This window comes from Bos taurus, chromosome 17 (genome assembly GCF_002263795.3).
Source record: "Bos taurus isolate L1 Dominette 01449 registration number 42190680 breed Hereford chromosome 17, ARS-UCD2.0, whole genome shotgun sequence".
Taxonomy (NCBI): domain Eukaryota; kingdom Metazoa; phylum Chordata; class Mammalia; order Artiodactyla; family Bovidae; genus Bos; species Bos taurus.
In genome coordinates, this window is record NC_037344.1 from 51,935,327 (window position 1) to 52,221,599 (window position 286,273).

A 286,273-nucleotide genomic window follows, 5' to 3' on the forward strand; every position below is an offset into this window, starting at 1 on the left:
GGGCTCGATAAAGGACAGAAATGGTATGGACCTAACAGAAGCAGAAGATATTCAGAAGAGGTGGCAAGAATACACAGAAGAATTATACAAAAAAGATGTTCATGACCCAGATAACCACGATGGTGTGATAACTCACCTAGAGCCAGACATCTTGGAATGTGAAGTCAAGTGGGCCTTAGGAAGCATCACTACAAACAAAGCTAGTGGAAGTGATGAAATTCCAGTTGAGCTATTTCAAATCCTAAAAGATGATGCTGTGAAAGTGCTGCACTCTACATGTCAGCAAATTTGGAAAACTCAGCAGGGGCCACAGGACTGGAAAAGGTCAGTTTTCATTCCAATCCCAAAGAAGGGCAATGCCAAAGAATGCTCAAACTACCACACAACTGGCACTCATCTCGCACACTAGCAAAGTAATGCTCAAAATTCTCCAAGCCAGGCTTCAACAGTACGAGAACTTGCATATGTTCAAGCTGGATTTAGAAAAGGCAGAGGAACCAGAGATCAAATTGCCAACATTCATTGGATCATAGAAAAGCAAGAGAGTTCCAGAAAAACATCTGCTTCTGCTTTATTGTCAACCCCAAAGCCTTTGACTGTGTGGATCACAACAAACTGTGGAAAATTTTTCAAGACATGAGCATACCAGACCACCTGACCTGCCTCCTGAGAAATCTGTATGCAGGTTAAGAAGCAACAGTTAGAACTGGACGTGGAACAATAGACTGGTTCCAAATTGGGAAAGGAGTACGTCAAGGCTGTATTATTGTCACCCCACTTATTTAACTTCTATGCAGAGTACATCATGAGAAACGCTGGGCTGGATGAAGTGCAAGCTGGAGTCAAGATTGCCGGGAGAAATATCAGTAACCTCCGATGCGCAGATGACACCACCCTTATGGCACAAAGTGAAGAAGAACTAAAGAGCCTCTTGATGAAAGGGAAAGAGGAGAGTGAAAAAGCTGGCTTAAAACTCAACATTCAAAAAACTAAGATCATGGCATCTGGTCCCATCACTTCATGGCAAATAGATGGGGAAACAATGGAAACAGTGAGTATTTTTTCGGGCTCCAAAATCAGGAAGCAAGAAAAGATGCTTGCTCCTTGGAAGAAAAGATATGACCAACTTAGACAGAATATTAAAAAGCAGAGACATTATTTTGCCAACAAAGGTCCATCTAGTTGAAGCTATGGTTTTCCCAGTAGTCATGTATGGATGTGAGAGTTGGACCATAAAGAAAGCTGAGTGCCAAAGAATTGATGCTTTTTAACTGTGGTATTGAAGAATACTTTTGAGAGTCCCTTGGACTGCAAGGAGATCAAACCAGTCCATCCTAAAGGAGATCAGTCCTGAACATTGATTGGAAGGACTGATGCTGAAGCTGAAACTCCAATACTTTGGCCACCTGATGCAAAGAACTGACTCATTGGAAAAGACCCTGATGCTGGGAAAGATTGAAGGCCAGAGGAGAAGGGGACAACAGAGAATGAGATGGTTGGATGGCATCACTGACTCAATGGACATAAGTTTGAGTAAGCTCCAGGAGTTGGTGATGGACAGGGAAGCCCGGCGTGCCGCAGTCCATGGGGTCGCAAAGAGTCAGACACGACTGAGCGACTGAACTGAACTGAGATACTACAAATAACAGTGACACCATGTCGGTGACTCCCATATTTTAAAGAATCTCTCTGGTTGACATGTGAAGAATATAGTAGAGGGTCATGAGCAGAAGCTGGGAAATCTATCAGGAGGCAACTGCAAGAGTCCCAACAAAAGACAACACTGAAGCCTTCTGGTTACCCTATTCAGTATTTCAAAAGTCCTGTCTTTACCACCTGCCAACATTTCCTAACCCCCTTCCCAGCTTCGTCTTTCTCCTTAACTCCTATCATGGTCTAACATAGTGTATATTTTCTCATTGATCTCACTTAATGTGACTCTTCCTGACTAGGATGTAAGGTCCGTGAGATACAGACCTTGACTATGGTGATCACTGCTATGGGGATACAGTAGGTGCTCAATAAAAACTTGCTGGAGGGACTTCCCTGATGGTCCAGTGGTGGAGACTCCACACTCCCAAAGCAGAGGGCATGGATTCAGTCCCTGCTCAGGGAACTAAGGTGCTTTGGCGCAGCCAAAAAAAAAAAAAAGATAGAATAAAAATATATATGTTTGGAATCCCTTGAGTTCTCCCTTGATCTTTGACATTCATCCTGCCTCACACCTCATCTTGGATGTCTAGAAGGCATCTCAAGCTTAATATGTACAAAATAGAGTCTGGGGTTTTTTTCCTCCAGATCCTTCCACTCCCCCCATCTCAGTAATGACCCTAATATCCCCCGGTTGTTCAAACTCAAATCCTAGGAGTCATTCTTGATGCTCTTTTCCTAAAGCTCCATATCCAAATCATCAGAAGGCCTGTTGGCTCCGTCCCTAACGTATTCTTGATGCTGTCTGCTTCCCACTGCCTCCCCTGATTGAACTCTGGAGCCTAAACAACTATCACCCACCATTCAGACACTTCCATAGCCTGCTATTAGGTCTACTGGCCCCTTACGCTCTCGCCTCTGCAATATGTTGTACACACAATGATGAGAAGAAAAATGCAAACCAGATCATTTTATGCATATGCTTCAAACCTACTTTCCTTTCCAAACTTCACTCACTATGCTCCAGCTGCACTGCTCATCCTTCTGTTTGTAGACTAAACAGAGTTTGCTCCTGCCTCAGGACTTTTGCACATGCTGTTTTCTCTGCCCAGGATCCTCCTCCTCCAGATCCTCACTTGTTTGATGCCTTCACCTCATCCACCTCTCAATTCTGCCTCAGAGGGGGTTTTTCCTGACCACCTCACTCCCACTCTATTACATTTTCCTAATAACTTATCATTAGTGAATAAGCCTGCTTATGGGCTTTTTTAATTGGTTGTCTAAAAGTCAGATGTCACCTCTCCAGCTAGGTGTCCCTAGCCGCCACCACGTGAACACACACGTATTCACACAGGCCATTTCTATTACATTGCTGTTGGTGTTTCGTCTCTAAGTCGTGTCTGACTCTCTAACCTCATGGGCTGTAGCCCACCAGCCTCCTCTGTCCGAGGAATTCTCCAGGCAAGAATACTGGAGTGAGTTGCCATGACCTCCTCCAGGAGGTCTTCCTGATCCAGGGATCAAACCCACATCTCCTGCATTGGCAGGCAGAGTCTACCCCTGAGTCACCAAGGAAGCCCTCTCTAGCACATTGCTAGGGTTTCGCTTCCTCAAGTCAGCCATCATTACCCGAGAGTTTCCTGTTTTTGTGTTGATGACTGGTGTCTTTCCACCAGTATAAGCCAGAACACAAGGATGTCATCTGTCCTGCTCACAACACGCACCACTGCTCACAACTCCACCAACAAACCCCATGACAGTGTCTGGAACCTAAGAGTTGCCAACCACCTCTTTATGGAATCAATGAAGCAAATGGCCTTACTCTTTTTTCATTATTTTTTTTGGCTGAGCTGCTTGGCTTGTGAGATCTTAGTTCCCTGACTGGGGACTGAACTCGCACCCTTGGCAGTCAAAGTGCCAAGTCCTAACCACTGGACCACCAGGGAATTCCCAGATGGCCTTACTTGTAAAAAGTGCCAAGATTCTTTTTTCCATCCATATTTACCTGAGATATAACATCCCTCAGGAAAGCAAGCACATGCGAATTTATAATCCCATACTCCAGCGTTTCGGGCATAATTTCCATAGCTTCCTTCATGTCAGTCGCCTCAGAGATGGTCTCTAGACAGGAACAGATTTGGGGAATGAGATGAGGAGGGAGGTGGGCACAGCCAATATTTCCAAATGTGTGGGAACCAGCTCCTCTGCCAAAAATACAAAGGAATGATCCAGGCACAGATCAGAATACGTGCTCATTGAGAAACAAACAAACGCTGAGGGTCGCTCTGTGGTTCAGAGGGTCATGCGAGCGGCACCTGAGGGCCACATGGATGAACTATCTGGTTGGCGTGTGTACAGCCTGACAAGGAGAGAAACATTTTGGGTTTCCTAGCAGCATTTGATGAACTCTTTGCTTGGTCTGTCTCTCCACTCCCAGTGACCCTCCCCAGTTCATCACCAAAGTACCTTTCAAGTCACAGCATTCGGGGGCGGGGGGCGGGGGTGGGGGGCGGGGGTGTTGTTTTTGGTTTTTTGGCCCCACTGCACAGTTTGTGGGATCTTAGTTCCCCGACCAGGGATTGAACCTGGGCCCCAGCAGTGAGAGCATCAAGTCCTAACCACTGGATCGCCAGGGAATTCCCAAGTCATGGGTTTTTTAAAGACATATTGGAAAGTCTCTTTTGACCAGGTTTTCTTTTATTTATTTACTTATTTTTGGTTGTGCTGGGTCTTTGTTGCTACACAGGCTTTCCTCTAGTTGCAACGAGCAGGGGGCTCCTCTCTACCCTTGGTGCTTCTCATTGTGGGGGCTTGTCTTATACAGAGTATGGGCTCTAGGGCATGCAGGTTTCAGTAGCTGAGGCACGTGGGCTCAGTACTTGGGGCTCCTGGGCTCTAGAGCACAGGCTCGGGAGTTGTGGCACACAGGCTTAATTGCTCCACCGCATGTGGGATCGTCCCAGGCCAGGGATCGAACTCATGCCTCCTGCACTGGCAGAAAGATTCCTTACCACTGAGTCACCATGGAATTGGCCAGGTTCTCTTTGATGTGTATTCGCTCCCACCCTCTCCCTTGACTCCACCCCACCCACCACCAAAAAATTAATCACCACCAACCAGCTCTGTAAACACTTCAAAGGGCCCTGGGACACTTCTCTGAGTCTTACTGGGACACACCACAAGCTTCAGTCTGCATGCCTTTCCCTGCCTCTGTACAGATTGCACACTATTCTTTGCCTCATAGGTTTCTATCAAATGCTTCTTTACTGAAATAAATTTATTTTAAAGGGAAATTATGTAAAAGCCAAGTGTGAAAAAGAAAGCTTGACATCAATGAAAGACACCTGTATATGTGTGTGTGTATATATATATATATATATATATATATATATATATATATGATGAGAGTAAATAGTAATAATTGGGGTAAATTCCATACCCTCTGGCCAAGGCTGATTATTGTTCCTGGCTTGTGATTATTATTAAATAGGGAAGCACTGAGCTGAGATTGGCCCCTCCTCAAACAAGAACTGTTTAATGCTAAGCCTCTGCCGGTCATCTTCCCTCCTTCTTGTTGTATTCCCTCTCATTTGGGAAGAACAAAGTAAAGAAACTCAGAACTTAGCGATGAGGTTGTGATCCAAAGGGCCATCAGTGCTCAAGAAAAGAAAAAAGCAACATCGTGTGTGTTGTGTACTTTACTACAGCGTACTGTATAGTGGACAGTCGAACTGTATCTTTATTTCAAGCCCAGGATGTCCCGAAGCAAGCATGAAAAAAAGCGTGGGTGATATAGCTGATACAGTACTACCCAAACATCACTGAATCCTCTTTTCAAGAGGATAGATAGGAGTGAAACCAGCAGGAAACAAGAACCTGTCCCATCAACGTCAGGTGTGAGTAAAATTGCAGCTTCTCCTCCGTCTCCTGTTGCTGACGATCCTTCAGCTCTACCATTTCCCACTCCCTCTCCCTCCTCCATCAGTAACTCTTCTTGCCTCTTCACTCGATGCCAGCTCCTGTATGCCAGCTGTAGTACTATACTTTTCAAGGTCCTATACTATAAGATTGAATTTTTTTAATTTTTTGTTTGTCTTTTTATGTCTTATTTGTGTGAAAAGTATTATAAACCTATTTCAGCACAGTACTACATAGGTGATTGTGTCAGTTGGGTACTTAGGCTAACTTTGTTGGACTTACGAACAAATTGGTCTTACGAACATGCTCTTGGAATAGAACTTGTTTGTACATAGGGGACTTACTGTACAACCTTATGTGTGTTTCTGTTCAGACACCTTATTGAACATAATTGCTGATTCACTAACATTGGACTCACGGCCAACAGCACCATCGCTCATGTGTGAACAAAGCTTACATCACGCACGAGTTTTCTCTGTCAGGCACATCCCAGCCTTCCTGCACTGAGTACTAGCCAGTGCTTCAGCACCCCACCTTGGAGACATTTTAAACAGTGAAATCACGCCAAAGCCCCACAAAAACTCAAAAACCCTGGCACTAAATAGATCATGATAAAGACACTCATTTATAGTGTTTGATGCAATAAGGCAGAGCATGGCCCTGCCTAACCTCAGCTGGGTCCATGCATGCTAGTGACTCAAATTTTCCCCACTCCACACACGTCCTTCAAAGACCATGAAAGCACTGGAAGTACTGATCTGGGGTTACAAAAATTTTGAGCGAGTTGGTAAATTTACAAATATAGAATCCATGAATAATGAGGATTGACCGTACCGATAAAAAGCTATCTTCTCAAGAACATGTAAAAATTAAGAGTCTCAGACACACGCACATGCCCTTGCATGCACACCCACACTCACACACACTCCCGCTGGAAACATACCTTTTGTATTTCTGAGAAAAAACAAAACATTCTGGTCCAGAAACTCCTCAGGAACAGGAGGACGAAGCACCTGGAGATATGTCTTTTCCACCATTTGCTTAACAGTTTTCTGAAACATAGGGACCAAAAAAGTCCCCCTGAGATATATCCGTGCACCCAAATCACCTAATATTTGTGTACACCTGAGCTCTCTCTCCAGGCACTGGCTGAACTTACTTCCCAGTGGACCAACGACATGAGCTAAGATTCATCCAGGGGGACTTCCCTGATGGTCCAGTGGCTAAGACTCCATGCTCCCAGTGCAGGGGGCCCAAGTTCAATCCCTGGTCAGGAAACTCAAGCCCACATGCTGCAACTAAGACCTGGAGCAGCCAAAAAAAAAAAAAAAAACAACTTTAAAAAATAAAATAAAATTCACCCAGATGCTGAACTCTAAGCCTGACTCTTCCACCAAATGGCCACTGCAGCTACACTTGAATAAACTGAATTGAGCAATATCCTAATCAAGCTTCTCTGGACCACAAATTGCAACAAACCCGTCTTGAATTCAGGTTTTTTGCAGGGAGGCATATTCATGGGGCAACTGAGCGTAATTTCAATGAGCACATCTCAGGCTAAATGCTTCCATCCTAACTTTATAACTCCCTGGGGTTTGTGCAGTGAAGGGTTGACCCAGCAGACCTGGGCTGTCCAAACCCTACACATTCCAAAGGTGCTCAAGACTAGCCCTGGGACTTCCCTGGTGGTCCAGTGCTTAAGACTTCACCTTCCCATGTGGTTGGTGTTGGTTTGATCCCTGATTGGAGAGCTAAGATCCTACATACCTTGTAGCCAGATAACCAAAACATAAAACAAGCAATACTGTAACAAATTCAATAGACTTTAAAAATGGTTGACATAAAAAAAAAACACACACAATCTTTAAAAAAAGGAAAAGGCTAGCCCTAAACCAGTTCCCAGGTGGTGACCTTTAAGCTTTTGGAACATCCTGGTTGATCTGAGCATCTCTGTAGACCTGGGCCCTTGGGACATGCTGGAGAGTTTACACTAAAAATGTGATATATGGTAAACTGATTTTGTTTGCCTGGGGAACTGGGTCATACTGCCTCAGTTTGACCTCTGCAAAGTAGAATGGGCTGCTGAATAACTGTGCGGACTTCATGCAGACATGACTGATCCCCACTAAAAACCCTGGACACCAAGGCTTGGGTGAACTCCTCTGATTGGCACAACCGCCTATGTGTTGTCTCACATGGTTGCTGCAGGAATGAATACTGGGAACTTCCCTGGCGGTCCAGTGTCTACGACTCCATACTCCCAACTCAGGAGGGCCAAGGTTCAATCCCTGATCAGGGAACTAGATCTCACATGCCATAACTAAAGATCCCATGTGCCACAGCTAAGACCTGGCACAGCCAAATAAATAAAGTACAATATTTTTTAAAAAAGAAGAAGAATGAATGCTGCCCTGGAAGCCCCATTTGGAAAGGACAACTCGTTCTTTTTTTCACCTGGACTCTGCCCTGTATGCCTTGTTCTCTGTTCACTCTAATCTGCATCCTTTCACTGAAATAAACTATAACCATGAGTACAAACTGAACTGAACTGAACTGATGAGTACAAAAGATTTTCTGGGTCCTGTGAGTCATTGTGGCAGATCATTTAATCTGAGGGGGACCCTGGGGACCCCCAACACAGGATTCCATCATCTCTATTCCAACACAGTATGTTCCTTAACATTTTTTCTGTTTTTTCTTTTCTGGCCACACTGTGTGGCATGTGGAATCTTAGTTCCCCAATCAAGGATCAAACCTGAGATCCCTGTATTGGAAGCACAGAGTCTTAACACCTGGACCATCAGGGAAGTCCAACAGGACACATTTCTTGTATGAACTGTGTCAGTTACCCAGACTCATCCGAGGACCTGAAATTCCCATTACCCTACCCAAGAGGAGAAAGAGCCACACGTACTTTGACGGGGAGGTTCTCTATACTCTCAAGGTCCATCTCTTCCTCCTCAAGGCTGATGCGAGGACGATGTATAGAATACATTCTCAGCTGCAGATTCTTAGCTGCAAAACATGATGCAATGCACAAGATGAAAAGCTTGGAAAATGAGGTTTCTGGTCACCTAGACCAGACCTGCGGAGAAGGCAATGGCACCCCACTCCAGTACTCTTGCCTGGAAAATTCCATGGATGGAGGAGCTTGGTAGGCTGCAGTCCATGGGGTCACTAAGAGTCGGGCACAACTGAGCGACTTCACTTTCAATTTTCACTTTCCACTTTCATGCATTGGAGAAGGAAATGGCAACCCACTCCAGTATTCTTGCCTGGAGAATCCCAGGGACAGAGGAGCCTAGTGGGCTGCCGTCTATGGGGTAGCACAGAGTCGGACATGACTGAAGCGACTTAGCAGCAGCAGCAGCAGACCAGACCTGCATCTTGAACGTTAGTATATTTCACTCAGCGGGTGTGCTATCAAAAAGCTGGGTGTTGGGCCCTACTGGTAGTTCAATAGTAAAGAATCTGCTTGCCAACACAGGAGACACAGGTTAGATTCCTGATCCAGGAAGACCCCACAAGCCACGGAGCCATAAAGCCTGTGCCCCGTAACTACTGAACCTGTGCCACAGAGCCTAGGAGCCACAGTTACTAAGCCTAAGAGCCACAGCCATTGAAGCTGGTGCGCCCTAGTGCCTGTTTTCACAAGAGAAGCCACTGCAGGGAGAAGCCTGGTCACCACCACTAGAGAGTAACCCCCACTACTAAATAAAAAAGTAAAATTATATTTTAAAAAATAGCTGGATGTACATTTTTTACAAATGAATCCTACTGCAGCCTTGACTCACATTATACTTGGGAGAATTGTGTTGTGGTTTTGACTGGTCCTCAGTTGGAATTTTAATTTGTGTGTGGGAGTGTATAAGCTTGTTTCAGCTACAGTGTCCAGTGAGTGACTTCTCTGAGATTTTTACTTAGAGGGGGCGCTTTATCCTTAGGATGAGATTATAGTTAACATGTTAGCATCTACTCCTTTTTCACTATAAAACTTGAAACTGCTGGGGGGTGGAAAGAAAACTAACTGGAATGAATGTATGTCTCCGAAGTCTACTGTTATTGATGGGATCTGAACATCTCACAGCCTACCAGTCACAACCCTGAGTTTCTGATGAAGCCCACAGAGAAGGGAGAGCTTTCTCAAACTGTTTGGCTCTTCCTCCAAAAGGCACTGGACAAAGTCCAGGCTTTGGAACGAATCAACATGTGTGGTCCGAACCCTCTCTGCAGTGGGTTTTCTCATCCATAAAATGGGCCAATAATATCTATTGGGGTGAGATTTGGGATAGGTTGGCTGAGTGTCGAGCATGCTGGCTTGCAGAGAAAACAGTCTACAGCTGGGAGAATTAGTATTATCAGAGCAAGAACAACAGCCCACAGACAAAAATACACCATCGAGGGACTTCCCTGGTGATCCAGTCAGTGGATAAGACTCCATGCTTCCACTCCGGGGGATGAGGGTTCAATCCCTGGTCGGGGAACTAAGATTCTACATGCCATGCAATGCAGCAAAAAAAAAAAAAAGATTAAAAAAAAATACACTGCCAAGTGCACTCAACGCCACAGAGCTATATGCTTAGAAGTGGATAAAATGCTGTTTGATGTTGCATCTGCTTTACCACGATAAAAAGAAAAGAAGAAAATACGCTTGGAAGGAATATTAATTTGCTTTGTTGGAGACTGTCCTAACCCTTCTCTCCAAGCAGCCTCCTCCCTCCCAATTCTTTCCTGATCACGGATTTATTGGTAACAAAGCAGGAGGCCATCAGTAAACACGACTGTGTCGCTCACGACCACTGTCTGTCTTATCAAAACCCAACCTACACAAATCTTAGTAAGAATGGAGGGCCTGTATTTCTAAACTTGTATTCCTCTCCTCTAACACCCCAAATTTTCACTAGAGAGGGGGTTATGTTTTGGTTAAAAATAAATTGTTCTGAAAAAATTAAGATGACAATAGGAAACACTGCACATCACCCCAATCCTTTTTCTCCCCTGATTTTATTTTTAATTTTTAAGGGTTTTTTTTTGTTTGTTTTTTTCCTTTTGACTGTGGTGAGTCTTTGTTGCTACCGCTTCCTCTAGCTGCAGTGAGCAGGGGCTACTCTTCAGTGTGCAGGCTTCTCACTGGAGAAGCTCCTCTTGTTGAGGAGCACAGACTCTAGACTGTGGGCTTAGTAGTCGTGGCACGCGGGCTTAGTTGCTCCACAGCATGTGGAATCTTCCTGGGCCAGAGATCAAATCCGCGTTCCCTACATTGCAAGGTGGATTCTTAAACACTGGACCACCGGGGAAGCCCAAGATGTTTTCTTTTTAATATTTATTTGCATGTATTTGTTTGGCTGCACTTGGCCTCAGCTGTGGCATGCGGGATCCTCAATCTTCATAAAGTGCCATGCAGGCACTTTAGTACAGCATGTGGGATCTAGTTCCTTGATCAGGGATCAAACCCAGGCCCACTGCATCGGAAGCTCAGTCTTAGCCACTGGACAACCAGGGAATTCCTTCCCCTCTGACTTTCAAACACTCAGTATCTTGGTAAAGTGCCGCGTCTAACTTCCGCTATTGTAAGGGATGGTGAGTTACAGGAGAAATGGGGAGGAAATGGGTTGTTGGGCTCTGCTTGCAACGTGATGGTCTGGGGCAGGATTTCAATCTAGGCTCTACCAGTACTTGGGCCTGGATCCTCCTGTGTCAAGGAAGCACAGTCCTGCCCACACCTTGACCTTGGACTTTTAGCCCCCAGAACTGGGAAAGAAGGCTGTGCTGTTGTTCTAAGCGATCCAGTCTGTGGTCCTTAGTTACGGCAGCCCCAGGTAACTAATAATGAACCTATTAACACCCAGCACTTTCTCCTTGTATAAAACTTCTTACTAAGTCTCAGCTTCACATAAGTAAAAAGCAGAGACTGATTTTAGTCTGGGCAAGCAGACCCCTCCCTCCGGGTGAATGCCCCCCAGTTCCCCTCACTCCCAATTCCATACCTGATGCTCTATCTATCGACTCCACTTTTTGAAACTCTGTCTCTTCTTCCTCTTCTTCCTCTTCAGACAGGCCAGGAATGTCATCATCTTTACAGCCACATAAAGCGAAAGAAGAAAAATAAAACGTAATTGTTTCACCGTGCCAGCCCCGGGAAATCACCACTCTCCTTGGTGCTGAGAGTTGGACTGTGGCCTCGGAAGAGTCTGTTGAAGGCCACAGACTCTCTTGAAGCCCATACCCTATTATGGTCTGTTGAAGGAGGTCACCGAGAGGAGGGACCTCTGCTCAACCCGAGTGCTGCCCTCAGGCAATCAGGAACTGTTAGCCCCTGCCCTGTCCTGGGGATGCCCACCCTGGGAGCCACTTCAAGGATGCACCTGGATAGATGAGCTGTGGTGGGAACCTCAAGGTGCTGTGGGTGCCTAAACCCCGGGAAGGCCTCTCTACAAACTCTTCCGTGCTGGTGAGCAGGCAGTAAACTCATCCAGCCACGCCCAAGACCACCACCTACTGATGAGAGTGGCTGCATCTTTCTCTGATCTCTCCTTGCCCTCTGTGTATGGGGGCGGTTTGCAAACCAACACACAGTCCCATAGAAATATCCCAGTTACTGGAGACAACGTTAAGGGACACAAAAGGAAGACCTGTGCAAATTCTGCAGGAGAGGAAGGTTACATGGGATGATCACATCGTTACAATCAGCCCAGAAGAAATGTAAGTAACCAACACGCACCCAAAAAGAGGCTCAACCCCACTAATTACCACACAAATGTACATTAGAATGAGGACCTGCATCCAATCCCCTTTCATCTAGGGGACTGGTCAAAATTTTCATAATACTCAGTGTTGGCGAGGATGTTGGCAAACAGGCACCCCATCACCGTAGCTGGGTGTGGACTGGCAGGGCCCTTCTGGAGAGCAATGTGGCAGGATCTGCTCAAACCACAAATTCACACATCCACCACACCTCCAGTTCTACTTTTATAAGTCTCTCCCATAAAATAAAGTGTACAAAAGGACATATTGTGTCATTGTGTGTAAAATAAAATACTGTGGCAGGATAAATGTCCATTCGTTAGGGGATAGGTAAATAAAATAGGGTACAACTCTAAAGTTACATAGATCTATAGTTAGGACAAAATTCTCCAAGGTATCTTTGAGGGTGGACAAGTCACAAAATACTATACATAGTATGACCTTATTTATGATTTTAAGAGCTCTCTCTATACAATATATGTTATCATTGCTCCAGGTGATCTTCCCAACCCAGGGATCAGACCCAGGTCTCCTGAATTGCAGGCTGATTCTTTACCAGCTGAGCCACTAGGGAAGCCCAAGAAAACTGGAGTGCGTAGCCTATCCCTTCTCCAGCAGATCTTTACAACCCAGGAATTGAACCAGGGTCTCCTGCATGGCAGGTGGATTCTCTACCAGCTGAGCTACCAAGGGAGCCTTATCATTATATACATACCATTATATAGAAAGATAAAGATGATAATGATGTTGAATATAGATAGATAAATTGATTCCAGAAAAGATCTGGCAGGATGTACAGCAAGCCACCAATAATGGTTACCTATAGGAGTGGGATGCACTTTCCAGGTGGCTCAGTGGTAAAGAATCCACCTGCCAAACAGGACATGTGGGCCTGATCCCTGGGTTGGGAGATCCCCCTGGAGAAGAAAATGGCAACCCACTCCAGTATCCTTTGTTTTGTTTTTGTTTTTGTTTTCACTCTAGTATTCTTACCTAGGAAATCCCATGGACAGAGGATCCTGGCAGGCTACAGTCCATGGGGTCGCAAAGAGTCAGACATGACTAAGCAACTAAACAGCAACAACAGAGGAATGGGAGCAGGGTCTAGGGGCGACTGAGGGCTCAGCTTTCACTTTCTATGTTTCAAAGTTCTACGTTATGTGAATTTTTAAGAGAATATCTTCCAGTAATACTTGCTGGAAATATTCATTTTTAATAGTGTGCAACTTTTAGATTACTGCATAACTTTGCAACTTCTAAAAATTACTGTGTAAAAAAGCAAGCAAGTTATTAAGTGATCTGGACAGTATGATTCCATTTTGTTATTTCAAGAAACAACACATGTTTAGCTATTAGAACAGCATCTTGAACTAGACGCTGCTGGTCTAGACACCCCTCTTTCCTCATGACCAGCATCTATTAGTCTCCATCCAAACAATTTTTAACTAAGAGCAGAGAGTTTTGACTCCATAAAGCAGTGGTCCCTAACCTTTTTAGCACCAGGGACTGGTTTCATAGAAGACAATTTTTCCCACAGATGTGGTGAGGGGGCTGATTATGGGATGATTCAAGCAAGTTACATTTATTATGCAGTCACTGATCTGACAGGGGGCAGAGCTCAGGCAGTCATGTGAGTGATGGGGAACGGCTGTAAATACAGATGAAGACTCACTCACTACGCCTCTGCTCACCTCCTGCTGTGCAGCCTGGTCCCTAACAGGCTCAGGCGTTGAGGACCACTGCCATAAAGGATCCAATAAAACTGTCCAAGGGTCTTTGTGAGCCTGCAGGCTTAATGAGCAGAAGGGGAGTGACAGTGTGAGACCTGAGCTGAGGAGAGGTCCTCTCTCCCCACCTCTGCCCAGGACCCAGCATCCAATACCATCCTAGTATCTCCAGGAGCAGTAACTTTGAGTTTCCAGGAACAGCATCCTCAGCAGGGAATATATTTGCATTCTCAACATGTGATGACAAGAAGAAGATCCAGAAAAGGAGGGGAAGAATGCTGGGGAAGTGGGCAGGGGTTGTAAACACAGACCAGAAACAGACATAGCTCTTGGGGGATTTCTGAGCACCCTTTGCAGGAAGTAAGCAGGCGAACCCTCTGAAGAGAGTAAAATCTGCTTCTGCATAGAAGAGGGACATCCTGCCAGGAGGCAATGGGCTAAACATGTGTGAGTATATACAGCACAACAGACAGTCATCAAACTATGAACAGAAGCCCTCAGAGGTCACAAGAAGTCCACGTTGCATAAGTCACATCCATTTCTTAGGGTCTTAGGATATATATATATATATATATATATATATATATATATATATATATATACACACACACACGTATTTTTAAGGATATATATAGAATACTTAAAATTTATGCTTATATATATATTTTTAACTACATAAAATCAAAGTTACTGAACTTTGTGGTACATGTGAAATAGTCAATCCTGTTCATTTATCTTTGTATCCATAATTTGACTTGGTGATAATGAAAAAGTCTAAATTTGAGGTCCTATTATAATGAAACATCCAGATCCAAAGGTCTGCCAGGGAAGAAGGGGGCGGATAATAAGTTGGATTCCAAATGTTATGAGACTCTCTCTCTGGGCATCATTTACAATTCATTATTACTGTTTATTTGTGGGCTTGGGTTTTTCTAGTGAGGATGTGTGTTATTTTGTGTGAAGAGGGTATACTTAAAATATATGAATGTGACTACTACTCTTCAAGAAAATAAAAAGTGCTGTGTGACTCTGCCTTCCCACCCAGTGGAAGGCCCTGCAGGGGATCCAGAAAGTCTCCTGAAGATGTGACACTAGCACATTGATGTTAATGAGACGTGTGTGTGCTGCTAAGTCGCTTCAGTTGTGTCCAACTCTTTGTGACTCCATGGACGGTAGCCCACCAGGCTCCTGTGTCCATGGGATTCTCCAGGCAAGAATACCAGGGTGGGCTGCCATTTCCTTCTCCAGAGGATCTTCCCAACCCAGGGATCAAACCTGCATCTCTTGAGGCTCCTGCTTTGCAGACAGATTCTTTACCACTGAGCCACCAGGGAACCCCTTGGTTAATGAGACACATCATACAAACCCAGTCCATGACAACTGCACTGATGCCGATACTCCTGCTGGGAGAGAACCTGCGTGTTTCTCAGTCTCCTTCCCCAACAAGCACCTCTCTAAGTGTCCCCTGCCCTCTGTCTTGTCTCCCCCTGTCCCCACCCCTAAGCCCTCTCCATGTCCCAGGGCTGGAACAGCCTCCTCCATGGAGTTCTGGGCATCAGTCACTGTTACTATCTTTATTTGAAATGCTCAATTGTTCAACATAAACGTTTACATCTGCTGTAATGTTTTAACACCTTGTTTTGATGTTACAAGTGCCGGGGGGGAGTCTAGGAAGATAGGAAGGGGTGCTCTTCTCCACCAAGGTGGACCTTGTCATCATCTGGCAGAGTGAGCCTGACGTGTCCCTCTCAGCCCCTGGGCCACTTCTCCATCCATCTACTGCATGCCATTGGACAGTGATTCATATTTTTATGAATATTATGTGACCTGTGGGGATGAGTTCGTTGACCTTCTATGTGCCATGGCTAGCCCATCTGTAAAATGGGATAATACACCCACTGGCCATGAGCTTGAGTAGACTCCAGGGAGTTGGTGACGGACAGGGAGGCCTGGCGTTCTGCAGTCCATGGGGTCGCAAAGAGTCGGACACGACTGAGGGACTGAACTGGGTACTTCCCAGGTGGCCCTAGTGGTAAAAAACGCTCCTGCCAATCAATGCAGGAGACACAAGAGACGCGGGTGCATTCCCTGGGTCGGGAAGATCTCCTGGAGAAGGGCACTGGCAACCCACTCCGGTATTCCTGCCTGGAGAATCCCATGGACAGAGCAGTCTGGCGGGCTACAGTTCATGGGGTCGCAGAGAGTCTGGGCACAACTGAAGCGACTTAGCACGCACGCCTATGTGTTAGGAACTGTACCTGGTACTGATGCAGTGATAAGTGTTTGCTGTGATTACTTATCTAAGCGGGCTTGTCCGGTTCACCTAAGTGCCTGGACTGTGCCTGGACAGGGTGGGCGGCAATGAGCATTTGCGGACTGCCCGGGAGGCCAAAAGTGGCGGGTGGCCGGGGATCTGCCTTCCTGGCCGGAGTGATGGGAACGAACAGGGCCGAAGAGGGCACGGCGGGAAGGCGGCCGAGGGGCTCACCGATCTCCACCTCCACCTCCTCGGGCACCACCTTGCGGTAGAAGAAAAGAGTCGAGGCGCCCTCCTCGTCGCTGGTCTGGTTCAGGAAGTGTAGGATGAGCTCCTCGGCCTTGCCGTCGTTGCGGTTTAGCAGCTCCTCGAAGAGCTGAGGGTCTGTGATGCCGAAGGCGTTGTACACACGGTCGCGCATCCACAGCACTCGCAGGTCATCCATGGCGCGGCAGGACTGACCACAGCTCCGCGCTCAGTGAGCTGAGTGCCGGGCGGGCGTCCGTGGCAACGGCGCCCCTAGCAACGGGCGCCCCGGCAACGGCCGCCGCTGGCGCGGGGGAACACAGCCCGGGGCCCCAGTCCCTACGTGCGCCAGTACCGGAGCCCAGAGCTCACAGAGGCGCGAACCGAGACTCGGAAAGGTGGCGCTGAGCCCCTGGGGGAGGGCCGGGGCGCCCCAGCCTGCGCGTGGAGGGTGGTCGGGGCTCTTCTCCCAGATGGGCGCCCCCTTCCTTCTGGGAGGACCGAGGTGAGCAGGGCGGCGGCATGCAAGGAGATTGAAAGACTTCGGCGAGGGCCAGTCTCAGCCGCGGAGGGTCTGCAGGCCTGGAAGTGAGCCAGGAGCCTTGTAGGTGCTGGATGTGCAAGGCCTCCTGCTTTTCCACCGCCAGCCTGTCCTGGAACATCCCGCCCGCACTGCCAAGAAAACGGGCAAAACAGGTGACAGAGATGGCCTAGGCATCTCGGAGGTGGTAGAGGCAAAATTGGACGCAAGGCAAAAGGACTTCAGTCTGAGCCCTCGGTCGCTAGGGATCAAAGGGCGTCAGAAGAGCAAATATATAGCGAAGATTTCCAAGAAGGGGCAAGTTCCTTCTGGTTGTACCAGGGTCAGGGAGCCGGGAGCCCCAAGAAGGGAAACTGGCTACAGGATCAAAGGCTTTGTAGCCAAGCCAAAGCATAATAAAACAAAACACCCGCTGTCTCAAAAATAGATACATTTATTTTTCATTAGTAAAGGGAAGCTGAATACTGACAGGAAGATGGAAATGTGTCCTTTCATGCATTTGTGGATCTTATAACTTGTTCAGTCCTTTCCCCTCACAGAATTGAGCCCCTAGATTCAGAATCGGGCTGAATCCAGCCTTCTTACTGGATTTTCCCATCAAGGAACAAGTGGAATGTTCTAAGTATTAAAATTCTAAACCAAAGTTCAGCCTGGGTGTTGAAAAATTTTCACTCCAAACTGTCTTATTTTCATCATCTTGAACTAAGATTTCCTGCTGAAGATACACCAGATGGCATGCAAGCAAACCTGGCTTTAAATTTAATAAGGTTGTTTGTAAATGCAGGCTGAGGAACAGCTGATGTTGTTATTTCTTGTCCAAAATGAATTAGGCCCTAAAGTGTCTGAATTTTTAATTCGTAGACATAAAAGTTACTTAATGCTATACACAATCTATGCCTTATTAAACTACTGCAGAATGAAAACTGAGATCAGAGTGTTGTTATAAAATACTCATTCCATAAATGAGGACTGAGGAGTTTTCAGTGAAAGGTGAGTCCCCTCAAAGTCTTACTCATGATGAATGGCCAGTCCAAGGCTCAGCATGACCTCCAACAAACCCTCTTTGCACTTCTTGATTCAGCACAATCACACCACTGCAAGGACCCTCTTCATCCTTGCAGGGCAAAATCAACCTCTATTTTACTGAAGAAATCCCTTGGATTTTTATTTCACAATGAACAGCTGAATGGAAAGTGGAGAATGTGGCAGTAGTGACATTTCGAGTTAGCGAAATAAACAGATACTTGGCATCATCCAGACAATTGACTGTTTTTCCTCTGGAAGTTTGCTATCACAGGAACGAAGTTACATCTTAACAACCGTATACATAATACTTCTACCAAATCACTTGCAAACAAAAGAGCAACAGCTCTAGTAACATGATAGAACCAGTAACTATATAAAGAAAGAAAATGTACCCTGAAGCCTACAAGATGTCATCAAACTCTTAATTCTTGAGAGTTCTTTCACAAAAATTAGAACTAACAATTTGTGTTTAATAATACCATTACATTCTACAGAACTACTACATAGGTTTCAACCGAAAAGTGACTCTTCACTCTGTTCTATGCCCTGATAAAGGTAAAGGGGTCCCCCTGACAACTGCCAGTGGGGGGTGGAAAAGAATTCTGGCAGATCCTGTAGGTTTCCTGTTTACTAGTCAGTTAACAGTGCCCTGAAATTGTTGGTTTCCTAAAAACGAATTAGTTATCTTATTACAATAAACCCCTGGAGTAAAATAATAAAAATAAGAACCTGTGAGGGACAAGTCTGAGCCTGCAAGGCATTAACCACATTTTGTATTCATCCACCAGAAGTATCCAACCTTATATCTTTCTGGGGAAACTTAACATTGAGAGAAGAATCATTTTTAAGTTTTATCAGCATCATTTTGTTTGATATTTTAAGATAAGGGACAACATCTCATGGAGGAGTAGCATGGCATCTTGACTACAATTAAAAAGGTTTAATGTTAGAGTCACAGTTACGTCATGATGTTCGGTTCATGCCCCTCAGCAAACAGGCCTTGAAATCACCTGAAGAGATAACACTTAAATTCAGGGCCACCATGATCTTAGCTTGTAATGAAAGTCCCAAACTCTCTCCTAGCAGTGAGGGTGAAGGAGATAAGCAGGTCTCTTCATGTGAATTACTCAAAATGTTAAGAAAGGGAAAACACCGCAGGTTTCTTTTTGAAAATAAATATCTAAAACCCGTTACAGTAAAATATGAAAAATGAACATAACATAAAAATACAGGACAGATCAAAATGTTCAACTGGACTGACTCAAATGTCAAGTGAAAAGATGAATTTAAACTGAAGATTATACACAATGGCTTAGTAAGAATTGGTTTTCAACTGATCTTAGTAGTTTTAAAAAGTTTAACTCTAAGTGCCTTTATCAGACATTTATTTAGAATTAGTCTGAAAGTGGAACATCATAATTATACTGTTCTCAAGGACAGGTGCAACCTCTTCATGGTAAAATATCTTAATTTATATTTTATTATAAAAATATACAAAATACTACTTTTTACCTTTCCTTCTTCACTCAGTATAAACCCTTTTTGGTTCAGGAACATCAGCCAACTAAATTCAAATCATATCCATATTATGTCTTCTAAAGTCACACTGGATTTTAAGGCTCAGTACACAGTTTATCTTCTCAAATATACAATTATCATAATTGGTTTTATGTAAGAATAACAGGATAAAAGTCTTTAAAAAAATATACAAGTGGGATAACCATTGTGTTGCATGTTATTTTATCCCATTTTCTCCAATTATTAAAACAAGACAAAACTGTACAAATAATTCTACTTGTAATTCTAGATCGCATACAATGAAAAAGTTTGCATACTTTTAATTAAGCAAAATATAATAAATGTGAATCTTCTGATTATCCATCATTAAATTTTTTAAAACTACTTAGCTTCAGCTGTTGGAAAATATTATCTGACAACTTCAGGTGACAGAATAACTCTGGATTTTTTTTTTTTAATAAAATGAAAAGGAATCAAATATCTAAGACTATGTTCAATTCACCATTCAAAATTGGCTTCTCTCTCCCACGCCTGTATTTTTAAAAACAACCATAACTTTTGCATGAACTTACATTTGCTCATCATAAAAATGGAAAGAAATTTATATATCTGAAATTGAGAAAGTTTACAAAATACTTAACATATGAGGAAGAGGTATATCTTACAGATTTGGCTGTCTCATAAGGCAATTAATGAAGTTGGAATTTTTCCTATCAATTTAACATAAGGAATTCTACAACATGATAATTCTCCATAAATCTGAAAGCTTGTTGGATACTTCAATATGATCACGCCAGGTCATCACTGAACTTCGAAGAAAGTAATCTGAATGAAAAAGGAACAAATTTGGTGCCTGCACCAACGTAGAATTTGTTCTGAAATTCTACCCTAAAAAAAAAAAAAAGTATTAACGAAAGATTCTGAATAACATTTCCTACATTTCTTAAAACAACATTTACTAAGTTAAAAAAAAGTTCCTGTATTTCCAAACGTGCTTCATTCCATACATGCTCTTGGCACAAATACTTTCACTGAGATAAAACACACACACACACTGACCCTTTGTTGGCTTTCCCATGAAAGAAATGCTGACACCTCATGTTACCTGCCACTCTATGGACATTCACACGAGAATTAGGAACCTCTCTCTCCTCGTAACTGGACACACAATCTGATATATATTGTAAAACATTAAGAAATATGGCTTACAATGAGATAAAGTAACCTGTCAGACCCAAAGGGAGTTGAAAATATTAAATACACATAATTATTCACCAAATATAAACTTGCTTTTTACATGTCAGGGACAATACCTCAGAAACAAAATAGAATTTTAACTCAGGGGATCAGAATACAGATCTCAGTACTGGCAAGGAAAGAACTAGCCTAAATAATGTAGGTACACATACATATTACCGGAAATGTTCTACGTGTATATATATTGGGGGGGGGGGTTACTGTCTTAAATATCAGTTCTGAAGCTCAATTCCAAGCTCACCAGTGGAGGCGGATGGCGTGAAGAAATGCAGAAAGCCCTTCCATGATCAAAAGGATGAAAATCGTCAATACTGCAAAGAAAGCGATCACTGGGAGCAGCACCAAGACCCCGTAGGCTGTGTCTACCCGGAGGCCGACGTGCATCAGCATGGCCCACAGGACCTCAGACAACTCTGCGTGGGAAGCATTTTGCAGAGTTAACCTCTGTTGACCTTCAGTGAGTCACTTCCATTAGCCAGCTAGACTGAGTTTCCTTCTGAGAAATTTTGAATTGTTATCTCTAAAATAAATATACACCCATAAAAGATATAATCTGCTCTTCACATAAAAGTTACGTGAGCAACCTGATCATCTCAAATGTGGAGGATGACTTGACATTCCAGAGAAATCAGAGGTCTGCCTGCCTGCCAAGGAGAGATCTTGATCCAGATGGGGGTCTGGTTGGCTCGGTCCCAGTACAGCCCTGGATCAGGCAGTGGGAAGCTGGGCATCAGTCCTGACTCGGCCACTAACTGGTCAGGCAGGTGATCCAGCGCCAGCACCGAACCTCACTGGGCCTTAGTCTCCTCCTCTGCAATAGAAGATGGTGGACCACAGCGCCCCCTCCAACCAGAAAAGTCTCAACTTGCGGCTATGCTTATAAAAATATCAGTGTGCCAACCAGCAAAAGAACACCTCTATCACCTGGTGATTTTCAAAAGTACAGATAGTCTTTGCACAACAGAGCAGGGGCAGAACAGTGACCAGCGAAAGCATCCTTAATGGTCAATGGAGAAAATGACAGTTGTTCCAGGACCTTTCAAAATGACTGTCAAAACATTAAAACACTCTCTTATTCTTGGTTATAAATGCACAAGGAAATGAAAAAAAGAGCAAATCTATCTTTTAAACATTAGAAATACTGAGTATTAAATTGTTTGGTGGGTTTGGTAAGAACTTATCAAGGGTGATTTGAACAGCCTTCTTCTCATGTGACCTGGGAGAGCCAGGCACCTGGACACAGAGCAAGCCTTCTCCCTAATACCTAGCAAGCTGTCCTACTCTTTTCCAAGTTGGAATCAGCTTCTACAGTGTCCTTTGCGCCTTCCAAGTCCTGAACTACCTCCTGGAGCTTCGGCAGCATCACTTCTGGGACACCAGCATCTTCCGTACATTACTAAGTTCCTCTGGCTGCAAATTTCACCTCTCGAACAGCAGCAGTGTCACACCCCCACGTCAGTTCTTTCTCCTAAACTCCTGTTACATTCCGTTTGCGTTTCACTTCCAACATATCACCGTTTGTTTCTTTGGTGCATTTTTTCATCTTTGTTGGCCAATTCCCTCAGTTCACGGATCCACTTTTAAATGCCAGGTAAGTTTACCACTGGCCTACAAGGAGGCAAGCCCACCATGCACTTTGCTGTCTGGGCACGAACTGAGAAGCAGGTTCAGGGACCAACGGGGAAAATGACAGTTGCTCTGGGACCTTTCCAAATTATCAGAACATGAAAACACTCTCTTATTCTTGTTTATAAATGCATGAGGAAATGAAAAAGCACAGGGACCAACCACAACAGGCTCTGAAGAAGTGATGTCGCTGGTCTCTGGTCATGATGTGCTGTGTATTATTTACATAGTGACTTGTAGGCTAAAAGGCCAGCAGTGAAGCCTGCGCTTTGTACCCATATACTCAGATTTTATTGTAGAAACTGAAATTTCAACCGTGTTTTGGGGCAGCTGGAGAGACTTAAGTAAATGGAGGTAACTGAAATCCATGCATCACCAGAGCATGCAAAAGGAGGACTATCTGTAATCAAAACTATTCATCAGCATTGTCTCAGGACTTGCTTGACATAACTAGACCATCACACTTGGTGAGGCAGGGCTGAATTAAAATAACAGTAAAAACAAAAATAATAATGGTCAGAACAGAGGGAGTAAAATGCTTATGCCAGAGGTTCCTAAGCCTTCTCGGTCCTGAAAACAACTTGTGTCCCAGTGATTTTTTTCACAGCACCCTGAAGTCAAAAGAAATACCCAGGAGACCAGGGCAGTAAGTAGTCAAGTCCAAACAACCTAACAGTCCCCATTCTATCATAGACAGGGCCCTTTCCATCAAAATTTTTAGTGTCCCACAGTGCCCGCATGAGTTAACTGAGGTGCTGAAGGGTGTCTTGGCCCAGAGTTTGGGAACTGCAGGTCAAACCAGAAACTTACGTGCGTGAGCCAAACTGAGTGCCCAGAGCCTCAGGTACGAAGCAGTGTTAGAGATGCATCCCAGACAGTACTCGATGGAATGAATTATTTGGGTCATTAATATTTCTCCAAAATCAAACTACGAGAGATGACACAACCTGGTTAGATTCTGTACACGACATGCACGACGGTGACAGGCCTGGCTTCTGGAACGCTGCTGAGGACGTGCTAGAGCGTGAGGGGCACGGAGCCACGAGATCCCAGTTCTGCTCACAGCTCTGCCGCTACCCAGCTTTCGATCTACGGAGCTCCCACTCCCGTCCCCAGGATTGACCCCACAGGTGAGCTGGAGGCACTGGACCAGAACTCCGGACTCTGAGGCCACAACCACCATGGCCCTCAGACAGCCCAATGAGGTTCTTGAGCTACTCTTAGTAATTATAAAACGTATCATGAAAAACCAGACATCCACCAACTACAAGAGTAGAAGACTGTGAATGTACGTGTGTTTAATGGATAAGAGCATCTTAATACGAGTCTGAGAACGAGAAACTAGAAAAAGAGTCCCTAACAGTGAAAAGACTGTAGAACACTGGGGAAGACGCCTCTCACATTCTTCCAGGTCTGCTTTTTGTTTTTTTATGACCTTAGAAAGTTAATTATTAACTGTCTCAAATTAAAGCACTAAATTACTTAATAATTACAAAAGGCTGACTGTAAGAAATCTTGTTTAGTCCTCATTGAACAACCAAAAAAGTTTCCAAGAAAATAAAGTAGACGAGAGCAGCAGACATGCTGGTTCTGTCCGCCAGGACTGGGCTTCCCTTCCTTGGGAGGAAACGCTTCTTCTCCCATCTCACCCTGGATCCATAGCCAGTCGTTATTAGCTAAAATGTGCCCCCTCCTAAAGTCGTACGTTGAAGCCCTAATCCCCAGTATGAGTATGTTTGGAGATGGGGCCTTTAAGGAGGTAATTAGGGTTAAATGAGGTCATAAGGTTGGGGCCTGATCCAGTAGGACTGATGTCTTTATAAGAAGAGACAACAGGAGATGCATGCACAGCAGTAAGGCCATGTGGGGACACAGCCACAGAGAGAAGCCCCAGGAGAAACTGACCCTGTCAATACCTTGACCTTGGACATCTGGCCTCCAAAACCGTGAGAAAGAAATTTCTTCAGTTCAAGCCCCCGAGTGTGGTTGTGGCAGCCCATGCAGACAACTACAGCAGTCACTGGTTTGGGGATGGCGAGTGACGCCAGCCAGGCCGATCACAGCACTTCCTTAGGATTCTTCCTCATGCTAAGAGTGGTTTTCTCTGATTGAAAGACTGAAGAAAACGAGCCCAGTGCACGTTGTGGCTACAGTTCCCACATCGTGGGGCCAACTGGCTTCAGAATGTGAAGCAAACTTAAGAAGAAAACCCAAGCCAAACTTGCTGGGATTGGAATCCAGAGCTTCACCAGCCTGAGGCCCACTCTCCCCACATCCTGACCTGCGCCAGCAGAATCCCCCTGAAGCCAGTGTGAACAGGGTCTCTTTCTTACAACTATGGAGAAGTTCTCATGGAGATGAGAATCTTCTGAAAGTAATGTTCACAGCACCTTAAGTCATTTAATATCGCAACTTGTGATGTTAACACTATAAATCCCATTGTAAGACTGAGAACCACAAAATGTTAACCCCAAATCCTTATGATGACAATTCTATGAAGAGAATAGTATTTGGAAAGCTTTGAGGAACGGTTGTTTTGCTTTGAGTTTTGATGTTTAACATGATTACTATCAATGAATAGAAACAGAGTCACAGATAGAGGAAATAAATGTATGGTTACCAAGGGACAGTGAGGGAAGGGATAAACTGGGATATTGGGATTGACATATACACACTACTATATACAAAACAGACAACTAATAAGGACCTCCTGTATACCACAGGGAACTCTACTCAGTACTCTGTGATGACCTATACGGGAAAAGAATCTAAATGGATACATATAAAGGAAGCTGAGCACCAAAGAATTAATGCTTTTGAACTGTGGTGTTTGAGAAGACTCTTGAGAGTCCTTGGACTGCAAGGAGATCAAACCAGTCAATCCTAAAGGAAATCAGTCCTGAATATTCATTGGAAAGACTGATGCTGAAGCTGAAGCTCCAATATTTTGGCCACCTGATGCAAAGAGCTGACTCAATGGAAAAGACCCTGATGCTAGGAAAGCTTGAAGGCAGGAGGAGAAGGGGACAGCAGAGGACGAGAGGTTGGATGGCATCACTGACTCGATGGACACGAGTTTGAGCAACTCTGGGAGTTGGTGATGGACAGGGAAGCCTGGCATCCTGCAGTCCATGTGGTCGCAAAGAGTCAGACAAAACTGAGCAACTGAACCGAACTGGTATGTGTATGTATAACTGATTCACTTTGCCATACACCTGAAATTAACGATGGTAAGTCAATTAGACTAGTAAAAATTAAAAAAAAAAAAAAGTGATTGTTATCACTCTCGTTGTGACGATCATCTCTGTGCAAGCCTGGCTCCTCACATCAACAACAGTAACTGAAAAGGTTACCTCTTCACACGTCACTTCTCTACATCCATCTTCCATTTGGTTGTTCCCCTCTTCTATGTCTTGGCCTCCCAGCAAAGAAACTTCTTCCTCGCTATCTTTCCTTACAAGTGTGTAGCCACTCTAAAAACAACCCAAAGAAAACAGAGTCAGTGCCTTTAAAATTGCAAGGTTGTGACAACATCAAAGTTAGAACCCCTTCGACTCTGTTAAAGATTCAGCTCTTCAGGAATAAAAAGCCCTTTAAAAGAAAACGAGCATATTATACCCACTAGGATGGCTGTTGTAAAAAAAAAACAAGAGCATAAGTAAGCATTGATTATGGTGTGGAGGAACTCCTGTGCATTGCTGACGGGAACATAAAATGGTGTAGCCACTGTGGAACAGTTCAGTGGCTCCCCAAAGCATTAAATAAAGAACGATCATTTCTAGCATATACCCAAAAGAACCGAAAGCTAAAGACTCCAACAGATATTTATATGCCCACATTCAGAGCAGCACTGTTCACAACAGCTAAAAGGTGAAAGCAACTCAAGTGCCCGTTCATGGATGAACCGAGAAGCAAAATGTAGTCACATGGTGGAATATTATTCAGCCTTAAAAAGGAAGGGTCCTCCGTGGTGGTCTGGTGGTTAAGACTCCATCTTCCAATGCAAGGGGTACAGGTTCAATCCCTGGTCAGGGAACAAAGATCCCACATACTATGGAGTCAAAAAGTGGGGGGGGGAAAGGAAGGAAATTCTTTCTCTTCCTTTTTTATTTTTTGGCACCACATAGCTTGTGGGATCTTAGTTCCTCATCCAGGAATTGTACCCAGGCAAGTCTCAGCAGTGAGCACAGAGTCCCAACTACTGGACCGCCAGGGAATTCCCAGGAAGGAAATTCAGACACAGGTTACAACATGGATCAATCTTGAGGACATTATGCTAAAATAAAAGGAGAATATTACCTGAATCCACTTGTATGAGATACCTAAAGCAGTCAAATTCATACACACATAAAGTAGAAGGGTAGTTGCCAAGGGCTGGGGAGAGGAAATGGGGAATTAGTGTTCATGGATATGAAGTCTCAGTTTAGGAAGATGGAAGAGTTCTGGAGATGGGTGGGAGGCGGATGCACAGTGTGAAATACTTAATGCCAGTGTGTACTTGGGGTGCACACTGAACTGTGCGCCTGAAACGGTTACGATGGAAAATTTACACCACGTGTATTTTACCACAATATTTCCCCCACCCCAGCCCCAGAATTTTTTAAAAAAAGAAATATAGACAAACAAGAAAACAGTCTGAAAAGAAACTCAACAAATGGTTAACACTGTTTATAACTGTATAGGAAAACTTCAAGGCACTATTTTCTGTATTTTCCAAATTTCCTTTAATTATGGTACTTAAAAAAGCACCTTAAAAAATGAAGAGGCAAGAATAAGGAAGAAAAACACTTTAGTTATGACCAGCATCACTGAAAGATTTCAGTGCAAGCTCCTGCTATGTTTGGGGTTCATTAAAGGGGGACCAGTTTCCCACGCCCAGATGTGCAGGTTCCTGGCACCACACGTTTGCAGAACAGCCAACACCAGAGTGCTCAGTGAGGGAAGCTTTAGCTTTTAAATCAAAGCCTGGATCCCATGGAAGGTGTTTTGTTTTTTTCCAAATCTATTTATTTCTTTGGCTGCACTGCACAGCAAGCAGGACCTTAGTTCCCTGACTGGGGATTGAACCAATGCCCGCCGCAGAGGAAGCGTGGAGTCTTAGCCACTGGAATTCCTGGAAGGTGTTTTCCTTACAAAACTTTTCACAGCTAAAAACAGACTTTGCTCACCATCGACGAACGTGCATCCGAGCTCACACTTACCCTGCCAACCCCAAAACAACTGCGCCCCCTGTGCAGCCACAGCAGAAAGAGTGGTTTTCCCAAGAAAAGCACGGGGACTGACAACACGGTGATGAGCAGCAGCAGCCTCTGGACATGCTCCTGTTGGTGCAGACGGGGAGGAAGCCGGTTAACACGCAAAGACCTACCAAGTGTCACTGGGACGCTAAAACCAGTGACAACCAAGTAGAATGTCTATCAGCAAGAACGTAAAGTAAATGCAAGCTACATTATATTTGTCAGAGGGTCTCTACCTTTTGTTTCTTAAACTCATAGCTGATATGGGTGGCATCACACAAATGTGCATCTATATAGAAAAGTCATTTCTGGAGAGAACCATGTGCCATAGTCCAACTGCCAGTGCTCTGAAAGCCTGGCTGAATCAGAAACTGATTTTAAAGAAACTGGAGGGGCTTCCCCTGGTGGCTCAGTGGTATTATTTAAATATAAATAAATCAATCAAAGTATTCAAAAAGAAAAAAACTGGAAAAAGAAAAGAAAAGAAAAAACTGGAAAGACAGATGGATGAGCAGTACTCGGGAACCCTCCCTAACACATTCTTTCCCCACCACTTTTGACAGCTAAGGAGTGGCAGCAAGTTTGGATTACAGTCTGACCAGAGCCCCGGAGACAGCACTCCTGGCAGAATGACACGCCCCTGTGATAACAGAGAGAAACAGAAAGCCGCTCAGTGCCTGGGAGGCCATGGGAATCACCTTTAATCATTCTACTGATCGAAACAAAAAGGTTCTCATAAGGACTTCCCTTGAGTTCCTAAGAATGGGGGAAGAAAAAAAAAAATATTGTTTACCTGCCCTGGGTAAAGACCACCTGTGTCACTAGCCAGGAACAAAAACATGCTAATAAATTCAATCAGAATGCTAGGAGCAGTTCTGGAGGTTTCAGCTGAATAAACCAGCCACTTATAGATGATCATAAATATAAGGTATCCAAAGATGCAGAGCATGAAGAGCAGTTCTGGTATGGAAACCAGACAAATATTGAACTTCTTCCTGAAATGTCTAGGGCAAAAAACAGAATTGATTAACCCATGAACAAATGTTTTAACATTTATTTATTTGGTTGCACCAGGTCTTAGCGGCAGCAGGCAGCTGTACTAAGATAAAAAGTAAAGAGTAAATTAATCTTAAATTCTCCATGACAAAGCCCATCTCAGAATCACATCATCTGTGTTATGACCCAGATATAATCACAAAAAGATGTGAGGACAGGAGAGAAGACTAGTCTTTCCCTTTCAGATTCAATTAGAAGAAAAAAGACATCATCTCTTACTTCTAATATACCAGCTGTAAGAAACAAACCAAAAGTTTTTGATTTATAAAACCAAAAAGAATATGACAAAAATCACCTCTGGAAATAAATGTGAATGAACATGCTGCATGTCTCCCTCACTTGAACATAAACTCCATGAGGGTGAAAACTTTTTTCTGATCTCACTGTTCAACCCCTAACAGTGCCAGGCACAGTCTATATGCTCAACAAATATTTGCTGAATCAAAGAAGCTGCCAAAAAACTGATCATCAAAACAGGATCATATGAATACAACATACCCCCATACTGGCTGCCTTTAAGATCTAGGCAATCTATCAACAAGCAAAGTTTAAGAAATATTAGTACCAAAAACGTGGCTTATAAATATTGGTTTAAAAAAAAATCTGTACTTACAAGTGGTTAAATATTCCCAGAATGACTCCAAAAGTCATGTGAGTAATCCCTAAAATCACAGACATCTTCATTTTGAAAGAGTTTAGAAAAGTGAGACGATTGGTGGCTAAGTTCCAAATCTAAAGACAAAACGAAACAGCAAAAAAGAAAACTTAACTTCCTTCAACTGCCTTAGGATGTAAGTGCTATTCCCTAAGGCAACCGTGGTCAAGCTTTTTCAAGTTTCCTATCATATTAAGACTTGAGGCAACAATATTCAATTATGTACATTATGTTTAGAGACAAGAATAAACAATTAGGAGAGAGCGTCCCTTGGAGAGCTCAGATAAGGGGATGATAGACTCCTATCAGTGGGTTTTTTCATTACTGTATCACCTCCCTCCAAACCGATTCTGACGTGGCTTTATTCACTTGGCTGCGCCCAGTTCTAGCTGCAGCATGCAGGCTCTGTACTCGCGGCTGTGAACTCAGCTGTGGCAGGCGAGATGTAGTTCCCGGGTCAGGGACTGAACCCAGGTCCCCTGCATCAGGATGGCAGAGTCTGAGGCACTGGACCACCAAGGAAGTCCCTTGAGGTGGTTTCTAAGCTCTTCTCTTAAGGCTGAGATTCCTCGAGAAGAACCCTGAGTCTAGAGAGACGCTGCCTGGGCCTCAGAAGCAGCCGCCTGCCGAGCCCCATGGCGGGGCGGGCAGGTGGAACAGCCCCAGCCCCAGAGCCACTGCCTCTCTTTCCTTCTCCCCACACTTTTCCCCTTTCAAACAACCACCTCAATAAGCACCATGATAAGCTTAAGCTCCCTTTCCCATTCTAGAATCCCACACTATTTCTTTCTAAAACAAAAGATAAAAAAATAATTAACGTGCACAAAGAAGAAATGGAAGCAGCAGCACGTTTCGTGGCACTTTTTACTAGAATCAAGGGGGTCAGGGAGTAGGACAGACTGTAACCCAGCTCTCCGTGGACTTGTACTCAGGCACTGATCCTGCTTCTCAAATGGACTGTCAGCTTCATCTGCACACCAGCCTGACTCGGAATACCCGGTGAGCCTCTGTCATCCAGACAGAAACCCCCGAGAACCAGCCCCTCAGGTAAAACCACCTGAACCGTGCTCAACCGTCTGTGAAACCTCTGTGACAGTTCAAACGAGGTGATCCTGGGAATTCCTGGTGGTCCAGTGATCAGGGCTCTGAGGTCCTACTGCTAAGGGCAAGTGCTGCATCCCTGGTCAGGGAACTAAGGCCCTGACCTTAGTTCCTAAGGGAATAAGCCACACAGAGTGGTCAAAACTAAAAACATTTTTCATTGAAAAATTAGGTGGTACTAGCGAGAAACTTGTGGAGAAGGCAATGGCACCCCACTCCAGTACTCTTGCCTGGAAAATCCCATAGACGGAGAAGCCTGGTAGGCTATAGTCCACGGGGTTGCTAGAAGTTGGACACGACTGAGCAACTTCACTTTCACTTTTCACTTTCATGCATTGGAGAAGGAAATGGCAACCCACTCCAGTGTTCCTGCCTGGAGAATCCCAGGGATGGCAGAGCCTGGTGGGCTGCCGTCTATGGGGTCGCACAGAGTCGGACACGACTGAAGAGACTTAGTAGCAGCAGCAGCAGCAAGAAACTTGAGATATTAAGGGGAGGAGTATACTCACAGGATCAATGCCGAAAGGGTAAGGGCCGCGGAACACTCCGGGAACACTGGGATCCAACTGCAACACGCTGTGGTGCCTGACGATGCTGTCACTGTAACACAAAAGAGGGGTGAGGGCCTCCTGTGATGGCAAGGGAGCCTCAGAGTGACGCCCTCCACCTTAGACACCATCTGGCCGCTGGGCAGACACTCACTTCCAAAGCACCATCTTCCTCTGCTCCTCTGGGCTGTGACTGGAGCTGTACATGGCAGACACGTTCCACCTGGAGCCGAAGAGGTTGACTGACTTGGAAAAGCAGTCGTTGTAGATGAGGCCCGTGTACACTGAGAACAGCCCCATCAGCAGGAGGATATAGCGACCATTGAAGAACATCCGCATGATCTGTGGGGAGCGAAGTGCGGTGAGTGAGACAGGACCACGGGGAACAGGAGCTGAAGTTCCGCTCCTCTCCAGACTGCTCACAGTCAAGCTCATGGGGACTTCCCTGGCAGTCCAGTGGCTAAGACTTTGCACTCCTAGTGCAGGGGACCCGAGTTTGATCCCTGGTCAGGGAACTCGATCCCACATGCTGCAACTAAGATCCAACACAGCCAAATAAATAAACACTTTAAAAATATATATGTATAAATAAAAATCAAGTTCATGGCACAGAACTTCCCATCACACAAGAATGAAGACCCACCCCACCTAGGTCTCAGTCAGGTGGGTTACGGTTATTGCCAAAAATGAAACATTTTTAAATTTTTACCTCTTGTGACTGATTTAGTCTGGGATGATTTTCGTTTAACACCAACAGGAGGGCAAATAAGAACATCACAAAACCATGTCCAAAGTCTCCAAACATCACGGCAAATAAAAAGGGGAAAGTGATGATGGTGAAGAGAGCTGCAGGAAAAGCAAGAGATTTCTGATTGGCAGCAGAGGCAGAAATTTCTAGTTAATGCAAACACGACCGAATATAATGATCTTGACTTTCTCCCAAATTCTCAAGAGAGAATTGACAGGTTAAAAAGAACACTTCAGGGACTTCCCTGGTGGTCCAGTGATTAAGACTGCATGCTTCCAATGCAGGGGCACGGGTTTAATCCCGGGCTGGGGAAGTATGATTCCACATGCCACCAGGCATGTTCAAAATAAAATAAACAGCTTATACTAAATAACAAAACAGCTACTAGTGAGCCTATTTTTCCAAATGTCTGTTACATTCTCATAGGGGGAAAAAAGCAGCAGTGATGCACAGAATGTATAAAATATAAAGACTAGCAAATGCAGGCTTCCGACCTGGGTTCACCTCTTGGTAGCTCCCGACCCCGTAGGCATCCACAATGTTCTGAAAGCCCTCGGTGAATTTGTTGGTGCGGATCAGGGTTGGGGGAGTTTCTTTTGTTGGGATTGTGTTCATGAATGAGGGGATCGTACCACCGCTCTCTCTCTTTCACATGAAAAAAAGAAAAAAAGAAAAAGTTACCACCCAAGAGCTCTTTCAACAAATCTTGGTGGCCTGCTATGACAAGGCCCTGTGCAGGGCCACGTGGGGAAGTACTGATCACCACCCGCCAGGAGGTCCAAGTACGCCAGGAGTGACAGGAGGAACTGGGGGAGCCTCCCGGGATGGGCAGGGAGGGTGCGCCTGGGGGCTGTGGTCTTACAGAAGGAAGAATCTAGCAAGCCTGAGTGGTGGAAGTGGGCAGTGATGAGTGTAACAGAAATAAAACAAAATGTTGCCATATTGACATTCTGATTTATTCTTCCCTATATTTCATTTTTATTAGGTAATATTGCAGCTGTCTCTAAATTTCTCTTGAACATTTTTAGGAGATAAACCACTAAATTCCAGTTTTATATTGGCGACCCTGGGGCTACTTATATACACACATATGCACTAGAGTACCAGTCATGTCTCTCAAAACTGATGCTACCTCAATAAATAAGAATCATCTAGATCTTTAAATAAATACAACAGATGCCCCATACTCCAAAATAACTATTTTTATGCCATCATTATTTTGATGTTTTTGTACCATCACAGAATTATGTGAAGAAACAAGGTGATTAACCAAAAGCTCATAAAAAAACACGTTTGTCTATTGAAGTACGTAAACCTATTATTTTCAGTAAAGAACTAAGTTTTGATACAGAAAAACTCTTGTATAGCAGAAACTAACTCAACATTGTAAAACACCTATACCCCAGTTAAAAAAAACTCACACAGGAACACGGGAGACTGAGCCCATAGTCCTAAAGTGAGAATAACCTATGATTCAAAGTTCAGGGAAGAAGGCAACAGCACCCCACTCCAGTACTCTTGCCTGGAGAATCCCAGGGAAGGGGGAGCCTGGTGGGCTGCCGAGTATGGGGTCACACAGAGTCGGACACGACTGAAGCGACTTAGCAGCAGCAGCAGCGGCACATGGTCTAATGGAGAAGGAAATGAGTCGGACACGATTGAAGAGACTTAGCAGCAGCAGCAAAGTTCAGAGACCACAGGAACTGAGATTAATAGGTTCAACCAAGTTGAATACATGGAAGTGTATTTAACCAAAAACTTCCGCAGGACCAAAGCAAACAGACAGAAAGAGACACCGTAAGACAAGTGACAGAATGGGGGAGAACATTTGTTCTCGTATCACAGACAACGAGCTAAGGAAATTAGTAAGAAAAGGACCAACCCCCAAGTGGGAAATGCGCAAAGCATGTGAACAGAGAGCTCACCAGAAAGTGAAAATTCAAAGGCTCTTAAACATACAAAAAGATATTTAGGACTTCCCTGGTGGTCCAGTGGTTAAGAATCTACCTGCCAATGTAGGGGACCTGGGTTTGACCCCTGGTCTGGGAAGATACCACATGCCTCGGGGCAATTAAGCCCATGCTCTGCAACTAGAGAAGCACGCCACAATTAGAGAGTAGCCCCCACTCGCCACAGCTAGGGAAAGGCCGAGAGCAGCAACAAAGATCCAGCACAGCCAAAAATAAAATAAATACATTTTTCTTTTTTTTAATGAAAGAAAGATATTCACCCTCACTCAAAATAGGGGAAATGCAACAATTGGTTGCATTCATCTGGCAAGTATCTGGCAAAACTGATCCAGCAATTCCATCCTGGGAATCTACCCAGTATCTGGCAAATCTGTGCGTGTTTGAATTGTCAAAGGTCAAGTGTTAGTCTCTGCGCTGGTGGTATTCGCATCCATAAACCATGTAACATCCATTCCAGCAGGATATTAAATAGCTATAAAAACAGGGAAGTTTTCTTAAAAGAAAGTATAAATAGCACATAATCTATTGTGAAGGAAGGGAATTCTCCCCTTTTATATATTCCTATTTGTTTATCTATGATTAAGAAACCCAAAGACATAATTAAACTAAAACAAGGGTTGTCTTTGAGCAGGGGAACTGAACAAAACTGAGGCTTTGGGTAAGAGGAAGTCCCTTCACTGGTTCTTTAATAATAGTTTTTTGACTTATAAAACATGTCACTGAACTACTTACTCAAACAAGCAAATTAAAAATGCCACCGCAACTGCTGTATTTAGAAGATAGATAACCAACAAGGACCTACTGTACAGCACAGGGTACTCTGCTCAATGTTATGTGGCAGCCTGGATGGGAGGGGGCTTTGGGGGAGAGTGGATACCTGTACAGGTATGGCTGAGTCCTTTTGCTGTCCACCTGAAACTATCACAACATTGTTAATCGGTTATATGCCAATATAAAATGAAAGGTTGGTTTTAAAAAGCCTGTGCAAATCACTCTGCCGTATACAGGAAAACACTGTAAAGCAACTAAACTTCAATTAAGGAGAAAAGAATGCATGTGCACACAGCTTCCAGTGATTGACTCTGCAATTTTGGTTCAAAAGCATCGACATGGTGTCCTCTCCTATCTATCTCATCGCCCTGAGCTTGATGAGATACACTCCAACCTTGGGCAGAAAAGGGCCAGCAGGGAGAGGAGAGGAGGGGAGAGGAGGGGAGAAAGGGGAAGGGAAGGGAGGGGAGAGAGGGGAGGGGAGGGGAGAGAGGGGAGGGGAGGGCCGCCTCACCGAGCCCTCCTCCAGCGCCCTTCGCAGCTCGTGCAAATCAGCCTCAGGACACCAGACCTCGGCGATGAGGCACTTGTTGGTCACGTCGAAGCTGCACATGTTCAGCATGTGGTAAATGGCTTTCATCTTCTTCACCTGGATCACGCGGCTGTAGACCGACTCGGCGGCTTTACACAGCACTTGCCTTAAATAGTCCTCGGTCTTGTGAAGCACCTGCGTGAAGACAAACACGGGATCTCAGCGGAGCATCTGCCGGGCACCTGACCTCCTCCAGGGGTACTCTCTCCTCGATGATGGGGGGATTCCAGGCACCAGCCTCTCTGGGGACAGTTAAGGAAGTTCAGTCCTTCTCCTCCAGGCCTGGAGCTGCCTCTCCCGAACAGGAGCCCAGGGCACAGAACAGTGAGGTGTTGTGGTCCCCAGGGCAGCATGATGGCCTGGATGGGCCCAGAGACCTAGGTCCCTAGTTCTTACCCACTCCAGCCTCACCCCACTTCCTGTCAACCCCAGGAGCCACCAATTCCCATCCCATTCTGCCAAGAAACCCTCTTTCACTCAAATAGGTCAGAGTGAACTCCTAAGCAGAAAGATGACTTAAAACAGTGCTGGTAAAATTACAGCCAGCACTTTACATGGGGCTCACTCATCCTATCTGATGAAGAATTACACTTCAGCAGATCAAAGATAATCAGACTCTTTTTTTTTTTAAAGCCTCATCATTCTAATAGGCTGCTAAAATGAAACGCCCACGAAGAGGAAGGAGGTGACATTCCAGTCTCCCTAAAACGTCTTAATTTGTCCACAACCAAAATTTTCCATATTAAAAAAGAAACTAAATGGATTTGTAAATGTTTCACAAGCCCTCAGATAAGGAGGTAAGTTTCTGGTTCACTCACGGTGTAAAGATCTTGAATCCGGGTATTCAGTCCCTCCTGGATCTCTCTGCGCTCCTCGGCTGTGTTGGGGTAGGGGTAAACGTGGCAGTGGTAACTAGAAGACAGGATTCGAGACAGTGCCGCAGCCGTCAGAACTACAAGAAGCTATGTAGAAAACTAGGGCTAAATTTAATACACCGTCCGGGCATATTTCCTCCAAACCAGAATAAAAGCAGCCCTCTGGGAGAAAAAGGTGCAGACATAGGCACCTGGCCATGCTAAGGCCTTACAGATGGACACTGGACAAATGTCCACTGAATTCCACAGATTTAGCCAACTCTCTCTTGGCTCCAAATTCCATTTTTGCTCTCAATGATTCCTAAAAGCTCATTCCCAATTTCAATGTTCTAAATTCACCATGACCCTTAAGCTGGGAGTGTATAACATAAATCAAAGAACATACAATAATTACCTTAAAAAAAAAGGAGAGAGAAATAAGAGACACAGATGTAGAGACGGCTTGTGGACACAACAGGGAAGGAGAGGATGGGACAAATTGAGAGAGTAGTGTTGACATATACACACTGCTGCTGCTGCTGCTAAGTCGCTTCAGTCGTGTCCGACTCTGTGCAACCCCTGAGACGGCAGCCTACCAGGCTCCCCTGTCCCTGGAATTCTCCAGGCAAGAATACTGGAGTGGGTTGCCATTTCCTTCTCCAATGCATGAAAGTGAAAACTGAAAGTGAAGTCGCTCAGTCATGTCTGACTCTGAGTGACCCCATAGACTGCAGCCTACCAGGCTCTTCCGTCCATGGGATTTTCCAGGCAAGAGTACTGGAGTGGGGCGCCATTGCCTTCTCCGATATACACACTACCATGTGTGAAATAGCCAGCTAGTGAGAAGTTGCCGTACAGCACAGGGAGCTCAGCTTGGGGCTCTGCGATGACTGAGAGGGGCAGGATGAGGCAGTGGGAGGAAGGTTCCAGAGGGAGGAGATATATGCATACATATGACTGATTTGCAGGGTTTATAGCTGAAATTAATACAATATTGTAAAGCAACTAATTATAATCCTTTTTTTTTTTTAACAAAAAACTTGAAATAAAAAAAGAAAATCAAGGGAGAAAGAAGTTCTGGATTCCTGGCACTTGCCCTTGACACGTGCTGAGGTGGCTCAGACGGTAAAAGTGTCTGCTTGCAAAGCAGGAGCCCTGGGTTCAATCCCTGGGTCGGGAAGATTCCTTGGAGAAGGAAATGGCAACCCACTCTAATACTCTTGCCTGGATGGAGGAGACTACAGTCCATGGGGTTGCAAAGAGTCTGACATGACTGAGCGACTTCATTTTCACTTTCTTTCACTTTCACAGTAAACATCCCCTGGGGCCATGTGATACCAGGTCAGAGAGGAGGCAGGGCCGCACCTCCCAAGCTGCAAGATCTCTCACGCTGCTTCAGTATTTGAATGCCATGCTTTCTATTTCTCTCTACACTCTGACCATCAAAATTAAATTCTTACTCTAGCTTTATCTTAAGCAATGATATTTGTGAAGTCAGGGGTTTATGTGTTGGCTATAGTTTTTGTCATCTACATAAAAATAAATATACATCTATTAAAGTAAGAACAAGTTACATTGCCCATGTAACATCTAAAATTACTTTTCATAACACCAGTGACTGTGTATCAAACTCTGGTGAACACTGATCCAAAGGAAATAACCAAGTCCCACCCTTACCCCAGCAAGAAGCAAAGCCAGCTAAAATTTCCCAGAGTATAAGAAAACAAAAGGCCATTCTTTTGAGTTTTGGTGTGGCCTTGTTTATTTCCCCACTAGTGACAAAACTAAGTCCCAGACTGATTCTTGCTGGGACACTGCTCTGCGTTTCTTGAAGGTTCATGTGGCCTGATAGTCTTTTACTTGTACCACCTCATTTGGCAGGCGGGCCGCTCTGAGCCCACCCTCTCCACCACTTGCCAGGCCCCCTTCCCCAGGGCAAAGAAGCTAACTGTGGAGGGCTGGACAAAGGATGAGCCATCTGCTCCAGGAGGACAGATATGCTGATGCGTGGCTCAAAGCAACAGAAAGGCAGCAAATAGTAAACCGGGATTCCTTCCCCAATTGATCTTGAGCCTTAATTCCCAAGAAAGAAATCAAATCTGGGAATGTTAAAAACACGGTGTTTACTTTCGAATTATCTTAAGTATTACACTGGCAAGGCAGATGACAAATTAAATGTCTGAAAACATTGCATTACAGCAAAGAAATCACGTAACAAAGCCCAGCAGCCTCTGCAACCACTATGTTACTCTTCAGAGACCTATCTAAGGAAAACTAGAGGTTACTGAGAATGAAGAAATAAAGGAAATAAAATATTTCTTTTTCTTACCAATCACATATCTTCTTAACCTTGTGGCCAATCTGCTCTCCCCAAAAGGATATCAAAAAGACATACCATTTTATGACTTCTCCCTACAAAGGATAAAGATGACTGTTACTTCTGCAGGTAGAACTCTGAAAACCCTGGCAGCTCGTACTCTGTCAGAGTTAGTTCGTTAATGTGTTCATTCATTCAACAAACACTGTCCAGCCTCATCATCTGCAGATTCCACAACTGCAAATTCACTCCAGATATAACCCCCAAAACCAAAACTTGCAGCAGTTTTTAAATCATTTGCAGACATGCAGAGTGACAAAAATTTTGAGTTCCTCAACGTGCATATTCCAGTTGAGGTCAAACAAGGTGACCATTAGTTCATACTGTAAACGCGTGTCCTTTTCGTGGTCTGTCTAGCTCCAAGTTTTTCACATTTCTGTGCCTTTTTTTGGTAATTTCGATATTGGAAACGGCCCTCAGGGGTGTTGCTAAAGTGCTGCTGAGTGTTCCTGAGCACAGAAAGGCTGTGAGTTGCCCTTAAGTGAGTCCCATATGAGTTGCTCAGACATGCATGCTAGCGTGGGTTGGCAGTGAATGCTAATGAATCAACAGTATATATTAAGTACGGTGTCTTTAAACAGAACACATATAAAACAAGGTTATGGACTGATCAGTTGACAAAAACACTGACCAGAGGCTCAAAGGAACCCAACCCTATGCTTCTCCTAGGAGCAATGGCTCGGTTCTTGTGGAGACTGTACAACATAACTATACAAATAATGAGAACTGACTGTATTTACAAGTATTCTACAACTAACAACAAATAGGTTTTTGGCCTATTTGCCAGGCACTGTTCCCGGTGCTAGGAATACAGCAGTGAACAAAACAGACAAAAGTTCCTGACCTAGGAGGGGAGGGAAGCTTGTATTCAGGTTGGCAGTGAGAGACACAAAGAAAGAACGTAATATGCCACGTGGAGATGAGGGTGATAAAGAAAATAAAGCTAGGCTTCCCTGGTGGCTCAGTGGTAAAGAATCTGCCTGCCAATGCAGGAGACACGGATTCGATCCCTGGTCCAGCCACATGCCATGCAGCGACTAAGGCCATGCACCCAGCTACTGAGCCTGTACTCTAGAGCCCAGAAACCAAAAGTACTGACCCTGTGAACCTAGAACCCATGCTCTGCAACGAGAAGCCACCACACTGAGAAGCCCAAGGACCACAGCCAGAAAGTAGCCCTCACTCGCCATAACTAGAAAAGTCCATGCAGCAGCAAAGACCCAGTGCAGCCAAAAATGAAAATAATTATAAAAAAGAAAATAAAGCTGGGGGGGCGGTGACAGGGAGAAGCGGGTTGGGGACTACGATTTTAAATCAGGCAATCAGGGAAGGCCTCCTGGAGAAGGTGACATCTGGGTCTAGAGGAGTGAAGGGGCAAGGAGCAAGCCACATGGATCCTGGGAAAAAGCCTCTCGAGCCAAGACAAAGCTCAGACAGAGGCAAGATGAGGGGAAGTGAGAAGGCCAGCCTGCTTGAAGAGAAATGGCCAGACCGAGGGCCAGAGGGGTGACCGGCTGGGACATTGTGAGGCTTTGAGCTTTTGGCTGAGTGAGACAGGAAGCCAAGGGAGGGTTTTAGGTTGGGGGTGTGGTCGGGGGAGTTTGACTAGTTTCACAGGAATCATTCTGGATGCTGGAAGGATGAGAGCTGAGTTGTCGCTGACTGAGACAGGCAAGCTGGAAGGTCAGGTCTGGGAGGCAGGGGAAGACTGAGAGGGAGTTCAGTTTTAAGCATCCTGTGGAAATGTCTTCAGGGAACTTCAAAGTTATGGAGGAGCCAGTTCAACAGAAGTCTGGTATTTGGGGCAGAGGTCCAAGCCAGTATATCCAGTTGGGAGATGGTATTTAAAAGGTGGCTTTAAAAGCCGTGAAATAACGTGGGACAGGAAACAGGCCAGGGACCTTCAGGCAAAGCGGAGGCGGTGGGATCCTGAAGCTAAGGACACAAGGTGGCCGGGGACCGGGGAGGCGGCGACGGCTGATGTGGCTGGGAGGCTGGGTACACTGAATAAATACCTAAATTACGCAATTCGTGAACTATATTGTCGATAAGGGGAGCCAGATTTTTTACTATCAGAAGAGAGTGAAAAAGAAAAAGAGATGTCTAGAACTGTAGGATATACTCTGCAAAAATGGCAGGTTTGGGGTTGTTGCTTTTCTTTTTTTTTCCTCTTTTGGCTGTACCACAGGGCATAAGGGGTCTTGGTTCCTGACCAGAGATCGAACCTACACGCCCTGCACTGGCAGTACGGAGTCTTAACCACTGGACCAGCAGGAAAGTCCCTGAACAAATGGTCTATAATAAATGTGCACAGGTAGCTGCAGAAGTGGTTACAGCTGTGTGTGTGTGTATGTGGGGGGGTGTGTGTGGGTGTGTGTGTATGTGGGGGGTGTGTGTGTGTGTGTGGTGTGTGTGTATGTGTGTGTGTGTGTGTATGTAGGGGGTGTGTGTGTGTGTGGTGTGTGTGTATGTGTGTGTGTGTGTGGTGTGTGTGTGTGTGTGTGTGTGGTGTGTGTGTGTGTGTGTGTGTGTGTGTGGTGTGTGTGTGTGTGTGTGGTGTGTGTGCGTGCGTGCGTGTGTGTGTGTGTGTGTGTGGTGTGTGTGCATACCTGACTGCTGAAAGGGCCCAGAAACAACAGCACTCCAGTACCCGAGAACTCAAACAGCCAGATCCCGGTTTCTAAATTCCATCCTCTACTAAAAGGTACCAGGGGTCCTTGAAGGAACGGCTGACTCCAGGCGGAGACCAGGGCCATCCTATGGTGACAGGAAGTAAGCGACTGCCTGCTGAATGCTGAGAACGTGCCAAAGGCCAGAGAAACGTGCACAAAGGGACTCCCAGTGGCCCAATCACAGACAATCTGGGCATCGAAACAAAAAAGGACCGTAACAGAATCAAATAAAGAGGAAGGTCTGAGTTCGTGGATGAATGAGAGACGGTGAGGGCAGGGAAAGCACTGCCTTCTGCAGGATGGTAACCAGTAAGCCCAGAAGGGAAAATGATGGCAACTGCGACAGAGGTGACGAGTTCTAGAGAGTCGCCACAGAGGCTGAGGCTGGTGGGTAGAAGTTTGGTGAGGGTTGAGGCCCCAATGACCAATAACCTTGGGGTATCTCCTCAGCAACCACTTAACAGTTACATAGGGCAGAAGGGTGACATGTAAGTGGAGAAACCTGGCGGACACCAGCATGACCAGGACACCAACACCACATGCCCCCTGGTGGGAGGTGCTGAAAGGACCAGAACATCCATGTTCCCATCAGCAACGTGTGCTCAGAGCCTGGTCGGGAGGAAGCACTGAATGGACCCAAAGGAGGGTCGTCCCACAGAACACGATGTCTGTCCCGAATGCAAGTCACAGTCTCCCCCAGGGCAGCGGCCCAGCAAGGAAACAAGGCAAACTGTGAGGAGCCTGAAGGGCATGTTTGTACTGCACCAAAGTGCTGCAGGCATGTTGATTTTTCTCATTTGGAGGGTTGTATCGTGGTTATTGGGCTTCCCCGGGTGGTGCTAGTGGTAAAGAACCTGCCTGCCAATGCAGGAGACATGAGACATGGTTCCATCCCTGGTTCGGAAAGATCCCCTGGAGGAGGGCATGAAAACCTATAGCAGGATTCTTGCCTGGAGAATCCCATGGACAGAGGAGCCTGATGGGTTACAATACAAAATAGCATTCCTGTGATGGGCAATGAACATTTGTCCATGGCTTCCTCTCAGAAGGTCTGCAAGGAGATGAATGAAAATGGGGATGTGACTTCCCAGGGGGTACAGTGGGTAAGAATCAGCCTGCAATGCAGGGGACACGGGCTCGATCCCTGGTCCGGGAAGATCCCACAGGCCGAGGAGCAGCTAAGCACATGTGCCACAACTACTGAAGCCCACGCGCCTAGAGCGTGTGCTCTGCAGCAGGAGGAGCCACCACGATGAGATGCCTGCACGCCGCAGCTGAAGAGCAGCCCCCACTCACACAACTAGAGAAAGCCTGGGCGCAGCAGCAAAGACTCAGCGCAGCCAAAAACAGACATTAAAAAAAAAAAGAAAACAGGACTAGATGTGCAGAAAGTGGGTAACAGTACAGGCAGCAAAATGTAACAGTTGGGAAGGAACAGGAGAAGGCTTTGTTCTCTTCTGGCAACTTTTCTGTAAACTGAAATTATTTCAAGATAAATTATTAAAGAAACTACACTGGAGGAGAAAAGGCATTTATAGTGAATTTTACTTTGAACATTCCTTAATGATTTTAAAAATAGTACTGTGTCAGGGAATACAACCACCTAAGACATAATATGGAACAGGGATATATATAATATAAAAAACACAGATCTGAAACCACATGCCTGAGTCTAGCTCTGACAGAGAGACTGGTCAGCATCTAAAAATGATACTGACAAAGGAGAAAATGACTAGAAATCCACTCTGGGGTTTGTAAGGACTTTCAGAGGTCAGACATTGGACCCAAAAGATACTAAACGTGACACTAAAAACAAATCCTAGAATCTGAGTGAAAGTTACCAAACCAAACCCCACATTCTCCCAAGAACAAGGACTAACAGAACGCACACAGAAAGGCAAACGGTGGCCCCCCCTGAGCAGCGGGGTTACAGGTGACTCACTTCCATCTCTGTGTTTTCTGTTCTTCTCAGTTTTCTAGAACAAGCTCACATTTCCTTCATAATCGTGGGGAAGGCAGGAATTGTGGCTTTAAGATACACATTTCTGTCAATTACACCTCAACAAAAAATTAGAAGGAAAAAAAGTTTTTAAGAAAGTTAAAACTTTTAAAATTTTTCCTGGTGGTCCAGTGGTTAAGAATCTGCCTGCCAATATAGGGGAAGTGGGTTCGATCCCTGGTTCAGAAGATCCCAAGTGCCACAGGGCAACTAAGCCACAAGCACTGAAGCTCAAGACCTAGAGACCAAGCTCTGCAACAAGGGAAGCCACCGCAATGGGAAGCTCATGCACCGCAACGAGAGAATACACCCCACGCGCCACAGCTACAGAAAGCCCCTGCAAAACAGCAAAGACGCAGCACAGCGCAGCCAAATGTCATCACAAATGCGGAAATCCATTTTTAAAAAGAAAATAAAATATATATATATATATACACACACATATCTCTAACCATGTCTCTGTACTTCTTCACAGACATTTAATGCCCTTTAACCTACTGGTATAAACTCAGCACCAAAGAGCTTAGAAATTGTATTTTTAAAAGTTTTTATGTTTTGCATGAGAATGATACGTTCTCAATAAAGAAAAAACTCAAAGAATATGTAAATGCTACTTCAGAACAGTTTTAATCTTCAGCTTTACATGGAAAGGTCTCAGAGGTCACAGGTGATGGATAATTAACATATTGCTACTAGCAATTTCAGGAGGCACAAAAAATATTATAGTGTATGGTTAATGAACAGCTTGACCGATTAGATTTTCCAACATGTGTGATTTACTCAGGCTAAACCTTATAAAAATCATTTCACAGCCAAACTCCTTTATGTGTCAAAACTATTCCCGCGAATCTGCCTGCAATATAGGAGACTTGAGTTCAATCCCTGCGTCAGGAAGGGAACAGAGCAAACCACTACAGTATTCTTGCCTGGAGAATCCCATGGACAGAGGAGCCTGGTGGATTACAGTCCATGGGGTAGCAAAGAGTCAGACACAACTGAACAACATTACAGCCAAAATTCCTAAGGCAAATCCAGGAAAGAACCCATGAATACTTCTCTCAAAATTAAGAAGCCCAAGTTCCTTTTCTACCTTTAGTAGATCAATTCATCTTCATTTAGAGCAAAATAGTTATTTTTATGGTTGAAGTCTTAAAAAAAATTTTTAAATCACAGCTATTTTAAAAGGTAATTATGGCTCTTTCCTCTCTGGCTCCTCTGCTTCCCTTCCTGAATAATTCATTCCTGAAGCCTTAGATGTGCGTTTGGGGATGGACCTGGAGAGGGGAGGGGAAAGGCAATAAGGGCCCAGGGCAAAATCAGAGCCCAAGCAAAGTGAGGAAACATGCCGCAGGGGAGCCACCCAGGTAGGGTGAGCAGGGCACCCTCACCAGGGGCCACTCAGTCTAAGGGCTGGGGAACTTGAAGCTCCGTATGGAGAGAAGGGCAGGGCAGCAGAGATAGGAGATCAGTGGGCAGACTGGTCACATACAAGGGGACTGATCAAATAAGTATATTAATAATGATGGGAGTTGAGTTTCTCCCCAATGAAGAAAGGAGTTACAAATCTAGAAATGAACCCTACAAATGAACTCTTACAAATCAGGATGAACGCTATGGTGCTGGAGTAGAATTGGATGTAAAGCCACAGTTTTCACACAGGTACAGAAATAAAGTTGTGAGTGGGTGAGCCACACATGTGTGCACCCTCTGTCCACTGACAGAGCTGGGAAGAGCATCACCTCATTCACAATGGGCACACCCAGAAACCACAGCATGGCTTCTAATTACCATTCTCCAACAAAGAGAACTAAGCTCCTTAGAGAAATGGCTAATTCCAGAGCTGCATGAGGGAAATTACAAAATGAATCTGCATATATTGTTATCAGGAAAGCAAAGAAGTATTCAAAAGATGATGGGAACATGCAAAAAGAATATAAAAGCCAGCTGAATAGGCTCCAGCTGGCCAAATCTAAAGAATTTGAATATGAAAATAAAAAAGTAACAGAGTATAACTCATTGAATAAAACAGGAAATAAATTAAAAGATTGAAATGTGATGAGGAACTTAGTACTTACAGAGTTTCAAAGCACTTCCTCAAAAAACATGTATTAAATACAAAGGAAAAGGAGTTACAAATTCATAGTGGAGAGGACTAGGAGTCACTACCCTTGATCAAGAGATCAAAGTGAACATCACCAGTATTGATCAAGAGATTGAAGTGAACATCACCAGTAATGGGACAAAGGAATCGTGTGCCCCTGATGGGAAGCAGTGAGAAGGCAACATCACCTCCAGGACATTCTTGACAAAGACACATAACCTGAATCTCATCATGAGAAAACATCGGACAAACCCAAACAGGGGGGCATTCTACCCAAAACGCTGGTCTATAATAATTTTTAAATGCCAAGACGATGAAGGTCAAGGTAAGACTGAGAAATTACCCCAGAATAAAGGAGACCAAAAAAACATGACAAGTAGGAATTCTCTGGTGGTCCAGTGGTTAGGACTCTGCACTTGCACTGCTGAGGGCCCAGGGTTCGATCTGTGGTCAGGGATCTATTCAGTAAGATTCTGCAAGCCTTGCAGGGCAACCAAGAAAAAAGTCATGACAAATAAATCCAAAGTCTGCTGAGGGCCCAGGGTTCGATCTGTGGTCAGGGATCTATTCAGTAAGATTCTGCAAGCCTTGCAGGGCAACCAAGAAAAAAGTCATGACAAATAAATTCAAAGTGTGATTCTTAACTAGATCCTTTGCTGTAAAAGACAGTACTGGGACAACTGCTGAAACCTAACCTGGATCTGAAGCTCAGAAAGCAGGATGTATCCACGTTAATGCCCCTATTGTACTTCAGTAGAACAGGAGAAAGTCCTTATTCTCAGGAACTCCCCCAAAACGTATCCAAGGATAGGAAGGGATCCAGTCAACAATGCACTCAAATGCTTCACTCTGGACTGTGCCTCCAGCTCTGGGGCAAGTCCGTCACTGATGAAAGGAGATGGTGACATTTACTCACTGTTTCAGGGTCTTCCAGGGGCTCATCCAGCTCTGCATAGGTCACGATGGTGTACCCTTTACAGACCCTCCACAACATTTTTTCAAATGCTTCAACTTTTCCTTGGTTAATTAGGCCAGATACAAATCTATGAGACAATAAAGGCTGTGGTCAAGTAAAAGCAATGAATATTATCAAACTGCAGTAAAAGAATGATGAAGACATTTATTTCTGGCAAAATGGGGAAGATACCCTGAAAGCTCTCCAACTGAACAATATCTGAAATGCTGGATGAAATATGTTTGAAACATCCTCTTCAATGTAAAGCTGAGCTCATAATTTAGAGAAATTCTTGGAATCCAAAAATAAAACAGGACCTCGTAGTTATGTCCTGACGTATTATACGGAGCCAGTATCTATACGTAACCAGTATCTCAAGGCCTTGAGTTTCAGGGCCAGCATGGCAGAGGAGACCTGGCTCTATATCAGGTGAGGAGTTGGAACTAAAGCCCCACAATCCCCTCAAAGTTGGGACTCTCACCCCCCTCAACAAAGGACTGCACCTTAAGTGAATGGGTGGACTAGAAAAAAAATCCATCTTGCAAAGGAGCCTATATGCAAACTTGTTTATTTCCATTCAGTTTTGAGGAGAAGGGGGAGAATATTCCTTGATGATTTACAACCACAGGTTAGAATGCACTCAGGTTTGTGGATGAAACTCATATTATGTGCAGGGTGAATAACAAAATAGGGAAAAAAAAAAAAACTCAAGCAGAAAAATTAATGTAAAATGATTCCAAATAGGTGGAATGCTCCCAAGTACATGACATATGTAAAAATCAGTTCTTTCTGAAGGAATACAGCCTCACACTAAACATCACCGAATTCCTACAGATAAGGAGCAAAGGAACCGAAGTTCATAGTAAAAAGAGATTACAAATCATGAGGAAACAAGTTACCATTAGCTCAAGTAAACAGAATAAATAGTAGAGAGAGAGAGACCCTTAAAATATGATTAATAAATTACCCAATTCAGTTTAGCCCCTATGTCCCCACCAAACAAAACAGGACTTGATGCTTCAATGACCAACTATTTGAAGCTTATGGAGTAATGATGAATGGCATAAATGCTCCTTCTTTCCAGTTCATGATACCAAAAGAAGAAATTCCTATCACATTTACTTAAAAAGTCAATACAGCTGAGTGATTCAACTCAACCAATACTAGAGTACAGTGTTTTCTCATACAAATATTCACTTTCTTTCATTCCACACAGGCTTGCAGATGGTGGCTGCTCATCTACTCTCATCTCCCACTGACAAGAAGGACAGTGTGAAGCTCGCCAGGCCAGTTGTCACCTACCCCAGTTTTGCTCCCAGCCTCTGCATACAGCTGTAGTCCAACAAAGACTCGTTCTCCAAGGGAGGGAACTCTTCGTAAGTGGGTTCGAACTACAAAGAGACATGAAACCAAGCGTGTCTCGCCAAAAGTGATACTTTAATTCCCAAGTCCTGTTTCCAAACAAGTCTGCACAGCATCAGAACTACTCAGATCTGGGTGCCAAGTTAACTCAGACATGTGAGTCGGCTCTGATAAACAAAGAGGATAACCTCCCCATTCCTTATTTGTAAACTACTTGATGACATTTACATATAATAAAAAGTCTGGTTATGTCCTCGCCTTAACCTAACACAGAGTAACTGTATCAGAGGTCACACCTGCCACAGGAAGTGAAACAAAGTTCAGAAGGAATACACTCTGCCCTCTCTGATGCTCAGCTGGGTACAGTACTGCTGCATAGGCTGTTCTTTATTCCTATATAGATTTTCTCTTTTTTTTAACTTCCATTACTTTTAGGAATTTGAGAAGAAGGAAAGAATAAAACTGAAATTTTGGAGTTTGATTTCCACTGTTCAATTTTTTTTCATGATCATAAAAAGTCTTTTTTTCAATTGCAAACTAAAGCATTTTACAAATAGGAAGTAGTTATTGTTAAAGCTGGGGCTTCCCAAGTTGGCTCAGTAGTAAAGAATCCACCTGCCAAGAAGGAGACTCTGGTTCGATCGTTGGATCGGGAAGATCCCCTGCAGAAGGAAACGGTAATTCACTCCAGTATTTTTGCCTGGAAAAATCCCATGGGCAGAGAAGCCTGGAGGGCTGCAGTTCATGGGGTCACAAAGAGTTGGACAGGACTTAGCAAACTAAACAACAGCAAATGGTTAAAACCAACATGGAATCCAGCTGAAAAATAAAGTGAAGATCAAAATGTATCTCTTTCATTTTTTAAAGATGTATCTCTTTTAAAAAGCAGTATCTCTATAGGAGTTGATAACAAAACCTGAAAACCTTATGGGAATGAGATTTTTATAAAAGAAACGCACTCCTGGGACTTCCTCAGTGGTCCAGTGGTTAAGACTCCACTCTCCCAATGCAGGGGGCCTGGGTTCAATCCCTAGTCAGGGAACTAAAATCCTGCATGCCATGCGGCCAAAAGAAAGAGAAAGAAAGGCACTTCCTCCAAGTACCTCCACATTGCGCTTGACGAAAGTCTTGGTCACTCGCAGCATGTGGGTGTACTCAATTAGCTCCAGCAGGTTCTTCCTCAGCTTCTCCTTATTCTTAGTGACCTCTCTCAGCTCAACCTCCAGCTTCTGCAACTGCTCCTGAAATGAAACGACAGTCCTGGCTCTAATACTCTTTTCACAGCACCCCAGAAGCAGAAGTTTTTAAAAGCCAGAATGTATATGAGAGTTTGATAGGGATATGAAAACATGCACAGGTTTTCAAAGTTCATCATTTTCTGTTTCATATTAATTCAGGTACCCATGATGGCAAGCACTTGGGTGCCATGATGACTCTGCATGCTAATCTCAGGTCTTAGAACTTCTGGTTTCCCTTCACCTGCTTACACATTACCATACACCAAAGAGTCTTCCTCTTTTAAGACTACATTTCCTTTTATTTGTAACACAGAAAAACACTCTTTCCCAAACATACCCATTTCTAGTCTCTAGCCTGAGTTTCTATGCAGTTGCACTTATTCAATTAGACATAAAAAGACTTGGGAACAAATCTTTAACAATTAGTTGTGTACCAAGCATCCTTACCAATACTTTAAGTATTAAAACAGTAGAAGCAGAAATCTGTAAAACAACCCACTGACTCAATGAAAACTTGTATTCAAACAAATGCCCTGACACACTACATTTATTACTTGTGCTCTGCTTTATAGAACTGATAAATAGCTACAATCACCATATTTGTAATTATATCACAACCAACACATCAAACAGGCCAAACCAGCTGACTGCTCTCATTGGACTGTATAGTTGTCTCCAGAGTCCGTTCATATACCAACTGCTAAATGACTTCCTCCCAGTAAAACAAACAGAGCAGCCGGCAATGGAATGGTCCTAGTTATTCAGTACTAATTGTTTTAGAAGGGCTGTAAAAGCTCTAGTCTATTTCCGAGTGTGATGAACGCTCAGATGAGGAGACCAAAATCTCAACAGATAATTCATGGGGGTGGAGGGGGATGCTAATGAATGAATGACCCCATGCTCTCACAGTGTATCCCAGACACTGAACTCCAAGAGAAGGAATCCTGCTGGCTGACCATGGGGAACCACTTTCACATTAGCTTCTGATAATTCGAGGGGAAAGGGTGAGAGTGAAGCAGGGGAGAATGTGAAGGGCACAGGCCTGAAGCCTCCATCACCTCCAGTAGCAGAAGCATGCTAAGGCCTGCAGAAGCCCAGAGGTTACACGACCAGATCTCACAATCTAATTCCTGTCAATCTCTGTTCAATACCACCTGTCTTACACTAAGGAAAAAAAACCTGAATTCTAGTTAAAATGTATCACAGATAATCTGTTACTGAGACTTAATCAAACATGGTCCTTTGACTTTCATTCCAAAGTCTTTAGAAGAAAGGCAGAAAAGCACTAGACAATATACAGTAAGTGAATAAGCCCAACTGAGGTTAGGGACCTAAAACCCTCCTCCAGAACCAAGTTACCTGCATTTCCAGCACTTGTTTCAGAGGTGGTGCCGGAGGACTGGTGTCCCCCTCAGGGAGGGGAATATCCGCTCTATTGATTTCCTGCACCAAGTATGCTGTGGAAAAGTTAAACAAATTAGACTGAAAAACTTACTCCAGGACATTTCAGTGAGAACATTTCATGTCCCCACTTTTCCCAGGTCATCTAAAAACTGTCTAAAGGCACAAAAGTCTTGACTGTCCAAACTGACAGATGACTACTGTCACCTTGCTTCTGAAGATCTGTACAGTAATTCTGCCTAGAGAGATCAGCATAGTGACAGTAACCTATATACATATTTTCTGAAATTCCCCGAACTTCATTACTAAAACTCTAGTTAAAGAACTTTGGAGTCACACTTGCCTCTGCCACCTGTAGACAAAGCAGAAAGTTAAGAACACACTTGGAAGTGCCAGGAATAAGCCACCAGAGATGTCAGTGTGAACTCCCTACAGATGCCATTAGGAAGAAATATACACCCATCAGGAAAAACACAACAACCTTTCTCAGCAAAGAGAGAAACCTCAGGGCAAAGAGCCTGGCTCTCCTGAGTCACCAGTTAGCTGTGATGCTTTGACTTAGGACGATTTACACTAGATTCATGAAACTCATACTCAAACAGCCAAAAATAACTTAAATTCTTTAGTTTACATGTTCAATTCCTTGACACATCCTTTTCCGTAGGATAAAAGTCATAATACCTGGTAAAAAATCATTACCAGATACAATGTTTTGGAGAAGTCTTACTAGTTATTTTGCTAGGAAGGAAGAAGGAAGGAAAGGAGGGAGAGAGGAAGGAAAACAGGCAGAATGTCTTACCAATAAGGAAGCAATGGGCTTAAGAGCTTTTTGGAAATGGATGTAAATTTTTTTAACCTATTTTACCTAAATTTGGGCTTCCCCAGCAGCTCAGCTGGTAAAGAATCTGCCTGCAATGCAGGAGACCCCGGTTCAATTCTTGGGTGAAGAAGATCTCCTGGAGAAGGGATAGGCTACCCACTCCAGTATTCTTGGGCTTCCCTGGTGGCTCAGACGGTAAAGCATCCGTCTGCAATGTGGGAGACCTGGGTTTGATCCCTGGGTTGGGAAGATCCCCTGGAGGAGGGCATGGCAACCCACTCCAGTATTCTTGTCTGGAAAATCTCGATGGACAGAGAAGCCTGGCAGGCTACAGTCCATGGGGTCGAAAAGAGCAGGACACAACTAAGCACAGAAGAGCACGGCACATACCTAAATTTACTTGATGGTTCATTTTCTTTTAAGTCTGGATTCTTTATGAAACAGCTTAACCTACAGGAGAAGGCAATGGTACCCCACTCCAGTACTCTTGCCTGGAAAATCCCATGGATGGAGGAGCCTGGTGGGCTGCAGTCCATGGGGTCACAAAGAGTTGGACACGACCAAGCGACTTCACTTTCACTTTTCACTTTCATGCATTGGAGAAGGAAATGGCAACCCACTCCAGTGTTCTTGCCTGGAGAATCCCAGGGACGGTGGAGCCTGGTGGGCTGCTGTCTATGGGGTCACACAGAGTCAGACAGGATTGCAGTGACTTAACAACAACAAAGCTACAGGAAGCCCTGGGCATGTCTAATGTCCTGTCAATCCTGCCCTGTCTTTGAAAACTCATTCCAAATATACAACCTGTCCAATGACTCATACACGTGGCAAAGAAAGAAGTATGATATTGCCCTGTCTTTCACGATCCACACAAATGACTGGGATCGCAAACAATATGCAGAGGACTAGGCTGCTGATGATCCAAAGGTTTCTTTTGATCTTAAAAATCCCAGTTAAAAAATATGAAATCCACAATAATTAACTATTAGAAATCATTCTAAAAGTCTTTATCTAAAAGTCTTTATCTCCTCCTCAACTCTCTCATCCTCAGGTTTTTCTGACAGTGACTTTGGAACTGTTCTCCTCTCTGTATTTCAATCAAAACTTCAAGGTTTGAACTGATAAAGACTATTTTATTTTAAAAGATGCTTGCTCCTTGGAAGAAAAGCTATGACAAACCCAGACAGCATATTAAAAAGCAGAGACATTACTTTGCCAACAAAGGTCCCTATAGTCAAAGCTATGGTTTTTCCAGTAGTCATGTATGGATGTGAGAGTTGGACCATAAAGAAGGCTGAGTGCCAAACAACTGATGCTTTTGAACTATGGTGTTGGAGAAGAGTCTTGAGAGTCCCTTGAATTGCAAGGAGATCCAACCAGTCAATCCTAAAAGAAATCAGTCTTGAATATTCACTGTAAGGACTGATGCTGAAGATGAAGCTCCAATACTTTGGTCACCTGATGTGAAGAGCAGATTCATTAGAAAAGACCCTGATTGAAGGCAGGAGAAGGGGACAAAAGAGGATGAGATGGTTGAATAGTATCACCAGCTCAATGGACATGAGTTTGAGCAAGCTCCAGGAGATGGTGAAGGACAAGGAAGGCTGGAGTGCTGCAGTCCATGGAGTCTCAAAGTCCGACTTGACTGAGCGACTGGACAACAATAACATTTTATTTTAGGCCAAGATGTTAAAAGTTTTACAGATAAAGGAAGTAGCCTTGAGCTGCTGAGTTTTAACAGTTAACAGTCAGAGAACACTGATGTATGCAAAGGAAATAATGCCTGAGAAAAAGGAAATTACTAACCAATCTATCTACCACTTCCTACCTCCCTTGTGCTCTGATTCAATTTTAAGTAATATATTAACATGTAACAAGTAATATATTAACATGTATAACAATTTTAAGTAATATATTAACATGTATATTTTAAGTAATATATTAACAAACATGTAGTTTGTTCTAAGTTATAACAAACTACAAGGGATTGGGTAAATAACTCATAGTATATTAATACCATAAAATACTATGCTGCCATTAAAAATGATGAATCAATCTGTTTACTGACATGAAAAGATGTTAAAGTATCATTCAATGAGAAACAAAGCTAATAACAAAATAATCTGATTATTATATATGTAAATCCTTAATTTTATAGATGAATAGTAAAAAGTGTGGAACGATAATATAAACCTACATAACAGTGATTACATGAATGGTGAGGATACAGATGACTTCTTTTTTCTTTTCTACGTCTCTAGATTTTCTAATTTTTCTAAAGTGAATAAGGTTTGCTTATATATTTAATTATATAAAATAATTATTTAAGTTGTTTAAAAAAACTTACCCAATATTCGCTCCAGTTCTTCACATCGCTTCACCTCACCAACAAATTTTCTTTGGAAAGAACTTACATTCTGGTTGAGCTGAGAAGAGGGATGAAAATTTTGCTCTGAATTTTCTAAAATTTAAAAACAACTTCGATTTTATAAATAAAGTACGACTGCCAGGGTTTAAGGGAAAAGCATATCCTTGTATACTACTGAGTGGAGTATAAACTGACCCATCTTTTCTGGAAAGCAATTTGGCAACTGTTATCCAAAAAAGTCTGGGGACTTCCCTGGTGAACCAGTGGTTAAGAATCTATCTTCAAATGCAAGGGACACAGGTTCGATCCCTGGCGGGGGAACTGGAAGCCCGCTCACCACAACTAGAGAGTTCAGGCACCACAGTAAAGACCCCGCTCAGCCAAAAAAAAAGATTTAAAAAAAAAAAAAAAAAAAAAAAACAGGCTGAAAAATATCCTCTAGTCCAGAACGATCCCATGAAGAAATTCAGCTTCAAAGAAAAAACTATGGATACGGACAAAAATGTGTGAAGAAGAGGATCAACTTCAAGGATAGAGAAAAAACTACTGACCATGGAAAACTGGCTAAGGAAATCACCGTCTACATCCACACCGCGGAATACTAGCATTAAAAAGAGGGGTAAAAAACAACCAATACATCAATATCAGGGAGGAGACACCCAGAAACCTGATGTAAATGAAAGAAGACGCAAAGGGCCACAGACTGTGCGACTCCATTTCTATGAAATGTCCAGGCAGGGAAACCTAGAGGCAAAAAGCAGATGAGTGACTGCCTGGGTCTCACAGTGAGGAGGGGATGACCTGGAAATGAGCATAAGGGACCTTACTAGGATGATACCATGTTCTGAAACTGGCTTGTGGCAACGGACACAGTACTTGGAAAATTTTCTAAAAACCAACAAATTGTACACTTGCAGCAGGTGAACTTTATGATACACATCAATAAAGTTGTATAAAAATTATGGGTCGGTAATGTAATTGATTACTATACATTTATTAAAAATGATGTTTTAAATGATTAGGTATTTGATTATATTAAGAAATTATTATTAAAAATTTTAGGTATGATAATGGTATCTTTTTAGTGTCCTTACCTTTTAGAGGTACTTATTGAAATATTTATGAATGAAATAATATATCTGGGATTTGCTTCAAATTGATCTTGTCTGATGGGAGCTTTCTTTTTTTTTCTTTTTTGCACCATATGGCCTTCTGGGGTCCTGGTAGTAAAAGCACCAAGTCCTAACCACTGGACCACTAGGGAATTCCCGCCATGGGTTTATATTACGGGTATATAGCAATTCACTGTTTCCATATACTCTTCCCTCTACTTAATATCTTATCATACAAAGCTTAAAACAATAAAAAAGATTATAAAAGAATATTTAATAAAATGAGGAAATTAATCACAACTTGGGTGTGGGAAGAAGATTAAACATATTATCAGTGTGGGGCTTCCCAGGTGATACAGTGGTAAAGAATCCACCTGCCAACACAGGAGACGCAGGTCTGATACCTGGGTCGGGAAGATTCCTTGCAGGAGAAAATGGCAACCCACTCCAGTATTCTTCCTTGGGGAATCCCAAGGACAGAGGAGCCTGGCAGGCTACAGTCCATGGGGTGACAAAGAGTCAGACACGAACGAGCACGCACGCATGCACACATTATTAGTGTGGCTCCAATGATACAAAAATACCTATGCATGTACATTTTAAAATATTATTAGAAAAATAATGTTTGGCCAATGTTAACCAAAACGGTAAAGTGTTTATTTCTAGCTAATGGGATCATGGAAATTATTATCTTAGGTTTTCCAAATTTCCCGCAATGGACATAGATTACATCACAACTTTTTGAATTACAGTAATAATTTACATTGAAAGGCACATGGGGCAAGAATTTTACGTTTACTCCACTCAGTGTGATATGGGGTGGAAAGCAAAAGTTGCTCAGTCGTGTACGACTCTTTGCCACCCCATGGACTATACAGTCAGTGGAATTCTGCTGGCCAGAATACTGGAGTGGGTAGCCTTTCCCTTATCCAGGGGATCTTTCAAACCCAGAGATCGAACCCAGGTCTCCCACATTGCAGGCAGATTCTTCGCCAGCTGAGCCACAAGGGAAGCCCACAGGGCGTGGGGCACTCTCAAAAAGGAGAATTACAAACAGCGTGGCATGAAGCTGCTTGAACATCTACCCTAAAGCCTCAGTTCTTGTTCAGTTTTCCAAACTTCTATAAAGAACTAACCAGAAGAAAGGCAAAAATTCTAATCTCACTTCTGTTTGTCACATTTGCACTCATTTCTGGAAGTCACACTAACCCAAACTAGTCACCACTTTCAGGTTGCCAGTGATTCAGATACCCTCAGCCTGGTCAGAACTAAGAATGAGCAGAGGAAGCCGCCCATCAAAAGCTGTCTATACATGACACGGCTTCTCAGTTTTGATGTCTTTTTCTTCAATATCAAACACTAGTGAACTCAAATCGGACACCAGGGTTCCACAAACAGTAGGATCTTCGTGAAAAGGCAAATTTCTGTGGCAACAACACACACGTGACTGGATATGACATCCGCCATCACCGGCTTACACAGCATGGTAACTGGTTTTTTTCTATTGTGCGGTTTCTTGTGTGAAGTTTAGCTTCTCTTTTCTTTTTAGGTGGTAACAGCACCTTAATTCCAGGCTAATGCTATGAAGTACATTTTAACACAGATTCACTTTAAGACTAATAATTAATCTAGAAAAATCAGCACAGGCCGCCTTGTGCTGTTTTCACCAGTACCCACACCTGCGATCCTAACAGACAGAAGGTAAACACTGTCCCCAGACTTCAGACCCTGAGAAAAGTGGGATGGCCTTGCCCTTCGCTGAGTCCTACTGGTGAGTTGAATCACCTTTCTTTTCCAGGTCTTCTCTTTGGCTATCGTTGCAGAAACTCCGGTCCTGCCTCTCCTCCCTTAGAAGGATCACTAAAACAAAAGGGGGAAGAGCTCCTACCTGCACAAGCCAGAAAAGACTGGTGTCAGTGATCCCACCCGGTGAGCACAAAGTCAGTAAGAAACTCCAGAAGAGAACAGAAAGAGTCAGGTATGATGGAGCTCTCTGCTCTAGCTGCTTGACAGTCATCCCGAAGTCAGACACACATAGACCCCTAAGCTCTGAACACCGAGCATCACACAATGTGAGCATTTCCACTTTATTTCACTTCTGAAAAAGATGAACAGCACTTTCTTTTTCTTTCCCTGATTTTCAGTTTAGAAGAATCTCAAGCGTCCTCTACTACCTAATGTAATGGCATTCAACAAAATTTGAATCTTCACAGCAATTAGAGCATTTGTTCAAACCTCTAAGACTTCAGCTTGACTGAAGTCTCTCGACCTGAGGACTAACAGGATGGAAGAAATCTATTATAAAGAAGGGAGCCTCTTTCTCAAACAACTCTTTCCTGAATCTCTCCGGGGCTCCTTATTCACAGTTCAGCACAGCTCCTGCCAGCAAAGTGGGCATCATGTGCTGAAGCCCAAGTGGCTCCAAGAACCAGAACAAGCTGGGCCCTCTCCGCAGCCTTATCTCTCATTCAGGAGTTTCTCTCTGACCTTGCAATTGCCTTGGGGGACCAACCCAAGGATCGCTGATATCAAATATTGGGTAGAAGAGTTCCCTCTTGAAACTAAAGCACCCTCAGAAAGATGAAGGGAAACCAAGGCGATGAAAGGTGGGTCCCAAGAAATAGTGTTCACTCAAGTGACTTCGAGCTCAATCAGCCAGGTCCTGCTTCATAATCTCCTTTTCATACTTTTTTTTCCAGCATGGCACTTATTACAGCTCATAATCAGAGTGTGTTTGTTAACTCCTCCCAGATTGTGAGCAACAAAAACACAGGGACTTTGTCCATCCTGCTCACCCCCGAGTCTCCAGCACCAAACTCAGCAAACACTTGATACAAGCTTGTTCATTCATTCCACAAATGCCTATTAATGCCCACAAAGCAAGGTGTACTTAGGAGTCAGGAATGAACAAGACTCTTACCCCCAGGGGTTGACAGTCCATGGTGGAGCCAACCAAAAAACAAATAAACAGATATATAAAACAAGTGCTTATTACTACTTGTTGGGGGGACAGCTCCCTTTCAACAAATTCTGACTACTCCTATTCCGTACGAGGTAGTGCTAGGTATCAATACATCACCAAGTATCAGTGAACGACAAAAAATCCCGCCGCCCGGGAGCTTACCCCAAATTCATTCCTAATTCAGACTTCTGGCTCTTCCTGTTCCCTCCACCTGGGTCCGTGTCCCCCAGAACTTCCCAAGCCTGGCTCACTCCTCACTCAGGTCTCAGCCCAAGGACACCTCCTCAGAGAGGCTTCCCTGACCGCCCCTACGGGGGGCACCATCTCACCATCCCCTTTTATTGTCAGTACAGCAAAGGTATTCCTGTTTACGTATCATTACTTAATATTCCTCCCCTCCTCCGTAAGTTCCAAAAGGGCTTCAAGAGGCCTTAACAGATTTGCTCTCCCGCTTAATTAGCCCAGTGCCTGGCTCCGAAGCATCAGATGGCACGACCCAAGCTGATGAAGACAAGCGTTCCTAACTAACCCAGCCAGGGCGGCCGCGGACCAGACATCCGGCGACCCTGGGCTCGGGCCCCGCTCTGCGGAAGCTCTGGCCGGAAAGTGGACTTCAGCTTCCCCTTCTGGGAAATGGGCGCCCCTGCCCAGGTGCCCGCGGGGAAGGAGGCCCAAACGAAAGGTGCAATGAGGGAGCTTGGCGGGGAGCGACAGCCCGCATCTCACGGACGACACTCACGTCTCGGAACTCGACCAGGCCCTTCTCGCCCAGGACGCTGAGGCACTCGTAGGCCGTGCCGGACTGCAGGAAGAGTTGCGCCAGGCACATGGTCTCGCTCCGGAACAGGGACCCCATGGCGGACCGGCCCGCGCCCCCCGGCGGGACCCGACGGGCGCCGGCGGCTCCGGGCTGCGCGGTCCCGCACGGTCAGCCGGGCTGACCCGGGGATCGAGCTTCTCCTGCGGCCTGGCCGCGGCTCCAAACCATGGGGCTCCGGGCTATAGCAGCTGTCCCCAGTCCAGCCACCGAGGCCGCCGCTCCAGCCTCCGCCAACACCGCCCTCGGGGCCCCGCCCCCTCGGCTACAGCCGGTTCCGGTTCCGCCCCCACGCGTGCGCGCGCGCGCGCCCCCGCCGGCCGACCAATGGCGTCAGGAGTTGCGGCCGATGGCGGCTGTGGGGACAACTGGCACTAACTCCGCGTCAGTGCGGGGAGTTCAGGAACTCAGCCCCGGCCTGACCAACAGCTGCCCCTCTCTCTGCCGTTCACAACTTTATAGGAGGAGTTTTATTGATTTTACGTGCTAGAAAGTTCACCAGACTAGAGTATTACAATTTTGTGATTTTTAGTAAAGTTACAGAGTTCAGTGTCTGGATCAATTTGAGAACGTTTCCATCAACCCCATAAAGATTTCTCCTGCTCAGCTGCAGTCAGTCCCCTTCTTATCCCCTAGGTCCCGATAACCACTAAACAACCTTTTCTCCATAGATCTGTCAAGACATTTCTTATCAACGGAATTACACCCCGTGTGGTGGTTTTCTCTGGGGTCCTGGCCCCTGTGCAGACAAAGCAGGGTCTGGTGCCAGGCTACTCTTGATAGAATCCTGCACACAGCAGCTACAGAGATCTCTAACAAGACGAAAATCGGATGTGAGCTTACTTAAATTCTTCTGACTTCTCCCACTTCATTCTGAATAAAGTTCAAACTGCTTACCAGGGCCAGCAGACACACCACCTGGTCTAACCTCTCCCTTCCCCAAGCCCTGGTCTCCACCCCACCCACCTGCCTTCTTTCGTTTTCCAGGTTGGTGCACTTCAACTTTCTGACTCTTCCCTTCTCTCTGCCTAGAACACCCTTCTCCAGGGCCTTCTCAAGACTAGCTCCTACAAGTCTCAGCTCAAATGTCTCTGCTTCTAAGAAGCTGGTCCTGACCACTAGCAGAAGTGTCCCTACCACCCCACCCTAGGCAGTCCTGTTTTATTTTCTCCATAGCACCTAGCACTGTCTGACATTATCTTGTCTATGTTTATTGCCAGTTTTCCCCCAGTAGAATGTAAAACTTCCTGGACAAAAAAAAAAAAATCACCTGCCATTTTGGTAAGCAAAGGATGTCACAGCCATCAAGCCAGTAGCCACTGCAGCCACCCCCAAGGGTTCATCCCCTGAGGGGATTCAGAAAGGAGAAAAACAAGGTACCGGTCCTAAATAGTTAAGATGCATATCTAAGGAATAATTTCCATGAGCCCAGACTCTTCCACCTTCCCACACATGGAAAAGTGTTGCAGAGAAGAACCAATTCTGACTCCCATGTTTCAACTGTTTCTTTGACTTGCTTTTCATTGCTGTTATTATAATCATACAAAATGGCCTGCCTCAGAGGATGCTGCACCTCTGCCTGTTAAACTAAAGTGCCTTTGTTCAGCTCAAAGAGAGACTCTGACCCTGAGCACCTGTGAATGGCTGTGAGAAAAAGAAGAGATTAACACATCCCTCCCTTTCTGAGGCCGGTTGTACTGCAAGCCTGATGGCCCTTTCTGCTGTACTTCCTCATTGCTTTTTCTTCTCTATTCTGTCTTTTGACTTTAGTTCCTCGTGGCTTCTCTCTCTGGTCTATAGAAGAACCTGGCATCCAGACCTGGACAAGATGGTTATTTTGAGACATTAGTCTGCCATCTTCTCCATCAGCCAGCTTTCCAAAACGTCATATTCCTTGCCTCAACACCTTGTCTCCAATTCACTGGCCTGTCATGAGGCAAGCAGAGTGAGCTTGGATTTGTCAACAAAAGCACTAAAAATCATTAACTTGTGAAGGCTGTTCTTTGTGATTACAGTAATCTTTTGATGTTCAACTACATGTTTTTTTTCCTTCGACAAAACTCTTGTATATCCTGGCTCCTCCCTTACCTTTTTCAGTTTCACAGCAATCTGAGAGGCTGCCTTCCTGAGCTATAGCCCTCAGTAAGATCCCCGAACAAAACATAACTCTCAACTTTCAGAGTTATGTTGAAGTTTTTTTGTTTTGTTTCAGTCAACAATTCTACCACACGAGGGACATTGTCTTGGTATCTCCAGGGTTCAGGGCAGTAGTCGATCAATAAATACTTCCCAAATGCATATATGAACATATAAACTCTATATAGTAAGGTCTTCCCTGTAGCTCAAATTGTAAAGAATCTGCCTACAATGCAGGAGACCTGGGTTTGCTCTGACCCTAATCCCCTTCTACTGTCAAAGTGAGTTTTTCCCTTCTCAAGTCCAAAATCACCCTAACAAAGCCCACCAAATCAGGCTAAATTCCCTGTCATTTGGAAATTTTACATTAACTTCGCAGAGCTAATTATGCTAACTGCCAGGGAAAGACTCTGAATCACTGCAAAGAACCAATCAGTTGGGTATTTCCTTTGCTTTAATAAAAGACAATTTTCAATTCCTAGGGGGTGTAATCACCTCAACCCACAGAGATCCACATCCAAGAAAGAGTGCAGCAGAGTGGGGAGAAATTCAGTGTTTCCGTGATGTTGTGGACTTTTAAAAAAGTATTCACAACCCAAAAATGGAGAGTTGTGTTTTATTTGGTGGGAATTTTTAGGACTTCAAGCCCAGGAGACAGGGTCTCGAGTGACGCTGAGAGATCGGTTCTGAGGAGCAGGGGGAGGAGTCAGGTTATAAAGAAATTTGCAACAAGGGGAAGGTAGTTTGAACATCAAAAGATTATTATTAATTAAGAAAAAACAAATATCTGAAGTTAAGGAATTTAGTGATTTTTTATGTATGGCAAGATGCAAGAGTCTGGGCTCACTGAAACCATTCCTTTCATACGCATCTCACCTATCTGGGGCCAGTATCCTGTTTTCACATCCTGACCTTCCCTTCCTTGGTCTCACCACAGGGAGCGGCTACAGTCTTGGCTGTTAGATAGTAGGTATTCTCTTTCTTCCTGAATTCCCTTAGGGCTCAACAGCTCACACGGAAGGGCTGCAATCGCTATAACTGTGACATCTTTATTTACTGATATGGCAGCAAACACTCTATTTCACATCATATTCTGAGATTCCTCAGGGCTCCACCATAGGGAGTGGCTACAATCTTGATGGCTTCTAGGTGGCAGGTATTCTTTCCTTCCTGAGTTCCCTTGGGGCTCACCAGCTCACCAGTCATGGTAGCTGCAATCAGTGATCACTGTGACATCCTTTGTTTACTGATATGGCACAAAATATTCCATTTCTCATTGTATTACAAAACAGTAGTTTGTAGTGCATGGGTTTGATCCCTGGTTGAGGAAATAGAACCCCACAAGCCACATGGTGTGGACAAAAAAAAAAAAGATGCAACACCACGTTGTACATAGCACCAGGATGTCAAGAGATGCTTAGAACTCAGAGAGAGAAGAGAATTGCTTTAGAAAATTCCATTTACCCACAGTACACAAAGTCTATCGGAAACAATGACTAAATTTATCTAGCCCACCAAGAAACCTCACTGGAGGTGGCAATGTGGCCACGTGGCTGTGGTTGGAGACGGCCACTCTGCCCCTCTCCCCATGCTGCATCGTGCTATCTGTCCCTTTGTAAGAGGCCCCAGGAGGAATTTCTCTCAAGACTCAACTAGGAAAAACTGTACTTCATTGAAAGCCAGATTAATTTTTAATCAATGGTCCCCATGATTCCTATAGCTAATCATATTTTGGATTTTTTGCAAACTGGAGACTATATTAGGGACCTACCTTTACTAAATGCAAGGTCGTTGGCATGTTTTTTCATGGGCTTGTGTTCACTCCTGGTTTTGTTTTACTTACCTCCTATGTTAGGTCCTTTCCCCTAACCCCTACATCTTGCCTCATCCATTTTTTTTGGATTTTTGTATTATACACACTTTTTAAGACTTCAGAAATGGACTATTTCCTGCCATATCAAAGATCTCCTGGAGAAGGATATCACAGCCATGAGCAGTTGCAGCCCTCCACTGTGAGATGGTGAGCCCTAAGGGAATTCAGGAAGGAGCGGAACACCTGCCATCTAGCAGTCCTCAGACTACGGCCACTCCCCACAGTAAGGCCTGAGGAAAGCAACCTCAGGATGCAAAGACACAGAATGTGCATGCATGCTCAGTCATGTCTAACTCTTGGCAGCCCAGTGGATTGCACACTGTAGCCCACCAGGCACCTCTATCCATGAAACTTTCCAGGCAAGAATACTGGAGTGGTTTGTCACTTCCTACTCCAGGAGATCTTCCCAACCCAGGGATCAAACCCTGTCTCCTGTGTCTCCTGCATCAGCAAGTAGATTCTTTACCAATGGGTCACCTGGGAAGTCTAAAAACACAGGAGAGTGGCTCTATTTCGCTGAAGTACATTTGAAAGGAATGGTTTCAGTGGGCCCAGACTCCTGCAACCTCCCATACATAGAAAAGTGCAAAACCCCTTAACTTGGGATATCTGGTTTTAATTAACAATAATCTTTTGATGTTCAAACTACTTGCCCTCTGTTGCAAAACTTCTATATAACGTGACTCCTCTCCTCACCTCCTCAGAGCAATTCTCTCAGGATCATTTGAGATGGTATCTCCTGGGCTTGAAGTTCTAAAAATTCCCACCAAATAAAACATAACTCTCAACTTTGAGGTTGTGAATATTTTTTAAGGCAACAGACTTTAATGCCTTTCTAATCCTTTCTTTGGAATAGTGGAAACTTATCATTTCAACAGAAATATATAAAAAATTCAAAAACTCACTCTCTGTGGTAGGAATAACATTTGGACCAAAACTCCTATGACTTTCATAAGCTGTGATGACCTAAAGTTCCTAATTACACTTATTGACACAGGTGATCCTCTGATGCATTTTGCTCACTCTGGTGCATCGGTGAGAACACCCACTCTGAATTGCTTTGAACGTTTGGATAGGTACACATGTGAATTTAATTTGTGGAGCACTTAATAAAATGTTCTATAAAAATAAAACATTTCATTTATTAAGATTTTACAGAGAGGCACACAGGAGGACAACAAATCTCTGACGTAGAAGCTGATGATTTGTAAGAAGTCAGACGGTAGTTGAATTCTAAGCTTTGTGTATTCTGATCCAGGGGTTACTGAGGAATACAGCTAAAATGATGAAGGATACCAGTAGTAAGCTCTTGGCAACACACTGAGAGTAAGGCTCTCCTGCAAGACAATGAATCAAACAAAGCAATTTTTTTTTGTCATTATCATTATTTTTTAAAACTTTTTATTTTGTACTGGGGTACAGCCTATTAATAATGTTGTGATAGTTTCAGGTGAACAGCAAAGGGACTCAGCCATACACATATACATGTATATATACATATATAGATGTAGCCATTCTCCCCTAAACTCCCCTCCCATCCAGGCTGCCACATGACATTGAGCAGAGTTCTCTGTGCTGTACAGTATAGGACCTTGTCGGTTATCCATTTTAAATACAGCAGTGTGAGCAACATTTTTTTTGGTCCTGGGGGCATTCTTGGCTGAGCCATACAGCCTGTGGGATCTTAGTTCCCTGATCAGGGATCCAGAGATCAAACCTATGCCCTCTACAGTGAATGCAGAGAGTCTTAACCACTGGACCACCAGGGAATATCCAGGAATGTTGTTATTTCTTAACTTTTTGGGTAACTAGGTAGAAATAAGCCAAAACATAAATAGTGATCATTTCTTAATGGCAACATCTGTACATGTTTTCTTTTTAAAATTTTGCTATATGTTTTAACTTTCCTGTGACATTTATACTTTTTTCAAAAGTTTTTTAATTAACGTAACCTAATGATAACCATTTCAGAAAAGGGCTTTACCTACCTCGATAATATTGGGTCAGTGGATATAGAAGTTGTGGCCAACAAACCTCATTTCTGTTACAGTCGTACTCTGTAAAATTGATCTGGAATCTACAAAACATTTTAGAAGGTTACAATAGCTATAACAAAACATGCTTTTGATGAGCTGCATCAAAACCTGATTAAAGGGCTTCCCTGGTGGCTCCAGTGGTAAAGAATCCATCTGTCAATGCAGGAGACACGGGTTCAATTCCTGACCAGGTAAAATCCCATGTGCCTTGGAGCAACTAAGCCCGCATGCCACAACTACTGAGCCTGTGCTCTAGAGCCCCAGAGCTGCAGCTACTGAGCCCACATGCCTAGAGCCTGTGCTCTGTAACAAGAGAAGTCACTGCAATGAGAAGCCCGCAAACCAAAACTGAAGAGTAGACCCTGCTCTCTGCAACTAGAAAAAGTCCTCGGGAGCAGCAGTGAAGACCCAGCACAACCAAAAATAAACAAAATTATTTTTAAAAACTCACTTAAAACTTGATTAAAGAAGTAAAGCTTTTGTTTGTCTTTTACTTACTCAGCAGCACTACGTGGCATGTGGGATCTTACTCCCCCCACCAGGGATCAAACTCATGCCCCCTGCAGTGGAAGCACGGAGTCTCAACCACTGGATCACCAGGGAGGTCCCTAAACGTCTTAGTTTTAAACATTATGTTTTTCTGCTTCCTGATCATGTCACTGAGATCAGCAAACAGATTACCTTGTAAGGGGATGGGGTAACTGTGCGGGTATCTTAATAAACTGGACCGATGCGCCAATGGGGAAGAGGTCAGCCTTGTCCTCACAAGTCAGTCCACACTGGAACTGCCAGGTCACGGAGGAGAACCTGGGAGGGAAAGGTCACGCAAGCGACAAAGCCACCGCTCACTTCTGGTCTGCTGAGAACACCGGGTAACCGACACAACATGAGCAGGGCTTCTCCTATACACGGTTCACGTTTTCCTGGTGCTGCCGTTCCCCCTTTGAAGTACGTAAATGTTCGACTGCACACACAAGCTGAGACAGCTGTGTAATGAACCCTTGTGGACCTACCACAGGCTGCAACCACTACCAGCATTTTGCCAGTTCTGCTTCTTCTCTTCTCCCCCGTCATCTCATTTCATGCTGGTGCTTTTAAAGTTCATTTGTTTTATCACTTGTTTATCTCAAACAATAGTGTAATAGTAATAACAGCAGCAGCAGCTAACGATTTTTGATGGCTTTCTATGTTATTGCTGCCTTTTTGCCTATCCCTGCAGCCCTTTGCTTTTCTTCTAGTAACTGCACCCCAGTTTTCCCCACAGGGAACTAACCCTCTCCCACTCTCAGTCGAGCAGACGAGGGGACTCACCTGAACCTAGGAATGCGCTCATCACCTACACCCGGTCAATCAGATCTGTCTACTCTCCTGGCCATAGTGATTGGCTCAGAATGGAGCACATGACTGAAACTGAACCAATGAAAGTCTTCCTAGACCATTTTTGAGAAAGATGGGGAAACGAGGCACCCTCTTTCCACCGGACTTGCTAATCTGATATAAGCCTGAAGTTGCTGGTGTTCTTCTTTGCCACCTCTTGAGGAAACTTCCCTGCAAATGCACACTTAGCCTCGATGCCATCATACCTAGTCTCGACACCAAGTATCTCCTGCTGAGTCATCCCTTCCACGGCACCAGCATCCGAGAAGAGGATGCGGATGTTCAGCTGCGCGGGAACATCCAGGCAGATGCCACTCACGTTGCTGTCAGGTGGGTCTGCGCCTGCACCAAGGGCATCCACACCTGGATAGGTGTTAAGTTGTGCGTTTTGGAAAGAAGAATTTAGTTTCTGTTCTCCTACAGTACTGTAATGTAACCCCCCAAATTGGAAATATTATTAGGCAGGAATCAGAGGATTGAGTCTTTAATCTCTAACAGGCTCTAGTTATATGCCTCCCATGGCTTCCCTGGTGGCTCAAACGGTAACACGTCTGCCTGCAGTGCGGGAGACCTGGGTTCGATCCCTAGGTTGAAAAGATCCCCTGGAGAAGGAAATGGCAACCCACTCCAACACCCTTGCCTGGAAAATCCCATGGATGGAGGACCCTGGTAGGCTACAGTCCATGGGGTCACAAAGAGTCGGACACGACTGAGCAACTTCACTTTCACTTTTCGTGTTCAAAATGTCTCCTTGGGCTTCCCCGGTGGCTTAGTGGTAAAGAACCTGCCTGCCAATGCAGAAGACGCATGTTCAATCCCGGATCCAGGAAGATCCCACATACTATGGAGCAACTGAGCCCATGAGCCACAACTACTGAGCCTGTGCTGTAGAGCCCATGAGCCGCATCTACTAAGCCCACGTGCCGCAGCCCGAGCACGCTGGAGCCTGAGCTCCACAACAAGAGAAGCCACCGCAATGAGAACACCCAGCACAGTCAAATGAATAATTAAAAAAAGAAATACAGACTTAAAGAAAAGTGTCCCCTTGTATGTTAACTCAGTCACTGGAACTTTAAATCTTTGACTCACCTAATAAAACCATAAATCATGATTCAGTTCCCAAGCTCCTCATTGACATCCACCCAGAGTTTGAACAGAAATATTGACCAGTAGTAAAAGGCCTTGAGACTTATTCTGCACAGTCACTGTTCTAGTAAAAGCTTGTGTAAGACATTTAGAATCCATACTAACAACTTTAGTTACTACAGATTAAATAGTTCAAAAGCAATTTCCTGGTGTGCTGCCATAGCAGTAATACAAATGGAAGAGGATAAAACTGGAAAAGAGATGAATTGTCATTCATCTCGAAAACTGGCCTCTGTGGGGGTGGGAGGAGAAGAAACAGCAAGGTCAGTCACAGGATGTGGATGGCAAGCCTTAGGGTCACTCTGGGGGGATTTCTTTGTTTCTTCAGGGATCAGGAAGGCTGTCACCAACAGTTTCGTTCTCCTTGATACATGGGCTCAGCACTGTTCCTCTTCTGCTCATTAACAAGGACCAGGGCTGACCTGCAGCTTAGATACGAAATACAAGCTAACAGCTTCCACCATGAAGGCAGCACAATGCCTTCACCTCTGACTTCCCAACTCTGCCTTTCTGTCTTGAAATTTCCTGTGGTTTTTACTTCTCCAGTGCTTTATTGACCCCTTCCCTGCATCCCACAGGCACCTCCATGGCCCACCTCACTGGCCAACAGGTTAACAAGGAGTTGACAAGCCCTGACCCCTGGGTTCTACTTCCAGATGAGGACCTAACTCTGGGCTTAGGGTCTTGAGCAGAAGTGGGACAGGCAAACCACGTTGCTGGCCAGACCCCACTGCCTGCGTCAGAGAGTGGTCAGCAGTACCTCAGCCAGGCATACATATTACGTGATCCCTGGCCACCCCCAGGGAAGGGGACAGAGGGGGTTGTAATGATTCAGACCCTAATCACGACAGGTGGGGAAAGTTCAGGGGCATGTGTCTGGTTGGTCCTTTGTATGAATCCCAACCTGATGAGCTGAAGTGACCTCGGAAGGTGTAGAAAGGGTAAAGACAGGACTCGGTGTTTGGGGGCAGGGGGAGGGTTTGCACTCCCAGCAGCATCCATAGGGATGGGAGGGGACTTAAGAAAGCAGATGCTGCAGTGTCAGATAGCTCGTTCAGGCCCCACGAGGCAATCCCAGGAAGGACAGGAAGAAAAGAAGCTCTCTCTGTATTCAAAGTGCCTTTATACACTCAAGCATGCATGCTCAGTCGCTTCAGTCATGTCTGACTCTTTGCGACCCCATGGACTGAGGAGGCTGGCGGGCTACAGTCCATGGGGTCGCAAAGAGTCGAACAGGACTGAAGCAACTGAGCATGCACACATGGACTGTACCCCGCCGGGCTCCTCTGTCCATAGGATTCTCCAGGCAAGAGTACTGGAGCAGGTTGCTGTGCCCTCCTGCAGGGGATCTTCTCCACCAAGGGATCGAACCACAGTCTCTTATGTCTCCTGCATTAGCAGGTGGATTCTTTACCACTAGTGCCACCTGGGAAGCCCTTTATGCATTCCAGACTCCCTGAGAAATCAGAGCAATGCTACCAGACTTGCTGGCTGGGAGAAGAGAAAGAGCTAGGAACCCTGGGTTTAGCTCCAGCTCTGCCACAACAAAGTGTGACCTCAGACCACCCCTGTGAGCCACAGCTCAGTGACCAGATGGACACTCTGTAACTGGAGTGGAAATCAGGCTCATTGGAGCTAAGTCTGTTCCATGTACTCCCTGCGGTGTATCTCTTCTTCACATGCCAAACCCCTGCATATCTCTTCACACACCAAACCCCTGTGACCTCAACACTCGGAGCAAATGCCTCTGACCAAAGATGCTGGAACATCAAATCTTTTTATCTGGCCTTGGTGACCCCACTATTATTAGCTCTGTTACACCTTAATTTCTTTCTTTCTTTTTTAATAGCTTTATTGATATGCCATATAGTTCACCTACTTAAATTTAAATGTATAATTCAATTCAATTATATTCACAGAGTTATGCAACCAGCAGTAGATTCAACTTTACAGCATTTTCATCACCCTCCGAAAAGAACTCCTATACTCACTAGCAATCACCCTTCATTTCCTTCCAACAGCCTGAGCCTTGGGCAACCACTAACCTGCTTTCAGTGTTTATAAGTTTGCCTTTCCTGGACACAGCATTATAAATGCAATCCTAGAGTATGTGCTCCTTTGTGTCTAGCTTCTCTCACTTAGCACAATGTTTTCTATCACCTTTTAAGTTAACAAAATTGCTTTTGTAAATTATAAAACCAGTTCTCAACTGTCCATATTGCTGGCAATCAAAAATAGGAATGCAGACTGACACGCACTCAAAAATCCTTAAATTTCATTAAGACTTCCTTTTCCAAAGACCGTTAGCTTGTAAAACAACTGGGCAATTTGAACTTCCTGTAGATTTCCTCTTTAAAAAAAAAAAAAGCCATTGTGAATAAGAGATAAAAGACATGAAAAGCCTTCTACCTGGAGAGCTAACCTCTAAACAAATGTCTGTTGGATCACGGCAAAGAAAGACGGCTGCTGAGTCAGCCTTTAATGCCACATCTGACGCTACATAGTCAGAGCAACGGAGGTACATCTTTCACACACGTGCAGCTTTGACTTACGTATTATTTCAAGCCAGCCATCACTGAGATCGTTGTAATCGGAGTTGCCTCTCATTGCAACATGAGTCACTTGTACTAATGAATCAAGCAGTTCAACAGCATTCTCCCTGCAAGAGAGGAAGACATTTCTCAGCTCCTGGCCAGCAGGTCTTGTCCTGAAGTCCTTTCTGAGGGTGTCCAGGTTGTGCTTGCTGGATGCCTAAACAAAAAAAAAAACTGCCAGGGGATCTAGGCTGGGAGTTTCACCCCTCAAGGATGGTCTTCCCGAGATGAACTTACACAGCAAGGGGAGGATGTATGGAAGCAGTCTCTCACTTCAGACTTAGAACATTAGTAACTTACAATAGAATCATGTGCAGGCTCCTTTGAGTGTCAAAGAACTTGGCAGGTGGGTAGATCACATGTCAAGTCACCAGGATAAGTTCATGGGCCAGAGTGACCCCATAGTAAAAGGAACCTAAATAATTAGCTAGAAGTTTGAGCTATGAAATGAGGTGAAAAGGACTTCTCTGGTGGTCCAGTGGATAAGAATCTACCCGCTAATGCAGGGCACAGGGTTCAACCCCTGCTCTGGGAAGATACTATACGCTGAGGAGCAACTAAGCCCGTGCGCCACAACCACTGAGCCCACATCCTGCACTGAAGCCTGTGTGCCTAGTGCCCATGCTCTGCAATGAAGAATCCCCCCTGCTCGCCACAGCTAGAGAAAGCCCAAACACAGCAACAAAGACCCAGTGCAGCCAGAAACAAATTTTTAAAAATTTGGTTTAAGATTAAGAACTAGAACTTAGCATCTCTCTTGTTCCAGTGACCTCACTGGAGGTACAAATCTTATGAACCACAAGGGAGAGACTTTGACTGTTGACTCAGGCCTCGCACCCTTCCATCAGGAGCCACTGTGGGTAACCTGTTCCCACACTTTTTCTTCCCTTCTCAATGTTACCTCCACCTTTTTTCTGCTCTCCAGAGAAGTACACCACTTGGGATATATTTCAGATGAGATGGGTATAAGAACGAAAGTGAAAGTGTTAGTTGCTCAGTCGTGTTGCTCAAATTTTGCGACCCCATAGACTATAATCCGCCAGGCTCCTCTGTCCATGGAGTTCTCCAGGCAAGAATACTGGAGTGGGTTGCCAGTGTATTTATTTCCTTCTCCAATACATGCAATCAAAACCACAAGAAGATACCACTTCACATCTACTCAGTTCAGTTCAGTTGCTCAGTCGTGTCCGACTCTTTGCAGCCCCATGAATTGCAGCATGCCAGGCCTCCCTGTCCATCACCAACTCCCAGAGTTCACCCAAACTCATGTGCATAGAGTCAGTAATGCCATCCAGCCATCTCATCCTCTGTCGTTCCCCTCTCCTCCTGCCCCCAATCCCTCCCAGCATCAGGGTCTTTTCCAATGAGTCAACTCTTCGCATCAGGTAGCCAAAGTATTGGAGTTTCAGCCTCAGCATCAATCCTTCCAATGAACACCCAGGGCTGGTCTCCTTTAGGATGGACTGGTTGGATCTCCTTGCAGTCCAGGGGACTTTCAAGAGTCTTCTCCAACACCACAGTTCAAAAGCAATTCTTCAGAGCTCAGCTTTCTTCACAGTCCAACTCTCACATCCATACATGACCACTGGAAAAACCATAGCCTTGACTAGACAGACCTTTGTTGGCAAAGTAATATCTCTGCTTTTTAATATGCTATCTAGGTTGGTCATAACTTTCCTTCCAAGGAGTAAGCATCTTCCCAAAAAAATAAAGTCTGACACTGTTTCCACTGTTTCCCCATCTATTTCCCATGAAGTGATGGACCAGATACCATGATCTGAGTTTTCTGAATGTTGAACTTTAAGCCAACTTTTTCACTCTCCTCTTTCACTTTCATCAAGAGGCTTTTTAGTTCCTCTTCACTTTCTGCCATAAGGGTGGTGTCATTTGCATATCTGCAGATATTGATATTTCACATCTACTAGGTTGGCTATTATTCAGAAAACTGGAAAATAACAAGTGTTGGCAAGGGGGAATTCCCTGGCAGTTCAGTGGTTAAGTCTATAAGCTTCCACTGCAGGGAGTGAGGGTTCAATCCTTGGTCAGGGAACTAAGAGCCCTTCTGCTGAATGGCATGGCCAAAAAAACAAACAAGTGTTGGCAAGGATGTGGAGAAACTGGACCCCTTTTATGCTGTTGGTGGGAATGCAAAATGGTACAGCCTCTGTGGAAAACAACATGGCAGCTCCTTAAGAACCGAACACGATGATCCAGCCATCCCATTCCTGCGCACACACCCAGAAGAGCTGAGAACAGGCGCTCAGACAAAAAGTGACCCAAGGCTGTTCAAAACACAATTCACAACGCACTATTCCACAAATGTGGAAATGCCTCAAATATCCATCAACTAAGGAATCAATAAATAAATGTCACATATATACATATATATCTCTCTCCATACAATGGAATATGATTCATTCGTGAAAAAGAATGAAGCACTGACACAGGCTACAAACATGGATATCTCAAAAACAGAATGCTAAGTGAGAAAAGTTAGATATAAAAATTCACAAAGTATAGGAGACCATTTATATGAAATATTCAGAATAGGTAAATCCATAGAGACAGAGAGTGAATTGGCTGTTGCCAGAGCTGAGAGGAGGGAGGAATAGAGAGTGACTTCTAAAAGGTACAGGTTTCAGGGATGTTCTTGGTGATTCAGCAGCTAAGGCTCTGAGCTCTCAGCACAGGGGCCTCAGTTCGATCCTTGGTCAGGGAACTACATCCCATATGCTGCAACTAAGACCTGCCGCAGCCAAATAAATATATTTTTTTTTAATTAAAAAATAAAAAGTATAGGTTTCATGTTGCAGAGACCAAAATGTGCTGGTACTAAACAGAGGTGGTAGTTGTACAACATTATGAATGCACTAAATGCCAGTCAACTGTTAAAATGATTATGTTGTGTGAATTTTGCATCAATAAAAAAAAAAAAAGAATGCATATGAATATCCATACATTTTCCAAATCCCACCCAGATAATTAAATGGGAAATTCTTTATACATCATGTAACAAAGCTTAAAAATTCTTTAAATGTTAATCACCGATGACACTTAGCTCCAACCCTTTCTCTGATTTTCTAGGAATGTGGGGTTTCCAATGATGTGAACAAACTTCCCAGAGAAATTTGCATAAATACCGATGAAACTTCCGAGAATGTCTATTTGCACTTATGCTGATGTTTGAATCAACTCTAAATTGTACTGGAAGTTTGTACTGTTTTTTAATTTATTATTATTTGGCCACGCTGGGTCTTTGTTGCTGCATGCGGGCTTTCTCTTGTTGCAGAGCACAGGCTCACTAGCTGTGGCCTGAGGGTTTAGCTGCTTCGAAGCATATGGGATCTTCCTGGACCAGGGATCAAACCCGTTTCCCCTGTATTGGCAGATGGATTACTAACCACTCGAGCACCAGGGAAGTCCATGACGTTTGTACTATTTACTATCACTTTCACATAAGTTTCATTCAGACTGAAGTTTTTCATGCTGTCTTTAATACTCATGGTGCGGGGGGCGGGGAGGGGGGTGAATTAAATTTAAGCAAACCACTCAAAACGTAGATAAATCCATCAGTGAGACACTCACCTAAGCTTAGTACAGTTTTCATTAATTCCAACTTCTAAAAGGCACCCAGATAGTACGTTTTCTCCAAATAAAATGGGTTTGCGAGTTGCTGTCGAACACAAGCTCCCTCCGGCTATAAAATAAAAAGATTATTCTCTTGCTATTTTTGCAAAACAAAAGTAAGTAGAAGATTTACCTCAAAGTTTTTCTTAAAAAAAAAAAACAGAGAACAACAAGCAGAAATAGTTTCCAGTTCTCTAGAAATGAGGTCATTGTTACTCTAATCCTCTGAAAGCTGAACAAAGGTTTCTTTCTGTATCAAAATACCTGGACAGGGATCAGGGGTTTATTCTGAACCTGAAATTTAATGCCTTCTGGCACATGTGGGTAATTACCACTGATGCAAAGATTTTCCATAGTTTGGAATGAAACTATTTTCCTGTCTCTGATTAGCACCATCTTGGGTTAATCAATGACAACAATGACGATGGAGTCTCCAGCCACTTTCATATTTAAATCTCTTATTGAAAATCAGCACTTCAAGCGAAAACAGTTAACATTTTTTATAGAAAGAAAGAAAAAAGAAAAGGAAGCTGCAGAAGCATGGAAAACAACCACCCCTAGGCTAAATAAACACACCAGGCTTTAAAGTAATTGGTTACTCGATCAGATTCAAAATATGGCAATATTTCCAATTATAGTTCACCAGCTGCTGCTGCTGCTAAGTTGCTTCAGTCGTGTCCGACTCTGTGCGACCCCATAGACCGCAGCCCACCAGGCTCCGCCGTCCCTGGGATTCTCCAGGCAAGAACACTGGAGTGGGTTGCCATTTCCTTCTCCAATGCATGAAAGTGAAAAGTGAAAGTGAGGTCGCTCAGTCCTGTCCGACTCTTAGCGACCCCATGGACTGCAGCCCACCAGGCTTCTCTGTCCATGGGATTTTCCAGGCAAGAGTACTGGAGTGGGGTGCCATTGCCTTCTCCACTAGTTCACCAGACAGCTAGTCATATCATCAAATCAGATTACCAGGATACCAAAGGTGTAAAGTTGTGACATTATTTGTCCCGTTGGTGCTTAGAGCTCGAACAGGCTTGCCAAGTTGGTAACCTAGACAAACACAACACAGGAGAATGAGCATCTTTCCCTCGTAGTTTATTTCAATGCAACAGGCGCTAGCTCGTCAAATAACAGAAAGAAGGAATCCACAATGAAAGGAAACATGCGCTCAAAGTTCTTTTTCAGAATACCCTCAAGAGAAGGACATCAACATAACTCCTTTCATTTGTTTCGTTTTTTATTGAGGTATGAAGCGAAGTCGTTCAGTTGTGTCCTACTCTTTGCAACCCCATGGACTGCAGCCTACCGGGCTCCTCCGTCCATGGGATTTTCCAGGCAAGAATACTGGAGTGGGTTGCCATTGCCTTCTCGAACCTGGGTCTCCCGCATTGTAGGCAGGTGCTTTACAGCTGAGCCACAAGGGAAGCCCTTTTATTGAGGTATAGTTGATTACAGTGCTGTGTTAGTTTCAGGTGTACAGCAAAGTGACTCAGTTATAGACATGTTCTTTTTCAGATTCCAAAACACAGATGTTAGTGTGGTTTTTTGAAGACGCTTTTAAAGTGAAATCTGAGAAATGAAAACTAGGAAGGAATCAGTCTTAGAACTCTCACCTTGGAGAACAATAAGCTGCTGGGCAGGCCAGTTCATGAACACTCACTGAGAGATTAGTACGGCTTATCACAGGGGCTCATAAAGGAAACTTAAAACCAGAGTAACTTTCCCATGTAGCCTTTTTCCAGTAAACTAATTCAACCCCAAGGTCTGATTTAGCTCCTATTCCCATCCATTTCCTAGTAATCCAGCTTACGATTTCCACCTTTTTAATGTGAAAAAGTTCACAAGCACAGAAAAGTTAAAAGTAACACCATGAACCTCACTCAATACAGCCACCACCTAAAGTCAACCACTGTTAATATTTAGCTGTATTCTTCTTAAGTAAGTGTTAGTCATTCAGTCATGTCTGACTCTTTTCGATCCCATGGACTGTAGCCTGCCAGGCTCCTATGTCAGGAAATTCTCCAGGCAAGAATACTGGAGTGGGTTGCCATCTCCTTCTCCAGGGCTCCCGTAGGGAAAATTAGAATGGACGCCTCAAGTCCAAGGGAACCCCTGGGCCTGTTCATTACCAGAGTGTTCCTCTCCTTTGTAAAGTGCCTCTGACTGCTAGATCATGAGCCATTCAGGGCCCACTGCTCTTCTGATCTTAACATATCTAATGTGCACCCCAAAGATCTTTCCTTAGGGATAGATAAAATATTTCCCATTTTTAGAAGCTTTATAACACCAAAACACAAATTTCAATAAAACAGCACAAACAATATATTAATTTATATTAATATGAAATATAATAGATACTTGTCTTATCTATTATAAAAGTATATATATTTGGGGTGAGAGGGGCAGGACTATTTGAAAATAAGTTGTAGGCATCATACAACTCACATCATGAAAGCTCCATCAGACATCTCTCAAAACTAAGGATATTTCCCTACATCATCATGATGTCAATATTTCTAAGAAAATTAATAATAACCCCTTATAATCATATCATATCCAGTTCATATGCATATTTCCTATGTCCCTTCCAAAAATGCATATTACAGTAGCATTGTTCTCAGTTGGTAAAGAATCTGCCTGCAATGTAGGAGACCCTGGTTTGATTCCTGGGTTGGGAAAATCCGCTAGAGAAGGGATAGGCTACCCACTCTAGTATTCTTGGTCTTCCCTTGTGACTCAGCTGGTAAGGTATCTGTCTGCAATGTGGAAGACCTGGGCTCAATCCCTCAGTTGGGAAGATCCCCTGGAGAAGGGAAAGTCTACCCAATCCAGTATTCTGGCCTGGAGAATTCCATGGACTATATAGTCCATGAGGTCGCAAAGAGTCAGACACGACTGAGTGACTTTCACTTTCACTTTGTTTATATAAACTGGGATACCATCGAGGTTCCTGCGTGGTGTTTGCGTTTCCAGCATTACGCCCCCCCTTCCCAATAAGCGGCCTCCCCTCAGGCCATGGGTCTAATCCTGCCAGAGTACACTTCATGCTCATGTCTGCCTCCTTGGCTTCCCCCAGGTTATTCCTATCCCCAGCACCCTTTCCAATTATCTGCTTCTCAAGACACAGTCTCCTCCACGCAGCCCACAGTGGAAACACAGGGCAGGGTTCTGACTTGCTCGGTGCTTTTCCTCCAGCCTAGGAGCAAAACCTGGCATGCAGACTTTCCTGGTGGTCCAGTGGTTAAGAATCCACCTTCCAATGCAGGGGCCTTGGGTTTGAACCCTGGTCGGGATCCCACATGGCTCAGGGAAACTAGATCCCACATATCAACCCAATACACCCAGATAAATAAATACATACTTTTTAAAAAACAAAACAAAACCTAGCACGTGCTGGACATTCAACACTGTTCCTTAGTGATGCAGTCTGGGCAAATGGTCAACATTCTGCTCCTCTGAATCCTGGAGCAACTGACCCTAGTAACCGACCTCGTTTGTTAATTATCTTGGGTCGTTCACTGTTGTTTCCTGTGACTTAGCACCGTCAGCTCCAAAGAAGAGAGTCCCTGAGGACAGGGCCCATGTCAGATAGTCCTCAAAAAACCCCATCCAGCCTCAGAAAGTACTAGAGAGACACTGTCTCTCTATATACAAGCTGCGTCTCTGCCTGATTGGTTCTGGCTCTTGATGTATTCTTTGTTGACAAGAGCATCAACATTTCTCATATATTCTGACAGGTTTTCTTAGAAATCTTGTCAAATTAAGTCAGTGACATAAAAATTCTTAAATTTCAGGAGCCTGGTCTCTTTTTTTTCCCCCTCAGTTACCTTGGAGTTTATATAAACTAAGAGAAAAAGGTCATAATGTTTTCATGCAGTACATATGTCATTCTTTAAATAACAATTGTCACTTATAACAGAAATAATTAAGGAATGCTGCACTTGTGATCCATACAAAACATCAACACTTTGGGTTGTACATAATTTAAAGAAATGTCCCAAACACTTCTCGAAATACTGTAGTAGCCAATAAATACACAGAGGAATGCCTTAGGCGGCCATAGGCATGCAGTTTAGAAAATAAAGAAAAAAAAAATCACACTAGAACTACTTCATTTCTTCAAAATCACTGAGTAGGAAAAGCAACATTGAACTTCCATACTGATTTTACATAACTTCTGTACTGTACCTTGACCTAACCAGAGTCTGCTCTTAGAAGCCAACAATAAACCCTAACATTAAAAGCCTATTTAAAAGAAAAATATATATATATATACAGAATTGTGTATAATTAAATCAGTATACATAAATATTGAAGATCATGCAAAGCAAAAAGTTACTAAAAGTTTAAAAAAGTTGTTCCTTCGTGATTAATTACTGCGTGCTGAAGAATAGTAATGGAATTCTCTAAAAGTTAAAATAAAAGTTGTTCCTTCGTGATTAATTACTGCGTGCTGAAGATAGTAATGGAGTTCCCTGGTGATCAAGTTTAGCACTCCACACTGTCACTGCTGAAGCCCAGGTTCAATCCCTCATCAGGGAGTGAGGATCTCAGAGGCCGCGGAGCACAGCCTCCCACCTCCCCCACCAAAAAAAAAAAAGAGGGAGGGAGGGAGGGAGGAATTAGGAGTTTGAGATTAGGAGATACAAATGATTGTATACATAAAACAGATAAACAGTGGGGACCTACTGTGTATCACAGGGATCTGTATTCAGTGTCTCCTGATAGACCATAGAGGGAAGGAATACGAGGGGGAGTATATCCACGTGTGTATAACTGGGTCACTGTGCTATATATCTGAAACTAACACAACACTGTAAATCAACTATACATCAATCAAATACATTATTTCATTTAAAAAAAGACCAGTAGCTAAAGAGAAAGACTGTTTTAGCTTTACAACTCAGACTATATATAACACTTTATGAAAAAAAAGTAAGCTGTTAGCAGGAAAAGAATACAGTGTCACAAGAGAAAAAAAGAAAGGTCAGAGTCACAAACTAAAATTGGAAACAATTATTTACAATCATCATTATAGCACAGGAGTGTTGAACTAAAATGTGTTTGTAAGATCAGTGATTGATATGCACTCTCACCTGGGTTTCCAGACCATTCCTGTTTATTACCACTGTTATAGCTTAAAAATTTCACTGTAAATCTCTGTGTCATGATTCCTAGAAATAAAATAAAAACATAATGTCACCAATTTACTAAGAAATTATCCACCATAGTGTTTTCTTTGCCTTATAATTGCATTTCAACATGCAAAAAAAAAAAAAAAACTCCACTGTTTTCTGATTAAATCATAAACACAAATAAGAAAAACAGGTCTGAATTAGTTTATCTGGTATAATTATGAGAATCGTGAAGAAAGAAAAAAACGCTTTAAATTAAAAGCATTCTCGCTGCCCTTCACAAAGTTACCTTTCTGCTGGGCATTAATTTCTGCCCTGATAATTCTGACGTTTATTTCACTGATTGTATTATTATTCCACCTGAAAATATAATGTTCTTCCACGTTCACATTCCTGGGGGCTGGTCCAGTACTTAAAAGTGTTTCTGGAAATAAGAGAGTACTTTCATAAATTAAAGACCTAAAAATAAAAATATTAAAGACCTTCCTTTAAGGGTTCAAGCCTATTATTCGCAGTTCCCTCTGCCTGGGTGGCCATCCCCCACCCCCATCCCTGCCCTGCAGACCCAATTCCTTTACACAGCAGGGTCATCACCTCCTCAAGAAGCCATCCTCAGATCTCCACCCAAGTCAGCATTAGCTACCTTCTCTTTCCACACCATCCCAATAAACTGAGTGAGCTCCATTCCTTCCCTTTTTTAAAAATATTTACTTTTTATTTATTCATTTATTTGGCTGCTTTGGGTCTTAGGTGTGGCATGGGAACTCTTAGTGGCACCATGTGGGACATAGCCCCCTGACCAAGGATCAAATCTGGGCCCCCTGCATTGGGAGCATGGAGTCTTAACCACTGGACCACCAGGAAAGTCCCTGTCCCTTTCCTCTATTTCAGCCTCCCTGGTACCCAGCTCACAGCCTAGTGCAGAGCACGGGCTTGGAAGAGTATCTGTGAAATGCAAGATTACAGAAAGATTACATCTGGTAAAGATTACGTCTGTTAAAGCAAAGATTACAGAATGTCAGCTCTTTAAGAGCAGGGGCCTGGTGTCTAGTTCACTACTATATTGTACTAATAGCTGATGGAAGGAAAGAGTAAGTTCCAAGAATTATAACAAATTGAAAAGAAACACACGTAGTATCCTTCATGGAAAAACAAAAGTCCTGGTAATATTGGCCAAATTCTATGTACTTCAGTTGGCTGCATTACAATCACAGAGTTTAATGACTGGAAAAAGAAAAGCAAGCAAGAAGTGAAAATGCTGGGTCCTAAAGAACCTTTAACTCTCTGAAAAACACTTAAGAAAAAGCCCACATACCCAGAGAACAAGGAAGGACCCTGGAACCCACATAATCTAGGACTGAGAAGGATTGGGTTCAAGGTCACAGATGTTACTCCACAGTAAGTCAAGATAGAACAAGGAAAAAGCAAAATACTAGTGGGATATTTCTCTAACAACTACAAATCTCCTAAAATTCTTAATGAAAATATGTTCTACTCTGGGACTACGGTAAGTCTCTTGCATACGAACGAGTTCCATTCCAAGAGCATGTTCATAAGTCCAACACGGTTAGCCTAGGTACCCAACTGATGCAATTGGCTCTATAGTACTGTACTGTGATAGGTTAATAATAGTTTTCACACAAATAATACATTAAAAACAAACACAAACAATGAAGAAAACATTTCTAATCCTTCAGTACTGGACCTTGAAAAGTACAGTACCAGAACTGGCATACAGGGGCTGGCATCGAGTGTAGAGGCGAGGAGGGAGAGGAGCTGGGAGATGGTAGAGCTATAGTATCGTCAGCAATAGGAGACAAAGGACAAGATGAAATTTCACTCAGGCCTGATGGTGGCGGAACACGTGTTTGCATCTTGCAAAGTTCGAAACTTGAAGGTTTGTATATAGGGACTTACTGTATATATTCCTTGTGAGGAATTATATACATTCCCATAGAAATGGTATAAAAGTATAACATTAAAATACCTGTATTGGTGATGAATCTGTCTAAGTCAGTTGCTTCCTCGTAGATTACTTTCGGTGTAACTATGCCTGAAAAAACACACATAAATGAACTTCCACAGGAGTACATGAACCTCACATGTTCACATTTACCTACGAAAATGAAAGTTTGCCAAACAAATACAGTGCCTATGCCTGCCCTGTGCGCCAACTACTCAGCTCCCCTCCACTCCCCAAACACCATCAAACAACCTGCTATTCTTGGCATCTAATTGGCATCTAAGGTCCATGCTCAAATGGACATAACTTACCTCCCATAGCACCATTCTTTATCTTTGCACTGGTAATTCCATCTCGTTCTAGGTACTCCTCCAGGCTAGTAACGCACTGAACATCAAAATTTTGCAGGAAAGCCACAGGAGCGTTGTAGAGGCACTGCCCAGCCAGGGACACCTGAGGGCAAGGGGGGAATGCCGACAGATTTATGACCTCCTTTCTGATCATAGAAAAAAGAGATCAGTGTCTTGGAAAAGCATCCTTTCTGCAGCCTGCTTCTACTGCTGGGTTAGCTCCAATAAAGGCTAGGGCATTCACTAGTTAACTGACTTGAGCAGAGTATCTACTTGACTTGCTAATCAAACTCCGGAAGCCACTGGCTGCAGGGTCACAGTAAGTACAGCTTCTAAAGAAAATTCCCTGCTTTGCATCATTTACTTTGCAGAAACATGATTACATTCAGCTTCAGTTTCTTTTCTGTTGTTGTCTTTTGTTTTTTCACTTTTTGGCCATTCCAGGCAGCATACAGGATCTTAGTTCCCCCGGCCAGGGAGGGAACCCGTGTCCCCTGCAGTGGAATCACAGAGTCTTAACCACTGGACTGCCAGGGAGGGTCCCTCAACTTCATTTTCTCTCCCTCATTACAAATGCATTTTTGTTAAAGCCATAAGAACGGATTCATATGGATAGTAAAGAGAAACAGTTTAGCCTCCCATGTCATCTTCCCATAAATACTTTTTCCTCATAATTTTGAACTTAATAAAGGTAAGATTTCACATAAAACTCAAGTCTTAAAATATTTTTCAAAATTCTATTAAATATTTAATTAACACAACACCATAAGTCAAATATACTTCAATAAAAAATAAATAAAATTTTAAAAGTATTTATGGCTTACTAGAAATTGCCTGTTAAACTAATACAAGTGAGAAACAATAGTTACTTCCATGGAAACTTCTAGACGGTCTTTTGGTTTTATTTAGTAAGTTCACTCTGAGATTTAGCAAAGACAGATTGATTTAAGAGTGACTATCAAAAGAAAAAAACAATGCAGAGACCTTAAATGGCTGAGTGCCTGAAAAGTCCATAGGAGAAAAATACGTAATTCAGGAAGAGATTTTTTTTTTTAGAATAACATGACTTAAATTAGTAAGAGGAAGGGGAAAGTGAGAAAAAGCTTCTGGCATATTAAAACTGAAAGGATTACCTGTGGAATAGTAAAATATGCCTTATCTACTGTCATAACGGGGTCTCCTTGTTTGTAACCAAAATCTGAAAAGTCTTTTAGATCAGTATGCAAATATATGCCAAAGGAAACTTGATGTCCAGAGGAACTACAAATCGATGAGAGAAACCACCATTAACATGATAAAAGCAATTGTTTTACATTTTTTCTCTGCTTTTTTAATTATCAAAATAATATTTGTACTAAATGCCACTGACCTGTGCGTTTTAAAGTAGTTAATGGTTAATTTATGTTCCATGAGTTTTACTTCAATGCTAACAATAAAGTTGCTTTAAAATGTCAACAAGACAGAAATGTAAAGGACAAAAAGTTAAAGTCGAGCCCATCACTCTTTCCCCCAACCCAGAGAATCGCTATTAACCATTTGTGGTATCAATTTCTTTTCAATGAGGGCTCCAAAATCACTGTGGATGGTGACTGTAGCCATGAAATTAAAAGATGCTTGCTCCTTGGAAGGAAAGGTATGACAAACCTAGAGACATGACTTTGCCAACAAAGGTCCCTATAGTCAAAGCTATGGTTTTTTTCAGTAGTCATGTACGGATGTGAGAGCTGGTCCATAAAGAAGGCTAAGCACAGACGAACTGATGCTTTAGAACTGTGGTTCTAGAAAAGACTCTTGAGAGTCCCTTGGACTGCAAGGAGATCAATCCAGTCAATCCTAAAGGAAACCAGCCCTATATATCCATTGGAAGGACTACTGCTGAAGCTAAAGCTCCAGTACTTTGGCCACCTGAGGTAAAGAGCCGACTCACTGGAAAAGACCCTGATGCTGGGAAAGATTGAGGGCAGAAGGAGAAAGGAGCGACAGATGATGAGATGGCTGGATGGCATCATCAACTCAATGGACATGAGTTTGAGCAAACTCTGAGAGATAGTAAAGGACAAGGAAGCTTGGCATGTTACAGTTCATGGGGTCGCAAAGAGTTGGACATGACTTAGCGACTGAACAACAACCAGCTCTTTCAAATACTTAACACAAAATAAACTTACTATGTGAAACCTAGAACTGAATCTAGAATGGAGGGATTGAATGGAGCCTTTGGAGAGGTCCCCAGGACATGGCCACATTCCAGGGCCATCTGGGTGCGCACCCCTCTCCCGGACAGCCCTTCAGACACTTACATGGAACCATGGTAGAAGTACCCGAGAAAGGGTGAGTTGGCAAGCTGCACACACAGGAATGGAAACCAGTCGGGGACTCCATGTGACATCTGTATGGAGCAGAGCTGATCAAAGGGAGGATTAACATCTCCTCCAAAAACACCAGGGAAACAGGACTCCCTGAACAGTGCTGTTAAATCTGATGAGCATTCCTGGAAAGAAGATGTAGAGGAGCTCAGAGAAGATTAAATCCCCCCTCTGCCCGCTGTCAGGATCTCCTGGCCAGTGTGATGCACTTGCTGCTGGAGACCAGCAGGGCGTGGTAGAGAAGACAGGAAATAAACAGCTGGCCTCCAGGCTGAGAGCGTTTGCGCTCACACCAAGTCATCTCCCTACGAGGCTCCAAGTCAGGAACTTTGGACCTTCACAGAATTTACATCTTAACTGGGGACCTAAGACATGCCTACAAATAAGATGCGAAAAAGAAAAGGTAATATGAAATAGACCACAGGTGGAGAATTTTCAACTGGCATCACCACTCACGCCAGTATTCTTGCCTGGGAAATCCCATGGACAGAGGAGCCTGGCGGGCTACAGTCCATGGGGTCGCAAAGAGTCGGACACAACTTAGCCACTCAACAGCAACAGCGTTCAAATTCCTAGTCCAGAGAAATCTAAGGGCAATTCCAGAAGAATCCTTGAATCATTCTTGTTACATCACGACCCGATTGGTATCATCAAGAAGTCACTTTATTCGGATGGACCTAGAGCCTGTTATGCAGAGTGAAGTCAGTTAGAAAGAGAAAAATAAATATCATATATTAACACACATATGTAGAATCTAGAAAAAAGACCCAGATGAACCTATTTGCAAAGAAGAACTAGAGACACAGAGGTAGAGAACACAGGTACACCAATGGGGAAAAGGAGAGGCGGGATGAACTGGGAGATCGGCGCTGACATACACACTATTGAGACTATGGGTAAAATGGAAAACTAATGAGAACCTAGGTACAGCACAGGGAACTCTACTCAGTACTCTGTGGTGACCTAAATGGGAAGGAAATCCAAGAAGGAGGGGATATATGTATCTACATAGAGCCAATTCACTTTGTTGTACAGTAGAAACTAACACAACATTGTAAAACAACTATACTCCAATTAAAATTAATTTAAAAAATTAAAATTAAAAATATGTATTTGATCTGGGAGTAGACAATGGATTCTTAGAAATGACACCAAAACCATAAGCAACAACAATGACCAAAAACTGGAATAAAGGGAGGGAGAATTAGATGAAAGAGGTCAAAAGGTACAAATTTCCTCTTGTAAGTACACACTAAGGGTGTAATCTACAAGAGCAATATAATTAACACTGCTGTACACTATATACGCAAGCTGCTAAGACAGCAAAGTCTAAGGGTTCTCATCACAAGTAAAGTTTTCTATTTCTTTTTGTCCTTTTTTAAAAAAACTTTTTATTTTATATTGGAGTATAGCCGATTAACAATGCTGTGATAGTTTTAGGTGGACAGCCAAGGGGCTCAGCCATACGTAAATATGTATCTGTTCTCCCCCAAATCCCCCTCCCATCCAGGCTGTCACATCACATTGAGCAGAGTTCCCTGTGCTGTGCAGTAGGTCCTTGTTGGTTATCCTTTTTAGATAGAGCAGTGTGTATAGGCCACATTCCTCTAAATGGTAAATGAACTGGAAAACCATAGAGTTCAAGTAGTTCAAGGTCAAGAGAGAAAAAAATATGTTTTGTTTTCAAAAAACTAAATCCTCTCCAAATTGATTTAAAAATATTTTTAAGTTCTAGAAATCTATATTAAACCATGTGTTCTGTAAACTAACATGAATGAAAGTTCCTCACCTACAACATAGGCATATATACACATATCTAAATGGGTCTGTACTGGATTCTAGAATGCATGTGAATGTGTACAGTCACTCAGTCATGCCTGACTCTTTGCGACCCCATGGACTGTAGGCTGCCAGGCTCCTCTGTCCATAGGATTTTCCCGGCAAGAATACTGGAGTCGGTTGCCACTTCCTCCTCCATCTATTTGTTTAATTTTGTGTCTATACGAGATGATGAATGTTCACCAAACTTATTGCGATACCACTTCATAATGTATGGAAGTCAAATAACCATACTTTAAACCTTAAACTCGTACAGTGACTGTGTCAATTATATCACAATAAAACTGCCAACAAAGGTCCATCTAGTCAAAGCTATGGTTTTTCCAATAGTCATGTATAGATGTGAGAGTTGGACTATAAAGAAAGCTGAGCACCGAAGAATTGATGCTTTTGAACTGTGGTGTTGGAGAACATTTGAGAGTCCCTTGGACTGCAAGGAGATCCAACAAGTCCATCCTAAAGGAAATCAGTCCTGAATAGTCATTGGAAGGACTGATGATGAAGCTGAAACTCTAATACTTTGGCCACCTGATGCGAAGAACTGACTTATTTGAAAAGACCCTGATGCTGGGAAAGACTGAAGGCAGGAGAAGGGAACAACAGAGGATGAGATCGTTGGATGGCATCACCGACTCAATGGACATGAGTTTGAATAAACTCCAGAAGTTGGCAATGGACAGGGAAGCCTGGCATGCTGCAGTCCATGGGGTCGCAAAGAGTCAGACACAAGTGAGCAACTGAACTGAATTAAAAACTGGAAGAAAAAAATTGATAAACTGGACTTTATCAAATTAAAACTTTTGGGCTTCAAAGAACACCAATAGGAAAACGGACTTCCTAGACAAGTAGGAGAAGTTTTTGGCATATCATATATCTGATAAGTGACTAGAATCCAGAGTGCATAGTGAACTTTAAAAACAAAAAGACAATTTAATTTAACAACAAAATTAAACAACAAAAAGACAACCTAATTAAAAACTGGCCAAAGGGTCTCAACAGACATTTCTTCAAAGAAGACATATAAACATTCAATAAGCCTTTGAAAAGATGTTCAACATCATTTGCCACTAGAGAAATATGGATCAAAATCACAATGAAATGCCACTTCACACCCTCAAGGAAGGCTGTAATCAAGATTATTATAGCCATTGTTGGTGACATCATGGAAAATTACAACCCTTATACAGTGCTGATGGGAATGTGAAATGATGTAGCTACTTTGAAAAAACAGTTCCTCAAGGGAATTCCCTGGCAGTCCAGGGGTTAGGACTCATTTCCATTGCCAAGGACACAGGTTCAATCCCCAATCAGGGAACTAAGATCCTACAAGCTATGTGGCTCAGCCAAAGAGAAGAGAAACAGTTCCCTAAAAGGTTAAACATGCAGTTCCCATGTGGCAAAGCAATTCCACTCCTAGGTAACATAACCAAAAGAAATGGAAACACACGTCCAAACAAAAACTTGTATACAGGTTTATATTCTTGTATCATAGAAGCATTCTTCATAGTAGCCAAAAAGTGAACACAATCTAAATGTCCACACTTGATAAATGGTTAAGCGCTCTGTGATATATCCACACAACAGAAGATGATTCGGCCATAAAAAGGAATGGAACATTAACCCACGCCACAGCGCAGGTGACCCTTGAAAGCATGATGCTAGGCAAAAGACGCCAGACACAGGGCTTCCTTGGTGGTCCAGGGGCTAAGACGCCAGGCTCCCAGTGCAGAGGGCCCCGGGCCAATCCCTGGTCAGGGAACTAGACCCCACATGAGGCAACCAAGACCTGGCACAGGGGAATAAATATTAAAAAAAAAACAAAAAGAAGAAGAAGCCAGACACAAATCCTACAGACTGACGGATTCCATTTACATGCAATGTCCAAAAGAGGCAAATCCACAGACACAGAGAGTAGATTAATAGTGACCTGGGAAAACAAACTAGTGAAAATAACAGAAAAGAAGCAGACTCACAGATACAGAGAACAAACCAGTGGTCACCAGTGGGGAGGGGGATGGGGCAGGGGGCAACACAGGTGTAGGGGATGAAGAGGTACCAACTACTACGTATAAAATAAATAAGCTACAAGGGTGTATTATTGTACAGCACAAGGAATACAGCCAATATTTTATAATAATAACTATAAACGGAGTACAACGTTTAAAAAGTGTTAACTATGTTATACACCTGAAATTTACATAATTTGCAAATCAACTACACCCAGATAAATAAATATACTTAATTTCTAGTGAAAACAAACAAACATAAAACAGTCTGGGGATGATGGGCATGAGTGAGAGTGACTGCAAATGGACACATGGCTTCTTTTCGGGGGTGTTGGAAACATCCTCAAATTAGATTACTGCGATAGTTGAATTCACTAAAAAAAAAAACACTTAAAAAATCACTTATTTTTCTCTCCTTTTTATATTTTCTTAAAGGCTTCCAAGTAAGACATTAAAATCATCCTCTCAGTATCATCACAATCAGGACTTTATCCAAACAGACATTTTTTTTGGCCATAATTGCTGCTTAGTCACTCAGTCATGTCCAACTCTGCAGCTCCATGAACTGTAGCCCACCAAGCTCCTCTGTCCATGGAACTTTCCAGGCAAGAATACTGGAGTGGGTTGCCATTTCTTATGCCAGGGGATCTTCCCGATCCAGGGACTGAACCAGTGTCCTTGTATCTCCTGCACTGGCAGGTGGATTCTCTACCACTACCGTCACCTGGAAAGTCCTTTGTCCACAAACTAGGCTGAAAAGGCTAGATAAGAAAATACTCAACTGGAAAACAGGACGTACAATCTCAGCTTTTGAAAGACCACGCACTACAAAGCTGTTGATGGGGAACTGCTGGTGCCCTCCGCATGCTATCAGGTACCACAGTTTTTGCACCCAATAATCAGAAAGACCATACCTGGTCACAGCAGCAGCGAATGTCACAGGCCCCCGCTGTCAAATTGCAAGGGCAAGGACCAAGGGGCTGATACACCTGGTTAGGAACGACAGTCACATTTTCTGAAAAGTACAAACAACAGAGAAGTTCAGCTGTGAAACACTGATGAGACTCACTCAGAGAAAGCTGAGTTGTATTACAAATCACCGTTACCAGTATTCCACATGAAGGTATCCCTGAGATGGGCTATATCTACTGAGGCCTGTATCTACTCCTCCAACAAAAACCCAAATAGAAGAGAATGTCCTAGTTATACAAACTGAAGAAGTCACAGTTGATCTTGAAGATGATCAAGTCACTAAGATTTGCAAGTTAAGCCAAATGCAATGCACTTATTTTTCAATACACTGCACAACTCCTTTCATAACACAGACTGATTGTAAGCATTTACTCCTCCAAATTCATTACCTCTTTCAACAGATAAACCTGAAGCCATGACCTAAATGTCCATTGACAGATGATGTGGTACGTATAGACAATGAAATATTACTCAAGACATAAAAAGAACAAAATGGGGTCATTTGCAGTAACGCGGGTAGACCAAGAGTCTGTCATACAGAGTGAAGTAAGTCATAAAGAGAGAAACAAATATTGTATATGAACGCATGTATGTAGAATCTAGAAAAATGATACAGATGAACCTATTTTCAGGGCAGAAACAGAGACGAAGACGAAGGGAACAAATGTGTGGACATGGAGGGTGGGGAAACCGGGAGACTGGGAGTGGGTATGCGCACTGCCACGTGTAAAACTGATAGCTAGTGGGAACCTGCTACAAAGCACAGGGAGCTCAGCTCGGCGCTCTGTGGCGACTAGATGAGTGGGAAGGGAGACCCAAGAGAAGGGGGTTGTATCTCTACACATAGCTAATGCACTTTGTTGTACAACCTTGTAAAGGAACTATACCACAACTAAAAAAAAAAAATCTGAAGCCACGGTGACACTGCAGTTTATCTGGAAGCCATCTGACCACAAGATCTCATTTAACTGAGCTACACACTCAACCTCAAGTCCCATCACACTGTGAATGCAAATTTTCACATCCTGATTCTGGTTCAAGTGTGGGGGAAATTAGTAATTTTCACACTGATTGGAAAAGGAATATGTTATATTACATTTTAGCCTCCTAATTCAGAATCCAGAGACTAATAGTTGGAAAGCTATGTACGTGACTATTTGTGTAAACTCTATTTATCAGTCAACTTCAATGAGAGGATAACTGAAGCTTCTAGAGAACAACTATTATATATTCTACGCTATAATATAGTAGAACCCTAGTATGTCAGTGGTATCAAGAACAAGAAAGTCCGAATAAGAGACCATGTCACAAGGGTAAGGGTTTGATCCTCAGTATAATCAAATCCGAGACGTAAGCAAGGCACTTTAGAATAGGGTTTTACTATGTGATATATAGATAGATATTTGTGAATCTATCTATATGCCTTCCACATTGTTGGCTAGCTTCCTTGTTACCAAGCATACCGCTTACCTCCTGGCTGTCCTTCCATCCTTTTTCTTGTTCTGATCTCTGTCTGACTGGGTGCAAAATTTTTCATACCTTCATGGGGTCAGAGTGGACATCTCATAATTACCAATATATACAGACTCTAATTTTCCTAAGTTTGGCTATTTGTACAAGGACATTCTGAAATATTACCTAACTATACTTAAACATATTTTTTAAAAGAAAAAAAAGTTGCTGCTCTGAGTGGTATAGCAACTATTAAGCCCTCCTGTCAGGTTTCTTTTTTGGCCATGCTATGTGGCTGATGGGATCTTAATTCCCCAACCAGGGATCGAACCCATGCCCCTTGAGTTCAAAGTGAGGAGCCCTAAATCACTGGACCACCAGGGAATTCCCTGGAAACTTTTAAAATAAGAAAATTAAACAAAAGAAAAATAAGTTTAGGAAAGCAAGACAGACTCACAAGCGAAGCACACAAACTGCATGGCACACACTTACATTCAAACGTCTGCAGTAAACATTTTGATAGTCGGAGACTTCACTTGCCTGATGCATTTTGGCCCAGAGAGGAGTTGGCATAAATTTCCACATGAATGAGCAGATGTGCTAAACAGGATGTATTATGAAAGGCTGAAACAAGAAGAGCTTGGACAATACATGGGGCCTCCAGGAAGGGATCTGTCCCATTAGAGGAACATGACTGCATATCCCTTTTCAACCTCACGGTCACTTCCAACGAATTCTGAAAGGAAAATATCACTGTACTTTATATGGTGACTCAAAACGGCATCTATAAGAACACATAAGATTAAGTAAAATCAATCTGCCTCCATTCATTTTACAAAAGGCAAACTGGACCCAAGGATGACATCATTCTGCTCAATTTTACCCTGTAAACCTACTGCAGTACACAAGCCCTGATTCCTAATCCTCAGCTGAACATACAAGCAAGCAACTTGTGCCTGCTTGTTGTTTGGTCACCAAGTCGTGTCCAACTTGTGACTCCATGGACTGTAGCCTGGCAGGATTCTCTGTCCATGGGATTCTCCAGGCAAGAATACTGGAGTGGGTTGCCATTTCCTTCTCTAGGGGATCTTCCCGACCCCGGGACTGAGCCCAGGTCTCCTGCATTGGCAGGTGGATTCTTTACCACTGAGCCACCTGGAAAGCCCTTTTTCTGTTTAGAGAAAGCTGAATACAGGTCTGATAAAGGTATTTGTCTGGCACTTTTATTATCCTACCGGCAGATTAAATACACATAAATAAAAGTCCATGGAAACAGGCTCGGTTCCTGGGGTGCAAGCAAATTCTGTTTCGTCTTCTATGTTCGGAGTTGATGTTTTGCAGATACTAGATACTCAGTGAAATATCTATTAAGTGGAAAACATTTCATCTTTCCAGGTTTGAGTGTCCTTACACATAAGCCCAGAGTTGGGTGAGACCAGCAATTCATGAAGCTCTTTTGAGTCACAGATTCATTTGATAATCTGACAGAAGCTGGCAAGCCTCTCATCAGAAAAAAATGCACACATACAAAACTTTATACACAATTTTAGAGAGTTCACAGCTTTTTTTTTTTTGGCTGTGCCATGCAGCTTGTGAGATCTTAGTTCCCCAACCTGGGAATGAACCTGGGCCCTTGGCAGTGACAGCATGTTGTTCTAACCATGGGACCACCAGGGAATTCCCTCACAAGCTTCTTGAAACTCGTCCAAGAACCTCTGGGCTGGATGAGTACCTACAGGATCAGATAGCCCACAGTTTCATGGTGGTTCCAAGCACTAAGTTCTATCTTGTCTGATTAAAAGAACATCGCAGGGGAAGTTCCCTGGCGGTTCAGTGGTTAGGACTCGGCGCTTTCACTGCCTTGGTCCAAGTTCAATCAATCCCTGATCAGGGAACTAAGACCCGATAAGCTGCTGGGCACAGTCAAAAAGAGAGAGAGAGAGAGAAAACAACACTGCAGGAGCACCAGATGCAGGACTCCGCAGATGCTACTGAGAAGGTTCCCACCTCTGGCCTTACCACAGTGGGGGTGACAGTCAAACTCCAGTCTCCTGTCTCATTGTTCAGCTCGCCACAGGTGGGAACTGGCAATAAACCTACAGAAGAGATTGGAACACAAGAGAGTATTGCCCAGCTACCAAGGTACTGCACTCTTGAGTCGGGTTTCCTAGGATGGAACACCTTTCCAAGCCTAGGATTGGACTCTTTACAAGCTGTGTGACTTTCGACCAGTGACAACCTCTCTGAACTTCAGTGTCTTCATTTGTTAAACAGAATTAAAAGACATTACTGTTCTTATTAGGAAAATGAGGTGATGTATTTAAGTACATGGGATAGCTCAGTGAATGCTAACTTGTAATTTCAAGCTTTCTTTTACTCACCCTGTCTGTTAGTTCTCTGGTCCACAGCAGCAGCCCCCATCCCGACTTTGCAGGGGACAGCGCCAAGGGACTCAGAGGATGCCACCTGGCCAGGCTTCTTGGGCGGCCTGAAGCTGGCCCAACCTCTTCCCTCCCCAAAGGAAAGGTCAGACTCTTTACCCATCTCGTCCCGCAGCTGTGTCAGGGACACGGTCACATCCTCGGTGCCTCCGACCAGGGACGCGCTGACCACAGAGCCGGACATGCGGATGACAGAAGGAATGAAAACTAGGCGGGAAGAAAGGGACAGAGAGGAGTTAATAGTTGCAGAACCCCTGCCTACACTGGGTGGTGGCTTTCTTTGGCGGTGTCTTCCGCAGCTCTGGCGGCAGTCCCAGATTTGGCCTCAAGACTCGTCCTCTCCCTCATCCCCGTCCTGCAGGCCCCTGCCCCGCCTTACATACCCAGATCTCCCCTCAGCGGCCTCAAGACGCCCTGCAGAAGGAGGAGTCCCAAAAGCAAAGGGACCGGCGGCGACAAACGCATGCCTGGGGGCTCGCCGGGCCTGCACAACAGGGCTGCACCCGCCTTACAAGACTGGAAGCACGGGGACTCGGAAGCTATGCCCGGGCGGCCTTGCCGCCACCATCTTGTCAAGCCAACGCCTGGAGCTATGGCAACCACCAATCGGCCGCCGGCCTGACGAAAGACGAGCCGTGATTGGACCAACAGCAGAGAGAGCCCGCCCTCAAACCCATCCGCAGCAGCCTAGCCCTGCCACAGGCCTTAGGTCCTTCTAGTTGCATCACTCCATGTAATGTAATGCTAAGTCACTTCAGTCGTTTCCGACTCTGTGCGACCCCATAGATGGCAGCCCACCAGGCTCCCCCATCCCTGGGATTCTCCAGGCAAGAACACTGGAGTGGGCTGCCATTTCCTTCTCCAATGCATGAAAGTGAAAAGTGAAAGTGAAGTCGCTCAGTCATGTCTGACTCTTCGCGACCCCGTGGACTGCAGCCTACCAGGCTCCTCCGTCCATGGGATTTTCCAGGCAAGAGTACTGGAGTGGGGTGCCATTGCCTTCTCCTTTACTCCATGTAAAGGCTCACGAAAAAGTAGGAGTCCGCGTCTAGTTTAAAACCCCGAGTTTCTCCAACATGGAGTTAATTCAATCATTCTGGAGTTAATGCAAATGCGATGCCGCAGGCACTGGGTTCTAAACAAGCAACTTAATAAACTTGATTTTTATGAGAATTTGGGGGGAGGGACAAAAAGGGGGTGATGTTGCAGTGCTGTAAGTGTTTTGTTGGATTGTTTTTATTATTCTCCTTTTTTCAGAGGTTTTGTTTGTTTCTAGACAGTGAAGGATAGGGAAGCCTGGCGTGCTGCAGTCCGCGGGGTTGCAGAGTGGGACCGGAGTTCGCGACTGAACCACCACCGCATAGAGCTCTCAGATCTCTGAAAGGAGGTCTTCTCAAACTACACACACGAAGTTTTAGCACCATTAGAACAGATGCAAAATTACCAAAATGCTGCCTGGGAAAAAAAAAATCATTTTTCTTATCTCAGTAGCCTCAAAGGATCGCAAGGGTTATCATAGCTCAGTGACTTACAGGTGCAGGGCCTGAGGTTGGACTGCGTGGTTTGAATTTCACCTTCCTTCTATGTCAAGTGATCTCGGGAAAATCACTTAACCTCTCTAAACTTAGGCTTCCTCAGCTTTATTTCCCCCACCTCATCTTTAAAGGAGGTAACAGTCTCTCCCAAACAGGGTTGTGTGAGAAGGAGGCAACACACCTAATGAGCTTAGCCTAATGCCTGATGTACAGTAAGTAAGTACTCAGTAACTGTTCACTCATTTTGTTAGCTATCAGATGAGCAGTAAACCAATTCACGGGCAGAATCCATGTACGGTGTGTAAAAAATCTTCTATTAAAAACTTCATACCAATCTCTTAATTGTATCTGTAACAATATTTTTGTGTATAGTTTCAGCAAGATTGAAATTAAAGTTCTTCAGGGTTGAATAAAAAATTGACATGTGAACAAATCCAGTTAAAAAGTACACAGTTGAAGATGCATGAGCATGAAATAAACAACCAGTAAGAAGAAATAACTCAGGGAAATATGAAAATTTAAATTATTTTATTATAAAAATTTATACAAAATAAACCATAAACACAACAGTTAAAATTTAAACAGAATTAAGCCAGTTCATAACACATTTCAAATGAAAAAGTAATAACAAAAACCTTATAAGCTTGTTTGAATTTAGTCATCTTTAGATATATGATGCTTTATTTCCTAGACTTAAAAATAGTGATCTCCATTATACTTAGGCTGTAAAATATTAAATATTATTTTTAAAAGACATTCTTAAACTCAGAGATTAACAAATACTTGGAAAGTGACTACCAAAATCTTTGTATATTTGTTAACAAAATTGTAAATCCAGAATATAAAACCTACCTGAAATAATCTAACCAAATACCAAATTATTTAAATATTTGAGACAGTTTTTGAGATGGTATCAAAAGAAAATTAAAATCTTATTTATATATAATGTTGTATACACATATAGGTTTCTGTCAGTATACTTTCTAAAAACAAATCAAACTGGCCACCATTCTTGAAAACCCTTCCTATGCTATGCTGGAATTTAAAAGGACTTTTAGTAACTTCCAGGTTACACAGAAAAATAAGTTGTTTATTGTTGAAATTACAAATAATTTTTCTTTTGAATTGATACAAGTTTTCAGTATTAAGCCCAAAGTTTCCAGAGAACCATTCTCCAGTATTAATGCTTTCCCCCTCCTCTAAAAAAGGAATGAATTCTATGTGGGGCAACACTTAGCTGGAAAGAATCCATTCTCCCAGAGAAACTCCCCTCGTGAACCCAGACTTTGGCTTTCACAAATAAGCTCTTCACACAACTGTTTTTGAAGAAAAAGTTCCTTCCTGACTACTGCACTTGCTTTCCATACTCGTTTAAAATCAGATTTTAGAGATACTCAGTGATAAGCTCTCATTTGGGTAACTGTCCAGCATGTATTGTCAGACAAAAGAATAAATATCTGGTCATATATGGAGTTAAACCTCAATTGAGAAAATAAGGAGTTTATTTACATGAATACTGTCAAAGCTAAGTGTTGACTCAAGTAAGATGTTCTATCTTGATTAATGCCATTACTCCATAGTCACTTTTTTCCAGAACCGGGTCCAAATTTCATGTTGTACATTTCACAGTAAGGACCTAGACTTGGGTAGGTTCTGACACCTTCCATCAGTCAGGACAGACTTTGACAAATGATCATCTCATTAAAAAAAAAAGTCTCAAATTTGTGCTTTCTTCCCCCATTTCTGGACAAAAACCAGCCAGAAAAGACTTTAGGGTATATTGCATAGAATGACTCCCTCAAATACATCAGCCCCTCAGAAGCACAGTATAAGGATGATGTTTCACAATATTTCCTGTAAGAAAGCTCATTATCTTACACACATCTCTATTATTTTCAGAGCTTCCCTAACAAAGATTCTGCCATATAATTTATATAACCAGCTCTAAGTGATAGGGAAATTATTTTTATTATCATGAGGACATTTTTAGTTTCTTTTTCTTGGCCTTCAGTACAGGAGGCAGAGAAATCTTAAAGGCTGTCCTGAAATAATACACAGAAAAAAATAAAACACTTTTTAGTGCTCTAAATCTCTGTAAAGTGAGAGCTAGCCACACAACCCCAAAAGATACTTACTCGCATGTGGTACAGATTGGGCTGAAATTGCAGAATACTGTAAATTGAAACAAACAAAAAAAACACCAGGATGATTCAGAAGCAACACAGTTGAAGGTATCTTCTGCACACTCCCCTCCATCATAGAAAAACTGAGTATGGACTCAGTCCTCAGTAAGGACTTCCCTGGTGGTCCAACAGTTAAGACTCCACTTCCACTGCAGGGGGCATCTATTCAATCCCTGGTCAGTTAGCTAAGGTTCCACATACCACACAGTGCTCCCTGCCCCCCACCAAAAAAAAGACATAAAAAAGAAAAACTCAGTACACCAACTTACTTGACAAGCACACAGAACAGACGTAGCCGATTTCAATGAGATTTCGATGACAGAAGCAAGCAGCCCGGTAGTCAACATGAACTGGGGGTGGGAGGATCAACTGAGACCTCTGATCTTGATCAGGAAGAAAAACCCACTACATGAAACAAACAAACAAACAAAAAATGACCACGAGATTTTTATTTAAAATATGGGGGAAAACAACCAGAAGCCAAGATACAGATATTAGACGTCAGCCAGTAAACACTGAGAATACTAAACTGGATTTCCCTTGAACATCTGTTGAGAAATGTGTATTTTTCATTCCGCAATTACTGAGCACGTCCACACACAGGCACTGTGCTGTAAACAGTCTGCATAGGGCGACAGGGTCCAAAGACTATGGAAGCTGGAATTCCCTAGGTCACCCCTCCACTCCTTTCTTCCAGTTACTAGGCGTCAGCCGTCTTGTTCCCATTCATTCCCCAGGAAATAAGGGTCTCGCTTGACTCAAGGCATTAGGTTCACTGTTGACGTTTCCTTACCAGGAGATATTGCAGAAGGGAAGGCATCTGGGGCACCTTCAAGTACAGTCCCCCTGTGATGTCACAAGCCTGTAAGACACACAAAGGACTCACTGCCACGTGAGCACTAGCTTTTATAGACGGAGGTCATTCTCACCACCAACTCTTCAGGTCTACGACACAGCAAATTAAAAGGGCGTCTCTTCCCAGAGTGAAGGAAGACTGGAAACTTGCAGCCACCTCTCCAGATGTTCACATAGCTTGTGTTTTCCCCTTGGTCCACGCCCTTTCACCCTTTGAAGCCTGCAGTTATAAGACACTACAAGTCCTTTTTTCCTGTTGGTTTGCTGGTGGTAAATTTTTATTCTTGCCATCCTTATTCACTCTCATTGTATTTTAGAGTTAACAGTTTGAGATGTAATTCACACACTATAAAACCTATCCTTTTAACATGTATGATTTACTAATTTTTAGAACATTCACAGAGCTGTGCAACTGTCCCCGCTATCTGGCTGCAGAACATCTTATCACCCTACATCCCCATTAACAGTCACTCTTCATCCCTCCTCTCCCCTGGCAACCACCAATCTGCTTTCCGTCTCCATGGACTTGCCTATTCTGGACACTGTGCATCAATAGAATCAGACAAGCTATGCCCTTTTATGACTGGCTTCTTTCACTTAGGATAAGGTTTTCAAAGTACATTCATACTGTAGTCTTGTAGCATGTATCAGTACTTCAATTCCTTTTTATGACCAAATAATATTCCACCACATGGATAGACCACAGTTTGTTTATCCATTCGTCCACTGATAGGCATTTGAGTTGTTTGCACTTCCGGGTTATTACGAATAGCACAACTGTGAATATTCATGGACAGTATTTTGTGTGGACACGTTTTCCCTGAATAAATATTTAAGAACGGAATTGCAGACTCAACTGGTAATTCCATGTTTAACTTTCTGAGGAAGTTTCAGATCATTTTCCAAAGAGGCTGTACCACTTCACATTCCAACAAACACCATGCAAGCTTAAGAAACAGGAACTTTTGAGGCTGGGGTACTTTCTGGTTGTACCCCCGCTTCCCCAGTCAATCCCCAGCAGTAACCTAAACTCAAAGTTTTCTGTAATTTTATGCTTTTAACTGATCTTTTAGGAAATAATGTTCCTTGTGATCAAAAAACATTTATCAAAAGTTTAGTATTGTCTTCAGTCTTATTTCCAGTTTTTTGGTTTTCCTTTTCCTTTTTAGTTAAAGTAAAACTCATTTTCATGTTTTGATTAAAAGTAACATCTGACAGTGCTGTCCAAGAGAAACATAATATGAGCAACATATGTAATTTTTAATTTTTTAGCCACATAAAACAGGAACAATGAAGAGATAAAGTTTTAGTAGCATCTTTTATATAACTCAATATATTCAAAGCATTATCATTTTAACATGTAACCATTATAAGAATCATTAATGAGATATTATACATTGTTTTTCATCCTAAGTCTTTGAAATTCAGTCTGTATACTCACATACTTCTCAATTCAGATCAGACTCTTTTCAAGAGCTCAACAGTCATATGGCTACCATTAAGGACAGCACAGATCTGGATCCTATTCTTATAAAATTCTCTGCTTAGTGATCTACTCTTTCATCTGTATGTATAGAGCGATCATGCTGGTCACCTAACATTAACAATAACCTCGGGATGAAAGGATTTGAAGAGATTTTTCTTTTTTTTTACTCTTTTTTAAAAATACTTTTCTGTGCTGTTTGAATTCATTCTACTGTGTGAATTTTAATACTTTTACAAAGTCAATCAGATCATTATGTAGAATATAAATAAAAATTTCAAAAGAACCGGAGAGATGCTGGTGCTCTAATCTAACGCATCATAAGGGATAATCCCTAAAGCTGTGTGAAAACTGGTGGGTGAGAGACATTTACCACAGGTAACAGAACTCACCACGCTTTCAGAACCACCACCAAGCATTCATTTAAAATATACCTGTTGGAGGAGTCCTGAATCGGAGTCTAACACGCAGGCATCGATCAAAATATTCTGAAATGGACATTTCAAAAAATATTAACAGGAATAGTGAAGACTACTTTATAATGAGAACCTACTATATGCCAGACTCTATTCTTAAAAAGACTCATTTAACATGCATGGTTACACTGCAAAATAGATATCTGATGTGCATTTTACAGTGAAACACCCAGGCCTTGGCTGGAAGGTGGTCACAGAGCCAAGGGCCAACCGTGCTGTCATCCCCAATCTGCCTGTCCCCAAAGTCCATGGCCTTTCCACTCTATCATGCTGCCACTCCAAGACAGAAAACATTACAGGTGACTATAACAGCATTTTAGGTTAAAACGGAAGTTTGCTTTTAAAGTTTTTTGGCCATACCACCACAGCATGCAGGATCTTAGTCTCCTGACCAGGTATCAAAACCATACCTCACGCCATGGAAGCATGGAGCCCTATCCACTGGACCACCAGGGATATCCCAAAACTGAAGTGTTGTTTTTTTTTTTAAACTGAAGTTTTAAGAAAGTTTTTTTTAAACATGTCAAAGAAGAAAATGTATTAATGATAACTCATCTGAACACTTGAGTTATTTGCAAAGTAAAAATATCAAATATTTATTGTTGTTGTTTAGTTGCTAAGTTGTGTCCGACTCTTTTGCGACCCCATGGACTGCAGCCCACCAGGTTCCTCTGTCTGTAAGATTTCTCAGGCAAGAATACTGGAGTGGGTTGCCATTTCCTTCTGCGGATCTTCCTGACCCAGGGATTGAACCTGCATCTCTGCATTGACAGGAGGGTTCTTTACCACTGAGCTACCTAAAACCTCCCTAAAGCAGAAAGACAAAGAAATTGAGGCCATGCATGCAGCAAACTGTTATAAAACTCAGGATTCTTAGCCTGAAGTCTAAGGATGAGCTAAACAGGGTTGTAACTACACATGTAGTTAAACCATGTAACTATAAACAAAAGTGAGTTTGACTGCATATTCTTCTGGGGATCCACTAGATTCTCAAGGGTGAAGGACTCAAAATAGAAAAATGACTAGTACAAAACATGGATTCCAGATTCCCAATCCCTTAGTAAGTATTCAGTCAGACTATTTCTTTAAGCAGGCCATTCAAACAGTAAAATTAATTCCTTCATTATGAAAGCAATAATCTTTAAAAAGAAGGCTCTCAATTCACCTGCTTCTGTGCTGCAAAGATGACATTCATGAAGTTCATATACTGCAAGGCACTGTCTTCTGCAGCCTTAATCACCTAAAAATCATATGCATGTTAATACCTTTCGGCCACATTCTAGTGCTCTTACTCAAATGTCAACACAGTATACAACAAACTATAGTCAATATCATCTTTCTTATTTATCTTTGTAGTTATTAAAAATCTCCCCCAAATCCTATAATCCAAGAGATAATCCTTGTTAATGGTTTCTAAAGAGCGTCTATGTGCACATGTATATACATTCACATCCAACAGAGACACAGACACACACACCCAGGATGATACCCTAGTATTCTGCAACCTGATTTTGTAGTCCCCAATATCTGGGGGAAACAACCTTATGTCAATAAATATGAGTGTATATCATCCTTCATGCTGAGTTCCTAGATTTTGACTATTTAACCAATTACCTACAGAAGACATTTAAGCAGTTTCCACATCTCAGTTGTTTTTTTTCAAACCTCAATTTTAGACAATGCTCTGATGAATATGCCCATCTACCCTTTGCACAACTGATTAGCTCCTAAGATAACCAGTGGGATTACTAAAGTGTCTGCACATTTCATTTTGATACATATTACCGACCTGCCTTCCAGAAAACCTGTACTAATTTATCCTCTCACGGGCGATGCAAGAGAAGAACCACTAGTAGGGCTGCCATATTTCCAAACGCTACCTGGTCATTTGCATTTCCTCTTCTGCAGACTGCTCATGTTTCCCACTTATTCCTTTGGAGTCAACCCTGACTTTTAAAAATTAATTTAAAAGTCTTCTTTATTTTAGAAACATTACATCAATCCTGTCATGTAGTTATGTTGAAAACATTTTTTCCTAATAGATTTTTTCTTTTCCCATCCTTGTTTTGGGGGTTTTATTTTTTTGAGGTCTTAAGCTTCCTTTTAAAGTTTCACATCATGCTTAGCAAGATACTCACCAACTGAAGATGATAAACACGTATCTTCTTCCAGCACTTTTACAACTCGAATTTTTACATTGACATGTTTGATCAATCATTACTAGAATCTGCTTAGGGGGAAGCAGTGAGATCTAGCCTTGTGTTCCTCCTGACGGCCAACCAACTGGCCCAGTATCTTTTACTGAATAATCCATTTCGTTCCCACACATTTGAAAGGTTTCATTCATCTTGTGTCAAACCCCACTATGTACCCATTATCTGTCTGCATACTACTGTACCAGAACCACACTGTTACTGTGGCTTTGTAATGTGTTTGAGTGCCTAAAGGAGTGTGAATAAAGAAGAACAAAGAGCACTGCTCCCCACCCAGTTCTACAAGGGTTAAATGGGAACCCACTGCAGCTGCCCACCGACCGAGCACCCTGAAAGGAGTCCAGGATGAAAGGCAGGATGAGGCACTCAGTGCTTTGGATAAACAGGCCCTTAGACAGTCAGACGGGTATCTCAGGAAGAATTCCAACAACCCCAGATTCTTGCCTCTTTGTAGGCAAGAGCTGAAAAAATAGAAAAGCACTAAAATCACTATCTTGAGATATCTGTTCTTTGTGATCAGCAGTCATCTCTTACCAAGATGTATGCTTGACTGTGTGAATTTCCTAGCCAAAAAAAAAAAACCCACATAAACTGGTCTCTCCTCTACCTCTTTGGGACAGTTACTCCACAGATGAGTGGCTGTCTCCTGAGCTATAATGCTGAGTAAAACCCTGAATAAAACTTAAACTTACAACAGTCATGTTGTATGTTTTTTTTTTAAGTCGATTGGAGCAAGTGCCTGCTTACTATTCTCTTTCAGAAAGCTCCTGGCTATTCCCACTGACTTATTCTTTTAGATAAATTCTTGACTTTCTTAAATCCCCCCACTCTGCCAGGAAAAAAAAATCTGATTAATATTCTGAGATTGCACTGAACTTATAGTTTAATCTTGGACAAACTGACATTCAAGAATAAAATATGGCTCTCCACAAACTAGGGGTTACCAGTGGGGAAGAAGGAAGAGGAGACGGGCAATACAGTGGTAGAGATTTAAGAGGTATAAACTATTACAGACAAAAAAAGCTACAAGGATATATTACACAACATGGGAAATATAGTCAATATTTTAATAACTATAAATGGAATATAACCTTTAAACAACTGTGAATCACTACATTATATACCTGTAACTATATAATACTGTAGATCAACTAAATATCAATAAAAATAACTGAAAAAAATTTAAAAAGAAAAAAATATGGCTGTTTATTCAATACTTCTATGTCTCTCAGAATTTCAGTTTTTCATCATAATCAACTTTACACAGTACTTGTTAATTAACTCTGGACTCTTAATATTTATTGCTTCTATTATAAATGGGTCTTATTTCTCAGTCTGTTTTCTAACTGGCTCTGGCTGGTATAAAAACATAGTATAGATTTCTTTTAATCTTACCAATATCCTTGATTTCATTTCCTGGTTATCTATAAAGAGATAAAAACAGATTACATTACAACTGAATCTCACTGAACATATTATATAAAGTTTTCTTGCCAATTTTAAAACAGCCCCTCAAAGTTATAGTAGTAAAATAAGAATTACAGTCCCGTAGAAGATTGCAGGCTCTCACCTTTAACTTCCTTGTTCATTCTATGAATGTCTTATTTTCCTAGCATTAAGGAATTTAAAAATAGTGTTTCATAAATAATAACAGTAAACAGAACAAATAAATTCAAATCATAGTTAAATAAATTCAGCATCCACCTACCTGAAAAAAAGGAAAAGCTCCATGACTCACAATAAACACACAAAAGAGATTGGGAGTTTCCAATTACTGATTTTGCAATCAAGTGGGTTTTGCAACCTGACCGAAATATGATTGTTCTCCAAGAAAATTAAAATTAATAGATTTGATCGTTTTACGGCTATCTATCATGTCCTAGATTTGAATACTGGCACAAGTAAATCAATATGCCAACCAAATGAGATGACGAATTTGTAAACCCTACACAGACAATCAGACACCCCCAATCATAGTCTGGGATTGGAGGGATCACTCAATACTTTACAAAACAAACAAATTAAATTACCTAAGACTGAAAAAAATGTCACACAGATTATCAACATGCTTTATAAAGGTGGGCAAAATAACTCATTCTGCTGGGGAGAACCAGCTGCTCATTTAACAAGCCCCAGGGTCAGTAAAAGGCTTTTAAAATCAAACACTGTTCCTAACATGAGAGGAAAAAAAAAATTTTAATCTGTCTAATAATAAACAGAGAAACATCCTGAAGAATAATTCATTGTGAGCAAGACATACTGGAGAAAGTAGAGTTCTCTCATTCTTACAGCTTCTCCTAAAACCATGTTAAAGCTTTTTTATTATCTACTGCTTTAAAAAACTCATGCCTTCCAGTAATGTGGATCCATGGTTCTAAGAAATATCACAAGTTAAGGTATTTTTATTAAAGGAAAAAACAAAACAAACTTCTGAATGATTAAAACACCAAGGATACAGCAGGGGCTTCCCTGGTGGTCCAGTGGTTAAGAATCCACCTTGCGATGCAAGGGACACTGGTTCAATCCCTGGTCTGGGAAGATCCCACATGCTGCAGGGCACCTGAGCCCATGTGCCACATCTAATGAGCCTATACTCTGGAGCCCTTGAGCTGAAACTACTGAGCCCCGGTGCTGCAACCATTGAAGCCTGTGCACCCTGGAGCCCACGCTCCACAACGAGAGAAGCCACGGCAATGAGAAGCCAGGGCACCGGAAGTACAGAGTAGCCCAAGCCAGGGCACCGGAAGTACAGAGTAGCCCCCGCTCGCCACAGCTAGAGAAAGCCCGCAGGCAGCAACAAAGACCCAGCACAACCGAAGAGAAAATAAATAAATACATATTTAAAAACAAAAAAAAACCACCAAGGATACAGCAAAGAGCTTTGGCAAGGGATCCTGCCAGCAGAGTCTCTGTGTGTTGACCCTCTATGTCACCTGTAAATAACAAAAAGCATTAAAAAGAGAACTTTTAGGTACTTTATTGAACCAAAATCATTTTTAAACCAAAGCATTCATCTTCATGAAGGAAATCATATAACATTTCAAAACTGGGTTTATAAACACAGATAAGCAATTGTTAAACATTTTCTCAATTTAAAATATCCTGGTGGTTGGGGGCTGAATGGGGAGGAATGAGGGGTGGTTGTTTAACGGGTATAAGGTTTAAGTTGGGATGATGAAAAAGTTCTTGAAATGGATAGTGGTGATTGCCCAACAATGTGAATGTACTTAATGCTACCAACCTGTACCTTGAAAAATACTTAAAACGGTAAATTTTATGTTATAAAAATAAATACTAAAAAGTATCCTGGTGTTACTGGGGAAGGTTCTGGTTTCTCAATGATCTGAGTGGTACAAAAGTCTGTGTGTGACCGAGGGCAGCCTGCACAGAGGTCCCTGGCTAGGCTCTGAGCCTTTCCTATCGCCTCTTCCTTCCCACTGCCCCGGGGAAAGCCGGACCAGTGAAAAGAGGACTGGAGAAATTCCCCTGGCTGTGGGAGGTAGGGACAAAGTTCACAGCTTACCTGCAGACTTGAGTGAAAACAACAACAAAAAATCACTCATAAAAATCAAAATTCTAAACATCCAGTTCAACAAGGTGGGCGTCCAGATTAATACCCTGTAGGAATGGGGCTTGCAACTGGTCCGGGAGTGCTGATGCCCCACGGGAAAGGTCTGGACCACTGTACTGAGAAGCTGGGCCTTTACGCTGGAGGCCAGTGGTTTCCAAAATGTGATTCTAGAACCCATTGGAGGAACATCACCTGGGAACTCAAGAAAAATACAAATTCTTGGGTCCTCCCTGGTGCGTGCTATGCTATGCTCAGTCATGTCTGACCCTTTGAGACCCTATGCAGTGTAGCCCCACAGGCTCCTCTACCAGGGAATTCTTCAGGCAAGAAGACTGGAGTGAGTTCCCATTTCGTACTTCAGGGGACCTTCCCGGCCCAGGGATTGCACCTGGGTCCCGGCCTCCTGCACTGGCAGACACTTTCTTTACCGTGCGAGCCACCGTCCAAAGCACCGGGCCCTCCCTAGGCCCACTGAATCGGAAACGATGAAGTGGGGCCAGTATTTCATGTTATTCGGGTGTAACTTACAGATCTCAAAATTCACTCTTTTAAAGTGCACAAGTCAATGATTTCCAGTAAATTTCTAGAGTTGAAATCATCACCATGATCCAACTATAGAACATTTCCATCACTCCAAAAGATCACTTAGGCCCATTCCCAGTCCCTTCCTGCTCACCCCCAGTCCCAAGAGAAATCATTGATCCACTGTCTCTAGAGTTGCCTTTTCCCCACCAGTGATTTGGACAGAGGAGACAGTTTAAAACCACTGCCTGCAGGCAACAGGGAATTAGCAAAAGTATTTGAGGCAGGGAATACTACCTCTGATTTTTAGAATAACTCTAGAGGGCTGAGCGGAGGGACTTGAATGGGGAGAGACAGGAGAAAGAAGCTGTTATAATGATCCAGAGCAAAGGCTCTCAACCGGGGCAACTGTGCCCCAAGAGGGTCATTTGGTTTGTACCTGCAAGTGTGCTCAGTCATGTCCAACTCTTTGTGACCCCATGGACCACAGCCCACCGGATCCTCTGTCCATGGGATCTCCCAGGCAAGAATACTGGAGCAGTTGCCATCTCCTTCTCCAGGGGATCTTCCTGACCCGGGTTTTGAACCCGTGTCTCTTTCATCTTTTGCATTACAAGGCAGATTCTTTAACAACTGCGCCACCTGGGAAGTCCCAACTGGGGGATATCTTAGCATCCAATTGGTTGAGGCCAGGGACGCTACTAAGTAAGTATCCGCCAAAAGGCTTCCCTGGTGGCTAAGATGGTAAAGAATCCACCTGCAATGCAGAAGACCTGTGTTTTATCTGTGGGTTGGGAAGATCCCCTGGAGAAGGGAATGGCAACCTGCTTCAGTATTCTTGTTTGGAGAATTCCATGAACAAGAGGAGCCTGGGGGGCTACAGTCCATGGAAGCATGAAGAGTGGGATATGACTGAGCAACTAACCCTTATCCTCCAAAGCACAGGAAACCCCCCACAACAAAGAATTCCCCCGTCCAAGATGTCAGCCGTCCCAAGGTTGAGCTAGATGGCAGGTAATAAGGGGTCAGACTTTGGAGGTACTTCTGAGACTAAATTAATAGGATTTCATAGATGATTAGATGTTGGTTTAGAAGGAAACAGTCAAAATGAAAGCGTTTGGAAAAGCAGGAGGATGGGGGTGACAGAAATGGAAGTAGTGGTGTAACTGAGGGGAAAGAAAATGAAACTGGTCTGGGGCTTATTAATGAGGCTGAGGGACACTTAAGGGGAGACATCTGCAGTTTGAAAGAAAGGATGGAGTAGAAACAAAGACTGGGAAGTGTTCATACACAAATGATAATTAACGGGAAGGTTGGACGAGAACATACAGAGAAAGAAAAACACCACACAGAATAAAAAATATATATATTTTTTTAAGGAAATAAAATGATAGACTTCCCTGATAGGAATCTGCCTGTCAATGCAGGGGACACTGGTTCAATCCCTGGTCTGGGAAGATTCCACATGCCTCAGGGCAACCAAGCCCGTGCGCCACAAGTACTGAAGCCCACGGGCCCTAGACCCTGTGTTCCGCAACGAGAGGAGCCACCACAACAGAAGCCTACTCGCTGCAACTGGAGAAAGGCCTGAGTGCAGTGACAGAGACCCAGCTCGGCTGAAAATAAATAAAATCAACATTTTTAAAAAATGAAGAAACAAGATGAAGGAAAAGTCAAAAATGGAAGGAAGAATGGTCTGAGAAAGAGGAAAAATGGGTCAAAACAGGCTATCCTCAGACACTAGAGTGTTTCAAGTGGAGGCTGGTGAACAGTGTCCATGCTGCAGAGGTCAGGCAAGTATCACACAGGCTTTTGTGGGTGTGATTTTAAAAGAGAGAGAGAAAAAAAATTAAGTAGATAATATCAAGAATCTCAAACTTTTGGACTCGAAACCTCAAGGACTTCCACATTCAACTCCATCTGCAAATAGCACTAATGGGAGGAAGAAAAGCTGAAAGCAATTACTTTTGGTCATTAGATCTTTGATCTCTTCAGCGATAACTTCATTTGCTGCTGTCAACAACTCGTATTTTCCATCTTTACTTCCTGAGGGAGTAAATTCAGAAGAAGGGTTTCCTGGGTCTCCAAAGAAGTCTCCAAGTCTGCCGTTCTTTCCAGGGTATAAGAATCGACTGAAATAGAAAAACAGACAAAAAACTCCCTAGTTACACTAGGACTCAGGGCCCTAACTAAACATCAAAATAGAATTCAGCAGAGATAACAAAGACCACACCAATTCCAGAATCTCAAGAGTCCATCATAAACTTCAGTTTTACAAAATGTATGAAACAGGCAAATTGGCAAATATGAGTCTTCCACCATGGAATGTTTTGATGATTCCACTGCTTTCTTAAAAAATGAGAGAAATAAAGAAGGTACTCGGTTACAGCCTCTTGAAACGCTTTACGGTGGTTCTCACTCTTCAGATGACAACCGAAGAGAATTCCTACCAAATTCTAATTTATGACCAGTTTATTATTTGAGGTATATTCATCTACCCCAGTAATATCTCATCCCAGGGTCCTTACGCACTGAGCAGGAAGAGTAATCACAATGGTCATACCTTTCCTGAATGTGACTTGCTATCACTGCGAGTTTGTTGGAACGATTCATGAACAAATGAGAATTTCCCAGCACCATCACGGCATCAATGCATTTTGACAGGGTAAACTGTTGAAACACAGAAGACAAAAGAATCTAAAACAGCTACCCAAAACCACTATGTCAGATAATTATTCATGCTAAAAATTTGCTCTGGAGTTCCCTTCTCCAAGGTCATAAGCAAAAACATCAGGAAGGTATAGTTTTCTGATTCTGAACAGCACAGACTTGCCCATTTCTGACTTGCTTAGAAGAACAACACATTAGCTGGTCAGGTCTCATGGAAGAGAGCAAAAGGAAGGAGGAGCTACTCCTGGGGGATGGGATGGAACTGGGGAAGCAGGAGGAGATACGGTCATTTTTTATAAACATGATGATTGATTTGTGCTCCAGTTGACCTAGATAAAATTTAGTCAGTAGAATCAATCTTTACTAATACTAGTTATCAAGACTCATCCTTTCTTTCTCCTCCCATACAGAACTGTCCACCAGGTACAATTTCATCCTCCCTGATAATCAAAACTGTCCAATTTGAAATAGAAACTCAAGAAAGACTAAAATTCCAACCGAGACTAGAAATCACATGCAAAGACATTCATTTTCACTGTTATTTTTCCAGCTGTTATTCTGTTAATCAATACAACTTATTTGTTCATAAATAAATGTATTCATAGCAAAAATATGGATCATCAAATCTGAAAAAGAAACTATAGTTCTCTAATTTTACTTATGAGACCGCTTCCTCATCAGTATAATATTCCACACGTTTTTTGTATAACACTCAAGGAATAGTAAACGTGTCACATCTTCTGTGATAAAATTACTAGCAAACTATTGCTGCACATAGAATAGATAATACATATTGATTAAATTGGTAATTGTAAAGTCTTTCAATTAATTCATTCACTAAATATGCTGAGAACCTATTATGTGCCATGTGAAGACCCTTTTTTTCATGGAATTTACATTCTGACAAGTATTAATATTACTAAAGAAAGAACTATGTTAAGCAGAAAACAAAACCGATAAATTTCACTTACTCTATTTCTTAAAATGTAAAACAAACCTATTAAAATTTCTACACAACAAAAAACAACTAAACCAAAGTGAAAGGCAAAGTACAAACTGGAAAAAAAAAAACCTCAACACATGAAAGACAATGAGTTAACCTTTTAACATAAAGAGTGTTCACAAACCAGTTAAAATAAAAAGGAACACCCAAAGAGGAAAATGGGAAACTCCCCCAAAGAAAAATATAAAGGAGAAATACAAAGGGCCATTAGATATACCAAAAGAAGACTGAGAGAATTTTTGGTACATCATACTGGCAAAAGATAAAATAAGGAAACAGAGCATCTTGTGTTAGTACAAAAAAAAAGGAATCTTCATATACCACTGATGAGAGTTCAAAGTAAGACAGTCTTCCTGGAGAGTATGATAATATGTAGTGATATGCTGGTCCAGCCACACAATGGAATTCTACTCAGCAATAACAAGAAATGAACTACTGATCCATGTAGCAACATGGACAAATGTCAAAGTAACTATGCTGAGTGAAAACAACAGACCAATAGACCAAACAAGAAAAAACCCAATAACAAAAAACCAACTATATACTGTTTGATTCCAGGTACGCTGCTGCTGCTAAGTCACTTCAGTCGTGTGCGACCCCACAGATGGCAGCCCACCAGGCTCCCCCCTCCCTGGGATTCTCCAGGCAAGAACACTGGAGTGGGCTGCCATTTCCTTCTCCAATGCGTGAAAGTGAAAAGTGAAAGTGAAGTCGCTCAGTTGTGTCCAATTCTTAGCGACCCCATGGACTGCAGCCTACCAGGCTCCTCCGCCCATGGGATTTTCCAGGCAAGAGTACTGGAGTGCGTTGCCATTGCCTTCTCCGTGATTCCACGTATATACATACCTTAAAAATGCAAACCAATCTATAGTGATATTAGGCAGATAAGTGGCTACCTCCCGGAGGGAACAGGGAGAGATGGGTGAGAGAAATTCAAAGGAATATGAAGAAACTCTGCGAGTGATGGATTTGTGTGTTTTTGTTTTGTTATGTTCTTTTGGATACGTCGATCAGCTTACAGGATCTTAGTTCTCCAAACAGGGACGAAAGCCAGGCCATAGCAGTGAAAGCACTGAGTCCTAAGCACTGGACTGCCAGGGAACCCCCATGGATCTGTATTTCATCATTTTGACTGAGGTGACAATTTCATGAATGCATACATATGTGAAGACATAACACTTTCAATATGTGCAGCTCATCGTACATCAACTTGGTAAAGTTACGATCAAGTACATAACTTGTTCTTAATTGTGAGAACATGTCTAATTTAAGAATTTAAATAAGAACGTGTGCAATTTAAGAATTGGACATAACATTTTTATATGAATTTCATCAAAGAAAATATACAGATAGCTAATAAGTTTATGAACAAAAGCTTAGTCATTAGGGAAATGCAAATTAAAACCACGATGAGGTACTACCACTTACCCTAGAATGACTATAATCAAAATGACACGTGACACTTTCCTGGTGGTCCAGTGGTTAAGAATCCACCTGCCAATGCAGGGGACATGCGTTCAGTCCCTGGTCCAGGAAGATTCCACCCGCCATAGAGCAACTAAGCAAGCGTGCCAGGACTACTGCGCCTGCGGGCTGCAGCCACTGAAGCCTGTGCCCCCTAACGCTGGCATTCCACAATAAGACAAGCCCACACACTGCAACTAGAGAGGAGGCCCCGCTCCCAAAACTAGAGAAAGCCGCACGCAGCCACAAGGCCCAGCAGAGCCAAAAATAAAAAATAAAGGAAATTAATTAATTTTTTAAAAAAGGATAGGAATTTCCCTAGCAGCCCAGTAGTTAAAGACTCCACACTTCCACTGCAGGGGGCATGGGTTTGATCCCTGGCTGGGGAACTGAGATCCCACATGCTCTGGGTCATGGCCAAAATAAATTAATTAAGTAAGTAAAACAGCCTAGTCCCAAGTTCTCTTAAAAAATAATAAAAGATAAAAGCTACACTCGAAAGCTACATACTATAGGATCTATTTATGGAACAAAATTATAGATCTGGAGAACATATTATTAGACTAGTACCAGGGACTAGAAAGTTGCACCAACCATGGAGGGAGCACCGGGGAGCTCCTTGGGATAGAACAGCTGTGTCTTGATTGTGGCGGCAGTTACACAAATCTTACATGTGCTAAGACTGCAAGAACCAAACATACACACCCAGGTGCACGCAAAACTGTTATTATCTGAATAAGGTCTGGAGATTGTACTGATGTCAGTGTTCTGGTTTTGCCCTTTGTACTGCAGTTACAGAAGATGCTACTACTGGGGGAAGCTGGAGCCAGAGTGCACAGACCTCTCCGTACCAGTTTTTATAATTTCCTGTGATTCCATAACTATTTTAAAATAGAAAGTATTAAAAAAAAAAAAAAAAGACTACATATTATATGGAATCAATATATGAAATGTCCAGAAAAAGCAACACAGAGACGGAATCCAGACGAGTGGTTGCCTACAACAGGGGGAGGGCTTCCCAGGTGGCTCAGTGGTAAAGAATCCACCTGCCAATGCAGGAGATGTGGGTTCAATCCCTGGGTCATGAAGATCCTCTGAAGAAAGAAATGGCAGCCCACTCCAGCATTCTTGCCTGAGAAATCCCACAGACAGAGGAGCCTGGTGGGCTATAGTCCATGGGGTCGCAAAGAGTTGGGCATGACTTAGTGACTAAACAACAATAACAGCTAGGGCGTAGAAGCAGTGACTGACTGCAAACAAGCACCAGGGAACCTTCTGGAAATAGTTTTCTAAAATGGAATTGTGGTAGTGGTGGTTATACAACTTTACTGTGATTTTTACTAAAAAACACTGAATTATACATTATAATGGGTGAATTTTATGGTATGAAATTATACCTTAATAAAAAAGCAATATACACATGAAAGAAAATGAAGTCACTCAGTCGTGTCTGACTCTTTGTGACCCCATGAGCAGTGGCCTGCACCAGGCTCCTCCATTCGTGGGATTTTCTAAGCAAGAGTTCTGGAGTGGGTTGCCATTTCCTTCTCCAGGGAATCTTCCCCACCCAGGAATCGAACCCACGTCTCCCGCATTGTAGACAGATGCTTTACCATCTGAGCCACCAGGGAAGTACTAAGTCAAATCAGAACTATCCAAAAGCCTTCCCAAGCAGCCTTACCTGAGACTCCTTTAATGCTTGCTTTCCCCACCAAATAGGGTTGGTATCAACTATGATAACTAGAAGATTCAATTCATCCTCTGCAATTAACCAAAAAAACAAAAAAAATTAGCCTCATAAAAGTGAAACAAAGCTAAGATTTCCAATTTGTAAATTAAATCCAAAGCAAGCACCACTGCATGCCTTTCTATGTATATAAGCTACAATCGTGAAAGGAACACAGATCAAGTTCTTTTAAAGACTTACAGCTCTGGAGGCCCTTAGTGAGCTCTTGCTTGCCTTCTGTACATTTACACCTCTCATGCACTGCAATAGTAGCCTCCAGCTTTTTTGGCACCAGGGACAGGTTTCATGGAAGACAATCTTTTCCACAGGTTGTGTGTGGGGGGGTGATGGTTCATTCCAGGATGACGCAAGAGCACTACATCAACTGTTCACTTTATTTCTATTATTGTTACATCAGCCACGCCTCAGATCATCAGGCATTAGGTCCCAGAGGTCGGGGACCCCTGCGGTAGACTATGAACTTTGTGCGGTGGGATTTTTGTCTCTTTTATCACTGCTTGTCCTCTGCTCTGAACACAATGCCTAGCACAGGGTGGATGCCCAGTAAACATTTTATGACCCCAAAGATACATGCATCACGGATGTCTGGTCAAGGACAGAGAGCACTGATGGACCAGTACCAAGAATCACTAGCAGAATTTCAGGCTTGGGGTAGGGCTGAGTGGGGAGAAATTTAAAGGGAGACACAGAAGCAGTCTGGCTCCAGGTCCATCAAATCACCTTCTAGCAAGGCCAATTATAATTAGTAACCAATCTTTAAAAGGTAAAAACCAGTGTGAAAAGCAATGGCTGTGTAAAGACTTTATTGTGAAAATAATTAGGCTACTCTCTACAAAGTGAAAGACACAACGAAACAGGCTAACACATTAATTCAACAAACACTTACACTGTGTTAGGTGTTGGGGATACTGGATCCAAGCCCTCAGGGAGACTATATTCTGAGGCGACAGAATGTGAACCAGTAAGCATACGTTGCTATGAAAAACCCAGGATGCTCATTTAATAGCAGAAAGCAGCAATGCCTTGCTTACATACCCGTATCCTATTTACTCTCCAAGGTCCCAAACCTTGCTACCTCCTTATTCAAAAGTCTTCCCCAGGTCTTCCAACAGGTCCTGGCTCCCCCATCTCAGAAGAGAGGAAATGTCAGCCTTTCTGTGTCAGACCTAGCACATGTAATCCTATCTTCCTGTCCCATTGCTGACAGCTCAGAAAGGGACTTAATGCCGTCTTTCGCTTGTTGTTGTTCTTGCGTCTGACTAAGTTGTGTCCAACTCTTGTGTGACCCCCATGGACTGTAGGCTGCTAGGCTCCTCTGTCCATGGGATACTCCAGGCAAGAGCACTGGAATGGGTAGCCATTCCCTTCTCCAGGGAATCTTCCTGACCCAGAGATTGAACCCATGTCTCCTGCATTGGCAGGTGGGTTCTTTACCAGTGAGACACTAGGGAAGCTATCTTTCACCAATTTTAAGATGTACTCCCTCCTTTTTTCTTACATTTGACAGTTGCTGAACTCAGGAAGGTATCTTACCATTATGACGGATCACATTTTTTCTCTTAATGTTATATTAAATAAAAGCACGTTTCATAATCATATTATCTTAGATTAGATGAAATATGGTATTCCTATTTCGCAAGTGAAAGTAACTTGCTCTAAGTCACATGGCCTGCTAACAAGTAGCAAAGCTAACACCCAGCTCTGAAGACAGATCTGCTTGACTCTAAAGACTGTGGCTAAAAATTACACAAATGAACCTACTTGCAGGACAGGAACGGAGACACAGACACAGAGAAGGGACATGTGGACACAGTTGGCGGGGGGACGAATTGGGAGATTAGGACTGACATGTATTCGCCACCACGTGTAAAACAGACAGCTAGTGGGAAGCTGCTGTGTAGCACAGGGAGCTCAGCTCAGTGCTCTGTGATGACCTAGATGGGGGCTGGAGGTGGAAGGGAGGGAGATCCACGAAGGAGGAGATACATGTATACATATAGCTGATTCACTTTATGCTATTGTACACCAGAAACTAACACAACATTGTAAAGCAATTATACTCCAACAAAAAAATGGAAATAAACACTGTGGCTTTTCAATGCCCTATTGTCTCCTTCTGACCACCCACAGGGCTGTCCCTCTTCTGATGACAGTACTCACGACCTCATTTTACACTTAGCTGTGCTTCCGATCTCTCTTCCCCACTCAGCCCTCTAAATCGTGGACTTTTCAGAGAATGAGGAATGTTGTGTAAATCACAGAACAAAGTGTTTAGCACAGAAGAGTCACTTAATAACTGTCTCTACACAGGCCCTCACTCTTCTGCCCAAAAGCCTCTGGCCTTATATCTCCATCAGGTCCCACTCCCCAATTCTCAGAACCATACATTCCTTGCTATCATCAAGCCTGAGAAAAACAAAGTGTCGCCTGTCAGGAGAGGTGTGAATCCATACACATGGATTGTCCCTGTGGATTTCTTTCTTTGGGTCTCTACCTTCTCATTTGTAGACACGGGCCATACCAGATCTGCCTCCCTCACAGAGTTGTGATATTATAACAGATAAATGATGCATGGACAATTGTTACTGCCCCTGAAAGGATCTATTTCTATTCTTGCTCTCCACAGTCCATTTCCCACACAGCAGTCAAAGTAATCCTTTAAGATAGTAAATCAGGGAATTCCCTGGCAGTCCAGTGGTTAGGATTCAATGCTTCCATTGCAAGAGGCCATGGGTTGGATCCCTGGTCAGGGAACTAAGATCTCGCAAAAAAAAAAAAAAAAAAAATATATATATATATATATATATATATCGTAAATCAGTAATACTTTCTTGCTAGGAGCCCTAAAACGGCTTGTATTACACTTAAAATAGAAATCTGGTCCCACAAGGGACCTGCACCTGGCTAGGTGGCTCTCTGATCTCATCCCTCTATCCCACCCTGCTCCCACCACCCTGGCCTCTTTTTTCTCCCTTTAAGACATCAAGCTTCGTAACTGGTAGTTTTATGTATGAACGAAAGTCTCCATCCTCCTCAACCCGCAGGTGTCCCCTTTCCGTCTTCCCATTGCAATGTATTGGCTCAATCTGTCACAAGGCCTTCACAGAGCCTTTATAAAATCACTCAAGTCTTAGTCTGAGTATCACTAGTCTTCCCTGGACCCATATCGAAAGCAGCTCCTCCTGGATCATCCCCGAATCGCGATCGACATCATCATCACTTTATACTGTCGTCACAGCTCTGTCACCCTTTGAAACTATTTTTATTTACTTGCCTACTGTCTGTCTCGCTCACTAGAGTGTAATCTCCGCTAGTCCGTCATGTTCTCTATGTATCTCCCAGGGCATGAAATAACGCCTGGCACACAACAGGCGCTCCAAAAATATTTACTGAATGAATGAACGAATGAATACATTTGCTACTCCTTTAAAGAACAGACAGGCTCCACCCAGCCCCCAAAATACAGTCCATTTGGTAGGTCATCGCTGGGCAAAGTCTGCTTAGTCCCGGGGTCCGGCTCCCGCCGGCGCGGCCCTCACCGTCTGAGACCATGGCGACCAGAGTCCCTCGGCGAACAGCCACTTGCAAGCAAGCAGACCTACCGAAGTGTATGAACTCCGACTTCCGGCGCCGCCGAGTGACGTAAGAGACGGCGTGGTTCAGGCCGCGCGCCGTACCCACAGCCCCGCCCCCAAGGCGCCGGAAGTGGAGTGTAGAGCGTGGCTGCGCGCTGTCAGTCAGTGTGGTGCTGAGTCCGCGCGGCGGCGGGACCGGTCCAGGCGTCTTGTGCTGCTCTGGGCCTCTCAGGCTCCGCGGTCCAGAGTGCACCATGGACAACACGGGTAAATCGGGACGTGTTGGGCCTGCTGGGCCTAGGGCGGAGCCGCGCAGGGGTCCCTCCACCTCACATGCCCAGACTGGGCTCCGGGCGCGGTCAGTTTTCAAGCTCAGGCTGTTTGGTCGGATGTGGTCCCTCTAGTCACAACTAAAACCCTCTCGCTGCTCATGTATCCAGGGAATGGGTCTTGGGTGTATCCCAGACATACCTTCTGCCCACGCTTTCCAGTGCCCTCCAAAAACGTGAGATTTCGGACGAATGTGCGGGTCTTCGAAGTCTTGATTTCTTCATATGTGAAGTATGAGTAAGACTCCCTGAACCTGCCCTGTTGAATATGGTACCAGAATCAAAAGAAAGGCGTATTTGATGTGCCTGTCTTGAGTGGTTATCAAGGTGTTTTATTAAGTGAAGAACAAGGGCAAACTAATATGTATATAGTACTTTTCATGTAAAAAAGCAGAGTAGACTTCTACATCACATACATATGTAGGTGTATGTAGGTAGGTGAATAGGCTTGACTTGGCATAGACTGTCTGGAGGGGTGCAGGAGAAATCAGTAGGCAGGTTGGCTCTGGGATTTTTTGCAGACTTGCGGTCAAGAGTAAGGGTGAGAATGACCTTTCACTATCATTTGGTGGGGCTTAAATTTTATTTCATATTACATGGGCTAGATTTTTCAAAATGAGAAAGAGCTTGCAAATAGTAAAGTGATGTCATCTCTATTCCCATCAACATTTTCGTGTCCCTGAAGCCAAACACCCTGCAAAGGAACTATTTTTTAAATTAGTTTGCTTTTTAAAGTGAGCAGTCATTGATAAGCTCTGTGGTTGTCTCTCCTGCTAAATGAATTCGCTGAATCAATTTTTTCTCCCTTCCCAGAGTTAATCGAATACTTTAAGTCTCAGATAAAAGAAGATCCTGACATGGCCTCAGCAGTAGCTGCCATCCGGACTTTACTGGAGTACTTGAGAAGAGATACAGGTAAAAGGGGTCCGCCTCCATTGCTCCAGGTGTTAGGAAAGTCTGCTTGTAACTGTTAAAATTGTAGAAAGTGAGAGATGGATGTGTGCTGATATAAGGTAATACAGCCTCAAGCTCAGTTTCTCCCTTCATTTCAGTCCTTTAAACGTGGAGAGAGCCCTCAAGTTAGGATCCAATGGGTCTCTTCTCACAAATGAAATATATTTTGTTTTTTTCTTAAGTTTTTTTTTTTTTTTTTTAACGTGAACCATTTTTTAAAAAGTCTTTATTTGTTATCATGTTGCTTCTGTTTTATGTGTTGGTTTTTTGGCTGTGTGGCATATGGGATCTTTGCTTCCCAACCAGGGAGCTGTTTGATAACCAGCACCCCCTGCATTGGAAGGTGAAGTCTTTAACCACTGGACTGCCAGGGAAGCCCCTGAAATGTACTTTGAATCAAGAAGGACCATATTATGCCAGGTTAACTGTGAAGCTTAAATTACAGCCATCATTCAGCTTTACAAGTGTTTATTGAGCTTCTGTCTTGTGACAGATTCTTTGCAGTTGCTATAGAGAATGTTCTAGTATAAATTCTAGCTTTAATATCATTGTGAGCATTGCGAATTCAGTCATCCCAAATGTAAACTTCTGGGTATAAACAAAATAATAATAAAAATAATATTCTTTAATTTAAAGGGCTGACCTAGAGATGCATGTCTCTAAGACGACCTCCAGCATCTTCCCATCATACTTATACTAATATCCAAACATCTAAGCCTTATCTGCAGCAGCCTGCAGACCTCTTCTGTCACTACTTAATTTCCTTCCATGCTGTCCCTCGCTGAACTGTGCATCACTCTGGCCTTTCTCATACCAATTTTATTCCCATCTTGGGGCCTTTGCGTTGGTATAGTCTGCATCTGAGACTTTGCCCACTGCATCTTTACTCAGCTGGATACTTTCTTACTCGGGTCTCTGTTTAAAAGGCCCAGATTCCAAGAGACCATTCCCTGCTAACTCTGTCTGAAGTAGTCCCACCTTTTTCATCATTCTGCTTTTTTCTGTCCTCAATTCAGTCTGAATAACTTGTTTATTTCTTTGTGTGCTTATTTACTGTCTACCTCTCCCAGTAGAAAGAGAGTCCTGGAAATTCCCTGGCAGTCCAGTGATCAGGACTCTGCACTTCACTGCCGAGGGAATCAGGGGAACTGAGATCCGCAAGCCAGGCAGCACAAGCAAGAAGAAAAAGAGAAAAGGGAAAGAAAGGCAGTTCCATCAGAACAGGGGCTGGGCATGTTTACTGATGTTATCTCTGGCATCTAGGAAGTGTGTGTGCTCAGTAGCTTCAGTCGTGTCCTACTCTTTGTGACCCCATGGACCATAGCCCACCAGGCTCCTCTGTCCATGGAATTTCCCAGGCAAGAGTACTCGAGTGAGTTGCCATTTCCTTCTCCAGGGGATCTTCCTGACCCAGGGATCAAACCCACATCTCCTGCGTTGCAGGCGGATTCTTTATCTGCTGAGCCATCAGACAGCCTGGCTACAGCCTACACCCAGTCCACACTGGCTGAATGAATGAATGAATAAATCGCAGACCCATCAAGGGGCTGTGATACTGAAATGAACATCATGTTGCTCATGTGATCATTCCAGGGGAGACAATCCAGGGCCTGAGGGCGAATCTCACCAGTGCCATAGAAACCCTGTGTGGCGTGGACTCTTCTGTGGCCGTGTCGTCGGGCGGGGAGCTCTTCCTGCGTTTCATCAGCCTGACCTCCCTGGAATACTCTGTAAGCCCTGCCCTCCCCCGGTCACCACTCTGCTTCTGTGTTTGGCCACAAGTATTCTCAGCTTGACCTGGATCCTCCCCTTCCCCTGGATCCTCCCGTTCCCCTCATGTTGCTCTTTTTTTTTCCCCCTAGGATTACTCCAAATGTAAAAAGATCATGATTGAGCGGGGAGAGATTTTCCTCAGGAGAATATCACTGTCAAGAAATAAAATTGCAGATCTGTGCCATACTTTCATCAAAGATGGGGCGGTGAGTACGTCATGATCGTGGGTGGTGATCGGGAGCAAGGACTTTGGCATCAGACTCCTGGGTAAAATCCCGCCTCTGCCACTTACTTGCTGTGTGATCTTGGACAAGTTACTTAAGCTCTCTGTGCTGTACTTTTCTCATCTTTTCAAATAAGGGTAATTATAGTACTTACCTCATAGGGCTGCTGTAAGGATTAATGAGATGGTGTGTGTAAGGACTCTGCACTATGCCTGGCACACACTAAGCAGTGTCTAAAAGTAGATGTTATATCATAGGTGGTTGTCGTTTTAAAGAGGCAGAGGAAAACCCTGGGACAGCATGGATGATTCTCGATTTGAAAAGCTGTCTTACTAAAGAAGTGCTTTTTCTTACTGGATATGTACTAAACTGATCTGAATTAAGTCAGCACAGCTCTTGTCACTGGTTTATCCTGACTCTCTTCCTGCTGAAGGTTAGCACTGGACTGAGATTTTTTCATCTTCATTCCAAATGCTGTCACGGAGATGCAAAGCTGCCAGGTGTTGATAACCTAAGTGAGGAAAGACAGGAGCAGCACATTAAGTCAGTCTTCCAGCAAAGGGGTCATAAAACTTTTATGACATCTCTTTGCCAGCACACATCCTTTCTGCCAACTAGGCCTCCACCGACTGTAAAAGTATTTACTTGCATCTGGACTCTGAAATCTTGTCCTCTGTTTTATTACTCCCTTCCCAGCCTCTGAATTATGTTATTAAATAAATGACGTAATAGATGCAGCTGGCACTGGTACAAAAGCCAGCTTCAAACAAAGCCATTCTGAGACCAGGTGGAGGCAAGCTGGTGACTGCTTCTCGCCGAGGCCTCCTCCTTCCCAGCAGTTGCACGAAAGGGTTCGTTCACCTCATGGAGTTTAATGTGTAGTAACCACCTGCATCAGTGCTGTTTAGGGTAAATTATGAGCAGAGTGGCTTAAATTCAAGCATGCAGGTGACCCACCTGGAGATATTTTAAAGTGCATATTCTGGGACTTCTTTGGCAGTCCAGGGGTGAAAACTTTGCACTTCCAATGCAGGGGGCATGGTTTCGATCCCTGGTCAGAGAACTAGGATGCTCCCTTGCCATGCAGCATGGCCAAAAAATTTTTTTTAATATTAATATAAATATGTAAATATAAATTAAAATGCACATTCTGGTTCAGTGAGATGGATGGGGCCTGAGAACCTGTATTTCTAATAAGCTCTCAGGCAAGACCCAGAAAGGAGCCAGGGAGCTGGTCCCTCCACCTTGCTTTACTCTGTCCTCTGCACTCTATTCCTTAGAACATCTTGATTCCATCTAAGTATCTACAAATTGTGTCCAGTCCACAGTTGGGTTTTACCCCAAACTGTATAAAAGTTTTAAAAAATGAGTCAACATTGAAATACTGGATTTTAGCTCCTCTAGAAAAATCAGATGATCCAGCAGCAGTGGGCCCCATGTGACAACAGCCGGAGGTCAGCCTTCGTGCTCCGCTGCTGGCCCCACCAGCCCTTTATGCCAGCTGCCCGGTGTTTGAAGGCCCAGGTGTGCAGACTAGGTCTTGGAATTAGGGAAACCAACCCAAAGGAACCTAACAGCCTTCAGACAGAAAGGCTTTTGTATCTGAGTAACACCACATGGAGATGCCACTTCTGTGCTTGCTATGAAAAGAGGAGACCCATGATATATTCCTCTGGCAGAAAACTTTTTCAGATTGTATCAATAGGGACTTCCCTGACCATCCAGTGGTTAAGACTGCAGGCTTCCTTGCAAGGGGCAAGGGTTTGATCCCTGGTTGGGGAACTATGATCTCGCATGCAGCACTGTGTGGCAAAAACAAAAAGTATCAATATATGAGCTTAAACTCACTGTATTGTCAGGGATCTGCTTTCTGATTACAGTTGATTTGTGCGAAAGCATACAGAGAAGCTTTAGGGTATCAGGAACACACACTGGAGTGGCAGAGAGTCTGAGTGATCGTTGGAAGCTTGCACTTTTGACAGCGCTTTCTCTACCCACAGAGAATATTAACACACGCCTACTCCAGAGTGGTCCTGAGAGTCTTGGAAGCTGCCGTGGCAGCCAAGAAGCGTTTCAGTGTGTACATTACGGAGTCACAGCCTGACTTATCAGGGCAAGTATCTTTCCCTGTGGTCATGTGCCCAGCAGTCCCTTTAATGAGCAAACTGAGGATGAGACTCCATTGTAAAAGCAGCCAGACGAAGTCCCCAATTTTCTGTCAATCAGCATCGCCTTTCACACTGCCCGTCCCTGCTCCTGGAAGAAAAATCACCATGAATTTGGAGTAGGTCACAGTATAGCGTCTAGGGGTTTTATTTAGTACTTAAATCAGATATAAACTGAAAGGTTTATATCAAGGAATAGATAGTTACATTTCTTATGTATCCAGAACATAATAAAACCCTTTTTTTCCCTGAATTTACATATCCTTGCACAGCCCCAAGAGCACAGTTTTCCTAAAATACATACTTTTAAAGAACCCAAATGCTTCCTTAGTCCAGAATCTTGGGATCATCCCCTTAGTCCATTAACTGAGGGGACTTCCCTGGCAGTCCAGTAGTTAAGACCCCATGCTTCCAATGCAGGGAGAATGGGTAAAATATGGTCCTCATTAAAAAAAAAAAAAATTAACTGAGTTTCTAGCTAATATCATTGTCCAAATTAAGTGACTCACCAGTCTCTGTGATAGGGACTTTCTTGAACTTTTTCTAACATTCTCAAAATGTCACTTTCAGTAAGAAGATGGCCAAAGCCCTCTGCCACCTCAACGTCCCTGTCACTGTGGTCCTTGATGCTGCAGTTGGGTAAGCACCCGGCTCCCCCATCACAATTACGTTTCCTCACCCGCCCACTCCCAGGGTTGGCTTGGAGCAGGGTTTCTAGATGGAGGGTTCCAGTCTCATTCATAAAACAAGAGTGGGCAGCGTCCTGCCTTCTAATTGACAGCAGCACTAAACCAGCAAGTGTTCATGATAAGAACTGGATGGTGTACACACGAGACAGGGCTGTAAGATGCTGGGGAGAGCTGGATACATGGCATCATGGTGCGTTTAAAAAAAAAAAATTTATTTGGCTATGTCAGGTCTAAGTTATGGCATGCAGGATCTTTAATTGCAGCATGTGGGATCTAGTTCCCCGACCAGCGATGGAACCCAGACCCCCTGCATTGGGAATGCAGAATCTTAGCCACAGGACCACCAGGGAAGCCCCTCATGGTGCATTTTAAGAGCAAGGTGCAGTGACTGGGTTAGCATTCGTAATCAGTGCTCTCTCTTCATCTAAAGACACGGGTTGTCGTCAGTGGCACTCCAGAATTTTTCATCTCCTGTGTACAACTTCACTCCTAAAGCTGAGGTGACATGCTCCATGGATTGGCAGTGTGGCTCATAAGAGAAAACAGAAATAACAATCCCTTGGGAAGAAAACACACAGAAGGATGATTAAGGAAATTAAGATGTGTTTAAGAGTAAATATTTTGGGGACTTTGCTGGCAGTCCAATGGTTAAAATTCTGTGATTTCACTGCATGAGTATGGGTTCAGTCCCTGGTCTGGGAACTGAGATCCTGCATGCTGCGCACTGTGGCCAAAAAATATGGGGGGGAGTAAACATTTTGAAGGATTCTAGTAATTGCTTGTTTTAAAAGGTAAATTGGCCCCCACCCTACCTGTAAAATTCTTGAATGGCGTAACATTTTTTTCCGACTTCAGATCACATCAGGTTTTTAAATTTTTGTTTTGTTCGTGTTGATGTAGAACAAAAAATAGTGTGCCACATGTAGTAAAGATAAATGCTGGGTCATGAAATCCTTGCTTCAGCTACACATGTAAGCATGTGCCTACTGGGTGGCAGCATGAGTTCTACACCTTATCGCAGTGTCATCAAAATGGGTCTTGGTGCCCCTGTAGCAGAACCAGTAACAGTGCCAGGGGCTGTCTCGGGTGTTCAGTGCTCTTTGGAAGAAAGTTATGAGAGGAACATACTTTGCTGAAAATGGGAGTATTAATCTTTGCAGGTGATGTTGCAAGACCAAAGAAAAGGAGCATTAAAAATTTGTTTTTCATTTCTGTAGCTACATCATGGAGAAAGTGGATCTTGTCATAGTTGGTGCTGAAGGAGTTGTTGAAAACGGAGGAATCATTAACAAGGTAGGAGCATCAGTTCTCCACAGGTCCTTGCTCAGGGCATGGGGCTGCACTAATAATCTCAGGCACCCAACCGCATTGTGTATCATGGTTCATTCCTCTAACCCTGCTTAGCTTCAGGATTCCACCATTGCAACCAGTGGTTTCCCAGTTCCTGAGCCACTGCAGTGGGGTCAGTCAGATTCTGGTCAGATTTCTTTCTGCTTTGGAGATTGATCTGTGTAGATCAGGAGAAAGTATTTATACTTATTCAAAACATGCTTTACTTGGAATTGGGTTTTTTCTTTTTAATGGAGCATATTTGACATCAATATATTTAAAATTTATCTGTTGCTTCACATGGAAAGACTTCCTGATAGTCTGTTGTGTTTGATAAAGTATGTACAACGTAAAGTTTGCCATCATAATCATTTTTAAGTGTACAGTTCGGTGTCATGAATTACATCCCACATTATGGTGCAGCCATAACCACTGTCTTCAAAACTTGTCCATCACCCAAAAGAACTGTCACAAAACTCTTTTTCTCTCTCCCATCCCCTAAGCTATTTTCTGTCTCCATGATTTTTCCCCATTCTAGGTACCTTATGTAAGTGGAATCACACAGTATCTGTCTCTTTTTTGAGTTTATTTCAAAAACTCAAAACTTGGCATGTTTTCAAAGCTCACCTTACTGTACAGGTGTCCGTGCTTCATTCCTTTTTATGGCTGCATGATGTACCAATGAATGGTTGGACCAGAGGTGTCTATCCATTCAGCTGTTGATGAATACCTTTTGACTGTTGTGACTAATGCTGCTGACAACACAGGTGTACAATTACTTATTTGAGTTTCTGTTTTCGATTCTTTGGCGTATATACTTAAGAGTGGAATTGCTGGGTCACATGGTATTTCTGTGTTTAGCTTTTTGATGAACTGCCAAACTGTTTTCCCCAGCAGCTGCATCATGTTACATTCCCATCAGAAACACATAAGGATTCCAAGTTTCTCTATATCCTTGCCAATACTTGTTTTGGGGTTTGTTTTTTTTTAAATTATAATCATCCTAGCTTGAAACTCAGCATTCAAAAAATTAAGATCATGGCATCTGGTCTCATCACTTCATGGCAAATAGATTGGGAAAAAGTGGAAACAGTGACAGATTTTATTTTCTTGGGCTCCAAAATCACTGCAGATGGTGACTTGTAGCCACAAAATTAAGAGACACTTGCTCTTGGAAGAAAAGCTATGACAAATGTAGACAGCATATTAAAAAGCAGAGACATCCCTTTGCTGACAAAGGTCCATATAGTCAAAGCTGTGGTTTTTCCAGTAGTCATGTACAGATGTGAGTTGGGACCACAAAGGAGGTTGAGTACCAAAGAACTGATGCTTTCAAACTGTGGTGCTGGAGAATACTCGAGAGTCCCTTGGACAGCAAGATCAAACCAGTCAATCCTAAAGGAAATCAACTCTGAATATTAATTGGAAGGATTGATGCCGAAGCTCCAATACTTTGGCCACCTGATGGGTAGAGCCCACTCATTGGAAAAGCCCCTGATGCTGGGAAAGATTGAGGGCAGGAGGAGAAGGGGACAGTGGAGGATGAGATGGTTGGATGGCATCACCAACTCAATGGACATGAGTTTGAGCAAACTAGGAGACAGAGTCGGACAGGACTAAGCGACTGAACAATCCTAGTGGGTGTGACGCAGTATCTAACTGTGGTTTTGACTTGTGTTTCTGTAATGACTAAGACTCTTGAGCATCTTTTCATGTGTTTATTGGCCATTTGTAGATCTTTGGAGAAATAGCTGTTGCTTTCTTTTTTTAAAGATCTTCTTTAATTCCAAAGCCAGAAGTACATATATTACATTCACTCATAGATTTTCTGTTGCTTCCACTACAGGTGTGCTATAAGATCTCACCTTTCTCCACTGTTCTCTGACTTCCCAGATTGGAACTAACCAGATGGCCGTGTGCGCCAAAGCACAGAACAAGCCATTTTATGTTGTTGCAGAAAGTTTCAAGTTTGTACGACTCTTCCCACTAAACCAGCAAGATGTCCCAGATAAGTTTAAGGCAAGAGTTTTACATATTATAAGGGGTATTTGAGTCTAAACTGAAACCTTTGGAAAAATGCAGTGCTAAGAATGTTCCAATAAGTTTTTCATTTCACATTGCTATTTTTTCTCATATACAGGATACACAGATAAATTGGTGGTTATTGAACAGTCTAACTTGTCCCCAGAATTTCAGTCTTTTGTCTCTCACTTAAGCACTAGATAACAGGCCAAGCAGGCAGGGAAAGTTGGTAGGTAATGAAGCTTTGGGTCAGCTCTCTGGGCTCACCTGCCATCTCCATCACGTTAACCATGTGATCTTAGGCAGGTCCTCTCACCGTAAGGTTTATGAACTTCACTTATCTGTACAGGGCTTGTGATGCTCCAGAGATAATCTGTGGAATGTAGCACAGCGCCTGGCACTTAGCTTTCTATAAATGCTCTAAACAGTTGTCTTGAGAGGTCTCGAGGGGTTACCCCAACTCACTCATGAGGGGACACATGGCTTAAGGTTTTCTGTAATGACCTGGCTGACCCAAGCCACACTTGGTCCCCTGGGCAGTGTGCAACACAGTTGGCCTCCCCGTTTCCAGAGGGCACTTTCAGGCAGGAGCACCTCAGTTGCTCAGGCCAAGGCCTCACCAGTTCAGAGCCCTCAGTCTATGGGGCAGACTAACGTTGGTTTCCTGTCTCCTCAGTACAAGGCGGATACTCTGAAGTCTGTACAGACTGGACAGGACCTCAGAGAGGAGCACCCGTGGGTCGACTACACCTCCCCTTCCTTAATCACGCTGCTGTTTACAGACCTGGGGGTGCTGACGCCCTCAGCTGTCAGCGACGAACTCATCAAGCTCTACCTGTAAACACCGGGTCCTTTCCTGCTGGTGGACGTCGGATATGGGGAGAAGTCTCTTGGCCCCTTAGTGAGCCAGGCCAAAACCAAATTGTTTTTTCTGAAGTTTTATGGACTAAGGACTTAAAATCCTAACTCTTGGGAAATTTTTTATTCATTTCAGTCCCATCTAAAATGCATTCATGGTTCCCCTAAAGCCCAACCTAAATTGTGCTCTTATGGTGTTTGCAGACACTTCCAATAAGATTATTGGCTGTTTGACTGATGGATGAAGATGTACCCACTCTCCCTCCCTTCACCTCCCCCACATTCCAGACTGATTTGCCAAAAGCATCCATGAAAGACAAGCAGGCCCAAGAGGGCAGTGGTCCAAACTACAGCCAGGTGCCCATCCAGTAACCAGCAGCTGCCCAAGACCAGGCTCCACACAGTGCTGGATGAAAAAGGCAGGCAACGCTCAATGAATCAGGCTCCCAGCGGTGAATACGAGCTGAGGGCTGTCATCTCCACAAAAGAATCAAGGCAAAGAGAGTGGAAACTATTTCAAGAACCCAAGAACAGGTATTAATGGCCTCTTTGGCCAGAGTATCCTGCACGGCTCATCAGTTACGAAGATGCCTTCCAGAATATTTGCAAACTTAAAATTCTATATCTGGGAAAAGATGTGACTTGAAACATATTTGGGTCCTGAACAGCTTTTTAAAATCGTTCTTGGGAACAAACTCAGCATCTTTTCAAATAAATTACATGAAAGATTTTGATACGGCGTCGCATTGCACTTCAAGCTGACCCTGGCCCAGCCAGAGGGCTCTGACACTAGATGTGCTGTCCACCTTGGTAAAGACACTAGGCAGCCACCTTCATGTACTTAAGGCAGTGGATTAGAACTACAGTTTATTCAACAGGAGGTGTAATCATTTTCTTTCCCAGAATGACTTGCTGCTGCTTTTTCATATACTCACCAATAAAACGGTACTACGGGCTGTGTGGGTGTTCAGTGCAGTACATCAAAGAGAAAACCGCGAGTCCAGAGGTGAAGACACCCAGGGAAGGGAGATCAGGTGCCGGAAAACACTGAGTAACTGTTAAAGGCTCTCAAATCAAATCTACTTCAGTAGCTTTATATTAAATAAGTTTAATGAGTATAAAATAGCCACTGAAATATGAGCTCTTTAAGTAACCCATCAAAATAAATATTGACATCTATTATTTACAGTTACGTAAATTTACGTTTTCTTCTCTTAGACTTCAAGGCTGGTATGTTTTTAGTAAAATGCTCACAAGCGTGAAACCCCTCACATTTGCCGTTTCTGCAACAGCAGCTCCCGACAGCTGCTGAAGTTCTGATGTTCAGTAGAAGGAAGCGCGAGCTGTCTGCCGAGTGGGGGCCAGCTCCCCGCATTCCGCACTCCTGTGCGTTTCACCTGAGGGGCGGGAATCAGCAGTCATCTTCCAAATCTGAGATCTCCAAATCTGCTTTGTTCGTTGATCTTTTGCCACTTGTCAACAGCCCCTTCTCAAATTCTTCTTCAGTAATTTTGCCTTTTTTAAACTTTTTCAAGAGCCTTGTGTCATTCAGAAGTTCCTCCATGTCTTCATCTTCCACATCAGAACCCTGAGGGCAGAAGAGACCAACAAGCTACTGAATTTCTCAGCAACAGTGTTCTAAGTGAAACCAGCAAAATTTGGGGGATTTTTTGGCCGCTCTAGGAGGCTTGTGGAATTCTAGTTCCCCAACCAGAGACTGAATCTGGGCCCCTCGGCAGTGAAAGTACAGAGTCCTAACTGCTGGACTGCCAGAGAAGCCCCAAACCAGCACTTTTTAATCAATCTGGAACTACATGCTCTTAGATCAGCTTTCACGAACAGCACATTCCCCAACCCAAGCCACCTAGAGAGAACAAAAATCTAAGAGTCTATGCAGTTCCTATTAGAAGGCACTATACACTACACTTCTGTGAGATTTGTTCAGAATTCTAAGTATTTAATTTTAAAAATTGCCAGTTTTACCTCTTCCCTTTTCCTTTTTTCAGTCAGTTTCTTCTTCTTTTCCTTTTTGGCCTTCTGCTTTGACCAAGCTTTATTTTTTATGAATTTTCTTCTCCCATCATTTTCTGTTTTCTCTTTTCTTTGCTGCTCCAATAATTGCTTCTGCCTCTGCTTTTCTCTGATTTTGTCTTTAAATGGAATGGTGTCTGTGTTGACATCCACAGGCACGAAATCTGGAAACTGCTTTCCTCTCAGCTCTGGCATCTTGGGCATCCTCAGCAGGGCAAAACCTCGAGCAAGACTAGCAAAATCAAGGTCTGATTAAACCAAAACATCAAGAGTTAGCACACCCGAAACAGGACTGTAAGCATCAACCAACAGAATATTCATAGCAATGGACTTTTTTCTATGTGATCCAGTGGACTCATTTTAATTAGAATTAATTACATTTTTACTAAAAGAAAACTCAGCAGGCAGTACCTAGTCAAACCCAAGGAGGACTTTTATTTTTATTTTTGGGGAGGCTATGCCACACAGCATGCAGGATCTTAGTTCCCTGACCAGGGCTCGAACCCCTACCCCCTGCAATGGAAGCTCAGAGTCCAGGCCAGGTAAGTCTCAGAAAGACTTTTTTTTAAATGCTTGGAAAACATTAACCCTGACATGGACCTAAGACAAAGCAGTTTCATATTTGTGCTCAACACAGGTGCTCAGCTGCTAAGTGGTATCCAACTCTATGACTCCATGGACTGTAGCCCACCAGGCTCCTCTGTCCATGTGATTCTCCAGGCAAGAATACTGGAGTAGGTTGCAATTTCCTCATCCAGGGGATCTTCCCAACCCAGCAATCCAACCCATGTCTCTCATGTCTCCAGCATTGGCAGGCAGGTTCTTTACCACCAGCGCCACCTGGAAAGCCCTTCATATTTGTAATACTTGTGCTATTGCTACTGCTAAGTCACTTCAGTCATGTCCGACTCTGTGCAACCCCATAGACAGCAGCCCACCAGGCTCCCCCGTCCCTGGGATTCTCCAGGCAAGAACACTGGAGTGGGTTGCCATTTCCTTCTCCAACGCATGAAAATGAAAAGTGAAAGTGAAGTTGCTGAGTCGCGCCCGACCCTCAGCGACCCCATGGACTGCAGCCTACCAGGCTCCTCCGTCCATGGGACCTTCCAGGCAAGAGTACTGGAGTGGGGTGCCATTGCCTTAATACTTGTAAAAACCGTCAAATGTTTCAGATGGTGAGCAGATCAAACTTACCCTTTAATCTGAAGATGAGGTTGCACTCGTGCTTGGCATAAGCCTGGACGTATGACACAAAAGCTTTCATGCCCTTCTCAAACACAGCTCTGTCACCCAGGGCCATGGCCTTGAGCTTTGGAAGGAGGTCAGCTGTGTTCTTCTGGAGTTTCATCTCCTGCAGGGGGCACTGCACAGGGACCACATTGTCACTTCTGGCTGGGACCACCTCCCCTAAGGCTATCCCAACAGAGCCAGTGCCAGTAAAATCAAAGGCAAAACCACTCATTTTAATCTTATCCAGTGGAGGCTTTGAAGCCCAAATCCAACCCAAGTATTTTACTTGGTCCACAAAGTATTTTAAATTTTTTAAAGCAAAGTTTAAAATCAGATTTTACGTAACAGTCCTGATTTCCGGTTGGAAAATATGGTAACATAGGTCTGTGTTCCTGAGTAATGACGCTCAGCTGGGGCCAGCAATGGACCCCCCGGAGCCTCTCCACAGCCTTTTATAAAGCTGTAGACAGGTTCCCGCACTGACACCGCCAGCCCAGCCCCTAATCTACATTCTGGACCACTTTCTGGAAAAGAACTTTTCCAACTACCCTGGCTTTGGGAATTCCACAGAAAAAAAGACAGCTTACTTTTTGGTTAATTGCAAGGAAGCTGATGTATGACTCTTCCATGGGAAGGAGAAACACGAGCGCACTGCCACCATGGCCGATGCGGGCTGTGCGGCCACAGCGATGCACGAAGGCACTGGAACAACACGGGGCGGGGACACTCACCACCTGACAGCTCAGCAGAGCACTGGCCTGTGGCCACGCAGCTGATGCGCCTAAAGTGACACCAGGAGCCGCCCAACTCCACGCCTCATCCCAACCCTGCCACTTACTAGTTAGAGAAGAGCTGGCGATTAAATATACACACTGCAGACCAGAGAGCAATCTCTTAGACATTTAATGTCAACTATAAAACCTGTAAATGTATGCCCATCTGATGATACAGGTAGGAAGACGTGGTCCCAGTGGAAAATTTGGGAAACAATGAAAAGTAATATAAAAGAGAAAATGTAAGTGATTTTTGAGTCTGACCCCTAACTCCACCCAGAATTAACAAGTATTGCTTAAGAGTTCGTATTTACAGGCATTTTCCTATGTTTGGAGGCATTTCCTAGAAATATATGCTTGCTCTCAGAATAACTGAAATCTCCGTATGTAGTATATATATTGTTTTCCTTTAAACACTCTATTCATGTGCCTTTCTGCAAGAACTTTAAAAAGTATCTGAAAATACAATACAGCATCACTACTAACCTACCGGTGATAACGCAGCAGTTCCCTGACTTTTGCTATTTCATAACGTTTTGACAACCATCATCTTTACCTTCCTCACGATTCCTATTTCATTAAGACTAGATTCCTAGACAGAGCAAGGAACGTTCTCTGTACCTGGCATTACTGGGAGGATCATACTGCAAAACCCAGTTTACTTCAGGAATATCTATTCCTCGGGCCATCACGTCAGTGCACACTAAAATCCCACTAGAAAATAAGAAAACACCAGCTGAGTAGGGAGACCACCATTTCCCCACCATCAAGCAGTTGTTACTAATTTGAAGATGACAGTAAAAACAGATTGCAGAATCTCACGGAAGCAAGTATATAGTAATAACATTTTGATTTTTCCTCCTCCCAAGAATCTCTAGGACTTCACAAGTTCTCAGTGAAATTTGTAAAGAGATGGGGAGATAATGAAAAGATGAATGAAAAATAATGAAAAGATTTTTTAACTAGCATATTTCGACTGGGGAAGAAAAAAAATTCAAAAACACTGTATTTGGTCTAATCTTCGCAGCCATTTAAAAAAAAAAAATGAAATTTTCCCTCTCATACTGAGGTGTAATCATCAAGTCTATCATTTTGCCTAAAAGATTGTTTTTAATACAGCCAGAATGTTTGGTGGTCAAGAAAAACAGAAAAGTATTATTTTTATGCACAAAGTCAAGTTACAGTGTCCAGAGACACAGCTTTCCTATAGTGTAGTCAACCTGGAACCTTCAATGGGTTTCTCCCATCCTGGGCCGGATAGTGGGGAATCCAAGAATGAACATAACACACAGGTTCCGGTTCTCATGGAGCTTACAATTGAGCAGGGAAGTTGACAAAGAAGGCAGTCAGTGCAGCCAAGTGTAATGGGCTCAGGACAGAGGGTGGGGGGAGAAGACGTGATAACCAGGTTATAGAGGAAGAGGGTTCCAACACACAAGAAGGTCTAGAGGCAGAGCAACCTGCAGAAGAGCAGAGAGGCTGGAGATGTGCCATGGCCAGGGAAGCCAACCCACCTCTGCAATTTGCGGAACTCCATGAAGATCTTATTTCGCTTGTATTTCATCTTTCCGTGAATGCACATTATCTTCACACCCTTCACCAGGGTCTCCAGAGCCTTTCCGTAGTATTCCACACAGGCGCAGGTGCTAGGAGAGGAGACAGGAGCTTTGATCCCTGGTCGGAGAACTAAGATTCCACATGCTGTGGGGCAACTGAGCCCTCACGCCACAATAAGAGAACCCTGCCCACCACAACTAGAGAAAGGCCATGTGTTGCAACAAAGACCCAACACAGCCAAAATAAAAAATTTTTAAAGATCTGTGCCAAGTGACCGCTGCCGGATTCCCCACCGTTTTCCACAAGTCACATCATATATAAGGATGCAGTTTTACACACGAAGGGCCACAACCCACAGATCCTGAAAGTAATCTAATGGATCCTAAAATCAATTAGTGAGTCTGGACCAGCATTTTTTAAAAATCAGAGCAGAACAGAAAAGAAAGCATCAGAATGCCTCCCACCTAGCCGAGTGCAGTCCTGTGAAATCTTTGTTTCAGCTGCGTGTGTGTGTGAGAGAGAGAGAGAGAGAGAATCAGGTTGTATTTCTATGGGTCAATATAGTTACTGCATTTTATTGGTGAAATGATGGGTGGAAAAGAAACATGAAATTCTTTGGGTATGCCAAAGAACACCACTGTAGGTATATATGGAGGAAAGAACAGCCCAAGAATGCACGCACTCTGACAACAGGACATACCCCAGCGTGGCAGACACTAGGCTGGCTGATTAAACAGCATCCCAACCACTTCCTCCCTCACCTCCCGCTACTGCAGAGGCTAGGACAGCTGCCCACTCATTATCCACCTCTCACAGTGAGGGGCGGCCAGGTGACCCATCTTTGGCCCATGCAATGAAAGCAGAAGTCAGCCAGGGTCAGGGGCAGGTGTTGTCTGGGAAAGCCTTTCCTTTTCTGATTAAGAATCAAATATAGCAAGTACTGCCCTTCCCCCTGCCTTTCCTCTTTTATCTGCTTCCAGTGAAGATGTGACAGGGGTTGTCACAGTGGTCATCTCAAAACTAGAGCTGACCTACAGGAAGGAAAGGCCAAGACACAGAAACACTGGCCTTGATGTTGCTGAAACAGAAACCAATGTTAGGAACTGCCTACCTCTGGACTTCTTTTTACAGGAGAAAAATAAACCCCTCCTGCTTGAGCTGCAGAAGTTGGGTTTTCAGTCACTTGCAGGTAAACACACTTGTAACAGAGGACCAACCTAAAAGGAATTCCAAAACTGAAGGCTGCACGCTCATGCACATTCCAGGTGTAGTTGAACCCCAGAAGGATTACCTGAAGAAGACCAGATGTTTCTCCTGCTTATGATTTCGAAGAAAATGTACCAGTTGATTAAATTTCTCATCTGCCTTACAGACCTGCAAAATAAAAAGGAAAACCGATCAAGACAATTTGCTGACAATAAAAACAACCCCACAACTATTTTCAGTTTGGGCCTTAAATTTTAAGGACTCTAACTGCCTCCATGAAGAGGAAGACTTTCACCAGGATGTTACTCAGTCCACTGAGCTCAGAATTAACATCAGCCCCTGCTGCTGTCACATATTAAATCACATAATCATGTAACTGAGGATAGCAAGTCACTCAGTGCAGTAAGTACCTCCCAAACCCCAACATGCCAACAGCACCATGCTGGCTGTAACACCACCCCCAGGGGAGGGCTTTACAATACAGGTCCTCAGATACAGCCTAAAGACCACAGATCACAGCTCTGGAATTGGACCCAAGGGTCAGTATTATTTAACAGCACCCGTGAGATTCTCAGGCATGGCCATGTTCAGAAATCACTACTCTGAGGTTAACAAAGATTTCCAGAATGGACTGCACAGAATTACTTCACAGACCTCCATGGAGACAGACTGGAGCTCCTTTCAGGCTCCCAAATTAAATACATGTAAATCCACCTGAATGCATTCCCCCTATTTTTATTAATACTAAAACCAAATCCTCAATTTGGAATTTCGTTCTCACACACTCAGACATTTCTAAATGCAGTTGCTTAAATGAATGCAAAAGAGCAGAATGCAACAGCAGCCACAGTGGGTTCCAAAGCTAATCTATTAGTACGTACTACATACTAAGCACTGGCCTAAAACCTTCATGTGTTTTAATAAACCAACCCTCACAGCAACCCTATGAAGTGGGTGCTCCCCGAGCCCCCATTTCACTGGTGATGAACTGTAAGTCCACCTGGTTCGGTTAGGAAGGGACAAAGCCGAGCTGCACGCCTGGGCGGCCTTGCCCTTGCGCCCCTGCTCTTAACCACCTCACCGTCCACGGCCTCCTCTCTCCCCTAGGAAGAGCCGGCCGCCCAACTTTACCAGCCTGGCCGCAAGCGGAAACAGCAGCACCAAGTATAACACCCCCAGTCTGATTTCAAAAACATCCTCCCGACAGCTGCACCAGAGGCAGTTTTCTGATTTGCAAACTCTTCTGCCTTGACCCGCCTACCCCCAGACCCTCCAAGAACTGACACAAAGAACGGCAACCTCATCGCCCTTACAGTCCCCAGCACTAGGGACACTGGTTTGCAAACGGCCCACTTTCTCTGCAAACACGTCACCGTGCTCAGGAGCTAGGGAGCCCCTCTCGGCCAAAAGAAAAACCCTGTTCCCTGGCTGACAATATAGATGTGCCCTGTCAAGCAGGGACACTGGCCTGGCCACCCTGGCTGACCATCCTCTCTAGATGCCTCCTGGCTTGAGCCAGTGACCAGAGAGGACAGAAGGAGGGGACTCACTACTAACAATCACATTCCGAAAAGCCCTCCCGTTGCCTGGTGAGGAAGGGCAGCAGCAGCTACGATTTACTGCTGCAAATTGAAAGAAAGTGAAAGTGAAGTTGCTCAGTCGTGTCTGACTCTTTGCGACCCCATGGACTGCAGCCTGCCGGGCTCCTCCATCCATGAGATTTTCCAGGAAAGAGTACTGGAGTGGGTTGCCATTTCCTTCTCCAGGGGATCTTCCCAACCCAGGGATTAAACCTGGGTCTCCCACATTGCAGGCAGACGCTTTACCATCTGAGCCACCAGGGAAGCTAAACTGAGCAACTCCCAGCTGCAAAATGAACACACCAAACATTTAGGTTCCAGAGCAGAATAGTCACCCAAAAAGGCTCCTTCAGAGAGTCCATCATTAGGTTTTGTGTTTGAGCTGCTCATCGGGCTGTGCCCTTCTCTAACTCAGGCTCATACTGACGGGCCGGGAACCCAGTGTGTCCCACACCTGTACCCAGCACACGCTATGCACATGTCAAAAAGTTTGATCACTTGGGGGTAGGAGGCCATCCCTGGAGAGTATGTTTAAAACACAGTTATGCCCATGTTAACTTACTTATTCATTTACTTGCTGAATAACAAGTATCATCACATATACCACGTATCCCAGCCCTGCCCCAAGTACTGCACTTCCAAATGTGCCTCAGGGTATCATTTTACAGACTTAGTTACCTAGAAAACTGAAAGCTAATCCATAGAGCACTCATCATTATTAGTTTTTGCTTGCTTTTTGTTTTAACTGCTAAGAGTTAACATATATTAGTGGGAACATGGTGTATCATATTATAAAACATACAGACAGTGAAAGTTAAGAAAAAAGTACTTGAAAATCATTTTTCAAATAAGTAAAAACTTACTTACTTGAAAATCTAATAAGCTGTTCAAACAATTCTTATTGCTGATCATTTCAAAGGAAAAATGGAACTAAGCTTATTGAAGGTGGTACGAGTCAAAAAAACTGGTAATTTTTTCAGTAAACTGCTTTGACTAACAATACTGGTTCTACTTTTTTCCAGCTTTACTGAGGTACAACTGGCAAATAAAAATTGTATATATTTAAGCACATTTATATAGTAAAAATACATACATGTAGTAATATATGTTTAAGGTGTACGATGTGATGACTTAACGTACATACACACAGTGAAATGACTGTCATAATCAAGTTAATACACCTATCACTTCACTTCATCTTTTCAGTTTTTTGTGAGAACACTTCAGAACCACTGTTGGCAAATTTCAATCTCAGGTAAACAACACTGTGAACCACAGCCCTCGTGGTCACTGGCCGGCAGGGGTCAGTGCGGACACCCAGCGCTCACCATGTAGTGGTTCTCCAGGCGGGAAGGGGTCTTCTGGGTGCTGCTGGCCGCCACGCCCTTCTCCTTCACCGAGATGCGCACGGGATTCCGCAGGCCGGCTCTCACCAGGTTCTCCACCTCCTGGGTCTGAGTGGCCGAGAAAAGGCCCGTTCTCCTCTGCTTCGGCAAAAACTCCAGGATGGTATTTATGCTAAAAACAGAAGGGCTCATCTTAACCCCTTACTTGTCAGCATAAGGAACAAAGGGTGTTTTATGATACTAAACAGGTATTTTAGAAGACTGGAAACCATAACAATATTTACAGTAGCTATTACTGGGAGATGAGATTATGGGTGATCTTTATTTCTTTTTTATACTCTTATTTTCCCAATGTTTCTTCAATATAAACATATAAGTGAACTCTTATAATGGGACAATTAAAAGAGTGAAATTAAAACAAAACTTTTTGAGACTAAAAACTATCGAGCTGCACACTATTTAATTGAGCAAACTGTGTAACATGAATTGGATCCCAATAAAGCTATTTAATTCTTTAAAACACACAAAAACTTTTAAAGAGCCATGAAGGAAAATGCATCAAAGAACAAATGAAATTTAAACAGTGTGGGAGAATTTGATGGATCAAACAACCTAATGAAATTCCAGTGCAGCTAACAGATATAGTCACCAAGTGATAAAGGAATTCCACCTTGGGGTCCTTTCCACCCTGTGTCACCCAACACCCATTAAGTCCAAACTTCAGTACCTTGTCTCGAAACCCATGTCCAGAAGCCTGTCTGCTTCATCCAATACCAGGACCTCCAGGGACCTCACGCAGCTGGCCAGATCGAGGCCCTCAGCCTTCCTTCGGAACATGTCCTCCAGGCGGCCTGGGGTTGCCACGATGATGTTCCCACTAGGAAAAGAAAGTTAACATTTATTGCACTCAGTGAATCTCAGGGACCTTTGTGATTCCAAACACAATTGCTGTATCCCCCTGTGCATGAGGGCTCAGTCATGTCCCACTCTTTTACGACCCCATGAACTATAGCCCACCAGGCTCCTCTGTCCATGGGATTTCCCAGGCAAGAATACTGTAGTGGGTTGCCATTCCCTTCTCCAGGGGATCTTCCCCATCCAGGGATCGAACCCCAGTCTCCTGCATCTCCTGCATTGGCAGGTGGATTCTTTAACACTGCCTCACCTGGGAAGCCCTATCCCTCCAAAAATGTCATCTAAAATCCCACAGACGAGAAGGGAGACCACCAGAGTGGGAGGAGCAGGCTGCGCCATGAGGGGACAGGTCTGACTTACAGGCTGAGATTGAGGGCTGCTGCTGTTGCTGCTAAGTCGCTTCAGTTGTGTCCGACTCTGTGCGACCCCATAGATGGCAGCCCACAAGGCTTCTCTGTCCCTGGGACTCTCCAGGCAAGAACACTGGAGTGGGTTGCCATTTCCTTCCCCAATGCATGAAAGTGAAAAGTGAAAGTGAAGTCGCTCAGTCATGTCTGACTCTTAGTGACCCCATGGACTGCAGCCTACCAGGCTCCTCCATCCATGGGGTTTTCCAGGCAAGAGTACTGGAGTGGGGTGCCATTGCCTTCTCCAGAGATTGAGGGCAGGGCTCAGCAAACACCATTCGGCCAAATCTGGCCTCCACTGTTTCTGTGACTCTGCATCCTCCTTCATTCATGGGTTGCCTCTGGAGGCTTTCACACACTAACAGCAGAGGGGAGCTGTAATGACCCCGACTGTGTGATTGACGAAGCTAAAATAATTACTATCCAGGCCTTTACTGAAAGGACCCTGGCTTTATTCGACTGCTTTAGGCCCCAGGTCACTCACCTATAAAATGTGAATGTCAACATAACTAGAGACAATTTTATGTAAAGATCACAAACTGGCAGACTTAGAGCCAAATGCGGCCTCCCCACAGACTGGGTCCCTGCAGGAAAGTTATTATTTTTTTAATGTGAATTACACGCAAAAGTTAAAAAAAAATCTGGACTACAAAAAATTAAAAACCTGGCAATACAGAGTCCTGCAGCAACATGTCAGCTAGAGATGAGTATTCGGGCATAAACTAGCCAGTTTCTCCCAATCCCCACCCAGCCCTACTTCAGATGTTTATATTTTCCTCTGACTCCTGTAGGAACTCAAGTCTGTTCCCCGCCACTGCAAAGCATCTCCCATTGTAGCTGGACACAGCGAGCGCTCAAGAAAAGGAGTTTTCTTTATCAAGAATTCACTGACAATCTGGGCACAAAATCTATTGCTGCTCATTACAAACTATTAGTCATAGTGGGACAATACAATGCCACAGGCTGACTGCCATCGTGTATTCAAACATTTATTCTAAATGTTTAGTAAACACTTGCTGTATGCTCTGCTCCTTGTTAGGCCCTGAAGGTAAAATGCTGCGAGACTAACACCACCCTGACTTTCATGAGCCGCCTGGGGATGCAAAGGAGCCGGGCACGTACAATACCTGGGAGAAAGCCAGCTCAAGCAGGGCAGACTGGGAGAGCGCGGCAGCACAGGGTGCCCACACCAACATCAGGACCCATCCTAAGGGCCAGCAGGGGCCACTGAAGCGCTTTCAGTGAGGGACACGACCTGACTGGCACTCTGGTGGCTATGTGGAGAGTGGATAACCAGGGGCTAACAGTAGAGACATAGAGCAGAGGGACTTCCCTGGGGGTCCTTGGTTAAGAATCCACCGTGCAATCCAGGGAACATGGGTTCGATTCCTGGTTGGGGAACTAAGATCCCACATGCCAGCAGGACAACTGAGCCCTCAAACCACAACTAGAGAGCCTGTGTGCTACAATTAAGATCCCAAGCAGCCAAAAATAAATAATAAACAAATTAATTTTTTTAAAAGGTAAAGAAACACACAGGAGAGAAAGAAAGAGCAGTTCCTAGAGTTCAGGGGCGAAACGAGCAGAAGAGGTGGTGATGGAAAAGTTGACCAGTTAAGAGATGTGCTTCAGAGAGAAAATGCCAAGGATCTGGTGACGGTTAACTGAGAGGGGGGATGTGGGGACGGTAAGGAGTCAAGGCTGACTCCCTGACCTCAGGAGGCATACAGGGGAAAGGTGAATAGGAAACACCACATGAGGTACAAGTCTAGGGATGAAAATTCCAAGCTCTTTGTTTTAGAGGTTTCCGCAAAAGCTGTGAGATGCCAGTCAGATGCCAGGGAGACAAGTGGATTATCTGGGGCTCAAGGCAAGGTCAGGGACCACCTCGGGAGAGACAAGACCATTAACCAGTGAGCAAAATGGGAGGTTGGCAGGAAGAAAAAACTTTTTATAGGGAGGGGGGTGACTGAAGGGGGCATTTCCAGTTAGGTCTTGATCATGCATCAAGTTCAATGTCAAGAGCAAGCAAAGCAGCAAGGCAACTCACCCAAGCTCCTTAAATCTGGCGACATCTTCTCCAGGATTCCTGCCTCCGATCCAGAGAATCTGGCTGAAATGAGAGAAGGGTCTCTGAGGTCAGGAGGAATTGCAGCCCATGGCTGAAAGTTTGGGACTCTGCCCCCAACTTACCTAAACTGTGGGAAGGGCTTCGTGAAATGAGACAGGACCTCCTCTATCTGAACAGCCAGCTCTCGCGTGGGTGTGATGATTATGGCGCCCACCTAACCACGTGGCAGGAAGGGACATGATTAGCAGAGCCTGCAGCTTACAGAGCTGAAACTCCACAACCGGCACCCTCCACCTCACGGAGGAAGGTTTCCAGAGAAACAGTACTTCCTGGGCTTTTCCAGCAGTGCGTGGCCATAGTGCGTATCAACTAGAGTTGAATCTTGAATGAAGGGCGTGGCGGAGGGTGGTTAGGGGCACCAACTCTTTGCACAGTCGAAAAAGTACTTGTGTTCAGTCGTGTCCAACTCTTTTGTGACCCCAGGGACAGGAGCCCATCAGGCTCCTCGGTCCATCGGATTTTCCAGGCAAGAATACTGGAGTGGGTTGCCATTTCCTCCTCCAGGGGATCTTCCTGACCCCAGGACTGAACCTGAACATCCTGCATCTTCTACACTGGCAGGCAGATCCTTTACCACTGTCACCTGGGAAGCACAGTTGAAAATCCACCTGTAATTTAAAGTCGCCCTCCATGTAACAGGGTATAACTGGTTTGATTCCTCTGTAACCCCATTCCACATGGAGGGATTAAACTACCAGTTGGCAGAGACCTATAGTTATTCACTGCTGATAAAACCTGCACTTAAGTGGACCCGTACCACTCAAACCCGTTGTTCAAGGGTCAGCTGTAGTCTGAATTAGAGTCAGTTCTCTACAAAGCAGCTAGACACCACGGTTACAAATACTGGACCATGCTTCCCAGGGAAGTGGGGTTAGGTTCCTGCGAGCCTCTGGTCATGTTTTTGTCAACCTAACAGTACATAAGCTTGTTTTACACACATGTCTGTTTAAAGACACCTTACTTTGTAAGTCAAGTATACTTCAATTAAATAAAGGTGTCTCACTGAATATACATTGTTGATTCATTAATGCTGACCTCAAAGCCACAGCACTATTATGCATGCCTGAATGATGCTTATGTAACATGTATTTTCTCCGTAAGGTTCATCACAGCCTCCTTGCGCTCAGGAATGCTCAGCAGTGCTTTGGCACTACGTTTGGGGGTCATTTTAAGCAGTGAAGTCATCACATACACACACACACGAAAAGACATCACAGCAGTACGTAGACCAGGAAAAGGACCCGTGTTTACAGTCTGAGAGCAGGAACGAGAAGGCAGCTGGGAACGTGCCATCAGTGTCGCTGCCCCAGGCAAGGCCACGCATGAGCACGGAAGCATTGTCACTGCTGCCTGGGGAGCTACAGATACGTGCTAAGGAGCAGCCAAATTCATAAACACAGGATCTGCAAGTCATTAGCACACACTGTACTTTTCTTCTTTTTTCAAGCTTTTGACTAGCTTTTTCCTCAACTGTGAACTCTCTGATGACTAGGGGAAAATAAAGCGCTTGGTCTCCTCACCTGACTCTTCTTGAACTTCTCTTCCCTCCTCAGGAGAATTTCCACGATGGGGATGACGAAAGCGAGGGTTTTGCCACTACCTGTGACCTGAAAGGGGAGGAAGCTATGGTTTGCTTTTCCTCCAAGTTCGTTCTGGAGGGCAAACGGGAGGACAGGCTAAACTGCCATAACGTACTCACCGCTTCTGCAGCAACGTCTTTGTTTTTCATGAACAGAGGGATAGTTGCAGACTGAAAAGAGAGACAGCAAATTACCAGTTATGGGATGCTGTGACACCACAGACGAGGCCCAAAGCCCAAGGAACACAGTACTGGCCTTGGTCACACTGGATCCCACCGCAAAGTGGATTCTGATCAGTCACCACCAGGGACCTCAGTGTGGTAAGGTCACAGGTAACATGGCATGGTGTCTACACAGATGGTGTGTGGGGGAAGCGAGTCGAGCTGGGAGTTGGGAGTCCTGAGTTCTAGCCCTGCCTCACCTACTCTTCCTTTCTAGACCAGGAAGGGGCTAAAGACAGTGGTTTTAAGGTTCCTTCCTGTCCTCATAGCACAAAATAACAACTCAAATGGGCTCTTTCATTATAAACACCACCGAGAACCCGCAGGTTTACCAGGGGCCTGGCCCTTTGATTGCAGCAACGAGCAGCTGAACCTGAAGAACACTCAGATCTTGGCTTCAAAGATTCCCCCTGCCCAACGCCCAGGATTCCACTCCTGGTCCTCAGAGCCTGAGCTCACCCACTGCAGCACATGCAGGACTTTCCTAACTGCGTCGGCACAAGTAAGTCTCAGGGAACATGTGGCAGTTATCGTAAGATAACTGGAGATGCTGTAAGTAGTCAGAACGGGGCAGGGGAAGCAGGGGGTGGTTTGTTTCTAGCACCCAGTAAGTAGAGCCCAGAGATGCTGCTAAACAGCCCACAATACCCAGAGCCATTTCATATAACAAAGAATTATCCAGTCCAAAATATCAAGAGCGCAGAGACTGAGAACTCTGCTATGGACCACTGCTGCCCAACAGAAATAAATATGGTAAGAGATCAGACTCGTGGTTGCCAAGGAAAAGTGGGGGAGGGAGGGGACGGACTGGGAATTTGGGATTGATAGATGCAACCTATCACGTTTAAAAATGGAGAAACAACAAGGTCCTACATTTTTTTATGGCACAGGGAACTATATCCAATCTCCTGGGATAAAACATAATGGAAAAGAATGTTTAAAAAAGAATGTATCTATGTATAAAACTGAGTCACTTTGCTATATAGCAGAGATTGACACAACACTGTAAATCAGTTATAAAAAAAGAAATATAATGTGAGCCATATACTCATCTAGTAGCCACATTAAGAAAAGTAAAAAGAGGGACTCCCCTGGTGGTCCAGTGGTTAAAATTCGCCTTGCAATGCAGGGGCCTGGGTTTGATTCCTGGTCAGGGAACTAAGATTCCACATGCTGTGGAGCAACTAAGCCTGCACACCACAGCTACTGAAGCCCACACAGTCTGGAGTCTGTGTGCCACAACTAGAGAGTCTGTGCCCACAATGAAGGATCCTGCATAATGCAACTAAGAGCTGATGCAGCCAAATGAATAAATAAATATATATATATATTTTTTTTTTTTAAGCAAAAATAGACAAAATGAATTTTTATTTATATTTTATTTAACCTAATATCATCCAAAATCGGAGAAGGCAATGGCACCCCACTCCAGTACTCTTGCCTGGAAAATCCCATGGATGGAGGAGCCTGGAAGGCTGCAGTCCATGGGGTCGCTGAGGGTCAGACACAACTGAGCGACTTCACTTTCACTTTCATGCATTGGAGAAAGAAATGGCAACCCACTCCAGTGTTCTTGCCTGGAGAATCCCAGGGACGGGGGAGCCTGGTGGGCTGCCGTCTGTGGGGTCGCACAGAGTCGGACACGACTGAAGTGACTTAGTAGCAGCAGTAGCAGCAGCATCCAAAATATTGTCGGCTTGATGTGTAGGCGATATTTTTTAAATGAATGAGACATTTTTCATTTGTCTTTCATGCTAAGTCCTCAAAATCCATTATAGATTTTTATATTTAGAGTTTATCTCAATTTGGACTCACCATGTTTCAAGTGTTCTTAATAGTCATAAGTGAGTGGCAACCATAGTGGACAGCACTTAGACCACAGACTCTATGGCAAATACTGGGTCCTCTCTGCCCAACAGTCCCAAGGCATGACACACAGCACTGCCTGCTTCCTCCACACCTTTCCTGAGGAGCCTATGCACACCTCAACATTTCAAAACAGGACTCTAGATTTTTCCTCTGAAGACTGTTACCCCTGCTAGCTTTCCTCATCTTAGTAAATGATACCACCAATCACCCAGTCACTAAAGACAGAAACCTCACGGTCCCTCTAGATTCCTCTTCCCTGACCCCCACATCTGGTCCGTCAGCAACCCTAAAGCTTTCTCAAAAGCGACTCTTCAATATCCACAACTTCCCCTCTACTCCAAGCCACCATCACCTCTCACTTGACAACGGCCTCCTAGTGGATGGCCTCGCTTCTTCTCTTACTGCCCTAAAGTCCACTCTACACAGCAGTCACAGCCCTTCTCTTCCTGCAGCCTCCCACGTAAGACGGCTTCTCACTACATTCCGAATAAAATACAAGATCCCACAAGTAAGACCCTGCATGGCCAGCACTCAATTTGCTCATCTCTTACACTACTCATGATGCCCCAGCCACAAAGGCCTTCTTTCTGTTCCTCCAAGCTCATTCCACTTGTACTGGCATTTCTCTTTGCTGGAATATCCTGCCTCCAGTCATCCCTTGGCCGGCTCCTTCTCATTCAGGCATCAGCTTAATGACACCTCCTCCAAGAGGCCTTCTCTATCTTACCTTCTGCCCTGTACTTTTTTGTCACTGTCTCCTCCACAACACTGATCACCAGCTGAAATTACCTTATTTCTTTACTCCCTCCTCTCTCTCCTGCATTAAAAAGCAAGGGCCATGAGTGAGGACCAACACTGCAAAATCTCCAGAGCCTAAAAGAGTACCTGACAGTTTGTCCTGGAGAAACTGCTGAATAAATGAGTGAGCTGGACCAAGACACTTCACTTAGCCCACAAAACAAGACAACAGGTTACATTTACTGAGTGTCCGTAACATCGTCTTAGGTAATCCTCACAACAACTCTTAGGTAATACTATTTTCGTCATTTCACACGGAAAGGAAATGAAGCACAGAGAGGTTAAGTCATTTGCTCAAGGTCTCACAGATCTACAGAGGGCAGGGCTAGGATAGGAACCAGGCACTTAGGAGCAGGATTCGAGCCAGGCACTTAAGTCTCAGCAGCTAAGAGCGGATGGAGGAGCAGTGTTATGAAAACCCTAGTACAGGCGCGCTGCCACCTGCCGCCTCTGCCTGGCGATCATTAACCAGCTAGGCATCACCCAAGTCGGGGAAGAAGAAAGACGACATGACAAAAAAGTCCCAGCTCTGAGTCTCCCTTTCCCAACCTGCCCCCTTCGCACCGAGAGCCCTCCTCCCCCACGGCCTATGCCGAGTACCTGCACCGGTGTCATGTACGGAAAACCGAGCTCCCGCAAGACACTCAGCACCTGCGGATGCAGCGGCACCGGTAGCGACTCCCAGGAACCCTCCGTTACGTGCTCCATGGTGCGCTCAGCTACCGAGCTACTACCCGGACGCCTCCCGGGAGCACTTCCTCTTCCGGTCGCCAAGCCAGCCGCCCGGAAACCGCACTCCCTTCGCAAAGATCCGGAAGGCGGGAAAGGCGCCTTTGCAACAGAAGAGTGGAAAGCCGACTTCTGGTGAATAAAAGCGGGCGGCGGGAACCCGGCTGGAGTAGTGCCATTCTTCCAGTGCAACCGCCTAGGCTCCGGGCGCCTTTCACACCGAGCAGGCATTTAGGCGGGAGGGATTTTGTCCCGGCTCTCACACTCTCCCCGCCGGTCGGAGGCAGATGGCAGCACAACACCGCGTCCTGGCCAAACGACAGTAGGTCCGGAGGGAGTGGACAGAAATATACCCCAATCCCAGAGCCCTGGATATGCAAAATAGACTGATGTTGCGGATCCACTGCTTGGGACAAAATAAATATTTACTTCCGATGAAGTTAGGTCAGATACCTAAATAAGAACACTGTATCTTATTCCTGTGTTCACCACTGGATTGTTGTATGCACGTGTAAAATTCATTCAGGAAGCTTTTACCGACCAGCTATTACGCGGTGGGCTCCGCCAGTGGCTCGGCTTCCCTATTGGCTCAGACGGTGAAGTTATCTGCCTGCAGTGCAGGAGACCTGAGTTATATCATGGATCGGGAAGATCCCCTGGAGGAGGGCAGGGCAACCCACTCCAGTCAGGGACTTCCCCGGTGGTCCTGTGGTTAAGAACGCGCCTATGGGCTTCACTGGTGGGTCAGACGATAAAGAGTCTGCCTGCAATGGGGGAGACCTGGCTTCCATTCCTGGATCGGGAAGCTCCCCTGGAGGAGGAAATGTCAACCCACTCAGGTATTCTTGCCTGGAAAATTCCATGGATGGAGGAGCCTGGGTGGGTTATAGTCCATGGGGTCGCAAAGAGTCGGGCACGACTGTGTTGTGCTTAAGACTATTATGCTTTGGGCCCGTCTCTTCAGCTTGTCTTGCTCCCTTACATCCGTGAGGACTTTTGAAATGTCACCAGTAATGCCTTCCCTTCCTAATCACTAAAACTTGTCGGGAGCCGCGTTAGGCATTACTGACAAAATGGAGGCACAGCCCCAGACCCCTCTCCTCATTCGGCAGGCACGGCCCAGGATGAAGGAAGGAGTTAGACCTTGTAATTCTGACTTGTCTTTTCCTCTCCTCAGCTGAGTTGACTGAAAAGGAATATTAAGGTGCTTATTGTTCTTGAGAGGAGCATGAGAAGGCACAAAGCCTTCTGCAGCTGTGCTCAGAAAATAATTCAAAGTTAACCACTGATATTTGTTCAAGGACTTTTACAAAAGAGTGTTCCAGGATGAGCACGTAGACTGTAGCTTGAGGCCATGGGAGGGATTGCTATCTGAAGCAATCCTGTGAGGAGAATGTTTATGGCAAAGGAGTTTACTGAATTTAGGGCTTAGAAATAATTAAAACAGAAGTTAAAGATTTAAGGAATGTTGTAAAGTTAGCATATTTTATAGAGCTTATAGAAGTTAGGAATTTTTAGAGACACTATGGCTAGAAGCCTTTTTAAGAGATAAAGAGCTCAGGATGTTAGAGGCAAACAGGATTTAGGAAGATAAGTAGTAAACTGAGGAATGTAGCATGAGTTACAATGTAATCCCAACTATAGGACACAGAAGAGGAGGTAGATATTAGATGAAAAGGCTGATTCTGAGACAATCACTGAAGTAGGAACTCTGAAGAGCAACAATGATTTATGGAGATAATAAATCTGGGAGAGGGGGAACTGAAAATGTCAAACCTCTGGCCTAATGTTTTTATAAAAGTATAAAAGAGAATCTTAAACTTGAAATAAACAGACAGTCCAAAAGAAAACGGAAAGGCTGCCTCATCGCCAACACCGTTCATCTTTTCAGGTTGAATCCCTGGCTGCTGGAGCTGGACTCCGGCAAAAACTGTTTGCCCTTTTTTACTTTCCCCCATAACACATTATTAATATGCCATATAATTTATATGACTAGGCTCATCTCCCCCACTAAAAGTGGGATAAAGGGAATTTTCCTCTATTTTATTTCAGTGACTACAACTGGTAGCACCAGGCAGTCACCCAAATATTTTCACTTCAGTTCAGTCGCTCAGTCGTGTCCGACTCCTTGCGACCCCATGAATCGCAGCACGCCAGGCCTCCCTGTCCATCACCAACTCCCGGAGTCCACCCAAATTCATGTTCATCGAGTCGGTGATGCCATCCAGCCACCTCATCCTCTGTCATCCCCCCCTTCTCCTCCTGCCCCCAATCCCTCCCAGCATCAGGGTCTTTTCCAACGAGTCAACTCTTTGGCATGAGGTGGCCAAAGTATGAGTAAATGGGAGTAATGTAAAGTGCAGTCATCTCAAACTAGGTGAGAGTAAAGCCTGAGGCAACATTTTCACTTTAATGGGATCATCACATCCTTAAAATGCCTTTGACAGCTATTCCCAAGCAGGTCTGAAAGCAAAGACAGAGGGAAACAGCATAGCTGCATTTGGGAGTCTACTTACACATTTTCTGATCTGGGGATCTTTTCCAAGACTTTATTTCCATAATGAGGATTATAACAGTACCCAAGGTAATGGATGTTTTGAGAAATAAATGAGACAGACCACCTAAAGCACTTAGCATGGGTGCTGGATAAACCGTAGTTTTATTACCAGCAGGCCCTTAGTGTAATAGAGGAAGAAGAACGGTTCCTAAAGGCAGACATCTAGATTCTGGTCACATCAGTCACTCGTCTGTGAGGCTTGGGTGAATCATTTAATCCCTTTTAAATTTACTACCGACTACCATAAACCAGGTGGCTGAGTTAAAATAAACTTGTTCCAAAGAAAAAAATATTTCAGATGTTAATACTGACCCATCAAAGAAACCACACAGGGAAACCTAAAATTGGATTCGTGTTTACTATTATCAAGTTTACAGACATAAAAAGTAACAGATGTTTATAATAGGCATCATTACTGGGAAAACATGACGTCTCATTTCAGCTTTGATTAGAAAGCTGGTATTTAACAAATGTGAATTAATCATAAATATATAAAACACAGAATACCAAGACTGTTTTTAAAAAGAACTGTTTATTTACTGAACCTGGGGCAGATCAGATACACAACCAATTTTAAATTTACATCTTTTAACTCAATTTTGAAGTGTTTGCACACACACACGCACACAAATTGGCATGCAACAGTTGTCCTAAGATAAAACTCAGTCACCTTAAACTGTTGCAAGTATTTTCACCCAAGGTTGAAAAATTGTTTACCCTGAACATGAAAACCTGTAACAAATTTAATTATACAAAACTCGTTACTTGTAGTTTTCCCCTTGCAAAGATCCAAAAAAAAATGTACAAGTAACCAATATACATCAGTCACAACATAATCCGGATCATCCCCACAATAAAACCAGATGCTCCTTGATTTTTAAACCCATTATCAGAGACCAAAAGAAAGTCGTTTCGTTCTATACAAAACAAAATTCACATGTGCCAAAAAAGACCCAAGAAAAACAAAAACCCTAGTACTGACAGTGATGTTCAGTACCCTAATTAAACAGTGGCCAAAATGCCACTGATCAAAAATAAAATAGTGGCTGCAAATCACCGCAAAGAAATCCAAGAGGCTTTAACCCTTTGGCATCGGAAATCCAGATTTTTCCAATTACATTAATGCATACCTCCTACATGCCAAGAGTAGAGAAGGTGGATGCGCCAGCATGGAAAGGAAAGTCATGTCTTCACTGTTCTCATGCATAAGCAGAGTGGACTGTTTGCTACAACACCCGAGAGAACTGGCTTTAATAGACTTCTTACAAGGTTAGGCAGAAACCAAAAAATGGTTATTAGCTGCTTGTGTCAACAATTTTAAGTGGAGGTGATTGAGTTCTAAGGTTCAAAGTGAAACTTTGGAGGGGTGGGTAAAGGTTGTTGGTTTAAGTCTTATCTTTAAAGCAAAAACAAGATAGACAAAGTATAAAAGTACCAACCTGGTCACATACTCTAGTCACAGAGCTCTACCATCAAGCTGGATAGAAAATGTCAAGATTCAGATTGTTGTTTCTCAACAAAATGAATCTTTCTAATGACCTGAACTGTAGGATAAGGGATCCCAAGAAGAGAGTCCTTTTAGTAAAGTACTATCCTGAACAAACTGTATTTTATAATGAAAATAAAAGGAAAGAAAACTAAGGACTCTACACCTATATTCGGCTTATAGTGTTTGAGTTTTGGGAGGGCCTGTATAATGGAGGCAGAATTCAAATATGAATTTATGCCAATCAAATGTCAAATTTTCACTATAGCTTTCCTAAAAAAGTGTTTTCCCCCAGTATCTATTAATCACAAAGAAACAAGCTGTGAAGATATAGTTCAGAAAATAAAAACATAGAAACTAATGACATTATTATGGTAAACAGTGAATTATGAATTTGGGATTATGGGGAAAAGGCTTTTAAACAACCCTCCGGACTTCGAAGAATCTCTTCAGGTAGTAGATCTGTCCCAATGTCATGGCAACTAGAACAAGAGCTTCAAAGAAGGACCAAAGGACCACTCTGCTGTTTGTGTTGTCATTGACTGTTGAGGACAAACAAACAAAATTTAACCACCAAAACAAACAAAAGAAAAAGCACAGACATCCAAAATTACCCCCTAGTCTTAACTTCATGTCAAAGTTAATACTTTACACAACATTCACAGTATTCAGAATACCTTTGACTTTTGTCCCCAAGCACTTAAACATACTTAAAAGCAGAGTTTTACATTTAAATGAGACCTTGAAGATTAATGGAGCAGTCAAGTCCACTCTGCTTATGCATGAGAACAGAGAAGAAATGACTTGCCCACGGTCACATTCTAGAGTTAAAACCCAATCCAACCTTCTCTCTTTCACACATACAAAGTCCCCTAATATTAGAATCCTTTTTGCTGAATCAGAAAATTTAACCTTATTCTTTCAAGATAAGTTACCCAAGAAGCACTACCAAGTTAAAATGTTTCAAAGTGCCTTTTCTTTAAACATTTATTCAGTATTTATTGAGCACTCACTATGTATTTGGCATTGGTTCTAGATCGAAAGGTTTCTCAGTTTCACAGACCAATGCTGGCAGCTATTACCAGACAAACTTAAACTAGTTACAGGATTTACCCCATTTGTAAGCTAAGAAATTGGTCAAAGGAATAGTATGGCTGTATTAATTTATTGCACTCAATTTATGTGACATTCTTTCAAGTTCCTGATCAAATTCCTTAACTTTTAAAAACTACTGGGTAGTTTCTCATTTTTCTGCAAATGGCAGAAAACAATTATAATTAGCAATTAAGAGAGATGAATAAGTAACTGGCATATATTACAGGTATATGTATCATTTATAAAAAGAGAAACTAGAATTGCAGTAACTGCTGGACTAATGATCACTCGAAAAGAAGTGAAAATCAATTAAATGACTCCAGAAAGATAAGTTATACTTACTCAAGGAAAGAAAATGACTTTTTTCCCCCAGAGTAAGAATAGACAAATGCCCAAAACCATTAACTAGAATTCCAAAAACCACCAACACTGAAATTTTAATGTTCATTCCATGGCATGAAATTTACTTCTGCTGCAAACTTTATACGGAGAAAGCAATGGCACCCCACTCCAGTACTCTTGCCTGGAAAATCCCATGGACGGAGGAGCCTGGTGGGCTGCAGTCCATGGGGTCGATAAGAGTCGGACACGACTGAGCGACTTCACTTTCACTTTTCATTTCATGCATTGGAGAAGGAAATGGCAACCCACTCCAGTGTTCTTGCCTGGAGAACCCCAGGGACGGGGGAGCCTGGTGGGCTGCTGTCTCTGGGGTCGCAGAGTCGGACACGACTGAAGCGACTTAGCAGCAGCAAACTTTATAATTCATTTCTAGCATAACTTAATGACTACCATCTTAACCGTATAAAAACAAGTATTTATCTCTCCCTTCAATAACAGAAAAATGCATCTTTAAACTTAAAATAGAACACACTGAAGCATATAACAGGAAAGCAATCATCGAAGAAAATGTGTGTACATAAGATACTGTTCTCATGTCATTCACATACTTGTTGTTGTTTAGTTACTAAGTCGTGTCTGATTCTTTTGCGCCCCCAATGGACTCTAGCCCACCAGGCTCTTCTGTCCGTGAGATTTCCCAGGCAAGAATACTGAATAGGTTGCCATTTCTTTCTCCAGGAGATCTTCCCGATCCAGAGATTGAACCCAAGTCTTCCACATTGGCAGGAGGACTCTTTACCACTGAGCCACCAGGGAAGCTTGGTTCACACATTAGCCTGATCTAAAAACAGTACTATTACAACACTGTAGTTTAAAAAAAAATCTCATTATAGCCATCTCTGAGGAGCGAGTGTTATAGGAAGATATACAAAAAATAAACATTGTGGGAACTATTGGATTTATAAAATCAGACTGAATGTCTAAAATTCTATTTTGTTTGTGAAACAAATTCAGGAGTATCTCCACTCAAATTAAGGATGAGAGAAAAAGGTCGGATGCCTCCAGACACCAGAAGATGGGGGCTTCCTCTGGCTGCTGTGCTAGCTGAGCTACAAAGCAGTGAGGGTTCTGAGCCCTTCTCATCACAGAATGGGCTGGCCCCCTCCTGGGAGAAAAATAACCAACAGGTGATGGAGAGAAGGTAGGGATCCTAGAAGGTGAGAAGATTAAGAGCACAGGCCAGGAGAAGGAATGAGGTGGAAGAGGCAAGAGTGGCTGCATATAAGCCTCAGTCCATCTCATGCCCCAATCCACCCCAAAAAGGTAAGAACAGAGGCACCTGTCCAGTCCGTCACATCAACTCATTATTCTCCCAGGCAGAGGTGAAGTCTGGGCTCTACGTCCTAAAGATGCCTTTCCATCACTGGCAAGAATGGAGGCAAGAGGGTGGGAAGAACACAAACTACATCTTGGAGAAATTCAACCTGTTCTCATCTATTGGAGTCACTCCTCCCTCCACTCCCTATCCCACCTTCAGAACAAAGACTTCGCACAAAAGCCACTTTGCATTTACAGACGAGCTCAAGCCCAGTGAGGCCCATCCCCAAGGGTGACCTGAAAGACGGAGACACTGGACAGGTGTGGACTTGGGTCTAAAATACAATCATCTCGTCTGTGGATCAATATGGTACCTCTTTAATTTTAAACGCAAAAGTATCATAATTAGTGCTATGCCACGGGTTAAAACAGGCTTTGCAACCTAGGGTGGGATTCCAATTATCAATGTTTCTGAAGACAAACACACTCACAGCTTCCAGTTTGCAAACTTGGGACCCAAACTGATCTTTACCTGGTGAATACCTCTATTCATGTTTTAATGCTTTTTATTTTAATTAAACCATACCCCAGGTTTTAGAAAAACAGCTAAGCCTCGGCATGATTATTGATCACAAAAACTTCAGATATCGGATTTAAAACCAACGTAATGTCCATTTTTTGTTTTTCTTTTCTGCTTTATGAAAACCATTAGCTTACTCCCTAGCTGACCACTCATTTTTTAAAACTCATAAAAGCTAGTGCTGAATCTAAACAGCATTGTTTGGTTTAGAATCAATGTCCCAATAATAAATTAGTCTAACACAAAGCTCTACAAACAAATGTATATACTCAAATATCTTTGCATAGGTGCTTTTTAAAAGTCAACCCCTTAATATGTTTATGTGTCCAAAATTTCCAAATGTGGAAGACACAATCCAGCTCTTGGGTAATACAGGTCACCATTTCATGGCCCTCAGATACTGCTGCAAAGTCAAAAGCATTAACTTACTTGCTCTGTGTATTCTCTCTCGAACTTCCATGTATTCCTGTTCATGCTTCACAGCTGTCATCGCCACTGCGAGCTCATTAATCATTTCTTCTAGCTTGTTCTGGTGAGCTACAAAAGGATTTGAAAATGGATTAGAACATATTTGGAAATCTCTTTTTGAAAAATTCTTAAAACCAGGAAAAAAAACAAACACCTCCTCCAGAGAAGGCATACAAAAGCAGCTATTTTTCACAAATGACTCAGACATCATTTTGGACCACTGATGACAATTTAATCCCCCAAGAATTTTTAAAAAGTTCGTTCCCAGTAGAGAAACCTCTTTCAGAGTAGGAAAAATGCTATACAACATTTACGAACTAAAGGAACATAGCCCTAAGAAATGTCTTCTAAGAAATTGTTAAGTGAAGTTCACCAGACTCACTGCCAACCATAGGGGAGATTAAAAAAAAGATGGAGGAGGGGCACAAAATACAAATTAAACAAAACCGTAATAATAACACCCTAGTAATAATCCTACAAATAACAATATTTAAACTAAATAAAAATCTACTCTTGAAAATCATGTAACTCTAATGTTAATTTAGGAAAAGTATCAAAGCTGCCTTTTAATCTTTATGGAGCTAAGCAGAAAAAAACATGAAGATGTTCTAGGGAAAATCTGTACCAATTCAACATTCTAGTACTATAGTCAAAGCAATCATTTCACTACAGTGGGCAATTTAGCAGACACTGCAAGTGAAAATACAAGTTCTCAACTGCTCAAGGTCTAGAACCAGGCATTCTCTTTAGCAAGGTAAACAGTTCTGAAGAAAGTGTATGTTTATAGGTAAGGCTGTATTACGGCAATGTACAAATAGGTAGGAAAAAAATATACCACAAGGGAAGACTGCCATCAGAGGAGTCTATTCACTATTGCCCAAAATCCAGCCTCATCTAGAATTCCAAACTGCCACAAATAATCCTAAATTTCTTATGAGAAGCCAAAAGCCTCTACCATTTTAAGGCAGCTGGGCTGGAATCACAAATCATCTCTCACCAGCTTCATGTCAGAAGCCCATGCACTAGGTGGAACCTTTACAGCAGAGTTTCTCAGGAGAAGCAGTGTGGACATTTTAGACCACATAATTTCTCTGTGGTGGGAAAGTGTCCGATACAGTGTACAACCACCAACCTATTCAGGAAAATCAAAAATGTTTCTAGATATTGCCAAGTATACCCTGGGGAGCAAAAAACATCCTGAGAACCACTGCTTTAGAGGAAAGCTTGATTTTATAGCTGTCATTCACCAACATGAACAGGCAAAAGCGAGACTGTTAAACATCATGTTAAAGGATTATTTAAGGAAAATATTCACACTCACCAGCCAACATTTAAATAGCCAACTGTTTAGAAAGGACTATTTTCCAGAAAACGAAAAAAGTCAAAGCCCCTCGAAACTAATTTTCCTTGACAATTAGCCAAGTCCTGAACTGCAAATGGCCTTGAAAAGCAAGCACAGAAATTTCTGAGTAGTATGATTCTTTAAATTCTATAGATTTCAAAACCTAAAAAGAGTTCACCTTACTTATGTAAATACTCTATGAAGTGCTATCTAGGGCAAATTATATCACATTAATACTATGAAATAAACTACTAGTTTCCAAAAGTCCTGAAATATACCATGGCCCCCCGGCCCACCCCACCCCAGTCCCCGGCCAAAAAATCCTTATGTACAGGCTCCTGGTAAACGATTTATCCAGAAGAATCAACTTAGGGCTCACTGCTGATAAGCCGAGCAAGAAAAATTAATCCACCTGCAACATACGTCTGAGAAAGCTTTTGTCACCTTATCTAGGGTAGACGTGGCTCCTAGAACTGCATTTCACGTCTAACCAAGTTTCACATGACCTACCTCTGTCTCATGTAACAAAGTAAAAACCACCAAAAAATAATCACTCTAAAACTCTAAATTAGTTGTAGGGTTTTTTTAAACTAGGAGAAAAAACACTGTCATGCTAACAGACTGAGGTTAGAAAGGAAAGCAGAAATTAAGACAGTAGGCAACAAAAATATGCAGAAAGACTGTCAGAAAATAATCCACATACCATCCCAGGTATCTCCACCACCTGAAGAAGAGTGTAAGATATAAACACACACATACAAAAACAAGAAGTTTAGCTAAAGTAGTCATTTATACAAATGAGCAACTAAAGATGCATATACTAGCGTAGGCAAATTAACAGAACAACCACCTAGGATATGTGTAACCTGCCTGCTGCCAGAAATGGCAACTGGAAAGAACTAAACATAAACATGAACCTCCAATCATTTCTTTTTGTTAATTAGAAGATCTGGATAAATGAAAAGTATATTTCACAAAAGGTTTTTGGTTGTAATGACAGTCAGTAAACCTAAAATAAGTCATCAAAAATAAATACTACATTCAGGTGGAGAAAATGTACAGGATTAATATTAACTCTGAGAAAGGGATATAAATCTTCAGAATGTTCATCTCACCTTCTGTTTCCATGTCTTGTCCTTTGGGGGCTTCCCCGATGTCAATGGTGAACATCACTATTTTTGGAGTCATGGTAGACATCCTATTGCTAAAACAAAACTTATATGTTCCATCCATGTGAGCAGCAAATGTGTATTTCCCACTGGACTCCCGGTCTCCTTTATAAATTCCTTTATTATCAGGTCCTGTAATCTGGAGGCAGAAGAGAAATTCATGAGATAACTCAAAAGATTCAAAATAATAAATGAGGAGGGAATAAATTGGGAGATTGGGATTGATGCAGATATACTACTGATACTGTGTATAAAACAGATAACCTAATGAGAACCTATTGTACAAGGAACTCTACTCAATACTCTGTGGTGACCTAAAAGGGAAGAAAATCCAAAAAAAAGGGATACATGTATACCTATAGCTGATTCACTTTGCTTTACAGGAGAAACTAATACAACACTGTAAAGCAACTATACTTCATTAAATAATAATTTTAAAAATAAAATTGTTAAGTGATGTCTACTGACAGCCAAACATTCGCTAGGAAAAAGGAACCTCAACGTCCATCCACTTCAGTTAGTGACAGTGATCTCTTTGGGCTACAGTTCTCCCATTTAAGAAACAAGGCTCCCTGAATACCTTTCAACTCTGACTACATTTGTCTTAATTTTCCAACTTAATAAAGCAATCAGAAACAGAAACCACACCATACACTTGTCTTCAAGTGGCCCAATACCACCAACAAATATGTAGCTATTAATATCAAAACAACAAAAAAGAAATCTCTTTTAAAACTAAGAACTTTGAGTAAGCCTACACATCGAGGTTTTTCCTGACTGATTACTGCTTACTGGTAAAGGAATCTGCTTTATCTTATATGCCTGAAGACTTAAGGAAAAAGACTAGCCTGGAAATTCAGAGACCCATGTTCTCATCCCAGTGTGCTCGAAATCAGTCGTTAGACCTTGCTCAAGCAGTTCCTCTTATGAAGCCCGTGCCACCTGCAGACTGAAAGACCTGTCTCTTAAGAGCTTAGCTAATTTTAACAGTTATTACCTCCATTATCCCCTTATTTCTGAACTTCACTTGTTTGTGTAACTCTGCTGACGTTAACTGTTAGATGGAAAAACCCATAGAGACAATTAACCATGCTAACCGGTAGGTTTAAATATTCATTCCACCTGGTTTCCTTAAAAAAGTTAGAAGCGAGTAATTTTTTTTGGCTTAAAGAAAATGATATAGGACAAAATTTAGGGACTGCTGGTTTCTTAAAACGATTTTCCGTTTTCTCCACAGATACTTTCACTGCAATCACTTCTAAAACGCATAACCCAACTCCACTCTCTTAATCAGAGATGACTAAACGAGGTATCCGAAGGCCTGCGTAAGAACGGGTTAACTCGGGTCGTTTCTACGAAAAATAAAGGCAAACACAACACGAACGTCTACCTAGCATTCCTCAACAGCTTCCGATTTACTTTTTCAGAAGTTTCCATGCCACGTCCCAACTTTAATTCGCGCTAGGAAGGGAAGCAGCTGCTGCCCGGATCGAAACCTGCCATCAGCTAAACAAGACTGTGTAGCGCCTCCTGGGCCCGGAGATGACACGCGGCGCCTGGTAGACAAAGCTCGGCGAGAGGTTCCAAGGGGAACCAGCCGTTCAAGCTGAGAATCCAAAGCAGCCAAGCAACGGTTCCATCTCCCGAGCAGAGCTCGGAAACCGGGCGGGTGCGAGGGAAAGGGACGTTAGGGGGTCGCCGGGTGGCGGCCCGGGCCCCTCCCAGGACTCGGATAGCTGCCTCCGGGTCCCGCTCTCCACGCTGGCCCCGCGCGGGCCCCGGGCGCCGCCAACCCCCGAGCGGCCGCGGGCCCCCGCCTCGGGCAGCGCGCCCGCACCTCCACGTCGATGTCCAGGAAGCCGCCCTCGGCCACCTCAAAGATGAGGCCCATCTTGGTGCCCGAGGTGACCCGCTCGAAGAAGCACTCCTCTGCATGCGCGTCAATGCTGACGAAGTAGCCCGAGGCCGTGGCCAGGAGGGCGGCCAGGAGCACCAGCAGCTCAGCAAGCGTCACCATGGTGGGGCTGGGGCCGAAGCCAGGACCGGGACTGCGGCCTCCAGAGCCGCCGTCGTCGCTGCCGCCACCGCTGCCTTCTCAGCCGCCGCCGCCTCAGCTCCGCCCCTTCCGGCTGCGCCACCCTAGGGGGCTGATGCGGGCGCCGCGGATTGGCGGGAGCCCGTAGCTGCCACGTAACGGACGCACGGCGGCCGCCGAGGGACAAGACTACTCCGCGTGTCTCGAGCCTGGACGGTGGCTCAGAAGGACCAGAAACCATCGTCTCCGTCACTACTTCCATTCACGTACTGCCTAAATTTCCGTGGGCCATGCTGCTGCTGCTGCTACTAAGTCGCTTCAGTCGTGTCCGACTCTGTGCGACCCCATAGACCGCAGCCCACTAGGCTCCTCTGTCCCTGGGATTCTCCAGGCAAGAATACTGGAGTGAGTTGCCATTTCCTTCTCCAACAGAAAGCGATAATATCAAGAAACCTCCTCTGCCTCATGCGAGACACTCTTAGGATTATCCATAAAGACAGCGGAAGATTTGGAGGTAGCAATAGGAATATAAGGAGGAGATGGGGCTGAAGCCAAAGGGTTTGAACTTTTATGTTCAAAAAAAACCGGGGAAAAGACGGGGGTGCGTATAGATTGGGAAGGGGAACGAGGGAAACTTCTGCGATATTGGAAATATTATATCATATCGTCACTAAATGATGGATACACGAGTGTTTACATATGCTTTTTTTAAAAGCTCAAGCTATATACTTGAGTAGTGCTCCATATTTTTTGCTTTACTGTATGTCTATAATACAACCACATACACACAAAAAAATTTTACCTTGGCTGCTGCTGCTGCTAAGTCGCTTCAGTCGTGTCCGACTCTGTGCGACCCCATAGACGGCAGCCCACTAGGCTCTGCAGTTCCTGGGATTCTCCAGGCAAGAACACCAGAGTGGGTTGCCATTTCCTTCTCCAATGCATGAAAGTGAAAAGTGAAAGTGAAGTCGCTCAGTCGTGTCCGACTCTTAGCGACCCCATGGACTGCAGCCTACCAGGCTCCTCCGTCCATGGGATTCTCCAGGCAAGAGTACTGGAGTGGGGTGCCATTGCCTTCTCCACATCCTCCTAAATTAGAAGTCTCTCACCTCCCCAAAAGTCTTGCTGACACCCTGCAGCCCCTTAAATATTGCCAGCTACTAAGACAATTTTCCCCCCACCCTTTGCCTCCTGAGGTACTCCTACACATCCCTCAAAACCCACCTCAAATGTCAGCTCTAGACTTCCTCCTGCACAATACTAGCCCCTTCCTCTGTGCTTAGAGTTACAGTCATTCACCAGTCTGTCACTCCCGAGGCACTAGTCTTGGCATACCTGTGCTTGTGTGCTGTGCTCTCAGGCCCTACCATAAAGAAAGTGAAGTCGCTCAGCTGTGACTGACTCTTTGCGATCCCGTGGACTGTAGTCTACCAGGCTTCTCTGTCCATGGGATTTTTGTCCATGGGATTTTCCAGGCAAGAGTACTGGAATGGGGTGCCATTTACTTCGCCAGGGGTTCTTCCTGACCCAGCGATTGAACCCAGGTCTCCTGCATTGCAGGCAGACGCGTTACCCTCTGAGCCACCAGGGAAGCCCCACCAAAAAACCTCACCCATGACATGGTAGTTGACATAGCAAGTTCACTGAACTGGCCTGAGCGTGAGGAGATCTGGGTTGTTACTCCAGCTTTGCACATAGCTGTGTGACCTTATTTATGTTCCATCACCTCTCTGAACCTTAATTTCCCTGTCTGTAAAAAATATGACACCACACTCTTTGCTCATCTGGTAAAGTCATCAATGAAAATCAGATGATGCTATGCGCTGGGCATGTTTGGGGAATTATTTCTTCAAAGACTAACAGGCAATAGGGGGCAGTAGTGGCCCAATATCCAGTTTCCTGGGCAGGTGTCAAGAAATAGGTACAATTAGGGTGATGATGGAAGTTTCCTGGCTATGATGAAACGTTATTGAACTCAAGAGTTCTAATAATGGTCCCCTGATTCTGTACCTTGCAAACTGGCAAGGGCCCTTCTCTTGGCAGGTCAGTTCTGTAGTGTCATCCTGGCAGCCATCACTGGAAGGAGACTCAGCCTAGAGCCTGCTCTTCCAGTTTCACCAATCCATTTGGAAGCCTCTATTTCCCTATAGTGGGCTTCCCTGGTGTCTCAGTGGTAAAGAATCTGCCTACCAATGCAGGAGACGCTGGTTTAGTCCCGGGTCAGGAACATCCCCTGGAGAAGAAAATGTCTTACTCACTCCAGTATTCTTGCCTGGGAAACCCCATGGACAGAGAAGCCTGATGGGCTGCAGTCCAAGGGGTCACAAAAGAGTCAGACACGACGACTTAGTGACTAAATAACAATGACAACAATTTCCCTATAGTAAATCTCTTTTTGCTTATAATACCATCAGAGGTTTCCTGTTAAACTGAATTAAACTGGTGAATATCATCTTGCAAGCAACCCAGCTCTGTAGAAAAGTTTGAAGAACAATTCTGTTTTTATCTAGACATTAAATATTAATTTTCATTTTCAAACTGACTCAATAACATTCTAACCCCACTTGTCAGGGATTTCAAACGTGGATATTTATCATATCACTGGACCACAGTGAATTGTATATTATGGGAGTTTTATTATGTAAGTCAAGGGACTCACTTTAGGGATCAGGCAGTTTATATGAGAGATGGCACCAGCTTAAGGCAATAAGGAGTAGGAAGGACTGTGGCAAACTGGAGCATAGATTCTGTATCTGAATACATTCAGGGGACTGCCCTGGTGGTCCAGTGGCTAAGACTCCAAGCTTTCTATGTACAGGGCACAGGTTCGATTCCTGGTCAGAGAATTAGATCCCACATGCCGCAACTGAGAATCCTACATGACACAACTAAGACTCAGTGTAGCAAATAAAATAAATACATTCAACTCCAGTTTTTGAAAACATGGTGGTGGGCCAAGCCAAAGACGACGCCAGAAGTCATCTATAAATTTTTATATTATAAAAGTAACAGTGCTGTCTAAAAATTGGAAAAGAGACAAAAGTAACTCTAATCACAATACTATATAATCTGGTATATTTTTATAAACTTGGGATATTTTCTTCTTTGCCCAGGTTTTTCTTTTTAGCATCCTTGTCATAATTACTCGAGCTTCCCAAGTGGCCCTAGCCATAAAGAACCTGCCTGCCAATGAACCCGCCTGCCAATGCAGGAGATGTAAGAGATAAAAGTTTGATCCCTGGGTCAGGAAGATCTCCTGGAGGAGGGCATGGCAACACACTCCAGTATTCTCGCGTAGAGATTCTCATGGACAGAGGAGCCTGGCGGGCTACAGTCCATGAGGTCGCAAAGAGTCAGACAAAACTGAAGCAACTTAGCACCCATGCACGCATGCATAATTGGTCATCAGGTATCTTTCAACAATATTTCAGGATTTGAAAACAAATTAATTCAAAGAACTACAAGTTCTCAGGACTTGTCACCCACAGAGTTGTTCAACCATCACCACTGTCTAGTTCTGAAACACTTCATCACCCCTAAAAGAAATCCTGACCCATTAGCAGTCATATCCCATTCCTCATTCCCCCTGACCATATTTTGTTTAGCCATTCACCCACTGATGGACTTTGGGTTGTTTCTACTTTGGGGCTATTATTAGGAACGTTGCTATGAACATTTCCATACATATTCTTGATGGATATAGATTTTTCAATTCTCTTGGGTATATACCTGGAGAGGACAAGATCAATTATTTTTTCTGGGAATCAGAAGCTTGTTGTGGCAGAAACCAGGAAACTAGGTTAGACACTGATGAGGCATTTGCATCCGTTGCATAGTCGGTTCTCAGACGCTGACAGGTTTTAAAGGGAATAACAAAGGCTGCTTCCCCAGAAAGGCTAGATCAGCTTTCTGCTGGTTGGGTATTAACATTCCCCTTCCCTTCTGGTCCCACAGAAGTTCTCTTAAAAAATAAAGAAGAGTAAAGGAGACTAGAGAATTTTCTTTCATTTTTCTTTTCTTTTTTTCATTTTTCAATTTTTAAATGTTACTTTATGAAGAACAATATTGATATAAAAATGAAAATTCAAGACAAGTTTAGCCATAATGTCACCACCTAATCAAGTAAGCCGTCCTGGGAGGTGCCGTGCTAGGACCTTCATCTCACACCCATCCTGGCCCTCTCTGCCCACCTTTGTATCACAAGGAAATCTGTTTCCCAGGCTCCCTTTCACTCTGCTTCCTGGTAGGTTCAGCCAGTCGCAGGCACTGGTGGAAGACTGGAGGGCCGAGGAAGGAAGAAGCCAGGGCATTTTTGTCTCCCTTGCTGCTTTGGGAAGCATCTCTGCCAGTGACTGCATGTTCGAGGCTCCAGATCCTCTGAAAGTCCAGTTTCTACTGGATAGTCCTGGCTCCTGGGCTCTGATAGTCCTACTTCCTCCCTTCCTTTCTCTAGTCCTAAGTGGATTAATATCTTTCTGCTGTTGATAATCTATGCCTTTGTCTCACAATCTTGTTTGGCTCCTCAGCTCTATCATTGCCTGTTATGATGGTTTCAAAATATATCCAGGAGTTCTGTGACCTTCCTACCTTTAAAAGGTGGAATCTAGAGAATTCCCTGGTGGTCCAGTGGTTGGGGCTCCACGCTTCCACTGCAGGGGCCATGGGTTTGATTCCCATATGCTACAGCAGCCAAAAAAAAAAAAAAAAAATGGAGCCTAATTGCCCTCCTCTGGAATGAGAGGCAGAACTTAGTGACTGACCTCTAAGAGAATGTGGCAGAGATGACTATGATTTCTGAAGCTAGGTCATAAAAGGAATTGTTGCTTCAGTGTTCTCTTGACACTTCTCTGAGGGAAGCCAGCTACCATGTCATACGGACACTCAAGCAGCTCTGGGAGACAGTCCCACAGGGGAGAGAAACTCAGGCCTCTTATTGACAGCCACGTGAGGGCACCATTTTGGAAGTGGCCCCAGTCAAGCCTTCAGATAATAATGCAGCCCCTGCTGATATCTTGACTGCAGTCTCCTGAGAAATCCCATATCAGGACTGCTCAGCCAAACTGCTCCAGAACTCCAGATCTGCAAAAAGGATGAAAGATAATGATTATTGTTGTTTTAAGCCACTTAGTTTTGGGACAACCTATTACACAGCAGTGGATAACTTAGGCACCTGAGCTTCCAGAAGGAAAGCACTACTTTTACCACAAGCAAATAATAGGGAAAGTCCAATTTACACAAAAGTTCACTGATGGGTAAATTAATAGAGAAAACGTGGTCTATCCCTATGATAGATTATTATTCAGCCATTAAAAGGAATAGAGTACTGATTCAAGCTACAACAAGGTGGACCTTGACGACAGTAAACTAAGTCAAAGAAGTCAGTCACAAAAGGGTTATGCATTGTATGATTCTACTTAAATAAAATGTCCAAAACAGGCAAGTCCATAAAGACAGAGTAATTAGTGGTTTCCTCAGGCTATAGTAGAAGTAAGGAGCAAACGGGGAGTGACTGCTAATGGGGCTTGGTTTTTTGTTTTTTTGAGTATAGTTGATTTACCTTGTGTAGTTTCTTCTGTACAGCAAAGTGAACCAGTTACACATATATCCGCTTTTTTTTAGATTCTTTTCTCATGTAAGTCACTACAGAGGACTGAGTAGAGTTCCCTGTGCTTTACAGTAGGTCCTTATTACTTGCCTATTTTTTTTTTTGGAAGCACCCCACAGCATGTGGGATCTTAGTTCCCCATCCAGAGGTTGAACCTGTGCCCCCAGAATTGGAAGCATGGAGTCTTAACCATTGGATTGCCAGGCAAATCCCCCTAGTTATCTCTTTTATATATAGTAGTGTGTGTATATTACCAGTCAATCCCAAAGGAAATGAACCCTGAATATTCATTAGAAGGACAGATGCTGAAGTTGAAGCCCCAATACTTTGGCCACCCATGCAAAGACCCAACTCACTGGAAAAGACCCTGCTGCTGGGAAAGACTGAAGACAAAAGGAGAAGAGGGCAGTAGAGGATGAGATGGTTAGATAGCATCATTGACTCAATGGACATGAATCTGAGCAAACTCTGGGAGAAAATGGAGGGCAGAAGAGCCCAGCGTGCTGCAGTCCATGGGGTGACACAGAGTCAGACAGGACTTAGTGACTAAACAGTGAGTGTGTATATGTCAATCCCAATCTCTCAGTTTATCCCTCACCCACTCCTTTCTCACCTGGTAGGGGCTTCTGTTTGGAGCAATTAAAATATTCTGGGAATTCCCTGGCAGTCCAGTGATGAGGACTCAGTGCTTTCTCTGCCCGAGCCCAGATTTGATTTCTGGTTGGAGAACTTAAGATCCTGTAAGCCATGGGGTACAGCCAAAAAAAAAATAAAAAGACTTGGGACTAGATAGTAGTGACGGGTGCACGTATCTGTGAACATACTGATGTCACTGAACCGTACCCTTTAAATGTGTGGACTTTATGGCATATGAACTATATCTCAATAAGCTATTTAAAACAAGCAAGGGGGACTTCCCGGGTGGTCCAGGGGCTAATAGTCTGTGCTCCTAATGCAGGGGCCCAGATTCGATCCCTGGTCAGGGAACTAGATACTACATGCCACAACTACAACTTCACATACCGCAACGAAGATCGAAAATCTTGCATACCATGACTAAGATCCAGTGCAGCCAAATAAATAAAAATAAATATTAAAAATATGTTTAAAACAAGGAAGAATCTTCAGCTGTCCAAGGTTTGGTCCAGAAACAGCCAGGTTCAGGTACAAAGGACAGTCAGGAGAGATGGTGCCTTTGAGGTTAGGTCAGGTTCCAAAGTTGGTCAGGGTCCAGTTTTGTTTTTCCCTAGATCCTACTTCTGGGGCTTCCCAGGTGGCGCTAGTGGTAAAGAACCTGCCTGCCAATGCAGGAGACGCAAGAGAGGTGGGTTCAATCCCTGGGTCAGGAAGATCCCCTGGAGAAGGAAATGGCAACCCACTCCAGTATTCTTGCCTGGAAAATCCCATGGACAGAGGAGCCTGGCGGGCTACAAGTCCATAGGGTCGCAAAGAGTTGGATATGACTGAGCAACTGAGCGACTGAGTGCAGCTATCTACTCCCATCTTGAATACCAAACAGCCTTTGCGGCTTTGACAAAGAGGGGGCAGTGCCGGACACCCACCTGCTGACCTGGCGTCAGCTGGCCTTGCTGCTCTCCCACTGAGATAACCATTTCACCAAACAAGAGCATCAGCCAAGGCCACTCTGGGACGATGATGGAACAAGACAAGACACGAATGTGGTCCAAGCCACAGAATGCCAGATCCAACCCTCTCCTGGCAAATATGAGTGACAGCTGCTTCTGCACCAGTTACAGCCTCAGCTTCTCACCAGTCTGTCCCCCCATATAGACGAGATTTATTAAGAGCCTCGATCGTAGAGTCATCCTGCTTCCTGCTAGCACCCACTCTAGAGCAAATTCCCAGATCCTCATACTCTTCCCAGAACCACCCAACCAAAGCCCCAGTTCACAACCTACCCCCCTGGACCCAGCCCCCAGAACAGCAACACAGCCTGAGGCTGGCTGGCTGCAGTGGGTGAGCTGTGGCCTCACTGCGTCATTTATACGCAGGAACAGAGGTGCTGGGCAGACGAGGATGTGACATATTTTGGCCACTCACTTCCCATAAAAATGAAAGAACCAAAAGTCAACTTACGCAGCAAGGTTGTTTAAAATAGCCTAAAGCAGGAAATGGCATGAATGTCTATCAAGGGAAGAAATAATCAGGTAAATTACAGTACATTCATAAAACAGAGAACTATACAATCATTTGAAAGAAGGAGGCAGGGATTATCTATTAAAAAAGAAAAAAGAACAAGATATATGTATATATGCTGGAGCTGGAAAGATGATTATAGGGTAACATGAAGTGAAAAAAGCAAATTGTATATTAATATGTTTGTCACGCTTCCATAAAAAATAAATGTGTTTTATATATATATATATATATATATATATATATATATATATATATATATATATGCATGTTCTCAGGAGAAAAATCAGAAAGAACATGAGTCAAACTGTCAACAGTAGTTACCTGGGACTGGAAATGGGATAGGAAGAATCCTACTAAATACATAATTTTGTAAATGGCCAGATTGTGGGTGTGGAAACTCCAGGTCCGTTCATCCCACCAGGACCCTCCCCACCCTCACCTGGATACTTGGTTTTGCAGCATGAACAGCACCCGAGGCAGAGCCCTGTGCAGCGCCAAGGTCACCTCAGCACCGATTGGATTAAGCAACCAGCTGAGCATTCTTGCAAAGCTGGACCAACTTTGGCAATATTCCACCTTAAATTTGGTCTCCCTCCTTTTCAGCCTCACTTTACTTCTTCCCTAACTCTTGCTTCCCTGGTATTATACCCTCCAACAAAGCATTAACTCATATTCTTTTCAAGGAGCCCATACAAAGTCAATGGGTGATTTTTCTTTTTTTTTTTTTACATTTTAAATAGCTTTCTTTCAACATTTTCTTTAAGAGCCCAACCACTTGGGACTTCCTTGGCCATCCAGTGGTTGAGACTTTGTCTTCCAATGCAGGGGGTGTGGGTTTGATCCCTAGTTGGGGAGCTAAGAACCCATGCCAAAAAAAACAAGAACAAAAACATAAAAACAAAAGCAATGTTGTAACAAACATAATAAAGACTTAAAAAATGGTTCACATCCAAAAAATCTTTAAAAAAAAAGAAAAGTGGATGAGGACCCTCAAAGCAGAGAAGTGCTACCAAATGAATATAACTGTAATACAAAATCTGCACAGAGCCAGTATTTACAAGTAACCTCTCTTCAGGTGAAACAGACATTGAAATTCAGAGAGCGTGCCCAGTGCACTTCAAACAATGGTGTTGCTAAGGTCTGATCTTCCTGTTTTCTAAGATGGGTTTGGGGACACTATTATCTTCCATATAATGTCTTTGACTTAGTGAGGGTGACTATTAAGTAGAACAGACTGAGTCTCCTGTGACATTTCTGGAGGGGATTTCCCTGATGGTCTAGTGGCTAACACTCTGCTCTTCCAATGCAGGGGGCCAGGGTTCAATCCCTGGTCAGGGAACTAGATCCCACATGATGCAACTAAAAAAATAAAATAAAAAAGATCCTGCATGCTAAAAGGAAGATCAAAGACCCCACAACTAAGACCTGGTGCAGCCAAATAAGTAAAATAAATATTTTTTTAAAATATTACTAAAAAAAGATGCAATGATGACATCAGAACTGTTCTCAAGTCTATCAAATTAAAGAAGGATGAGAAAAAAAAAAAAAGAAGGATGAGGAGGAAAAGGAGAAGGAAGAGGAGGAGGAGGACAGGGTGAGAAAGAGGAATAAGAATCCAGATTAGCATCTTTGGGAAGTCAAGGCTGCCATGGGTAGAAGAGTGGATCTGAGGCTATTTCAGGATGTCAACCCTTGGAACTGAGCCCAAGAGACAGGGCAAGTAAAGCAGAAGACTACTCGGACTCCTGAAAAATAAGTCTTTGTAAAGTGGTTTGTTTTAGTGCGAACTGCTGTAACAAAAAGACCCATAGACACTCAGAGATCAGCTAATGCTATGGTGACAGTCATACGGCAACACATAAAGGTATCAGATCAACACATTGTATACCTTAATCTTACTTTAAGTTCTGCTTGATTGACTATGCCAAAGTCTTTGACTGTGTAGGTCACAACAAACTGTGGAAAATTCTTCAAGAGATGGGAATACCAAACCACCTGACCTGCCTCCTGAGAAATCTGTATGCAGGTCAAGAAGCAACAGTTAGAACTGGACATGGAATAACAGACTGGTTCCAAATTGGGAAAGGAGTATGTCAAGGCTTTATACTGTCACCCTGCTTATTTAACTTATATGCAGAGTACATCATGCAAAATGCCAGACTGGATGAAGCACAAGCTGGAATCAAGATTGCTGGCCAAAATATCAATAACCTCAGATAACGCAGACGACACCACCCTTATGGCAGAAAGTGAAGGGGAACTAAAGAGCCTCTTGATGAAAGTGAAAGAGGAGAGTGAAAAAGTTGGCTTAAAACTCAACATTCAGAAAATGAAGATCATGGCATCTAGTCCCATCACTTCATGGCAAATGATGGGGAAAGAATGGAAACAGTGAGAGACTTTATTTTTTGGGCTCCAAAATCACTGCGAATGGTGATTGCGGCCATGAAATTAAAAGATGCTTGCTCCTTGGAAGAAAAGCTATGACCAACCTAGACAGCATATTAAAAAGCAGAGATATTACTTTGCCAACAAAGATCTGTCTAGTCAAAGCTATGGTTTTTCCAGTAGTCATGTATGGATGTGAGAGTTAGACCATAAAGAAAGCTGAGTGCTTTTCAACTGTGGTGTTGGAGAAGCCTCTTGAGAATCCTTAGGACTGCAAGATCAAACCGGTCAATTCTAAAGGAAATCAGTCTTGAATATTCATTGGAAGGACTGATGCCGAAGCTGAAACTCCAATATTGGCCACGTGAAGCAAAGAACTGACTCCTTGGAAAATACCCTGATGCTGGGAAAGATTGAAGGCAGGAGGAGAAGGGGACGACAGAGGATAAGATGGTTGGGTGGCATCAGTGACTCGATGGACATGAGTTTGAGCTTTCAGCAAGCTCCAGGAGCTGGTGATGGACAAAGAAGCCTGGCATGCTGCAGTCCATGGGGTTGCAAAGAGTCAGACAAGACTGAGCAACTGAACTGATACCTTAAACTTAAACAATCTTGTATGTTAAAGTGTTAGTTGCTCGTGTCTAACTCTCTGTGACCCCATGAACTGTAGCCCACCAGGTTCCTCTGTCCATGGGATTCTCCAGTCAAGAATACTGGAGTGGGTTGCCATTTCCCTCTCCTGGGGATCTTTTCCACCAAGGGATCAAATCCAGGTCTCCTGCATTAAAGGCAGATTCTTTACCATCAAAGACACCAGGGAAGCCCGTTGTATGTTAACTACACCTCAATTTTTTATAAAGAAGGCCAGAAAATGTACCATAGCCTGGGTGACTTATAAGTGACAAAAATTTATTTCTCCCACTTCTGGAGGCTGAAAGTCCAAGATCAAAGCACTGTCAGATTTGGTGTCTGGTGAGAACCCCCTTTCTGGTTCATAGACCTCTGTCTTTTCACATGGTGGGAGAGAGAAGGAATTTCTGTCATTTTAAAAAATTTTATTCATTTATTTTTAAACTTCGGCCAAGGTTAGCAACATGCAGAATCTTAATTTCTTGATCAGGGATCGAATTCACGACGCCTGAAGTGGAAGGGTGGCGTCTCAACCACTGGACCACTAGGGAAGCCCGCAGGCATGTCTTTCTTTTAAAAGAGCACTAATCCAATGCATGAGGGCTCCATCCCCATGACCTCATGACCTCCCAGAGGCCCCTCCCCCTAAAATCATCACGTTGTGGGGTTAGGTTTCCAACATATGAATTTGAGGGGCACAGACTTTCAGTCTTTTAGGTAGTCTATGGCAACAGCACAGGGAGCTATTCTCTAGTGCCCCAAAGTTCCCTCTCAAGTCCTAGTGTGGTTTCTCAGGGGCTGGTGGCCTGATTTTCCAGGAAGCAATAACTTCTCCTTGCACATAATCACTGCTTCTCTCTGCCACGTGCCCAGGCAACTGGCTCCAGGAACCTCTGGCTCAGTTCTTCCTTCTGCAGCTAACTGTGGGAGCTCCCAGCACCCACTCACCCTTCTCCCCACTCCAGATTTTCCATTCTTGTTGGTGGCATCAAGTCCCTCTTCTTTTACCCATGGCTGAAGCAAAACTCATCCCAGGAAAGCTAATATTTTGTCATTCACTCAAGCCCACAGTCTGTATTAATTTTTTTAATTTGTAATGAAAATGTTCTAATATTATAGGAGAGAAAATAGTATGATGGAGTTCCATATACCCATCACCCAGCTTAAACAATCATTAACAAAAAGGCAAGTGTTCATCTTCTCCACATTCCCAACCATCCCACCCTCCCAATGGGTTATTTTAAAGCAAAAAAATCACAGACATTACATCATTTTATTCATGAATATATCAGCAAGCCCATAGTCTTTATTTATTTTTTAACTTTTTTGGTCACATGGCATGAGAAATCTTAGTTCCCTGACCAGGGATAGAACCCACATCCCCTGCATTGGAAGCACAAAGTCTTAACCACTGGACCACTGGGGAAGTCCCAGCCCATAATCTTTGAATAGCTGTTCCATGTTATTGGGAGGGAAGGTTGAGTACTGTGTGTAGAGTAGATGGAGAAAGAGACCCTCTAGTGAACTGACCTTTAATCACCTTTCCATTATTTCCCAGCAATTCCGCTCTGACTCAAATTTGCATGCCCTCCTCAACAAGTCATATGCTGTCTCCCACTCAGCACCTGAACTCGCTTTCTAAGTTTGGGCTGTCCATCCCTATGTGATTTTTGATGAAAGCAGAGTTTTATTCCTTCTATGGAAGTTTAAAAAGTTAAACTTAAGGGAAAAAAAGGAACAAAAAAGGTTAAACTTCACTTCCCTTGATCATGGGCTATGACCCAAGCTCAGCCATTTGGATGCTCTCACCAAGGATGTGAGTTTGGACTAGATGAACCATGTACATAGGACTAAAGGAACAGAAGGGTGGCTGGTGCTCAGACAGTGAGTTGCTTAGGTGTGAGGTGAAGATGGACTATGAAAGTTATGTCAGCCTTGGGAAGGACTTTGGGCTTATTATAACTTGGCCTTGATACCTGGTGTGATACAATGTATGTATTTATCAAGATTATTGAATGCCGACTTCCCCTGTAGTCCATTGGTTAAGACTCCATGCTTCCACTGCAGGGGACACAGGTTTGATCCCTAGTGAGGAACATTCCACATGCCATGTAGTGGAGAAAAAAAAAAAAGATTATTGACTGTTGAGTAGATTAGAAGGAAGAAGGGATGAAGCAGAAAACTCAGTTAGAAGCCTACTGTAGCCTTCCAGGTGGTGAAATAATATTAAGTGGGGCTAGGGTGCTAGGAGGGACATGAGGAAGTAGAAGAATTTCCGAGATGCGTTGCAGGTGCAATTGATGGGACTTGGTTGCCCTAATTTCTAATTCCTCTAGTAGCTTCAAACACCACAGTAAGAGAACAGTGTTGATTCCACGGTGTCAGTGTTCTGAATGAAATGCTTCAGTGGTGACAGTGACAGCAAATGTAATAGTAACAACAACAATAATATAAAGAGCAGCAGCTAACATTAATGTAGCTCTTACCACGTGCCAGCCTCTGATCTGTTTTTTTTTTTTTTCCATGTGGAGTCTTAGTTCCCCAACCAGGGATCGAATTTGTACCCATGGCCACTCTCTAATCTCACATTTTCATTAACTGCCCCATAAAATCCTGTACCTATTAACAGTCACCCTCCATGCTCCTCTGCCTGAAGCCCACGGTCACCACTAACCTTTCCGGGTCTATAGATTTGTCTATTCTGAACATTTCATATAAAGGTATTATATATTATGTAACCTCAGGTTTGACTTCTTTCACTTCTTTCACTTAGCATCATGTTTTTCAAAAATATGTATTTCTTTTTGTTTACTGATTTGGCTGTGCTGGGTCTTAGCAGTGGCATGTGAGATCTTTGATCGTCACTGCGGCATTTAGGATCTAGTTCGATCCTAGATCGAACCCAGATCGAATCGAACCCAGATCGAATCGAACCCAGACCCCCTGCACTGGGAGAGCCGAGTCTTAGCCACTGGACCGCGAGGGAAGGCTCTAGCCTCGCGTTTTTAAGGTTTGTCTGTGTCGTAGCCTGTGTTGGTGCTTCATTCCTTCTTATAGCGGAATCCTGTCTCATTGTATGGATGGACCGCATTTTGTTTATTCATCTCACAGTGGACTCCTGGGTTGTTTCCACCTTCTGTGTTGTTTTGCCTGTGGTTAGTACTTTTCTTCAGATCACTTCATAGGAACAGAACTCCTCGTTTCTCTGAGATAAACCAGGCTCCAGAAGAGGGTAGGTAGAAAAAGAGAAAAGGCCCTTATCCAACCAGGAAGCTCAACTATTGAGTGAGTACCTTTCGTGTGCCAGGTGGGGCAGCCCTGCGACCACCAACCTGCTTTCTGTGCATTTGCCTATTCTGGACATTCTGAATAAATGGAATCATATGATACGGAGGGAATAAGAGAAGACCACAGCCCATGTGTGTGAAGCCCAGGGAACAAATGTGCTCTGTTTGAGTGTGAGTCAGGAGGCTGAGCATAGATTGGATGGGGCAAGTTGGGGAGCAGGGGGAGGGCGGTGGAAGAGAGGACCAGAAATTGATTCTGGGTCCAAGTTCACATTTGATGCAGTAGGTTTGTTTGTTATATGACCTTTGGTGAGGCACTGAATCATTCTTTGTCTCAGTTTTTCATCTGTAAAATGGGAATAAACAATTTTTGTGGGGATTAAATGAGTTAAAGGGACTTCCCTGGTGGTCCAGTGGTTAAGACTCTGCACTCCCAATGCAGGGGGTCTGGGTTCGATCCCTGGTCAGAGAACTAGATACTAAATGCCACAACAAAGATCAAAGATCCCGCATGTCATAACCAAAACCAAGCACAGCCAAATAAATAAACAAATAGAAATATTTTTGAAAAACATGATGCTAAGTGAAAGAAGTCAGACATGAGATCACATAGTATATGATTCTTTATATGAAACGTTCAGAATAGACAAATCTATAGACCCAGAAAGCAGATTAGTGGTGACCAGGGGCTTTGGGCAGAGGGGAATGGAGGTTGACTGTTAATAGGTACAGGATTTTATGGGGCAGTTAATGAAAATGTGAGATTACAGGGTGGTCGTGGGTCTTCCCAGGTGGCACTAGTGATAAAGAACCCGCCTGCCAATGCAGGAGTCGTAAGAGATACTGGTTCAATCCTTGGGTCGGGAAGAACCCCTGGAGGAGGGCATGGCAACTCCCTCCAGTATTCTTGCCTGGAGAATCCCATGGACAGAGGAGCCTGGTGGGCTACAGTCCACAGGGTCACAAATAGTCAGACACGACTGAAGTGACTTAGCACACAAGCATAATGCTTGCACAACTTTGTGAACTTACTAAAAACTACTAAATTGCCACATTAAAAGGGTCGGTCAAATGGCACCCCACTCCAGTACTCTTGCCTTGAAAATCCCATGGACGGAGGAGCCTGGTGGGCTACAGTCCATGGCGTCGCTAGGAGTCGGACACGACTGAGTGATTTCACTTTCACGTTTCACTTTCATGCATTGGAGAAGGAAATGGCAACCCACTCCAGTACTCTTGCCTGGAGAATCCCAGGGACAGGGGAGCCTGGTGGGCTGCCGTCTACGGGGTTGCAGAGTCGGACACGACTGAAGCGACTTAGCAGCAGCAGCAGCATCACTGCAGGTGATTTACATCTAAACAAAAAAGAATCTTTCCTAACAAAAGGAAATGCTAGAACACATTACCACCAGATAAACTGAATTCAAATCAGATCAACCTCTCAGTCCAACACCAGTCTAAAGAAAAGACAGGGAACAAACATATTAAAGGGCTTTACAGAGGTAAAATTATCAGAATCTAGACTGAGAATCGCTATAAGGCAAACAATCCTGTTTCATCATCAAACTGATTTCAAGGGAAGGAGAAAAAAGAAGAGATGGAGGAGGATTTAAAGAGACGAAAGGACATATCAACCAATTGGAATATGTGGATATGATTTGGATCTTGAGTTAAACAAACTTAAAAAATAAACTCATGAAACAACATTTCAAACATTGAATGCTTGATATGAAGAAATTATTAATTTTTTCAAGTGTGATCATGATACTGTAGATTTATCATTTCATTATGTTTTAGAAATACATATTAAAATATTTGTAGGTGAGACAATATGGTGTCTGGAACTCTTTTTTGAAATTGAATTGTGTTAACACATCTAGTTCCTGTGACACACTAATTTGCTAATTCCCCTCCTCTTTCTCAACCCTCTCTTGTTCTATCTGAAATTAGTTTATTTTTGGTTTTACTTGTTTACCATCTGTTTCCCACAAGAGCAGTAATCCTGTCTCTCAGATATTGTCATAGCCCACAGGTTTAGCAGTGAACGTGGCAATTTATTAAGAGCTAAATATTGATTGAATCAGTGAATGTCAATATTGGTCTTACCACATCAACTGCTCTAGTCCTGAGTTTCAGCTCCACGTCCCCGCCTGTCAACTGGACGTCTACACCCAACCCAGACATCTCCCCAGGTTTCCTTTTTTTTTTTTTTTGGCCATGCCATATGGCTTTTGGGATCTTTGTTCCCTGACCAGGGATCAAACCTGGACTCCTGCAGTGGAAGCATGGGGTCCTAATTTTGGACAGCAGGGAATTCCCGCCTCCAGGTTTCTTTCATCTTCATCATCTTCATCTAGTTTTTCTATAGAACTTTGTGTGGCTGGCTCATATGCTTCTTTGTTTAATAATCACAATTACCCTTTGTGACCCCATATTACAGAGTGGGAAGCTGAGGCCCCAAAGAGTCATGTGACTTGCCCAAGGCCACACACCCTATCAGTGACTGCACCAAGCTTAGAATGTAGAGTGAACTGGAAGCTTAACCATCAGAGCTTAACTGCCTCTCCCTACTTAAGATTGTAAACATTCTCTGAAGAACTCAGGCTCATCATCTGGCGGGGGGAGGTCACCCTGGACTCCTGCCTCCCCTTTCCCTTCCTGGGGTCTTAGTTGTGGCATGTTGTGGCAAAGTCATTTCCATCTCCTCCACTCTCCCATCCCCTTCCTGTCCCGGTCCTGAGGCTCAAGCTGCTGGCTGACACTGTGGCTCCTCTAGCCTTGTCCCCTCCCAGCAGATTCTCAGTACATCTTTGCTGCCTGCTTTGAGGAAGGCAAAGTTGCCCCAGTCTGAGCATCCGTTACTTATCTCTTAGTTCACCGTGGGGGCACACCAGGTTCAGCTCCATCCCTCCTAGCTGTGGGCCCCTAAACAAGTTACCTAACCTCCTGTGGCAAGTTGAATGGTGCCATGCCTCCTGACACTCGTCCCCCCAAAAAACAAGTTGTTTCCGTCCTAATCTTCAGAACCTGTAAATGTGACCTTATTTTTAAAAGTGTCTGTAGAGATGTGATTAAGGATCTCAAGATGAGATCATTCTGGGTTGTGTGGGTAGGTCCTAAATCTAAGACAACTGTTCCTTTTTTTTCTTTTTTGCAGCTCTGAGCAGCATGTGGGTGGGATCTTAGTTCCCCACTAGGGATCAAACCCTTGCCCTCTGCAGTAGAAATGCTGAGTCTTAACCAGCGGGCCATCGGGGAAGTCCTGTAAGTATTCTTGTAAGAGACACAGAGAAGACAGACCTACAGAGAAGGCCGTGTGAAGACAAAGGCAGAGACTGGAGTGATGCTGCCACGAGCTATGCAAGCCAGCAGCTGGAAGAGGCAAGGATGGATCCTCCTCTAGAGCCATCAGAGGCAGCACACCTTGACTTCAAATTTCCAGCTTCCCAAACTGTCAGAGAATGTTTCTATTGTTTGAAGTCAAGTTTGTGGCAATTTGTTACAGTAGCTAGAGGAACTTAATGTCCCTTCCTATTCCTCACTGTCCTTGATTTAGGGTGGAGATAATCATAGATCAGAGCTTCCCAGGTGGCCCAGATGGTAAAGAATCCACCAGCTAATGCTGCTGCTGCTGCTGCCGCTGCTAAGTCGCTTCAGTTGTGTCCGACTCTGTGCGACCCCATAGACGGCAGCCCACTAGGCTCCTCTGTCCCTGGGATTCTCCAGGCAAGAATACTGAAGTGGGTTGCCATTTCCTTCTCCAATGCAAGAAAGTGAAACGTGAAAGTGAAGTTGCTCACTCGTTCCTGACTCCTAGCGACCCCATGGACTACAGCCTACCAGGCTCCTCCATCCATGGAATTTTCCAGGCAAGAGTACTGGAGTGGGGTGCCATTGCCTTCTCCCCAGCTAACTCAGGAGACTTGAATTCAATCCCTGGGTTGGGAAGATCCCCTGGAGAAGGAAATGGCAACCCACTCCAGTGTTCTTGCCTGGGAAATCCCATAGACAGAGGAGCCTGGCAGCTACAGTCCATGGACTCACAAAAAGTCGGACAAGACTTTGTGACTAAACAACAAATCATAGATCCACTTTATTGGGATGCTGTGCACAGATCTGACCCCGGCTTTAACACTTACCAGCTTGTCTGACCTCGGGCAAGTGATTTGACTTCTCTGTGTCTCAGTTTCCTCTGTTGTAGAGTACAAAACTTCTTAGGAAGTAGTAAGGCAGCAGTTCTCAAACTTTTCCCTCTCAGGGACTCTTAAGAACTGTTGAAGACCTTAAAGAGACCTTGTTAAAATGTTACATCTATTGATATCTACTGTAACTAGAAGTTTAAGCTGTTTTTAAAAACACTGATTAATTTAAAACAGACACATGACATGTTAGCATGAATTTTTTCGATAAAAATTAACTATGCTCCAAAACAAACAAGTGCTGAGGACAGTGACATTGTTCCATATTTTTGCAAATCTCTTCAAAATCTAGCTCATTATCAGAGAGCTAGCCCCTAAGATCTGTATCTGCACATTCAGTCAATCATGATATGCTGATTTGTATTACCTATAGGAAGAAGATGCAGCCTGTCATTGATGTATAGCTAGCAAAGGGACCTGAAAGAGACCCTTTGGGTGTTGAGGAACCCTGACGGTCATGAGGCCACACTTTAAGAAGTAGTAAGTTAGGAAATATTTGTAAAGTACCTGGAATAATGCCTGACACATGATAAACACTACTTTTAAACTAAATATAAAGCAAATGCTCAATATATTTTAAACTAAACATTTTTAGAGTTTCCCTGGTGGCTCAGTGGTAAAGAATCCGCCTGCCAATGCAGGATACACAGGTTCAATCCCTGATCCAGGAAGATCCGACATGCTGCGGAGCAATGAAGCCCGTGCGCCACAACTGCTGACTGAGCCTGTGCTCTAGAGCCAGGAGGCTGCAACCACTGAGCCCATGTACCACAACTACTGAAGCCTGGGCACCCTAGAGCCTGTGCTTCACAACAAGAGAAGCCTGCGCACTGCAACTAGAGAAAAGCCCATGCAGCAACAAGGACCAGGCACAGTCAAAAATAAATACATAAAAATTATATATATATTTACATAAACTTTAAGCATTTTTAGTTTTAAATAACGTGTGTCAAGTTGGGGTGCACTTTACAGCTACAATGGCGTTCAGGGTTTTTTCTGACTTCAAGGAGCTCTGAAGAGGGAAATAAGTGTAACCTTGGTCAAAACTCACTGTGTTAAGAGCAGCTTTATAGGAGTACGAGATGGGATGTGGGGATGCAGAGGAGGGGGTGTGAAGGATGGGGTTGTGGCTTCCGGGAAGGCTCACCTGGGCGAGGAAGGATGGTCTGATGGACTAGCAGATTCAGCCAGGTCAAAAGAACAGGCGGCTTGTGACAAGAAAGCTGAAATTCAAACCCTGTTCTCACCGCCTCTGTGAAGTGGTGTAGGTGTCACAAAGAGCCGCTAACGGATGTGGCTGGCCGGCAAGCGGGGCAGCCCGGAGGCTTAGGGACCAGAGAACCCCTCGATCTTTCTGTCCCTCTCCTGGGCGCCTCTTCTGAAGCTCAGGGCCCGGCGCCGCCAGGTCCGCCCGCTGACCGGGTCGGTGGGGAGGATAGGCGAGCCGCGGGGTCCTCGACGCTTTCCCGGGATGGGCCGCATCCCGGAGTCTACCTCCTGAGCCCTCCATTTCTCTGCAACGCAGAGTGGCCCCCCGGCGCTGTGAGTGGTCCCAAGAGATCTGCGACCCGCAGCCCCACCGCCTCCGCCCCCCACCACCCGCCTTGCTTCTCCTCTGGGCTAGTCTCGACCCCTCCGCGACGGGATTGGGAGAGGAGGAGCTAGGACCGCGCTGGAGGCGGGGGTGGCGCCTCCGGACGCGCTGGGGGCGCCGGCTGGAGGCGGGGAAGGAAGGTCCCGCGGGTGGAGCGGCGGGAGCGGCGCGGGGGGCTGCAGAGTCGGAGGGTGGGGGTGTGGTGCCCGCGGGGACCCCAGGGCGCCCTCGGGCGGCGGCAGCCGGGCGCGCCCCTCTCCAGGCCGGGATCGGGGCGGGGCGCGCGGCATCCCCGCGGGGGGAGCTGGTCAGCCGGCGTCGCCGCCGCCAAAGTTTCCCGGAGGAGCCGCGGCCGCCCTTCCTTCTCAGGCCCAGGGCGAGGCAGCGAGCCCTCGGGCGAGGACTGCTTGCGAGAGGGCAGCGTAGCCCCCTCTCCAGCCAGACCCCGCGCCTCCATTGCGCCCAACTCGGATTCCCAACTTGGGAGGCGCCGCGGGCCTGCGCACGCGCGCGCCTTCCTCGCCGCCGCCGCCGCCTCCTCCTCCCCTCACTGGGGAGCAGGCTCCGGGCCGATCCGGGCGCCGAGACCCGCACCCTGATCGCTCACCTCCGGCTCCCGGCCCACCGCCTCCGCCCATGCCGACGCCCGCCGCCTGCCAGGTGCGCCCTCGCCCGAGGGCCAGCTAAGCGCCGGCCGGCTGCGGCGGCGAAAGGTGGGCCCGGCCCCGGCGCTGCCCTCGACAGCGGCAAGTTTGGGAGTTGCACTAGTTTGCGGGGTAGGGGAGAGGCTGGGCGGGGGGGCCATGGAGGAGGACCGGGGGTCGGCGCTGGCGGCCGAGTCGGCGCTGGAGAAGAACGTGGCGGAGCTGACGGTCATGGACGTGTACGACATCGCGTCGCTCGTGGGCCACGAGTTCGAGCGGGTCATCGACCAGCACGGCTGCGAGGCCATCGCGCGCCTCATGCCCAAGGTCGTGCGTGTCTTGGAGATCCTGGAGGTGCTCGTCAGCCGCCACCACGTCGCTCCCGAACTGGACGAGCTGCGCCTCGAGCTGGACCGACTGCGACTGGAAAGGATGGACCGCATCGAGAAGGAGCGCAAGCACCAGAAGGTGGGAGGTAGCCTCAGTCTGCCCATCCGGGCAGTGGGGCCGCTGGGACCTAGGGGGCCCTTCAGCACTGGGGTTCTGTAGGTGCACACGTACGTGTATACAGGGAATAGATGAGAGAAGATCCTACTGGATGAGGGAAGGAGCGAGGCCCCTGGCCCTCTCTTACCCAGCCTGGGCACCTGGCATGTACCACCCACAGAGATTAAGGGTAGTTGGTTGGAGTCAAACCTGAGTTCCAACCCCACCTTTACCATTTAATAGCTGTGTGACCTTGAGTAAGTTATTTCACCTCTCTGTGCTTCATTTCCTCACATATCAAATGGCGATAGGAATAGGACCCGCCTTATAAGAATTAAATGGAATAGTATCTAAAGTGCTTAGATAATATTATTCTTTTCCAGAAATGAAATAAGCGCCCCTACCTTTCAGTGCTACCCAGAAGGTGTGACACAGGGCTCCTTTCTTCATAGTACTCCAGACCTTTTCAGAGCCAAGGGGATGGGACCTCCAGCCACCGAGTTCATTGACCCTCAGTCTCTGGGCTCTTGATTGCCAATGACTCTCCAGAGTTCCTTCGAGTTTATTAACCTAGGTTGGTTTCCCCACCTTGACTTTACTCTGTGAGGTAGGGATAATTCCCTTCATTTTACAGATGAAGAAACTGAGGATCCGCGTGGAGGGATTTGTCCCAAGTTAGTGCTGAGACTCCCAGCCCCCATGGAGATAATTCTAGTGTCTCTTCCCCACCCTCTTTGAATTGGAGAAAGATGATTTGGGGTGCCTTTAAGGCTCAGCCTCTGCTTGTGACCAAGGATCCTTCTGGGCTCATGAATCAGGGACTCCTCGCAGTCCACATGAGGTGGCCGGGGAAAAGGAAGTGGGAGACCTGTGGTTTCCTGTCCCAACCTCAGCCCAGGGAGGCTCCTGGCAGATCCTTGAGACTGAGAATGAGAGGAAACACTTCTCCTTGGAGGATCAGGGTGTCTGAGCAGACTCTGACTCGCTGTGTGTCCTCGGGAAAATACCTTTGGCCTCTCTGAAACTCTCCAGCCAGCCATCAACCTACTGTGTGCTTTGAGGTCTGTGTCTTTTCAAGGAAGAGAGCCTGGGCTGTGTTCACAGTCTTAACCTTAAGGGCAGATCCCTGGGTGATTCAAAGTACTCATGTTTTGGAGGTGTGATTGTGTTTGTCCTCAGAGGTCCTTGAGTCCTGAGGTCAGGTAGGAAATTCAAGCTCCCAAGCCTTAGACAGGGAGCTTAGACAAGATCTCACAGGGAGCTTGAAAATGTCCCCTGCCCTGTAATTAAAGTCAAGATTCCCAGGGCCTTTGGAGTTAGATAGCCTGGTTTAAAGTGCTGTCACTCACGGGCTGTGTGACCCTGGGCAAATCACCTCACCTCTCTGTGCCTCAGCTTCTGGGTTATACAGTGGGGAAATATTAATAATAGGGAATATTAATAATAGGCTATACGATAGGGAAATACAATATTGATAATACCCATCTCATAGGGTTATGGTGCTCTGGACAAAACCTGGCCCATTTTGAGGGCTTCGCCAAGTGTTGACTTTTGTTTTGGGGTCAGGAGGGGATTTCACAGAGTTCTCTTAGGCTGATGTTGGAAATGTTTCCCCCACCCTAGGTACCCGGACTCCTACACTTTCCATCTCTCCCAAAAGGTCGAGGAAGGAAGGCACCTTGAGATGCTCACGTACAAACTGCTTCTTACTGACAAGGACTAAGGGCCTTAGCCCAAGTCACACAAGTCCTGGCACCTGTGTCCCCATCCTTGGCATTTTAAGTTCTGCTGCACCTGGGCTGGGAGACACCCTTGGGAGCCATCGGAGGCCACTGGGCCTGGAGTCAGGTGGAATTCCCAGCCAGCTGCACTTGTCACTTCTGGAGTGCTATTGGCCAGGAAGTAAACACCAGTGTGTTCAGAGCCAGGGCTCGTTTGTAAACACTGAGGATGATCTTTTATAATTTGGAGGACAAAATCCTTTTTTCTCCCATCCCAGCTCCAGTCCCCTTTACTTCATATTCTTGAGATCAAGAGAGACTCCTCTTATTCCCTCCTCCACCCCACGCCCACCCCCTCATAAGCCTCAAAGGATCTTCAAGGTGTTATTTCCACAAAAATCTTCTTAGCATGTCCTTGATCTTATCTGTCTGTCTGTTCATTCCTGCCTCCCACCTTTTCTGCCTCCCTCCTTCCCTCCCTTCTTTCCTTTCTTCCTTCTCTCTCTTTCAACTGGCTCCAGGGACCTCCCGGGTGATCTGGTGGTTAAGACTCCAAGCTCCCAATGCAGGGGACACCAGTTTGATTCCTGCTTGGGGAACTAAGATCCTGCATCCTACATGGCGCAGTCAAAAAAATAAAAACAAAGCAAATATGGCTCCAGTAAAGCCTGCACCCTCTCTTCTACTCCTCCTTCCAAAAGACCTCCAAAAGACTCAGTTCTGTTCATCACTTAGACCTGGGCCACAGTCTTACCAGGTACTGCCTGGTTGCTCAGTCCGCAACCCCGCTGATTGACTACAGCTTGCACAGCGCCTTCCCAGGTAACACAGGTGATGCAAAGGAAAGGAAGACCAGGTCCTCATCTCAGGCAGCGAGTGCATAACAGGGAAGACGGGAAAACACAGAGAGAGACTTTAGAAAGCAGTGGCAGGTGCATATCATGTAAACAGCATACGTTATTTATTCATTCGACAGATAAATTTATGGAGTACCTACAAAGTGCCAGGCACTGTTCTGGGCCACAGTGGTGACCACAAGAGATGAGGTCTTTGTCTTCAGGGGTTTGACTTTCTAGTGCAGTGCTGTTCCGTAGAAATAAATGTGGTGTGTCACACTGATACAAAGACATAGGTAAGGTTAACGTTTTTTTTTTAACCTCACCTGTGGCTTGCGGATTCTTAACTCCCTGACCAGGGATTGAATCTGGGCCCAGAACAATGAAAATACCTAGTCCTAACCGCTGGACAACCAGGAAATTCCTCAGATGAAGTTAATTTTAATAACATACCAAACCAGCCTTTCCAAAATGTTATTTCAACATGTAATCAATGTAAAGGTACTTTTTATTGAGATGTGATTGACAGATAACACTATTTTAGGTGTACAGCATTATGCTTTGATATATGTGTGTATTGTAAAATGATTACCACCTAAGGTCAGTTAACATCCATCACCACACAGTTACCAAAATATTATTAATAAGGTATTCTGCATTCTTTTTTTCCTACCATGTCTTTGAAATTCGGTGAATGTTTAACCCTCACTGCATGTTTCAGTTGAGACCAGCGCATTCCAAGTACTCAGTAGACACATGACTAATGGCTACTCTAATAGAATGATATGATTCTAGCGTGAGGAGATAGATTTTTTTTTACAGTTTAAAACATTTCAGCTTATCATAAGTGCCATGAAGAAGATAAAATGGGGAAATATAAAAGAGACTGGTCAGCATTGGGGTCTCATAGATGGAGCAGTCAGGAATGCTTTCCCTGAGAAGTGCCATCTGAGCTGAGATCCAATGAAGGGTAGGTACCAGCCATAGGGAGATCTGGGGGAGGGGCGTTCTGGGCAGGAAGTGCAGCAAGTGCAAAGGCCCTGAGGTAGGAGGTTGGTGTGTGCATGGAATGCAAAGAAGGCTGGTATGACGAGAGCAGAGCAAGTGAGGAAGAGGTCAGGGAGACATTGTTTGGTGGCTCAGTTGTGTCCAGCTCTTTGCAACCCCATGGACTGTAGCAGCCAGGCTCCTCTGTTCTTGGGATTTCCCAGGCAAGAATACTGGAGTGGGTTGCCATTTCCTTCTGGGGATCTTCCCAACCCAGGGGTTGAACCCGCATCTTTTGTACCTCCTGCATTGGCAGGCAAGTTCTTTACCACTGAGCCAACTGGGAATCCCTCAGGGAGGTACAGGGATCTGATAACTCTGGGCCTCATGGGCCAGCATAAGGAGTTTGAAAACAGTGTCAAGAAAAGGTGAAGGAGATGATCAGTCAGGGGCCACTTCCTGGAAAAGCCTTTTTAGCTGGTGTGGAGGCAAGATCAAATTGTCCTTGATCAGCTCAGGGGCAAGAACCAGCTCCCCCAGCATCAAGTTCAGCTCACTGAGAGAAGAATAAAAAAAAAAGAACTGAGGGATAATAGATAAATTGTATTCATCTAGTGCTACTGTAGCTAATTTCCACAGCCTTACTGACGCAAAACACAAATTTATTATCACATTGGATAATATGATACTATGAATAATATCAATATGAAGAATACTGGATAAAATTCTGGAGGTCAGAAGTCAGAAAGGAGTCTCACTTGGGTTAAAAACAGGTGTCAGGAAATTCATTCCCTCTGGCAACTTTAGGGGAGAATCCTGGCCTTTTCCAGCTCCTGGGGGCCACCTGCATCCCTTGGCTTGTGGCCCCTTTCTCCATCTTCAGAGTCAGTAGTGTGGCATCGTCAAATCTCTGACTCTGATCTCTGCTTCTGTCATCACATTGTATGTGGGATCTTAGTTTTCTGACCAGGGATTGAACCCGCGCCCCTGCAGTGGGATTGTGGAGTCTTAACCACTGGATCACTAGGGAAGTCCCCCCATCATTCATCTCTGATTCTGTCCTTCCTGCCTCCCTCTTTCATGTTTAAGGGCCCTTGTGATTACATTGGGTCCACCTGTGATAACCCAGGAGCATCTCCCCATCTCAGGGTCCCTTTTGCTGCACAAGGTCACATATTCTCAGGTTCCAGGGAGATGAGGTTGTGCACATCTCTGGGGGGCGTTGTTCTGCCTCCTCCAGCCATTTACACTTGACTGATAGGCTGATAGCACTGTGTGCCCAGCCTTTGTCAGGTGGGAGCAGAGAGGACTGGGGCAGGAGGAGCCTGACTCTACTTCTAGTCCATACCTGCATGTGGGAAGGTCCTATGGTCGCTCCATCTTTTTTCAATCACTGCTTCTGCCCTTTGGCCCCACGCTTCACCTCCCTTGGTGACCTTGAACCAGCTGTCTGAATACTTAAGTTATTACCTCTCATTTCCCAAGTTCAGCAGGCTTCCTGATGAAGGCGATGGGATTTAGGAACTTATTTGAAAGATGAACGGAGGCGATGCTGACATCTGGCCACCTGGGCTGGCTTGGGATGGGTTGTAGGAGGACCAGAAATCAACAAACATGTTTAGCATTTTCTGGGTACTGGGCACAATTCCAAATATCTACATATATTAACCATTTAATCCTCATGAAAACCTGCAGGGTAGATATTACACTATCTTCCTCATTTCCAAGGCACCCAAAGACTGAATAACTTGTCCAAGATCAGCTAGTAAGTGGCAGAAATTAAATTCATGCTCAGGTCAACAGGCTCCAGTATCCATGCTTTAAGCAAGCATTCTATACAGTTAATGGTTTTACAAAGTACTTGTTTTTTTGGCAACAGCTTTATTGAATATAATTCACATGCCGTACAGTTCACCCATTCAGAGCATACAATTCAATGTTTTTTTTAGTTTTTTTCCCAGACTTGTGTTACAATCAGTTTTAGAACATTTTCATTACTCCGGAAAGAAAACCCAGGCCCATTAACAGTCGTTCCTTATTCTCCACCAACCCTTCTGCCCCTGTCAAGCTGCCAATATACTTTCTGTATCTGTGCATTTTGTGTGTCCATCTGTATCATGGACATTTCCCATCAATGGAATTACACATTGAATGACCATTTGCATCTGGCTGCTTTCGCTCAGCATCGTATTTTCAAGGTTCATCAAAGCTGTAGCTTGTGTCAATGCTTCATTCCTTTTGTCTGAATTACATTCCGTTGTGTGGATACACCACATTTTATGTACCTGCTCATCAGCTGATGGATGTTTGAGTTGGTTCTGCCTTTCGGCAATTATGAATAATGCTGCTGTGAAGGTTCGTGTACATGTTTCTCTGTGGACACATGTTTTCATTTCTCAGACCCTACAAGTGGAATGGATGGGTCATATGGTAACTATGTCTAACTTACTGAGGAACTGCCAGACTGCTTTCCACAGTGGTTGCACCATTTTACATTCTTACCAGTGATGCAGGAGGGTTCCAGTTTCTCCACATCCTTGCCAACACTTGTTATTATCTGTTTCTCTGATTACAGCATTTCTCTGATTACAGCCATCCACAAAATTATTTAATAGGCATCTTGTTTATCCTCACATTCAACCAGTAAGCCTTTAATTTTTTTTTACTGAAACATAGTTGACACACAGTATTATATATTAGTCTCAAGTGTGTAGTGTAGTGATTTGACATTTACATATATTATGAAACGATCTCCATGATAAGTCTAGTAACCATCTGTCCCCATGCAGTTATTGCAATACTAGTGACTGTATTCCTTATGCTATGTGTTACATCCCTGTGGCTTATTTATTTTGTAACTGGAGGTTTGTACCTCTTAACCCCTCTCACCTGTTTCACTCCCTTTCCAGTCCCCTCCCTTCTGGCAACCACCTGTTTGTTCTCTGTATCTATGTTGTTTGTAGATTCTGCAAATAACTGCAATCATGTGGTATTTGTCTTTCTCTGTCTATCTCATTCCACTTAGCGTCATACCCTCTAGGTCCATCGGTGTCACAGATGGCAAGATTTCATTCTTTCTTACAGCTCAGTAATATTCCATTGTGTAAATAGACCTTATCTTCTTTATCCACTCATCTATCAGTGGACACTCAGTTTGCTTCCAGATCTTGATTGTAAATAATGTTACTGTAAACAGAAGGGTGCATGTATCTTTTCAAATTAGTGTTTTTGTTTTCTTCACTGTGAGCCTTGATATTAGGGCTCCCCAGCTAAGGGAAGCTGAGGCTCAGAGTTCTAAAGTTAGTTGCTCAAGGCTACTTGAAGAGGTGCCTGTTTCAGGTATACTAGGAGCTTCGGGGCCAGGGAACATCCTTGGGATCTTTGCAGCCCTCTCTGTCTCTTGGAAAGAGATGTGTCCTACTGGGATGGAAAGTCTGTCTGAGGATCAGGGATGTGACCTCCCTAGAGGGCAGGTACGTTCAGGCCCCTGTAACCTGGGGCTGCCCCTCCATCCTCTGTCTCCTGTCTGGGTTGTTAAAAGGTGCAGATCCGGTGCCGTGGTTGTCTTCAGGGCAGTTCTAACCTGCCTGGGTCCTAACAGTGTAAGTGCGGGCCTTGCCCAGAGGAAGGGCGTCTTCTAGTTTTTGTGAAGTTGCCTTGTAGGCTGGAGATGCCTGAACTTCTCACCTGCTGATGCCTGGTTCTTGCGGAGAAGGGAACAACCCCAAAGCTCCAGCATCTCTGAGCTGCTCCTGAGTGTCGGGGTAGGGTGGGTGAGGCTGTTGCCCTGGGCAGGCAGTGAGTGACTCACACTGGCCCCTCGCCCTTGCAGGAGCTAGAGCTGGTGGAGGACGTGTGGCGAGGGGAAGCACAAGACCTCCTTTCTCAGATCGCCCAGCTGCAGGAGGAGAACAAGCAGCTCATGACCAACCTCTCCCACAAGGACGTCAGCTTCTCCGAGGAGGAGTTCCAGAAACACGAAGGTAAGGGAGGGGCTGGCACGGGAGGTGAGGGGAAAGGCACTTCCCATCGTCATCACCAGTATCACCAGTGAGTCCTGAGGATGGTCCCAAGCGTCGTGTCTCATGTCACGTGCATTTACACCATCACATGCCAGGTGTGCGTGCTCAGTCGCATCCGACTCTTTGTGACCCCATGGACTGTAGCCCACCAGGCTTCTCTGTCCATGGGATTTCCCAGGCAGGAATACTGGAGTGGGTGGCCATTTTCTCCTTCAGGGGATCTTGCCAGACCAGGGATCAAACCTGTGTCTCTTGCATTGTCAGGCGGGTTATTTACCACTGTGCCACCGGGGAAGCCGTTCCCGCCATCACTCTGCCCGAGAGAAATTGTGTAGTCTGGTTTACAGGTGATGAAACTGAGCAGTTCATTTAATAAATTGTTAGAGGTTCCTCACTTTTCCAGACTCTTTTCCAGGCACTGGGGATACATCTTGGACAAGACAAAGCCCCAGCCCTCGTGAAGCTTATGTTCTAGTGCAGAAGAGATAGACGATAAATATGTAAACAGATAGCACAGTCCTGATTCTGACCCACATTGTGGAAGAACTGAAAAGGAAGGTGGGTGGAATATGATAGAGTTGACTTGGTGAGAAGCTTTTTTAGATACAGTGATCAAGGAGGGCCTCTCTAATGAGGTGACATCTGAGCCCTAGTTAAGTCATGGAGCGAGCCATGCAAATATCTTGAGGGGAAAGCAGGTACGAAGGCCCTCTTTTCCATGGGTTTCCTTTGTTGAGACATGAACGGTGCAGTGAAAACAAAAGTCTTAGCAGTGATAAGCATTGGTGCTCAAAGAGTGCTAACCAGGGGTGATTCCTAACCTGATAGTTACCTGCTGAGTGACCTTGCTCAAGTCATTTGACCTTGGTGTGCCTAAGTGCCCCATGTGAAAATGGGGCAGATAACCCTGTCTCTGTCATAAGATTGTTGTGAGGATTAAATGAATTAATACATGTAAACTGCTTAAAATAGTACGTGGTGCCCACACGCTGAAAGTTTTTAACTATTGTCACTATGAGCTATTGTTATCCAATCTCCTTTTTGAAAAAGAGGAGGAAAACGGGCTGAGGGGGTGCAGCCTTCCCCTTCATGGCTTAATAATATTCCCTTATCTGTTTGGACCACGTTTTGTTTTTATCCATGCCTCCACTGATGGATGCGGGCTTGTTTCCAACTTTCGGGTGTTGTAAAGAATGCCACTGTGAAGGTTCTGGTATATGTTTTATGTGGACGTAATGTTTTTGGTGTTTTTTGTTTTCTTTTAAATAAATTGTGGCTGTCCTGTGTCTTCGTTGCTCGCACTCAGGCTTCTCTAGCTGGGGCATTTGGGCTCTTAGTTCCCCGACCAGGGATGGAACCGAGGTCCCCTGCATTGGGAGCGTGGAGTCTTATCCACTGGACCCCCAGGGAAGTCCCTGTTTGCGGTGCTTCGAGAGGTATATACCTCCAAGTGGACTTGCTGCAGCCTGTGGTAACTGTTGGACTTCACGAGGCACCCTTCGCCCTCTTTTGGTTTGTGATATTTCTGGAGGTCACCCAGTAGGCTCCAGGGATGATGTGGGAACTCCCCTGCCTGCCCCAGTGATGCCCCAGAGGCCTCGGGTCTGCCAGGTGTGGGTCCCAACACCCGGAGCTGCTTTCTCGGGGCTCGTTGCATCTGTGTATACGCGGCACCCTCTGTGTGGGAGGGCTGTGCCTCGGCTCTCTGCGTCCCTGCTGGGCTCTTCATCAGACAGCCCACACAGGTGCCATCTGAGACGCACTTAATTGGCATCTCACGTGGGTCCAGCTCCCAGGGCTGAGCTCAGGGAGGCTCGGGTGTTCTGCACGGCTGCAGCCCCCACCCAAGTGGAGAAACTGGGCGGATGCCAGGCATGCCTCTCACGGTTATTTTTATTTTGCACAGGAAGCTATGGGAACATAACAGGGACAAGAGCATTTCTTCCACCTTGGAGAGGAACAGACACAGGACAGAGGGTTCCTGGGGAGAGGTGCCCCCATGAAGTTAGACTATGTGTCGGGCATCACTTGGGGCAAACTAGAGATATAGGGGATGAGGGGGTGGGGTGCCTGCTTAGAAGAGCCGGCCCTGGAACTTGCCTGGCGGTGCAGTGGTTGAGACTCTGGCTTCCATGGCCAGGGGTGTGGGTTCGAGTCCTAGTTGCAGAACGAAGATCCCACATGCCGCGCAGGGCAGCCAAAAAATAATTTTTAAAAAACACTATGAAAAGAAAAAAGAGGGCTTCCCTGTCGGCTCAGGGATAAAGAATCCACCTACCAATTTAGGAGACACAGGTTCCATCCCTGATCCAGGAAGATCCCACATGCTACAGAGCAGCTAAGCCACAACTGCCGAGTCTTTGCTTTAGAGCCTGGGAGCTGCAACTGTTGAGCTCATGCCCTGCGGCGACTGAAGCCTGTGCTCTACAACAAGAGAAGCCACCGCAGTGAGAAGCCCAAGCAGCACAACTGGAGAGGAGCCCCTGCTCACTGCTACTAGAGAAAAGCCCACACAGCCAGAAGACCCGGCTCAGCCAAAAATAAATAAATAAAGTAATTAAAAAAGAAAAACAAAACAAAAATAAGAGCCAACCCGCCTGGAACAGTGGTGCTTTCCCAGCCATTGATACTGGGCGCTGGGCTCGGAGCACCCGCCAGTCTCTCGTCTCCAGCTCCCCGAAAGTCTCCAGATGAAAAAGCACTTCACTGCCTCTTGTATTTGGAAACCGTCCTGTCAGCACTTGGAAACTACTAGTTAGCACATGCTGAGATGAATTACAGATATGGAAGCGATGGGGGGTGGGGGAACGAAAATATGCTCAGGCCTCTGGAGAAAAACTCTTGGGCTCTGGACAAACAACTCTTGTCACTAGGAGAGGCTGAAGACTGACCACTTAGCCATTGTCTGAAGGGAAGCTGAGACATCTTTTACCTTTTACCAAAAACTGTAGGCAAGTCACAGATATGACTATAATTTTTCTAGGGGTGGCATTTAAAAAAGTAAAAAGGTGAAAGTAATTCCAGTTTAAACCAATAGGCTCAAGGTATCATCCTTCAACATGTTATCAATTTAAAAAATCATCAGTAGAGGAATTCCAAGGTGGTCCAGTGCTTAGGACTCCACGCTTTCACTGCCAAGGGTCTGGGTTCAGTACTAGTCAGGGAACCAAGATCCTGCAAACTGCATGATACAGCCAAATCAATAATTATCCATAGGATATTTTGCATATTTTTTCATATTAAGTCTTTGAAATTTGTAGTTTATTTATTTATGTATAATCACTGCAGATGGTGACTGCAGACATGAAATTAAAAGACGCTTACTCCTTGGAAGAAAAGTTACGACCAACCTGGATAGCATATTGAAAAGCAGAGACGTTACTTTGCCAACAAAGGTCCGTCTAGTCAAGGCTATGGTTTTTCCAGTGGTCATGTATGGATGTGAAAGTTTAACTGTGAAGAAAGCTGAGCGCCGAAGAATTGATGCTTTTGAACTGTGGTGTTGGAGAAGACTCTTGAGAGTCCCTTGGACTGCAAGGAGATCCAACCAGTCCATTCTGAAGGAGATCAGCCCTGGGATTTCTTTGGAAGGAATGATGCTAAAGCTGAAACTCCAGTACTTTGGCCACCTCATGCGAAGAGTTGACTCATTGGAAAAGACTGATGCTGGGAGGGATTGGGGGCAGGAGGAGCAGGGGATGACAGAGGATGAGATGGCTGGATGGCATCACTGACTCGATGGACGTGAGTCTGGGTGAACTCCGGGTGATGGACAGGGAGGCCTGAAGTGCTGCGATTCATGGGGTCGAAAAGAGTCAGACACAACTGAGGGACTGAACTGAACTGAATGTTATATTATATGTTGTTGTCGATATTTAGTTGCTAAATTGTGTCCGACTCTTTGTGACCCCATGGACTGTAGCCCACCCGGCTCCTCTGTCCAAGGGATTCTCCAGGCAAGAGTACTGGAGTGGGTTGCCATTTCCTTCTCCAATATACATATATGTTTTATTTTTATTTATTTGTTTTTGACTGCACTGGGTCTTCAGTGCTGTGCTAGGGCTTTCTCTAGTTGCTCTGAGTGGGGGCTACTCTTGTTGTGGAGCACAGGCTCTAGGAATGCCAGCTCAGTAGTTGTGGCTTGCAGGCCCTAGAGCTTGGGCTCAGTAAGCAGTTGTGGCATGCGGGCTTAGTTACTCCGTGGCAGGTGGGATCTTCCCAGACCAGGGATTGAACCTGTGTCCCCTGCATTGGCAGGTGGATTCTTATCCACTGCACCACCAGGAAAGTCTTATATATGTTTTGTTGTAGTAATCTGTACATAATATTTATCATCTTAACCATCTCACCCAGTATACAATTCAGCTGGGTCTGGTACATTCACATTGTGCAGCTGAACTCCAGAACTCATCTCATCTTGCAGATCTAAAACTCTGTCCCGTTAAATGATAACTCTCCATGCCTCCCTCCCCTAGCCCCTGGCAACTGGCATTCTACTTTCTGTCTCTATAATTTTGACTACTCCAGGTATCTCACAGAAATTGAATCATGCGATATCTGCCTTTTTGTGACTGGTTTACTTCACTGAGCATAAACGTCCTTGACTGAGCGTAAATGTCCTTGACTTTCATCCATGTTGTATGTGTCAGAATTTCCTTCCTTTTTAAGGCAGAGTAATATCCCATTGTATGGGTAGACCACACTTTGTTGATCCACCCATCCGTTGTTGGCTGATGTGTATTTTACATAGAGCACTTTGAGGGGTGATAAAGCGGTTGCGAGAGTGTGGACCCTGGAGCCAGGCTACCTGAGTTTCAGTCCTGGTTGTCGTTGTTCAGTTGCTAAGTCATGCTGACTCTTTGCGACCCCATGGACTGCAGCACACCAGGCTCCTGTGTCCTCCGCTGTCTCCCAGAGTTTGCTCAAGTTCATGTCCATTGAGTCAGTGATGCTGTCTAACCATCTCATCCTCTGCGGCCCCCTTCTCCTTTTGCTTTCAATCTTTCCCAGCATCAGAGTCTTTTCTAATGAGTCGGACCTTCGCATCAGGTGACCAAAGTATTGGAGCTTCATCTTCAACATCAGTCCTTCCAATGAATGTTCAGGGTTGCTTTCCTTTAGGATTGACTGGTTTGGTCTCCTTGCTGTCCAAGGGACTCCCAAGAGTCTTCTCCAGCACCACAGTTTGAAAGCATCACTTCTTCGGCACTCAGCCTTCTTTATGGTCCAACTCTCACATCCATACATGACTACTGGAAAAACTATAGCATTGACTAGACGGACCTTTGTTGGGAAAGTGATGTCTCTGCTTATTAATACGCTGTCTAGAATCCTGAACAGTGCCTAAATCCTGAATCCTGGTAGTGCCGCTCCTCAGCTGTGTGACCTTGTGTAAGTTCACTAGCTACTGTGCACCGCAGTTTCAACTGTACAGTGGGAACAGCAGGATTCCTACTTTGTAAAGTATTCTGAGGATAGAGTGAGCTAAGCTCTGTTTATATCAGCATCTTCTATAAGGAGACCCTGAGACGAGGATGTTCCCCTGCAGGTGATTGATTAAGGATGTCCCCCCTAGACAAGACTATTGGGGGAAGTGGAGGGATCAGGACAGGGAAAGGAGGAATCCAAATAAAGTCCGTGCAGGGCAGTGAGCTCTGGAGTGTAAGTTACACCTAAGAGTCTCCCTACCCTTGGGCACAAGGGTGCAGTTTCTTTTTTTAAATATTTTTATTTACTTATTTATTTGGGTGCACTGGGTCTTAGTTTCAGCATTTGGGATCTTCAATATTCATTGCAGCATGCAGGATTTTTAGTTGCGGCATGTAGGATCTAGTTCCTTGACCAGGGATCAAACCCAGGCCCCCTGCATTGGGAATATGGAGTCTTAGCCACTGGAGAGCCAGGGAAGTCCCCTGAATGTCTCGTTAATTTAGCTCCCAGAGTCTTGAATTGCTGGGTGACTTAAATAATTGCTCAGATGGTAAAGAATCCTTCACCAAGGCAGGAGGCACAGGAGACACAGGTTGGATCCCTGGGTTGGGAAGATCCCCTGGAGAAGGAAATGACAACCCACTCCAGTATTCTTGCCTGGGAAATCCCATGGGGAGAGGAGTCTGGCAGCCTACAGTCCACGGGGTCACAAAAAGTTGGACACGACTGAGGGAGTAACAACACAACTCCCGGCTTTTATCTATGTCTGTGAATCTCTTCAAAACACTTAACGTTTTAGTTTTTCAAACCACTTCTCCAGCACTCTCGGACTATGTCTTAGCAGAGCGTTTGGAGCAGGGAGAACTGGTATTTCTCTTTTATAGATAAAATGACACTTGGAGACACTCACTCTGGGCCAGGCCTGTTGTGAGTACTTCACGTAGATTAACAGAGGCAGCCTCACAAGAGCCCCCCAGATGGGGCCACCACATGACCCCCATTTGCAAGTCAGAAAACAGGCACCAGGTCAGCTGTGAATGAGTCCAAGTAGCCTAGCCCCAGACTCCCAGCCCTTGACCATGTGTTCTCTGACTGCTCCATCCTACGGCCACCAACACCCATGAAGGTGACGGATGGCGAGTTCCCTGGTGGCTAGTGGTTAGGATTCTGGACATTCACTGCCATGGCCCGGGTTCAACCCCCAGCCTGGGAACAGATCCTGCAAGCCATGCTGTGTGGCCAAAAAAAAAATCCTTTCTTTGGGAATTCCCTGGTGGTCCAGTGGTTAGGACGTGCTGCTTTCACTCTGGTGGCCTGGGTTCAGTCCCTGGTTGGGGAACTCAGATGTAGGTGGGTCCCAAATACAGATTTCCTTTCTCTGGACCTCGTGCTTCCCTGCCTCCATCCCACTTGATTTCTACTCATCTGATTCCTCAGAGTGGAATGTACCCGCCAAGGATTAAATTGTTTGAGCTAAGCCCCTGATACTCCTGCCCTGGGGTTTTGCAGGATGGGGGCTCAGAGAGAAGACAGCAAATGTTTTTGTGGATTTTTCACAGATTCTGCCTGCACCTGATTTCAGAACCCCCTCCCCTACGCAGACAGAGATACACACACACACTCGCTCTAGCATTGTGTCTAAGGTGTGGTTTTTCTGGAAATGTTAGTCATGTCTTCTTGTTCCACTACCCCAGGCCCAGGTCCTGCCTCACATCAGTTGCCCAGGAGTTTTGAGAGAGGGATACCCAGTGCCCAGAACCCTCAGATGGCCCTGTGATTCCCCATCAGCAGTCTGGGGGCCTGGCAGTTAGGACTCCAGCTGAAGAGTCTCCTTTGAGGAGCAGGGAGTGTCTGGAGAAATAACTGACTTGATCAATTTCAAATGCAGCTGGTAGTCGCTGTTTCTCACTGCTGTGCAGCGTTCCATTGCCTGTCACTCTCAAGGTTTATCTTTTCATCCTACTACTGACGGACATTTTGGCAGTTTCCAGTTTGGGGCTATTACAAATAATGCTGCTATGAACATTTTAAAAATATTTATTTATTTAGCTTTGCCAGGTCTTAGTTGCAGCATGCCGATTCTTTGCCATGAAATGGAAATGTGAGATCTAGTTCCTTGACCAGGGATCCAACCCACACCACCAGCATTGGGAGTGCAGAGTCTTAGCCACTGGACCACCAGGGAAATCCCTACCGATGGTTTAAGCAGGAGAGGGAGGTAGACTCACCTGCTGGTCCCTCTCGCCCCTCTCTAGGCATGTCAGAGCGGGAGCGGCAGGTGATGAAGAAGCTGAAGGAGGTGGTGGACAAACAGCGAGATGAGATCCGTGCCAAAGATCGGGAGCTGGGGCTGAAGAACGAGGATGTTGAGGCGGTAAGTGCTGAACCCCGCCTGCCATGTCCACCCCTGGCCAGGAGGTACCAGTAAGGGACTCCACCCTCCCCTCCGAAAGCTCCCCTTCTCCCGCTCGGTCTCACTCCATGGGCTCCACGATGTAGGGATCCTGCCCGTGGCTTGGTGGGCCCAGCCCTGAAACAGTCACTATGGATAGGCCCCTCAGCCAAGTCTTCACTGGAACAGTAGGAGGGAACGTGGCAATGCCCACTGACCTGACTGTTGCCACACACTGAGGAAGTTCCAGGGCCTGGTCAGCCTTTTTCTGACCCTGAGGCTTCGTCCAGTCCACCCCTTTCATGGCCTGGCATTGTCCCGGCCCCTTCAAGAACCTATACTTTGTCTCTGGTTAAATTAAAAAAAGATACCCCTTTCTCAAAGTGTGTTACTTCCTTCTGTTGGGAAATTGTCATAATATACTAACAAGACCCTTATCTTCCACTTGGCATAAAATTATCATAGTAAATATATAAATTGCCCATCTCTGGCATCAACAGAGTTGTAAGAATGTGAACAAATTTCAAGCAAATCAAAGCGTGTACAGTATGAATGGCATGCCTGTAGACGGTTTGCCCTTGTTCAGTGCACAACGTGAGCTACTGTATGTGGCGGCCTCGTCCAGTGGGCTTTCTCTCTCTATAGCTGCAGCAGCAGCAGACCCGGCTGATGAAGATCAACCACGACCTCCGGCATCGAGTCACAGTGGTAGAGGCCCAGGGGAAGGCTCTGATTGAACAGAAGGTAGAACTGGAGGCAGATCTGCAAACCAAGGAGCAGGAGATGGGCAGCCTGCGGGCGGAACTTGGGAAGCTGCGAGAGAGGCTACAAGGCGAACTCAACCAAAATGGAGAGGAGGAGCCTGTGGTGAGTGGGAAGCCGGCCTCTGTAGGCTGGCTCGAGGTGGGCCAGGCTGCCTTGCTTTCGCCATTATACTTGAGGGAAATAGGAGGCCCAGAGAGAGCCAGCTTCTGACCAGGAGACACACAGCTGGGCAGAGGTAGTGCTGGGCCTGGAACCCAGGACTTCCAGCATTCTAGCCCTGAGTATCCAGCTCGCTGGTGGTTACTGGGCATCTGCTGTTCATTCATTCATTCAAATAATTATTGACTATGTTATAGGCATGGGGGATGAAATGGACACCTGGTTCCTGTCCACATGGGGCTTACAGCTAGTATGAGAGAAAGACATTAGACAGATAATAACATAATATACCATGCGTGCATGCGTGCTCTGTCACTTCGGTTGTGTCCGACTGTTTGCGACCCTATGGACTGTAGCCTGACTTTTTGCGACCCTATGGACTGTAGCCGACCAGGCTCTTCTGTCCGTGGGATTCTCCGGGCAAGAATACTGGAGTGGGTTGCCATGCCCTCCTCTAGGGGATCTTTCCAGCCTAAGGATTGAACCTGTGCTTCCTGCCTCTCCTGCAATTACAGGCAGGTTCTTTACCTGCTGAGCCACCTGAGAAGCCCTAATATACCATATGACCCAGCAATCCTACTTTTAGGTATATGTCCAAGAAAACTGAAGACATGTGTCCACCTAAAGACATGTACACAGGGATTTCCCTGGGGGTCCAGTGGTTGGGAGAATGCCTTCCAATGCAGGAGACAATGCAGGGAGCAATCCCTGGTCAGGGGACTGAGGTTCCACGTGCCACAGGGCATCTAAACCTGTGTGCCGCGAGTACTGAGCCTGTGCGCTCTGGAGCCCATGTGCCACGGCTAAAGAAGCCCACGCGCTGCATCTAAGACCCAACACAGCCAAATGCAGGAATATATTTTAGAAAGGCCTGTACACACGTTCATAGCAGCACTAGTTTCAACAGCCAAGAGGTGGAAACCACCTACATGTCCATCAGCTGGCGACTAGATAAACAAAATATGGTCTGTCCACATCGTGGAATATTATTCAGCCATAAAAAGGAATGGAATACTGAGACATGCTGCAATTTGGATGAACCTCAAAAACATGCTAAGTGTAAGTAGCCAGACAAAAGGCCACATGTTGTGTGAGTCATTTGTTTGAAATATCCAGAACAGGCAAATCCATAGAGAGAGAAAGAAGACGGATGGTTGCAGAGACTGGGAGAGGGGAGACTTCTAATGGGTACAGGGTTTCTTTTGGGGGCGATGGAAATGTTTCTGGAATTAGATAATGGTGATAGTTGCACAGCCTTGAATGCACTAAAATGTATTCTGATTTTTATACTTCAAAAGAGTGGATTTTATGGTATGTGAATTATATCCCAAAAAGCAAACCAGCAATTTATGTTAAAGGAGAGCCATAGTGCCAGAATGCCCCAACTGCATGGACTCTAGAGCCAGTCTGCTTTGGTTCATATCTACTCTACTCCGTACCACTGCCATGACTTTAGAAAATTATTTAGCTTTTTCACATCTCAGTTTTCTCGTCTCTAAAATGGGAATACTAGGGAGTTCCCTGGTGGCCTTGTGATTAGGATTTGGTACTTTCATTGCAGTGGCCTGAGTTCAATTCCTGCTCAGGAAACTGAGATCTCATAAGTCATGTGGTTTGGCAAAAAAAAAAAAAAAGGGGAATACTGATAAGAGTTCTTACTCCCAGATTGTTATTATGAGAATTCAATGACTTAGTTCATTTAGAGTGTTAGCTGTTATTATTACCATGATAGTCTGAGGGAGTCAAAAAGGCTTTGCCAAGGAGGTAATGGAAAGAATGAGAGTGAACTAGGTGAAGGGGGGTGGCTGTACAAAGGCCCTGTGGCAGGGGAAATTGCAGTGCAGTCAAGGAAGAATAAGAAAGAAAGAGTAAGGCACTTCCTTGGTGGTCCAGTGGTTAGGACTCTGCCCTTCAAATGCAGGGGGCAAGGGTTCGATCCCTGGTCAGGGAACTAAGAGCCTACATACCACATGGTGCAGCCCAAAAGAAAAAAGAAAGTCAGGATGGCTGGTGTGCAAGCTGACAGGGAGGGAGAGGGTCTGAATGCGGTCAGAGAGGTTGGCAGGGGCCAGTGCTGCAGAGTGGAGCTTGGCTTTTATCTGCAAGCACTGTGCTGGGCGCTGTGGAGGTTTGAGGAGCTTACAGCCCAGTGCAGGAGACAGTCTTGGACCCCAGCAGCCACACTCAAGGTGGGACGGGATTGTCTTCACACTAAGAAGCTGTCTCTGTCTGGGTTCCCTCGAGGCAGAGCTTGAGAAGAGAAATGTGGGCAGGAGGTTAACTGGGGAAGTGATTGATCTCAAAGACCAGAGAACTGACACAGGGAAAGAGGAAAAGGGAATTTGAGGGTGTGTCACTGAGGTCGCCATGGGGAAGCTCAGTCCCTCTGGGACCTCAGAGAAGACCTCCCAGAACAGTCTTTCTGGAGGAGAAAGTCTTAGAGCAATGATCTACAAATGCCTGTCCCCAATTACTAAGGGGAGGTGGGGTCCCCAGGGGTGTTATCCCTACCAGTACTCCCAGGCAGAACTTGTGGAGCAGAAACTGGGGGGGAAATGGAAAGACAGGGCACTTCCCTGGTGGTCCAGTGGCTAAGATTCCAAGCTCCCAATCCAGGGGGCCTGAGTTTGATCCCTGCTCAGGGAACTAGATCCTGCATGCCACAACTAAGATCCCACATGTGGCAACTAACACCCAGTACAGCCAAATAAATAAATGAAGTAAATATTAAAAAAAAAAATGGAAAGACATCCAGTGTGTGCTCGAGGTGGGGCTCTGTCCACATGAATGGAACCACACCACAGCTGCAGCGGAAATCCGGGTGGGCCCAGTATGTGACCCAGGGCACCAAAGGTATCTCCCACGTAGATGTGCCCCTGGGATATTCCAGGAACATAGAGATGGGGCAGTTAATCCTGATGGGGGTGGCATGGAGTTTCATGGACCAGCTGTTGCTTCAGCTGAATGTCAGTGATTACAATGCTAAGATATTGATAGACAGATGTAGAAGATGGATATACTGTTTCAGAAAAGTGTAATGAACTGTTAGAGAAAAACTCAGAGCTTCCCATTTCTTCCAGCACATATTTTTTGACTTTCCAGTTTGCAGGCACTGTGCTGGTCTCTTGGGTTCCAGGTGAGGGAGGTAAGATAGACGAACTTTCCATCAGGCTGGCTCAAGTCCCAGCAGAGTCATTAAGTATCTTGTGAATTTGGGCCATACACTCCTAGGTTCTTTGAAGGACAAGAACCTGCGAGATACAGATAGGAAGGAAGAGAGAGAAGTCTTAAAAGGGAAATTGGAGTAGAATCTTTTGGCTACAGGTGACAAAAGCTTAACTTAAAATGGTTCAAGGATTAAAAAAAAAAAAGGAATTTGGGACTGTGTAACTAAAAGCTTTGAGTTAATGACGGCTTCAGGTATAGCTGGTTCCAGGTGCCCTGATGACGCTGGCAGGAATTTGTTTCAGACCTTCTCTCTGTGTTGGTGTCATTCTCAAGCAGCCTCTTGCCATATAGTGGCCCCTACTCAACCAGCTTTGCAACCGCAGTGGAAAGAAATTGCTTCTTTCTCAAATTCTCAGCAAAAGTCTCAGGAACCTTCTCATGACCTCACCTGAATCAATCACTGTGGTCTGAGGTCTAGATTATACATGTTGTCCATTTCTGAGCACATGGCTCTCCATGATGGTGCCAATCCAAGCCACATGCACGGAGAGTAGGAAAGAGGAGTTTCTCCAGAGGAAGGCTGCCGTGACCCAGCCCAGAGATGTGCAGGCCAGGCAGGACAACAGCTGTCGTCAGTGTCAGAGAGTCAGGGTTGAGAATGCCACACACAGAACTCTGAGCAGTGAAGGCTGTGGATTCTTTCACAGGGTTTCAGCAGGGGAGTGGGAGGATCAGCTCTGAGTTTATGGCGGACAGTTGAACAAGGAGACGACGGCAGCCATGGCTGTCAGGAGCCCTTGGCAGTAATCCAGGCAAGAAAGGTGAGGGCTGGACCAAGTCGATAGCCTTGGGATGGAGGGGGCGCCCAGCAGGCAAAGCTTGGGGTGGTCACTCCCTCCCACCTCCCCTGGGTCCCCCTTTCAGCCTCCTGAGCCCCACGAGAGCTCAGGCTCTGTCTCTGGCTGGTCCAAACCTGGGTCCTGAGGACATCACCCCTAGCCACAAGACTCTGAGCCCTGTTCCAGATCTCTTTCGGACAAGGACATTTCACACCTCCTTGGCCTCGTCGCCGGTAGGTTTCAGTTTCCTTTCTGGCTCCACGGAGGTGGGGCAGAAACAGAGGAGTAAAATCCAGTAGCAGTTATGACTAACCCACTAAGCTTCTCTGCAGCATCTGTTCCTGAACTCAGGGTGTCTTTTGAGGCCTTGACAACATCCTTTGGAGTTGAGTGGCGTTCAGGATGCTTGTCACTCAAACAAGGAAGCTGCAGGTGGTGGTGGCCTCGTCACCTGCTGCCATGTGACTTGGGGCCCGTCCATCTCTCTGGTAATAGGTTCTTATCTGACAAATGAGGGACATGAACTTGACTTGATTCAGTAGATCTAAAAGTTAGCATGGCTGGCACTAAAAGGAACAAAATGGGGTCATTTGTAGAGACATGGATGGACCTAGAATCTGTCATGCAGAGTGAATTAAGTCAGAAAGAGAAAACAAATATCATATATTAATGCATATATGTGGACTCTAGAAAAATGGACAGATGAACCTATTTCCAAAGCAAGAATAGAGACACAGAGGTAGAGAACAGACATGTCGGCACAGGGTGGGGGAAGGGGAGGGGGGGACAAATCGGGAGATGAGGACTGACATATGTACACCACCATGTGTAAAACAGATAGTAGTGGGAAGCTGCCATATAGCACAAGGAGCTCAGCTCAGTGCTCTGTGATGACCTGGATAGGCGGGATGGGGATGCTGGGAGAGCGGTCCAGGAGGGAGGGGTGTATATATACAAACAGCTGATTCACTTCATTGTACAGCAGAAACCAACACAATATTGTAAAGCAATCATACTCCAATATAAAAAAAGTTAGCATGGCTGGATAGAGGGTGGTGATCAGAGAAGGGCACAGTGAATTCGGAGTGTAGAGGAGATGGCCATGCAGGGCTTCAAGGCCTTGAGAACGGTCTATGGGCTGGGTAGGATGTCCGGGGATGGAATGTGGGGCAAGAGGAACAGCATAAGTCAGACTAGAGACTGTGCAGGGTGAGGCTGGGGTGGTAGTTAGTCCTGGCACCAGATCAGTGACGGAAGATGGGAGCTATGCAGGGATCCAGAGCCAGGGAGGAATCCATTCTTTTTTTTTTTTTAAACTTTTATCAGAGTATGTACTGTGCTGTGCTTAATCGCTCAGTTGTGTCCAGCTCTTTGCGACCCCATGGACTGTAGCCCGACAGGCTCCTCTGTCCATGTGGATTCTCCTGGCAAGAATACTGGAGTAGGTTGCCATGCCCTCCGCCAGGGGATCTTCCAACCCAGGGATCGAACCCAGGTCTCCCGCATTGCAGGCGGATTCTTTACCAGCTGAGCCACCAGGGAAGCCCATTGGCGTATAGTTGCTTTACAATATTGTGTTAGTTTCTGCTGTACAGCAGAGTGAACCAGCTATATGTATGCATGTATTCCACCCCCCACCTTTTTAAAATTTCCTTCCCATTTAGGTCACCACAGAGCATTGAGCTATACAGTATGTTCTTATTTATCTATTTTATACATAGTATCAATAATGTATTTATGTCAATCCCAATTTCCCAATTCATCCCAAACTCCACCCCATCCCCCTCGGTATCCACACATTTGTTCTCTGTGTCTCCATTTCTGCTTTACAAATAAGATCATCTGTACCATTTTTCTAGAGTCCACATGTATGCGCTAATATACGATATTTGTTTTTCTCTTTCTGTCTTACTTAACTCTGTATGACAGACTCTATTTCCATCCACATCTCTACAAATGACCCTGTTTCCTTCCCTTTTATGGCTGAGTAGTATTCGTTTGTATATATGTATCACATCTTCTTTATCCATTCCTGCGTTGATGGACATTTAGGTTGCTTCCATGTCCTGGCTATTGTAAAGAGTGCTGCAGTGAACACTGGGGTGCATGTATCTTTTTGAATTATGGTTTTCTCTGGGTATTTGCCTAGAGGAATCTGTTCTTAACATTGCCTCTTGATTCATATGATTCTTTCTGAGATGTTAATGCTGTCATTTCAGTGTGATCTCCAGTAGGCAGGTCTCTTTGTATATTTTTATAACATATTTATTGAGAGGTAATTCACATGGTATACAATCCATCCATTTTAAAGTGTACAGATAAATTTTTTTATTTTTTGGCTGTGCCATGTGGAATCTTAGTTCTATCCAGGGATCAAACCCGCACCTGCTGCCTTAGAAGCACAAAGTCTTTAAAAAATAATATTTATTTATTTGGCTGTACAGGGTCTTAGTTGCAGCATGTGGGATCTAGTTCCCTGACCAGGGATCAAACCCAGGTCCCTTGCATTGGGAGCTCATGGTCTTAGCCACTGGACCAGCAGGGAAGTCCCAAAAGGGCAAAATCTTATCCACGAGACTTCCTGGGAAGTCCCCAGGTCAGTGGTTTTTAGCATTAAATATATTCACTCTATTGTGTGATTGTCACCACTATCTAGAACATTTCCATCAGCCCGGAAAGAAACTCCCTACGCATCAGCAGTCACTCCCCATCTGCCTCCCCCAGCCTCGGCAACCACTCGTTTACTTTCTGTTTCTGTGGATTCGCTTCTTCTGGACATTTCGTTGAAATGGACTCATGCACCATGTGATCCTGACTACCTTCCTACTCAGCATGTTTTCTAGCTCATCCAGCTTCTCACAGTTTAACTGATGGCTGTCCTGCCTTTGACAGTTGGACATATAAACCCTAAGAAAATGAAGTCGGCTTCTTGTCTGAAGGACTTTATATAAAACCAGTAAGAAAACTTAAAGGTAATAGTACCTCCTCGATGTCAGTGTCTCCGCCTTTTAAGTTATGATTTCTTAGTAAGTTGGGGTTTTTATTTGTTTGTTTGTTTGTTAACTTTTTATATTGGAGTGTAGCTGATTAAGATGTTGTGATAGTGTCAGGCACACAGTAAAGTGACTCAGCCATACCTATGCATGTATCTGTTCTCCCCCAAACTCCCCTCCTGTTCAGGCTGCCACATGACATACGGCAAAGTTCCCTGTGCTACACAGTAGGTCCTTGTTGGTTATCCATGTTAAATTTAGCAGAGTGTACATGTTGATCCCATACTCCCTTACTATCCCTTCCCCTCATCCTTCCCCCCTGGTAACTGTAAGTCCATTTTTTAAGTCTGTGAGTCTGTTTCTAGTTGTTTGTTTGTTTTTAAGTATACAGGAAAAGCAGAGAGGGGCCTGATGGCTGGCCTGTGAACCAGGGTTTTGGGCACTGAATTTATCCATGGTAGCCTGGAGCTACCAAGGGTGACCAGAGCACAGTCATTCCCCACTGCTGGGCGAGGGCTGCTCAGAAGTATGTTCCAGGGGCCTTGGGAGCACAGGAAGTGATCTTGCTAGACCCAGGCAGTGGTGGGGTGAGGGGAGCATGCCCAGGGGGCCAGGACTCAGGATGGAGGGCCCTGATGGAAGGTATTGTCTCCCTAAGGCCTCTGGACAGGCCCCATTGCTTGTCGGTTGGTCTCTTGGGCCTCCCTGGGGAGTACCTGGGGCCTCAGGCATCTCCCTCAAGCTGTGCCCAGAGAGCCTCAGGGGACCACAGACAATCAGCGATAACCCGAGCTACCTCTGTGGTCCCTCATGGGCTAAGTCTAGAAGGCTCGCTGCCGATTGACCCGATTGCCATGTTGGGAAGAGCCTTGGCCATGTCTCTTGAGGACTGGGCTGCCCAGGGCACTGCAGCAGTGCCTGGTGGCCTCTGGAAAAGCTGAAGCCCCAGTCTCATCCTCTTCTGCACTTCCAGGCGGCAGTCCCAGAAATCAGGACTTTTTTTTCCACACCTGTCTCGGCATCCCTCAAGCTCTAAGGGGATCAGGTTGTTCCTCTGATAAAAGAACTGTCTTTTTGCCAGAGATAAAGAACTCAGGTTCTGAGCAAGCCCTTTGGTGTCTTGGGTGAGGACAGCCCATGGAGGTGAGCAGGGAACTACCATACCCTGAAAGCCTGTATTCATAAGAATGCCTGATGTAGGCGTGGGAAGACCCCTTAGAAATATTAATGGGTTTTTTAGGGCTCACTGGGGAAACGGGCCTGGAAAGGAGCAGGCAGCTTGCCCAGAGCCCTCTGGGAAAGTGAGGGGTTGGGACCCCTCCTGAAGGGCTTTATGTCTTCCCCAGGCATGTGATCATCTGTCAGCTGGCACTTCCCAGAGACAGAAAGAGGCAGGGGACTTGCCCAGCGAGTGTAAGAGCCTGGGTTGTTTGAAGGAAGGGCTGGAAGGGAGTGTGTGAGCCTGAGATTTCTGTCTACAGCTTTTAACACCTATGGCATCTAGGCAGAGAGGGAAAAAGGAGAGATGAGTGTGCAGCCCTGGAAACAGCGCATAAAAGGACGTAGCTGCCACACAGCATCAGCCCAGTGTTGCCATGTAGACTCCATGTGACCTAGTTTTCCAATATTTTTCCCAAAAAGAAGCCCGAAACCCAAACTTTAATGTGAAATCTCCTGATCTAAAACAATTGGCAACTACTTCAAAGGAGTTTTAGAACACAGAATCAAATAAAAGGTGGGTCGGGTGGAAGTGGGGCCACTGGGGTGGGCCCAGAGTTCTTGGTGAACTCCTACACATCCCTCAAGACCCTGTGCACAGAGACCACATCTGCAGTAACATCTTCTGTGGTCCTCCTCAGAATTGATGTCCTTGCACCTTTCATTATATTATCTTATAAATTTCTATTTGTGTGTATCTTTCCTCCACCTCCACCTGTCTGATTCATCTTATTAGCTCAGTGACCAGCAGGCACAAAGTTGGTGCTCAGTCATATTAAGTGACTATTAGACCTGGGTTTGATCCCTGGATTGGGAAGATCCCCTGGAGAAGAGAATGGCAACGCACTCCTGTCTTCTTGCCTGGAAAATCCATGGATAGAGGAGCCTGGCAGGCTACAGTCCATGGGGTTGCAAAGAGTTGGACACAACTGAGCGACTAACACATACACACACACCTCCGAGGATGCTCTGTGGTTAACCTGGGCAGAGGAAGAGAAGAGAACTGCCATTAGTGAGTGCTTGCTGTGTATTAAGCATTTGTTCTACATGGTCTTGGGTAGAGGATACTGTCTGAATGTATGGTCATCAGGTGGTCCAAGGGGCGGCCCCAAAGGCTCTGCAGAGGGAGTTAAACACTGAAGATGGACTTCCCTGGTGGTCTAGTGGTTAAGACTCCATGCTTCCAATGCCAGGGGCGCAGGTTCAATCCCTAGTTGGGGAGCTAAGATCCCACATGCCAATGGTACAGCCAAAAAAAAAAAACCCGAAACCCTTTGAAGATGTACCCTGAGAACACAGTCCTTTGCAGGTGTGGCATCAGTGACCACCTTAGAGTGCCTTCCTGGGGTGTTAATCCCCTGTCTCCTCCCCAGTTCTTGGGCAGGAAGGGGCCCCTCTCAGCTGCCCAGCTGGCTTGGGTGGGCGGCGTGTGTCAGGTTTCAGTTTCCCGCCGCCTCCAGACCCCTCCCCTGCTGCCCCTGCTCGCGCTGACTCCGGCTCAGACCCGCTTCCCATCCCACGCCTGCCGGGTGGCTCTGCCGTCACCTGATCTCCTCTGGTGGGTGGTGTCTCCTTTCAACTGTCCTCTCCCAGAACAGCACGTCCCCGACTCTCTCCAGACGTGAGGCATCTCAGCTCTGCCTCCTGTAGTCCTTCAGCCACCTGGCCCATCTAGGCTGGAGTCCCTTTCTCCTTGTGCTTCTGTGGGGTTTTGGTGGGGTGGGGAGCCAGTTCTGTATTTCAATCCCTTTCCCTTGGTCCAAAGCTTTCCAACTGTTGTCCTAAGCTTTTGTCCACTCCTTCTGGACAATCATGGGACATTGGCAACGCAAGGCTGTCAGGAATTGTACACTGCCTGTAGAGTATGGGCCACCTGCTGATACGGCCAGCTTGGACCTGGAAAGCTTGCAAAAACTTCCTTGCTATCAAAAAAAGAAAAAAATGTTGGCAAGGATGTGGAGAATGTCAAACCCCTCCTACACTGCTTACAGGAATGTAAAAGGGGGCAGCCACTGTGGAAAACAGTTTGGCAGTTCCTCCAGAAGTTAAACATAGAGTCACCATATGACCCAGCAATTCCACTCCTAGATGTATACCCCAAGGAACTGAAGTGTTCAAACAAATCTTCGCACACAGATGCTCATGGCAGCATTGTTCATTTACCTAAAGGTAGAAGCAATTTAGATGTCCATCAGTGGATAAAAGGATAAACAAAATGTGGTCTATTCACTCAGTGGAATATTATTTAGCAATGAAAAGGAATGACGTGCTGATACGGGCTACAATGTAGATGAATCTTGAAAACATGAGTGAAAGAAACCAGTCACCAAAAGCCACATATATGATTCCATTTCTAGAAAATGTCCAGAAAAGGCAGACTCATAGAGAAACAGAAAGCAGATGGTGGTTGCCAGAGGCTGGGGAAAGGGGGACTGCTGATGGGTGTGGAGTTTCCTCTGGAAAATGTTTTGAAACCAGTTAGAAGTGGTTGCACTGCACCAAGAACGTGCTACACGCGTGCACGCTCAGTCGTGTCCGACTCTCTGTGACCCCATGGACTGTAGCCCGCCAGGCTCCTCTCTCCATGGAATTCTCCAGGCAAGAATACTGGAGTGGGTTGCTGTTTCCTTCTTCAGGGGACCTTCCCGACCCAGGGATTGAATCTGTGTCTCCTGAGTCTCCTGCATTGGTAGGCAGGTTCTTTACCATTGTGCCATCTAACATCATGGAATTGTGCGTTTTATTTTTAATAGGGTTTTGATTTTTTATATTGAATTTTATTTTCTTTTTAATTTTTGGCCATGCCAAGTGGTATGTAGGATCTTAGTTCTCCAACCAGGGATTGAACCTGGGCCCCCTGCACTGAGAGTGCAGAAGCTTAACCACTGGACCACCAGGGAAATCCCTGAATTGTGCATTTTAAAATGGAGATTTTATGTTAAGTGGATTTTTATCACAATTAGGAAAAACAACCACAAAACTCCTTGCTGTGGAAGAGAGCAGGAGTGTGGGGTTTGGGTCTGGAAACTTAGCAGACTAGGATCCATCTGTGTGATCCACGTGGAAGAGACATAAATGCCCTGCGGCAGCTGCAACATTAACCTCCCACCTCCACCCCTACCAGGGCTTCCACGGAACGCCAGTGAATAGATCCCCGCCACCCCTGGGGAAGGCCAGAAGGCTAGTAACAAATAGGAAACTGTGTACAACTTCTTATCAAAGAAAAAAGGAATAGAGAATGGCACACTGGATCTGATTCCAGCGACTTTGGCCAAATTAGCAATAGCCTCCGTTAGTAAGGGCTTCCTAGGAGGCGCAGTGGACACGAGAGGAGATGCAATACGCTCGGGTTTGATTCCCAGGATGGGAAGATCCCCTGGAGGAGGAAATGGCAGCCCACTCCAGTATTCTTGCCTGGGTAATTCCATGGACGGAGGAGCCTGGCAGGCTAGAGTCCATGGGGTTGCAAAGAGTCAGACAGGACTGAATATGCCAATTGGTTAGAAAATGAAGCAAGAACATGGGGAAGGGAAATCAGGCAGACTTACGAGGACGGTGGCACTGGGGGAGCATTGCGTTTCTTCTCCTCTGACGCCTTTTAGTGTTATTTGTAATTAAAACCCTGAGTCAACTGGAGAGGCAATGGGACTGTGGGTCTGGGTATTGAGAAGGCAAACAGTGCACAGGTGGCCACTGGCTGTGCTCTCCCCAAGGATGAATGCTGACTGCACAGAACGTGAGCAGAGGCCGCCCGCAAGTTCTTAAAATAGCGCCCTCGGCAAGCTGCTCAGGCCCTGGGGAGGGTGGGAAATTCAGGCTCCGGCAGGATGCAGAGTGGGTGCTAGTGGCTGTGGCCAGGAATTCATTAGCAGCATCTCTGCCCCCTCCAGGCGGAGCTGGGCGGAGAAGAGTGTGTCTCCGAGGCGGAGAAGGTAGCCATGGATCTCAAGGACCCCAACCGCCCCCGGTTCACACTGCAGGAGCTGCGGGACGTGCTACATGAAAGGAATGAGCTCAAGTCCAAGGTGTTTTTGTTGCAAGAAGAGCTGGCATACTATAAGAGGTGAGTGTTCCGCGGAGCTCCCAGGCTGGCTCCATTCTGAGGTTGTTCAGAGTCTGGGGACAAATTCACACCTGGAAGACAAGGACTGCACCTGTGTTCGTTGTGGGCATCGTCGCTGGCCTGAAGCACTTACATACCAACTCAGAATTCCTTTCTGAAACTGGGGCTCAGATTCCTCTTATAATTCAGAACTTTTCCAGCAGTTAAAAAGGAATATTATAAATACTGTATTACCTTATAATCTTTACTACATGTGAGTTCTGGGGCAGCTCCCCCCAAATCAAACAAAAGAATATTTTTGCAGCAAAAAATGTGAACATTCATACGAAATCAGTGGGATCAGTCAAGATGATAAACAGCCTCACGAAATTTCATTTCAGAGTTTGCCACCAAATGAATGACCAAAAAAGCGAATTTTGGTTTTTAGAGCTGTTTGGATTTGGGAATTACAGATAAGAGATGGTGGGGGATAAAAAGGAAAAAAATTAACAGACATGATGGAGCTACCCAGCCTAATATTTTTGATCATTTAGTTCATCCGTGATCAATGAAGTCCTTACACATACAGTAGCCACTAGCCATGTGTGGCTATTTAAATGCATTAAACTTAAGTAAAATGTAAAATTCAGTTCCTCAGTGGCACTTACCACATTTCAAGTGTTCCATCAGCACTTGTGGCTGATGGCCACATATTGAACAGTGAAGAAAAACATTCCCATTCTCCTGCAAAGTCCTATGCACAGCACTTTTCTGACTTAAACAACTGTCTCATACCATGCCACCTCATACTCGTTCAGCTTTGTACATGTGCTTCGTCGCTCAGTCGTGTCCAACTCTGTGTGACCCTGTGGACTGTAGCCTGCCAGGCTCCTCTATCCATGGGATTCTCCAGGCAAGAATACTGGAGTGGGTTGCCATTCCCTTCTCCAGGGGATCTTCCCAACTCAGGGATCGAACCCATGTCTCATGTTTCCTGCATTGGCAGGTGGGTTCTTTACCACTAGCGCCACCTGGGAAGCCCCAGCTTTGTACACATTGCCCTTCTATTGGTTCCTCAAAACACACCTTGCTCGGTTCAGGTAACTTCAGGACCTTTGCACATGCTGCTCCTGCAGCTGGAAAAACATTCTGCATGACTCTTCCCATAGTTGGCTCCTGGTCACTCGGGGTTTGGGTCGGGTGTCACATCCTGAGAGAGGCGTTCCTTCACCATCGCCGCCCCTTCAAGGAGTGCTCTGCCCTAGTCACAGTCTCTCATTTTACTCAGTTTTGCTTTCTTTTTGGCTGTGCTGTGTCTTCATTGATTTGTGCAGGCTTTCTCTAGTTGCAACAAGCAGGGGCTGCTCCTCGTTGTGGTGCTCAGGCTTCTCATTGTGGAGCACAGGCTTCAGTACTTTTGGCTCTCAGGCCCTCATGCGGGCTTAGTGCTCCACAGCCTGTGGAATCTTCCCTGACCAGGGGTCAACCCATGTCCTCCTGCACTGGCAGGCGGATTCTTATTCACTGCACCACCAGGGAAGTCCCACACCCCCCTCAGTTTTACTTTCTTCATGGCTTTTTTCACCATTTCACATTCTCCTGTTCCGGAACATGCTGGTTTTATTGTCTGTTTCCACACCAGACTGCACCATCATGGCACCAGAAACCTTACTTGTCTTGTTCATGACTAAGTTCCCAGCACTCAGGAGGCAGCTTAGCCCAGAGTAGGTGCACAAGTGCCTGTTGAATAGAAAACTGGAAGGAAGGACCAATGTGGTCCCTGCCCTTGTAGGGAAGATAAGACATCAGAGAAAATACAATGCCATACATGCTTATTGAAAACCCACTGCGAGTCTGCCACATAAGAAAGTTTTATGACAGTGTGTGCACTGGCTGCTTGAAAAAGAGAGAAATCTCTTCTGGCTTGGGGATGGGGTGGAAATCAGGAAGGCTTCATGGAGGAGGTGGCATTTGAACTGTGCCTTCTCTAAAGGAAAGGGTACTTCTTAGATATGGGAGATGTGGGTGGCATATTCCAGGCAGAATGAATCGCAAAGGCGTGGAGACAAGGAAACATTTGGAAAGAATAGGAAATAGGAAATCATTCTATTTGGCTAGACTCTCCAAAGTAAACTTAAAGTAGAGATGTGGGTACCTTCCTGAAATTTCTCACTCATGGCCAACTGGGCCAAAGGGGCTGCAGACACCTGTGTGCATTGCCTCCGGGACATATCCTTCCTCTTAACTGGCCATTCCAGAAGCCAGCCCCTGAGGCAGAGAGCTTGTGGGGCGAAGGCCACTGTTGTCCTCCTGGGTCCCTTATTATCACTCCTTTGTAAAAGTATGTGCCCTCTCAGACCACCAGACAGTGCCCTTGAAATATTCCAGCTTTCATGGAATTGTTGACTCTCTAATCTCATGTCTCTCAACTCCTTCCAGTGAAGAAATCGAAGAGGAGAATCAAATACCCCAACCTCCACCCATTGCCCACCCGAGAATGTCTCCCCAGCCCGAGTCTGGGATCAAGCGACTGTAAGTGCTGCGCTTCCGGTATCTGGAGCTGCTCGTTGCCGGCTGAGCTGGTGGTTCACATGACCTCTCACTTCTCCTGGGCACCTGCTCCAGGCCGGGGCTTGTCACTAACCGCCTTCTGCCGAGATGGACCTAACCCTGGGGCACTTTGGGCCTAGCCCTTGACTTGGTGTTCACCTCTATACCTTGAAGGCTGAGTTCCTCCTAGGGGGATGGGGGTTGGTCCCTGGGCAGAGAGGTTTGGGGAAGGCTGAGAGTGCGGGAAAGGGCTGGGACCTATGGCTGACGCTCAGGGCTTGCTTGAGTGTATCAGGTGGGGCATGTCTCTGAAATACTGCGTGGTGGGGAAGGTTTGTGCATCTTAAGGGCTTGAAACCCCAGCTCTGAGATGTCCGAATGGCCCCAGGTCCACCCTATCTATGCTTTTCTGTGATGACTTTATCTGTCCCTCCATGTCTCTATTAAGTATTCATTGGTGCATAATACATGCAGAGCCAGGTCCTGGTTGCTGTGGGGAATACACAAGAAAAAGAGCAACCTAGTCGTTGCCCTCAACTAGACTTAAAGCTACTAAAGGGATCCTCGCATCAAAAGACTCCTTTGAGACTCAGATGAGAGGTTGCAGACCATTTCCTGGAGAGGTTGGGGGAGGAAATCATACAATTTTGTAAACAGTTTTTGGTTCATTGACCCCTGCAACCCTTCAGGTAAAGGGTTAAAGCTCTAGTCTCATTAGCTAATATCTACCAAGAACCTACTATGTGCTAATATCTACTAAGAATGTACTATGTGCCCAGTACTGTCCCGGCAGATTGAGTCCTCACCATAGCCCTGTGTTATTGTTCAGTCGCTCAGTCACGTCCAACTTTTTGCGACCCCATGGACTGCAGCACTCCAGGCTTCCCTGTCCTTCACTATCTTCCAGAGTTTGCTCAAACTCATGTCCATTGAGTCAGTGATGCCATCCAACCATCCCATTCTCTGTCGCCCCCTTCTCCTTCTGTCCTCAGTCTTTCTCAGCATCAGGGTCTTTTCCAGTAGCCCTGTGAGGTGGGGGTATTGTCATTCCCATTTTACAATTAAGGAAACTGAGGCACTGAAGTCAGTCACCTGCCCAGGGTCATACAGCTAATAAGAAGCAGAGTCAGGGTTCAAACCCAGGCACCTAGCCCACAGTTCCCATTTTAAACTGCAGGAGGGCCTCCCACTCCCAGCTGTCTTGTGGCCTCCTGTTCTCCCCTAAGAGGGTCTTCCTGGCTCTCAGCCTTACAACTTATTGTAAAAGAGGCCTCAGTTCTTCCACACAAACCCTGGTAGAAGCTTTGTGAAAGCAAGTGGCCTGGGTTGGAAAGCTAGCTGGGATGTTTGGAGAGGGGAATTGGGGTGTTATGTGGATGCCTCAAACTTTAAAGCCCATTTATGTTTGAACATCCTTGACTAGTTCTTATCCTGTGAATTGACTTAAGCCTCAGCGTTGAGGGATGGGAAGGGAATGCAAAGTGTGTGTAACTGCTGGACCTTCTGCTTTTAGTTTTTGTTTGGTTTTATTTGGTTTGGGTTTTTGATTGAGCTGGGCGGCGTATGGGATCTTAGTTCCCTGACCAAGGACTGAGCCCACACCTCCTGCATTGGAAGTACAGTCTTTTTTTTTTTTTTTTAAGATGTTCTTTTTCATGTGGACTATTTTTAAAGTCTTTATTGAATTTGTTACAATATTGCTTCTGTTTTATGTTTTGGTTTCTTGGCCTTGAGGCATGTGGGATCCTAGGTCCCCAACCAGGGATCGAACCTGCACCCTCTATGTTAGAAGTCCAGTTACTGGACTTCTGTTACTGGACTACTGGTTACTGGACCGCCAGGGAAGTCCCTGGGTTGGTTTTTGTTTTGCCCTTAGAAAGGGATGACTTGTTCAAATGTTGGGCCCTGGGAAAGGCTGGCCTCCCTGTAGAGTGTGGGGTTAAAGATGTGGGTTTCTTCCAAGCCACTCTTGGCCAGCTTCACACGTTGGCCCTCTATCTGCTGGATTTGGGGGGGGTGGTCCCCAGTTCTGCTTAGGGATAAATATTTCCTGGGGGTGAAGCTTGGAACTATTCATTGATAGGCCTCCTCTGGATCTCAACACCATGTTGGCCATGTATTAGTTTGTAATCTTCTGATGGCACTTGAAACGCACCTCTAAGTAACTTAAGATAAACTGTTGGTCAAGCAACTAACAATTTTCAGGTCATCTTGGCTTTAGATTCAGCTGGATCCAGGCCTTGTCATCAGGGCTTTGCCTCGTTCCCTCCACCTCTACCCCAGTTTTCCTTTCTGTGTGCTGTATTCTTGGGTGGCAGTACAGCCACCATCAGCTCAGGCTTCTGCTTTCTGGTATGAAACTTCAGTGGGAAAAGAGAATCTCCCACAGGGTCACAGAATTGAGTCTCATTGGCTCTGACCAGGTCACATGACCACCCCCTAAGCCAATCACAGGGCAGTGCATCCATAGGTCTGGTCTGGTCTGTTTCTCACACCTGAAGCTTGGAGCAGCTTTAACTGCATCCAGTTCCCACAGACTGACGTTAAGGGAGGGACAGACCCCAAGCAAGATCAGTTTGCTGAGCAGACAGAAGTAACCAGCGTTCACTGTAACCTCATCTTTGGGGAGAAGGAGCCCTTTGGTCTTGATTCTCTGATGTACTCAGTATCTTTGGTTAAGATTTCCCATCCAGTGCTTGGTAAGAAGTGGGATTCCTTTCGCTGAGACCCTGATCTGTCCTCCAGCCCCACTTGCATGTAAGGATGAGCAGAAAGTGAAAAGAGAAAGTGTTATTTGCTCTGTCATGTCCAACTCTTTGCAACCCCATGGACTGTAGCCTGTCAGGTTCCTCTGTCCATGGAATTCTCCAGGCAAGAATACTGGAGTGGGTAGCTATTTCCTCTCCACGGGATCTTCCAAACCCAGGGATCAAACCCAGGTCTCCTGCATTGCAGGCAGATTCTTTACCATCTCAGCTACCAAGGAAGCCCTAGGACAAGCAGAAGTGATCTTACATGCTTTGGCTTAAATCCTGGGGAAGTAGAGAAAACGTTTATGAGCTCACACAGTCCCTCCCTTGGCTAAGGGAAGGATAAGACCAAGAGAGCAACATCTTCTTCCCTCAGCAGCTCCTTCCCTTTAACAGCCAGACCTTTCCATCACCTCTGCTCCACCAGCACTGCATGTACAGCATCTCCGGCACTGTAATTCCAAGTCACGTGTAATTCTAAGGCTTCCTTCTGAAGCAGTGTGGTTCTGACTTTCTAGTTTTCCACTCCAGCCCCCTCTCTCTAAAACAGGTAATTAAGTGTTGGTCTTTGCAAATGGCAAACTAGGTAAAATCCAGAGGAAAGGAATCAGAATTAGCCAACACTCTTTTTTCTACTAGTTCTTCTACAGACACTTGAGTTGGCTGTGGTGTCTGGTCCTCTTTTTTCCCAGATTGTTCCGGAAAGGACTCTGTTCTCAAACTGCATTTCCCCTTTAGTTTGGCCTCTGGTTGCTCAGCAAGACCTGGGGTCTGAGCCTGGCTGGAGAAGCAGCTGGAATCTGGGAGCCAGAGACAGAGAGGGAGAGGGAATTCAGATTCTCTCTTCCATGGGGTGCAGGTGGCTAGTCCCATGGCTGCCCCGGTCTTCTAGGGGATAAGTGGGAGATCAAACTGGCACAAAAGGCTTTTGACCAGCCCAGACAGGACAGCAGTCGCCTTTGTCCGCCTCGGCCGCTGACCGGAAGCTGCATCAGGGTGACCACGAGCTCAGAGCCTGGGGCAGAAATGGATCTTCCCTGGAGACCAGGGAAGGGAGTGGCCATTCTTAAGATGGTTCCACGCCTGTCTCCCTCTCCATCTTTCACTCTCAGGCACCCATCTGGGTCTGTCTGGTCCCTTTGTCCTGGCTTTTGTGGAATGTTAGTCATACAGCTTTTTTTTTTTTTAAATTTACTTGGCTGCTCCAGGTCTTAGATGTGGCACTTGGGATCTAGTTGCCTGACTTAGGGATGGAACCCGGGCCCCTCCGCATTGGGAGCGTAGCATCCCAGCCACTGGACCACGGTGTCCAGTGCGTCGGGAAATCCCGACACAGCCTTTTTAGTGCAGCTCACAGCTCTTCCCCAGCTCAGCTTCCTGCTGTCCACCACTTTCCCCACCCACCAATGAGTAAGCAGTAACTATTTAATACCTTGGAGGTTCTGCCCTGTCGGGAGATTCAGAGCTGGGACTGTTAGCACCATTTCTCAGATGAGGAAACTGAGGCCCAGGGAAGCCCACTGACTTCACTGCGATCACTTGCTGGGAAGGATCAAAGTTGGGATGGATTGGAACCCATGCCTTGTTTTGCCACCCAGCCCTGTGCTTGCCCCAACCGCCTCATTCGGCCTCCCTGCCCCTCCTTTTCTTTACCTCCCCCACTTCCCGAGTCACCAGCTATGGGCTGACTGCCCAGTTCCCTTATCTTTCAAATGCACCACCAGCCAAAGACTCCAGAGTCTACATTTCTGGGCTGAACTGGTCGAGGGAACCAGAAACTCCAACCGCCTGTCCAAACAGCGTGCCCAGAGGACGTTCCAAGAATAGCTTGTGATTGAGCAGCTGCTGGCCAGAGAGTCTGGGCTGGCACTGCCTGGGAAGGTCACGAGGGAGCGCCTGAGTGGCTCCACCCTCGTCCCCAGTGGACACCAGGCACCAGCGCCCCCTTTGTGTCACTCGCAGCTCTCCATCACGGGCTGACAGGCACACACAGGGCTGCTGAGCGGAGGAAGGGGGCTGACCAGCTGGTAGTGGGCACAGAGGCTCAGCCAGGGAAGCTGCAATCAGAACAGCTGGCCTCACACACCAGAAAAGCTGGCCCTTGAAGCAGGTGGTCACCTGAGTATCCAACGGTAGTGACAATGGTGCAATCTCTCCCTGTCCTCCTACCTGCCACCCTGCTCACTGCAGCCCAGAAATAACTTCTTCACAGCCGCCCATTGCACTGCCTGAAATGCCACTGTTAGAACCTCATTTGCTTTGAGTCTTCCAGAAATAATTGTTGCAGGGTGGGGCGGTGGTGGGGGCTGGTGGGAGCTTGAAACCAGCTACATTGTATCCAGGATATAACTTTTGACCAAAACAAGCCAGTCTTTTTTCATGGCAGTGGCTGTCCCTTTGGAGGAGGTGGCTTATGCAGGGAGGCACCTGGAATGGGGAGGGGAGCGGGGGCCGTCCATGTCAGGGATCCCAGCGAGACCCACAGAGTAGCTCAACCAGAACCCCCTCCTGCCTCCCCGCCAGGTGTCCCAAGGCCCTAATGCATCAGTCTGGCCCCTGATTGGGCCCCAAATGAAGTCCAGCATTTCCCAGCAGGCAAACATCTATCCAGGAAAAATACCCAGCCTGCATATCTGGGGCCATCCCCCAAACAACGACTGTGTCTGTGGGGGCTCCCTGTTATGCTAGAGAGAGCATAAAGGTGAATGCAGAGCCTTATGGCCGAGAAGCTAATGATGCCCGCTAGCCTGGCCTCTGTGGACTGGGCCCATTCAGTAGAAAGCCCCTCACTGTCACCATGAGAAGCCGTTCAGATCGGTTCTGCTGAGATGCCAGCTCCCAGCTACTTTGGGGAGTTGCATGAAAAGTGATCCAGACAGAATTCTCAAACCTCATTTGAGATCATCATATTATTATATCTTTTCCCCAGCCAACCTCTTTAAAAAAACAAACAAAAACAAAACCAAGCTGTTCAAAATAAGTTCTGGAGACGTGGTTGGAGTTTCTTCATTTTCCTTGCCCAGACAAGGAACTGATGAGCATTCATTACTGTTTGTTGTTCAGTGGCTAAGTTGTGTCCGACTCTCTGCAACCCCATGGAGCACGCCAGGCTTCCCTGTCAGCCACTGTCTCCCAGAGCTTGCCGAGTAGGCTCTGGCTCATCCAGGGGAGCGATTATGCAGCCTGTCTCCTGCCCGGCCCATCCTGGCTGCCTCATCTTCTCTCCTGCGTCTCCCCTGGCTGCCTTCAGGATACAAAGCCTGCAGTTTGTGGCGGGTGGGGGAGACAGGCTGGAAGATGCCCACGGATGTCACCACTGAATCCCACAGGAGGTTTTGATCTACCGTTCTTCACATCCAGGCCTGTGTTTTCAGCCCTTGAGGCCAGCCTGTCTTCCCTACGTGGTTGTCACATGCTATTCATTTGCTAGGGTTGCTGTACCACAAACCAAGCTGGTTTAAACAACAGAGATGTATTGTCTCACAGTTCTGAAAGCTAGACGTCCAAGATCAGGGTGCTCGGCGGGGTCTGTTCCTTCAAAGGGTTGAGAGAGATCGTCTTCTCCATGCCTCTCTCCTAGCTTCTGGTGGTTTGCTGGCCATCTTTGGCCTTTGTTCACTCATAGAAGCATCACCCCAAACTTTGTCTTCATCTTCACGTGGCCTTCTTCCTGTATGCATGTCTGTGTCCACATGTCTGCCTTTATAAGGACACCAGTTGTATTGGGCTGGGGCCACCCTACTCTGGTATGACCTCACCAAAACTAGTTACATCTGCAAGGGTTCTATTTCTAAATAAGGTCACATTCTGAGCTACGGGTTAGGACTTTCCAAAATATGCACAGAGGCGGGGTGGTAGGTGGGCAGCACAGTTCCACGTTAACCATAAGCAAACCCTTCAGCTGACCTGTCTGTGGAGAGTGTTTCTTTTTCACGCCTTGCCCCTGTTTTTTTAATTGGGCTCCACTGAGTCTTTGTTGCAGCATGCGGGATCTTTAGTGGAGGCATGGAAACTCTTAGTTACAGCATGTGGGATCTAGTTTCCTGACCAGGGGTCGAACCCGGGGCCCCTTGCATTGGGATCGCGAAGTCTCAGCCGCTGGACCACCAGGGAAGTCCCAACCTCCCCTGTTTTTATCTTCTCTGTGTCTATCTGTACTTTTCTAACCAGGATCTTTACAGCCATAATGCCCATGGTAGCAGCCGGACTGATAATAGATGACCCCACCCTGCAGCCTGTCCGACGACTTGTGTCCCTCGTAGGCACTGGATTTTTTTCTGGTTTCCTCTTGAGCTGTGCCTTTGCAGTGTCTGCTGCGGCTATCGCTGGGGCTGGCCTGTCTCCTGTGGCCCCTTTAGCTGCATGGCCATCCCCCTGCGTGTTCCCATTTGAAGTGGGTGTTGAGTGTGATTTCAAACGTGCCACTCATGAACGCTCCATCTGCACGAGTGAGGCCTTGGAATTCTGGGCTCTGTCACCGATAATTCTTTTTGTCTTTTCTGTTTCCATTCTAAAACCACCTTGTCCATGATCCAGTAAAGAAGGTCCTTTAAATGACGGGTCAGTAAGCCACACCCACCACGACCCACCCCAAGTGACACTAACCCTGTGTTTTTCGATCTTCACACCCTGGCTTTCTAAACTGCTTTGTTTTGCCAAGCCATCGTCAGCAAGCCGTTTGAGCTTGTTAACAGGAAAAGCAGAAGAGGGGACTTTGTCTTGATTCTGTGTCCCCTTAGACAGGAAGTGGCAAGTGGCTTTCCTGCTTGAATCAGGCAGACATGATATGTATCAGTGATGAATGCTGCTATATTTCTGGCCAGCTTAATTGCTTTGATTACATTACAGAAAGAGCTCTCAAATAACCCAGAATGAGAGTCATTCCTTCATTTGCCAGTACATATATTGGCTGCAGGAAGAAAAAGAGGCTTTACATATACATGCCTGAGTCCCTTCGCTGTTCACTTGAAACTATCACAACATCGTTAATCAGCTATACCGCAGTACAAAGTAAAAAGTTTAAAGACAAACAAACAAAAACAGTCCAAGAAGACATCATTAAAAGAGAGAGAGAGACTTTAGCTAGTACAGAGGATTTCTCCAGGCAGACTTTGCTTGCCCCAGCTTTACAGTGAAAGACTACTTCATTCTAGGTAGGAAGTGATTGTAGGATCCAATAACCACAGAATAGGAAAATCATTTTCACCCAAATGTGATTGAAACTGAACTCCATAGGCCACAGCACCAAAAAACAGAAACAAAACAAACAATAAAACCTAATAGGTAAACGGACAGAGGGAACTAAAAATAGTTGAAGCTTTGATTTCTCAGGGGTTCCTTCCTATTCCTGCTCTCAGAAAACATAACTGAATTACTATAACTCTGACCAAGTTCAAAAACCAAAATTCAAGAGTAGAGGAACTTAGTAAGACTAGAAATCATCTTTAATTAGAAGCTGGGAGTACAGGAGGACAGTTGGCAGCTTAGAAAGGACTTATCGGAAATACTCAATGTGGGCCAACTTGGGTTGACTGCCCTGGGTCCTCGACTCTGTTGAGGTGGCGTTTAAGCTGACTTTGTTTCAAGCGGGCCACTTTGTCAGCTTTTGGCCTGAGCTTTCCACTTTTATCATTCAGGCATCTGATGGTTCGCTCTGATTGATCAGTGAGCAACAGTCACAGCTATTTGAAAAAGACTTCATGGTCTACTGTAGCCATGCAGGTAGTAACTGTGACAACTTCTAAAGGCTCTCACCATTAGATCACTTCTTGTCACTTGTCCAAATTGATGTTTCCAAATTTCTTTCACAGTCTGTATTCACAGTGTTTATCTAATCAGTGCACATGTGTACTATTACTTTTTCTTAATATGTATTTTAATCTCTTAACTACCTACTTTCAGCTCATTCTAAGCAGTAGAAATATCCATGAAATTTGGACTTTGAGGTGCTACTTATCTAGCTTCTCAGTTCACGTCACATAAATACATATTTACTTTAAAACATTCATCTCTTTACATCTGAATCATCTTACATTTCATATGGCTTCTGAGTATTCCTTTCTCTGCATCATCGAGGTAAAGAAACCCATGACGTATGTTTCCAGTAGCTTTTATTTCCACTGGTAAGGAGGAGAAATCCCCTTCAGTGCTTAAGGGGGGAGGTACATCACACATCACCTACGCGCACGCTCTGCTCACACTGTGTCACCTCCAAGGTACCGTGACGGTCACATGCAGAATCAGCCCCCCGCTGCTTTCTGGAATAACTCTGACCCGCACCCCCAACCTTTTCTTTCACACCTTGAGTTGATTCGCTCCCCTCACGTTTGCTGCTGTACGTCCTGGCAATTGCAAAACCTGTGGCGTGCACAGCCAAGGGCAGCCTCTCATTTCCGTCTTTCCCTTCCCAAAGGTTTAGCTTCTTCTCCCGAGATAAGAAGCGTCTGGCCAACACGCAGAGAAACGTGCGCATCCACGAGACCTTCGGCCAGTGGGCCAACTGCCACCGCGATGACGGTTACACGGAGCAAGGACAGGAGGCCCTGCAGCACCTGTGACCATGACTCACCTCTGTCCTTGGACCTGAACCACCCACCCCCAGGGGCTGCCATGAAACACGGCCACCTCGGGTGTCACACCCTCAAAACTGATCCCTCCAACAGACTGTCTGCTTCGAGGGAGCACGTTGAAAAACTGATGCCAAACTCTAAAGAGACGATTATTTATACCAGGGCTACCACCGTTTCTAATAGATGACTCCGATCCCTTAAGATATATATTTAATAAGACCATGAGCGGAGGCCGACTTTTGCATTAACTTCAGTAACACGAGCTTCGCCAGATACATCACCTGCCGTTCTAGTTGCTGTTTGACTCGCTTTGTATGAAATTCTTTGTGTAGAAATTTTATGATCACATTTGGCATACTGACATGGGAGGCAGGGAACTGGTAGGTTTTTATTAGTTGCGTTCATGATATTGTCATGGTGGTAGCAGAATATATAGGATGCATCAACTAGACAGGGAGGGCCTCCGAAGCCACAGGACACATTGGCCCGGCTCAGACACAAAGCAACAGAAAACAACAGTCCTCCCACCCAGAAACTGGAGACAAGTTTGCAAGAGCCTGTGGTTCTCTATTGCACCTTGTTACTGATAATGCCTAGAGCATGTAGCAATGTTCAAGGCCAGTGCCTTGGAATCTGCTGTGAGTTATGCAGTACTAACCAAACAAAGTTGCTAAGGATGAGACACTGCAATGGTTCTTGTGTGTGTTCTTTTTTATTGGCGTCTGGTTTCTTTTCAGCATTTACTGTATCAAATACTTAGTCCCCTGGGAAGAAGACAAAGATCCCAAAGTGGATTGAGAGTGGGGTATGGAGCGCTAGGGGATGCTGGATGGTGGGTGGGGTAGACTTGGCAAAGAGAGGGTGGTGGGTGACGATGGCTTGGGGATCACTGATGTCTGGCTGACTTCTGGGGCTGTGGTGGACAGCCGGATGCCCTGTCTGCAACTGCCAAGTTGGGGATTTGCCCAAATAATGCTTTTTCTCCACCCAAAGGGGTACCTAGGGTGCAAGACTTGAAAGAGATACCATTTCCCAACAGAGCACTCAAGGACATCTGACTGGCTGCTTTCTGCACGTTTTACTGTGTCGTGCTAAGAAATCATCAGGTTGGTTTACAGAATCTATATGAACTCTGTTTACAGATCACTAAGAAAAATAATCAGATAGGATAATGTTGGTTTAGAGTAGTGGTTCTCCAACCTGACTGCCATTAGAACTACTGGAGTTTACTCTCAGAGAGTGTAAAAGCCTGCCAATGCAGGAGATGCAGGTTTGATCCCTGGGTCAGGAAGATCCCCTGGAGGAGGAAATGGCAATCTACTCCAGAAGTCTTGCCTGGGAAATCCCATGGACAGAGGAGCCCAGCAGGCTACAGTCCAGGGGGTTGCAAAGAGTCAGACACGGCTGAGCAACTCAACAACAAAACTGATCCGCCATCAAACTCCCTCCATCACATTTGACTGCCCTTCCCTGGGGTAACCAGTGTTGGTAGTTTCCTGGGTGTCTTTCCTGAAATAATAAATATACATCAGTTCAGTTCAGTTGCTCAGTCGTGTCCAACTCTTTGCAACCCCATGGACTGCAGCACAACAGGCCTCCCTGTCCATCACCAACTCCCGGAGTCCACCCAAACCCATGTCCATTGAGTCGGTGATGCCATCCAACCATCTCATCCTCTGTCATCCCCTTCTCCTCCTGCCCTCAATCTTTCCCAGCATCAGGGTCTTTTCCAATGAGTCAGCTCTTCACATCAGGTGGCCTAAGTATTGGAGTTTCAGCTTCAACATCAGTCCTTCCAGTGAACACCCAGGACCGATCTCCTTTAGGATGGACTGGTTGGATCTCCTTGCTGTCCAAGGGACTCTCAAGAGTCTTCTCCAACACCACAGTTCAAAAGCATCAATTCTTCGGTGCTCAGTTTTCTTTATAGTCCAACTCTCACATCCATACATGACCACTGGAAAAACCATAGCCTTGACTAGGCGGACCTTTGTTGACAAAGTAATGCAGTTATGTAAAAAAACATGTATTTCTGTTCTTTTTACATAAGTGGCAGCATATGATACACTCGTCCTTCTGTACTTTTCATTCCTTAGAATACCCCAGATATAACTCCACAGCAGTATGAGAGACATTGAGTCTCAACCAAGGGTGATTTTGGCCCCCAGAGATATTTGGCACTCTCTGGAGACATTTTTGGTTGCTACAACTGGGTGGGGGGGGTGCTGGTGCGGGTGCTGTCATCCATCCTGGGTAGGCCCCAGGGATGCTGCTAAATATCCTACAACGCATAGCCCAGCACCCAATACCAAAGAACATTCCAGCCCCAAATGTCGATGCCAGTCCTGAGGAACCCTGGTCAACCATACAGAGTGTAATGTGTTTGTGTTTGTCCAGGCCCACGGGTGGACAGATGGCTTCCAGTTTTCCTAAAACAGCACTGTGCACTTTCATACTTGTGCATCGGCCTGCAGAATGAACTAGAAGCAGAACTGCTGGGTCAGAGGGAGTCGGCCTTTGCCATGTTGATGGCTACAGTCCCTGCCAGGGTGGCGCAGAGGGGGTAAAGGGAGGTAGTCCTACTTTTTTTTTTTTTCTTAAGTTATCAGGGCTGATACAAGACTAAACCCAAATGTCCAGAGGCAGGGTCTGGGTGTGTATATTTTTTTCCACCCATTCATGTTCTGGTACTCAGGGTTGATAAATGCCAGCTTAGACTAAACACTGCCACTGGAGACTTACCTGGTGGTCCAATGCTTAAGGCTCCATGCTTCCAATGCAGGGGGTGAAAGTTCGATCCCTAGTTGGGGAACTAAGATCCCACATGCTGCGTGGCACGGTCAAAAGATAAAAATTAGAACTAAACAAAACACTGCCACTGGATGTGTTACTTCTGAAGCCATCTCACAATTCATGTTCCTGGATGGGGATCTCTCGTTTACCTAATATACCTGCTAACTCTAACTCTAGCCCATAACAGATGTTTTAAATGAAATGTGGGTGAAATCAGAAAGGTGTTCCTGCAAGATGGTTGAGATTTGGGAGATTGTAAATTATTGCACTGGAAATCGAGAAACAGTATATTTTTCTAAAATGGTTTTAACAGTTAACAGTAATTTTAAGATATTGTAGGTCCCCAATGTAACAATGAGATTCATACTCCTGATGCCAAAACCTAGTAATGAATGTGTGAATCTTGATACTAAATCAGGCATTTATTCTGCATGAGACATCCTGAATTGTAAGAACTTAACTTTCAAAGATAGTCATGGATAAAACAAAAATGTTAAATGTCAGTTTCTTGAAAACCATAGGAATAGTATGGCACTTATTCAAAGTCCTCAGAAGTTAAGATCAATATATCCAGCTTTTAAACAAACCAGAGGCCAGATGGTGGAGGGAAAAGGCAAATCAGTCCATCAGAACTAGATACTGACCTTTCGTGGATTTCACTTTCATTTCACTCTCATTCTCTTGAACTTCCTCTTTTCCAAGGGCTGGAAGATTGCCATAGTCCATAGCCTCACATCCCTGCAACTTTGGATTTTCATTTTAAATGCCAGTCACCCCACCAAAAAAGGAAAGGGAAAAAAAAGTAGTCAGCACTTGGCTGGAGAATGGAGTTATATTTGTTCAAGAGAAGCTGGCTATTGACCCAGAACACTGCTAGGACTGGCTTTTGGTTCTCTGTCTCTGGACAATCTCCTTGAATTCACTTTTCTATCCTATTTTTAATTTCACTCAACCAAACCCTTGCACTATGGACATAAAGATGGAAAAGATACAACTTTGATCCTGACCAGATTCAGGTTCCTGAGAGTCACAGATCAATGCAAATGGTTTCCAGGCATCACCTCTTTTTGCTACACTTTCAAAAAGGTCATTTCCAGTAGATGGGAGAAAAAAATCAAAACAAAGCTCTCTACTACCAAATTAAATGAGTGATGGTTCTTTACACAGGTCTTTCTGTACAGATGATAGTGACTACAAAATTGTTTCTCAAGCTTATCAAATAACAGGTCCTTAATCACTGCAGATGGTGATTACAGCCATGAAATTAAAAGACACTTACTCCTTGGAAGGAAAGTTATGACCAACCTAGACAGTACATTAAAAAGCAGAGACATTACTTTGCCCACAAAGGTCCGTCTAGTCAAGGCTATGGTTTTTCCAGTGGGTCATGTATGGACGTGAGAGTTGGACTGTGAAGAAAGCTGAGCGCTGAAGAATTGATGCTTTTGAACTGTGGTGTTGGAGAAGACTCTTGAGAATCCCCTGGACTGCAAGAAGATCCAACCAATCCATCCTAAAGGAGATCAGTCCTGGGTGCTCATTGGAAGGACTGATGTTGAAGCTGAAACTCCAATACTTTGGCCACCTGATGCGAAGAGTTGACTCATTGGAAAAGACCCTGATGCTGGGAGGGTTTGGGGGCAGGAGAAGGGGATGACAGAGGATGAGATGGCTGGATGGCATCACCAACTTGATGGACACGAGTTTGGGTAAACTCTGGGAGTTGGTGATGGACAGGGAGGCCTGGCGTGCTGCGATTCATGGGGTCACAAAGAGTCGGACACGACTGAGCGACTGAACTAAACTGAAAACTGTAAGATGAAGGGAATGCCCTACAGATAACTCTGCACTCTCACTGCTGAGGGCCCCCGGGTTCAATCCCTGGTCAGGGAATTAAGATCCCTGCAAGCTGCCCATAAGCCCAAAAACAAAAACAGGGTAGTCCAGTGATTAAGATTCCATGCTGGCAATACAGGGGACCCAGGTTCCCTGGCTGGTAACCAATATTCCACGTACCATGAGGTATGGCAAAAGATTTTTAAAAATAATAAAAACTGAAAAAACTGTAAGATGAAGAGGGGCTTCCCTGGTGGCTCAGATGGTAAAGAATCAGCCTGCAATGCAGAAGATCCAAGTCCGATCCCTGGGTTGGGACGATCCCCTGCAGGAGGAAATGGCAACCCACTCCGGTATTGTTGCCTGGAAAATCCCATGGACAGAGGAGCCTGGCAGGCTACAGTCCATGGGGTTGCAAACCTCAGTCAGACATGACTGAGCAACTAACACACACACTCGTAAGATGAAGAAGAGAAAATTCATACAATATCAGTGTGTTCAGCTTGAAACTGGGTTCCAGAGTCAAAAGAAAACTTAACTCAACCCCATTATCATTGGAAAGGTTTTGTTCTGTTTTCATCAGTAAGTTTTATTCAACCACTGGACTTAGACTCTGTACACAAGCAATGCGGTATCCCTGCACTCTTACTGGTCCTGCACTTTCCTTTGGGTTTGGGGAGGAAGAGGGGGAGGGATGGTCTACTTGCTTCTGTCCCTCTTCTCCCTCCCCTTGACCCTGTCATCTCTGAAGTCCCTCTCTCTCTCCCAGTCACCTTCTGGCCATGCCCTGGCTGGTTCTCTCTCCTGCCACCTTTTTTCCCGACCCCTGTCATGGTGGTCCCTCATCCTGGAGTCCCAGTGTCTTTCTCGGGACCGAGACCGCTCCCTCCTCTCCCTCTTCCCCTCTCGGAACTGGTCATTTTTCACAACTGGCAGGTTAATGGGTTTGCGAAAAGGCCGATCTCGCCCCCCAAATCTCAGCTGCCCAGATTCCTTCTTCCCACCCAGACCTCCTCCGAGTCGCCGAGGAATCCACCCTTTGAGAGTCCTCTCCAGCTCATAGTCCACAAATATTTCGTGCTGGTCAATGACCAGGCCGTCAGCATCCCGGTAAGCTTTGAGCAGAGAACGCTCGTCTTTGTATTCGATGAAGGCGTAGCCCTTCGAAAAGCCTGTGACCAAGTCCCTCACTAGCCGAAGCCGCCGGATGTCCCCGTAGCGGGAAAACACTTCCTTTAACTTCTCCTCTTTGGTCTGCAGGTTTAGTCTCGCCACAAACAGGGTGAGGAGGGGGTCCCCTGTGACGCCTTTGTTGGGGGTGTATCGTGCCAGCATCGCCCTCCAGACAGCGCGATCGTGTGGGTCTTCGTCAGTGCCATCAATGCTGCCAGCTTTGAGCGGGTCATACTCCTTGGCAATGGGCATCCAATCATTCATGTTCTAAGGAGGGGCACAGCAAGCAAGTTTATGTAGCACCTACTAAGAGCTCTGCCTTCAGTCCTCCAACAACCCCATTAAACGGATACTATTTTAAATCCCTTATTGCAACAGGGAAGGAAGCAAAGGCTGAGGCCTCCCAGTTAGAAAGTAGGGGAGACAGGGTCACAGCCGGGCAGTGGGCCTCCAGGGTGCTCTCACCCACCTCCCCACCCCCGCTCCAGGGAAGACAACATGCTGAGGTCTGAGGCATACATTTATTGTCCAGCTTAGCCATAGTAGGGCATGTACAAACTCTTTTAATGTGGCAATAGGGATCAAAATCCAGAATCAAAATCCAGGCTTACCTTTCAGAAACTTTAAAACAATCCTAGGAAAACCAGCCTGGGAACTTCTATGGAAAAGGGGGTTTTAAGAAACTCTTTACATGTGGTCCAGTGGTTAGGACTGCCAGGGCAGGGGTTCAATCCCTGGTCGGGGAACTAAGATCCTCCCTGTAAGCAGAGTGGCCAATAATAATTTTTTAAAAAGAAAACAAAAACCTCTGACTACCAAGAATTTCAAACACATACTAACATAAACAATGGCATAACCCTCCATGAATTTCTTACCTGGCTCCAACTATGACCCACACCTGACCCATCTTATTTAATCTGTGCCCCCCACTCACATCTCCCTCCCAGATTATTCTGAACCTAATTCAAGATATTACATCATTCATCTGTAAATATCTCAGTGTCCATTATTACTAAAGGATAAAGACTTAAAAAAAAAAAAAAAAGCCATAAGGAAAAATGGTGCTCTGAATGCAGTAAACAGGTAGCAAAGTCAAAATAACAGTGACCCAGCCTCAGGCTCTTCAGTTCAAAAGGAAGATGGGGTTTCTTCTCAGTTCCCTAGCTAATAATCCATTTATGCTTTAAGGGTTGAGTATTGACTGCAATGGTAATTTGAGTCCAGCAAGCACATAGTCATCCATTCATTCTGATACAAGATCTCTCTCTCTTTTTTTTTTAAAGAGTGTAGGTAAGGTTAAGTCTGACACATGATAACTGACTTATGTGAATCTGCTGGAATAAATCAGATCCTGCTAATAATGTGACCACCTCTGTGAAGCTTTAGAGCCAATGCTGAAATATGTTACTTAAAAATCAGGGCTGTTTTGAATATATCTGGTGATCTTCATTGGCTATCTTTGTTTTGTTTTGTTTTTTGCCTCCTGGCATGCAAGATCTTAGTTCCCCAAGGACAGATTGAAGCTGCACCCCCTGAAAAGGAAGCAGTCTTAAATCACTGGACCACCAGGAAGTCCCATCCTTGCCTTGTTTCATTGATCTCTGCTCTGGTATTCTCTAAATGGCCCTAAAATTCTTAAAATTCTAATCTTACTTCCTGCCTCCATCACAAGGTTGCAGAGGGAAAAAACACACACACACACACACACACACCAAAAACACCCTAATAATCATAGTTATCTTGTATAGAACACTTAGGAGGCGTCAGGCACTGTGCTAAGCACTTATCTCCCTTCACCTCTCAACAATAACAGGACACACGTAATTCTATTGCCATTTCAGATGTGGAAAGTGAAATGCAAAAAGGTGTCTTTTGTCCCAAATCACAGAAGTAGCTCACCTGTGGAGTTAGGACCAAGGGCTTTTTTGATCCCAGAGCTTGAGCTCTTAACTATTTCCTTAGATGGCTATCGTAAAATATAAAGCTTGAAATAGGGATAGGAAAAAGCAGGCTAGGTCTGGGTGTTGAAGGCTGACGGCGACTCCAATCAAGTGAGAAGGAAACCCGTCCCCATTTCACAGGAAAAGGTTGCAAAGATCCACCAAATGAACCTGACATTATGGTACACAGTCAGAGCTCCTGTTCAAAGCTGTAGGAATTCTTCAAATTAAACTCTGGAGAGAATTACAAAGGTACAAAAAATGAATTTTGTTTTCTCCCTCATCTGCATGCTCCTATCAATACTGAATACCAAGCGAACAGCGGGCTTCACGGGTTCTCATTTATCTTTCTAGGTGTGTTTCCTCCGTTGTAACATTACGTTGAGATTTCCTACAAATTTTTAGACTCTCTCTGGCTTTTTCAATTCTCAGTCATTACTTCATAAACGGGAATGGGGATGAATCGTGCGAGGTGGAGGTGGGTTGGGCAATTAGCCATTAAAAACAGAAGTGTGCAAACTGAAAAAGCTCTGGGTTGGGAGTCAGAAAACCCAGGTTTAAGACCTAGTGCCTTCTTGGGCAAAATTTAAATCATTTGTTAAATGCTGCTAAATGCCTCTTCACCGCGTTTTATATGAAGAGGAGATAAGGTAGTGTCTTTGAAAACGCTTTATAATTACAAATTATTATGCAAGTAAAATCTATTCTTAAAGAAGCAAATAAACAACGAACGCCTCCCCAGGTTGAATCTGCAGAACGAAACTACCCGCGGTTCCCACCAGGTGGGAAACCTTGAAGGCTGGGTCACTGAGCCGTCAGAGCATGCGTAGTGGGGACCTGGGCGCTAAGGCGGAAGTTTCGGTGAAAAGGCTTATGTTTCCAGTCACTACTGCAGCCGCCGGCCCTGGATGCTACCTCCACCAGCTCCTCATTTGGGTGCGCAGAGGAGGAAAGACTAACCCAGCTATCGCCCCCGCTCCCCGCAACACAACCCCAAGAGATTCCCCGCCACCGCCTTGCCCGGTTTCAACATGGCGGCCCACGCTCGAGCCGACACACGATCCAGGCAGATTCCCCTCGTCTTTCTCGCCAGGGTGGGCCCTACTCCACCTGGCCGCTCCCTCTCACCTCAGCAAAGCTCGGTCTTCCTTTCCCACCGAGGCCTGCCCCGAGCTCGTCGCGACGGAAGATTCTTCTTCTTAGACCGACCGGACCTTAACATCTGAAACAGCAGATTCGTCACAGGCCGTATTTCCGTCTTTCCTTTTATTGTAGGAAATTTAATCACAGGCATTGAGCATCAAAGGCGTATCGTCTCCGAAGAGAGTGAAATTTCCGCTTTTCTAAAATTTTTCATGAAGATTAAAAAATGCTGAATTGAACAACTAACGAAAGTGCAGCTAGTTGACTGAAAGCCGCTGAATTTCCGTACGAGGAGACGTTTCAGCGCAGGGAGTTTTAGTTCTTAGACACACTTTGAGAATTCGATTCATGTTACGGTTTTTTCCCCCGCTCAGAAAATGCGTGTCCAAGGAAACGTTGTACATATTTTTTGCCAGAGTTTTTCTAACAATATTGTAAAGCAGTTATCCTCCAATTAAATAAATTTTAAGTTTTAAAAAGAAAATGAGTTTGGAGACTTTAAGAATCTCTTGGGAGCTGGTTTAAATGCCTTTCCCTGGCGCTCGTAGCGATCTATGAATTGAAGGATCTCTGAAAATTTGCATTATTATTATTTTTTTTTTTTTTCAAGTTCCCAAACGGTTCTTTAGGACTCCTGCCTTTACGGTTAAGAAGACTAGATTTAAAACCTGGGGGCGGGAGGGGGAAGGGAGGGCCTTGCAATCCGTAAATTTGTATAGAACCGATAGATGTGTAGTTCAGAGTATAGGTTTTTTGTTTGTTAGGTTAATAATATATTCGGGTAGACTACACGACTTGCGGTACAACTTGAAATGCCTTGATACAGTTGTGCTTTTCTTGATGAATGTCTCGTGATTTCTTCAACCACTCTTTAATTCTTACAAGTGGGTCATATCTGCTAACAGCTGATCTCATTTTGATTCCAGTCTTATTCCTAGAAGGTAAGCCAATCACCAACAAATACGGATGTATTACTGTTACTTAGTATTTTTTGAATCTTTATTATGTAGGTGAAGCATAGGCCCTGAATGTCTATAGCTTTCATTATAGTAATATATTGAGTTAAAAAAAAAAAATCATCAGGGCAGGCCCCTGGCAGTCCAGTGGTTAAGACTTCACCTTTCAGTGCAGGGATGCGTTTATGTCCCTGGTCAGGGAGCTAAGATCTCAGGTGCCTCATGGCCAAAACAAAGCAGAAACAATATTGTAACAATTCCCTTAAGGCTTTTTTTTTTTTTTAGTGGTACACTTTTTTTTTTTTTTTTTTTTAATGAGCAGTATTTGGAGAAGGAAATGGCAACACACTCTGGTATTCTTGTTTGGGAAACCCCATGGATAGAGGACCTGGCAGGCTATAGTCCATGGGTTTGCAAAAAAGTCAGACATAGCGACTAAACAACAGCAAGCATTCCTTAGGTTTTGAACTTCTGGTGTTATCCAAAACTCAAGAATCGGGTAGATTCAGATAATGTGGTTTTTGTACTCATGCTATTTGAACTCCCATCCAAACTCAGGAACTGAATACATTAAGATAGTGATATATTACTTCTATATTTTGAGGAAGGAAAATTAAATTTGGGGTGAAGGGCAAGCTGCTAGGAAAAAATGAGCAGCATCTATAGTTTAAAATTTCATATTTAAAAGTGTGTGTGTTATATACATGCAATGGAATACTGTTAAATAGGAAGGAAATTCTGATAATTGCAACTTTGGATGAACCTGGAAGATGGTAAGTAAAATAAGCCAGACACAAAAGAACAAATATTTTATGATTCCATTCATATGAGTGACCGTCCCTTGGACTGCAAGGAGATCCAACCACTCCATCCTAAAGGAGATCAGTCCTGGGTGTTCATTGGAAGGACTGATGTTGAAGCTGAAACTCTAATACTTTGGCCACCTGATGCGAAGACCTGACTCGTTTGAAAAGACCCTGATGCTGGGAAAGATTGAGGGCAGGAGGAGAAGGGGTCGGCAGAGGATGAGATGGTTGAATGACATCACCAACTCAATGGACGTGAGTTTGGGTAAACTCCGGGAGTTGGTGATGGACAGGGAGGCCTAGCGCGCTGAGGCTCATGGGGTCATAAAGAGTCGGACATGACTGAGCGACTGAACTGACTGACTGACTGAGAATAGTCAAGTTCATAGAGACAGAAAGTAGAATGGTCATTACCAGGGGCTGATGGTTGGAGGAAGGGGAGCTGTTTTATGAATACAAAGGTTCAGTTTGGGCTGATGAAAAAGTTCTGGGAATGGATGGTGATTCTTAAAGAACATTGTGAATGTACTTAATGCCATTGCACTGTCCACTCAGAGATAGTTAAAATGGTAAATTTTATGTATGTTTTAACACAATAAAAAGTTTTAAGTATAGGTTTGCACTCCAGTAACAATTGACACAACCTAGCACCCAGATTGGAGAAGGAAATGGCAACCCACTCCAGTGTTCTTGCCTGGAGAATCCCAGGGACGGGGGAGCCTGGTGGGCTGCCGTCTATGGGATGGCACAGAGTCGGACATGACTGAAGGGACTTAGCAGCAGCAGCAGCACCCAGATCTTGGTTTTTAATGTCTTCCAATAAAAGGAATCAGAGCACCTTGGAAAAATGGCTGGTTCTAGGACTGGGGCAAGAAATACACAAGATGAACTTGGAGGAACTGGTAATACCAGAAAGTAAAGAAGTGCTGAAAATAAACCAAGAGACCCACTGATAAGGACATCGAAGGGACACAGTAGAGCTCCCAACAGCCAAAGAGGAACAATTCCAGCAACAAAACAATGTTATAGTAGAACCCAAAATATAAAACAAGTATCTATGAGTCTATACTGATATAAATAAATGGTTAAATAAACTGAGTAGAAGAAACACATCTCCCATGCAGAACCCCAAATCGTGTCTCTAGACAACTCCTCTCTCAATACCGTGGAGCCAAAGTGCCCATTTCTTAAGTCTGGGTGGGGCATAGTGACTTTTGTCCAAAGACTGCAATATGGAAAAGAGAGAAAGGGGAGTAACTCTACAGTGGAGAAACCTGACAAAAACTGCCGAAGCCAGCTGATTGAGGTCAGCATCAACAGTATAAGTCACTAATACGAACCTTTAAAAGGATGTGATGGGGACTTCCCTGGTGGTCCAGTGGCTAAGACTGTTCCCAACGCAGGAGGCCCAGGTTCAATGTTTGGTCAGGGTATTAGATGCCACATACTGCAACTAAGATCTGATGCAGGGAAATAAAATAATTTTTTAAAAATATTAAATGTACTGTCTTAATCATTTCTAAGTGTGTTCAGTAGTGTTAAGTATATTTACAGTGTTGTGCAACCAATCTCCAAAACTTTTTCATCTTGCAAGACTGGAGTTCTGTTCCCAATAAACAATTACTCTCTATTCCCCTTCCTTCCAGCCCCTGGCAACCGCTATTCTACTTTCTGTGTCTATGATTCTGACTATTAAGTACCTCATGTAAGTGGAATCATAAAGTATTCTTTCATGACCAGTTTATTTCACTTAATGTTCCTGAGGTTCATCAATGTTTTCATAATTCCCTCCTTTTTAAGGCTGATTAACATCCCACAGTATGGATAGATGACATTTTTTCTATCCATTTAGCTGGTGATGGACTCTTAGGTTGCTTAGACTTCTTGGCTCTTGTGAACAGTGCTGCCACATACAACATGAATGGGCTTCCCAGGTGGTGCTGGGGGTGAAGAACCTGCCTGCCAACACAGGAGACAAGCAGGTATGGTCCCTGGGTCAGGAAGATCCCTGGAGGAGGGCATGACAACCCACTCCAGTATTCTTGCTTGGAGAATCCCCATGGACAGAGGAGCCTGGCAGGCTACAGTCCATGGGTTCACAAAGAGTCAGACACAACTGAGCGACTTATGCACACATGTGCAACGTGGTTGTACAAATATTTCTTCTATTCTGCTTTCAATTCTTTTGGAATATGTACTTTTCTATCCTTTTAAATCACCTATGCCATAGGAATAAATGGTAGGAGGAAAGTTAACGTTAACTTTTTAATGAGTGGGTAAATGGAATTGAGCTTTTAAATGTTGGGAGTGAATTTGTTCACTTAAATGATGACCCAAGTTTTGGTGCATGTCTGTTCCTACGAGGTGAAGTGCATTTCGTAGAGTAAGCTGTTATCACAGATCCGCGTGTCGCTGGTACTCTAAGGCACAGCAGTCATTAGACGCAAAGGTGAAAACAATCAAGCATCACAACTCAAAGGGAACTGACCGGAGGTGACATGCCGGTGGGGTTGTTTGTTAGAGTGCTAATAAAGATTTTCTCTTTTAGGTTCTTAGAAAGTTGTCTCTGAAATGATATTGTCTTATCCTTTTGAATACAAATCTCTTGACCTGACTTAATTGTGAGGAGGAGAGGAAAGGAGCCCCTTTAGCTCCTTAGTAATATTCCTTTGACACATTTCTACTAACTCTTCAAAGAAGGAAAACCAGCTGAAATGTTTGCTTTAACAAACATATTTTAAGTCTTTGGGGTCAGTTTTCTCTCTCTCTCTAATTAGGCTGTATACTAGGTGGTGTGGTGGTAAAGAATCTGCCTGCCAATGTAGGAGACTCAAGAGAGTCAGGTTTAATCCCTGCGTAGGGAAGATGCCCTGGAGTAGGAAATAGCAACCCACTCCAGTATTCTTGCCTGGAGAATCCCATGGACAGAGGAGCCTGATGGGCTACAGCCTGATGGGGTCACAAAGAATCAGACATGACTGAGCACCTGCTCACACCCTGAAGTGGAATGACTGGATCATAAGGTTATTCTAAATGTTTTTAGTTTTCTCAGGAACTTCCATACTGTTTTCTACAGTGGTTGCACCATTTTATGTTCCCACTAGCCCAAGAGTTCCAATTTCTCCACGTCCTGGCCAACACTTGTTATTTTCTACTTTTTGTGTGAGTGTGTATTTTTAAATAATAGCCATTCTCATAGATGCAAGGTGATATTTCCTTGTAGTTTTTATTTGCATTTCCTTATGATGTCAAGCATCTTTTTGGGGGAGGTTGCGAGGAGGGCTGTGCAACATGAGGGATCTCATTTCCCCAAACAAGGATCAAACCTGTGCCCCCTGCAATTCATACTGAGCTCATCTTTTCATATGCTTGATGGCCTCTTGGAGGGTAATCTGAAAGGTTATCTCCATGACTGTCCAATTTTAAAAATATGATTAAAATGCAATTATATACAAGATAATTATACAGTAAAATGCTTTATCAACCAAGCTGAAGATCTGGGGGACAACAAGAACTACCGTACTAGAGATTTCTATATAAGTTTCACACTAATGGAAGGTGTTTTTTTTCCAGTTTTACTGAGATAACTGACCCACAGCACTATATAAGTTCAAGGTGTATAGCATAATGATCTGATTTATGTCTATCATGAAATGATTATCACAGTAAGTTTAGTGAACATTCATCATCTCATATGGATACAAAATAAAAGAATCAGAAAAAACATTTTTCCTGGTGATGAGAATTCCTAGGAATTACTCTCTTAATAACCTTCAGATATAACAGGCACCCCTAGTACTAATTTATCTTAATTAATAATAAGTGGAAATATGTGCATTTTGACTGCTTCCATTCAATTCGCCCATCCTGATTCCTCACCTCTGGTAACCGTAAGCCCGATCTCTTTTTCTATGAGTTTGTTTTTAAAATATTTATTATTTAATTTTCTATATTGATTTGGCTGCGCCTGGTCTTAGTTGTGGCGTGCGAGGTCTTTAGTTGCAGCATGCAAACTCGTAGCTGCAGCATGTGGGACTGAGTTCTCTGGGGATCAAACCCGGGCCCACTGCATTGGAAGCTCGGGTCTTAGCCACTGGACCACCAAGGAGGTTCCTGTTTGAAGTATAACTGACCTACAACACTATGTTAGTTCTTCGTGTACAGTATTATATTCGCTATTCATGTACATTTCAACATGATCACCATCACACGCATACTATCTTAAAGCAAACATTTAGCATCCCCTGCTAGGCACTGAGCTAAGTTCACTTCATTCTTTCAACAGCTCCTTGTGGAGTGTATTGTTGCCTTCCAGGGTGGAACAAGAGCTGCCCTGGAGAGTAGGTTGGAAGATTTAGTCTCCTTTAATGTTTCCCGTACCCACCCAACTGCATTCCTCCCCACACCCCCCATCCTCCACTCACCACCCTGAATAAACATTTCACCTAAGTTAAAAAAAAAAAAAAGTGTTCTGCAAACACCAACTGAAAACAAGTGCTCCGGGCACCACCCTTCCTTCAACCAAATTCTTTTCTAAAGAACTTTGCCTCAGAGAGATGAAGTCACTGACCCAGAACTACAGGCATTTAAGCCAAACTGGGAAATCTCTCAAATCCTTGCTGTTTCTATGCAGGATTTAAGACCTGAACATAATTTAGAGAACAGGAAGAAAGACATACTGAATGAGCCACTCGGGAAGTTAGTGATGCTGCAGGTAATCAGAAGAGCATGAGATTTACGCTGCTTGATGTACCAAAATAGGACCACTAGATATTTCCTATGGGTGGAATTAACCCCCAGAAACTTATGGTTCCATTTTTATAAAACGTGACCCACCCACTACTTCTGATTCCCACATCACTTTTTCCTCTCACCATGCATAGGGCATGACCTTACTTTCGCGCCTTTTTGCAGTCAGTTTGATTTCTGCTTAAAGGCAGAGGGGGAAGAAAGTGCATCTCAGGGGATGAGTGTTTTTGAAATTATTTTTAAAACTTTGTATCGTGATACATCATTGGGACTTTTTGAAAAGATTTGTTGTAGACAGTCTCTGTATGTTAATGACCCAATTCATATCTTGTTCCCAAACATGAACTTAGGGAGTTTCTTGTACTTCACATTTTGGAGATAAAAGTAGTTTATAATAATAGTAATCCTTGCTTCCCTGGTGGCTCAGTTGGTAAAGAATCTGCCTGCAATGTGGGGGATCCAGGTTTGATCCCCGGGTTGGGAAGACCCCCTGGAGATGGGAATGGCTACTCTCTCCAGTAAATCTGGCCTGGAGAGTCTCATGGACAGAGGAGCCTGGCCCACTACAGTCCATGGGGTTGCAAAGAGTCAGACATGACTGAGCGACTAACACACACACACACTGTGCACCAGAATTACCTAGAGGACTTGGTAAAACACAGATTGCTGGGGCCCACATCAATGTTTCTGATTCAGTGGTTCAAGAATTTGCATTTCTCAAAAGTTTCCAGGTGACGCTGATGCTGCTGGTCCCTGAAGCACACGACGCACGCTTTAAGAACCTCCGCTGGCTTAAAAAGAAACAGGCCCCAAATGGAATCACTTGTGCTAAGTCCCATGGCAGAAATAAAAACTTTAATATCTCATTTCAGTTTCAGCTTCTCCAAGAGGTGGGACTTTAAACCAATCAGGCTGGAATTTCCTGATCATCTCTAGTACTCTGCTTGATAGATTCCCCACCTTTCCCCTAAAGGAAGGTAGCCTTACCGAAAATAATCCTTTATTTTGTTCATGACTTTCTGGTCTTATCCCCTCTTTCTGCCTTTAAAAATCTTCTATTTTGTACAGCTACTCTGAAACTATTTTCTATTTGCTAGATAGGATGCTAATTCATGACTCATCAAATAAAGCCATTGAGTTCTTCAAGTTTACTCAGTTGAATTTTTAAAAAAATGTATTTCATTGCTTCAGGTCTTATTTGATGCATCTTCAATCTTTGTTGCAGCATAAGAACTCTCTTAGCTGCAGCATGTGGGATTTAGTTCCTTGACCAGGGATTGAGCCCTGGCCCCCTGCACTGGGAGCATGGAGTCTTAGCCAAGGGACCACTAGGGAAGTCCCTGATTTTTGTAAATACAGTTACAGCTGTAACTCAGAATTGTTTTCATAATTTCCCAATGGAGAGGGGGGTCATGATTATCTACTAACAGATGGTTCCAATTCTATGAGGGATCCAAGAGTTAAGATCATTAATACTTTATAATAATAAGAGCTAAGATCCACTGATGCTTCTGGTATGCTAGACATTGGATGAGGCACTTGTCAGCACCTTATCTCATCTAATCCTCACACCAAGTTTGGGGGAATTACTTTTATTTTTCCATGTTGACTGTAGGAAATGGGGATTTGGAGCGATTAGGGCATCTAACTTACGTACCAGCAAATAACAACTGTGAGGTTCAAGTTGAAGACTACTTAACTTCACAGCCCTCTTGATGACTGCACTACAGTCTTGGCACATAGTAGGTGCTCAGTAAATAAATGGTTACATGAATGAACAAAAGAATCTTTTAAAAATAATATCTAAAGCCTAAATACTCACTGGAAGACATTTTGACATTGTAAAAGCGTCATTTACTAGGTTTCACCGTGTAGCAAAGGAGGGAAGATATGGCACCTCAGAGGATGAATTTCTAGAGAAGTTTCAAGGCAGAAGAAACTTTGAAAAGGACAGTGGCGGAGAAGAGATTCATACCAGCACTGGTGGCTGCGAATTCTAAAGGTAAGAAAGAAAGAAAGGTAGCCGTATTTAGTTCTTTCTGATAGCATTGTTCTGAGAAGTCTACGTTCCAAGAATGATGTTCTGTGGGCTTTAGTATATTCACAGAGTTGTACAACCATAACCACTGTCTAATTTTAGAACATTTTCATCACCCTGGAAAGAAGCTCTGTCCACACTGGCAGTCACTCCTTATCCCCCTCCCCCCACCCCACTCCCACCCCCGCCGGCTCCAGCTCTAGTCAACTACTAAACCGCGTTTGCTGTTGCGCACATTTCCTATACATGGAATCATACAAGAGGTATGTATGGCTTTGTGGCTGCCTTCTTTCACTCAGTAAGATGTTTTCAAGATTCATCCACATTGTAGCATCTGTCAGTGATTCATCCTTTTCCTCCTCACCAGCTCTTTACGGAGATATAAATTACCCAAAGGAAATACACAAGGTTAGGCATACAGTCCCCTAACATTTCACCTATGCATATACTCATGTGATTTCCACCAAGATCAAGACGTGGCACATCTTCATCACCTCAGAGAGTTTCCCCAGAGAGTTATAATGAATTAAAACCAAACCAAACCTGGGACTTCCCTGATGGCACAGGGGATCAGAATCAGCCTGCCCATGCAGGAGACACAGGTTTGATCCCTGATCCGGGAAGATTCAGAGTAGCCCCACACCACAACTACTGAAGCAGGCACACTCTAGGGTCTGCACGTCGTTAACTAATGAGCCCCTGTACCATGAAACCCACAGTTAAAGCCCCTGTGCCGTAACTACGGAAACCCTCTTGTAACTACTGAAATCCACAAGTAGCAGTAGTCACAACTCTTGAGCCCGCATGCTGCGACTACTGAAGCCCGTGCACCTAGAGCCCACGCTTCACAGCTAGAGAAAGCCCGAATGCAGCAATAAAGACCAAGCGCAGCCAAAAATAAATAAATATGGCAGTGCGTACATGTCCTATGGTGAGTGCGTACTTCACCAGAAAAAACTTATTTTACCATCTTAACTGTTTTTAAGTGTACAGTTCAGTAGTAGTAAGTACATTCACATTGCACAACCAAACTCTAAAACTTTTTCACTTTGCAGAACTGAAACTTCATACTTACTAAACGACCAGGCTTCACTCCCTGCTCCCCACCGCCCCTGACAACTACCATTCTACTTTCTCTGTCTATGAATTTGTACACAAGATATCTCATATAAATGAAATCATATGGTACTGATATTTTGGTGACTGGCTTATTTCACTTAGCATAAAGTTCTCAAGGTTCATCGATGTTGTGGCATGTGTCAGAATTTCCTTCCTTTTTAAGGTTGATTAATATTTCATTCTGTGTGTATACATTTTGTTTATCCATTCATTTATGGATGGACATTTGGGTTACTTCCACCTTTCAGCTATTGTGAATAATGCTGTTGGGACCATGGGTGTGCAAATATCTCTTAGAAATGCTGCTTTCAATTCTTCTGGATATGTACCCAGAATTGCTGGATCATATGATAATTCCATTTTTTATTTTTTGAGGAACAACCATATTGTTTCCCATAGAGGCTATGCCATTTTACATTCCCACCAACAATGCACAGGAGTTCCAGTTTCTACCCCATCCTCGCCAAGACTTGTTAGTTTCTACCTTAAAAAAAAAATTGCCAACCTAATGGGTGTGAGGAGATACCTCATTGTGGTTGTAATGAAATTAGTGATTAGCCATATTGAGCATCTTTTCCTGTGCTTATTGGCTACTTCTATATCTTTGGAGAAATGTCTACTCAAGTCCTTTGCCCATTATTTTTTAATTTTTTCATAGCAGCTTCAACAAAATGTAATTTACATACCATACAATTTTCCCAAAGTGTGAAATTCAGTGATTTTTAATCTATGCATAGAGTCATCACCCTAGAAAGAAACCCCATACCTCCCCCGCCTTAGGGAATCACTCATCTACTTTCTGTCTCTATGGATTTGTCTATTCTGGACTTTTCATGTAAATGGAATCAGACAACACAAGGTCTTTTGTGACTGGCTTTTTGACTTAGAATAATTTCCAAGTAATGAGTTGTGACATGCATGAAATATTGTCTATGAAGGAAGCATCAGAGACTCCGTGCCAAAGGTTTTTCTTGTACCTGGTCCTGCAGGTACCGCCTGCCTAGCACATTCATCATAAGCCGTATTTTGTTTGCACATATGGTTAAGGCATTCTTATCAGTTGGGGTGGTGGTAACCCTCTGCACATTCAAGTTCCCAGATCCTAGCCAAGGCCAACCTTGCAAGAAGTATTTTCAAATGATAGCGTTCTTGGGCCTGCTATGTTAACTATATTCCGCACAGATTTTTTAAAATATAAACCTTTAATTTCATATTGGAGTATAGCTTCTCTGGTGACTCAGTGGTAAAGAATTGTCTGCCAATGCAGAAGATGTAGGTGCAATCCCTTGGGAAGATCCCCTGGAGAAGGAAATGGCAACCCACTCCAGTATTCTTGCTTGAGAAATCCCATGGACAGAGGAGCCTGGCAGGACAGAGGAGTCCATGGAGTCACAAAAGAGTCGGACAGACTTAGCAACTAAACAGCAACAATAGCTGATTAACAATGTTGTGATAGTTTCAGGCGCACAGCAAGGTGACCCAGCCATACATTTACATGTATCTATTCTCTCCCAAATTCCCCTCTCATCCAGGCTCTGCACAGATTTTTAAAAACTATTTATTTATTTGGCTGTGCCTGGTTTTAGTTGAGATACTCAAGATCTTTGATCTTCACTGGGGAATGTGGGATATTTTTCTTTTTTTTAGCTGTGGCATGTGGGATTTAGTTCCTTGACCAGAGATCAAACCTGAGTCCCCTGAATTGGAGTCTCAGCCACCAGAGCACCAAGGAAGTCCCTAATTGTAGTCTTTGATGCACAAGTTTTAAATGTTGATGTTGGCAACAAAAATTCAATTAACAATCAAGTTAAGAAGAAAAAAGAATTTTATTCAAGTCAAACTAAGAATTATAACCCAAGAGACAGACTCTTGGAAGTCCTGAGAACTGTTCTGCCCATTAGAAAGCACATTATACACATTTTGGGGACAAAGAATCTTACATCAAAATGACATACTAAAAAGATATCTAGTCCAAGTATGCAGGCAGCAAGTCACCATGACTCCCTACAGCCCTACAGAGTTTGCAAAAAACACTATTTGGCCCAGGGTCAGGGTTCGGGGGAGCCATTCCTGTAGAATCTTAGTTCCCCAACCAGGAAATGGTAAACCAGTTGACCTCAGTTTAAGCACAGGTCTTAACCACTGGACTGCCAGAGAAAGGAATGCCAATCTTTCAAGAAGTTACTGGAATTCCCTGTTGTCCAGTGGTTGGGACTGTTTGATTCCACGGCAAGGGACCAGGATTCGATCCCTGGTTGGAGAACTAAAATTCTGCATGCCACGCAGTCAGGCCAAAAAAACACACAGAAAAGTTACATTGCTAGCATCAGAAGAAAGGAAAAAAAAACTGATCTTTGCAGTCAAGCAGGCATTCGCACCTTTGAGGTCTGGTTAATGTATAATGCAAATACACCTTGCATATGAGGGAAGGAGGAGACCCAAATGGATAGAAAGAGATTTTGTGTTTACATTTTCTTGTCCCGCCTTAAAATGTGAATTTTATTTCATCAATGTAATCCGATTTATCTATTTTTTCTTTTGTTGCCTGTGTCTTTTAAGAAATCATTGCCAAATCCTTTGACATAAAGCTTTTTCACTACGTTTTCTTCCTAGAGTTTTATAGGTTAGGTCTTTGATCCATTTTGAGTTAATTTTTGTATAGGGTGTAAGGGAAGATACTTCACACTTTTGCATGTGGATATCCTATTTTGCCAATACCATTTGTTGAAAAGACTGTCCTTTCCCCAAAGAATGTTCTTGGCACCCTGGTTGAAAATAATTTGATCATATATGCAAGGGTTCCTTTCTGGACCATCTATTCTATTCCCCCATTCCTTTTTATGAATGAATAATATTCCATTGTATCTGACAAATGATTCCATTTCATCTGACAAAAAGTGGTCCACTGGAGAAGGGAATGGCAAACCACTTCAGTATTCTTGCCTTGAGAACCCGATGAGCAGTATGAAAAGGCGAAAAGATAGGACACTGGAAGATGAGCTCCCTAGGTCGGTAGGTACCCAATATGCTACTTGAGATCAGTGGAGAAATAACTCCAGAAAGGATGAAGAGACAGAGCTAAAGCAAAAACAACACCCAGTTGTGGATGGGACTGGTGATGGAAATAAAGTCCAATGCTGTAAACAGCAATATTGCTGTAAAGAGGATAGGAACCTGGAATGTTAGGTCCATGAATCAAGGCAAATTGGAAGTGATCAACAGGACATGGCAAGAGTGAACGTCGACATTCTAGGAATCAGTGAACTGAAATGGACTAGAAAGGGTGAATTTAACTCAGATGACCATTATATCTACTACTGCAGTCAGGAATCCCTTAGAAGAAATGGAGTAGCCATCATAGTCAACAAAAGAGTCCGAAATGCGGTACTTGGATGCAATTTCAAAAATGACAGACTGATCTCTGTTCATTTCCAAGGCAAACCATTCACTATCACAGTAATCCAAATCTATGCCCCGACCAGTAATGCTGAAGAAGCTGAAGCTGAACAGTTCTATGAAGGCCTACAAGACCTTCTAGAACTAATACCCAAAAAAGATGTCCTTTTCATTATAAGGGACAGGAATGCAAAATAAGAAGTCAAGAAATACCTGTTGTAACAGGCAAATTTGGCATTGGAGTACACAATGAAGCAGGGCAAAGGCTAATGAGTTCTGCCAAGAGAACACACTGGTCATAGCAAACACCCTCTTCCAACAACACAAGAGAAGACTCTACACATGGACATCACCAGATGGTCGACACTGAAATCAGATTGATTATATTCTTTCCAGCCAAAGACGGAGAAGCTCTATACAGTCAGCAAAAACAAGACTGGGAGCTGGCTGTGGCTCAGATCATGAACTCCTTATTGCCAAATTCAGACTCAAATTGAAGAAAGTAGGGAAAACCACTAAACCATTCAGGTATGATCTAAATCAAATCCCTCACGATTATACAGTGAAAGTGAGAGATTCAAGGGATTAGATCTGATAGAATGCCTGAAGAACTATGGACAGAGGTTCGTGACATTGTGCAAGAGGCAGTGATCAAGACCATCCCCAAGAAAAGAAAATGCAAAAAAGGCAAAATGGTTGTCTGAGGAGGCCTTACAATTAGCTGTGAAAAGAAGAGAAGCTAAAGACAAAGGAGAAAAGGAAAGATATACCCATTTGAATGCAGAGTTCCAAAGAATAGCAAGGAGAGATAAGAAAGCCTTCCTCAGTGATCAGTGCAAAGAAATAGAGGAGAACAAAAGAATGGGAAAGACTAGAGATCTCTTCAAGAAAATTAGAGCTACCAAGAGAACATTTCATGCAAAGATGGGCACAATAAAGGACAGAAATGGTATGGACCTAACAGAAGCAGAAAATATTAAGAAGAGGTGGCAAGAATACACAGAAGAACTGTACAAAAAAGAGCTTCACAACCTAGACTATCACGATGGTGTGATCACTCACCTAGGGCCAGACATCCTGGAATGCAAAGTCAAGTGGGCCTTAGGAAGCATCACTACGAGCAAAGCTAGTGGAGGTGATGGAATTCTAGTTGAGCTATTTCAAATCCTAAAAGATGATGCTGTGAAAGTGCTGCATTCAATATGCCAGCAAATTTGGAAAACTCAGCAGTGGCCACAGGACTGGAAAAGGTCAGTTTTCATTCCAATCTCAAAGAAACGCAATGCCAAAGAATGCTCAAACCACCGCACAATTGCACTCATTTTACATGCTAGTAAAGTAATGCTCAAAATTCTCCAAGCCAGGATTCAACAGTACATGAACCATGAACTTCCAAATGTTCAAGCTGGATTTAGAAAAGGCAGAGGAACCAGATATCAAATTGCCAACATCCATTGGATCATTGACAACAGAGTTCCAGAAAAACATTCTGCTTTATTGACTATGCTATGTTGTGTGGATCACAACAAACTGTGGAAAATTCTTTAAGAGATGCGAATACCAGATCACCTGACCTGCCTCTTGAGAAATCTGTATGCAGGTTAGGAAGCAACAATTAGAACTGGACATGGAACAACAGACTGGTTCCAAATAGGGAGAGGATTACGTCAAGGCTGTATATTGTCACCCTGCTAATTTAACCTATATGCAGAGTACATCATAAGAAACACTGGGCTGAATAAAGCACAAGCTGGAATCAAGATTGCTGGGAGAAATATCAATAACCTCAGATATGCAGATGACACCACCCTTATGGCAGAAAGCAAAGAAGAAGAGCCTCTTGATGAAAGTGAAAGAGGAGAGTGAAAAAGTTGTCTTAAAACTCAACATTCAAAAAACTAAGATCATGGCATCTGGTCCCATCATTTCATGGCAAGTACATGGGGGAAACAGTGGAAACAGTGGCAGACTTAATTTTGGGGGGCTCCAAAATCACTGCAGATGGTGACTGCAGCCATGAAATTAAAAGACGCTTGCTCCTTGGAAGAAAAACTATGACCAACCTAGACAGCATATTAAAAAGCAGAGACAGTACTTTGCCAACAAAGGTCCATCTAGTCAAAGCTATATTTTTTTCAGTAGTCATGTATGGATGTGAGAGTTGGACTATAAAGAAAGCTGAGCGCAGAAGAATTGATGCTTTTGAACAGTGGTGTTGGAGAAGACTCTTGAGTGTACCTTGGACAGCAAGGATATCCAACCAGTCCATCCTAAAGGAAATCAGTCCTGAATATTCATTGGAAGGACTGATGCTGAAGCTGAAACTCCAATACTTTGGCCACCTAATTTGAAGAGGTGACTCATTGGAAAAGACAGTGATGCTGGGAAAGATTGAAGACGGGAGGAGAAGGGGACAACAGAGGATGAAATAGTTGGATGGCATCACCAATTCAATGGACATGAGTATGAGTAAACTCGGGGAGTTGGTGATGGACAGAAGGCAATGGCACCCCACTCCTGTACTCTTGCCTGGAAAATCCCATGGACGGAGGAACCTGGTGGACTGCAGTCCATGGGGTCGGGAAGAGTCTGACTTGATTGAGTGACTTCACTTTCACTTTCCTGCATTGGAGAAGGAAATGGCAACCCACTCCAGTGTTCTTGCCTGGAGAATCCCAGGGACGGGGGAGCCTGGTGGGCTGCCGTCTATGGGATGGCACAGAGTCGGACACAACTGAAGCGACTTAGCAGCAGCAGCAGCAGAAGCGACTTAGCAGCAGCAGCAGCAGGGAGGCCTGGTGTGCTGCAGTCCATGGGTTCGCAGAGTTGGACACGAACTGAACTGACTGAACATTCCATTCTAAGGATATACTTATTTTACTTATGGTAAGCCTAATAGTTTATCTACCTATTTAATCACAGGGTGTTGTCAGGTCTGGTAAAGCGTCTGCCTGCAATGTGGGAGACCCAGATTCGATCCCTGGGTCAGGAATTCGATCCCCTGGAGAAGGAAATGGCAACCCACTCCAGTACTCTGGCCTGGAAAATTACATGGACAGAGGAGCCTGATAAGCTACAGCCCAAGGGGTCGCAAAGTCGGACATGACTGACCGACTTCCCTTTCTTTCTTGCCCAGGGGCTTGCTTTAGACTATTACAATTACTATTACAATTAGACTATTGTACCATCTGAAAATAGTATGTATTTTGTTTGTTTTCTTGACCACAAGCTTAGCGTTTGTTGGAGAAAAGAATGCAGGATACCCAATAGCATTTGTCACATACTTTATCTCAAGATTTCGTATATTACTCACAGAAACCCTACTCCGTTGGTACCGTTTTTTACACAGTAGTAAAGTGAGGTTCAACCCCCTCCAGTATTCTTGCCTGGAGAATCCCAGGGACGGGGGACCCTGGTGGGCTGCCGTCTATGGGGTCGCACAGAGTTGGACACAACTGAATCAACTTAGCAGCAGCAAAGTGAGGTTCGGAGGAGTGAAGTAACTCTCCAAGGCCGCACGCTGGACAAGTAGTGGATCCCAGGAGAGGGCCAGGTGCACAGAGCAGGGAAATCTCCAGTTTACTGAGGGTCAGATGCTGCAGGTCCAGGTGACAATGGGCCTGAAAGCTCTACGCAGTCCAGATTTCCGGACTTCCTGGAGCTGCCACCTACTGCTGTTTTCCCGCTTTGCGGCAGAAAATACTCTCAGAGACCGGATCTGCCTTCACATACCATGCAAATTCTATGGCTGGAAGGCCCGAGTGCAGCAAAGGAAAAGCTGTGTGCTTTTTTAGCCTCTTTCCCAGGCTGCGGTGGAAACCCCGCCCCCGTCTCCGTGGAAACCCGGCTTCCGCGGTCGCCGTTACCAAGGGGCGGAGCTGGGGGGCGCTGCCCTTCCCCCGGTCTGCAGCTGCTCCCTGGCTGGGAGCGACCACAGGCACCCCTTTAACCTTTCTGTTCCTCTTCTCCCCTGCCCTCCCTTCCTCTTGTCCTTTCGTGCTCAGAACCGTATCCTGGACCCCGCACTCCTGTACGGACTTCGGGGTGGACGGTGCACCGGACCGCGGGCCTGCGAGCCGCCCTGCGTGGCCTCCACAGACGCCCCCACCTCCCGGGCCCACCCCTCGGCGGCGCTGATTGGCCGCTTCTGGGCCACTTTCCCCCGCCCCCGGGCCCGGCAGGGTCCTCGGCCCAGCTAGCGGAAAGTTTTCTGTGCCGGGAGGAAGTTGAACGTTCGCAGACTCCGAGAAAGCAGCCCCGGAGGCTGTAGGGGTCTGGGCCGCCATGGAGGAGCCCCCTTTGAGAGAGGAAGAAGAGGAAGAGGAGGAGGACGAGGCGGGACCCGAGGGGGCTCTGGGCAAGAGCCCCTTGCAGCTGACCGCTGAGGACGTATATGACATCTCCTACGTGATGGGCCGTGAGCTGATGGCCCTGGGCAGTGACCCCCGGGTGACACAACTGCAGTTCAAGATTGTCCGCGTCCTGGAGATGCTGGAGACGCTGGTGAATGAAGGGAACCTGACGGTGGAGGAGCTAAGAATGGAGCGGGACAACCTCAGGAAGGAGGTGGAGGGGCTGCGGAGAGAGGGCTCGGCCGCCGGCCCGGAGGTGAGTGCGCGAGAGCGGGGACTAGCCCCGGGGGCGGGGTGCAGGGAGCTCCCAATGGGAGGGGGGCCGCTCACCTCTCTTGAACATCCAAACCCCTCAAAACAACTCCCCACGAGTATCCAGTCCTCAGTTTAGAAGTGTTGTGTGTGCTCAGTTGTTCAGTCTTGTCTGACTCTTTTCGACCCCATGGACTGTAGCCCACCAGGCTCCTCTGTCCATGGGATTTTCCAGGCAAGAATCCTGGAGTGGGTTGCCATGCCCTCCTCCAAGGAATCCAGGGATCGAACCTGAATCTCTTATGTCTCCTGCATTGGCAGGTGGATTCTTTATGACTGCTCCACCTGGGAAGCCCAGAAGCTTTATGATAGGTAACATTAACTGAGCACTTACTAGGTGCTGGGGTATGCACTGAGTATGTTCTAAAGCAGAGGCTTCCTGCGGAAGAGGGAAGGGCAGAGTCTTAACCACTGGACCACCGGGGAAGTCCATCTTTACTTGCAGAAGACAGGTTGATGGGGACCTTGAGCAGTGGTTCTCAAGCTTTACTGTGTTACTCGCTCAGTCATGACCAACTCTTTGCGACCCCATGGACTGTAGCCGGCCAGGCTTCTCTGTCCATGGGATTCTCCAGGCAAGAATACTAGAGTGGGTTGCCAGTTCCTTCTCCAGGGGATCTTCCCCACCCAGGGATAGAACCCAGGCCTCCTGCATTGCAGGCAGATTCAGTACCATCTGAGCCACCAGGGAAGCAGGCATTTCATGCTTTTATCAGGCATCAAAATCACCTTGAGTGATTAAAACACAGATTGGCTGGCCCCAGTGCCAGAGTTTCCAACTCAGTAGGTCTGCAGTGGGACCTAGAATCTACAACTTTTCACAGGTTCCAAGATGATACAGGTGCTCTAGGTCCAGGTTTCACGATTTGAGAATCTTTGACCTGGAGTAAGACATACATTTTAACTATAGAGAAATTACTGCTTATGACCACAGAAAAATATGTACAAGAATATCCAGGGCAGTTTTATTCATAATTGTGTCAAATTGGGAATCCAGAGGGAACAGAGGAATGGATTTTTTAACTTGTGGTATGGAATACTACACAACAATGAGAAGGTACCGAAACAGACAACTATATGGATGAATCTCACAGATACTGCATTGAGAGGTAGAAGCCAGGTACAAAAGAGAGCCTCCTGTACATAGAATTCAAGAATAGGCAAAGTAATCTTTATATAAAATTTTTGACTGCACCAGGTGGCATGTGGATTCTTAGTTCACCAATCAGGGATCAAACCCAAGCTCCCTATATTAGTAGTGTGGAGTCTTAACCACTGGACCACCAGGGAAGTCCCATCTTTACTTATAGAAGACAGGTTGATGGTAATCCCAGGATGGGAGAGTGGGAGAGAACAGGAAGGAAATATATAGGGAACTAATCTGGGTGTGGTTACTTGGGTATACACATATGGTAAAAATCATCAAGCTATAAATTCAAGATTAGTGCATATTTCTGTATATATGTTATACCCCCATTTTACAAACTTACATTTTGCATCAATATTCAGAACTGATGAAACAAAAAGTTTCAAGAAACAATTTATCCTAACTCACCCTTACTAAACATGATATATAGTCATACTTTCCTATTCTATTTTTATGAATTTTTAAATTATTTTGTAACTCACTAAATTAATATCACAACTCTCTAGTAGGTCTCCAGTTACAGTTTTAAAAAAAAACCTTCCTGAAGTGAATTATTTCATTTGATCCTCATACTATTATTATTCCCGTTTTATAGAAGCGGAGACATAGAACGATTAAGTAATCTGCCAAGGACTTGGAGCAAGTAAGAGGTGGAGGCAGGATTTTAGTTCAGAGATGCTAGTCTGGTTTTTTTTTTTTGGCTGTGCTGGGTCCTCATTGCTTCTTGAGGGCTTTCTCTATTTGCAGCGAGCAGGGACTACTCTAGTTGCGGTGCACAGGTTTCTCCTTGAGGCGGCTTCTCCCATTGTGGAGCACAGGCTTGGTTGCCCCAGGGCATCTGGAATCTTCCCAGGCCAGGGATCGATCAAACTCATGTCTCCTGCATTGGCAGGCAGATTCTTGTCTACTGAGCCATCAGGGAAGTCCTCAGAGATGCTAGTCTTAACCACACAGTGCTGAAGTACAGACCTGTAACTTTGCTTGTGGTGACATTGGTGAGTGACTACACTGTGAGGGCCCTGGAGCTATGGAGCTAAATTAGACAAGGTCCCTGCCTTCATGGAGCCTCACAACTAGTGGGAGAAGCGAGACACACAGACCTTCAAAACCAGCCCACAGGATTACAGACCGAGAAGTGCGCCATGAAAAGACAACAGGAACAGGGTGGCTGAAATTCACAGGGAAGAGTGAAGATTTCTGGTAGCTTTGTTGGTACACTTTTACTTCACCTACTCATTAGTCACGGTGACAATGCTATTTGAAGAGAAGGTTCTTCTTTAGGATCTGTCATATGAGATGGTTGAATATCATTAGAAGCCTGACTTTTGAGATTCAAGAACAGTTAAATGACTTGCCCAGGATCCCTCAGCTCACATTTTGCGCTTGTTTCCTGTCATCTCCAACTCCAGACACAAAGATAGACCCATGATGGATCGTAAACAGCGTGGTTTGAATAGGGCCCGGGCCATTTTCTGCCTGGGGCATAGCAGACAAGCTTCATTAGCCCCAGATGAGCTAGCACATTTTCCTCCCAAACCATAGTCTTGAGAACGAGCGTGGGGGAAAAGGCAGAGAGAATGAATATTTAATGCCGCTAGACAGTTTATAAAAATATGCCCTTGTCTTTTTTTTTTCTTGTTTTTTTAATTACTATTTTTAGCTGTGGTAAAGTAGAGGTGAAATTTACCATCTTAATCATTTTTCAGAACAGAGTTCAGTGGCATTAAGTCAATTTACATTATTATGCAACATCACCACCGTCCTCCAAAATGCCCATCTTGCGAAACTGAAATTCGGTGCCCACTAACCACTAACTCCAAATTTCCCTTCTCCCCCGCGCCTCTGGTAATTCTGTTCTCCTTTCTGTCTATGTGAATTTACCTATTCTAGGTACTTCATATAAGTAGAATCAGATGATTTTTGTTCTTTTGCCACTGACTTATTATTTCACTTCATGTCCCAAGGTTCCTCCATGTTGTGGCATATGTCAGAATCTCCTTCCTTTTTAAGGCTGTATAATATTCCATTGTAGGGATTCACCAGTTTGTCTATCCATCTGACAATGGACACGTGGGCTGCTTCCACCTCGTGATCTGTATAAATATTGTTTCTTTGAACATGGATCTATAAATCAATCTTCAAGCACCTGCTTTCAAGACTTTTGGGTATATACCCAAAAGTGGAATTGCTGTATCATGTGATAATTCTGTTGTTAATTTCTAAAGGATCAGCCATTCAGTTTTTCATAGTGACTTCACCATTTTACATTCTATCAACTGTGCCCAAGAATTTCAGTTTTCCCACATCCTTACCAAAGCTTGTTTGTCTTTTTTTTTTTTCTGGCCACACCATATGTCATGTGGGATATTCCTTGTGAAGTCAAGTGAAGTGGAAGTCACTGAGTTGTGTACAACTCTTTGTGACCCCATGGACTATATAGTCCATGGGATTCTCTAGGCCAGAATACTGGAGTGGGTAGCCTTTCCCTTCTCCAGGGGATCTTCCCAACCCAGATATCGAACCCAGGTCTCCAGCATTGCAGGTGGATTCTTTATCATCTGAGCCACAAGGGGATCAGCCCATGTCCCCTGCAGTGAAAGCACAGAGTCTTAACCACTGGACCATCAGGGAAGTCCTGCCAACACTGGTTATTTTATATTTTGTTTGTTTGATTACAGTAGCCATCCCAATAGGTGTGAGATTTTTTTTCCCTTTGTTTTTTTTAAAATTTAAGTTCAAAATTCAAAAGTTACAAAAGTATTTGCCTTGGAAAAGCTCTCATATCCCCTCGGAAAAAATTTAAGCAATCAGTTTCTTAAAGTATCCAGAGATACTTCATGCAAACACAAGCAGATATGAATATAGTTTTCTGTTACTCACACAGATAGTATGATAATATATGCCTTGTTCTGCCCCTTGCTTATTTTCACTTAATATGGCATGAAAGTGGTACTAAATCAGAATATAAAGAGCGTCCTCATCTTTTTTTTTTTTAATGTATTTATTTATTTATTGGCTGTACCAGGTCTTAGTTACAATGCAGGATTTTTAGTTGTGGCCTGTGGGGTCTAGTTCCCTGACCAGAGATCAAACCTGGGTCCCCTGCATTGGGAGCTTAGTCTTAGCTGCTGGATCTCCAGCAAAATCTCTACTTCCTCATCTTTTAATGGCTTTTGGAAACTTCCATTGTACAGTAATATCAATTGTTCAACCTGAGGGTTCTCAGCTTGGAGTTTTTGGAACCCTGCTCCCCGCTGTTCCTCAAGATTATGAGTCTAATCCATGAGATCCATGAACTTGCATGGGAAGAAATTATATTTTTATTTTCACCAGCCTCCAGATGAAATGTAGTACCACTTTATTCAATCATGAATGCATCCATGTTGATGTTTGGTAGAAATCAACACAATACTGTAAAGCAATTAGCCTTTGATTAAAAATAAATAAATTTAAAAAAATCATGAATGTAAAAAACAAACCACAGTAATATTATGAGTAGTACCTGTGACAATCATCAGTGGAAATCACAGGTGTTTTCATGTCCCATTACAATGTAGTACATATCTCAAAACTTTGTTTTTCTTCTGTATCTTATTGGACCTGTAGCTACGTTGTGTTTAATGAAGGAGCAGGTCTTGGGATCATATATTTATTTTTAGATTTTGATGAGTGTATGTTATCTTAGTTGGTTTCCTTGTAATCCTATGCCTTTTGTTTTATACATTTGAGATCATTATTCTGAGGTGGAATCCACATGAGCTTTACCAGACTGCCAAAAAAGGTTTGTAGAACACAAAAATGTTAAGAGTCTCTCCTTAAACCAGTTTCCTATTAAAAGACCTTTGTTTTCCACTCGTTTGCTCTGAGCCGGAGCCTCAGTGGGTTAGTCTGATCTGTACCAGTTGGCCCTTGAATATGTAGAGGAAGTGCACTCACTGGGTCAAAGGAAAGGCATTGACATTTTAATGTGTATTCGTGCTAAGTCACTTCAGTTGTATCTGAGTGTTTGCAACCCCATGGACTGTAGCCCACCAGGCTCCTTTGTCCATGGGATTCTCCAGAAGAGAATATTGGAGTGGGTTGCCATTCCCTTCTCCAGGGGATCTTCCCGACCCAGAGATCGAACCTGGGTCTCCTGCATTGCAGGTGGATTCTTCACCATCTGAGCCACCAGAGAAGCCTGGTGCCACCAGGAACTATTGCCAAATTGCACTCTAAAGGGGATAAAGTGATTGGCTCCCTTTTCGGTCAGTGAAGGAGCCAGTTTCCCCACAGCTTTTACGACAGTGTTTCCTCACGCACCACTGATATTTGTCAGTCCAAGAGGAGGACTGCGGGCACTACTGCCTTTCTTTTGTTGTGTACCTTGTTCTCTTTGTCACCTGTAGAATATTCTGAGTGTGGTTGTGCCTCCATTTATTTAACTAGACTTCTGCTAGTGGACATTTAGGTTGTCTTCAAATATTTGCTTCATTTTAACTTCAGTTTGAAACAATGTCAAACCTATGGAAGGGTTGCAAGACAAGTGCAATGCACACTTGTATACCTTTCACCCTGATTCAGTTGTTGTATTCAGGTGTGTGTATATGTGTGTTTGTGTGTGTGTATAATATGTCTTAAGAAACACACACTGGGGACTTCCCTGGTGGTTCAGTGGTTAAGAGTCTGCCTGGTAATGCAGGGGATGTGGGTTTGATCCCTGGTCTGGGAAGATTCGACATGCTGCGAGGCAGCTAAGCCCATGCACCACAACTACTGAAGCCTAGAACCCGTGCTCTGCAACAAGAAAAGCCACCGCAATGAGAAGCTGGAGCACTGCAGCTAGGGAGTAGCTCCCACTTGCCAAAACTAGAGAAGGCCCATGCAGAGCAACAAAGACAAGCACAGCCAAAAATAAATAAAATTATTTTTAAGAGAACAGGAATAGACACTGAAACTTCCTTGCTTCCACTGCCTGGGGTGTGGGTTCAGTCCCTGGTAGGGAAACTAAGATCCTGCATGCCGCATAGTCCAGCCAAAAAAAAAAAAAAAGATATACAGACTGAAGTATAGACACCCATATACACACGAGACTTCCCTGGTGGCTCAGATGGTAAAGCGTCTGCCTACAATGTGGGAGACCCGGGTTCAATCCCTGGGTCGGGAAGATCTCCTGGAGAAGGAAATGGCAACCCACTTCAGTACTCTTGCCTGGAAAATTGCACGGACGGAGGAATAGTCTGTGGGGTCGCAAAGAGTCGGACATGACTGAGCGACGTCAATGTCAATGTCAATATACACATATGTATATACACATTATTTACTCATTCAAAGTCTGCCCAGCTATTTGAGCAGACATTATATTAGCTGCAGAGTTAGTAAAAGATTAGGATCTTTCACCCTAAATACTAAATACTTTCGTGTGTATCTCCTAGACATACTGTTAGATAACCACAATAAATGATCAAATTCAGGGGGAAAAGTCGGTAGAATACTAAGATCTAAATGCCATCCCTATTCAAAATTCATAATAATGACCTTTTAGCATTTTTTTTTCTGATACAGAATCTAGTATAGAGTTGTACAGTATCTTTAGGAAATACCTCTCTCTCATTTTTTTTTTTTTGGCTGCACCTCTAAGCATGCGGAATCTTAAATTCCCCAACCAGGGATCGAACCCTTGCCCCCTGTAGTGGGAGCTCGGAGTCTTAACCACTGGACCCACCAGGGAAGTACGACACCTCTCTTTAGTCACCTTTAGTCTGGAGCAGTTCCTCAGCTTTTCCTTCTCTTTCGTGACATTGACATTTTTGAATATGTTATGTATCAGTGTCTGTAGAATGTTCTTCAACTTGAGCTTGTTCTGGTGTCTCCTCACAGTTAGATTCATGTTTAAACAAGTAACACATGTTTAGCAGGGTTATCACTCAATTGATGCTATATCCTTCTCAGTGTCTTGGATTAGAAGGTGCCTGATTCAGTTTGTCGTCATTGGTGATGTTTGGTGATGGTAACTTCTAGCCCTTGGTTAAGGTGTTGTCTACAAAATTTCTGCACCAGAAGGGTGCTTTTATGCCCTTTGTAATGCGCAAGTAGCCTATGGGAAAATACTTTGAAACTGTGTAAAATATCCTGTTCTCCGACAAATTTTCACCCAGTGGTTTTAGATCCATTCATTAGTCTTGCCTGAATCAATTATTACTAAATTGGTTGCAAAAGGATTTTCTAACTCTTATCATCTTCTACACATTAATTGGCATTCCAGAGATCTCCTTGGTGGTCCAGTGGTTGACTCTGCTCCCAATGCAGGTGTCTGGGCTTTGATCCCTGGCCAGGGAAGTAGATCCCCCATGCTGATTCCGCATGCTGCAACTCTTAGTTCACTTGCTGCAACTGAGAGTTCACATGCCACAATTATAAGATCCTGCATGATACAGGAGAGATCAAAGATCCCCTGTGCCTCACCTAAGATCTGGTGCAGTCAAATAAATAAATAAACATTAATTGGCATTCTGCTGTAAAGTACAGATTCCCTTCCTTCCCAGTGTATTAGTCAGAGAAATAGAACAATAGGAGATACAGATGTAGCTATAGATATAGATGAGAATATTCATTATAGGAATCAGCTCAGGGGGTTATGGAGGCTGAGAAGTTCCACAATCTGATGTCTGCAAGCTATAGAACCAAAAAAGCTGGTGTTGTGATTCAGTCCAAGTTGGAAGGCTTGTCTCAGGGGCTGATGGTAAAAGTCCTGGTTTGGGACAGTTCGAAATCCCAAGAACCAGGAGCACTGATGTGCAGTGCTAAAGCGCAGGAGAAGAAGGATGTTCCAGCTCAAGCAGGGAGTGAATTCACCCTCTCTCCACCTTTTTGTTCTATTTGGGCCCTTAATGATGTCCACCCACACTGGGGGGATCCCTCCGCTGTACTTAGATCACCAAATCAAATGCTGGTCTCTTCCAAAACACACCTTCACACACACCTCAAAATAATGGGCTAACCAAGTATCTGGGTATTCCTTAGCCCAGTAGGGTGACATATAAAGTTAGCTATTAGATCCCCATTAATTAGTTAATTAAATTAAAAAAGTATAGATTCCTGAGTCCTCCTCTTATTATTTGATGGCTTATTATCCATTCTTGTTATTAATGTTGTTACTCAGATTGTTCAGTTTGGCCAGTAGGAGCGCCTTCGAATTATGTCCTTTTGCTCTGTCTCCATCCCTTACACAATGGAATATTCCAGACTAAACTTGGACTTGCCCTGCTCCAGCCCTAGACTCAGCCTCTCTCCAAGGAGCCCTGGCTCCTTTCTTGGAGAATAGTACTTAGAACTCTTGCTTCTTCTTCTTCTTTAAAAATTTTTAAAAGAGGATCTTAGTTCCCCAACCAGGGATCACCCCAGGGCCCAGAGTCCTAACGAAAGCACAGAGTCCTATCCACCAGACTGCCAGGGAATTCCCAGACTCTTTACCATCAACCAAACACTTGCAGCAGGTGGTGCCTCACCTCATCAGGTCCCTGGGAGAAACAGAACAAGAGGACTCTCCTTTCTGGGATGGAAAGTCCAGCCTCGTGGGGTAAAATGTACAAGTGATGTCCTTTCTTACAGGTGAACCTGGGACCAGACAAAATGGTGGTTGACCTGACAGATCCCAACCGACCACGCTTTACTCTGCAGGAGCTGAGGGACGTGCTTCAGGAGCGCAACAAGCTCAAGTCACAGCTGCTGGTGGTGCAGGAAGAGCTGCAGTGCTATAAGAGGTGGGCCCTGCTGCCCTGGGGCGCCTACGCTGCAGACCCAGATCCTGTCTGGAGCTCCTTGATATGTTACCTATCTGTTCTGATGTTCGTCCAGTCAACTTACTGGAGACCCACTCTATGCTGGAATCTATTCTCGGCACTGAGGGTAGAGCAGGAAATAAAACAGGAAGTCCGTGCTAGGCTAGCAGGAAGATAGGCACTCAGCCAGGAAGCCTACAGTGAGCCCGCAGGATGAGCACGGTGGATGCTGGAGAGAATGTAGAAAAGTGACTTGACGGAGACTGGAGTGCTGGGAGGGGCCTGTGTCAGATTCGGTGACAGGGAAGACCCCTCTGAGGTGAATGACAAGAAGCAGCCAACCAAGTAACAGTTTGGTTGGGCGAAAGTAGAACAGGAAGTGCAGAGGTCCTGGGGTGGGAACCATTTGGCCAATTTAGGGGACCCACCATGGTGGAACTTGGATTGTGAGGTATACAGTGGTTCAGAAGAGACCAGGAGCTGGTCGTGTTGGCCACAGAAAGGAGCTTTAGGTTTTTTATTTTGTTGTTGTTTTACTGGCGTATAGTTGTAATGGCAATCCACTCCAGTATTCTTGCCTAGAGAATTCCATGAACAGAGGAGCCTAGAGGGCTACAGTCCACGAAACTGCAGAGTCAGACACAACTGAGCGACTGGCACACATAGCTGCTTTACAGTGTCATCAATTTCTGCTGTGCAGCAAGGTGAATCAGCTATTTGTATACATATATCCCCTCTTTTTTGGATTTCCTTCCCATCTATGTCACCACAGAGCATTGAGTAGAGTTCCCAGAGCTGCACAGTAGGTTCTCATTACTTATCTATTGTATACATAGTATCAATAATGTATATGTGTCAATCCCAATCTCCCAATTCATCCTACCGCCATCAAGGAGCTCTAGTTTTATAGCAAATGTAACAAGAAGACTCTGGGATGCCTTAATCAAGGGAATGACCAGATCTGATTCACTATTTGAAAAGATCAATGTGGTGATTCTGATAACTGAACAACTTGGTTATGTAAGAGAAAGTCCTTGTTCTTTGGAAAGCCACATAAGTATTTAGGAGTAAGGGGGTAAGATTTCTCCAGTTCACTCTCCAGAGAGTTCAGAGAGAAGGTAGATAGTTGCAGGGGTGGATGGGTCAGTGGATGGAAAGATGGATGCACGGCTAGGTAGGTAGATAGATACATGGATAAGCATTTGAAGGATCGGGGTTAAAAGTATATGGAAAGTTTTTGCACTAATATTATACCTTTTCTCTAAATTTGAAATTGTATAAAAATTACAAGTTAAAAAAAATCATAATAAATATTGCATACAGGAGGAATTGTAGGATAAGCAAGGCAGGAAATAAGGAAGTTGTTGATATAGCAGGTTTGACCTTTGTTGTATCCCTCTCTACCAAGTTTCCCAAAATGTTGTAGTTTACATAGGTATTTCTTGAAAAGGAAGCTCTAGGAAGTCCCCTGGTGGTCCTGTGGTCAGGATTCGGTGCCCTTACTGCCATGGCCCAGGTTCAGTCTGTGGTTGGGGAACTGAGATCCCACAAGCCACATGGCACGGCATAAAGGAGCTCTGTGGTTGAATCATTTTGAGAAGCCTGCAGTTAAGCAAAGCAAGTTTCATTAGAGGCAGGCAAAGGAAAGACCAAAAGAATGAAAACGTATTGCCTACTAATATTTGTTTTTCTTTTATTTATGTATTTACTTTTGGCAGTGCTGAGTCTTCATTGCTTTTCCCAGGCTTTCTTCAGTTGCGACGAGTTGGGGCTACTCTGTTTCAGCGTGAGGGCTTCTCCTGGTGGTGGCTTCTCTTGTCGCAGAGCACAGGTTCTGGGTGCACAGGCCTCAGTAATTGCAGCACACAGACTTGGCAGTTGTAGCTCGAGGGCTCTAGAGCACAGGCTCAGTCAACTAGTATTTGTTTCGTTTTGGTGTATTGGTGGTGCTGCAGAGCACATGGGATCTTAGTTCCACAGGGTCAAACCCATATCCCCTGCATTGGAAGCGTGGAGTGTTAACTGCTGGACCACAGGGAGGTCCCGTGCCAACTAATATTTATCAGTTCAGTTCAGTTCAGTCGTTCAGTCGTGTCTGGCCCTTTGCGACCCCATGGACTGCAGCACTCCAGACTTCCCTGTCCATCACCAATTCCTGGAGCTTGCTCAAACTCAATGTCCATCAAGTCAGTGGTGCCATCGAACTACCTCTGTCGTCCCCTTCTCCTCCTACCTTCCATCTTTCCCAGCATCAGGCTCTTTTCCAATGAGTCAGTTCTTTGCATCAGGTGGCCAAAGTACTGGAGTTTTCAGCTTAGCACTAGTCCTTCCAATGGATATTCAGGACTGATTTCCTTTAGGATTGACTGGTTTGATCTCCTTACAGTCCAAGGGACTTTGAAGAGTCTTCTCTAACACCACAGTTTAAAAGCATCAGTTCTGTGGTGCTAAGCTTTATTTATAGTCCAATTCTCACATCCATATATGACTACTGGAAAAACCATAGCTTTGACTATACAGACCTTTGTCGGCAAAGTAATGTCTCTGCTTTTTAATATACTGTCTAGGTTGGTTATAGCTTTTCTTCCAAGGAGCAAGCATCTTTTAATTTCATGGCTGAAGTCACCATCTGCAGTGATTTTGGAGCCCAAGAAAATAAAATAAAGTTTCCGTTGTTTCACCATCTGTTTGCCATGAAGTGATGGGACCGGATGCCATGATCTTAGTTTTTTGAATGTTGAATTTTAAGCCAGCTTTTTATTCTACTCTTTCCCTTTCATCAACAGGCTTTTTAGTTCCTCTTCACTTTCTGCTATAAGGGTGGTGTCATCTGCATATCTGAGGTTATTGATATTCCTCCTGGCAATCTTTATTTCAGCTTGTGCTTCATCCAGCCTGGCATTTCATATGATGTACTCTGCATATAAGTTAAAAAAGCAGGATGACAATATACAGCCTTAATGTACTCCTCTCCCAATTTGGAACCAGTCTGTTGTTCCATGTCCAATTCTAACTGTGGCTTCTTGACCTGTGTACAGATTTACCAGGAACTCTGCTTAGTGTATCCCAAGCATAATTTCAATTAGTGTTCACAGCAAGCCTGTGAGTTAGGGTAATATTATCCCCAAGATGATCTAAGGGTCAGAGAGGTCAAGTAGCTGCTCAAAGTCCCTGGGCTGGTTGGTGGTGGCAACCTTGAGATGTGATATCAGACAGACTGACATCAGAGCCTGAGCTTTTAATTATCACACCACATTGAAACTTGGAAAGTTTGGAAATATGGGATGTACTCTGAAACAAAACCAAACAAAATTTGTTTTTTTAATTTGACTGTGCTGAGTTTGCAGCATGAGGGATCTTTAATTGAAACATGAAAACTCTTAATTGCAGTTTGTGGGATCTAATTCCCTGACCAGGGATCCATCCCAGGCCCCTTGCATTGGGAACACAGAGTCTTAGCTAATGGACTACCAGGGAAGTCCCCCAATGATATTATTCATTAAATTCATTCAATGTGATATCATTAAGAGAGCAGCAAAGTAAAAATGTCCTTAGAAAGTCCTATCTGAAAGGACTGAATTCTGCCAACAGGAATTTAATTGTCTTCCTTCCGCTGAGGTTGGAACTACGTTAATGGAAAGACCTGCCTTCATCTCATTTAATAAGTGCTTCAGACACAGTTAATTAAAAAGAGGAACTGCTAGACTGCCAATGCCGTAAGCAGCTTGCAAGTGAATAAAGCAACACATGTTGGTTCCAGTTTTGAATTCCCAGAGAACGACAGATGGGCACTTCCCATCTGGTGCAGGCTGACAGACAGATAGCAGGATTCTGTTTAGTCTCTAGTGTTATATATTCTGGAGAAACTAGCATGTCAACTGAGGTGTTCTCTTAGCAACTGCATCAATTTGGAAGCCCAGGCTCATACGAAGGATAGTTTTTAACTGAGGGCAGCTATGGTAGGCTGTATCCAAAGATGGATGCAACAGTTTTTCCCATCCTGCACTCTTTTTGCAGTGAGACTTTGCCACTCCTCTCATCAGAGTACAAGTAGAGTCTATTTTCCCTTTTCTTGAATCTAGATGGCCCTATAACTTTCTTGGACCAGTTGAATGTGGTGGAAGTGATGCTGTTTGGCTTCCAAGGTTAAGATTCTCGAAGGCCTAACAGCTTCCATGTTTGTGCTCTCAGACTGCTGCCTTGAGACTGCCATGCTATGAGGAAGCTCAAGGCAGTCACGTGGAGAGGTCACATGAAGAAGAATTGAGGGGTCCCATATGACAGCCCCAGCTGATCCACCAACTGAACACAGCCACTTGAGAACCCCAAAGTGGACCATTAGAAGAACGACCAAATCAACCATAAGAGATAGAGCCATCTGGGAATTCCTTGGCGGTTTCAGTGGTTTGAATTTCACAATCTCACTGCCAAAGGCCTGGATTTAATCCCTGGTTAGGGAACTGATATCCTACAAGCTGTGCAGAGCAGCCAGAAAAAAAAAAAAAATAGAGCCATCATGAGAAGTCATAAATCATTGTTTTATATTTGTTTGTTTTCACTTTTTTTTTTTTTTAACTTCTGGCTACACCCTGTGCCATGTGTGGGATCCTAGTTCCCCAGTCAGGGATTGAACCCACACCTCCTGCATGGGAAGGCAGAATCTTAACCACTGGACTGCCAAGGCAGTCCCCCATCATTATTGTAAATCAATAAGTTTTAGGGTGTTTTATAGCTGTAGGGAGTTGGTGTTGGACAGGGAGGCCTGGCGTGCTGCAATTCATGGGGTCGCAAAGAGTTGGACACGACTGAGCGACTGAACTGAACTGATAGCTGTAGGTAGTGGGGAAAGGTAATTTTTAGATCAAGCTGCCAGTATGGTTGGTTTTGGCTCTTTCTGGCTTGTAGACAGCTGCCATATTGCTGTGTCCTCAGCTGGTGGGGAGAATGAGAAAGAGAGAAAGCTGTATCTCCTTTTAAAGGGGCACTAATTCTTGCCTGGAAAATCCCATGGACAGAGAGCCTGGTTGGTTGCAGTCCATGCGAAGAGTAGGACATGACTGAGTGACTTCACTTTCACTTTCATGCACTGGAGAAGGAAATGGCAACCCACTCCAGTGTTCTTGCCTGGAGAATCCCAGGGACGGGGGAGCCTGGTGGGCTGCCGTCTATGGGGTCGCACAGAGTCAGATATGACTGAATCGACTCAGCATCAGCAGCAGCAATCCATCATGAGGGCCCACCCTCATAACCTCATGTAAACCTAATTGTCTTCCAAAGGCCCTATCTCCAGATACTGTAATACCGGAGGTTAGGGCTTCAACATACAAATTATTTAAAAACTTTTTTTTTAATTTTTGATTGTTTTTATTTGACTGTGTTGGGTCTTAGTTTCAGCATGTGGATTCCTTTAGTTGTGGCATGCAAGCTCTCAGTTGCAGCATGTGAGATCTAGTTCCCTGACCAGGAATTGAACCCAGGCCCCCTGTACTAGGAGCTCAGAGTCTTAGCTACTGGACTACCAGGGAAGTCCCAACATGTGAATTCTGGAAGAACATAATTCAGTCTGTGGTAAGGGGGAAATTTATGCCTGTAGCATAGGCATAAATTTACCAGTTGGTACACACAACAAAATACCTAAGTGGATCTAATGAGCTTACTGGATCAGATATTGAAATGTTTCATCACAGTCAGGCTTCTTTTGGTTGCAAGTGACAGAGATCTTATTTCAAATCAGCTAAAGTACAAAAGGAGATTTTGTTGGTTCACATAGCTGGGAAGGATCCTAGAATTGCTCTCAGAAATAAAGAAAAAGACTGCATCTAAGACCTCAGGGTTGGAATCAGAGACCCCAGTCATGATTCTTTCTTTGATTCTGTTTCTTTGTTGGCCTCCTTATCTTGTATTAAAGACAATCCTTTTCTGAATCTTAGGGAGCATGACTGCTGGCAGTCCCAGTTGAGCAAGTGAGAGAGAACAACCTTCTTCCAAGTTCTGTACATCAAGTCCAGGGAAATACTCTGGATCTCTTTGGGTCACCTGACCTCAGTATCTTATTGATTAATATCAATCTAGCTCTTAGCACCACCTGACTTAGTGTATATTTTTACATTTCTACTTATTTGTTCGTTGACTGTTTTCTTCTCAATGAAATATAAATTACATGAGAGAAGATATTTCATCTGTTTTGTTCATTGCTATGTCTATATACCTTGGTAGACTATGTAGCTTAGTAATATTTGTTAAATGAATGAATTCCATGTATTAGCTCACTTAATCCATCAATCCTAGAAGGCAGGTACTTTTATGATCCTTTTATTTCCAATTAGGAAATCAAGGCTTAAGTTAAAGCAGCTGTCCCCAACCGTTTTGGCATCAGGGACCAGTTTCATGGAAGACAGTTTTTCCACAGACCAGGGTGGAGTGGGGCATGGTTTCAGTATGATTCAAGAGCTTTACACTTTTGTCCACTTTGTTTCTAATCTAATTCCACCGCTGATCTGACAGGAGGTACCAGTCGGTAGCCTGAAGGTTGGGGAGCCCTGAGTTAGACAATTTATACATGATCATATTTCTAGAAATTAGAGAAGCTTGAAGTACCAGCCATGGTAATTAGATAAGAGAAGGAAAGAAGAGGTATCAACACTGGAAAAGAGGAAGGAAGATTCCAGAGATCTGGGTCAGGATATCTAACTCTAGAGCTTTCAATGATAGCATTATTAATATAATAATAATTACGAAGAAACTTCACTTTCAGTGCCCGCTTCAGCAGCACATTTACTGCAATTGGAACAAAACAGAGAAGATTATGCAAGATGTCATCCTGCATAAGGATGACATGCAATTTCATAAAGCATTCCATATGTTTTAATAATAATAATAATGAATATGTAAATAAACTGTAAAAAAAAAAAAAAAAAAGAACCTTCACTTTCAAAGATGCACAGATAAGAGATCTGCAATAAAACAACCCACTTATTTATCTCATTTTTCCCAGTGGTCTGATTCCACCAAGAGAAGGCCCAGGAGGAAGAAGAGAGAAAGAGGCTCTTTTTCCCAGGGGCAGCAATGCCAACAGCAACAAGGAGGAGAAGACAATCATAAGGAAACTGTAAGTTGACTTGCTGCCCCACGTTGCCACTAAATAGTCGCTAAAGGAAGGAGTGGGGGTGAGAGGGGAGGCCCTGTTCTTCTGCTGGTGGTCCTGCAGCTGATATGCAAACGCTATGCTGGTGTATTATGCTATCTTCTAGGCAGGAGCGTAAGCACCTGACATTATTAATTCATGGGCTCATCACAGTGACCCTATGAGGTAGACACTGTTGTTATCCTTGACTCCCAGATGGGGAAATAAATTCCAGGGGGTAAAGTTCTGTACCCAAGGTCACATACATTGTAAGTAGTGAAGTTAGGAACCCAAGGAAGTCCAGGTTCGACACTCTACTGCCTCCCTGTGATATAATAACAATAACCAGATAATAATACTAATAATATTAAACAAGAAAAACAATAGCAATAATTATTGGAGGTTACGGGGGCTAAATCATCACCTCTTCTACTTCCAACTCTGGAGGGCCCCCTGTCTCCCAACATTAGGACACATAAGACAGTTTCCTTCAAACACTCCCCTTGTTTTCATGCCCCTTTGTTCATTCCTGGTTTCTTTGGTTGCAGCACCTCGAACTAGTTAAAGTTCAGATTCTCAGAAATCAAATCGCTGGTTCTAGGAGGAGGCCCAGAAATCTGGATTTTTAATGAATGCCCAGACAATTGAATGTGGGGAACCTTTGGACAACAACCTGAGATATGCCTTTTCTTCTTTTTTAAAAAAGTATTTATTTATTTATTTGGCCGTGCCGGGTCTCAGTTGCAGCACATAGGATCCTCAATCTTCGATATGACATGTGGGATCCCTTAGTTATGTCATGTGAACTCTTACTTGTGGCAGGTGGGATCTAGTTCCCCAACCAGGGATTGAACCCAGACCCCCGGCATTGGGAGCACAGAGTCTTAGCCACTGAACCACCAGGGAAGTCCCCAGATGTGCCTTTTCTGACTCCAGGTATGAATACAACTAGGCACACCTTAGTTTATTCCATTTCTTAAACAAAGGAAGACAACAGAATTGGAAAGAGTAGAGATCTTTTCAAGAAAATTAGAGATACCAAGGGAGCATTTCTTGTAAAGATGGACACAATAAAGGACAGAAATGGTATGGACCTAACAGAAACAGAAGATATTAAGAAGAGGTGGTAAGAATACACAGAAGAACTATCAAAAAAGATCTTCATGACCCAGATAACCATGATGATGAGATCACTCACCTAGAGCCAGACATCCTGTGTGAAGTGCAGTCAAGTGGGCCTTAGGAAGCATCACTATGAACAAAGCCAGTGGAGGTGATAGAATTCCAGCTGAGCTATTTAAAATCCTAAAAGATGATGCTGTGAAAGTGCTGCACTCAATATGCCAGCAAATTTGGAAAACTCAGCAGTGGCCACAGGACTGGAAAAGGTCAGTTTTCATTCCAATTCCAAAGAAAGGCAATGCCAAAAAATGTTTAAATTACTGCACAATTGTACTCATCTCACATGCTAGCAAAGTAATACTCAAAATTCTCCAAGCTAGGCTTCAACAGAGAACTTGAACCGAGAACTTCCAGATGTTCAAGCTGGATTTAGAAAAGACAGAGGAACCAAAGATCAAATTGCCTACATCTGTTGGATCATAGAAAAAGCAAGACAATTCCAGAAAAATATCTACTTCTGCTTTATTGACTATGCTAAAGCCTTTGACTGTGTGGATCACAACAAAATGTTGAAAACTCTTTAAGAGATGGGAATACCTACCTTACCTACCTCCTAAGAAACCTGTATGCAGGTCAAGAAGCATCAGTTAGAACTGGACATGGAACAACAGACTGGTTCCAAATTTGGAAAGTAGTACATCAAGGCTGTATGTTGTCACCCTGCTTATTTAACTTATATGCAGTGTACATCATGCAGAATGCCAGACTGGATGAAGCACAAGCTGGAATCAAGATTGCCAGAAGAAATATCAATAACCTCAGATAAGCAGGGTGACAACATGGAAAGCAAAGAGGAACTAAAAAGCCTCTTGATGAAAGTGAAAGAGGAGAGTAAAAAGCTGGCTTAAAACTCAACATTCAAAAGACTAAGATCATGGCATCTGGTCCCATCACTTCATGGCAAATAGACGGGGAAACAATGGAAACAGTGACAGACTTTATTTTCTTAGGCTCCAAAATCACTGCAGATGGTGACTGCTGCCATGAAATTAAAAGACGCTTGCTCCTTGGAAGAAAAACTATGACCAACCTAGACAGCATATTAAAAAACAGAGACATTACTTTGCTGACAAAGGTCCATCTAGTCAAAGCTATGGTTTTTCCAGTAGTCATGTATGGATGTGAGAGCTGGACCATAAAGAAGGCTGAGCACCAAAGAATTGATGCTTTTGAATTGTGGTGTTGGAGAAGACTCTTGAGAGTCCCTTGAACCACAAGGAGATCCAACCAGTCCATCCTAAAGGAAATCAGTCCTGAATATTCATTGGAAGGACTAGTACTGAAGCTGAAACTCCACTACTTTGGCCATGTGATGTGAAGAACTGACTCATTGGAAAAGACCCTGATGCGGGGAAAGATGGAAGATAAGAGGAGAAGGGGATGACAGAGGATGAGATGGTGGGATGGCATTACCGACTAGATGGACATGAGTTTGAGCAGGCTCTTGGAGTTGGTGATGGACAGGGAAGCCTTGCGTGCTTCAGTCCATGGGGTCGCAAAGAGCTGGACGTGACTGAGCGACTGAACTGAGCTGAACTGAGGCACACCTTTCCTCAACTCCAGGCTGAAGCAAGCAGCCTGTTGGTCTTGGTTGCTTTGAAAATGACCTGGTGACAGTTTACCAGCTCCTGGACTTTTGGATCGAAAGTGAGAAACAGCTTTGGTCAAGGATGTCAAACTCGAAAGCCTGCGGGGGCCAAGCACTTCATGTGGATGTGTGAGGGGGGTGTAGGGTGGGGTGGGGACATTTGCCTTTCAGTTCTGTCTGGCCAGTGAACAACTTGTTAACAGACCTTCTGATTCTTGAGCAATGCCAAGACGTCGGATTTGTTCATGGAATCTGTTTTCCAAATGCTGGCAAATCATTTAAGCTTAAAAATAAAAATCGTGTGATCCGAATGAACCATCACTGTGGGTTGCATCAGGTCCTCAGCCTCCATCCAGCTCTTGCTTCATTAGTCTTGCCTCCCAGGGAGGGCTGAGGGGGCCTCAACTTCCCTTCACATTATTTGGTCGTTAGTTAGTCAGCAGACCCTCACTGAGTCTATGTTGTGCGCCAGGCGGGATGTTCACCCTGGGGGCACTGCCATGAGCGATTCTGTAAGGACTCTGTTGACTCTGGTTTTACAGGGAAGTAATTTTGAGGGGTCAGAGATTCTGGGTTACCTCCCAGGGCAGATTTAATTAAGAGGCCTTTGTTTCAAGAGAGAAGAGAGATTTTTTTCTTTTTCTGGATCCTCAGGAACAGAGTGTTCCATTAGTGATTCTCAGCTCATGGCACGATGAGCTTCGCTGTCAGCACAAGCTTTCTTTTTTCTTGCTTTTATTTATTCCCTCTTTATCTCCGTCGCCCATTTGCAATCTGCTTCCCGGCTCCCCTCCCCGTCAGCCCATCTCATATGTATTTAATGTGTTCTAAAAAGTATATATTGCCTTATGTGGATGTGTTTTCAGTGGTAACTGGTATTTTGTTTCACACGTCATCTTCATTCTGTTTCCTAGTGCTTTTTTCCCCTTCACTAAGCACTGTCACTGTTTTCTTTTTTACCAGGCACTCTTCTTTTTTAGGCTTTTTTTTTTTTTTTGCTGCGCCATGGCTGCGGGATCTTAGTTCCCAACTAGGGATCGAACCCCTGCCCCCTGCAGTGGAAACTCAGAGTCCTAAGCTCTGGACCACCAGGGAATAATTCTTCAGGCACTTTTTTACAAAAACTTTAGTAATATGTTTTACTAATCCAATGCTTCCAAAATACTGTCATTTTCAACGTGTAATCACTATAAAATATTATTAATGACATATTTTACAGTCTTTTTTTAAAAATAATAAGCCCTTGAAATCTTATGTATATTTCACACTGACAGCATATTTCAATTAAGACTCGTAGTGGCCACTGTTTTGGGCGGCACAGCTTTAAGCAATATGTGGTCAAATGCTTTGGGTTTTGAGAACGGAGTGTGAACGAGCCTTTTCTTCAGTGTTTTTAAAAAGGTATGCCTAACATAAAATTTACCATTTTAATCGTTTTTTAAAAATTGAAGTATAGTTGATTTACAGTGCTGTGTTAGTTTCAGGTGTATAGCAAAGTGATTCAGTTATTCATATATAATATATATCTTTTTAATATTCTTTTCTCATGTAGGTTATAATACGTTACTGAATATTACTCCATGTGTGGTGCAGTAGGTCTTTGTTGTTTATCTATTCTATATGTAGTGTGTATCTGTTAATACTAAACTCCTAATTTATTCCTCCCCCGTACTTCCCCTTTGGTAACCATAATAGATTGTTTTCTATGTCTGTGAGACCATTTTAATCATTTTTTAAAAATTCTTTTTTATTTGGCTGCACCAGGTCTTCTTGTGGGACACAGGATCCTTAGTTGAGGTACTCCGGATCCCCAGCCACAGCACTTGGAGTCTTTAGTCTCAGAATTCGAACTCCTAGTTTCGGCATGTGGGATCTAATTCCCCAACCAGGCATTGAACCCAGGCCCCTGAATTGGGAGTGTGGAGTCCTAGCCACTGGACCAACAGAGAAGTCCCCATTTTTCAGGGGCATTAAATATCAATATGTTTACAGGGACTTCCCTTGGCGGTCCAGTGGTTAAGACTCTGAACTTTCACTACGGGAGGCGTGGGTTTGATCCCTGGTCGGGGAACTAAGATCCCACATACTGTGTGGTGTGGCCAAAAAAAGAAAAAAGGAAATTTATGATCTTATGCAGCTATCACCACAATCCATTTCCAGAATTTTTTCATCATCCCATCCCGAAACTCTGTCCCCATTAAACACTAACTGCTCAGTTCCCCTCCCCTAGCCCCTGGCAACCACCACTCCCCTCTCTGTCTTTATGAATCTGACTACTCTGGAGACCTCATATAAGAGGAGACATACAGTATTTGTCCTTCTGTGACAGGCTTATATGATTAGCACATTGTTCTCAGGTTCATCCATGTTGTACCACGTGTCAGAATTTCTTTCATTTTTAAGGCCTGGTGATATTCCATGGTATGTGTAGACCACTTTTGATTTGTCTCTTCATCTCTTGATGGACATTAAGCAATTTTTTTGTTTTGTTTTAATTTTTTTTCTTTATTTGACTATGCATGCATGCGTGCTCAGTCACTTCAACCCTGTCCAACACTTTGCAACACTATGGACTATAGCCTGCCAGGCTTCTCTGTCCCTGGGATTCTCCAGGCAAGAAACTGCAGTGGTTTGCCATGGCTTCCTCAAGGGGATCTTCCGGACTCAGCGATCGAAACAGGGTCTCCTGCATTGCAGGTGGATTCTTTACCACCTGAGCTACAAGGGAGGGCCTTATTTGAATATACTGGGTCTTAATTGTGACCTTGTGGTATCTAGTTCCCTGACTGAGAATCAAACCAGGCCCCCTGCATTGGGAGCTCAAAGTCTTAGCCACTGGACCACCAGGGAAGTCCCTAAGCATTTTTTAAGATCTATCCACCTAGCAGTGTAGACACACGTCTTGTTTCTAACCCCAGTGATGGGATCCCAGATTGCCTTCTCCCTAGTGTGGACAGTGCTGCAGTGAATATCTGCATGCTTATTCATGTCCTCTCATGGACTTGTGTGTGAATTTCCCAGGGAGGGACATCCAGGAGGAAAATTGCAAGGCCACGGAGCCTATCAGCCCGGGTTCTTGTTTATCAAGAAACCAAGCCTCACTCAAAAGGAGTGGCTGAAAAGATTTCAAGAAGGGACATTTTACAGATGTGGGAACAGAGATAAGGGCTGGAGAAGCACCCTGGGGCGGGCAACAGAGGAGCGAGGAAGGGGAGCTGTGAGGGGCCCTGGGGGAGTCAGACTGAAGTGTGGCCTTCAGAAGAGGAAAACACAGTGGCTAGTGAGACAAGGCCGGCAGGGACAGAGCTGGGAGTGAATACCCCTACACTTCTCTCCTCCCACCCTCCCAGCTCCTGCTGGTGCTTCCCATTGGCTGAGCACAGCCAGAAGCTAAAGGACAAGGGAGCTTGTTGAGATCATCCAGGGATGTCAGCCTCCTGGAGCGGAGAACAGGCCAGAGAAGGGAGGACATGGTTCTGTGGGGGCAGATAGCCCACAGAGTATGCATCTTCTTAGTTAAGTATTACCAGGCTTGTGGGATCTTAGTTCCCTCACCCGGGATCAAACCCAGGCCCCCTACAGTGGAAGTGTGGAGTCCTAACCACTGGACCACCAAGGATGTCTCTGCCAGGCTCTCTTTTCTCCTTTCTTTTCTTTCCTTATTTTTTGCTCGCACTGGGTCTTCATTGCTGCATTCGGGCTTTCTCTCGGTGCGGCTGGCACAGCTACTCCCTCACTGTGGCGCATGGGCTTCTCATTGCGATGACTTCTCTTGCTGTGGAGCACAGGCTCTAGGCACACAGGCTTCAGTAGTTGCAGCATGTGGGCGCAGTAGTTGTGGCACACGGGCTTAGTTGTTCGAAAGCATGTGGAATCTTCCCGGACCAGGGATCGAATCTGTGTTCCCTGCGTTGGCAGGCAGATTCCTATCCACTGTACCACAGGGAAGTCCAAGCTTTCTTGAATGACTGCATGAAAACAGCTTTGTCAGACAAGACCACCTGAAACCGCATTTATTTATTCCCCCAACAAATATTTATTGAGGGTCTACCATGCAGCAGGCACTGTTCTAGGTGCTGGGGTAGAGTGAACAAGCCAGAGTCCCTGCCCTCATGGTGCTTACATTCTAGCGGGAGAGGTAGAGAGTGAACTGGTCAGGACATTTCAGATGGCCCTATATGCACTGAAGACCATTAAATAGGGTGCTAAGAGAGAGGTTGATTGGGAGCTACTTTTTAATTTTTTTGGCCTCACCTCAAGGCATGGGGGACCTTAGTTCCCTGACCAGGGATTGAACCCATCCTCCCTGCCATGGAAGCACTGAATCTTAACTGCTAGGCCGCCAGGGAAGTCCCGATAAAGAGCTACTTTAGATTTGGGGAGTCCTGGAAGGCGCCTGTGAAAAGGCAGCATTCAAGCTAAGTTCTGAAAGACCATAATGATCTGAGTTTTCCCTGCCTTCCTGGCAGAAAGAACAGCGGGTATGAAGGCCAGAGGCTGGAGCCAGCTTGTGCAGCAGAGATGACAGTGGCTGGAGCAGCAAAGAGAAGGGAGGTGAGGTTGGAGTGGGGAGCGATTGGGTCCTTCTGGGCCACATGGATCCCAGTGATGACTTTGGATTTCATTCTAAGTGCTTCGGAAAGACCTTGGAAGGTTTTAAGCTGGGGAGTGACATGTCCATATTCACCTATAAAAAGCTTAAGGACCTCCCTGGTGATCCAGGGGTTAAAGTTCCGTGCTCCCAATGCAGTAGGCATGGATTCAATCCCTGGTCCAGAACTAAGATCTCACATGCCGCACGATGCAGCCGAGAATAAAAAATAAAATCTTTTTGAAAAAACAAAAGTTTACTCTGACCGCTTTGTGGAGAAGCGTTGATAGGACAGAGTCAAATTGTTTCTTCTCCCTAGAAAGGGTCTCCTGTGGTAAGATAATGTATGAGAGAGCATCTCCACCCTACAGAGGGTATCAGATCTGAAAGTGTTTATGTGGGATATTCACTGGCTGAGGATTGCACTGGAAACAAGGCTTCTAGACCCATAAGCTACTGGTTTCTTTCTTTCTCTTCTTGGGGAGTTCTTTGGGTCACATAATTGGAGTTTGAGCCTGATATGGCAAAAATGAAATGTACGTAAGCCAGCCTAAGGACATGGGCTTCCCAGGTGGCACTAGTAGTAAAGAATCCCCCCTGCCAGTTCAGGAGTTGCAAGACTTGGGTTTGATCCCTGAGCTGGGAAGATCCCCAGAAGGAGGGCATGGCAACCTGCTCCTGTACTCTGGCCTGGAGAATCCCATGGACACAGCAGCCTGGCAGGCTACAGTCCACGGGGCCAAGAGTCAGACACGACTGAGCGACTGAGCAAACACTGAAGACACAGGTTTGAAGATAGTGAGGCCTCGACTTGGTGATCAGACAAGCTACAGAGTGAATGAATGAATGACTTTCCGAAGAATTAGGTCATGCTAAGAAGGGTTTTATCTTTGTCCTGAGGACAATGGGGAGCCCTGGAAGGGTTTAAGCTGAGGAATGACTTATCTCTGCACAGTGATGCAGTCATGCTGACTGCTGTGTGAGTGGATTGTGGGGGTGGCGGGGGAGGGGGCGGACAGGAAGGCTGTGCTGCTCATCAGGGTGGCTCAGCCTGGGGGTGGCAGTGGAAGAGATAAGTGGTGGGATTAGGAACATATTTGGGGCATGGTGACTAAAATACAACAGATGGGATGACAGGAGAGGAATTGAGAACAACTCCCAGTTCCTGGCTTGAATGACTGGGTTGGGGGTGATGTCATTTCCTGAGGCAGGGAAGTGGGGGTTGGGAGATGGTATACTTAGGTTCAGGGGGAGGGTGGATGTGCCCTATCGCCTGTATCCACACAGTCAAGGGCTCACCCCTGCCGTTGCCGGCAGAGCTGCTAGCGGGGCTGGGACTGGGGCTTGTCTTTGACTAGAAGCAAGAGCCTGTATCCCCATCACCGACTTTTCAGCTCACTGGCCATCTTTGCGTCTTTCCGACAACCTGAGCTAGCATTGACACTGTACTTTGTGATCACTCCCACGTGTCTAGTGCGTCAGGAGGATTGAAAGTTTGGCGTTCATGCTTCAGGGATATCTTTATATGTGTTATCTGTTATATCCAAGAATTTACATATTAGTCATTATTCATTTTATCATTGTAGGGAACACCGAGAAGTTACCGTTTCCTCTACAATAAAAACCACTTAAAATGAAAACAAAAACATTCCAGACTCCATTTGTCAGGCTAGCACAGTGGTTAAGTGGGCTTCTGGGCCCAACTCCCAGTTCCAAGACAAAATTGTGTGACCTTGGGCCTGTTACTTAACCTCCCAGAACCTCAGTTTGCTCATCTGTAAAATAGGGATATTGACTATACTCAACATCCTCATGCTGTTATTAGTGTGAAATGAGCTAGTAGATGGAAAGCCCTGGAACAGTGCCTGTTGCATAATGAGCTCTTAAGAAATAAACTTTTGGGTGAATGGCCTGCAGGAGCTGCTTACAGAATTTGCAGGGGGTTGTGCACGCCCCACTTCAGCGCTCTGTTTCCTCTGACCTCCCGTCTCCCGCCCCGACCCAGGTTCTCTTTCCGATCAGGGAAGCAGACCTAGACCGGAGGCCATGACTGCGTTCTCAGACACGGAGGACCACCCACAAAGACGACTTCCACAGTCATCTGTCAGTGCCACATGTACCCACTGCACTTGCTTCTTCACTTCCCCTCAAAGCCGTCCAAGGAGGAAGGGGTGAAGCTTTCTCCCCAGCTGCAGAACTGAACACCCCTGAACGCTGGGCCACGGCAGGAGAAGTGGCAAAAGAAATTGAGAAAGCAGAAGAAAAAAACAGTGGGGCCACCTACAGCCCCACTTCAACCACCCAGGGGCCCCAAGCACGCAGATGTGGACACCAGCTCTGCGTCCCCGGGCCCACGTCTTTGCCACACAGCAGCGAAATACACCAGCACAAGTGGGGACGGGGAGAGGATGCAGGAAAACCTGGTATGGACATTGCAATGAAGACTTCACTGATATTAGTGAATATTTGATTTTGCTCATATGACTTTCTATATATGATTTTGTATTAAAGTAAAATGACTTTTACACTTTCTGTGTTTCAGAGTGGCCTCTTAGAGTTATGTGACCTGGTGTAAGGTACTTCAGCCTTTTGGAGTCTTGGTTTCCAAATCTGTGAACTGTATACAGTTGACTCTTGACCAATTCAGTTTGGTCAACTGCGAAGGTCCACTGACACATGAATGTTTTTCTATAGTAAACACCATGAAATTGAAAGTGAAAATCTCTCAGTCGTGTCCGACTCTTTGCAACTCCATGGACTATGCAGCCCATGGAATTCTCCAGGCCAGAATACTTGGAATGGGTAGCCTTTCCCTTCTCCAGGGGATCTTCCTAACCCAGGGATGGAACCCAGGTCTCCCACATTGCAGGCAGATTCTTTACCAGCTGAGCCCCCAGGGAAGCCCAAGAATACTGGAGTGGGTGGTCTATCCCTTCTCCAGTGCATCTTCCCGACCCAGGAATCAAACTGGGGTCTCCTGCATTGCAGGCAGATTCTTTAGCAACTGAGCTATCAGGGAAGCCCAGTAAACACCATAGTACTGCACAATCTGCACATGTGGAGATATGTATATATATCATACATATATATATATATGAATGTATGTATCATATGTATGATATATATACATATCTCCACACATGAGATGGTTGAATCTAGTTGGATCTGCATATATGGAGGAGGAACCTTGAATCCAAAGGGCTGACTATAAGCTATCAGATCAGATCAGTCGCTCATTCGTGTCCGACTCTTTGCGACCCCATGAATCGCAGCACGCCAGGCCTCCCTGTCCATCACTACAGGTGAATTTTATTTATTTTTTGGCCATACCACGTGGCACAGGAATCTTAGTGCTCTGACCAGGGATCAAACCCACACCCCTGCATTGGAAACTTGAAGTTTTAACCACTAGACCACCAGGAAGTCCCTATACTTGGATTTTTTCAATGTGGGGAGAGTGAGGGCCCGTAACTCCCTGCACTGTTCAAGGGCCAAATACACACACACGTATATATTATACATATGTAACACATGTATACATACATGGGAAATAGATGGGGAAACAGTGGAAATAGTGTCAGACTTTATTTTTGGGGGCTCCCAAATCACTGCAGATGGTGATTGCAGCCATGAAATTAAAAGACGCTTACTCCTTGGAAGGAAAGTTATGACCAACCTAGATAGCATATTCAAAAGCAGAGACATTACTTTGCCAACAAAGGTCCGTCTGGTCAAGGTTATGGTTTTCCAGTGGTCATGTGTGGATGTGAGAGTTGGACTGTGAAGAAAGCTGAGCGCCGAAGAATTGATGCTTTTGAACTGTGGTGTTGGAGAAGACCCTTGAGAGTCCCTTGAACTGCAAGGAGATCCAACCAGTCCCTTCTAAAGGAAATCAGTCCTGGGTGTTAATTGGAAGGTCTGATGCTGAAACTGAAACTCCAATACTTTGGCCCCCTGATGCGAAGAGTTGACTCATTGGAAAAGACTCTGATGCTGGGAGGGATTGGGGGCAGGAGGAGAAGGGGACGACAGAGGATGAGATGGCTGGATGGCATCACTGACTTGATTGACATGAGTTTGAGTGAACTCCGGGAGTTGGTGATGGACAGGGAGGCCTGGCATGCTGGGATTCATTGGGTCGCAAAGAGTCAGACACGACTGAGCGACTGAACTGATACATACATGCATATATATGGTGGACATGTATTTCATTGTATCTAAGTGATACACCTTTATTTTGTGTGTTGCTGTGACAGAAAAAAAAAATGCTACAAATAATAACATCAAGATGCTATTGACTTTAAGGCTCACCAATGATTTCAGCAATGTTTAAAATGGGAAAAAGAAGTAAATTTAGGCATCAATGAAATACAGTCCATAGAGAGCAGGAGACTACACTTCTCAAAGAAACTAACGAGCCTGCTGAACACATCCTGTGAGCCTGTCTTCTCAGTGAATAACCCTGGCTTAGTGATCACGTCTCGGTTCCTGCCTGATTATCTCATTTATTCCTCTAACAACCTGAGGAGATGGAGACTAACTACTATGAGTTGCCTAGTTTACGGATTTGGAAATGAAGGCTCTGAGAGGTTGAAGCACCTTGCACGAGGTCACGTAGCTATGAAGTTACTGCCCAGGGTGCTAATGCAAGCCTGATTCTAGATTTTTTTTTTTAATTATATGGCTGCACCGGGTCTTAGCCGTGGCACATGAGATATTTAGTTGCAGTGTGCAAACTCACAGTTGCAGCACATGGGATCTAGTTCCTGACCAGGGCTCAACACTGGCCCCCTGCATTGGGTGTATGAAGTCTTAGCCACTGGATCACCAGGGAAGTCCCCTCAAGCCCAGGTTCTTATCTGTGAAGCTCTATGTACCCTGATTCTCCAAAAAGTGCTGATATTAATAACGAATGCAATTTACCACACCTACATATGTTGCCTCACCTTATCCCTATGAGGTGGGCGTTACTATTATTATTCACCCAAGCAGCTGCTAGTATGGTGGGGCTAAGGGGCTTGTCCAAAGCCCTAGCTGGAAGTGACAGAAGTAGGACTTGAACTCAGGTGCAAAGGTCAAAACCACTCTGCCTCCCAAAAGAAGTTGGCAACCTTTAAGTGTCAGTCCAGAATGAGATTGCCACAGCACAGGGGCTTCTGACTCCTGGAACCCTGTATAATGGTGCATCCCTGACTAGGTGCTCCCCTCTTAATAGTGGGTAGGGAGGAGGAAGATTTCTGCCCCTTGAAGGTGAGAACTGACTTGGGAAACAAATCTGAGCATCCTGACTTCAGAATCACAGATGCTGGGATGTGGGTGTTCGAATGCCAGAAGGTAAGTTCTTGGAGCTGGGCCCAGTGTGACCACATTCAAGACAGACAGTTGCTCCCACACTGCAGGCTTCCATCTCCAAACCCTGAGCCAGGAGAGCAGGCTTAGAAGCAGTTATCTGTCAGTCCGGGGCACTTGTAAATACTGAATGATAGAAACCACCCAAGGAACTTCCCTGGTGGCCCAGAGACTGGGACTCCATGTTCCCTGTGCAGGGGTCCCAGGTTCGAGCCCTGGTCAGGGAACTAGATCCTGCATGCCACAAGTAAGACTCTGTGCAGCCAAATAAATTTTTTAAAACACCCCAAATTTTCATCTTAATAATTGCTGATTCCTGAAGATTATCTTTGTGCAAGTACTTTTATGTCTTAAACTCAGTCAATCCTCACAATCACCCCAATGCAAGCACCAGTATTGTCTCTATGTCACAGGAGAGGAAAGTGGTGCCGAGAGAGGTTAGGTAACCTGCCCGAGGTTAGGTAACCTGCCCGAGGTTACACAGCGGCAAAGTGGGTGAAACCTGAGGTTCGGTTCCAGGGCTGAGCACTTGGGCTACCAGGCCACACTGTCCCCTCCATGGTAAGGTAGTAGTATATGATGACTGAATCCTCGAGAAACCCCTGCAAGGCGGGTAGGTAGAGGCCATTCCCAACTTGATGGACAGATTTCAGAGGGTAAGTGATTTGTTCAGGGCAACGGCTGACAGATGCTGAAACCCTATGCCAGGAATGGATCTTTCACCTGTAAACCAAGGACCTTGCCCTCAGTTCCAACCTGCCTCCAGTGCCTTGGGGCTGAAGGAAGGCAGCCTCTTGGGGGTGGACTGTGGTGTGGGGGTTAGGGATCAGGATCTGGGATACTTCCAGCACCAGACAGGGAAGGTTGATGACTCTTGAGACGCCTACCTGAGAATCAAGTCTAGCACATTAGAAACAATGACAATGACAATAGCTAAAATATATGCTACATGCTGGGCCCTCTTCTCAGGGGGCCATGTGCTTCATTTTTAATCTCCACAAGCAACCTCTGATTCCTCATGATAAAAGTGAAGAGACTGTCCCCTAGGACAGTCACCAAAACTGACTCAAACTGGTTAAGTGGCCCTTTTGTAAAATAAACAGGGGGGACTTCCCTGGTGGTCCCATAGTTATCTACCAGTCAATGCAGGGGACACAGACAGGTTCAATCCCAGTCTGGGAAGATTCCACATACTGAGGAGCAATTAAACCCACGTGCCACAACTACTGAGCCCAAATGCCCTAGAGCCCGTTCTCCGCAACAGAGAAGTCACTCCAATGAGAAGCCTGCGCACCACAACCAGAGTAGCCCTGCCTCATCCCAACTAGAGAAAGCCTGAGTACAGCAACAAAGACCCAATGGAACCAAAAAAAACAACAATGGGGATTCCCTGGTGGTCCAGTGGCTAGGACTCCATGCTTTGACAGCTGAGGGCCCAGGTTCAACCCCTGTTTGGGGAACTAAGATCCCATAAGCCACATGGTACAGCCCAAAAGAGAAACAGAAAGTACATTACCTTTTTCTACCCCTGCTTTGCAAAAAACAACAGAATGACACAGGTAGCCTCGCCTGGCAATAAATATTTTAATTTTTGTTTCATTTTTATGATGACAAATAATTTTCAAGTTTATTTCCTTTTCTTAAATACAAAGCTAAACCACAAACAGGTACAACCAAGACATTTTATCTCACATTTACACACTCCCATCGGATCCTCCTCCAATTTGCTGACCACTGACCAGGCAAGTGTGGGATTGGTGGGTGGGGGTGGGTGTGGGAGGGGGAAGACTTCCTCAGGTAGCACCGTCGTGAGGCCGGGGCTGGGGGGCATTGAAGTTGAGGACAGGTTCTCATACCTGTCTCCATTCACATTTACCTGGGAGTGGGCGGTGGGGTGGGGTTGCGCCAGACCCCAGATCGCAGCTCTGGAGCCCCAGGCCCCTGAATTACAAGTTGACAGAAGGTGGGAGTCGGTCCCCCCTTCAGGAAGAAGCTACCCACTACTCCTGCTGTCACAGTCGAGGTGAAAACTTGACCCTCAGCCATGATCCCTGGGCCTGCCAGCTCCCCTGCCCCCTCGCAGCTAGGGCAGGGGCCCTGCCTCTCAGGGCTTGTAGGCTCGCTCTTTGGTTCATGGCTGCAGCTTTACAGGAAGGACACCAGGCGGTCTGACACACGGAAGCCTTGACAGCCGGTCTGGAGCTTTCAACCCAAGCAGAATCAGGTTGGGGTTGAGGGGGTGGGGAATTGGGTAAGTAATTTCTGGTCCCACTACAAAACTTTAGATTTCTGATTAGAATAGTGTACCATCTCATATCTCTTCTACAGAAGCAAACCAAGGGTGGAAAAAGAAAAAGCCGAACTAAAAACAACCCAAAACAAAAACGCAGCCACTTCACTCACTTCAAGACCTATATACATGTAAGTTGTCTTCTGTGGTTTGTTTTTTTTTTGTCTTTTTTTTTTTTATCATTATTTTTTAAAATAAATTCAGTGTTCACATTTCTATAAAGAAACTAACCCAGTTTCGGGAAACCCTGCCCCTGCAAGGGCTAGGTAAGCAATGCTTGTCCCTGCCCACGTCTCCTTTGATTCCCCGCCCTGATGTGTGAAGGTGCCCGGAAAAGTGGCAGCCCGTGGAAGAGTAAATCGAGGCCTGGCCCGTGAGCCACCGGGTCAGTAAGCTTTCGAGAAAGCAGAGGGGAAGACTATCTTACTGTGAAACCTTTTTTTAAAAAATATTCATACACTTCAATGTGCGCCTGTCGAGATGTCAGGAAAAACAAGAGCTTGGGAACATCCCATCCGGGCCGTGGGGAAGGCAGTGTCTTCCTCGCGCCCACCTGGCACTGGGATGTTGGGGGGGGCAGGTATGTGGGGAGCGGGGGAGAGAGTCCTGGCTCTTCGTTTGGAGGCAGGTGCGTTGCCCAGCTTCCTAGTTCATGTTCGACTCTTTCCTCTAAAACCTGTGCCGAGTCTTGGACTGCATGCACGGGAAGCACAAACGTTCGACTTGTATGCAAAAAAGGTACAAAACAACTAGAATATAAAAGATTTGGTAATATAAGGCCATCTGTTCAAGTCCACCTTGGAAACCTGTAACAGATATTTAAATACTACAGTGAAAAGGCATCTTAATATACTTTTTTCTTAAAAACATCTGAAGTAATCTGCTAAGATTAAGTGTGTAAAAAAAAAAAAAAAATCAATTCCCTTTGAGGGCACTTTGTCCTTAGAATGGGGAGGGGGCGGGACCGTTGGGTTAATGCTTCAGCCAGGGGTAGGCTTCAATGGAAGCCCGGCTGCGGTCCCCATAGTCATACAGAAGCTCCTCCCCGGCCTCGATGTCACGGGAGGCGATGAGGATGAGGTGAGGCACGCCGTCGATGTCGTGCAGTTTGGTTTGGCAGTTCCCACATTTACTGTGATTGATCAGTCTTCCCAGGCGATTTGTCTCTCGGGTTGCATCCACGCTGGCGGGGAGGGAGGGCGACAGAGGATTAAATTGATAAAGAGGCTTTTGAACCCAGTCTGAGTCAGGCTTGCTCTCAGCTCTGGTGGGATGATGGTGATTTATGGCCGTGTTTTTGGGAAAGCAACTCAACTCAAAAAATATATATATGTAACTTTAAGAGCCCAGAGGGGCGTTGGGTGTGGGGTATTTGGGCGGGAGATGGGGGAGTGTAGACGGGAATGCAAAAGACTCTGTGGAAGCACCAGAGATGACTGTGGAGTTCAGCATAATAAATAAATGAGTAAAAGTCAACTCTGTTGGTGAGGGTAGGGGAGAGGCTATGCAGGATGGTGGGGGCAGGCAGGATATATGGGAACTCGCTCTGCTTTCCACTCAGTTTTGCTGGGAACGTTATAGTACAGTCTATTAAAAAATAAATAAAAAACAATCAGTGATATCGTCGCATAGGGGACAGAGAAATAGCGATTCCCAGGGCTGCTCTGGTCACATGCCCCAGGCAAAAGGCCAAGTGAGCCCCTCTGCGGGCTTTCACGTGACTAGTCCACCGCTTGGTGGCCGAGATTGCCTCCAGAACCGCTTCAATCACCAGAATTAAAAATGGAAGTGGTGTGTGTGGTAGGAAGAGTTGCACTGCAGCTTTGAAAAATGGCAGCAAGAACCAAGCAAGAAGCTGGAGCCAAAAGAAGAGTCAGGATGCCCTCGGTGGCCCTCTGGTTGCACCTCTGCCAGGGTGGGAAGAGCCACTTGAAGCCCCAGGGGACTTACCAGTAGGTTTTGCTCAGATACTGAAAATAGTACATGTAGCAGCCCGTGGAGGGGTCTTGTGCGTACAGAGCCTCCCGCTTCTTGGCGTCGGTGATCTCGATGAGGTCCCCGTGGTATTCCACCACAAACTCACCCCGGGAGAACTGCTTGGTGGCGATGACGCCCCTGCCTTTGCCGTCGATGAGGTCGATCTGTTGGGAGGTGCCAAGAGGGAGGGTTGGTTCATAAACAGCAACAAATGCCACCGTGCGTGGCCAGCAGCTTGTAGTACATTCTTTGAACAGCCTTACTGCAGTTGGTCATAAAATCCACTCATTTCACACACATGGTTTGAAGGGTATCATTCAGCACATTATTGTTGTTTAGTTGCTAAGTCGTGTCCAACTCTTTTGAGACCCCATGGACTGTAGCCCGCCAGGCTCTTCTGTCCATGGGACTTCCCAGGCAAGAATACTGGAGTGGGTAGCCATTTCCTTCTCCGGATCCCTGGTGTCCTCCCGACCCAGGGATCGAACCTGTGTTTCCTGCATTGGCAGGCAGATTCTTTGCTACTGGGCCACTAGGGAAGCCCATGCAGCATACACAGTTGTGCAACCATCGCCAGAATCCATCACCCCAAAGAGCTCCCTTGTGTTTGTTTGCAAAGCACTGTTATGTGGGATCCTGAGAAGTCTGCTACGTGGGTGCTGCCCCGTTTTGCAGGTGAGAAAACCTGCAAAATTAGGGATTAGACAGGCAGAGTCATGTGTCTCCAGCCACCAAGCTAGGAAGTGATGTAGCACAGACTCAAAGCCACATCCTGGCCCACTCTTTAGGGGAAAAGTAGGACCCAACATTCTGAGTCTCTCCTTTAGTCCATAACGTACATGCCTGGGTTTCTCCTCCATTTTATTTATTTATTTTGACCTCCTCCTGCACTCCATTTTAAATGGAGATGGAGGGTGACTGGCTGAGAAGCCCAGAATGAAATTCAGATTCCCTTCAGTGGCAGGTGGAAACTGAAGCTTCCCATCCCCTGGGTCCTAGCCCAGACCCATCTGGCCACTACCTCTGAGACTTCCTCCCTTCTCATGCTCTCACTATGTCTGAAATATACTATAAGAACAGGGGGCGGTGCTAGTGGTAAAGAACCCATCTGCCAATGCAGAAGACATGACACTGGGTTTGATCTCTTGTTCAGGAAGATCCCATAAAGGAGGAAATGGCAACCCACTCCAGTATTTTTTCCTGGAGAATGCCATGGACAGAGGAACATGGTGGGCCACAGTCCATAGGGTCGCGAAGAGTAGGAGACAGCTGAAGCAACTGAGCACGTGAGAGAAAAGCAAATCTTCCTGGGCATTGCCATTTCCCAGGAAAACAGTATAGAAAAAACTAGCCTGTCCTTTTAAAAGTTTCCCCACGTGTCATGCTAAATGAAAGAAGCCAGATACAACAGGCTACACATTCTATGACTCCATTTGTATGAAATGTCCAGAAGAGGCTAATCCACAGAGACAGAAAGCAGACTGGTTGTCAGGGGCTGAGGGCAAGGAATGGGAGTGACTACTGGTGGGTCCGGGGTTTCCCGTTGGGAGGACAAAAGGGTTCCGGAACTAGACAGAGGGGAGAGTTGCACAACTGTGAATGAAGAATGTACTTAATGCCAGTGAATTTTACACATAAAGAACGGTTACGATGGTAAGTTACATATATGTGTATAAATGTCATCGTGATTAAAAAGAAATATTTACTGGCTGTGTCAAATCTTAGTTGCAGTGCATGGGCTCAGAAGTCGTGGCACTTGGGCTTAGCTGCCCTGTGGCAATGTGGGATCTTAGTTCCCTGACCAAGGGTTGAACCTGAATCCCCTGCACTGGCAGGCGGATTCTTAACCTGGACTGTGAGGGAAGTCCTTCGTTGTGAAAATTTTCCTCAGGGGCATCCCTGGTGGCACAGTGGGTAGGAATCCACCTGCCAGTACAGGAGACACAGGTTTGATCCCTGGTCTGGGAAGATCTCACAAAGGCGGAGCAGCAAACTAAGTCCATGCGCCGCCAACTCCCGAGCCTGTGCTCTAGAGCCCAGAAACCTTAGCTACTGAAGCCTGCACGCCCCAGAGCCCGTGCTCCGCAGAGAAGCCTGAGCACATCAACTAGAGGGAAGGCCCCACACACGGCAGCTAGAGAAAAGTCCACGCAGCAATGAAGACCCAGCACAGCCATAAATAAATAAGTTTCCACAGGACAGTATCTCATTACATTTCCTTCAGGAGGTATTCCCTTAAGGATACTTTTAGTGTTCAGTCCCTTGACAGCTTGCAACAGTCTGCCTGGTCACAGTGATATCAGAAGGTTAAGGCAGCACGACTCCTGCATGGGCCTCTGGACCAGGGAGGGCCAGACCTCACAGCCTCAGCCTCCACGCAGTGGGCCCTGCAGCCCCTTACCTTCATTCCTTCTTCCTTCCCGCTTTCAATCAACTCATCTATTCTTTTCCTTTCTTCAGACTGGGTGGGGAGGGAAAGAAAAAACAAGAAGTGCATCAGCATTCTCACCAAGGCCACTCTGGGAGTCCTAGCCGCCACAGGGTCCGTTCATAGTCAGCCTCCATGGCATCGGTCTCCCGGCATGTCCAGGCCACCAAGCCCCCATCCTTTCCTCATTGCCCGTCTAAGGTGGGCTGTTCACCACCTGGTGTTCAGGTGGGCCAGGAGGGGGACAGGGCGGCTCGAGGGCAGAATAGGGCTTGTGGCAGAATGTGGCCTGGGGCTATGCTCTATTTAGCCCACACAGACTTTTACAAAATATCTAAATTGTGGACATGTAAATATCAGGACTCCAACTGCATATAAAATTAGCCGGGGCTAAATTGATCAGAGGCTGCACCGTTTGAACAGGAGGTGTGTACCCACCCATTGACCATGTCCACCCTCTGTTCGCCGTGGCATTTCCTGGCCGAGAACAGCACGTGGACGTAGTGAGCCCTCAAGGCAACAATGCCCTGCCCCCACATGCACAGGCACAACCACCTTGTTAAATAATTAGTTACAAGTGTGCAGAAGTAGATGGGAATCATCCTGGGAAAACTGGGAGACGTGGTGGGCAGTGGGGACAGGGACTATCCTACTGGGACAGAATGAGACAGAGGAGACGAGCTGGGGCCAGGTGAGACACCCTGAATGTGCAGCCAAGGAGTCCATTTTACTCGGGGGGGTTGGTGGTTTGGGGACACGCGAACAACTAGCTCCAAGCGTCCTAAAGAGGAAGGCAGCAGTAGTTGGTCCTTGGGGGACTGAGGGCCTGGAAAGGGAGCAAGGTGTGAACCAGGGTGAAGGCAGGAAGGACTCGAGACGTGCCCAGCCGGAGTCAGCAGGCTGCTCTGCATGCCAGGCCCGGGGCTGGGCTGGGCTGGTGATGACGCGGCCAGGGCACTGCCAACACTGCAGTCCCTGCCCAGTGCAGGCTGTCATCCACCCAACGCTGGGCCAACCAGAGAAGGGGCTCCCACAGCAAAGCAACAAGGGGTTCAGGGCATCTCTCCAGGGCCCTGTTTCCACCCTCCTGCCCTGGACTTGGACCTTGGACTGAGCCCCGCCTGCTCTGTCTTCAGCCACAACGAGGAGTCTTCGGGGCTCTTTGTTTGTTTCGCCCACCTACCCACACCCTTCCCTAATGCTGTGTCCACTTCGGCTTTGGTTGGCCCAGAAGGGCAGTCAGGTCTGGACCAGCATCACCCGAGAGGAGACCCGGCTGCCCTGCCTTCGGGCCTCACCTCTGCCAGCCGCAGCCCCACCAGCCTGGCCAGCCACCACCTGGCCAGGGTGCCCACTCGACAAAGCCAACACAAACGGTGGTGGGCAGAGTGTGGCTCTCCCTGGCCTCTGGCTCTCCATCCAGCCACAGAGTGGGCCTGATCGCCTGCAGACCAAGCTTTGGGGAGCCACTGCCAGCTGCCTTCCGCTCGCCTGCGGTAGAATTCAGCACTCTGGCCACACACCCACTGCAGCTTCCACTCCTCCAGAAAGAAAAGCCCCTGGTTTTTGTTTTCTTTTTTAATTAAAAAAGGCCAACTCAGGCTTCCCCGACCCTGCAGCCCACAGCGGCGCTGGGTGGACCCCCAGGTTCCCTGAGTGGGCTCTGTAGCTCCCGACCGCGGCTGGGAGGTGTCCCGGGTGCTGGGGGCTGGCACCGCCTCGCCCTCTGCAGTGCTGTCTCTAGGCTGACCTCGCACAGCCTCCCACTGCAGGCAAACAGCTTGTAACAGCTTGTTCTTGGCTGAAAGACACTGCCTTTCTAAGGAAATACAGCCAGAGCTTCTCTCTGAGGGGAGAAAAATGACACCCTCCCCCCTTTTTAAAAAATGAAGTCTTGTCAATTCAAAGAAGGAGACACAGAGATGCTGCCTCACCGTCTGTACAGCTACAGATTCAACGTCCAAATGCAGAAGAGTCTGAGGGTTGAGAGGCTGGGGTCCCCCACCTCCCTGGTGGGGGCGGCAGTCCTGAGAGCTCCTCCCAAGCCTAGAGGTTGCTCTGCTGCCCCTGGGTGGGAGGGGGGGATGGAAGCAGCTGGGGGCTGCAGGGCCAGGCCACACCCTGAGTTTCCCTAACAGAAAGGCAATAACCACACCTCACTGCATCAAATATTGATTGACTGTGCACAGCTCAGCACTCTGCAAATACGGCGGGCGGGGGCCTTACAGCCCAGTTGGCCTTCCTGCCTGGTTTTCACAGGTTCTGTGGCTGCATGGGGAAGGCCAGAGAGGAGCCCCGGGAAAGGACAACACAGGGGAAGCAACGGTGACAAGGGTTAATAGGTCCTCACTGCATCCCAGGCACGGTTCTAAGTGTTCCATGTGCGTCCACTAACGTGCGTGACCCTCCCAACCACCAGACAGGGCTCGACTACATCATCCCATTTCACAGACGACACGGCAGACAGCGGTTAAGCCCTGAGGTCACACAACCAGAAAGTAGTTTCCAAGCCAGTGCTCTTCATCATCTCGAAACATAAAACCTCTGGACAGCAGACAAACACACCTCTAAGAAACCACGCAGCCCACCCCAGTCTCAGGCTCTGATGGCCCTGCCAAAGCCACTTTCCTTGGAGGTCCTGACTTTCCATGCCCCACACTACAGGCGAAAAGGCTCCTTCACAGAAGCATCTTAACTAAGCACCGCAGTGACCCAAGGGAGTTATGACGACCCCCACTAGACCCAGGAGAACATCAGGGCCGCGGAGGCCAAGAGACTTTTCCCGTGACAATGCAAAGAGAGCTCAGGTGGTGCGCAGTGAGCACTGCCCACTGGGCCACCCCGCCCCTTTGAGAGCCGATTTGAAACACGTGACCCTACCTGCAGCTCAGCCTTGCTCTTCCTGGAGCTCCTTCGCACAGGGTAGAAATCTGTGAGCTTGCGATTCTGCTGTGTTTTTCCTTGAGCTCTGGGGTGGGAAAGGAAGAGGAGGAACCAAGCGTTAGCTCTGAAACCATGTTCACAGCCAGGAGGCACGCGAGCCTTTAGGAGCAGGCTCCTTGGAAATCGGGTCACGTAAAACACCTTTGTCCACTGTGGCCCGGGGTCACTTCAGCTCGCCTGCCCACAGCAGCCTCAGAAAGAGCGCCAAAGGCAGGCTGCCTACTCTCAGCAGGGTGGGGGCTCTGGACCCTAGGCAGACCAGGACGCGGCAAGTAATGGTATCCCTGGTGCTGTCTCGGGAATCTGAGCCTTAATAGCTCAAGGGCCTGAGAGGGTGGACGGCCTCCCCCCAGCTGGTACCCAACAGGTCGCCCTGCGTGAGAAGTGGCTCCAGGGAGCACTTACTTTTTCCTGGGGGCCTGTTTGCCCCTCACAGGCTTTTTCAGGCCCTGCTTGGCAGCGGCTGCATTGGGAGTATCACAAGACGAGGTTGGGGTTTTGGGAGGTTCTGCAGCTTCAGATTTTTGGTTTGGAAAAGGTGCCAGGGGACCTCTCCTGGCGTCTTTGATCTTCTGTTCCTCGGCCTTCATGGAGCTTCGTATTGCATTCCCAGAGTTTCTTTTCTCTGTGGGCAGAGGGTGGGGAGAGACAGGCTGACTCTGGACCTGACACCTCCCACTTTCCAGCCCTCGGCTGCTTGCTAAGGCAGGCTCGGGGAGGAGATAGCGGGGGTGGGGGCGTGTTGGGCAGTAGTGCCCTTGGGCTGTTAAGCCTGGTGTCCACTAACCAGCATCTTGGGGAAAAGATCTGGCTTTACTTTTTGACCCAGACACTAGGCAGAGCTTTTGGTCTCTGCATCATTTTTTCCGCCCCCTCTTTTCCAGCTTTGCTGAGGTATGATTGATCAATACAATTACAACATATTTGAAGTGTTAGACCACGGTAAGTTGATATATATATATTGTGATTGGATTCCGTTCTTGTGATTAATCAACCCATCAGGTCGTCTGCAGCTTGAGGGAAGAGCCTTTGAAGCAGAAGTGTCACAGCCAGCAACACTGGCGTGAGGGCTCCATCGATGGCTTTTGAGGAAATGGGCTCCGGGGCGGGGGGAGCACAATCCCCACAGGGTGGGGCAGCATTGGTAGACGGAAGTAAGGTGATAAAGCAGAACCTCTCCCCAGCAAAGACCTCTTCCCCGAAGGCTAGCTCCCTGGCATGATTCATTTCAGATTCTTTTTTTAAATCCCTCTTCTAACAGGGTCGAAGCGTGGCATTCACAGTGGTTCTCAGCATGGTGCCCCAATACCGGTTCAGTGTGTCGTGTGGGCCGTCGCCAATGACTTGTTACTAAAAATACTCATGGAGCACCAGTATTGGACTGTTTTTTTTTTTTTCCATAAAATTTTTTTACTTTTTAAAAATAAATATTACATTGCTGGTGGGAATGCAAAATGGTGCAGTCACTTTGCAAAAAAAGTCTGGCAGTCTTCAAAATGTTAGAGAGTTATCACCTGACTCAGCAGTTCTAGTTCTAGGCATCTATCAAGAGAATTAAAAACATATGTCTACATAAAAACCTATACACGAATGCCCGCAGAAGCTTATTCAGAAGAGCTAAAAAGTGAAAACTCTAATGTCCATCAACTGACAAAATGTGGTCTATCCACACGATGGAATATTATTCAGCCACAGAAAGGAATGAAGTACTGACACAGCCTACAACATGTATGAACCTTGAAAACATCATAATGTACACGAGACCAGACACAAAAGGTCACATATTTTACAACTTCACGTATACGAAATGTCGAGGTCGGGCAAATCCAGAGATGGAAAACAGATCAGTGGTTGCCCAGGGCTGGGAGAAAGTAGGAATGGGGAATGACTGTGAGTAGGTACAGGGTTTCTTTTTGGGGTGATGGAAATGTACTGGAGTTTGACAGAGGTGATGGCTGCACAAATCTGTGCGTATACCTAAAACCAGTGAATTGTACCCTTTAAAATGGTGAACGTCAGGATATCTGAATAATAGTTCAACAAACAAAAGAAAAAAATAAATACATCAGCAGCCATCCGGACCGTTCTCCAGGTGGTCCAGATACACTGTCTCCCTGACACAGACAGACAGTGCTCCCTGACACACTGTCTTGAGTGGAATAAGAGGGGGTTAAGGCCAAGACGTCAGGCATAAGCTTAGGAGTGGGTGGTATTCATGAACATTAGCTGTCACGTGAGTCTGTGTCAAGGCAGGAAAAAGGATGAGAATCATGGATAGACGCCCAGTCTATGGGGGTCTCCTCCAGTGTTCATCCAGCCCCCCATTTAAATTGGCACCATGTAGTAACACTTCGAGTCAAATAAGCTAACTTGTGCCCCATGTCACCATTCAGGACAATCCACATCCCGCCCCATCCCAGAAGGGCTGTGAGGCTGGCTTACGGCATCTAGAGAGAGGCCCTTCCCAAGTCTCAGTGTGGTTAGTGCTGGCCTAAGTGCTGCGGAAGCAGGGATGCAGGGAGGGGCAGGCTGTGATGCTTCCGGTCCAGTGGAAAATGGGCTGACAGTATGGAGCGCTCACAAAGTCCCCCTCCCTTTTCTTTTGGCTGTGCCATGAGGCTTGTAGGATCCTAGTTCCCAGACCAGGGATTGAACCTTCTCCCCTGACAGTAAAAGCACAGAATCCTAACCAATGGACCACCAGAGAACTTGCTCACAAAGGCCTTTTGCACCCATGCTTTAACTGGTCTTCAGGCAGGACTCCTCTCTCCCACTGATGAAAAACTGAGGCTCAAAAAAACGTAGCAACCTGCCTGTGACCCTTCCTTTCATAAACGGCAGAGCTAGGATTAGAACCTAAGTCCATTTGAAATAACATCACCAGGGGGAATCAGGCCAAGGGTTGGCTCCTGCCCCTGGTTCTCAGATCTGGACCAGAGGTTGGGCTACCCCATCCCTTTATGGCACTTTCTGTTAACAAATACAAAGCTTCCTTGTACAGAGCTGCTGGAGCAGCTGGTAGCTGCTGTTTCTTTAAGGCAAGTTTTAGAGCACAGTAACTGGGGAAAGTTCACCACTAGCCCCCATCCCCACCCTCACCCCTACCACCGCCACTTTAAAAGGGAATATTTGGGTTACAGCAAAATTTCCAACAGGTTTCGGCATGTTTTGCAAGGCCAGACAGAACTTTCAGTAAGTATTTTCTTGCTCAGCATTTTAACTCTAAATCTCATTCTGGCGTACGCGGCTTCAGAGTAGCACTGAACACTTGAGTGGAAAGAACCTTTAGAACTGAGATCAAGGCCAGCTCAGAAAAGAGAAGGAAGTCAGTTCCTTAGGTTCACATGACTCAGCTGCAGTACAAGTGCCTGGTCTGGACAACCCAGACTCATCATTTCTGTACTTTTAGCGCCTGTAAACCTCTCTAACGACATGCCAGCTGCCTTATTTTGGCAGCTTGGCAAGAAAACCAAGCTTGAAGGACATGCTAACTCTTGTAAAAACAGGGAAAACCTGTTAGACCAATAGGGCACACACACGCCCTGGAACACGCGGCTCTATTCCCCCCATGTCTATGTTTCTTAGCAGCAAGACAGGACATGATTCAAACTTTGCAAGCTTTGGCTTGAAAAGATTGGATAAGGAAACCTAGCATACAGACATTATTACTGAGGATGCAACCCGGACAGCGGTGAATAGAGCAGGGCCATTTCAGAGGCTTACCGTCGCGTTTCCTGTAGATTCCGGCTAATGGCTTCCCCTGGCATTTGACTTCGTATTGTGCAACTGAGTTCTCTTCCTGAAGGGGGGAACGCATTCCAGAGCATTTGTTCGGGCTCATGTAGGTATAGATCTTTGATTGCCCGGTAAATACATTCTCCTAAAACGACAAATGCATATTCTGAAAGAGGCTT

The 286,273-nt window shown here is 44.8% G+C and overlaps 11 protein-coding genes, 1 long non-coding RNA gene and 3 other non-coding genes across 39 annotated transcripts in view; 5 read left to right on the forward strand and 10 right to left on the reverse strand.

The window, feature by feature from the left end:
- Window positions 1–17,400, reverse strand: part of DNAH10 (dynein axonemal heavy chain 10) — a 158,671-nt gene extending 141,271 nt beyond the window's left edge. Inside the window, exons 1-5 of the mRNA XM_024977691.2 lie at window positions 16,528–17,400; window positions 11,556–11,642; window positions 8,483–8,583; window positions 6,512–6,620; window positions 3,656–3,771 (exon numbers count right to left, since the gene is read on the reverse strand). Of these exons, the coding sequence (XP_024833459.1) occupies window positions 3,656–3,771; window positions 6,512–6,620; window positions 8,483–8,583; window positions 11,556–11,642; window positions 16,528–16,741 (627 nt within the window). The 5' untranslated portion in view covers window positions 16,742–17,400. The remainder of the gene's footprint in view (window positions 1–3,655; window positions 3,772–6,511; window positions 6,621–8,482; window positions 8,584–11,555; window positions 11,643–16,527) is intronic.
- Window positions 17,401–18,712: 1,312 nt separating this feature from the next.
- ATP6V0A2 (ATPase H+ transporting V0 subunit a2) lies at window positions 18,713–58,437 on the reverse strand. The gene is given in 20 exon segments (NM_176637.2): window positions 18,713–20,515; window positions 21,126–21,297; window positions 23,321–23,438; window positions 25,864–25,983; window positions 27,712–27,831; window positions 28,541–28,751; window positions 29,417–29,535; window positions 31,069–31,159; window positions 31,262–31,449; window positions 31,817–31,953; window positions 32,350–32,500; window positions 35,111–35,323; window positions 36,007–36,100; window positions 38,372–38,454; window positions 46,108–46,234; window positions 47,449–47,537; window positions 48,612–48,749; window positions 50,106–50,203; window positions 53,315–53,393; window positions 58,149–58,437. Coding segments are annotated over 20 exon segments (2,565 nt in total). The 5' UTR covers window positions 58,266–58,437; the 3' UTR covers window positions 18,713–20,415.
- On the reverse strand, window positions 28,897–28,962 carry MIR1721 (microRNA mir-1721). The gene has a single exon (NR_030872.1). It is a non-coding gene; the product is annotated as a microRNA mir-1721 (primary transcript).
- A 4,915-nt stretch (window positions 58,438–63,352) lies between the features above and the next one.
- TCTN2 (tectonic family member 2) lies at window positions 63,353–92,116 on the reverse strand. 9 transcript variants are annotated; one of them, XM_059876336.1, is made up of 19 exons: window positions 91,914–92,116; window positions 91,630–91,737; window positions 91,109–91,185; window positions 89,630–89,825; window positions 89,108–89,176; window positions 87,580–87,680; window positions 82,755–82,945; window positions 81,591–81,717; window positions 80,419–80,560; window positions 80,132–80,197; window positions 78,434–78,568; window positions 78,106–78,183; window positions 73,979–74,059; window positions 72,974–73,085; window positions 69,347–69,453; window positions 65,855–66,011; window positions 64,953–65,078; window positions 64,224–64,312; window positions 63,353–63,572 (listed from the first exon to the last, which is right to left on the reverse strand). In XM_059876336.1, the coding sequence occupies exons 1-19, from the start codon at window positions 91,993–91,995 to the stop codon at window positions 63,469–63,471; spliced, it is 2,148 nt and encodes a 715-aa protein (XP_059732319.1). In that variant the 5' UTR covers window positions 91,996–92,116; the 3' UTR covers window positions 63,353–63,468. The 9 variants fall into 9 exon arrangements, with proteins under 9 accessions (XP_059732319.1, XP_059732318.1, XP_003587192.1 ...); XM_059876335.1 differs by having other exon boundaries at window positions 91,097–91,185; XM_003587144.6 differs by lacking the exon at window positions 89,108–89,176.
- Window positions 92,117–93,578: 1,462 nt separating this feature from the next.
- On the reverse strand, window positions 93,579–114,887 carry GTF2H3 (general transcription factor IIH subunit 3). 3 transcript variants are annotated; one of them, XM_024977180.2, is made up of 13 exons: window positions 114,855–114,887; window positions 111,187–111,266; window positions 106,932–107,038; window positions 106,334–106,500; window positions 103,146–103,208; window positions 101,846–101,875; window positions 101,671–101,699; window positions 99,228–99,302; window positions 98,021–98,074; window positions 96,042–96,110; window positions 95,518–95,653; window positions 95,201–95,237; window positions 93,579–95,107 (listed from the first exon to the last, which is right to left on the reverse strand). In XM_024977180.2, exons 3-13 carry the CDS (start codon window positions 107,006–107,008, stop codon window positions 95,038–95,040), a joined length of 807 nt encoding a protein of 268 aa, XP_024832948.1. In that variant the 5' UTR covers window positions 107,009–107,038; window positions 111,187–111,266; window positions 114,855–114,887; the 3' UTR covers window positions 93,579–95,037.
- Window positions 114,888–114,959: 72 nt separating this feature from the next.
- Window positions 114,960–125,904, forward strand: EIF2B1 (eukaryotic translation initiation factor 2B subunit alpha). 2 transcript variants are annotated; one of them, XM_059875992.1, is made up of 9 exons: window positions 114,960–115,094; window positions 115,970–116,071; window positions 117,704–117,840; window positions 117,973–118,089; window positions 120,108–120,224; window positions 120,847–120,911; window positions 122,179–122,254; window positions 124,184–124,309; window positions 124,989–125,904. In XM_059875992.1, the coding sequence occupies exons 1-9, from the start codon at window positions 115,082–115,084 to the stop codon at window positions 125,151–125,153; spliced, it is 918 nt and encodes a 305-aa protein (XP_059731975.1). In that variant the 5' UTR covers window positions 114,960–115,081; the 3' UTR covers window positions 125,154–125,904. The 2 variants fall into 2 exon arrangements, with proteins under 2 accessions (XP_059731975.1, NP_001069211.1); NM_001075743.1 differs by having other exon boundaries at window positions 114,989–115,094; window positions 120,108–120,220; window positions 120,843–120,911; window positions 124,989–125,901.
- A 361-nt stretch (window positions 125,905–126,265) lies between these two features.
- On the reverse strand, window positions 126,266–143,567 carry DDX55 (DEAD-box helicase 55). Its single transcript, NM_001046007.2, is given in 14 exon segments — window positions 126,266–126,758; window positions 127,154–127,449; window positions 128,396–128,564; window positions 129,019–129,133; window positions 129,826–129,918; window positions 130,719–130,850; window positions 132,053–132,135; window positions 134,876–135,065; window positions 135,621–135,770; window positions 138,266–138,328; window positions 138,409–138,500; window positions 139,867–139,953; window positions 140,046–140,096; window positions 143,415–143,567. Coding segments are annotated over 14 exon segments (1,806 nt in total). The 5' UTR covers window positions 143,523–143,567; the 3' UTR covers window positions 126,266–126,581.
- Window positions 143,568–146,613: 3,046 nt separating this feature from the next.
- TMED2 (transmembrane p24 trafficking protein 2) lies at window positions 146,614–156,017 on the reverse strand. 2 transcript variants are annotated; one of them, XM_005217724.5, is made up of 5 exons: window positions 155,737–156,017; window positions 153,846–154,038; window positions 153,434–153,454; window positions 151,350–151,457; window positions 146,614–148,128 (listed from the first exon to the last, which is right to left on the reverse strand). In XM_005217724.5, the coding sequence occupies exons 1-5, from the start codon at window positions 155,914–155,916 to the stop codon at window positions 148,004–148,006; spliced, it is 627 nt and encodes a 208-aa protein (XP_005217781.1). In that variant the 5' UTR covers window positions 155,917–156,017; the 3' UTR covers window positions 146,614–148,003. The 2 variants fall into 2 exon arrangements, with proteins under 2 accessions (XP_005217781.1, NP_001153290.1); NM_001159818.1 differs by lacking the exon at window positions 153,434–153,454 and having other exon boundaries at window positions 148,004–148,128; window positions 155,737–155,916.
- A 3,923-nt stretch (window positions 156,018–159,940) lies between these two features.
- LOC101901945 (uncharacterized) lies at window positions 159,941–175,982 on the reverse strand. 2 transcript variants are annotated; one of them, XR_001502203.2, is made up of 3 exons: window positions 175,351–175,982; window positions 174,144–174,286; window positions 159,941–161,013 (listed from the first exon to the last, which is right to left on the reverse strand). It is a non-coding gene; the product is annotated as an uncharacterized lncRNA (long non-coding RNA). The 2 variants fall into 2 exon arrangements; XR_009491063.1 differs by having other exon boundaries at window positions 174,144–175,982.
- Window positions 170,404–170,476, forward strand: TRNAG-CCC (transfer RNA glycine (anticodon CCC)). The gene has a single exon. It is a non-coding gene; the product is annotated as a tRNA-Gly (tRNA).
- Window positions 175,983–176,346: 364 nt separating the features above from the next.
- RILPL1 (Rab interacting lysosomal protein like 1) lies at window positions 176,347–218,058 on the forward strand. Of its 3 annotated transcripts, none has more exons than XM_005217756.3 (8): window positions 176,347–176,909; window positions 184,304–184,454; window positions 192,179–192,297; window positions 192,961–193,182; window positions 205,348–205,520; window positions 207,939–208,031; window positions 214,970–215,057; window positions 217,212–218,058. In XM_005217756.3, exons 1-8 carry the CDS (start codon window positions 176,601–176,603, stop codon window positions 217,215–217,217), a joined length of 1,161 nt encoding a protein of 386 aa, XP_005217813.1. In that variant the 5' UTR covers window positions 176,347–176,600; the 3' UTR covers window positions 217,218–218,058.
- A 4,487-nt stretch (window positions 218,059–222,545) lies between these two features.
- SNRNP35 (small nuclear ribonucleoprotein U11/U12 subunit 35) lies at window positions 222,546–226,311 on the reverse strand. 3 transcript variants are annotated; one of them, XM_024977181.2, is made up of 4 exons: window positions 226,239–226,311; window positions 225,070–225,344; window positions 223,782–223,928; window positions 222,546–223,437 (listed from the first exon to the last, which is right to left on the reverse strand). In XM_024977181.2, the coding sequence occupies exon 4, from the start codon at window positions 223,432–223,434 to the stop codon at window positions 222,697–222,699; it is 738 nt and encodes a 245-aa protein (XP_024832949.1). In that variant the 5' UTR covers window positions 223,435–223,437; window positions 223,782–223,928; window positions 225,070–225,344; window positions 226,239–226,311; the 3' UTR covers window positions 222,546–222,696. The 3 variants fall into 3 exon arrangements, with proteins under 3 accessions (XP_024832949.1, XP_005217863.1, NP_001069024.1); XM_005217806.3 differs by lacking the exon at window positions 225,070–225,344; NM_001075556.2 differs by lacking the exons at window positions 223,782–223,928; window positions 225,070–225,344 and having other exon boundaries at window positions 222,566–223,437; window positions 226,239–226,309.
- A 17,218-nt stretch (window positions 226,312–243,529) lies between these two features.
- RILPL2 (Rab interacting lysosomal protein like 2) lies at window positions 243,530–270,093 on the forward strand. 5 transcript variants are annotated; one of them, XM_010813955.2, is made up of 5 exons: window positions 243,530–243,925; window positions 252,719–252,870; window positions 259,883–259,996; window positions 267,251–267,335; window positions 269,378–269,897. In XM_010813955.2, the coding sequence occupies exons 1-5, from the start codon at window positions 243,602–243,604 to the stop codon at window positions 269,420–269,422; spliced, it is 720 nt and encodes a 239-aa protein (XP_010812257.1). In that variant the 5' UTR covers window positions 243,530–243,601; the 3' UTR covers window positions 269,423–269,897. The 5 variants fall into 5 exon arrangements, with proteins under 5 accessions (XP_010812257.1, XP_024833104.1, XP_005217936.1 ...); XM_024977336.2 differs by lacking the exon at window positions 269,378–269,897 and adding an exon at window positions 268,959–269,371; XM_005217879.5 differs by lacking the exons at window positions 267,251–267,335; window positions 269,378–269,897 and adding an exon at window positions 268,959–269,369.
- LOC112442136 (U6 spliceosomal RNA) lies at window positions 259,642–259,753 on the forward strand. Its single transcript, XR_003030142.1, has one exon. It is a non-coding gene; the product is annotated as a U6 spliceosomal RNA (small nuclear RNA).
- A 4,193-nt stretch (window positions 270,094–274,286) lies between the features above and the next one.
- KMT5A (lysine methyltransferase 5A) overlaps window positions 274,287–286,273 on the reverse strand; it is an 18,575-nt gene continuing 6,588 nt past the window's right edge. For 3 of the 4 annotated variants that reach the window (XM_024977327.2, XM_024977328.2, XM_024977329.2), the window contains 6 exons: window positions 286,083–286,239; window positions 282,765–282,984; window positions 282,297–282,384; window positions 279,390–279,449; window positions 276,962–277,152; window positions 274,287–276,194 (listed from right to left, as the gene is read on the reverse strand). In XM_024977327.2, coding sequence (XP_024833095.2) covers window positions 275,984–276,194; window positions 276,962–277,152; window positions 279,390–279,449; window positions 282,297–282,384; window positions 282,765–282,984; window positions 286,083–286,239 — 927 coding nt within the window. In that variant the 3' untranslated portion in view covers window positions 274,287–275,983. 4 annotated transcript variants of the gene reach the window in all.

Bases quoted from the DNA above. Each gene is read 5' to 3' on its own strand.
- SNRNP35 (XM_005217806.3), bottom strand. From the start codon at position 223,434: ATGAATGATTGGATGCCCATTGCCAAGGAGTATGACCCGCTCAAAGCT.
- RILPL1 (XM_005217755.2), top strand. From the start codon at position 176,601: ATGGAGGAGGACCGGGGGTCGGCGCTGGCGGCCGAGTCGGCGCTGGAG. The intron at 193,183-205,347 runs GTGAGTGGGAAG...TGCCCCCTCCAG, and splicing joins ATGGAGAGGAGGAGCCTGTG to GCGGAGCTGGGCGGAGAAGA. The intron at 205,521-207,938 runs GTGAGTGTTCCG...AACTCCTTCCAG, and splicing joins GAGCTGGCATACTATAAGAG to TGAAGAAATCGAAGAGGAGA.
- TCTN2 (XM_059876335.1), bottom strand. From the start codon at position 91,995: ATGCGTTTGTCGCCGCCGGTCCCTTTGCTTTTGGGACTCCTCCTTCTG. The intron at 74,060-78,105 runs GTGAGAGTGCAT...GTGTTTGTCTAG, and splicing joins GGAATGGTCTGGAAACCCAG to GTTACCAACTTGGCAAGCCT. The intron at 63,573-64,223 runs GTAGGTAAAGCC...ATTGTCTTGCAG, and splicing joins ACTGACCCAATATTATCGAG to GAGAGCCTTACTCTCAGTGT.
- EIF2B1 (XM_059875992.1), top strand. The intron at 120,912-122,178 runs GTAAGCACCCGG...TCATTTCTGTAG, and splicing joins GTCCTTGATGCTGCAGTTGG to CTACATCATGGAGAAAGTGG. The intron at 124,310-124,988 runs GCAAGAGTTTTA...CTGTCTCCTCAG, and splicing joins ATGTCCCAGATAAGTTTAAG to TACAAGGCGGATACTCTGAA.
- TMED2 (XM_005217724.5), bottom strand. From the start codon at position 155,916: ATGGTGACGCTTGCTGAGCTGCTGGTGCTCCTGGCCGCCCTCCTGGCC. The intron at 153,455-153,845 runs GTGAGATGAACA...ACTCTTCTTCAG, and splicing joins ACAAGACATGGAAACAGAAG to GTGGTGGAGATACCTGGGAT. The intron at 148,129-151,349 runs GTAAGTTAATGC...TGTCCTCAACAG, and splicing joins AGAGAGAATACACAGAGCAA to TCAATGACAACACAAACAGC.
- GTF2H3 (XM_024977180.2), bottom strand. From the start codon at position 107,008: ATGGTGCTGGGAAATTCTCATTTGTTCATGAATCGTTCCAACAAACTC. The intron at 98,075-99,227 runs GTGAATTGAGAG...TGTCCATTTCAG, and splicing joins TCTTTGCAGCACAGAAGCAG to AATATTTTGATCGATGCCTG. The intron at 96,111-98,020 runs GTATATTTTAAA...TGTGTCTTACAG, and splicing joins ATTCAGGACTCCTCCAACAG to GCTTGTGACATCACAGGGGG.
- RILPL2 (XM_024977336.2), top strand. From the start codon at position 243,602: ATGGAGGAGCCCCCTTTGAGAGAGGAAGAAGAGGAAGAGGAGGAGGAC. The intron at 243,926-252,718 runs GTGAGTGCGCGA...CCTTTCTTACAG, and splicing joins GCTCGGCCGCCGGCCCGGAG to GTGAACCTGGGACCAGACAA. The intron at 267,336-268,958 runs GTGAGGTTGGAG...TTATCATTGTAG, and splicing joins GAGCAGCAAAGAGAAGGGAG to GGAACACCGAGAAGTTACCG.